The sequence below is a fragment of the Panthera tigris genome, chromosome A3, assembly GCF_018350195.1.
Source record: "Panthera tigris isolate Pti1 chromosome A3, P.tigris_Pti1_mat1.1, whole genome shotgun sequence".
NCBI lineage: Eukaryota > Metazoa > Chordata > Mammalia > Carnivora > Felidae > Panthera > Panthera tigris.
The window spans coordinates 126,399,684-126,688,041 of record NC_056662.1 but is presented as its reverse complement, the minus strand read 5'-3'; the positions used below and the strand labels follow the sequence as shown (position 1 = coordinate 126,688,041).

The 288,358-nt window shown below is 39.5% G+C and overlaps 1 long non-coding RNA gene across 1 annotated transcript; it reads left to right on the top strand.

Moving 5' to 3' along the window:
* The first annotated feature begins 122,349 nt into the window (after nt 1-122,349).
* LOC122237433 lies at nt 122,350-128,930 on the top strand. The gene is made up of 2 exons (XR_006215996.1): nt 122,350-122,606; nt 127,544-128,930. It is a non-coding gene; the product is annotated as an uncharacterized LOC122237433 (long non-coding RNA).
* The last annotated feature ends 159,428 nt before the right edge of the window (nt 128,931-288,358 follow it).

Here is a 288,358-nt window from a genome sequence, read left to right as displayed (position 1 = left end):
CACTGGATTCTTTTAACTTACTGTCATCAGTGATGAAAGGGCCCTGAGGTTGCTCACATATGGATTGTTGAACAAGTACTCACTGTTGAAGAAGCATGTGTAATATTGATCTAAACAATAAGCCGGCTATGGGACTATTTGCACAAATATTAGCTGCTCAAAACCAATAAGCTAGTTGCCCATTAGGCATAAAGTACTTGGGAACTGAAGCTGACTCTTGTCTCAAATCCTCTGGTCTCCCTGGGCTGTCATCTTACGTTATATCAGAGAGCAAACACCAAGCAAAGCCAATAGTGTTTCTCAGCATCTATCTCAGTGATCTATTGTCATAATAATGCTGTGTAGCAAACCATCCCAAGGTCAAAGTCTCACGAATCTGCAGATTGGTGGAATGCTTTGGTTCTGTTGATCTCTGTGAGCTTGTTTTGGCAGTTTTTCGCTCCCGTGGCCAGTAGGTGGCAGGCCAGTGGCGAATCTAGCGTGGCCTTGGTTGGTACAAAGGCCTCTATTCCACCGATGCGTTCTTATGATGATCTCAGGGATGTGTGTAGGAAAGGAAATACAAGCTGTTCGCCCTCTCGAGGCCTGGGCTCCATCCGTAGTGGCACTGTATCACTTTTCCAATATTCTATTGACCAGAACGGGACAAACACCAGTGCAGATTTGAAGGGAGGAAAATAGACTCTCCCCCTTGAAAGGACTTGAAAGATGTGACACACAGGAAAGGAAAAATTGGAGGCATTCTCTAATCTATCACTGCATCCCAAAATGGATGAACTTATTCATGTTTGCATCCAGAAAATATACAATTATTCTTCACGGTATCATTATGTTCTATAGAGTCACTGCCAGCACTGAATTAATGAATGTTTCAAGGGTTGGAAATACAGGGTTAAGTTCCTGTGAATCTTAGGTCATATTTTTATCCCCTTAAATGCCTTTTGTGTTGTATAGATTTGTTTGCCAATGCCCTTGTGAAACAAGCCAGTCTCATCAGCGCTAAAAATGTACTGTTCCACGAAACTCTTTTCTTATATAACAGTACAGATTTGTAAAGTTCTTCTGCAACCTTCTGATCTTCAGACTTACCTTCCCTAAGTGTGTGATCTTTAATACAGCACCCTCTCAGGGCCCACTGGGGTATGGAAAGAAAATATTAGAGCTTCTAAGTGCATATTTTTAATCTCATTTGTTAATTTAAAAATATGTTGGTATACCATCACCACAATAATCCCTTTGCTCTGAGCTACTCCAATTTCTCACTTGGAAAAATGGAATAGACCCTTAATTAGTCTCTGCTGTTGTCCTTGTCCCCTACTCCACAGCTAGTCTCTCCACAGCTGGAAGCATACTTTTAAAATGTCAGTCAGAATCTTCCCTTAAGAGCCTATCTACCCTTAAGTTTCCTTCTGATTTCCTTTCTTCCTACTCTCTGTGTCTTACTCACCGCCAACCACAGAGGCTTCCTCTGTCCACAAACGTACCAGGCACTCCTACCCCAGGGCCTTTGTACTGGCTGCTCCCTCTGACCCAAGTGCCAGAAACTCAGATACCAGCATGTTCAACTCTCCTGCCTCTGAGTCTTATTTAAGTAACATCTTTTTAATCTGCCCTTTTACCCTCCACATACTCGATCTCCCTTACACAATTTGTTCATTTTTTTCTCCCACAGCACTTACTACCTTCTAACATACTGTATAATTTTCTTATTAATTAAGTTTATTGATTATTATCTAATTACATGAGGGCAGGCGTTTTTGTCTTTTTTATTTGTGGAAATATTCCAAATGCTCAGGACAATGCCTGGCACATAACAAGGACACAATAATTTCAGCATATTTTTATCAAAGGATGGGTTGATTGAATAGCTAGGTTTTTTTTATTTTTTTTTAAGTTTATTTATTTTTGAGAGAGAGAGAGAGAGACACAGAGTGCCAGCAGGGGAGGGGCAGAAATAGACATGGTGAATAGTTATATTTTATATATAGTGCATAATGCACTACTAACGTTATAGTGTATATAACTTTATAATAAATAAATACGTATTTGGGTAGGTGCCCACCTTTTCCCCCCTCTCACAGGAGTTTCGAAGAGACCTTTAATGAACCCTGGCTTGCATGTGGGAGGTAGGATTTTGAGGCAATCATTAAACCCGCTCCGTGTCCACGAGATGGCGCTCTTTGCCAATAAGTCATCAATAGTAGACACAAGTGCTGAGCACCTCATATTCTTGGTGTTTTTCGAGTCCCGCTACTGTCACATAATTATTACTGGTCCTGATGCCATCGTGTGACGTATCCATGCTGGGTATTTGAATAGCTGTGTTCCTGAAATTCCTACCCAGTGGGGAGGGACTTGAGAGTATCACTTTGCGGATGTCAGCTGCTCTTTGCCAAGGTCACAGGGTGCTGACCCGTGATGTAGGAGGTGTGGCAGGGCCATGGTGCTTGGGGGAGGCTCTCAGGGTCTCAGCTGCTCTTCAGACCCTTCTGCTAGAGGGTCTTTTTCCCAGTCTAATGCCACAGACCTTCTCAGGACTCCGCCTGCTGGCAAGACCCATCACCCCTGCGAGGGATTTTGCTGCTTGCAAAGTACCTGTTGTATACCAGGCACTGGAAGGGACGCTCTGTGTACATAGTTGGGTATTTTCAACCGCCCTGGAAAGAAGGGATTTAGAATTCCATTTTACAAAGCAGGAAGTTAATGTTTAGAAAGATTCACAGCAAGTGGTAAGGAGGAATTTCTTGCTCAGTAAAGGAAACATAAGGCTTCTGCGCTGTTCTTTCTCTATACACAGGAATCCAAGGAACAAAGAACTCACAGGTGAGCAAGTTCCGGTTCCCTGTCCTCCGGGAGCTCACCATGTGGTTAGAGAGGGACACACAAACACACACGCACGTGCACACACACTGGTTCAAGGCAGATTGTAATGAATGCTGAAACAAGCTTTTGGAGAACTTGCCAAAGGGGCGCTTTGTTCCTGCTTACACGTTTCTGTGGTTTTCTTGTCACTAGGGAGAAATGCTTGCTCCTGACTCCTCGTGTGGGATTTTTCCAGAGTTTTATTTAGGATCTCGTTAAAACTGCAGAATCCGCTTCAGTGGCTCTGCAGAAGGGCCTGGAGTTCTGCATCCGTTAACAGCCCATCAGGTGATGCAGCCGCTGCTGGTGCAGAGGCCGCCCTGCGTAGGAAGAGGCTGCCGTGGGGTTTGGCCCAAGAGCTAAGAATGGTTTTTACATTTGCAAAGGGCTGTGGGTGGACGGAAGGGAGACCATGTGGCAGATCACGGGCGGCCCTCAAAGACAAGATGTTTGCTCTGACCCTTCACAGCCGAAGTCTGCAGCCGCCTGCGCTAAAGTAATTCTGCTGCTCCCTTTCTGAACTGCCTGGCAAGGGCAAGTTCTCTCCAAGGCATGGAAGAAAGAACCCGCTAAGCTTGGTCAACTCCACCCGTCCCCAGATTGAGGCTGGAGGGCTCTTTTTGAGCCCCCAAAGCCAAACCTTTCGTGTTTCCTCCGTGCTTTTCTCTGGTGTGTCTGTCCCCTCGCTGGACTCGAGGCCGGTGCCGTGCCTGCAGCCAGGCTGGCATTCTGGACCCGGCTGATGGACTCCCACAAAACCCGGAGGACACCCGCGTGCTACTGAATGACTCTGTGCCCGTCCATACCACCAACCAACTCTCCTATCAGAGGGCCCATTACACGTCAGAGTCGGCCTCCGTGTTGGGAAGCTGGTCTGCATGGCGGGCCCCCGCGTGGCCCTCCAGCGGAAGGGCTTTCTGGTCCTTCCCAGGCCACCTCAGTGAGCTTCTGCAGAGAGCAGCCGTCAGCAACTAGGCAGCAACAGGCCTGAATCACGGAAAAGTCGGCCTGATTTGACAAAAGCCGCAGCCAAACATTTTTTGCTCTTGGAGGTGTAACCATGGCAATGAGATCAGATGGAGAACTGTTCCTTAACGCAGACGACACTCAAATGCACATGGCAGTTTGGGGTAGTGGGGATGGGTTTAAATATAGAATCCAAGCTTCATGTCACGGAACAGAGAGCATTAGAACAGGGCCCGGCACACGCCTTCCTCAGCCTCCTCCCCTCCCAGGGCTGCACAGACCGCTGTAGGCAGGGCCTGTACTCATCAGTTGTGGTGTTGACCTTGCTCATGACATTCTTCTACCTGCTGCAGCTATCATGACAGGGATGTGCTGTTAGAAAGTCCACCCACTGTGGCAACTGCCAGGAGTATTAACAGAGCAACTAAAGAACTGAGCCCCAAAGGCGTAGTTGTTCTAATCATTCTGTATTCGAGCTAGCTCTCAAAATCCTCACCTCAAACCCTACATGACAGGTGCCACTACTCTCCCCACTTTACAGATGAGGAGGTCGAGGTGCAGAGAGGCGATGTGGGAGTGTAAGGCAAGCTGATGCCCCACAAATTCCCCACTAGGTGTGTGTGACATTCCTCAGGCACTCCTGGCTGCCCAAGGAAAGAGGAAAACAAACTGCTAACTGATAGACATCACAGTCATGCAGGACATGAGTCTTCTTCAGTTTACAAAAGTCAATTTTATCAACAGCCTAATGTCCGGAAACCTATAGACGCAGTCTCCTGGAGCCCTAACGTCACCCTCCCCTTCCCAGTGATGTAGGGAACAAAGACAAGAATGGTTGAATTTCCCTATAACCTGCAGCCCACTGACAAATCCTTGAGGCAAATACAGAGTAGAACATTCCTCCAGGAACCCCCTACTGTCATAATATTAATGCCCTGCTGGAGGGAAAACAACCTCAACTTGACAATAGCTAGGCCTTATGTATCGTAGGAGTCCTCTTTAGCATATGACATGCCTTCTGGAAGCCTCCCTTGTGCCTTTACCTCCCCCAGCTTCATAGTATATAATCGGCCTGTCCTCGCCACCCCACTGCAGCTCTTTCACGGGTCCTGTCCCCGTGCTCTAATAAAATCACCTTTTTGCACCAGAGACATCTCAAAAATTCCTTTTTGGCCGTCAGCTCCGGACCCCACCAGCATTCCCAAACCCCATCAGTGGGCCGTTTGACCCAGGAGACCGGCTGAGGGCCCGCACTCTGCAGTCTCATCGTGGGAGAAGAAGTTTCCTTGGCAAGTCTGCATGTTAGCAGACCCAGGTCCTTGGACCCAGCGGGGGCCCAAAAACACAAGCAAGGAAAAACAAAACACAAAACACAAAACAAAACAAACCAAAACAAAACAAACAAAAAAAACCAAGCGAGGCTTATTGGGGCTCATGCTCCAGCACAAGGGAGGGCAGCACAAAGGGAACCCTCAGGCTGACCCCCCAAGGAGAAATCAGGGAGAGTTTTTTTTTTTTTTTAAAGAAACCTAAGTGGTAAAGGAATGCTGTCTGAGCACCCTAGAGGCTCATCAGGCAGAATGGTTAATCACCATGTTAGGTCTCCACCCCTGGGTGTGATTTTTAGTATTATAATGAGGGGAAAGTGGGTGAAAGGTCAGCACTGGGGTCCCCTTTGGCCCAGACGAATTTGGTCTGGTCTTGGCCAGTCTTTGTGGTAAGCACCCTCCTTTCAGGGAGCACCTCGCCTCCCTGTTCCTTCAGGACACGAGGACAGGCTGCTCAGGAGGCAGAGAGCTTGACCTTCTATTTATCTGGTTTATGGAGGTTGTAACCAAAGAATGTTGGATTTTGTGGTCAGATTTGAGGGCACCCAAGTCCAGTTCCTGCTTTGTCTCAGGTGGGGAGACCTCAGGAGTATTTAAGTCAGTGCCATTGTCTGGCCGGAGAGGACAGTCTGCTGGCTGAAAAACCCAAGGCTATGGGTGACGTTTCCCTGTGCTGATGTGCGTCCTCCCTAAGCTGCGGGTAGGAGGAGAGGTGGTAAGAAGGAAACCGAAGGCCCCCAGGGGGGCGGCTGGGTATAAAATCAATCTCACTTCTCCGAAGGCAATTTTTCTAATATGTGTAAAGAGCTTTCAAATGTTCCTATGTGTTTATCCACTAATTCAATTTGTATAAATCATCCTAAGGGAATAATCAAAGTTCAGATGTTGTTTTTCTAACAATGTGCACATCACAGTTTATTTATTAAAGGATACTTTCTTTTTTTTAATTAAAGTTTATTTATTTTGAGAGAGAGTAAGGGAGCAGAGGAGGGGGAGAGAGAGAGAGAGAGAGAGAGAGAGAGAGAGAGAGAGAGAATCCCAAGCAGGCTCCACACAGAGCCCAACACGGGGCCTGATCTCAAGAACCATGAGATGCTCATCTCAGATGATGATCTGAGCCTAAATCAAGAGTCTGATACTCAACAGACTGGACCACCCAGGCGCTCCTATTAAAGGATATTTTCAAAAGAGCCTACATAGTGAAGAGTTGGGGATTGATCAAATAAACAAATCCATGAAGTATAATAGTATGTAGCTAAAAATTGTATTTTTAAGAAATTTTTAGTGATGTAGGGAAATATTTGTCGAAAAGCTGTGTGGAAACATCAGGAAACACAGTTACATATGGCATGAACTCATAAATTTATATATGCATGATTGAGGAAATGAACAGACTATTTCACAGAGATGGAATTAGGGGGCATTAATTTCTTTATATTTTCCTAATCCTTATAATACACAGAAACTCTTATAAATAGCAAGAGTTTTGCTAACAGAAGAAATAGTAATAAAACAACCCTTTCTATTCATTAAGTGCATATAGTGTGCTTGGCAATGTAAGGAAGTGAATTACCTATATTTAAAGTATTTTTGCTTACAAAGTCTGGCAAGATAGGTTTTATGAAAAAGGAAATGGAAACTGAGAAATCAGTTGATGTGCTTAAGATCTACTAAAAGAGGGGCAGCTGGGTGGCTCAGTTAAGCACCTGCCTCTTGATTTCAGCTCAGGTCCTGATCTCATGGTTCATGGAATCGAGCCCCACATAGGGCTCTGTGCTGACAGTATGGAGCCTGCTTGGGATTCTTTCTCTCTCCCTCTGCCTCTCCCCCTACTCATGCTTTCTCACTCTCTTTCTCTCTCTCTCTCTCAAAAAAAAAATTCTACTAAAAGAACAAGTTATTAAAGGTAAAAGTTATAAGCATGTGTAGCACACTCAAAAAATGAGAAATAGTCTATTTAGCTGCAGGATAGAGTTGAGGGAATCATGGGAAATGAGGAACCAGAGGAGAGTGGGGGCAGATCATAGAAAACCTTGAATGTTTTATTCTATCGGCATAGAGCCTATTCTATAGGTAATGTGGAACCAGTTGCACAAATTAAAAAGAAAAGATCTCTGCCCCTTCCTCACTCATGCTCTCTCTCTCTCTCTCTCTCAAAAATAAATAAACATTTAAAAAAATTAAAAAAAAAAGAGGTGCCTGGGTAGCTCAGTCAGTTAAGTGTCTGACTTCAGCTCAGGTCATGATCTCGCGGTTTTGTGGGTTTTGGGTTCAAGCCCCTCATCAGGCTCTGTGCTGACAGCTCGGAGCCTAGAGTGTGCTTTGGATTCTTTGTCTCCCTCTCTCTCTGCCCCTCCCTCACTCATGTTCTGTCTGTCAGTCTCAAAAATAAATAAACAATTAAAAAATTTTTAAGAAGGGAAGGGAAAAGGAAAGGGAAGAGAAGGGAAGGGAAGGAAGGAAAGGAAAGGAAAGGAAAGGGAAGGGAAGGGAAGGGAAGGGAAGGGAAGGGAAGGGAAGGGAAGGAAAGGAAAGGGAAGGAAAGGAAAGGAAAGAAAGGAAAGAAAGAAAAGGTGTGTATTGGGGCGCCTGGGTGGCTCAGTCGGTTAAGCGTCCGACTTCGGCTCAGGTCACGATCTTGCGGTCTGTGAGTTCGAGCCCCATGTCGGGCTCTGGGCTGATGGCTCAGAGCCTGGAGCCTGTTTCCGATCTGTGTCTCCCTCTCTCTCTGCCCCTCCCCTGTTCATGCTCTGTCTCTCTCTGTCTCAAAAATAAATAAATGTTAAGAAAAATAAAAAAAAAGAAAGAAAAGGTGTGTATGTGTGCTTGTGTGTGCACAGGGCTGATGAAGTGATAATGAGCAATGCTCAGAAGGTTTTACTGACATTGCATATCATGTCTTGCCTTCTTCATTAGGCTATGTCTCCATACACTTGCCCCAACATAAACATTATTAACTTTTGGAGTGGGTTCTCAGAGATTTCCAGGGTAGAAAAGCAGAGGTAACCCAGCCCTCCAGGCAGCTGGAAGCAGAGGAACACGAGTGAACGAGGAATTATCTTTAAAATCCTCTTTCTCTGCTCCTTTCTTTTATAGCATCATCAAGTCATGGAGCCTCTTGTCCCAGGGACTCCAGTTGTCTTATGTGACTAATTTTACCCCTGTCTCAGGCTCTAGGGTTCAGTTTATGCTATGAGCCTACCGTCCTTGGCCCGAGCTTTCAGCCTGGGGGCCACAGCATCTCACTCCTGCACGATAAAGGGTGTCTGCGTGTCTGCCCCGTGCCCTCCCTCCCATACAACTGAGTCTCTCAGTCTGCATGGGTCCTGGTTCCCAGAGTCCTTAGCTGCTCAGACCTCCTGAGTGGGAGGTCAGTCCTGTATTTGACAATTTGGTCCCTTTATACCCAAACTGTTCATTGGTTGGCACAACATTTCAATCTTCTTTTCACCTGGGTGTGTGCATCTATAAATATTTAAATTTGTAGATTCTTTTGTAACACTGTCAGGCATGGGTCTTCAGACTTCACTTACATTCACACCAGTAATCCCTGGGAGAACTCGTCCAGGCAGGAGGTATCTCCACTTTATGCCCAAGGAGCCTAAGAGGGCCTCAGTGACTTGTCTGGGATGCGGCCATTAATTAGGTGCAGCCAGGATGTGAATCCCACAGTTTTGGTATCAAAGCCCGTGTTCTTAATCATTGCGCCATGCTGCCACTCACATTTAGAATAGGACATTTTCTGAAAACAGTGACATAGGGAGTCATCATTATAATGCAGTCGCAGCTAATCTTCAATCCTCTACCCGTGGTGCCTCAACCCTCAAGCTTTGATGTAACATTCTGACTGATTCTAGGCAGATGTGTGGATGGCGATGCCATTAACTACTAGGTTTGAATGTGCTTTCTCTCTGTTCCCTTTGCCTCTGCTACATAAAAGATCCCTTATTTCCCCTCTCGCTTTTTTTTTTTTCCGGTAAATTCTTTCCTGGTGATCTCCTTGTATCTAGGGCTTTACTACCCATCCCTTCGCTGATGGTTCCGCTTCACAGCCTCCAGCTCTCTCCCACATTCCGGTCCAGCAACACACTGCACATTCCCTCCTGCGTGTCGCACGAAGATCCCAAACCCAGCAAATCCCAAACCGGGCACCCGCTCCACTTTCCTGTCTTGTTGATGGCACTGCTGTCATTCTACGGCGACTCAGAAATCTGAGTCAGCCGTGGCTCTTGCTTTTCCTGCCTCCAGCATCTCTTAAGTGTCCCCTCCTCTTTTCTGGAATCAACTCTTTTCTGCTAACACATCTGGCTCGGATGTATCCTTCTCCTGGGATGGTCTTCTGGATCTGGGACAGGGTCAGAAACTGCGGGGTCATGGGCTTCCCGAAACATTGCACTCCTTCCTGATTCCCCATTCCCGCCAGTATGTTCCCTGGAAAACACTCCTGTGCCAAGACAATGGGGCTGGAAAGTGGGTTAAGAGGCTGAGCAATTTCTATAAAGGAGAGAGCCCCGTAAACTTACAGCACATGAACAGGGCAGTGCACGTGTGGAAAGCCACAGAGTCTCAAGGGAAATAAGGTCTCAGTCCTCACTTTCAGCCAAGTTGGCGCTCAGCCCTAATACCAAGCAATCTCTCTGGCATCTGAGCATGTACAGCTCCTAGCTATCCCTCAAGGTCCAGATTAAATGCCACCTCTTTCATGAAGCTTTTCCTGCTATAAGTTTGTGGCTCTCTAGACTACCTGAGTAATTTATTCATCCCCTTCACGTGTAGGGAACACTTACTACATTGTCGACACTTTTGTGTACTTTTCTCTCCTTCTAGATAGGAAGTTCTAGATCAAAGTCTATTTCACCTTTCTCTTTGGTCCAGAGTATGCCTTGCTTCAAAGGTCCTCACTGAAGTTGGCTGAGTAAATGAATAAATAAACAGTCTGCCCCAAACAGTGTTAGACTGTGTGGAAAAAATGGCCACAGTAATTCACTTCCTGTCCATGCTCTTGAGTAGATTTCCTTCCCTGACACTGGACTTGTCCGTGTGACTTGGTGTGGCCCGTGGGACAGTGCTTGGCCATCGAGGTTTCCCTCTCTCTCCGCACTTGGGACTCTGAGGCCACCATGGGAGTGGCCCAAGCCATCCTGCTAGAGGCTGAGTGGCGAAACAGAGGACAGATGCTCTGAACCGCCACTGGCCTAGTCACAAGAGGGCGCCTGGCAGAGATCAGCTGAGCCGACCCAGATACTATCAGCTGCCCCACAGAACAAGATGAATAAAAGGCTCTGGTTTCAAGCTACTTAGTTTTGGCAGTGGGTTTTTATGCAGTAAAAGCGAATTGGATACCCGTGGATTGCCAATTTCCAGCGAACTGGAGTGCAGTCAAATGACTAGCCCTGCTGCCCACACTCAACAGCACTAGCATCCTGGAAACATTGCTGCCGGATGAGTGGAAACCGTTCCAGTCAAATAAACAGACTTGCTAGTCAAAGAGCCCTGGGCTCAAGTCTAGGATCTGTCACTAGCTGTGTGACATTGAACAAGTTACTTCACCTCCCAGACAATGGCAACTACCTTTGTGGGTTGTTGAAAAAATGTGTAAGGAAATCACGTTCACGAAGTAGCTGCCATAGACTACCGTACAGCATATGGTGGATCTACGTTGACTGTTTCTCTTGGTTGGTCTTTGACTGGAGGATAAAGCTCTGACTGTCCTCGCACAGGAAAATGCCCCCCCCTTTCTTCTCTCTCTCTTCTCACCCTTCTTTTGCTTGCACGCACTCACACCCCTCTCTGCCCCTCCCTCCCTCCCTTCCTCTCTCTGTCTCTCTGTTTCCCTCTCCCCGCTCCTTCCCTCTACAGGCACCTCTTTGCTATGTAAATTTATTTACCAAACTGGCCAAACCAGGTACTACAAAATTTCCCCAAATTAAGCCCCTGACTATTTCTGGGGAGTTAATTACTTACACAAGTGCACAAGTATGCCCTGGAATTTCTAGACTACTCGGTGTTCCTGCTCCGTGAATACTTCTCACCCCCGAGACCAGTAAATAAATAAAACAGCAACCAGGTCACGAAGACAATCTAAATGCTCTCTGTGTGGGGTCCTTCCTCCCGCATTCTCTGAGCCTCCATGAAGAATCCTGAGTGAAAAGACTTGAGGCATCTATTTCTGTCTCTCCTCTTCTCAGGCAACCTGGGGCCCCAGAATTGGCATCTTTCTTGGGTGCTGGCTGCAACATTTCCCCAACTATTTACTATTTATTGGGTAATTAGCATTGGGCTGTGTCCTCATGTTCTTCCTCTCTGAAGAGGCAAGTAGAGGAGTGACACTCTAGCAGGGCTGGGGTGGTGGTTACACATTGGAATAGTAGGTATATCACGTGTTCCAGGCACTAGGCTAAGCATGTAATGTGCTTTAATGACTCAGGAAATTGAAAAATAGTGAGCTCATCTAAAATAGACCCCCTTCTCCCACTTTCCACTGCCCCAGTCTTCTTGGCCTCATCTCCTGTTTTTTCTTCTTCAGATCACTTATGGCCCTTTGACTTTATATTATTTACCTATTTGTTTACTTCTTTACTGTCATCCTCCCCATGGGAACATAAGTTCCATGAGGGGAAGTGCTAAGTCTACCTTGACTATTGCTGTCTAGAGTCCCATCTGACACACAGCAGGCCCTCGTTTTCTGAACAATGTGGGATAGACATTAGAGGAATGGGTGAGCAGTTACTGGTGTCTCCCGCCCAAAGGAAGGAGAAGCTCTCTAGGACTGGTGCTGTGTCGATTATGTAATACACACTCCCATCACTGTGCCCCGGGATGGCATGAACCTCCGTCAACACTTCATAACAGACAAGTCTTGAAACTCCACTAGAAAATAGTAATAGGCGCAGGAAACAGGTAACTTCTGATATCTGAGTTTTTCAGACTACTGAAGAAACTCAACACTTAAGTTGCCTTGGATAGACATATTTTAAGCAGCAACTGCAAGGAAACTTAAAGAGATGTATAATTGGTCTTTTTACTCATTCATTTGCATTCCCAAAATAATTTGGGTGGGTACAACCGAGTTTTGTTGACCCAAGGTTACCATTGAAACTATAATCCGTAGGCAGTATGCTGTACTTAAGGATTGCCATATCTTTCTTCCCCAGGGACTCAGAGCCCTTGGAAGGCAGATCTTGCCGACTGATCTTTATATCTTTAATGACCAGTTCAGTGTTGGTTTACAGTAGATGTTCAGTAAGTGTTAAGTTGGATAAATGAGTAGATGGAGGGACATTCCTAGCATACTGTGCTGTGACTAGTAATACCCTCAAGGACAGACCAGCCTTTTGGCTAGCTAACCTGGCACGTGCTAGCTCCAGGCTGCTAGCCCTATTTTAATTGCTATGTCTCCATCTGATCATTTTTCTCCGTTTCCCCTCATGACTCCAGTTATGTCTCATTTCCGTTCAGTCAGCTTGTCCACCAAGGATAATGACCAAAATATTTAACGGCTTTGCCTGCAACGGTATCTTTTCTCTTTCTGACTCTCTCTTTTTATCTCTTACGGACGGGGGACAAAAGCACATGTTTGTTAGCATTTGTAGCAGATTAAAGACAGTTGAAAATTCTTTGACACTAATCGCATCAAGTGGTGGGTCTGCATCCTTGCGTATTAAATCTGGATGGCCTTGGTGACTGCTCTGGCTAAAAGAACACAGTGGAATTGGCTGTGTCAGTTTCCCAGCACAGGCTTAAGAGACTGGTGGCATCTGCTCTCTGTGGCTTGGGCCCGTCTCTTGGACCCCGAGGCATCAGGTGAGAAGTCCATGTACCATGGTGGAGGGACACTAAGAGAGTGTCTGAGCTGGCACGGGAGAGGAGAGGGGCCCATCTGAGCCCAGCCTACCAGCCACGCCACCAAGGTTCCAGACGGGAGAAGGAAGCCGTCTTGGATCTGCTGAGCAGGCCAGCTGCCAGCTGATAACTGCCAGTGAGTTCAGTGGATGCCACAGAAGGGGAGGGGACCATTGGTCAGCCACAGCTGCCAGGATGCCTAACCCACAAAAATGATGCAATATAATGAATTTGTTGTTTTAGGTTGCCACACTGTGGGGTAGTTTGTTATGCAGCAATAGAAAAGCAAAACAGTATTCATCATCAAATAAGATTAAGGGCACCTCGCGGCTCAGTCGGTTAAGCATCTGACTCCTGATTTCGGCTCAGGTCACGATCTCACAGTTTGTGGGATGGAGCCCTGCGTCAGGCTCTGCGTTGACGGTGTGGGATTCTCTCTCTCCCTTTCTCTGCCCCTCCCCTGCTCGTGCTCTCCCCCTCTCTCTGTCTCTGTCTCTCTCAAAATAAATATATACACTTTAAAAAATGTTTAAAAATAAGATGAGTCTTGAATAGTCATTTAGATAAAATTAATATGTTACCTTTTGTGCTAAAAGGGGCTTTGCAATGTAATTATCTTAGGATAGTGATATGAGGAAATCTTCCTGGGTTATGCGGATGGGCTCCATAAAATCATGAGTCCTTACAAGGGGGAGGCACCAGCGTCAGAGCAAGGAAGGGATGTGGTAATGAAAGCCAAAGCCGTGACGAAGGTGATGTGCTCAGAAGAGGGAAAGAGATACTGAAAAAGGCAAGGAAACAGACTCTACCCTAGAGGCCCCGGGAGGGGAAGGCAGGCCTGCTGATGTCTTGATTTGACCTGGTGTTACTGGAACTCACCAGCTGAAGTCCTAACTCCAGACCTTCAGAATGGGATTCTATTTGGAGACAGGGTCTTTAAAGGGGTAGTTAGGTCAAATGAAGTCATGTGGGTAGAGACACGGACCAGGAGAGTGTGCAGAGAGGGAAGACAGTATGAGGAGAGCGGGGGATGACTGCCTCCACAAGCCAAGGACAGAAGCTTCAAGGAAACAACCCTGCTGACACCTTCATCTTGCCCTTCTGGCCGCCAGACCTGTGAGACGTTCGTTTCTGTTGGTCAAGCTGCCTGCTCTGTGGTGCTTTGCTGTGGGAGCCCAGGCAGACTGGCACAGTGGTCTCACTAGTTAGAGGTCATTAGCAGCAGAGTTGAGACTGGACCCCAGGAGTTCTGGCTCCTTGGGCTCTTCTTGCTGCTTAAGGTCCTGCTCGATGGCGGCACGGTGATTGTGAATTTCCTGGATCCTAATCTCAGCCTCCATTGATCACCAGCGATGCTAATCTTGGACAAGCTATTTGTATTTATACGAGGTGCCTGTGTTTATAGCGTATTTTTGTGCTGCAATCAGGATCAGATGAGTTCCCACCCATGGGGTGCTTGGCATGCAGTTCGGTGAACCTCAGCGATCATTTCTGATCTCTGTATCCCAGACTGGGAGGGGACGCGTGGAGTTTTCTAGCAAAATCCCTGAGATTTGGGGAAGGGAAAAATCGGATACAAGATCACTAATGAGAAAACTGCACCACGAGGGAGAATGTTTCTCTCCTGGTGTAAAGTGTTAAATTTTGCAGCAAAATTTCTACTCTATCAGCTATAGAATCAGTAATCATTTGCAGGGGTGGAAACTATTATTCATCAATGTCACTGTCATCAAATAAAATGTAAGTGCCTACAGAGACACAGTGTGGTCTAAGGAGGCTTGCGAAGAACCTGTAATTACTACCCTGTCGTTCAAATCAGCAAGAAAATTGGGCGCTTTTAAGGCAGGAGCTTCCGGCTGCTGATTTTGTTCATGATTCTCATGAACCTTGAAATGTGTGACCCAGGCAGTCCCCCCACCACACCCCTCTCCCCAGCTCTTTCTTGTCCAGCAACTTCCCGAAGGGGCGCTCCTCCTCCAACCTGGACACTCAGGGTTGCGTGAGGATGTTCTCAGCCTCTGGACAGCCTGAGGAAGTTTCTTGCTGCCACTGTGAATCTGTGATCTCAGCTCCAAAACCCAGGGAGGCAAGCCCAGGGAGGCAGAAAAGGTCCAGATGCCTGTCTGTGCACCTAGGGAAGCTAAAGCCAGTCCTCTCCTATTTTGATGTTTTGTCTTTTCCGCTCGCTGTGCTCACTGCAGTGAGACATCATCAAAAGAATGAGTGCGCAGGCCTGTGGCCACACTCAGCTGCTCCAGAAAAACCATCAAAACCAGCCACGTGTGGCCACTGCAAGCCAAAGCACATTAATGCTAAAATTTAGGACAGTCTGCATCAGAAAACACATATTTTAGAATAAAAGAGCACAAAATACTCTATATCTTTCTCCTCTGATGGTTTTCAATTTTTGTTTTAACTGTAATCAGAATTATCAAATCTAATATTTTTATCAGAAAAATTTATTTGAATCCCCAGGTTAGCTTTAGGAGCCCTCCCTACACATCCATGGAGTGTTGTTAGTCATAAGAGGCCTTAAATGCCAGACTAAGGGTTTACATCTCATTAAATCATATGATTACTTCTGACTCATGCTAGTTGTTAACTCTTCATGCTGTCATTCCTTCCTTCCTTCCTTCATTCATTCATTCCGTCCGTCAGTCAGTCATTTAACTTGCGTTTTGAAGATTTACTCTGAACCAGATGCTGTGCTGAGTCCTAAGGATTCTAAGACGAATGAGCTGGAGTCTCCACCCAGAAAGGGATTTACAATATGGTGGGAAAATGGTAACAATGACTACGTTTGGATAGTAGTCTACAATATGCCTCCATAAGCATCTCATTTATGTAAAGCTTTCTCAAAAACACTGGATCGGGTGGGTGTGAGCCAAAGAGAAGCTTCAAACCTCTTCTGGGCTCTGGAGACCTCTTTCCTGCTTGGCCCATCTCTCCCTGGGCATTGATGGTAAGATCACAGAGCAAATGTGAAAGTACCTCCTAGGAAGAGCCAGCAGACAGCCTGTGTGTCTGTCTGAGGGTTCACTCCAGGGTGGAGAAGCCCTCAGTGGAACCAGAGCTACTCCCGGTGCAGCTCCTTCCCAGGCACTGTGGGCTGCTACAGGCTTGGCTTCCAGGCCGGGGGAGGGGACAGATGGGAAAGAGAGAGACCGAGTGGAGGAGGGGAAGAGAGGGAAGCCATCACGGTAGACAGGCCCAGCACGGCCTTGTAAAATCTTCTAGTGGAATGTGAGTTGCTGTACTTATTTTCTAATAGTTCCTGTTGCAGGTTTCTAATAACAATCCCTGCAGTATATAAATACTATTATAAATACTATTTACTCATCAGTTATAAATATTGTTTTATTTAATGGGATAACCTGGGGAGAGATATACTCTGGGGACAGGCCTTCATAATGTAATGAGCATTGCATTATGTATGAAGGATTTATGAAGATAAAGGCTTTAGCAAGAACACTGCAGAAATAAATTACGCTTCATGCTTGACATGGGCTCACTCAGTCATCTAAATAAGCAAAAAAAAAAAAAACAAACCCAAAAACCAAAACAACAAAAAAAAAAAACCCCACCCCAAAACAAAAAATGTTTTCAACGGCATGCACTGGTAAGATGGTAAGATACAGCCCTTGTGCTCCAGGGATGCACAGGTAGACAGACAAGCAAATGGATATTATGCTCTGGTATGAAAAATGCCAAGGCTGAAAGCCCAGGTCTTATGGGATCTCTAAATTGGGAACTAAAACTCCATTGGTCATAATCCAGGTAAACACTACAAGGGATTAACATGGGCAAAGGCCAGGAGGCAAGGCCTGGTCTAGGATCTGCTGATGCAGTAGAGGATGGTTTGAGGACTTACAGGAGATGAAAACAGAGAGATAAGGGTCAGAGGATAAGCAGCTTTTTTTTTTTTTTTTCAATTTAATTATTTAAATTCAAGTTAGTTAACATACCATGTAGTATTGGTTTTAGGAGTAGAACCCAGTGATTCATTACTTACATATGACCCCCAGTGCTCATCCCAACAAATGCCCTTCTTAATGCCCATCACCCATTTAGCCCATCCCCCCACCCACCTCCCCTCCAGCTCATTCGTCTTAGAATCCTTAGGACTCAGCACAGCATCTGGTTCAGAGTAAACCCTCTGGATTGTTCTCTGTATTTAAGAGTGTCTTATAGTTTGCCTTCCTCTCTGTTTTTAATGTATTTTTTTCTTCCTTTCCCCTATGTTCATTCATTTTGCTTCTTAAATTCCACATATGAGTGAAATCATTTGTGTTTTTCTGATTTATTTCACTTAGCATAATACACTCTAGTTCCATCCACGTTGTTGCAAATGGCAAGCTTTCATTCTTTTTGATCTCAGAGTAATATTCCATTATATATATATACATATATATATATATATATATATATATGTATATATATACACACACCACATCTTTTTTATCCGTTCATCAGTTGATAGACATTTGGCTATCTTTCCATACTTTGGCTATTGTTGATAGCGTTGCTATGAACATTGGGGTTACATGTGCCCCTTCGAATCAGCATTTTTGTATCCTTTGGGTAAAAATACCTAGTAATGCAATTGCTAGGTTGTAGGGTAGTTCTTTTTTTAACTTTTTGAGGAAGCTTCATACTGTTTTCCAGAATGGCTGCACCATTTTGCATTCCCACCAGCAGTGCAAAAGTGTTCCCCTTTCTCTTCATTCTTGCCAATATCTATTGTTTCCTGAGTTGTTAATAAGCATCTTTGAAGGTTCACTACCTTCTGAAAGTTCCTATGCTGAAAATCTGAAAAAATTCAGATTTGCGAAACTTCCCTTAGATGTACCTGAGCTCCCTGCCTCTCTACTTCCATTCACCTTTCCTCCCTCCCTCCCTCCCATCCTTCATCTAATTTTTTATCCCATTGGTTCTAGAGAGACTAATTCTTCAAGTGGCCTCTGCAGTCATTGGGATGATGAATCCCGCAGTTAAAGTTGGGAGTACTAATTCCACTCAACTGTTTTGTGATGTTAGTGGTCATTTGTCTTCCCTGGGCCTCAGTTTCCCTGTATGTAATACATGGGAAGGGTTAATAAGTTTGCTGTGATTGTCATTTTAGACCTGCATATTCTTTATTTCTCTCATCAGAGCTTAAATCTGCTAAAGAAGGATTTTGAAAAGGGAAGGATTTTGTTGGGAAAGGTTTGTTGAGTAGCTATTTCGTTTGAAGGAGTAAATTTCGGTTTTCAGAATCTCATCAAAGAGAGACTGATGGGGGAGGAAGATGGAGTCACTGTTTTACTTCTGGGCAGAGGCTCACGGGCCTGTCGTACATCCAGGAATCCATTCTGTGTCAGAACATCTCCAATCCAGCCTCAAGGCTGGGGAGCAGTTTCTGAAGCCTGTGGAATCAGGTTTCTCCTACAGTTTGGCTTTGTTAAGGCTAATATTTCCACATACTGTCTCCTTGTCTCTTTCAGAATCATTCATTTTACCCATTTATTAATTTCCTGCTATGTGCCATGCACTTGTTAACTTAAAATAGCACATTATCTTGTTTATTATCCACCAAAGTATATATCTTTACTCTAGTTTTACACATGAGGAAGATAATGTTCCTCAAAGAGGTGTGGCCACAGAACTGTAAGGAGAGAACCGGGGACTTGACATCAAATGTTTCTCTACTCCAGACGGCATTCTCCCCAGTCACTAGAATCCGTGGCCTCCTCCTTTGTTGGGCTGCCTCATGCTGGCCTCCGGGGATCAATAGCTCAGGGGCAAGTGGGACACTTTTAGGTCTTTTTCTGGCCTCTGCCAGAAACCTGGGCTCCCAGAATCCCACTGCATGTTCCCTGGGTTCAAGTGTCCACATGCCACATGTTCGTCACACTGGCCCAAACACACAGACACACATGCCCTGATTGCCCACTGGAGGCCCACCATTGCCCACACTGTGCTTTCTACTCTTTATTATGTCCAGAGTCGGAGCTACGGGAAAGAGCATGGTGTTTCTCTCTGATGGCTCCCTGGGTGTTCATCTCTCACTCCCAACTAATCTTTGACCTCTTCAAAGCAAGCCCCACTTTCTCTACAAAGAAGCTGGAAAAACTGAACAAAGGGCTCTGAGTCAGTCTGATTCCATTCCATTAGAACCCTAGAACGGTGGGTTGGGGGGGTGGTGGTGCTGAGGGAATAGCTCTGGGTTCTTCCAAATTCTTTTAATGGGATGGGTACTTCCTGCCATGCCCCTCACTGGATCCTATCATTAACGGACATTTTGAAAAGAATCAATGATAAGGAACACCTTTTCATCCTCCATGGCCAGTAACAAGCAGCTAATAATTTAATCAGTAAGTACGTTTCAGACTTAAAAAAAAAAAACCCATTTAATATTTAATTTGAATTGGATATTATCCTAGACACATTTGCATATGTTACTTCATTTACTATCACGGCCATCTTCTGTTCTTTCCCTCCACCAACCCCACTTATAATCAAGAAGTCAGGCTCCAGAAGGCAGGCTGTCTGGCTAAACTTCACAGGATTGAGTAGCCACCATTCCGCGACTTCCAACTCAAATTGTTTTATTTCAAACCTCATGCTGTTGGCATGTAGTCAGTTGCAAGTGCAAATTAATTTGATGGAACTGATTTTTACATTTAAAAAAAGATGGTGTTTTGGCTGCATCTTGGCATGGCCACTCAATGAATGTGTGGCTTTGGGCAAATAAGTTAGCTTCTCTGTGCCTCAGTTTCCCATCTATAAAATACTGGCAATAATAAAACCCAGTGGGAATTTCCGTGGTTCTGCAAGGAGGCAGTAAGGTAAGTGGTCTGAGTGGAACAATTCTTTCCTCTTCTGTAACTTGCGTGATTTGTCAGCTAATGGCTTATTTTCAACATGTGCCCTTCATGTATGCTGCATTTTTTTTTTCAGGAGGCTCATTGCTTGAATTCTTTCTCTCCAGGAACTAGAAGGCATCTAAGAGAAACCCTTTCCTTTGTGACTAACGGGGATTGAAGACCTCTAAAGGAAAGAGCGCCAAGGTGACCACTCCAGAATGCATTCCAATGCATTTCCTACCCACGCAGCGGCAAACAGCTGGTGCTCAGTCTCTTAAGAATTGTGCAGATCTCGGGGCGCCTGGGGGGGGGCGTTCAGTCGGTTAAGCATTGGCTCAGGTCGTGATCTCTCGTTCGGGTTCGAGCCCGACGTGGGGCTCTGTGCTGACAGCTCAGAGTCTCCAGCCTGCTTGGCATTGTTTCTCCCTCTCTCTCTGCCCCTTTGCCCCTCCCCTCTCTCAAAAATAAATAAACATTAAAAAGTTTTCTTTTTTTTTTTTTTTTCAAATTGTGCCAGTCTCCGAAGCTTCTTAGTTACTGAATAACTAGCAACTTCGTCATTGTAACTTCCTGGGGCAGAGACTGAATTTCAGTGAAGCTTTTCCTTCGGTGACACAAACTAATGAATAAAAATGGGACCTAATAGCCACCTCTAGAGGATTAGGTGTGCTTTACGGTGCAGAATCTGTTTTCTATGAAGTACTTGAGTAAAAAAGCATCTGCCTGTCACGTCTGTTTCAACCTTTTAAGCTGAGGTAATGCGAAACAGCAAAAATAGTCTAATCTTTGGAAACGCAAATATGTTGTTTCACATTCTAGCTCCCCACGTGTTTGTTATAGCACCTAGTGCTTGTGTGCAGCATAAATAGTCTGACCTCAGTTTCTTAAACTGTAAAATAGCAATAATTGCTAGCTGTTTCACAGAACTGTTGTGGCAGCAAATAAAAACTGCGTGGGAGGAAATTGTTATTTATATGCTATAGAAGACCTAACGGCAGTTTGGGAAGCATTTCCTCTCTCAGGGATTCACTCCATCTTCTGGATTCTATTCTTACAGATCTCCATCCACTTCTCACATCTCACTTGTGCTATGAGTCTCCTATTCCTTAGTCCTTAATGATAGAACCTTTTTAAAGGAAGTAGAACTTGGGCTTACTTCTTCTCACCCAGCGATGTACTGAATGGTACCTGAAGTTCTGCTGAAGAGGGCAGCTGAGAGATTCATCCGGCTTTAAATATGAAGTTCGATAAATTCATATTTGGGATTGAACTGAACACTCCATTGAAAGAGAGAAAAGCCATTATTAATGACTCCCGTGTATCAAGGTTCCTTTCATTAAAGGAGTTTAAAAGTCAAGGGCTATCCAGTGAGAGGAAAGATACTCACAAAAACAGTCCCTCGATGTGTCCCCGGGTCAGAAAACATTGTGATAAAAATTGCTACTGTCAAGTGAAAAGTTCTTAATGAAAGACCGCTGTCTCTCTCAGAGCTTGCGATCAAAATCTCTCCATCCGGATACATTCTCATTGCCAGCGTGTCTGCTGCTCTAGTCTGATAAATAGGTGTTCCCCCCATCACCTTTGCAATCAGCTTCCCTCGTGCGAGAGGCAGAGGCAGAACAAGGACGGCACTGTGTCAAAGCTCTTCTTTCTCTAAAATGTTTCCATTTCTGTAATCTCCTGATCCCTCCCTCAACTACTAATTAAAACACTCATTACTTTATTCCTTAATTAAGAATATGGGGGGGGAGCACCGGGATGGCTCAGTCAGTTGGGGATCTAACTCTTGATTTCGGCTCGGGTCATGATCTCGGGGTCATGGGATCAAGCCCGGCGTCGGGGTCTGTGCTAACAGCACAAAGCCTGGTTGGAATTCTTTCTGTCTCCCTTTCTCTCTCTACCCCTCCCCTGCTTGTGCTCTCTCTGTCTCTCAAAAGTAAATACATAAACTCAAAAAGAAAAAAAGAATATATGAAATATGTACTGTATTTCAGACACTACCCAATATGAGAACAAAGAGGAATAAGAGTGTCCTGTCAAATAGCTGACATAATTGTGGGGAAAACAGACAGACCAATCCCCACGTACGATCCAGTACTGTAATGCTATGCCGAGGATGGAGAACAGGATAAGGGATGTCCACGAGTGCCACTGGGCATCAGGAAGCCATCACAACTTAAGAGTCTTCAAGGATGAGGAGTTCTAAGGACCGAGAAGGGCATCTGAAGCAAAGGAAGACCCATATGCAAGAATACAAGTGTGTGAGGATGCATGACAAGGTCTAGGAGTGGCAAAAAACTGAATGCTGTAGGAGCTAGGCTACGGAGAGGGAACCACTAGACTAGCTGTAATGAAAAAGACTGCCAACACCAAGTTTTGATAAGGACATAGCAAAAGTAGAACCCTCTTACATTGCTGTTTGAAATGTAAAGTGGTCGGGCCTTTTTAATGCAACCACATTCCTGATATGTGTTCGGTTGGTAATAGCTTGCTCCAGATCTTGAATCCAAGATGAGCCTCCTCTTTTTTATCCATTTTTCCACCTTCTCTGTTGTAGCCAGTTTAGTCACATTGATGTTGGTTACCTCTTCTGTCTAATCGTCAAATATCCTTTTAGTTTTTGAAGCAAAGGGCTTTCTATTGAGGAGTATTCAATCAAGAGTTCTACAAATAGAGTTCTACAAAAAGACTGAGCCTGGGTTAAGCGTCCAACTCTTGATTTTGGCTCAGGTCATGATCTCAGGGTTCATGAGTTCGAGCCCCACATGGGGCGTTGCACTGACAGGGAAGTGCCTGCTTGGGATTCTCTGTCTCTCCCTCTGTCTCTGTCCCTCCCCTCCTTGTGCACCCATATGCATGTGTTCCCCCCCTTCTCTCTCTCAAAATAAATAAATAAACTTGAAAGAAAGAAAGAAAGAAAGAAAGAAAGAAAGAAAGAAAGAAAGAAAAAGAGACAGAAAGAAATAGAGAACAGACAGGAAGGAAGAAAAGACAGACAGGGATGGAGAGAAGGAAGGAGGGAGGAAGGAAGGAAGGAAGGAAGGAAGGAAGGAAGGAAGGGGAAGGGATCTTCTCACATGTTTTTTCCCCAAGGAACGAAAGCTCACCAGGAGTAATATAGGAAAAATATAATGCTTCTATATTATTTTCCATTATGTTGGGAAGTCAAGGGAAGATGAAAGGGAAGGAAATCAGTCTTGCTTGAGTCCGAGTTTCCAGGACCCCTGGGCCACCGGCTGATTGCAGGTGCCGGGGCAGCCACTGCTCACAGAGCAGGTCAGAATGTGGCTCAGCTCAGCTGGCACAGGGAAGGAATATGTTGAGGTGGCAGAATACCTTCCTAATCCCAGAGGTTTGAAGGCTCCAATTCTAGCACTCATCAATTTTACCAACGTCTCAGCTTCCCTAATATAAAACCAGAGCTCCTGAAACCACATTGCTTGAGATGATTTTATAGCCCAAGACTGGCTTGGAAACACAGGAGAAATGACTTCCTGATCACTGATAAAGTCCTTTGGCAACAGACTCCTCCCGGGAGGTCTGAGAATAACCATCTGGGCTGAAAGCACTTGAAGAGAGGAAGGAATTATGAAGCAGGGGTGGGAGCTGCTCTTTTAGGCCCTGGGGAAATGCAGCCCCGTCTAATGTGAATTACAACCAGCAGCTACACGTTTGCCTTTCAGCTTTGGACCCCCAGAAACCTTTATCGTTTTCATTAAAATTAAAGTTTGTAATTGTGAGATTTTTCAAAACATTAAAATAGAACAAATACATAGCTGCCATTTATATACTCACAACCAAGATTGACTAAATGTTAATTTACTCTTGGACATTTTTTTGTATCATATGTGCCATAGACTGCATGTTTGTGTCCCCCCAGAATCTATCTGTGGAAACCTAATCCACCAATATGATGGCATTTGGGGCCGGTGAGGACAGAGCAAAACAACAGCCATCTATGACCCAGAAAGCAGGCTCTCCCCAGACACAGAATCTGCTGGCAGCAACTTGATCTTGGACTTCACAGTCTCCAAAACTGAGAAATAAATTTCTTGTTTATAAGTCACCCAGTTAATGGAATTCTGTTATAGCAGCCTAACTGGACTGAGACAAGAGGTTCTTTTAATTTTTTTTTAATGTTTATTTATTCTTGAGACAGAGACAGAGCGTGAACAGGAGAGGGGCAGAAAGAGAGGGAGACACAGAATCTGAAACAGGTTCCAGACTCTGAGCCGTCAACACAGAGGCTGATGCGGGGCTCGAACTCACAAACTGTGAGATCATGACCTGAGCCGAAGTTGGATGCTTAACTGACTGAGCCAGCCAGGCACCCCGACAAGGTGTTCTTTTTAAAATAAATATAATTAAACTCCATTCCTCTGGACCAAATCTTTTACACTCTCTCCCCCAAAATAGCCACTATCCTGGAGCCGGTGTTAATGATTAATATATATGTTTCGTATTTTGCAACATGTCTCTATCTGTATATATCACATCTAGTGTTCTTTTCAAGTTTCAAAATTCTTGCATTTTTAAGATTTTCCATAAATTGTAACATCCGTACACTAAAGTGCACTCAGCTAAAGTGTTCAATGCATTTTGCACATGTGAACTGTTATAGCAGAAAGTTTGCCCGTTTTCCTTCACGGACTGTCCTTATTCCTCAAGGCTACAGCTACTCTGACATTCATCACAATGCAAGATTATCTCCCTTTATTGTGCTTCGCTTTATTGCACACTTCACAGATTCTGTGTTTTTTTTTTTTTTTTACAAATTAAAGGTTTGCGGCAACCCTGTGTTGAGCAAGACCACTGGTGCCATTTTTCCATCAGCATTTTTCTCACTTTGTGTCTCTGTGTCACATTTGGTTCATTCTCAAAGTACTTCAACGTTTCCCTTGTCATTAGATTTGTTCTGGCGATCTGTGATCAGTGATCTCTGATGTTACTGTTATAATGGTTTTGGGGTTCTATGAGCCATGCCCCACACAGGCTGGTGAACTTAATTGCTAAATGTTGTGTGTGTTCTGACCGCTCCCCTGACTGGCTGTTCCCCCTGTCTCTCTCCCTCTCCTTGGCCTCCCTCTACTCCCTGAGACACAGCAGCATTGACAGCAGGCCAACTACTAACCTTACAATGGCCTCTCAGCGTTCAAGTGAAGAAAGAACAGTGCATCTTCCACTTTACATGGAAAGCTAGACATGATTAACTCAGGGAAGAAGGCATATTGGAAAAAGAGACAGGCGGAAAGGTACGCCTCTCATGTCAAGCAATTAGCTAAGTTGCGAATGCAAAGGAAAAGTTCTTGAAGGAAATTAAAAGTGCTACTCCAGTGAACACACGGATGATAGGAAAGCAAAATAGCTTTATTGCAGGTGCAGACAAAGCTCCAGTGGTCTGGATAGAAGATCAAGCCAGTCACAACATTCCCTTTAGCTAGAGCCTAATCCAGAGCAAGGCCTCAACTCTCTTCAGTTCTGCGGGGGCTGAGAGGGGAGGATGCTGCCGAAGGAGAGTGAAGCTAGCACACGCTGGCTTAGGAGGTATAAGGAAAGAAGCCTCCTCTGCAATATACAAGTGCAAGGTGAAGCAGCGAGTGCCGATATAGAAGATGCAGCAAGTTGTACAGATGATCTAAATGAGATAATTCACGAAGGTGGGTACCCTAAATGACAAATTTTCAATGTAGACAAACACCCTTCTATAGGAAGAAGATGCCACCTGAGACTTTCATAGCTAGAGAGGAGAAGTCAATGCCTGGCTTCAAAGCTTCAAAGGACAGGCTGACTCTTGTTAGGGGCTATTCCAGCTGATGACTTTAAGTTGAAGCCAGTGCTCATTTACCGTTGTGAAAATCCTAGGGCCCTTAAGAATTATGCTAGGTGTATTATTCTTCCTGTGATCTATAAATGGAACAACAAAGCCTAGATGACAGCATATCTGTTTGTAGCTTGGTTTACTGAATATTTCAAGTCCATCATTGAGATATACTGCTCAGAAAAAAAGATTGCTTTCAAAATATTATTGCACCTTGACAATGTACCTGGTCACCCAGAAGCTCTAACAGAAATGAAGATGTACAACAAGATCAATGTTATTTTCATGTCCGTCAACACAGCATCCATTTTGTAGCACGTGGATTAAAAAGCAATTTCAACTTCCAAGTCTTATTATTGAATAAATACGTTTTGTAAGACTATAGCTCCCCTAGATAGTGATTCATCTAATGGACCTCGTCAAAATAAGTTTGAAACCTTCTGGAAAGGAGTCCCCATTCTAGATGCCATTAAACACATTTGTGATTCATGGGAGGAAATAAAATATCAACAGGAAGAGGAGTTTGGAAGAAGCTGATTCTAGCCCTTCTCGTGGATGACTTTGGGGGGTTCAAGGCTTCAGTGGGGAAGGACCTAGACATGTGGTGGACACAGCAAGACAACTAAAGAAAAAATGGAGCCTGAAGATGGGTCTGAATTGCTGCCATCTGAGGATCAAATGTCAACAGGTGAGGACTTAGGGCTCCTGGATGAGCAAAGAACATGGTTTCTTGAGACGGAGCCTACTCCTGGTGAAGATAGTGTGAAGACTGTTGAAATGACAACAAAGGATTTAGAGTATTACGTAAACTTAGCTGATACAGCAGCAACAGGGTTGGAGAGGATTGACTCCAATTCTGAGAGAAGTTCTACTGTGGGTAAAATGCTTTCACACAGCATCAAACGCTACAGAGAAACCATTCATGACAGGAAGCGTCAATCAATGCAGCAAACTTCATGGTTGCCTTATTTTAAGAAATCGCCACAGCCACCCCAGCCTCAGCCCCACCACCCTGATCGGTCGGCAGCCATGAACCTTGAGGTAAGACCTTCCTCCAACAAAAGGTTTACAACTTGCTGAAAGCTCAGATGACAGTCAGCATTTTTTAGCAATGAAGTATTTTTGTTTACATTAAGGACTCTTAACTTAAGGTCCCAGAACTCTGACCCCACTTGGCTGTACATTTTGTCATCTAATTACATCCCCACCCTTTCTCAAACTTCCAACGGCTTTTCTCTGCTCTCCTAGAGCTCACCATCTGTCATCAGTAAATTCACTATTTTCTAAATATCTTCTAAGACTATTCACCTTCTTACTGTACCTGAAAACTGAGTATAGCCAAAGTGCTTTGCCCTGTCTAGAGAGCTTCCCGGGTGGGTGTTGTTTCCTTTTTTCCCCCTCTGATCTCTTGTGAGTGGCAGCATAGAGAGGTAGGTGAGTGTGTTTGTAACTTTTGATTATTGCTTTTGACACATTTTATGTAGCTTCTTTAAAGTACCTTCCATCTCCACCCCAGTTGCAGTATTCTTCCCACATCCTGATGACTCCCACTTGACTTGCTTCTATTTTCCCCCTTCCATTCCCTTCCCTTCTCAACTCCACAAATCCCCTAGGTGATCGCATCCTGTCCCACATTCTTCCAAGATCTCATGCCTTCACTTTCTTCTGTGGCATTTCTGCTTAGAATGCTAGGGAACATCTCAAACTTAACTTGCCTAAACAGAATTCTTGACAGTCTTTCCTCCAAAACAAACCAAGGCCCCCTGCCCCCATGGTCTCCTCATCTCAGAAAGTGCTATCATCATTTAACCGATTCCTTGGGCTCAAACCCCTTGAGTCCTCATTTCTTCTTCATCTCCCACATCCATGAGGAAGCACTTTTGGTTTTACTTCCAAACACACCCCACAAACACTGACTTCCCTTCATATCTGTGCTGCCACAGAAATCATACCCATCTTCATTTCTTGCCTCTGACTCTGCAATGGCACCCTAACAATCTTATTCGAGTGGCTTCCATTTTTGACCTTTCAGGATCAATTTTATACATAGTAGGCAAACCTAGTTTTCTAAAGTTAAAATCAGCATGTGCGTGCTCTGCTCAAAATTCACATTTCACTCAGAATAAAATCTAGATGCCTTTCCAAGGCCTATGGTCACAATATAACCCGACACTTGTCTACATTCACTAGGTTCATCTCTTGCCAGTTTTCCAGCACTTACTCCATTGGTCTCCTCCTCACTGTACCTTGACTATATCATGTATGTCCCTGCCTCAGGACCTTTGTGTTTGTTGTTCTCTCTTCCTGGGATGTTCTTACTCCAGAGGTTTGCAAGACTGGATCTCTCATTTCATTCAGAGTTTTATTCAAGTGTCTTCTGTTTAGAGAAGACTTCTTCAGGCTTCCCATTGAAAAGAGGCTGCCCCCGACAATCTTGACATATTTACTGTGTTCTAGTTTCCTTCATAGCACTTATGAAGATTTTATTCATTATAAATTCGTTTGCATACTTAGTTTTTTTGCATATGTATTTCCTTCTCTAGAATTTAAGTTGTATTTCAGTATCCAGAAAACTTCCTAGCACATAGTAAATGCTGAATCACCATTTGTCAAGGGAAAAAAAATAATAATGCAAATATCTGAGAGGTCTTCATATTCTGAATAAAAATTTTGTGCTAGTTATCATCTAGTATGAAATAAAGTTTCCTGGAATGAAGCTTGTATTTTCACACTGATCGTGGCATATTTTGAAATATTTTAGAAAGTCTTTATTGTGGTCATATCATCCACTTTTGCCACCATGGATTTTGTTCTTTTGGTGCCATTAACGATTCGTTCCTTTATCAACACTTCCCAATTTGGGTTTATGTTTGGGAACAGTCATGCTGGGTGCTGCACCAGCTTCTTCTCATATTATCAGTGCATCAGAGCAGGACTAGTGCTGGGTCACACTGAAATATATTTATCGCTTCCAGTAGCTCAGAGCCAACTGCCAGTATGTGGTCCTTACATATGTAGCATAAATACACAAATGTCAGAGGCAGTGGAATATAATAATGGTACCTAAAACGTGTTGGGTACTCCCATGTCCTGATGAGTACTGTGAGAAGTATGTGAGATGATTCATTCTCAGAAATACCAAATAAAAGCTGTGCTGGCTAGTTAACAATAGGTTATTTTCCTATTGGAAAAATGTATGAACCTCCCCCCACCACCCACCACCACAATGGAGTCCCAAACCCTTAGACACTTCACTTCCTGGTTTGTCTTCTCTCTCCATTAGGCAGGCTTATTTTTCGTGGGCTTTGCAATGAGCATGCACCGAAGAACTAAAGTACCTGCCTTTCATCTCAAGGAATGTACATTTGTTCCAACCAGACTACTTTTTGGCCTTGCATGGGCATAGGCGGCTTTGGGTGAGGTTGTAACCTCTGTAGTATTTAACCAATGAGGAATCAGGGGAGGGACTTCATGCTAGGAGATAAACTGCCTGCTGTAATTGCCCCAAGTTTATCTGTCCATCAGACAGACACCCGCTCTTACAAGAATGTTGACTAAAGTCTTGTTTCACTGTGCTCCAAGTTTCCATGTCCCTCCTTTAGGGCAGTGGACTTATTTCTCACAAGTACCTAGACTTCATTATATAATCTTCACAACAACTGTGTTTGATAGATATTTTCTTACCCCTATTCTAAGAATGAAGAAACTAGGGGACAGAGAAATTAAGTGACTCGGTCAATGTGGCTAAGAAGAGAAAAAGCTGGGAAGTAAATCCAATCATTAAAAGATAGAGTCCAAGCTTTTAAATACTGAGGCAAGATAGTGCCTTTTTAGATTTCAGGAGTTCGGGTGTCCACCAGACATTTATTATGAGTAAGTCCCTCCTTTTCTTTCTTATTTGGAAAACGGAGATACCGATCTCTGTCTGTTACACATCACAAGGTTTTCATGAGGATCAAATGAAAATGATATGATAATACAATTGGACTTTAAAAGTTATAATGGGCTGGATAAATGTCAGGTGGTTGGTATTATTATAAAAGCACCAAGTATAATTACAAAGTAAGGTGACTAAATTATTTAAAAAAACCACTAAAATGTATTGTTGTTTGATTCGAATTTGTTACCTTGAATGATTATGTTTTTGTCCAATGTTCCTACTTGTCTTTTTTTTTTTAACGTTTATTTATTTTTGAGAGACAGAGAGAGATAGTGAGAGGCTAAGAGAAAAATTACCAGGTGTACTCACAACTGCAAAGAAAAGATCCCCCCCCACCCCCCCCCCACCCCCCGTTCCCAAAACCAGCCAGGTCGTGCCCGGTTGTAGTCTGACATAAAGGTGGGAACCAGTCAAGTTCTGCTGAATGGTTTAAAATAAAGGCAGGAACCAATCGAGTTCTGCTGAGCGTTCAAATTTAAATGTTAACCAACAACAGCTCTGTAACCTCTAAAAAAGGTCCCTAACTTGTTTGTGCGGGGCTATAAAAGAAGCTGTAAGATCCTTACTCGGGGCCTCTTAGCATCACAGGCAACGAGTGCGCGGAGGACCGGTTCGAACCTGCAATAAACGACCCTTGCCGCTTGGCTTTGATTCTGGACTCTGGTGGTTTGTTTTCGGGGGGTCTCTCGAATCGGAGCATATCAATAGAACATGGGGGAGTAGCAGAGAGAGAAGGAGGCACAGAATCTGAAGCAGGCTCCAGGCTCCGAGCTGTCAGCACGAAGCTGGTCACGGGGCTTGAACTCACAGACCGCGAGATCATGACCTGAGCTGAAGTCGGACGCTTAACCGACTGAGCCACCCAAGTGCCCCTAATGTTCCTACTTGTCTTTAGCAGACATGTTCTTCTGAGTATTATCGGCAGGGTAGATTGTGGGCTGTACCTTGATTTCCATTAAAATTGAACGGACAGCTAAATGTTACTTAGAGTCAAGTCTGGTGATCAAGTAGGGGAAAGCTAGCAAAGAGAAACAAGAAATAAGTCATAAAGTTACTCTGAAGATTTCTCCAAATGTAACCCAATATTGAGTCACGAAGAACTGTTGAAATGAGCATATTGCCTACACCCTTGCCAGTGGAAGAGGCTTCGCTTACATGTGCATGACTCCGGGTTAAGGGTCATTGAGCCCAACTCCTTTTGCCTGTAGGAGTCTCTTTGACATGGTCAGCCATCCCAGAGTGTCTTCGCACATGTCTCCAGCCTTGGTGAATGGGTCATTTCTGGAAAAAGTCTGCTCCACCGTGGGGCAGCTCTGGTATTTAGCACAAGTCCCCTTACATTAAGCCAAGTTCCACAATCATTCTGAGGAAACACAAATGTCTCTTGGGGGTTCACACAGCATAGCAATCAAGCTCCTGGGGTTTTAACTTCAATTCCAAACCCCAACTCTCTCATTTTCTACAGTTGACTTTGGGCAACATGCAACTCTTTTGGAAGCCTTTATTTTGTCATCAACATGATGGAGGTGATTAGGACATAATCCACCTACGGGGTGGTTATAAGTCTTTAATGAGAGATTGTGTACCCGGTCACAGCCCAACAGCCATTTTATGCAATTTAATAAAAGGTTCCCCTTCTTTAGGACCATTTACTGCCCTATAATAACTATCTAAATCTGTAAGACAATGAGCAAGTAGCTTGCTTCAAGGGACTGCCCTTCCTATAAAGTGCATATTGTCCACCCTGTGGCAATCTCCCCATACATATTAACAACATTTACTGCTCTATTTCTAGGCCTTCCCAGTCACAGGCCACTGGACTAGAAGAACTGTACGTCTGTTTCTCTGTGGTCATGGCTGGAATAGTATTCTTGTTGCGGATGGCCAAAGAGGGTCTCTGTCTTCTTGTAAAAGTAAGAACAGGGAAGAACGGATCACAGAAATCACTCTAGTGTTCAGTGTTTGTTTAAAATGCAAAGTGGAACAGTGATGGGAATGTTTGCCTTCATTACCCATGAGATTTTAAGATAAGGAATATATCGACCTTAAACATTTAGCTATTGAAAAGTGAGCATAAAGCACAGAAACGTGAACCTGAAAATGCTTCTGGAGGATCTTATTTAAATTGTAATGGGTTGTCAAGGGAAACTAATGGGCCTGAATTATCAGATAATAGAAGCGTTTTCTTTTAGTACCACCCATTGAAAGCACATTACATGTCAGGAACGTTGTTAAGTGCTTTCCATACAAGGTAGGCATTATCTTATTTGTGATCCCATAACCTGTTCCTCCTCAGGTCTTCCCCCTCAGTAAATGACCAGACTCTCCCCTAAAGTAGAATGGGGGGAGGTCATCGGCAAGCTGACAGCCCACAAACGACCCCACCTCAAGTGGGATCCGTGTGATGTTAGGCACTCCTGGCTGCCCAAGAACAAAGGGAAGGGAAAAACAAATGGTTAACTGATAGAGATCACAGTCATGCAAGACATGAGTCTCCATCAGTTTACAAATATCTCGGTAAATTACAAGAAAAAGGCAATCTCATCGATAGCCTCATCTCCAGAAACCTATAGCCCCAACATAGTGATGTGGGGAACCAAGGCATGAAGGAAATGGCAGGTTCAATTAAATTTCCTTATAACCTGCAGCCCATTGACAAATACTTGAGGCAAATGCAGAGTGTATCATTTCTCTAGGAACTCCCTTCGGTCTTAATGCTAATGCTTTGCTAGAGGGCAAAACAACCTTAGTTTGATGATAGCTAAGCCTCCAGGATCCAGAGACTTATTTAGCATATGAAAGTCCTTTTGGACACTTCCCCAAGTCTTTATCTCCCCCAAATCCCAAGTATATAAAAGGTCACCCCTCCTACTTGGGAAACAGCTCTTTCTGCCCACGGGTTCTGTCTCTGTGCTTTAATAAGATCACCTTTTTGCACCGAAGATGTCTCAAAAATTCTTTCTTGGCCGACGGCTGCGGACACCGCCATCACCTCCAAATCCCATCACAGACTCTATCTTTTCTTTCTCATCTATTATGATTTGCCTCTTCGCTGCATTTCCACTTCCACTTTTGCTCCTCCACAGCCCCTGCTGTAGACAGAGGCCAGATTATGTAAAATAATCTCGCTTGATACTTTCAACAACTTCACTTTGCCCTTAGAATAAAATCTAAACTCTTCCTGGTCTGCAAGGCCCTGTGTGATCCAATTCTGACCCTCTTCTCAGCTCACCTGGTAACTTTCTCCTTAACCACTTGCTTTTCAGCACCCAGGCCCTCCCAAGAATTTGGCAGCCCCAGGGCATTGGTGTTCACCATTCTTCCTGCCTGGACGTGGGGAACAAAGGCAGAAGGAAATGTAGATAAAGTTACATTTCCTTATAACCGGCACCCCACTGACAAATACTAGAGGCAAAGAAGGAGTATAACATTCCTCCAGGAACCCCCTACTGTCTTAATGTTAATGCGATGCTAGAGGGAAAAACAGCCTTAGCTTGACAATGGCTAGGCCTCCAGGATCCTGAGAATTTTCTTTAGCATTTGAAAGTCCTTTTGGAAACTTCCTCAGGTCTTTACTCCCCCAACTACCCAATAATCAGTCACTACTCACACCCCCAGTGCTGCTCTTTCTGCCCAGGGGTCCTGTTCCTGTGCTTTAATAAAACCACCTTTTTGCACGGAAGGCATCTCACAAATTTTTGCTTGGCCTTTGGCTCTGAACCTTAACAACTTCCACATGGTGCCTGAGTCTCTTTCCTTCGAGGTTCCTTCTCGGTTCTAAGGTTTCTGATTCAATATCTTCAGAGAGGCTTTTTATGATGGGACTACCAAAAGTAAATCTTCCCATCACTGTCTACCGAAACACCTTGTTTGTTTTGTTCAGAGAATTAATCACAATCTGTAACTTTGTCATTTACTTGCTGCCTTTTTATTCTGTGTCTTTCCCTCTAGAATGTACACTCCAAGAAGGCAGGAAACTTGTGTGTGCATGTAAGTTCCTAGCAAGATGCCTGGTATATTGGATACATCCTGTATATATTTGTAGAATGATAAATGAATTATTTCCTTAAAACTTTCCTGTTACAAAATATCATGTTTCCAGTTTTGCCAATGAGAGACACTTAGTTTTGGGGAGGCTAGTAAGTGAGGGGCCAAGGAAGCAAGCATAGACCAATTTGACTTTTCCAACTGAGCTTTTATTTACCATTCTGTTGTACATAAATAATTGGTGGTGGTGGTGGTGGTAGTCGTGTGTGTGTGTGTGTGTGTGTGTGTATGAGTGTGTGTTAGTGATGAAGTTTTGGGGTGATGTGGGGTTTGTTGGTCCAGAGCCAATGACCAAGAAAGAATTCTTAAAGAAGTCTTTGGTGCAAAATGTGATTTTATTAAAGCATGGGGACAAGACCTGTGGGCAGGAACAGCTGTGCTCTGAGTGTGGGGGGCAACCAAGAGACTTTCACATGCTAAACACTTACTGGAGGCCTAGCTATCGTCAAGATAAGGTTGTTTTTCTAGCAAAGCATTAAGGGTAAGACAGTAGGGAGTTTCTGGACTTTAGGCTATAATGGGATTGCCTTTTTCTGGCAAACTGGTGGCTACTCTCATCAGTTTGACCATTTGTTTTTCGTCCTTTTCCATTTTGGGGTAGCCAGGTGTGTCCAAGGAGTATCATACATATCCCATCTATGGGGGGGCGCGTAAGGGGTGCTAGCTTGTGCTTTGCCCTCAGTTTGCAATGCACGCCCCCCCCCCCACTCCTCATCATTAGTGTTATGTATTTAAAAGAGAGTTATCAGATACCATAACCCTAGTTTACCACAATTGCCAACCACAGATCCACTTGGCATTTATCTAAAATAAATGGAGGGCTGCCTGGGTGGCTCAGTTGGCTAAGTGTCTGACTCTGGATTTCAGCTCAGGTCATGATCTGATCTCATGATTTGTGAGTTTGAGCCCATGTCTGGCTTTGCACTGACTGCGAGGAGGCTGCTTGGAATCCTCTCTCTCCCTTTCTCTCTGCCCCTCCCCTGCTCATGCTCACTCTCTCTATCTTTCAAAATAAATAAATAAACAAACTTTAAGAAAACCAAAATAAATGGAATTAAATATAAATAAATACAACAGAATATATTATAACAGAATAAATATAACAGAAACGGAATTACATAAAAGGCTAAGATGAAACCTTATGTGTTTATAATTCGGAGGGAATCAGACTGTGATATTTTTCATTCTGGAGTCTAATTTTCATGAGTATTAGGTTTTTGGCCAGTTTGTTTTATTCTCCTCTTTACCAGTACACTTGTTTAAAGCAGCTTTTGTTGTTGTGGTTGTTTTGTGGCTGGTTGATTTGTACTTTTCATTTCATTTATGTACTATTTTACTTCAAAAAGCAGACCTTCCTTGCTATGTTCATTCATTTATTCACTCATTCATTCAGGAATAACGAATGGGACGTGTACCATGTGCCAGTGTGTTAGGCGTAGGACACGTAGATCACCCCGAAAGCAGCGCGGGAGCTCTGTTCTTTGTGCTTTCTTTAGTGGCTGCTCCAGCAGAGTATCCGAGGCTCCTCAGCTCTAATACAAAAGAGGTCCCAGGTGATATGAGCAAGGTATATTCCTGGTATATAAATCCTAAAATTGTTTTATAAATTTGTCAATACAAAAATCAATATTATGTCTCTGATCCTAAGGACTGTGGGAAGGAGTTGAGTACTAATGCTTGACTAATCTCCTTTGGTTTGCCTGTGCTAACTTACGAAGATACAAAACACCATCGATCCTACCAGCAGTAAGGAGGAAATCAGTTCTTACTAATTCAAGTGGAGTCATATCTCTACTGCTAAATTAAAGCTCCAAATATGAATTTGTGCTTCTTCATTCACGAACACACACCTTCTGAGTCATCGGAGGGGGCCCTGGATGGAAAATCTGAATAGAAGTTAACCTTTTCAGGAAGATGAATGTCAGAATCCACTTTTATGAGCCGTGTGTGCCTTTTAGTTAACATTTAGGAGAGTACGTATGACTCTGAGTGGGTCATAGACTGAAATCAGAGCTAGGAAGGAGCACATTTTGAGCAGATGTCTCTAGAATGGCCCTGATTGCTCCCTGCAGCTCGAGTAAGATGACCTCACCCCAGTGGGTACAATGTGGAATTGTAGACAGACCACTGACCAGGAAGGAGGAGATACAGTCTATGGCCCCAGACCTGCTCTGACATTTCTCAGTGACCTCACATAGGTAACATCTTTTCTGGGTATCCATAAATGAAAATAACCATCTTTTTACCTCTGATCTGTTCTGAGTATGGCATCAGATATTAAGTGAGAAAGTGCTTTTCTTGCTGTGTGAGAAGTGTATTAACTTCTTTGGATCTCAGCTTCCTGCTTTGTAAAATGGGGGCTATATAGTACTTTGTAAGATGTTGCAGGATTAAACGGTATGAAGCATTTAAAAGCCCTTGTCTCTTACGAAGTGCTCCCTACATAGCAACTGCTATTCACCTCTTACATTGCCTGGCCCACTTCTCTGTTCTCCCCTCGCGAAGATGACTTGGCTCGTAGCTGTTAACTGTGTCTGATTTGAAGGACCTGGATAATCGAAGCTAACTTCGGAGCTTAGTTCAGGAGCACACTTCTGGACAGTGATGCACAGGGGTATGATTCAGATGTAGTCTTCAGGACTCTGGTTTATAAGGAACTTAATAGTATCTCGCCTACCCTAAAAGACAACTGTTTTAGCTTCTTTATCATTAAAATGTGCGAGAATCATTTCTCTGACCCAGGATGACCATGGATTTGCTTCAGGGTCTACAACCTTGCCTTTTGGAGCAGCTTCTTACTGCTTCCACTGCAGGAAAATCCCCCCAGAGAGTGGTGGCTCATCCCACCTGCCTCAGTGCCTGATAACAGGGAAAAGTGTTTCGAATTCGGAATCAGCCTCCGATGCAGGTTCCCTTGGGCATATCACTGCCTATTTCAGGCATATATATAGGGAAGCTGTATAATAGGGAAGGTTGGAGCTGTGCGTTCGCAATAACCCTCCCCAGAGACCTTGGCTCAGGACAAGTTCCAGGACAAGGGCTGGAGCAGGATGGGATTGAAAGTGGAGGGGACCCAGAGAGGGGACAAAAGTGAGGGGGTTGGAACACAGTTTACTTTCTCGGCCTGAGTGGCTGATGTTTTTGTTTCAGTGAAGAAAGTAGTTAACTCTAGGAGCTAAAGGAGATGTTTTATGATTTTCTGAGACCAGGTCCGAGAAGTGCTGCTTCAGGACCCACACTACAATGTAGGATACAGAGCTGTCTAACAGCCCCCGCCAACCCTATCTTTCAGCTTCCAGAATGCAGCTTCGACACCTGGAGAGCTCAGGAAGCCACCAGGGGAAGTGGCTGTGTCTGGCGGTGGGTTAGCGGGTGTGAGCAGTCAAGACAGGTGTTTGCTGCCCTGATAAGAGGCTACTGGAACCATCTTAAGTGCGTGGGAAACATCCCCCAAAGAAGCTAACATAAATAGGGAATACTGAGTCAAAGTTTCTAACCTAATTCACCAAAAGCTAAAAAAAAAAGTGCGCACTGATGTTACTGTGTCTTCTTTGTATGCACGTGCTGATAGGCCTGGAAACACTCAGACTATGTTTCTTTGTACTTTTCATTTTGAAAAATTCAAATCAGACACACGGGTAGAATGATATGATAAGCCTGCCCCACCCCATACCCATCTCTAAGCTTTAACAGTTAAGAATGAAGGTTAAACTTGTTCTATCTATACCCTCATACACTGCATTGTATTCAAAGTATTTTGAAGCAAATTCAGAGATCATATTTTGTTACCTTTAAATATTTTTGTATGTATATACATAAGAAATAAGGATTGTTGTTTTCAATGTAGCCACAATACTAGAATAAATACTAGAGAATCTAGTATTTCAGGTCATTTTCAGAGAATCTCTTTCTTTCTTTCTTTCTTTCTTTCTTTCTCTCTCTCTTTGCCACCATGCTGTACATTCTATCCCTATGACTTACTTATTTTCTACCTGGAAGCTTGTACCTTTTGACCCCCTTCACCCACTTTGCCCACCCCCCATCTCTCAAATTTCTTTTTCTTTCTTTCTTTCTTTCTTTCTTTCTTTCTTTCTTTCTTTCTTCTTTCTTTCTTTCTTTTAAATGTTTTTATTTATTTTTGAAGGAGAGAGAGAGAGACAGAGCATGAGCAGGGGAGGAGCAGGGAGAGAAGGAGACACAGAATCAGAAGCAGGCTCCAGGTTCTGAGCTGTCAGCACAGAGCCCCACGCGGGGCTCGAACTCACAAACCGTGAAATCATGACCTGAGCCGAAGTTGGACGCTTAACCGACTGAGCCACCCAGGCACCCCCCCATCTCCCAAATTTCTAATTGTCTCCTAGTTGTCATAAATATTTTGTTTTGTTTATAGATTGCTTTATTCAAGATATATATATTTTAAAAAAAGGATCCAAAGAATGTCCACACAATGCAATTTGTTGGTATGATTTCTGATCCCTTTTATATCTATAGATTCACTATCCATCACTATTTTTTCCCTTGCAACTTATCTGTTGATGAAAAAAGGTCATTTGTCCTGCAAAGTTTCCTATTGATTGGATTTTGTTGATTGCACCCTGCGGTGGTGTGTTAAACATAGGTCTGTCTCTGACTTTTCTATAAATCTCTAGATGAGTCTGGGGCTTGATATTCAGATTTGAGCTTTTATTTTTTCTATGATTCATAGGAGGTATTATGTTTTTACATCAGGAGGTAGATAACATCTGGTGATTCTTTTGTTATGTTTGTGACTTTAATGAAGAATGCCTGGATTAGTTAATCAGGGGTTGTAAAACAGTATTGCTTTAATTCTTAATTCTATTGTCTGTTTTTCATTATTAGCTGAAAAACATCTATAAAGATAAATAAGAATGAGACTACCATTAACAACATGGTTGCTGAAAAAAAATTAAAATTTTTGCGGGTCATTTTTTTTTTCTTCTAAAAGTATATCCCATTCGGATGTATGCATTTTTACATTTTAAAGTTGCATGCGATGTTTTCTTTAAATCTTTTTTCGACCAATTGGAGTTGGTAAATTTAGTTCATTTATTCTTTTTTTTTTTTTTGATTTAGGTATAGGGGTGCCTGAATGGCTCAGTCGGTTAAGCATCCAGCTCTTGGTTTCAGCTCAGGTCATGAACCCACAGTTTGTGGGTTCGAGCCCCGCTTCTGGCTCCATGCTGACAGCACAGACCTTCTTGGGATTCTCTCTTTCCCCCTCTTTCTCTGCCACCCCACTCATTCCCTCTCTCTCTCTCTCTCTCAAAAATAAACAAATTAAGCTTTAAAAAACAAAAATAGGGGCGCCTAGGTGGCTCAGTCGGTTGAGTGTCCGACTTGGGCTCAGGTCATGATCTCCTGGTTTGTGGGTTTGAGCCCCTCACTGGGCTCTGTGCTGACAGCTCAGAGCCTGGAGCCTGCTTCGGAGTCTGTGTCTCCCTCCTTCTCTGCCCCTCCTCCACTCACGCTCTGTCTCTCTCTATCCTTCGGAAATAAGTAAACATTAAAAAAATATTTGAAAATAATAAAAATAAAATAAAATTTAAGTATTTTATGACTTTAATATTTTATTATCACATAAAATAGTTTCACTGCTTCAAAATCAAATCTACAGAGCCAGATCTGTTCAAAGAACTCTGGTTTCTATCCCTGTCTCCTCCTTTGCCTCCTTTTCCCGTTCCTCCTTTTACAATTTTAAAAAATTTTTATAGTTTATTTTTTCCATATTTCAAACATTAAAACAGATGTATTTATATCAATGTCTTCACATTCTTAAATTACTATTAAGATACCACTCACATGGGTTTTCTTTTTTTTTTTTTTTTATTCTTAGTTTTCTTAATAATACCTTGTAGAGATCACTCTGAGGCAAAAAATAAAGATCTTATTTTTGCCTGGGAAAAAAATTCTGGTTTATTCAATTAGCCCATATCTGACAGACACAGATGGCCTCTTACTTCTCCGCCTTTGCTGCCACAGATAGCTCTGGAGTGTAGACAGGCTGCAGAGCTCAGTGGTGCTAAGGTCATTCAGGTAAGCTCTTTGGAATATCAGACCACCGACTCATGGCACTGACCGACCATATTTCATGCTCATGTTCTGTCACCTATTCTCATGTGGGTTCAGGCACATTATATTAATAGTATAATATGGAATAATAATAATAATAACAGTGTAATAGAGGCATAAGCGTTCTCTCAGTGAGAAGCAAGATATCACAGTTTGCTTGTTTGTTTCTTCATGGCAAAAATGAGAGAACGGAATAAAATGGCATACGAGAGATGGATTAGAGAGCAAAACTTTTTCATAATTTTACCAAGTTCTGCACGTTAGTTCTTTGTAACAAATCATGGACCATTCCCTAGCATTTAAAAACAAGCCACACTAAAAGTCACTTCTAGGTAATCTATTCAATCTAATTTAATAGGCACTAATAAATTAAAACATACTTTTCATGAAAGAAACCATTTTTTTTTTTTAAAAAAGGATAATGATTTTGAGGTCAGAAAAGAAGTATTCTAATTAATGCTATTAGGAGCAAAATTTAGCACAATATTCCTAGATAGCAGACAATAACATTTATTAAGATGCTTAAAAGCATTAAGTTAAAGTGGCTCGAAATAATGAATTTAAAATGCATCTCAAGGCTTCGGCTTCCTGTTCAGATAGAAAATCTTTTGCCAGATCAATCCATTTGGAGAAAAATTCTGAGACTATAACAAAAACTAGCTGTTTGATAGCATCAGAGAGCAAACACAGCAGCAACGACCTGAGCTGGCCAAGAGCATGAGAAGCAGATCGCGGCAGTGAGCTGGAAGGCCTCTACCCACTTCCCATTTGTCCTGGGGTCACTGGCATGAGGGAGACGCAGGCCTTAGCTGGTGTTTCTCAACTTGCTTTAGCAACTCTGATATTCCTCTCCTAAAGACACCATTTCCTTTGGTGAGAGTTAAGGCACAATGTAGGAATCCTGAGGAGCAGGAATGAGGGTTTGACCTTCATACTGAATTGTGATTGGTTCATAGCCCTGTGATCAAGGGATAATAGGATGATGATAGAAGACAGATGTGGGAGACATGTGAGAGCATTGAGCAAGACCGAAGGCAGGAAGGCAGATCTGAGAAGACCATGGGGAGGTGGTTGTGATAAAGGAGAGGACGTGGAAGAGGAAATAGGAGGAAGAAGAGGAGGAGAGGGGGAGGAGGAAGAGGAGGGAAAGGAAGAGAAGGTGTGGACAAGTCACGGAGGAGGGACTGCTTCTAACTGATCTCATACTCTGGTCCCTGCCCCCCCCCCCCCACCTTCCTGGCTCCCACTACAACCAACACTATCCCTTCACTACCATCACCTGCTAATTCCTTGGTGAGATTCCAGGATATTTATTGACCCGTAAGTCCTATTTCTGACTCCACAATGAACTTTCTGTGTGACGTTGTGGCCTCAAATCTTCTCTCTGTCCTCTGAAATCCCATCTTTATCTCCAGTCTCGCCTACTCCAATCCATTCTGTACTAAATGTTGGATGAATACTCCTCTAGCATAGCTCTGATATGCATATCACTACAAAACACAGAAATACACCTACAAATACTCTCCTGTGCCTATAGCACAAGATCCAACCTCTGTACCTTACCCAGCATATGCCATCACACCCCCGCTCCCTCTATACTTGGCTATATTCTATCCAGTAATGGACCCATTGCTGATTGCATAGACTAGCCAATTTCCCACATTTCCTCTTTTTTCCACCACCAAATCTAGCACAGAAAACACTAGCTTCTTCTACATGCTGCAGGCTTAGAAGCAGGACAATGCAGCCACCTTGTCTCCCTTCCCATTAGGTGACCAACCATCCTGGTTTGCCTGACACTGAGAATGTTTCCAGGAGACACAGTTTCAATTTTAGAATTGAGAAGGTTCACGAAAAATAGGGGAGAGCTGGTCACCTATGTCTAGTTATGACTGAAGACTTGGTGATTCTCCCTGATGCGACTTGGTCTGTCCAATCAGGGGAGGAGCATGTCTGTCCTCATCACTTGCAAGTTTCTGGTGGGAGTGTGGAGGAAAGCAGGGAAGGGATATCTGCAGAGCATGCTAGGGTGAAGAGGACACAGAAATGACCTCAGTGGGCCCAGATCAAGAGGTCCCAATGTGGGGACTGCATCAGCAAACCTATTCTCTATATTTTCCAAAGCATACATAGAATCAAGTATCCAGGCCTATAGAAAGTGAAACATCACCAGGACAAGATATCATCCAATTCAGTCTCTGTATCCAATTAGTAAAGGATTTTATTGCCATTGCACAAATGAATCCATTCAGAAAGGAAGGAAACAGTCTTGCCCAAAGCCACACTGAGAGTTAGAGATAAAACCGAGAATAGAATTCTAAGCCCTGGTTCCCAGGCTCATCACTCCACACCCAAAATTTCCTGCCCCACTCCCTCCTGTGGTGCTGGAATGAGTTTAGGTGATCATACAATGTAATGCCAGGATGCTGAAGGTATATCTGTTCTCAGAACAGGTCTAGGGTGTTTGAGTGAAGAAGGACCTGTGTGCAAATAACATATGGTCTCTATATGTCCTTCAGTGGAGGAAAGTTAGGCTTTTTCCCCCAAAGAGTAATGGAAACTTATAGATATTCTCTTCTTCTGCATATAGTTGAGGTCATATGAGGGCCATGACCGTACCCAAGAAGAGGAACTTGGAGTACATTTTAACATAGTCCAAAATTATAAGCATGTAAGATGTAATGTGGGTAAGAATGAAATTACAAAGAGGGTTCTGGATTCCTATATTCAGGGACCTATGCTCTGTTTCTCACTTCCCTGCTAACATGCAGCTGCCTTGCTTTTGATTGCCCTTCATTGGATCCAATCCTCCCAAATGCACATAAAGTGATGGTGCCTGTAGACCTTTGATGGCCTTGCCATTTTCTGATGGTCTCTGAGACTGTGGTTCTGAGGGTGATAAGCAGCCTGCAGAAATACTTTACCCACTGGCTTGCTGATGCCTGAGATGCTGCTGTTGGGACCTCATCTATCACCAATTCTGTGCTTTGCGAGCATTCACGTGGCTTAGTAGGACTGGGGTGTGATGCTGAGATTAATTCTGTTAGATGCCAACACTTCTTTGTGAATGAGTGACTTACTTCATGTTCTTGGCTTCTAGGTGCTCTGAAAAGTTTCATGTATTCCCTGCTTTGAAGAGGATGGATGAAAATAAGTCCTGGGCTGAACCATAGGCAAGAAATCCATGAACACTGGGGAAAAGAAGCAAAGTAGGAGTCTTTGTGAGAGTAAAGGAGCATAAAACATCTAGAGGATGGCATAGAGAGGGCTTGAGACCAGGAGAGAATCACCCCAGGGTCTGGGAGGTTTACATATGGAGAATAACCCAAGATCTCAGGGAGGATTGCTTCACTCAACAATCAAAAATTGTAATTATTGACACAAGAATATAGACACAAATATGTTCATCAAAGTAGTTTGGTGGAAGGAGTTCGACAGGAAGAGTAGAGTCTTGTTTTCGGCAATTCTGCTAAATACTTATGTAACCTTGAGTAACTTTTTCCCCTTTACTAACCCCCGGTCTCCCTGCTGTAAAATGCACTGGGAAAGTGGCCTCTTGGATGAGACTTGAAGGAACAAGGAGGATGTGTTTCTGCTGAAGATGTTGCAGAAAAAAAAACATGACTTGGGCTCAGTGGTGGACTGGAGAGAGCATGGGGCATGTGCTAGAAACAAGGGCTGCATATTCTGTAAGTGGGGAGCTAAATGCACAATCAGGGAGGGGGAATTGGGGCCAGGGGCATATTCCTGATGATGCCGCATGATGTGCTAAGGAGCATGGGCTGTTTCTTACTGGGGAATGAAAAGCTTCCTGCATGGTTGGCTCTGGCTGTCACTGATATACCTGTGTCCTAACATGGAAGCCTTCCCCCATTCACAGAGGGAAGGTTCAAGCTAAAACCAGCAGGCTCCAGGGGACCTGAGTGGCTCAAGTGGGTTAAGCCTCAGACTCTTGATTTTGGCTCAGATCATGATCTCATGGTTCGTGAGATCGAGCCCCACTGACAGACAGAGCATGTTTGGGATTCTTTCTCTCCCTGTCTTTCTGCCTTTCCCCTGCTCTCTCTCTTTCCCCACCCCTCTCAAAATAAATTAAAAAACATGAAAAAATTAAAAACGAAAATAGAACCAGCAAGCTCCAGACTCTCATGATGTTCTGAAATCACAGCAGCCTGTGTCCCTATTCACACTTCATTTGAGACTCATATTCTCATCCCAAGCCTGACTAGTGACCTAAGGGTCCCTGTTTCTTTGTTCTCCAGAAGCCAGTCTCAAAGGTCATGAGAGAAAGAAGGAGGACCTACAAAGTTTGCTTACAAGATGCCTACATACTTTAAACAATGCTAACTGGGTTTTGAAACAACAGCTGCCATAAAAAGATTGGAAAAGGGGGGCTGACAAAGAAGCAAATTTCTCTCATGTATAAAAATGACAAAACAAATGATGTCTTTACATCAGAGCAAAAGAGATGTGTGCGACCCAGGTCCTGGCATCCGGCATCTGGCATGACACGGAACAGTCTCACTCTCTCCACTTTTCCTGAGAAAAGATAGCTTCATAGAGTAAAGACCCCTGTCCAGGTCTGGGACTCGAGCACAAGGCGAGGGAGCAAACTTGGAGCCACAGGGACAAGCCTTCTCGGGATGTAAGAAAAACCACCTTCCTTCCCCAGGAACTGGAAAGAGAAGCTGTCTGACGGGCACTCTCCTCCTCCCTCTGCTCTGCCTGACTCACATACTTGTTTCAAAACACTGACCAAAGACCAGTGGGAGCCTCCCAAGTCTGGTCCTCACAACCCCCTTGGGGCTGTTAATATTTTAGAAACAAATTAAGACATGCACACATTTTTCAAAACCATGTCCTAGTAGTGGAGAGGAGCTTGGATGAAAGCCATAATCTCCCTTCCACCCCATTTTCTTCTCTGCCCACAAACTTGCCCTCTAAAGCGGCTACTGCATACTGTTTCCTTTTGTCATTATTCTGGTCATTATTTCCATAAGTCTAAATAATGGAGTCAAACGTCTCTTTCTTCATTTGTCAAATTTAAATGTAAGCTATTGATTTCCTGCTATGGGAGACTGACTTAGCTCACTGACCGAACCCTCTTCCCACCACAAAAGAGCGTTATTCCACTATTTCTGTTTTTATTTATTTTTAATTAATTTATTTATTTTGAGAGAGAGGGAGAGAGAGAAAGAGAGAGAGAGAGGGGGAGAGAGAAGTCATGAGCAGGGGAGGGGCAGAGAGAGAGGGAGAGAGAGAATCAAAGCAGGCTCCATGCTGTCAGCACAGAGCCTAGACCTATGTGGGGCTCAATCTCATGAACTGTGAGATCATGACCTGAGCCAAAATCAAGAGTCAGAGGATCAACTGACTGAGCCACCCAGGTGCCCCCTCCACTATCTTTAGTTACTTTTATAAGTGTAAATAATGTATGCACACACTTCTAGTCTATTTACCTACCCCTCCTTTACTTATTATGATTGGATGTTAGCAGTTCACCTTCCTTCACCTTTTACCTCTCAGTATCAAGTGAATTTTCACAGTCGATTATATTACCCTCTATTCTGCTACCATGAAGACCATGAAGTCTTTAGTGAAATCACTTAAAGACTAATTTTTAAATTTTAAAATATGAATATCTGAATATTGTTTTTTGGAACAATAAATGCAACATTGTGATCATGTTTCCCTTCTTGGTCACTTTGTTTTTGTTTGTTTGTTTCCTGGAGTTTCCACTTCGTTTTGGATCACTCAATATCCTGATGGGAAACAAAGGGCCCACTTGAATGGGATAATTGAGAAGTATTTAATAAAAGGTCTGCTGACAACACAGCGGGAGGTTAAGAGGAAACCAATGGAAGCAGTGAGGTGTTTAGGAATTTGAAGCATTGGACAGTAATTTGCAACTCAAACCCCAAAAAGGGAAGGGGAAGGAGAAGATACCAGGCCTGGGAAAGAGAGTACCCGTAGTGGTGGAAGAGGAGTTGACTTTAGCAGAGTCCCAGCTCACTTGCAGAGAGCAAACAGGAAGGAAATCAGGAACAATGCCTGTCAGTCTTTTCCATTGGCCAAACCCACCTGGAAGCCAGAGGGGACGTGGACCCGGTTGATAGAGTTCATGAAACTCAGCATCCTGAGACAAAGAGCAGGGCAGAGAAATTTAGAAGGTGGGTCTGGAGGGAGCAAGTAAAAAATATTCAGATGGCCTTTTAAAAACCTTTTCTTTAGGGGAGTCCAGGTGGCTTGGTCGGTTAAGCATTCAACTCAGTTTTGGCTTGGGTCATGATTTCATGGTTCATGATTTCAAGCCCCAAGTTGGGCTCTGTGTTGACAGTGTGGACCCTGCTTGGGATTCTCTCTCTCTCTCTCTCTCTCTCTCTCTCCCTCCCTCTCTCTCTGCCCCTCCCGCCAAAGTAAATAAATAAACTTTAAAAAAATTTAAAAAAAAATTTCTTTATACTGAATATTATGGCTCCTTGATCACTAGCATTCTTTGTCTCAGCATAGACTTGTACAGCAGGTTTGCAAAGAGAAGTAAATAGTTGATATTCAACCTTGACTGACAAAAGTAAGCTTTGAATTCTACAGCAAATTCGTATCTTTAAAATAAAAGCTCCTAAGTATGAGCCTTTTTTGAAAAGGAAAGTGGATTTTGTTTTTGTTTTTGATTGGAGTGGCAAAGGTTAAGTGCTCTAGGGTGCAGAATGTGTTTATCCCACATTTAGAGAGAAGAATAAAATGTCAAATATTGCAAGAAAAGTTTCCTAACTCTAAAGGAATATAGTTGGTGAGAAAAGGCAGATTTGAAGTTAAAGTCTGTAAACCTTGAAAAGGTCTCTGCTACAAACCCAGGAACAGAGACATTGTCTAGTTTCTATTTTTGGTTATTTGTAATTTCCCCTGAGGTATTGTGGTGAGACTGCAAGCCTTATAATTGAAGAAACACGTTCAGCCTGGTGCTTGAGTAGAAACTGCTGAGTGAAAAGTCTAGGCTGATGACGATGACAGATAGATAACATTTATGTAATGCTCACCCTGTACTAGTTCCTAAGCACATTGGATATATCACCATTGTTCATTCTCAGAACAATTCTGAGAAGTAAAGAATACTACTATAATCATTTCATCAGTGAGGGACATGAAGCATGGACAGGTTAGGTGCCTGAGGCTAGACTGTTGGTCCTTGGTGGGCTGGAATCACACTCAGAAAGAACGACTCCAATGTCTGTACTTTTTCTCACTCCACTTCACTACTTCAGAATGGGCCCAAAGGCAGCCACACGTCATACGATCTGTCTGGGGAAGGCAGATGTCCAACTTTTATTACGCATGTTCTCTGGGAAGGGAACGGAAATGTTTCAGTGTAAGCCAGTCGACCGGGACGGGCTTTGGGGTAGGGTAAAGGAGCATACAGAATGAGCTGTATGAGCATAGTGACCAGTTAACAAACGGATATTAGAACTTTCTGTCAGCCATGCAGGGATGGCGAAGAATGATCTTCATCTTAGATGACAACACAGATGTGTGCTGATAACTATGGGCCAGTTGTCCATCCCACAATTCTTGGATAGTAAACATAAGCCCCCTACTCAAATGCAGGCAAACAGATAAAAAAGCAGCTCCTAAGAATGACATCATCTTGAGACAGAGCTTCAGGAAAGGAGAAGGAGAGACATAAAATACTGAATTGACTTAGTGGTTTCTCAAGAGACTCAGTATTAAGCCAGAAGTGACTGAACGTTTCTTGAATTGATAAGATTAAGTTTTCTTCTACCAAAATGGAATGGTGGTTCCTTCCATACAGTAAATTTCATTATAGCGAAATAAAGCAAGGGGTATTTTTATTAGTGAGAAATTTTGACTGTGAAATTTGTGCCTACTGCTTTTATCCCTCCTTCAATATTATTTTATCTCTGCCTCCTCTTTCATAGGGAAGTCGGTAGCTTTTTTCAAGCCTCCTTAGTATAGTACTTCATTTTACACATCTCCAGAACCAATCCAATCATATGGCAGCACAGTTCAGGTCTTCTGAAATCATCCCACAGTAATACCTTTCAGAACAGGGACCCATTTTTCTTTCCTTTTCCTTCCTTCTTCCCTCTCATCCTTCCTTTGGCAAAAAAAAAAAAAAAAAAAAAAATTTCTGAATATTTTCTCCTAACCTAGTATTTGGTACATCAAGTAGAAACTCTGCTGATAATCTTTTCCAACTATATGAGAGTGTGACGACTGATTGAGGCACTGAGGCCCTCTCTTCCTTAACCTTAACTCTCTCATCCCTGAGCTTCAAGAAAGATACACACCACCTGCTTTGCAGGAGAGTAAGTACGGTGAAATTAAACAGCACCTGCCTCCATCAAGACTGAGCCAATTCTAGTGGCTGGAGAGAGGTGGAGGTAAAGATAGAGAACTGACAGCAAACTAGACTCCAGAGATCCTTGGTAATGGCCCCAGGACTATGCAGTTACTAATTTTTCCCATCACTAACGTATGATCCTCCTGAAAAAATACTTCCAATAAATAATGAAGGTTAAATATCATCCTTATTGTGAAAGCCTTCATATTAAAACTTTAATCCATTAGAATAAAATATTAATTGGTGTAGAACTTTTTAAAGGACTTTTAGCTAATATTATCTGCCTGTTTTGCCTGTGTACATTTCCAGAAGCCAGAAACCTAAAATTAAGTTATATATCCATATGATAGAGTCATAAAAGCAATTGTATAAGATTTATCCTTCTGATTATGATGGAGTAACTAGTCCCGGTCTCCTGGTCTATCCCTCCCAATATCAGCAACCATAACACTGAACGAAACAGATAAAGCAATTCTTTTTGGTATTGATCAACAGGCAGTGCAAGACCCCAGTCCACAAGAAAAGGGAAACTCAAGAGGTGAACCCCGTGATTGCCCTGGCTCTCTGCCAATGAGACATCTGCAAGCAGAGCCTGGTGGGCCCACTGATCTGACGAAGTAGAGATCTGAGTTCAGGACAATGGAAATGGCTGTTAATTCTGGGGCAGAGCACTGGAGAAGAGGGGGTGGTAGAATGGAGGGCTGAGCCAGAAGCTTGTGTGTAGGGGGCAGTTCTTCAAAGTCCTTAGCTGAGAGTGAGGCTGCACATGCATGTGGGATGTTGTGACATTTACTTGAGAGTGGCAGCTACGGATCTGAGGATTAAACAAACAGCCTAGTGGTGTGGAAGGGATGAGGGACAGTGATATTTTGGTCTAGCCGGAATGGATAAAATCATTAACAGCTCATGAACACTGCACGCATCTAGCTGAGGCACCATAAAGGCCGTGTCTTCGGAGCAATAGAGAAAAGTCTATTTTAGACCCACCTTCAACAAAACTAAAATGAGCCCTTGATGAGATTTACAGGCAATACAGAGTTTGAAAGTTAAGTCCTGCCAAGTTAGAAGAAGTCAGGCATCAGCTTGAGTGTTCCACAGGTCTGGCCTAACAAGACCTAAAACCAAGTCTAGCCAAGTTCAGTCTAATTAGCCAGTGCTTGAACTACCTAGTAGAATAAAATTCAACATTTAACGGACATAATAACAGAATCCAGAATCTGTAGTACATATTGTCAACAAAATCCAGTAGACAATCAAGAATTATCAGGAATGCAAAGAAATAGGAGATTTTGATAGACGATCATGAAAAAAATTCAACCTTGAAATGCTCTAGATGTTGGATTTAATATGTTGTATTTAAAACAGCTATTATAAAAAGTTTGAGGGTCACCTGGGTGGCTCAGTCAGTTAAGTGTCCAACTCTTGATTTTAGCTCAGGTCATGATCTCACAGTGATGAGATCGAGTCCAGAGTTGGGCTTTGCCTTGAGTGTGGAGCCTGCTTGGGATTCTCTCTCTCTCCCCCTCTTTCTCTGCCCCTCCCCTGCTAGTCCTCCCCCTCTTTCTCTCGCTCTCTAAATAAATAAATAACCATTTACAAAAAAAGAAATCATGTAATATGCCAAAAAAAAGGAAAATAGATTCTTTTTTTCATTTTTTAATGTTTATTTATTTTTGAGGGAGAGCAAGTAAGGGAGGAGCAGAGACAGTGGGACAGAGGATCCAAAGTGGGCTCTGCGCTGATAGCTGAGAGCCTGCTATATGAATTGGGCAGAAAAAAAAATATTGGAAGAAACAATGACTAAAAACTTCCCCAATTTGCTTAAAAGTTTTAGCACATAGATCCATGAATCACAGTGAATTCAAAGCAGGGAAAAAAATACAAAAGAAATCAGACATCAGTACATCAGTTAAACTGATAATAGATAAAGGAAAAATCTTGAAGTCAAGTACAGGAAAGAAGACACATTACATACAGAGCAACAATATATAAATGACAGTTAACTTCTCATGCAAAGCAAAGAATGGAATCCAGAAGACTGTGGAATGACAGCTTTAAATTGCTTAAAGCAAAACCAAAACCTGTTAATCCAGAACCCAATAATGAGCAAAAATAGCCTTTAAAAACAAGAGTGAAAACTCACTTTCAGTAGATTGGAAGCTGAATGCTTTAGCCAGCAGAATCTCAGTACAATAAACGTTCAAATACAATCTTCAGTCGAATTTCTATGCTGTACACCTGAAAGTAATGTAATATTCTGTGTCCAATATACTTCAATAAATTTAAAAAAATTCTTGGGGCGCTTGGATGATTCAGTCAATTGGTTGAGTGTCTGACTTTTGATTTTGGCTCAGGTCATGATCTCACAGTTCATGAGTTTCAGCCTTGCATTGGGCTGTCTGCACAGAGCCTGCTTGGGATTCTCTCTCTCTCCCTCTTCCATGCTCTCTCTCTCTCTCTCTCTCAGAATAAATAAATAAACTTAAAAAATAATTCTTGAGATCAAAGCAAAATGATCCCAGATGCAACTGGGATCTATAGGAAGAAATAAAGAGCACAGCACATGGTAATTAAATGGAGATTATCTCTATCTCTATCTATATTTGTAATGCTATGTTTTACTATTCCAATAATTTCCATAAAAGACAACTACTGGTTTAATGCACTATAAGAAAAAGGGTGTGATGGTAAATGGAATTATATATTTTTTCTAAAGTGATTACATTTGTGAGGTGGGGCTAGGAACTACGAATGGGAAGCATTAGACATGAAGTTAGAAGTAAGAATTGGGGAGGCACCTGGGTGGCTTAGTTGGTTAAGCATCTAGCTCTTAACTTCGGCTCAGGTCATGATCTCACAGTTTGTGAGTTTGAGCCCAACATAGGGCTCCACCTAGAGCTTGCTTGGGATTCTCTCTCTTTCCCTCTTTCTCTGCCCCTCCCCTGCTCAAACACACACACACACTCTCTCTCTCTCTCTCTCTCGCTCTCTCTCTCCCTCTCAAAAATAAATAAATAAACTTACAAAAAAGTGGGAATTGGGAAACTGAATGTGTGAAATGCCAAGCATAAGTGTGAAGCACTTATGTAGTAGTACCATATGGATTCTATGTCCATATTGTTAACGATGTACACTGTTAGCCCTGGGGCATGACTAGGATAGTTGAGAAGCCACTGGAGAAAATCAAATGGAATACTAAAAAGAAAAAAAAATTCACAGTGGGAAGGAAGACCAATACACAAGTAAAATGTGGATACCAAGACTCTTATAAGGCTCTTACAAAAAAGACAAAGGAGAATGCCAGAATGGATTGAAAAAAAAGAAATACTCAACTATATGTGATCAGGAAATGTATTTTCAAGTTGAGGAAAAAACTAATAGTAAGAGGATGCAAAAGATAATCCCATAAAAATAAGCATTAGAAAAATGGTTATATTTTTAAGAAACTAAATAGACTTCAAGTCAGCATTAAAAAATAAAGAAGGCATATCACAATAATACAAACAGCCATTCGTTTGGAGGGAATAGCAATCATAAATATGTATGAATCTAAAAATAGTTTCAAAATTCCTGACTGCAAAAGTTATAAAATTAAAATGAGAAATGGACAAATTCACAATTATAGTTTTAGACTTCAACATTCTCCTCTCACTAATTGATAGAACAGACAATCACTAGGTATACAGAAACTCAGACAAATCCTCTCAACTAAATTTACCTAGTTGAAACTTTTTCCTTCTCAATTTATTGAGGAATAACTTATGTAAAACAAACTGCATCCATTTAAAGTGAGCAGTTTGTGGAGTTTTGGAAATTGCGCATGTGTGAAGCCACTGCCACGCTCAAGATGGGGAGTGCCTCCATCACTGTGGGGAGTTTCACTGCAGTCTGAGTCTGTTTTCGTTCCAGCCCCCCCATTAACCACGGATCTGCTTTTTGTTCCTGTAAGATAGACTGCTTCTTGTATAACTGGAATTGCTCTGTGTGTATGCATGCGTGTTTATTTTTGCATGATATAAGCATATGAATTTTTTTCATACGTTTTGATGTGTTAAATCTGTTATGTCTGTTATTAATTTGGTGTACAAATTGGTCCATGTTGGGCCAGTGGGACTCTCTTGAAATTGGCTATTCTGGAAAGAATAGGATCCAGTTAAAAGATCCAAAAAGATATCGTCAATTGATTTTCTTTCTTCTTTTCTCCTTCCTTCCTTCCTTCCTTCCTTCCTTCCTTCCTTCCTTCCTTTCTTCTTTTTTTAAATTATTTTTTTAATGTTTATTTATTTTTGAGAGGGAAAGAGACAGAGCACAAGCAGGGGAGGGGCAGAGAGAGGGGGAGGCACAGAATCCCAAGCAGGCTCTAGGCTCTGTGCTGTCAGCACAGAGCCCAACACTGGGATTGAACTCGAAAACCAGGAGATCATGACTTGAGCTGAAGTCAGATACTTAACTGACTGAGCCATCCAGTGCCCATCTTCCTTCCTCCCTCCCTCTCTCTTTTTTTTCTTTTCTTTTCTTTTCTTTTCTTTTCTTTTCTTTTCTTTTCTTTTCTTTTCTCTTTTCTTTCTCTTTTCTTTCTCTTTCTTTCTTTCTTTCTTTCTTTCTTTCTTTCTTTCTTTCTTTCTTTCTTTCTTTCTTTCTTTCTTTCTTTTTCTCTTCTAATTTATATCCAAGTTAGCATATAGTGCAATAATGTTTCAGGAGTAGATTCCAGTGATTCATCCACTGTATATAACACCCAGTACTCATCCAAACAAGTGTCTTCCTTAATGTCCCTTGCCCATTAAGCCCATCTCCCCCTCATAGCCCCTCCAGCAATCCTCTTTGTTCTCTGTATTTAAGAGTCTCTTATGTTTTGTCTCCCTCCCTGTTTCTATATTATTTTTGCTTCTCTTCCCTTATGTTCATCTGTTTAAATTCCACATACGAGTGAAATCATGATATTTGTCTTTCTCTGACTTGTTTTACTTAGCATAACACCCTCTAGTTCCATCCACATTTTTGCAAATGGCAAGATTTCATTCTTTTTGATTGCCAAGTAATACTCCATTTGTACATACATATACCACATCTTCTTTATCCCTTCATCTGTCAATGGACATTTGGGCTCTTTCCATACTTTGGCTATTGTCAATAGCACTGCTATAAACATTGAGGTGCATGTGACCCTTTGAAACAGCATACCTATATCCCTTGGATAAATACTTAGTAGTGTCATTGTTGGGACATAGGGTAGTTCTATTTTTAACTTTTTGAGGAACCTCCATACTATTTCCCAGAGTGGCTGCACCAGTTTTCATTCCCATCAGCAGTGTAAAAGCATTCCTCTTTCTCTGCATCCTTGCCAACATCTGTTCTTGCCTGAGTTGTTAATTTCAGTCATGGTCAATTGATTTTTAACAGAGTTCTGATTCAATGGGGAAAGCAACTTAAAAAAAAACAACAATAAGTTCAGAACCAACTGGATATTCATGTGGGAAAAAAAATGAAGCTTGATCTCTAACTTTCAGCATGCCTCCCAAAATAATAATTAAAAATGGATCATAGACCTAAGTATAAAATACAAAAGTATGGATTTTCCAGAAAAAAATCAGGAAAAATTTCTTAGCAACTTTGAGGCAAAGATTTCTTAAAACACAAAAAGCATTGATCATAAAAGAACAAACATCGATAAATTAGACTTCATCAAAATTGAAACCTCCAGCTCTCTGAAGCATTTTTAACAAAATACAAAGTCAAGTCAGAGATGTGAAGAAAATATCTTTCACACATACATCTGACGAAGGAACCTTATCTATAATATATAAAGAAAAAAATATATATATAATAAAATATATATATAATAAAAAATATATATATAATATATATATTATAATATATAATATATTAAAGAAAAAAACACTGCAATTAAACATGGACAAAAGACTTGAATGGACACTTCAAAAAAATATACAAATGGCTAGATGAACATATGAAGAGTTGGCACTCCCTCTGTAAAGCACCAGACAGTAAATATTTTATACTTTATGGGCCATACAGTTTCTGTTGCAACTCCTAACACTGTCATTGTCTAGCTATCGATAATACATAAACAAATGAACATGGCTGTGTTATAATATATCTCTATTTATGGATGCTGAAATTTGAATTTCTTATAATTGTCAAGTATCGTGAAATATGAATTTTTCATTTTTAACTATTAAAAAATATAAAAACCATTCTTGACTCATGAGCCATACTAAAGCAGGTGTTGGACTGGATGTGGCCCACAAGCAAGGCCAGGTTTAAGTTCATGTGCCCTTCGCAATCCACGGGGTCCTGCACTTAGAAAGGCTTCTTGCTTGGTTTCATGTTTTGCTGTTGTCATCTTGGAATTTTTCTTAACTTTTATGCAAATGTCCCTGTGTTTTTATTCCCTGTATTCTATGCAGCTGGTCCTGCCCATAGACCTCCCTTGCAGATGCCTGCTTTATGAATTGTTCATTAGTCATAAAGCAAATGCAGATTAAAACCACAGTGAGAATATCACTTCACACACACTGCAATGGCTAAATCATAAAAAGACAGTGCTAAGTGTGGGTGAAGATGTAAAGAATTTAGAACTAACTTTTAAGGGTGCCTAGCTAGCTCGGTCGGTTACACGTCCAATTCTTGATTTCAGGTCGTGAGCTCACGGTTTGTAGGACTGAGCTCTGCATCAGGCTCTGTGCTGGGCTTGGAGCCTGCTTGGGATTCTCTCTGCCCCTCTCCCTCTGCCCCTCTCGGTCTCTCTAAAATACCCCAAAGAACAACCAACCGACCAAGCAAACAAACAAAAACCCTAAAACCCAAACAAAAAAAACCCCACAGAAAACAACAACAGAAAAATAAATGAGAACTTTAGCATATTGCTGGTAGGTATGTAAAATGGTATCATCACTCTGGAAATGGGTGGTTTCTTAAAAGTTAAATATACACTAACCATAGAAAAGCCAGTAGTCTCAATCCTAGATATTTACCAAGACAAACAAGTGCTCATGAACAGACTTGCATAGACATGGTCATCCATAGGTAAATGGATAAACAAACTGGCATATTCACACAGTGGAATACTTATCTAGTAATAAAAAGAATGGAAACGTGATACCCACCAGATGATTGGGATGACAAACATGATGTTGCATGGAAGACGCCAGGCACGAAGAAATACATCCTGCATGATTCCTTCTACTTGGAAGTCTGAAACCAGCAAAAAGTAACCTATCAAGATGGACATCAGGGCCAGAGGAATGAGGGAACTTCTGGAATGATGCACATGTTCTATGTCTTGATAAGGTAGTGGTTGCCTTAGGTACACATTTGTCTTTTCTCAGTGTTTGCATGAAACAACCCTCAATGTGATGAACAGCATCAGAGGGGTGATCTTGGGGGGACTGGCATATGCCTGGCCTGTGCTTCGGCACAGAATGTTCATTAACTGCCGTGGCTTTTAATTTCTTATGTTTGCCATACTTAGATTGCACTATCCTTTTCAAGTATTAGCCAACATTTCTTTTAGATATACTGTATGCCTGTAATTTCTCATTCCACTTCAATTTTTTTTCTTGTTGACTTCTAATCGGCCACACATTTGGATATCAGTAAACATTATTTCAGACCTTAGTGTAGACTATGGGAATAGACTCCCTGTCCCCATCAAGGAATTGAAAGGTCCTCCTGAGTGTAATGAAGAGACTTTGAAATACACATTCCTTTGCCAGACATCGGTTTCGTTTTCCTTCCCCTAAAATTTTGGGATAAAAAATTCCACATTCTCGCCTCTGAAAATGGAATAGCTGTGACTTTCCAAATTACAGTTTTCCTTGACGCCAAGAAAATACCAGATAGCTGGAATATCAAAAGGAGATACTTCCCAGCCCACCAAGACTGCAGGATGGGGGTCATTTGCACTGGAAAATAGTGTTTGCAGTTTGCATGGTGATAGTCAATCCAATTTCAGAGACTGAGGTGAGAAGAGTTTGTTTTCTTGGGAAAGAGCTGTTCTTTCTTTAAAGGTTTATGAGAAATAGGTTTTTGTTAATGAGATGGAAAACTGCATATGGCCCTCACAGGAGCTGAGTCGTTGTAAAGCTTGGAAAAGTTTTGTTGTTGAAATCATGTCCCAGTAAGGGTCAATCTGCTTGGGAGAATTCCAGGGCATTTGAGAACCTTCCTGCTTCTGGGGGCACTTCCAAATTCACACCCATTCTCTGGAGGATATGCTCTCCAGGTAATAATATAAATTTCTGAGAAGATGGCACCAAGATTCTTGACAGGTATTTACCTGAAGGAGCAGATATTCACTGGGGAGGAAGGCAGGGAAGGAAGGAAGGGAGAGAGGAGGAAGGGAAAGGGTGCAGAGAAAGAAAAGAAAAAAAATAGAATCCAGAAAGTTTCATTGTATAATATTATAAGCATTTCATAGACTTGTTTGAATATTTTATTTTATTTTATTTTATATATATTTAAAAAAAAATTTTTTTAACGTTTATTTATTTTTGAGACAGAGAGAGACAGAGCATGAATGTGGGAGGGTCAGAGAGAGAGAGGGAGACACAGAATCTGAAACAGGCTCCAGGCTCTGCACTGTCAGCACAGAGCCCGACGCGGGGCTTGAACTCACGGATGTGAGATCATGACCTGGGCCAAAGTCAGACGCTTAACCGACTGCGCCACCCAGGCGCCCCTGTTTGAATATTTTAAAGGAAAGTTTCATCTTCTCAAAAATCTTTTGATATAGTGTTGCTAAGTTTTTAAAAAAATCTTTTCTTTTATTTGAGAGAGAGAGTGTGTGTGAGCAGGGGTTGGGGGGTAGAGTGAGAGAAAGACTCCCAAGCAGGCTCCACACTCAGTTCGGAGCCTGATGCAGGGCTTGATCCCACAATCCTGGGAAGAGTCCGATTCCACGACCTAAGCTGAAATCAAGAGCCACCCATGTGCCCTGCTAACATCTTCTAATGAACAAAAAATACAAACAGGAAGCCATGAAGCTCAGAGAAGTTAAGTAACTTGCAAATGGTATCAAACTAACCAATGTTGGGTCAGCTCAAAGCCCAAGTTCTTGGCCTGCTCTTATGAGGGAAAGCTCTGGACCCTCTGCTTCCCACCATGGAACATGTGATCAATACATCAGGCTTGGAAGACAGCACGGTAACAGATGTTACAGTCTGAGCTGGATCTAAAAACCTAATTACCTGAGTCTGTATTTTTCTCCTGCTCATTTTGAATAGAACTCAGCAGCAGTGACATTTCCTATTTTCCTCCAGACACACTTTTATGAAATCTTTTTCTGGCGCTTACACATTTAAAAACAAGATGATGTGAGCTTGGTGGAACTGTTATTTCAGCTTGTGTGTATTGACATAAGGTGTGTCATTGTCTGACCCAATTGAGACTTCTAGACCATCTCCCTTTTTTTTCTTTAATAAAGTTTGACAAACTCTGCACCAAAGGCTGACCACACTTTCACCCCCATTACCAGAAGGCATCTTACTGCTTCTTCTGCTGGATTCCCAAAGTATGGCCTCCCACTCAATGTGCTGCGTGCTTGCCAAGCAAACATAAAACACGAATGAATTATACATCTCCTGCTTTCCCTTTGCTAAGATCAGAGGCCCCGGGAAGTCTCAGCACAAAGGATTTCCTTTTAATTCTTAGGAAGAATTGACACTTTATAGTGAAATTTGCCTAATGGCTGAAGGACATACTCAATACGTGCCCTATGATGACATTTACATCTCACTACAACTAGCCTCTGTGCTCACCTTTCCATGGAGCTACTCTCCTCCAGGTCTTCGATGATCTTATTTTTGCTAAATCCAAAACAAATTTTCATCCTCTTCATAGTTAATCACTTTGCTGATTACTCCTTCCTTCTGGCACTCTACTAGGGCGTCTATGGCAGAACTTCACCCTTCACCCTTCACCCTTCCTCCCCACCCCCACCAGTGCAGGCCCTTTACCTTGCTGTTCTCCAGGTCTCTTCCTGAGAGCTTTCTAATTAAATTTTCTATAGAAATTCTTATCCCAACCCTCAGATTTTAGTTAAAACCTATGTGCTGATAACTTTCAAATTGACTTTTTCAGCCCATTTTCCCCCATCCACCAAAGATCCTTAACTTTAATGACTCCTAGACACCCCAGTGCATGTCTACATTTCACATGCTTCTCTGAGCTTGTCAATCCCCTTAAAAACCACTGTCCTATGCTTTCCTATCTTAGGGAATGCCCTCCACACTATCCCCCGAGCCAGAAACCTGAGAGTCATGCTGAACTCTTCTTTCTCTCCTATTCCCTTCTCTTACAGGTTCTCTCAATTTTACCTCCTATATATGTTTAAAGTCTACTCTCTTCAAGCTTCAGTGTTTACCAAATGCTTTATCAAAATGTCATTAGAACTAGGTCTCTCTCAATTGCATCTTCTCTAAGTTGTTAGCCCTTTGGCCACCCTGGAGAATCACTCCACATGCACATCAGCTGCATAAGTCTCCTCCTAAATACTTTGATAGCTCTTTAGCACCAGTAGATAAGCTGGAAGCAGAATGAAGCAAACAGGATCCTTTCTCATCTGCCTCTAGCCTCCACCTCCACCTCTATCTTCATCCATACTCTGCTTCTCAACTGTATGAAGTTAATACTTCAAGTTGACCTCATCTTGTTGTTTGGGCTCCTATTTATACCAGTCTTAACTAAATCTTGTATGAGACAAACCGAATGGAGTTGATTGATCCCAGTGCCTGCCGGTCAGATGAATCAAAGTGGCTGAAGTAGTGATGAACTCATGGGAAATTGAGCAGAAACCAAGATGGTATAAGAATGAAGCAGGAGTGGCTCTTGTTGAGACACAAATACCTATGGGTTTCTTGCATTTCTGCACGTCTTGTGAGCAATGATACACTGACAACTTTTGATGTGGATGACTTTTTCAAGCTTGTTTCCATAGCAATAATAGACCTTTCTGGGGCAAAGGTCAGGCAGAATTGCAGAGACCATTATAAAATATTGGGGTTTCCTGAGTGCAGGGTTTCTTGTAAACAGCCATTTGCACATGCAGGCACCACCCACATCACCCACATCACCCTGTGGGACCTGGGGTCTGGAGGCTGGTCAAGAGGACGATGACATGGGCTACTGCTATTGCCATGAGTAACAAGTCAACCTTTGCATCTGACTCAGGAGTCTCTTATCTTCCAACGTGTCTATGAAACTATAATAGGATAACTTGTTCATTTGCAAGAAGGGCAAAATCTCAGACCCTTAGTAGTTCTTGACAGTTAAAAACAAATCTCATACCATCCATGGTTTTTGATGAATGTATTTTAAGGAAACATTTGTTTGAAGACTTTGGAGCACTACTAAGATCGAAGATTATCAGGTTCCAGATCTTCGAGGAAAAGGACACACAGAGAGGTGAGGTCACTGCAGCACTTTACCCTTTGAAATTGTTTGGATCCATTTGCCTCAGTTCAACACGTTGGGGAAAAATACAATAAGATTAATTTCTCTTCAAGGTGATTGTACATTCTGTCTTTGAAGATATCTTCCATGTATGTCCTGAAGCTTCTCGTCTCTTGATTAATCATTCCAGTTCCTTCCATGGACCTTCATGAGAAATGATTTGAGTCCATTATCTGTCCTGGTTTGCCCTTCCCAAAGTGAGTTTCGGTTTGTTATTATCCCGTGCAGAATGTGGCACTCAGAAATGAAGGCAGTTCTTCTAGTGATATAACCGATGCTTCGGTAAGTATAACAATGTGTTTCCAGTGAAAAGAATAAATAATTCTGCTATAAACATATAACAAAATATTATACAACAATGGAAATGGTTTTGACAAAGGTTGTTTATCTATCTGTCTATCCATCATCTACGTACGCACCTACCTGTCTACCTACCTACCTACTAATACATACTGTATTGAATAGTATCCTCCCAAATTCATGTTCATCTGGAATCTCAGAATGTGATCTTATTTGAAAATAGGGTCTTTGCAGATGGAATTGGTCAAGTTCAGATCATACTGGCTTAAGGTGGGCCCTAAATCCAATGACTGGTGTCCTTACAAGGCTGTGTGAAGACACAAACACACAGGGAGACCGCTGTGTGATGATAACACCAGAGACTGCAGTGATGCATCTACACGCCAAGGACTGCCAGCTACTATCAGAAGCAAGGACGGACTCTTCTCTGAAGCCTTTGGGGAGATCGTGGTTCTACTAACATTTCATTTTGGAATTCTAGCCTCTAGAACTTTAAGGGACAAATTTCATTGTTTTAATGGTAATTTGTTGGGACAGCCCTAGGAAACTAACATAGTTTCTGGTAGTTTTATCCCTCTGCTCTAACAAATTGCCACCAACTAGTGGCTTCAAACAATATGAATTTATTATGTTACAGTTCTGGAGGTCAGGAATCCAAACAGGTCAGCAGGGCTGCATTCCTTCTGGCGGTCTAGGGGAGGATCTCTTCCTTGCCTTTTCCAGCATCTAGAGGTTTCACTCATTCTTTATTTCGTGCCTGGCAGCACTCTAGCCTCTGCTTCTGTCCTTAGGTCTCCTCCTTTGAATCCATGCCTCCTGCCTTCCTCTTCTAAGGAGCCTTGTGATTATGTGAGGCCCACCCAATATAGTTCAGGACAATCTTCCCACATCAGGTTCTTAATCACATCTGAAAAGACCCTTCTGCTACGTAGGGTACCCTATCAACAGAGTCTGGAGATATAAATGTCAGCATGTCTTGGGGACTATCTTTATCTAGCAATCTAGCTATTTACACACATTTGCGTGAGAATGGGAACAAAAATGGGAAGGAAATGTCCCCAAACGTCAAAGTAATTATTCCTGTAAGATAATAAGGTTTGTTTTTGTTTTGCATATGTAGCAAATACATCAAATGTATGTGGTATCATTTTATGTGCCACATGTAAAATGTTGTGCCGGCATTTTTTTAAAAATGGAGATGTTGACCTGAACGCCACAGAGAATAACCCACATTCTCCCTGCACTTCAAATTCCACTTAGATCAGTAATATGCTAACTCAAGGGCTTCAACTTTGGGAAAAATCCCTGGGCCTTGGGCTAGGAGACCAGCTTTCCCATCAGACAGTTCAGCTGTTCTTTTTGATTCAATTCCATTGGGTAGATCTTTATTTTTTCACTGGACTGCTGATTTCTCCTTTACGTGCTTCACAAATGCATTGTTGTCTGCTCAGTGTCAAGCACTCGTTTTCTAGGTGCTGCTGACGCAGAGATTTGTAACACATTCTTCCCTTGCTCTAGAAGGCCACAGTCTAGCCAGGGACACAGTTGGAGAACAAAGACTGTGCCATAATATAGTAAATGTTGTGTCTTGGGCCGTTATAGGAGCAGAAAGGAGGTAGTGACAGCATGGCCGACCACTGATGGAGAATCAGTGGTAAATGAGCAAGGTTAGGTTTATTTTTGATGAAAATAACACTAAAAATTCTGGAAGACACAAACACATTTCTACAGTTGTAATGATGACGCTCTTAGAACTACACAGGCTTTGAGGGATTTCAAGTGGCATAATTCACTGGGTGGACACACACAAGTAAGAGCAGACCTACCTCCTGGTCTAGTTCCTCAAAGTTGGGACTTACCCAAGGCTCTCTTCCTCCCTCTTTCCTGTGCCTACTGAGTAGGAAGCACTCACCTCTTGAGCTGCCTGCAGAGGAAGTGCAGGTTGGCAGGAAGGCCGTGTCTTGTGCCTGTTTAGGTGAGTCCCATGTGGGCCTGGCTCTCAGAGGAGCGTTATGCAACAGGGGTGCCTGGGATTGCCACCATCCTCAAATTGTAGGTCACTCGCTTCACTGAGCATGTCTCTACCCCTGGGGCTTCCTGTCCACCTGCTGAAAGGGTGAGAAGTTCCCTGGTGCAGGTGCAGCTGGACCTGCTGAAGGAAGTGACCCACGTATTCTAAATCTTTGAAGACATGCTACAAGTCAGCCGAGTTCAGTACAATACGTGCTACCCTTTGTTTCCGCCATGCAGCATAGTAATTAAGTCAGGAGCCACTACCTGGGTTCAAATCCCGGTTTGGGCATATTTACTAATCTCTTTATGTTTTGGTACAAGCACAAAATAGAAGTAGGCTTGCGAAGCAGATTAAATTATGCGACGCATGTGAAGTGATCCGCAGAGTTTTGAGCACAGGATAAAGCCCCAATATGTGCAATCTAACATTTAATCCTCTATTCATTCAATCATAGCTGGATACGGAGCCCTTCCTATGTGCAAAAGATAGTGCTTCACATTTCGTAGGAAAGAGAAGATTTTCAAGGCCAGAGCACAAGTGTTCCACGAACACAGAATTTGATGGGAAAATAAGACACATACTCTAGAAATGGTGAAGAAGCAAAGGAAGGCATTTTACAAGGAAGAAATGAAAGCAGAGAGGTGAAGTGATTTTCCTGTGCCTGGAGATCCCTCCCAACTGTATCTTCTCTCTGATTCCAGAATTGTGTCAAAGACTGCTATCACAGATAAGAGAGGCTACAGGACTTTAGAGAATGAAAAGGCCAGGGTAGTGCCTGTGGCCGGGGATGTGGGGGGCAGGGGGGTGTGTGGCTGGGAGGTCCTGGAAGGAAGGGGTGCAGGCAACAGTTTTAATGGCTCTGAGGTGATCCTGATATCCTACAATATAGTATTGATTTTGTGAGTACCTACTTTGTGACGTATGTTGTCCTAGCATAAGAAATGTATAAAGGTAAGAAATATATTCATAAATAATTCATATATTTATATGTGGAGGTAGAGAGAAAAATGAGATTTGCTATGATTTCCATTTCCTTTGTTGTTGCTCCTGCTGATTGTGTGTGTGTGTGTGTGTGTGTATGCAGTTCCTTCAGAAAAGCTGCACAGTTTATAATATACTCTTGGGTCTTGTGGTTACCACAGTATTCATAAATAATATACATAAACCTGTATTTCTTGAGGTATATACTTTTATCAGTATGCTGAATTTTTTTCTGAAAAACAAGGAAATCAATACAATTACATTTTTTCTTAATTTCCTCATTAAGAACATTGATGTCCTAATTTCTATTAATTATATTGTGTCACATAGTGTTAGTTTATAATGGTTATGCCTTTTCTGCACCATAATTTCCGTATTGTTTTTAACTCTGGTTCTCAGTTTAAACAGACGTGATGTGAATTTAGTTCATTCACAGAAATGACATCAAAGTTCTGACTTCTTTTGTTTGATTAATCTTTCAAGTTCAGTAACTTACTAGGATATTTCTTGGCTTTAGAGGTATGTATCAGTTTTCTGAAAAAGAAAACAAAACAAAACGACAAACAATAAACAACAGCAGCGGCCTTTAAAACTTCACATGCAGATTTTCTGTATTTTAGGGAAGTATTTTCACATAATATATTTGAATATATTCTGTTTCATTTATGCTATCCTTTATTTTTAAGAAAAACAAACATGCAGACTTTCCATGTTCTTTTTTTTTTTAGCATAGATTTCATTTTCTCTCCAATAATGTTGATCTCTTTGTAATTTTCCAATTACTTTTGCACAATTTTTTCTTAAGCTTATGTTCTTCCATTTTGACTCTATTTAAAGCTGTTCTATTCTTGATGCTTTTAAGTTGTTTTTATTTCTGTACTGGCTTTCATTATTATCTTTTTTCCCCCCTGAGGTATGGAGTTAAATGTTACCACCTTCTGTGATCCTGAAATTTCTTAGTCAATCTGTTTTCTCTCCTATCTTGGGAAAGTACCTAAGAGTAAAATCTCTGGAAGAGCATATGAGAACAACATCTAACATTTAAGATAATGACAAAACATTTTCCCCCAAATGTTTCTGCCAAACTGCACATTCTAGAGCAATATCAGAGATCAAGTTAGTCCTGATCCTAACACTTGGATTGTATGACTTTTTTTTTTTTTTTCAAATTGAATAGCTCTTATATTTTCTACTTGGGTCTTTAATTTTGATATTTAAGTCCTTAATTCATGGGGAGTTGATTTTTGTATGACATGAGAGAGTCCACTGTTCCTGCACATGTATAAATAAGCATTTTTTTTATCGCCCCGTGTCCATTTATTGAACAGACTTTCTTTCCCATGCACATCAGTCATACCACCTCTGTCATTCATCAGGGCTCAACATCACGTCCCATTGGTCCAGTTGTCTACAACACCAGGCTGTCTTGATTACTTTTGCTTCTCAGGAAGATCTAATAGGAGATGGGGCGTATTCTCCATTCTTCTCCTTTTTCGTCTCCTCCTCCACTTCTTCCTTTCGTTTCTAAATGTCTTGGTATTCTTATTCTTGTTTATTTATTTATCTATTTATTTATTTAATTTCTCTAACATGTATTTTAGAATTTCACCTGGAAAATTTCTCCTCAAAACAAAAAAGATACCTCACATATCCAGGCCAGGAAATCAGAGAACAAATTCGACAAAGTATTTTCTAAAGGCAGATTCAGGGGGTACTTGATGATGTGGGTTAGCATAGGAAACAAGGGGCCATCCTGCAAAGGGGGCTTGAGAAAGCATGCACAGGGGATTATATTGTAAAGAGAAGTGGAGGTTTAATGGCGGGGAGCCTCAAGTGACAAACAAAGGTCGAAATTTCACTCTGCAAACCACAGAGGAGAGAATCCCTAAAGCTGTCTGTGTAGGCTAGTTGACTGATAGTGTTCTAGCAAAAAATACTTCTGAAGACTTTCGGAGATGTATTGGGGTAAACAAGATATTATTTAGAAACTTGAGAGGATCTTCCAAGCCCTATGTTATTTACATTCTTGCTCCCTAACCCACGATCTGCCTCCAATCCCGATCTGGCACTGTTGTGGCAGTTCTGTGTCTGATGATTGCATTTGTTCGTCCTGTCCAGTATTCTAATCTGCTTGTCGCTGAGATTAATATGTTTGGTCACGTTTCACAAATGAGGAAGCGAAAATTCTGTGAGCCAGTGTGGATCCCTGCTGTCTCCTGGCCCATGTGGGTAGAGTGGAAATTGAATTTTGCTACCGAGAAACAAGGTAGACAGCTGCTGAGCCCTGGGGGACCATATAACCTGCCAGGATCCTTGCTACCCTCCATCTCAGCACAGCCAAGTCCACTTTTTGTTGTGTGTGAGCTCAGCTATGCATGAAATTTAATAGTTTCCATGGACAAATTTGGTCAGCATGTCCAAATACACCCAAGACTCTGAGAGAACAAAATAAGAATACATCGTTTTATCAATACTCCCAAGCAAAATAAAAAAAGATAACTAGTCCTTTCACAGTTACTTCATTTAAACAGCCTGACGTCATTGCTTTTCTCAGAGTGATGATTCATCAGCAAACACTCACGTCAGTAGAGTGTGTTGACCAGGGAGGAAGAAATAACAGATACAGTGAGAGATTGCAAAATCCATTTCTTCCTGATAAACCCACTGAGTTTTGACTTATCCAGCTTATGTAACGACAGGCAAAATAGGACAAACTCTCTGGTTTCCAAGGAAAAGGAAACTCAAGCATCTCACTCTGCATGGCAAGCCCACAGGAGCACACAACACACACAAACGCATGCATACGCATGGATATACACACTTCACACATTCACATAGTATTGTGAGACATATTGCAGACAATATATATGTATACATATGCACACGTACATATATAAACACACACAGAAATACCCAAGGACACATGTATGCAAACAGGCACATATGAAGGAAGGCACAGACCACACGTAAAGCACAAATACATAATATACTCCTTTAAAGTTCTAAAAGGAGACACAAGAGAAAATGTAATATATTTAAAAAAGGAATGTGCACTCACTGTGTGATTAATTGCAAATGCATTAGTGAATGGTTTGATATAAGATTTGTCAAACTCATGATGAATTCAAGGCCATTTTTCGATCCGATGTTGGCTAGTGAAGTTATATGCTTGAGAATGCATCATGTAATAGAATCCCATAACTTCATTGTGCTAACAGAAGTTGAGGGATTGATGAAAATAATGGGAGGGAGGAAGGTACCCGCGGGTGTCCACTATCTACGGGACCTGGCATTGTAAGGCTAGAACTTAGACAAAGCAAACTTTCAGGAAGAGTTTGCCCAACACTTTAGGAAGTATTAAAGCTGCCAGCAGTAAAAGAATAGGCAAACAACAAGGCATTTGATTGTCATATTACAACTCCCAAATGAAGAGTAAATGTGAGCGTGATGGGCTCTGGAGAATATGATCAACATCTTCCCCATGTTGAAAATAAGTTGTAACATCCTTTGCTTTAAACTCAGTTATGACATTAGTTCAGGTTTTACATAACTTGCAGAAGAGAAGGACCTCAGATGAGTGGCAGCATTTCTCTTGATACAACAGTACATCTGGAACTGTCGGAGGAATGTTCATATATTATCTCTTGATATTGTTGAGATCAAATTTCCATACTCACACAGAGCTCTCATTTCAAATAGAATTCAGTATAAACTCAGAAAATTTCAAACTTGCTACTCTCCTTTCAAGCCTATCTGGATTTTTCAAAGCAAAATGGATGAGATTCTTTTTTTTTTTTTTTGATAGCCATCTTATTAATGATTTCCTTCCCTTCCTTCTTTCCTTCCTTCCTTCCTTCCTTCCTTCCTTCCTTCCTCCTTCCCTCCCTCTCTCTCTTTTTCTGTCACAAACATGCCTTCCCTTAGAATACCCTTTGCAGTAAGCTAGAGGTAAGAAATACAGGGAATATGTATCTATCCACCTTATATATCTTTAGGAACACTGAGTTTCTGCTTGAGGCACTATGAAGCCTAGTTTTGGTCTAGTGGGAATCCCTGGGTTCTCCAGAAAAAGGCAAGGCCATTTTGGTAACATGTCTGTCCTGATAAGATGCTCACTCCCCTCGTCTCTACTCTCCATATAGTTCTGGATGGTTACAGTCTTTTGCTGGCTGAAGGATGAAATAAATGGCAAGGGAATTAGGAACTTACTGGCATTTAGGAGTTTGTAAAATATTTATGAAAACCTGAGTGGGTGAGAATTGGTCTGGGATATCGCCTAATCCTAAAGGATAGAGAAATATGAAAAATGGCTAATCAAATTTCTTAGGATCCAGGAAGACAAAGATATCTGTTTTAATTCATCTTACTCACAGGACTCCTGGAGCCATGATGATTGAATGGGAGAGAGGGGGGTCTAATTTATTCTAATAAGTATTCCACAGGAGACAAGGAAGGAGACTAAAATAATCCCAAAATACTCCAGAGGAGAAATGTTGAGCAGGAACCATGAAAGAGATGATGTATCAGAAATCAATCAGTCCAGGGGCGCCTGGATGGTTTAGTTGGTTAAGTGTCTGACTTCAGCTCAGGTCATGATCTCACGGTTGGTGAGTTCAAGCACCACATTGGGCTGTGTCCTGACAGTGTGGAGCCTGCTGGGGATTCTGTCTCTCCCTCTCTCTCTCTGCCCCTCCCCCACTTCTATTTTCTCTTTCTCTCATAATAAAGAAACTTAAAAAAAGAAAAAGAAACCAGTCAATCCACAGAGAGGCTATGCTACACCGAGTGGGAGAAGATAAAGGAAGCAGAAAACTCTGTCCAGCCTATGAAGAGGCTTGTGATACCGGTGCAGTGGGGCAGCAGGAAGTATCCCAGGCAATATGTGCTCCAGAAGTTCTGGAGCCAAAGGAAAAATGCTAGGTAGGCTGGAAAGGCTTCTTGGCAGATGTAAATACCAGGAATAGAGCAATGGATTGATAGAATGTTCCTAAGATACTGAGAGGCCCATTTTTGGCTGGCCCCAATATCAGTTTTGGAGTATTTGGAAACACAAAAATAACAATAGTTATTGTACATAAATTATGCATCAATTGTATGCCAGGCGCTGCTGTTTAGTTTTATATGTTATATAATGCTCACAACTTTATGAGAACTTGTATTATTAGGCCTATGACATATTAAAAACATAATGTGTTACAGATGGAACTGACCCAAGATCACACATCTACTTGGGCTTTGTAGACATTAAAAGGATCATAACTCAGATTTTTTTTTTTTTTTTTTTTTTTTACAAGCAGAGCTATTGAATAGTGGAATATATTAACCAAAACCTTTGGTCCTTGGGAGCATCCAAACAAATAGGTGGTGAGCTTGAGTTGTGAACCTTTCTGTACAGGTCAGATTTTGAAATGAATAGGAGTTAAGATCATTGATAATTTTAAGGCTCCATGGCAGTCAACCTTTAAGTAAGAAACAAACAAAAATGAATAAATAAATGCAAAGTGAATTTTTATCTCAGTCTTGGCATAAACATCGTCTGGAAGATGTCTCCTCTATTCACTGGTGTTTCAAAGGCCATTTCTCTGGAAAGTGCTGGTGCAGTGCATATTCCATTTATAAATTCTACCTCTATATAGCTTGTGGTTAATTTGTCTGCAGACCTTAAATCTGGCAGAATTTTGTGAGCTGAGACTCTATGCAAGTATAATTAAGAGACATTTTACAATTTTAGGTTTTAAATGAAGGCTTAAGTGCAGAGAGATTTTTTTAAAGGTGAAGAACAGAAAAGTGCAAATTAAAGAAAATTACCCTTCATCAGATATAAAAGAAATACATACTAAAGTGGAAACTTTTGGAAACACAGAAAAGTAAAGATGTTAAAATAACCATGACCCTTAAACCCAACATCCACAGATAATCACTCTTAACAATTCAGCATAATCCCAACAATTCAGCAAATTCCTTCCAGCTCTTCATTGCATGGTTGAAATAATATTTTCTAGAATAAGAGTTCTCAAACTCTTTGGTCTCGGAACCATTTTCCATCTTAAAAATTATTGAAGATTCCCAAGAGTTTTGTTCTTGTGTTTTGTTGATATTTACTGTCTGGTATTAAACTTAGCAAATAATTTAAACATTTATTTGTTTAAAATTGTAATAATAAAAGCAAAAATTTAGTGAAAAGAATGGCATTGTTTTAGAAATCTTTTTAATGTCTGACTTAGTAGAAAATAGCTGGATTCTCACATATGCTTCTGCATTCAACCTGTTATGATATATTGCTTTGCCTAAATATATGAAGAAAATCCAGCCTCACAGATACAGAATTGGAAAAGGAAGGAAAAAAAATTTTTTTTTAATTTTACAGAGAAAGCACAAGCGGGGGAGGGGTAGAGGGAGGGGGAAAGAGAGAATCTTAAGCAGACTCCACACTCAGTGTGGAGCCCAACGCAGGGCTCTATCCCAGGACCCTGGCATCATGACCCAAGCTGAAATCAAGATTTGTACACTTAACCATCTGAGCTACCCAGGTGCCATAGGAAGGAATATTTTAATTGTTTTTTTTTTTAGATACTCATGATGCTCCCTATAGACTCTGGAAAACTCCACTATACAGTCATAAGAAAAGGAGAGTGAACATGTAAATAATGTCATAGTAGTATTATGAACATAATTTTAATTCACATACTTCTTAAAAAAGTCTTGGGGACCCTTACCAGCTTCTCTATTAGACTTTGAGAATCCCTGCTTCATATATATTGTTTGTCACCCAACAGTATATTTTAAACATTATTAAAAGTAATTTAAATTAAAATCTGTTGTAATTGATTTAACCATCCCCATATTATTTGGGCATTTTGAATGATTCCTGCATATATTAACAAAAATAACACTGGAATAAATAACTTTTAGCCATAATTCTGCATCTGAATTTCATACCATGTTCCTTTAAGGCAGATTACGAGAAGTTGAATATTGTATTTTAATGTACTTAATATATTTTACCAACTTGATTTCAAGAAGGATTTTACCACCTATTCATCAACTATGATATAAGACAGATATCTGAGTGCTTAGCAGCACTGAATATATTACATAAATAATCTTTGCTCTGCTCTTAGGAAAAAATAATTTATATTTCAAATTCTTTGCACATGGATGCATGAAGTTGACTATATGCTTATTAGTTACCAATGAAAATACTGTACATGTAAATATTATAACAGTAGGTTTCCTGAAATCAGTGTTGATGATCCATTCTACCACTGTGAAAAGTATTTATAAATCTGACCAAATACTGCAAGAATTTTCCCTAAGAATACACTAAAAGTTTTTTTTAATGTATTTATTTATTTTTGAGAGAGAGAGAGAGAGAGACAGAATGCAAGTGGGGGAGGGGCAGAGAGAGAGGGAGACACAGAATCGGAAGCAGGCTCCAGGCTCTGAGCTGTCAGCACAGAGCTGGATGCAGGGCTCAGACTCACTAACCGTGAGATCATGACCTGAGCCAAAGTCAGACACTTAACCAACTAAGCCACCCAGGTGCCCCTAATAATATAATATTTTAAGTGTGTGTGTGTGTGTGTTAGTTCGCAAGGCTGCTGTAACAAAGTTGAGTGTCTTAAACAAAATAAGTTCATTTGCTTCCAGTTCCAGAGGACAGAAGTCCAAAATCAAGCTGTGGGCAGGGTCTGTTTCTTCTGAAGGCCATGAGTGAGAATTTGATCCTTGCCTCCTTCCTACTTTCTGGTTGTTTCTGGCAATCATTAGCATTCCATGATGTACAGAAGCATCACTCCCATCTTTACCTATATCCTCACATGGCATTTCCCCTGTGTGTGTCTGTGTCCAAATTTTCCCTCTTTAGAAGGACACTGGTCAGATTAGGGACCCACTCGAGTCCAGCATGACCCCATCCTAACTTAACTAATTACATCTGCCATGACCTTATTTCCAAATAAAGTCACATTCTGTGGTTGTGGGAGTTAGGATTTCAACATAAAATTTTTGCAGGGACAAAATTCAATCCATCACATATGACTCACAGACTGGCACACTTGGTGTAGCATAAAATTCACAGATTCGGGGTGACCCTGATATCATACTCCCCTTCCCAATAAGAAATTTTATGGCTTCCTGTGGCCTATTTGAGCATAATAGTAATGTAATTTCCACTGCCACCACCACCATCCATTACATGCGTCCAAAATTTTACTAATTACAAGGAGTTTCTACACACTTGATATCACTTGACCATCGTGGCTACTTGAGCAAGGCAGGGTTGAGATTACAAAACCTATTTTAAAGGAATCTGAGGCTCAGATTGATTGCCTTGCCCAAGATCACGGTGAAAGACAACAGCTTCACCTTGTGTTTGGATCAGAGTCCGGATGCAGTTTTAAAGACCATAGCTGTAGATGACAGCCAGTCAAAATGGTCTTTTTTTTTTTTTAAATGTTTTTATTTATTTTTGCGACAGAGAGAGACAGAACATGAGCAGGGGAGGGCCAGAGAGAGAGGGAGACACAGAATCGGAAGCAGGCTCCAGGCTCTGAGCTGTCAGCACAGAGCCTGATGCGGGGCTCGAACCCACAGATTGTGAGATCATGACCTGAGCCGAAGTCGGACGCTTAACCGACGAGCCACCCAGGCGCCCCCAAAATGGTCTTTAACAGAAACACACTTTACACATTAATTATCACAGGGATGGTGAATTAGCTTAAGTAAGAAAATTCAATATCCTAGAACAATTGTCTAATCTTCTAAAAAAACAGTTGCAATTTCTTAGGTTTTGTAATTTTTATTGTTATCTTAAGTTGTGTGGCCGAAGGTTACTTTTACAAGCTTTATATTCAGGCATTTTTTTTTTCTTTGTTTGAGGGTCTTGTTTCTTCCCATTAATTATCAGTAAATATAAGTATATGTAGGCAAAATAATCAGAGGCAATATTTAATCTCACATAAGACCTTTGCCCCATCAGCCTAATTTCTAAGAGCAGTGTTGGTTTATTATATTTCTATGGTTACAGAAATGTAAATATTCTAAAATTTTTTTAATGTTCATTTATTTTGAAAGAGAGGGGGTAGGGAAAGAGAGATAGGAGAGAGAGAACCCCAAGTGGGCTCTGCACAGAGCCCAAAATGGGGCTTGATCCCACAAACCACGAGATCATGACCTAAGTTGAAATCAAGAGTCAGACGCTTAGCTGACTGAGCCACCCAGGCGCCCTGTGAAATGTAAATATTCTATAAGTTCCACTTACTTTTTTGATCATATGAAGAAAGGTAGTATCAACAGTGTTTCCATTTTCCACTCGTGTCAAAAACGTCTCATCTCTACAATTGTCATTTACACTTGCAATATCAATATCAGTCGAAATCTCAAGTTTATAGTTTTTTATTCTAGTCACAGAGTCAGCTACTGGTAAATCTATTGGGAAAACTACAAAGGGAAGTCCATAAGAGCAATGTTACAGTGGCCAAAAAGAGCCCAGCTGTCCACTGTTACAGCAATGGATAAACACACTGTGATATTCTCAACTAGTGATATAAGGCAGTGAAAATGAGTATGGCTGAATCTCAGAAACAAATTATTCATTGAAAAAAGCAAGTCACAGAAGAATGCATGCAATATGAATCTGCCTTTATGAAGTTAAAACCCTGTAAAATTCAAGAATAGGTTGTTCAAGAACAGATCCTGATGTGTTCAGACCACAAAGAAAGGCAGGACAATGATGAAAACAGAAATCAGGATTGTGATTTTCTGTGCGGCAGGAGCAGGGGATGACCAGACAGGGGAATTCACTCAGGAGCATCCAGCATACTCATAATGACCCGTTCATTTCAGATGCAAGATAGTGACTATGGGTATTCGGTTGCAGTTTTTCTTTTGCATATATTTAATATTTATTAAAAATGTATTTTAAATGATATGTCTGACACATAAACTGTATCTGTGCTGGAAAAATAAGAGATAAGATACAGGTTGGCTAGTTGAATTAAGCATCCCTGAAAGCATCACTTCATGCCTGCTCCACTTTGGTGAGCACCTTCTGTGTGGGCTGAGAGAAGGAAGTTATAAATCAGGCCCAGTTCCTGCCTTTGTGGAACTTAGCCATGCAGGAGGTAATATTCACCTCAAGAAATAAGCGCGAGTTTGAAGCAATCTCTGCTTTCTTCATGACATATCTAGGTTCTTTTCTAATGATCCGATTTGTAGAGGGAAATCAGTTCTGTTCACCTATGATTCACCTAATGCACCACTTTGAAAAAGCTTCTAGAGTCTCTGATCATGACAACTGTCACCTAAAATTCTCCTCCCATCACGTCACCGGGGCTTGTAGTATATACTGGGCTCTGTGCCTTAACCTGAAGGGCCATTTGCACGATCTCCGAAGTCGCCCAGCTTCTCCCCCTAGCTCCGCCACATGGCCATCTCTGGCACTGCACCCTAGTCTATTTGCTTCTGCTTGCGGATCTGGACAGAATGGTGTGTGCAAAGAGAATGAGAAGGCCTGCACACCCCAGGTTGTCCAAGTGGCGTGCACGACTCCTTTTAGGTATCTAGTAAACTCTCTCTAGCACCTCAAAGCCTTTCTTTACCTTAACCTGGGATTGATATCCCTCACCTGTATCCTCCAGAGATCCCTACACCTGCCTCTATCAATAACATTTATTTACTACAATGAAAAGTAATTATCTGTTGATTTTCTGTATCCCTGCTAATTCTCTGAGCTCTCCGAAGTGTATGACTCTCAGGGTTTCATACAACCTATAGTATTCGTAACCAGTAAAACCAAATAGGCCATATGGCAGTATTTGCAAATAAAAAAAAAAATGAGTGATTCATCTAATTTGTTAATTTTCTTAATCCTAAAATGCAGGATGCACACCTTTTGGAGGGAGTAGGAGTTGGACTGGCCTTTGACAAATAGACTTGGATTAGCAAAAGGGCAATAATATACCCAAAGGGGAACCACGTAAGAGAAAGTATAGACGGAAGAACTTGAGAGTTGTCTTGGCAACAATGAAAGCACCAGGCTGATGAGGTAGGAAGTTCATATCACTGTGGGGGATGACGATGGGCAGGGAGATTGGGCAAAGTGGGACAACAGTTAGGAATCGATCCTGTGTGAAATAAAAATGGCAATGAAGGACTTAGACCACTGGAGTGACCTGATAAAACTGTCACTTCTGAGTTAATAAGAGCAAAATGACTCAACATTGAGACCGGAAATGTCAAATCGAAGCTTGTCTTTTGGCCCTGATTACAAATACATAATAAGTCCTAAACAGTACCTGCCTCAGTCTTCCTTGAGGAGAATGCTTGGCAATTTGGGAGCAACAGGAGAGACAGACTCATTGCAATTACTCTTTAGAAAATGAAAGAGGTAAAGAAGTAATCCAGCTGACAATTTCAGGGAAATTGTGAAGGGCCTGTCAGGTTGCAGTAATTATATGGCAGTCTTTTGTGAGCTGTGATGGAGGACGGTCTGGGTAAGGAGAAAACCTCAGCAAAGTAGCATGTTTTCCTCCATTTAACAGTTTTAGAAACAGACTATGTGATGATGATGTTTCTGTGCCCCAGGCAAGCTTCCGGGGAGGAGGAAATGTCCTGAGGAGGGGGCCCCTCTCCTAGACTACCTGGAAAACGTGACATGACCTGCCTCTCCCCAGGCCTCTACCCCACACCCCAACCCCTCCCCCCCCTCAACTTCCTCTTGGCTCTCATCTCATGGGAGCTGCCCCAGCACCGGCATGGAGGAGTTTAGTGAAGAATCGAGTCAAAGAATTATTTGGGGGCCGGACTGTGGGTTTCCATCACGGAGGGCAATGCTGTTGAGGGTTTAAACGACCTCCGAGTAACAGCGCACTGCTCTCACTGCAAGGCAGAGATCAAGTTATTTTCACTGCTGAAATTGAGTTGATGCCGGAGGATGTGGCCGAGGCCTGCTATAACAATGAACCATCAGACACCACAGGGAAACTCTCAACCTCCTCATATTGGGTCCTGGACTGTAAAATTTACAGCATGGAGGCGAAGTGGAGAATGTGGACTTACTGAAAGTAGTGAGTTTTCAAGGAGAAAAAAGAAAAGATGGGACTTAACTTCTCATCCCTGGTGTCTTTTACCACATTGACAGCTGAGAAAAATCATTCCTCTTCCGAGCGACGTGTGATCCGAGAAGCAGACAGGGAGAGTCAGACTAGTGCAGCTCCCTCCAAAAAGAAGAAATAGGACTGGAAAGGTGTGAGCCCACCTAAAAAATCCTGAAATGTCAGTGTTCTCTGCATGGCTGGAGGAAGAAGGCGTTTTAATAGCTGGATGAGTAAATCTAGAGCCCTTATGGGTATCACTGAATTTGATTTACAGGTAGGGAGACAGGGAGGGTACAGAGAGGGTCAATTGCATTAAGGGAAGACATGAGAAGTTTCATAAAGGAGATGTCATTTGACCTTTCGCCCTAAGAGCCAAGTGAACATTCCAGACAGAACGCACAAAAGGCATGGGTTTTGAAATGGCACGACATATCTGGAAAATCACAAGTATCCTGTGGAAACCTGGGGCAGTGAGCGAAAAAGCCGAGATTATGTAAGTGCACAGGTGGCCGGGGAGAGGCCTTGTCGTCATGAGACGACCTTGTCCTGTTGGAAATGGAAGGACCGCTGAAGGGGTTAAAAATTATTTGCTCCCTGAGGCTCTCTGACATTTCCCTGATCCTTGAACCCTGATCTTTTGTTTGTTCCCACCTTCAGCTCAGCTCTGCTTCCTCTCTGGCTGTCACTGTAAAAGCAGTTTATTTCAGTTGAACTCTCCAGGTCTTACTTGATGGTATACAATAAATTCTTTTAGAATTCAATTGGATCCTCTGACCTTTCACTAATAATTGAGTGAGGATTGGGAGACGCATAAGATGATAAAAACACGACCCTGATTTTAAGGAGCACCTTTTACGGTGCAGGAAGACGTGTGTCTACAACACTAAATCTAGAACAAATCTAAAACAAATTAAATACTTTTGGAGCACAGAAAAGGAACCACTAAAGTCTCTGCCTAAGACTTCTAGTTAAAGGGATTACACATAGAAATATCCACAGGTATGAGGGGGCAGTTTTATATGCCAGGCATGGTTGTCATATTAATGACCGTATTTATTTATGTCTGCTCCAACCTTGTTCCATATGTGCTGGTAATCAATTGGAACTTGTACATAGTTAACGGTGTAAGTCGATGAATGTCTGGAGGTCTGTGGGAGGTGGGGCCCGAGGACACCAACACAAATGATTTATTTCTGAGATCACACTGAGAAAAGAGCTACAGCTTGCAGGTGAGGGAGAGGGAAGGTCAGGGAACTTCCTGCATTGGTGAGGTGGCAGAGATGACTCAAGCCCTGAGGACAGTGACCTGCAGCTGACTCAAGGTGTCTGGGAGTAAAACCGGGGGAGGGGGTGGTGGTGGTAGTCTGTGAAAGAATTTGGAAGGGACCAACAAGATTACTGCATGGCCTCAACGGAAAGGGAGAGCTTATATACCTCACCCTCTGGTTTACCTGATTTTATGGAGTCCTCGTGGCTTTGTCTCAGAGCTATAACTTGTAGATAACTAACTGGTAACCATGCCAATGATTCTCTCTCATAGATATGCAAACACATTTTGTCCAGGAGAGAGGACAATTGATCCCCCAACACCTCCTTGGGGGGATGGAGATGCATATATATTTGGCCTTGAATTCTTTTTGGAACTGATTATAATATCTTTCTGGTTCCCTCATTAAATGAGTTAAGTGAAATCTTTGACATGTTAAATCTATATTTATATGAGAGTCATGATTTTGTCTTAAAAAATATCTTTTAATATTCCTTGTTAACTTGAACTTTATTTCTATGTGGGTTCAAGGATCTAGTCACCTTTCTCCTTAACCTCACATTTCCAATGTCAGGAAAAGGGCTCCCTAGTCCTCCTAGTTCATAACACAAGTTCATGTTGGCTGACCCAGACATCTGACAGGTGAGTGGGGGTCATTTCATCCTCTCAAAATGTCTAAATAGACTATTTCTCCTGCCATTCCTTCCAGGGAAGAACATGTGTATGAGGTTAAAGCCTGAGACAAGGATTTCTTAGCTTGGCTTTGACTTTTGAAATGTGAGTAGCTTAATTTAATCGAATAGTGTGTGTGCCCTAGCTGCCTTCCAATGTACTCACATCTCATGTTTTCCCCATTTATTTATTAGTTGTGCCTAGAGAAAATTTCCAAACCAACAGAACACAATGGCCCATTGGGGAAGTAGTCTTAAATCTAAGCATTATTTACATAAAAAATAAAATCCAAAAGGTAGTTCACTGGGTGGAAAGAAATCTTATTTGGGGACATTCAAACAATGTTTCCATCTGATGTTGTATCCTGCTTGTACATTTGATGGCCCTCTCCTTTGTGGCTCAAGTGTGTCCCATATATTCCTGTCCGAATGGCTGTAATCCTTGACTGCATTTATTCTTTGATGTATCTGTCTCTGTCACTAAATTGTGAGGCCCTAGAGAACAAGAGACCTATTTGATCTTTCAACATTGAGCACAAGTTTGGAATATAGTAATTTTCAATTATGTATCTGTGTCTCTGGACAGCTCTCACAATTGAAAGTGTACAGAGCCAGAATCTACCCATCTGTAATTTCAACCCTTAGGGTGCAAATGTGTCCTTTGGAGTTGTACAGATCAAATGCGTTGTTCCCCAGAGTCATGGAGAGAAGGTGTGAGGATAAACTGTTACAAGAGAAGGCATTTAGAATAATGGAAGCCACTAAATTAGAATCTTTCCATGCATCCTCCAAGAATTGCAGAGACAGAAAGGAGAGTAAGTAAAACTTCACAATTAGTCCATGGCTGAAGCATGCTTGTGAGATAGAAAATAGTAAACTTCAATTTATATATAGGTTGAAGAATAAACTTTAGAAATAATGGGTTGCCTCTGGAGCTGATGCCAGAGCTGAGATCACCTGGGAGCACGTGGAAGAAAGGTGTGTGCGGTAGGGTCCCCTATGTGACAGAACATGTGCACCAACAAGTGTTCACAAGCAGAAAGCAGGACCCACTTAAGTAAGGACGAATGTGATGAGTGAAGATCAGAGCTACTGGGGAGTTAGCAATTCTGGAATCTAAGCATGTAGAAGGGAAAAGAGATGCTTATCGTACCATTCTAAATGTTCTGTATGTTTTCAAAATTTCCTCATTGTACGTAGGAAAACCACAAGGAGGCCACGAGAAAGCCCCAAAACAAGGTAGAGAGAACGTTCTGTGTGAACACAAGAGAAAGGTCAGTGCCCTTGTGAGCCTATACAAGAAGGGGGCTCTGAGAGGGGTCTGGAGGGAAGTATAATTATCTACTCAGCTGTTCTGGGAAGATATGGTCCCCCACTGACTTTTGACGTGGTGCCTGGGCACTAACCTGATCATCTGAGGTTTCAGACCTTCTTCAGTCCAGGGATGTCTGTCAATATAAATACTCTCCATATTCATCTGTCCTCCTGTCTTGGGTTACCTTTGTTCTTGAATTGGGGAAGCTTTGACTTGCTTCAGAGATAAAATTGGTGGAAATCACAGAGCAGCAATAAGTAAACATTCCAAATAGATAATAGGAGCCAGCAGATTTTAGATTTTAAGTGCTAAAACAGACCTAAGGCTCGACTTTACTTCTGGAACAAGTTACTAAACATGGAGAGTTAAGTGCCCTTCTATAATCAATTTTCTCTACCAGAGCCTTTTAACTATTGTATTAACTTGATATTTTTTTCACCTGATTGGAGAAATTATCTTTGCTCACATATAGCATAGGAAAATAACATTTATTCAGGACATGCACAGAGCCAGGCATCGTGGTAGGTGCTTTCTCTACATTTTACCAGAATCTTCCCTACTTGGGTGTCATGGAAGCTGAGGCATCATCACAGAGTTGCAGGTGTGCTGAGATGTGGAAACTCTCCACCTCTGAAGAGTTTGACTAAGGACTGGGACAGCCAGAGCCCCTGGACCAGATATGTCAGGCCTCAAAGAGCCAGACCATATTTTCTGCATGTATGACACGAAAACATCTGGGACTCACTGTGTTAAAGCATTTATTCCTCATGGTAACCTGTAAGGTAAATATTACTTTCACCATTTTGGATATGGTGGGTTCAGAGGAGGCTCCAAGTAAATTAGTAGCTAGTAAATTAGCCAGCATCAGATCTCAACATCCATGGGGTGGAAAAGCCAGGAGTGCCATTGGGTCTGCCTGGTACCTAGAGCTGAGATTTTCCTTCACATTGTACTCTTCAGTTTACCAGGATGCTCATAGATGGCCTCAGATCTAGAAGGCCTAGGACATCTCTACATCATACTTGCAAACTCACAGAGGGCAAGGACTAAGATTTGGAAGGTGAAGTAATAAAGGAACTGGAAGGATCTCCCGGGAAGCATCAAGTTATGTATTGTGTGGGACTTTCTGGCTGAAGAGTATAGTTTGATCACAGCACACCAGTGGGAAGAGGTTGGAGACATAACTGGGTTCAATTCCTAGATGTCCTGAGTGACAGGTTAAGGAGACTGGGTGACGAAGCATATAGTGGGGAGACAATGAAGCTTCTCTTTCCTGTAATTTCCCCTCCAAATAGTTTGTACTACTTGTGTGACTCAAATACAGTTCGGTGTCCTCCGTCCCTGGGTGGGCCTAGAGTCATTTTCATGTGAATGTCCAGGCCATGTGATCCAGTGGGCTTTCCCATTCAATAGTGGGACACCGATGCATCCTCGGGGGTGTTACGGTCTCTCTCAAATTCGGTTAGTCTGCTTCCTCAGCAGCTGGACCAGTGCCCATGCTACTACCATTGCTTGTCCACTGCTTCCTATCCCATCAAGACCACTGCCTTTGATGCTGTGCTGCCCCCCGTGTTTGCCTCTGACCTGCTGCTTCTCCATCTTGACACTATTCACATCCCACTACCGCTGCCTCTTGGCTTTGCTGATTTCCTTCTGACCACCTTCATTTGCCAGGACCTTCCCACTCCAGACCACTGGCCTGCCACTTTCTTGGACTAGTCTCACCTCGGGCTGACTGCTCTATGCAGCCTCGTCACACATTTGACTCCTTACAAATCAGCACCCAAAGGTCAGCTGCCGCCCATGCAGCTACTGCTCCTCCCAGGGCAACAGCCCTAATTTAGGTTCTTTCAATCTCCTAGATAGGACCCATCACCACACATGTGGGTTCAAGCAGCTGGAACATCGTTTCAGGCAACAGCCACCGTGCTATTTCTCCCCTCTAATCCTCAGGCCCGGTTACGAAACCCGGCTCAGCACAGCAGACTTCTTCTTCCCTCTGGGCAGATTGTCTCCATAAGGATCCACGTTCTTTCCTGAAATTTCATTCCACTGGGCTATTCCTGCCCCATTTACCAGATGTGTTTGAAGATGTGCTGGCACCCTAATCGTAGCACTATTAGAGTAATTTTCCCGGGAGGCGATCCAGCATCCATGTTCACAGGGGGATAACAGCAGTGAGGAAGTCACATAATTCATATGCATTTTTCTCCTTATTTCAAAAGTATGTCATGTTTATTGCAGAGGTTTTCAAAAACGCAGTAAAACAATAGGAAGGAAATGACTATCGCGGATAAGTTACCACCCTGAGGTAAAAGCAGTTAACATTTGGTGAATGTCATTTATATTTATTATGTGGCTGCTATGTGCCCGGCATTGTGCTAAGCACTGGCACTACATAAATAAATAAATAAATAAATAAATAAATAAATAAAACAAGAGTCCTACCTGTCTGCATAATGTCTTATAACCTGTCCTTTCTTTCATAGTATTATTTTATGAGGCCTTTTTTCTTTTTATTCTTTATTATTCCTTTTTCCGTTTTCTGAATTTCTCTTGAACCGTGAATTAGATCACATTCAGACATCTGCCTTTCTCAGAATTGTCCAGAAGTCTTTCTTTTTCCTGCATTGCAGTGTTTTTGTCCCGTACTTCCCTTTCCCAACCCCCCTCTTCAATTTGTTCTTAGCCAGTGATTCAGGGAACTGTCGTCCATGGTGTTCGTCAACAAACAGGAGGAATTGACAGACTCTGGCCCACTTCCTCCCGCTTGTATGCAGTTTGAGCCTTTCCCTTATATCTGTTTCCGGCGGCTGTGGCCCTTCGGCTTCCAGTGCTCAGCTCGTGTATTTGCTTGCTGGGCCGTATTCAGTGGAGCTGAGAGCCTTCCCCATCCCCAGTGCCTGGTACGTGCCCTCTGAGTTACTAGATCTTGTCGGGCGGCACGCCAGGGACTGTCTTTCTCAGTGTGCCCTGTTCCCAGCGTGGCCCTTTCCCGTCTGCATAGTGTTTTCCTTGTGGAGTCTAGAACGGACCGGAAGGCAGCGAGCCCTGTTCCAGGTGTGCTCTGAGAGCTGCCGTGTACAGGTGTACAAATGACCAATGATTGCTCAGGGATCAGCACCCAACCGGCAGATGGACAGCCACTCAGCTTTTGGATTGGTTCAGATATTGGGCCAGATTCTCTGAATTTGGGGGTGGATAATGGGAGAAGTAAAAGTGTCTTTCTTTAGGTCATCTCTATTTCATAAAATGGAGCAAAAGGCACATGTTCCTCTATATTGTTCTAAGCCCATTAGAGTTAACAGAGAATTCTCTCATTTCTGACGTTAGGTGGTCAGTCCGTCCTCATCGTCTCTGTGGTTACCTTCAGTTTCTTCTCTCTTTGTTCATATTTTAGTCGGAAGTTGGGAGGGATGTCCTTACTCCCTGTAGGTCCTCATGTCACCCTCTCAACAATAAGAGTTGCTTTATTGAGCACTTACATGCCTGGTATTTTCTAACTACTCGAGTTACATTATCACTGCTGTTCTAATCCTGTGAGCTATTACTTGTCCATCTTACAGATAATGAATCCAAGTCTGGGGGGTTAATAAAGTATTTGCCCAAAGACACTGAATTTGTAAGATGCACAGCCTGGATTCAAACCTCGGACTGTTTCACACCAAAGCCCTTGACATTTATTTTTTAATTTTTAAAATTTTCTTAATGTTTGTTTATTTTTGAGAGAGAGAGAGAGAGAGAGAGAGAGAGAAAGCACGTGCAAGTGGGGGAGGCACAGAAAGAGAGGTGGAGACATAGAATCTGAAGCAGGCTCCAGGCTGAGCTGTCCACACAGAGCTGGATGCGGGGCTTGAACCCACAAACCTCGAGATTACAACCTGAGCCGAAGCCGGACACCTAACTGACTGAGCCACCCACGTGTGCCGACAGTTCTTTAATCTCTTGAGGTCTTTAAGGTCAATTATCGTGTTGAGTTATTTGGGGAGTTTTCCTCCAGTTATTCCTCTGGAAAGGAATTAGGATGGAGTTCTGCAAAATTTCTACTGATGCATGGCTGTATTGCAAGTGAAGAATGAGAACAGTCTGGAATATTACTGCTATTTCCCCTCCCTCTCTCTTTCCCCACCCGTCCTCCCTCTTTTCCTTCCTTTACGGCCCCGCTTCGTCCCTTTGACTATAGGTTCTCCTGCTACACTGAGTCCGTGAGCCGGTATTACCGACTTTTCGCATGCATAAAATTCCTAGCACAGTGCAGTTGGTTGGCCATAAGCGGGTTCAAAAGCACTGAAGTAAAAAGCGGCTTCTCTGCCATCTGAAAATGGAGCATCACCAGAACCAGAAGGAGTTCACAACCGGAAGCAATTAATTGGTGGTGTTTTCCTGTGTTTGTGGGAAGAAGGGGATGGGGGATCTCCAAGGACCAGCAGAACAGTTGCCAAAGCTTTCACAAACAGTGGCTCAGCTCTGATGGGGCTAGCCGGTGCTCTGCAGTACCAACAGGAGAATGTGACTCACACTCAGGATGCAGGCCTAGGCCACTCCCTTCACATGAGGCACGACGGAGGAGGCTCCCTAGCAATGGCCTTGACCGGTGGGTTGAGAAGGCACACGGGATTACTCACGCTCCAGCCCTTCCTCCCGGATTCAGCGAGCGTGGTCGGTTAAATCACAAATAAAAAGAAACTATCCATTTTCTGCATGAACTCAATAATATCAAGTCTTTTATTTGCAGTTCTGCTGATTTTAAAAAGCAAATAGCAATGCCTGTGTCAGACGAAAGCAAATTAACTATTTTGGATTCAATAGCAAAGCCTACCCCTACGTGAACAAATTATAGTTATGTCTGATTAAAAAAAAAAAAAAAAAAAAGAGCTGTTGACCGGTTGGTGAATGATTCCCTTTCTCCCAAAATGGACCTGAAATTTTATTTATATTCTCAGAATTTGCAGCAAGACCCGCTCCCTATAAGTCACCCCATTTATTTGCATTAATATATTCACATGCTTTACCTCACTCATATTGCCAACGTGCACAAATGCATGCACGGATATATTCTCATATAAAAGTCAGCAGATTGGATCCACAACCCACCACTGTATGATGAGTGCCCATTACTAGTCTTGGCTGAGCAGGCCGGGATCTGTCTACACATTAATTCATAGTGACAACTCACAAGAGTTCCCTTAGTGAACCTGTCACTTATCCATCCCATAAGGAAATCAGGTTGTCAGACCTGATAGCGGAAATGTATAACAGTATCTGTCAGAAATCTGAAGCTACCACTTTCAAATAGACCTTCCAGAAAAACAACGGCCTTCAGGCCTAGAGGCCACTAGGAAACCAAGACATGCTTTAGGTAGTTTCTTGCGGAGAAGCGCTGTGCCTCCCCTCAAGACAGCAGCACCCTGTGAGACATTAAAGACCACAAATATCCTAAAGAAACTCTCTTTTTAATGTTTATTTATTTTTGAGAGACAGAGAGAGAGAGAGAGAGAGAGTGCGCACACACACAGGCACTCTTGTGGTGGGGGTGGGGCAGAGAGAGAGGGAGACACAGAATGCAAAGCAGGCTCCAGGCTCTGAGTTGTCAGCGCAGAGCCCAACGCGGGGCTCGAACTTACAGACCACGAGATCATGACCTGAGCTGAAGTCGGACGCTTAACCAACTGAGTCACTCAGGCACCCCAGGAAACTCTCTTTTTAAATAGCTAATTACTGATATATAATCTACATACCATAAAAACCACTCATTTAAAGTATAGTTCAGTGTTTTTTAGTGTCTTCACGGAGTTATGCATCCATCACCACTATGTCATTTTAATCACCCCTGAAAGAAATTCATACCCATTAGTAATCATATCTCATTCCCGATACTCATCCCCCCAGCCCCAGGCAACCAACATTCTACTTTCCATTTCAATCACTTGTCCATTGTAAACATTTTACAGAAGTAGAATTATACAATGCGTGTTCTTCTATCAATCGCTGGCTTCTTTCACTCAATATTATGTTTTCAAGATCTATCCATATTGTAGCATACATATATTAATACCTTGTTTTTTATTGCCAAATTATATTCCACTGTACTGATCGACTACATTTTATTTATCAATTCATAAATGAATGGTCATTTGGGTTGTTTCCAGTCTTTGGCCACTGTGAATGAAAATTCATGAATAAGTTTTTGTGTGGATGTTTTTCATTCTCTTGAGTATATATCTAAGAGGGGAATTGCTGGGTCATATGGTCATTATATGTTTCATATTTTGAGGAACAACCTAATGCTTTTCCAAAGAATCATCTTACATTCCCATTAGCAATGGATATGGGTTCCAATTTTCCACATCATAGCTCTTATTACTGTGTTTTTTTAATTATTATTATAGCCAACTTGGTGTGAAATAGTGCTTTTGACTTACCTTTACCTAATGGATAATGAATGAAGAAGAAGAATGTTGAGCCTGTTTTCACGTATTGTATTGGCCATTTCTTTGGAGAAATGTCTATTCAAATTATTTGCCCATTTTTGAATTGGGTTGTCTTTTCATTATTAACTTATAACAGTTTTTATATATTCTGGATATAAGTCCCTTGTCAAACGTATGACTTGCAAATATTTTCTCCCATTCTGTGGGTTATCTTTTCATTTTCTCTCGTCTTTGAAAGACAAAAGTTTTCAATTTTGATAAAGTCTAATTTATCTATTTTCTTGTCTCTCTTATGGTTTGAGTGCTCTTAAATAAGAAACTATTGCCTAACCAGATGTCATAAAGTCTTACTCCTGATTTTCTTTTAGGAAATCTACTGTTTTAGCTCTTAAATTGAAGTCTCTGGTCCTTTTTGAATTAATGTTTGTGTATGGATGAGGTAGGGGAAAAAATCCATTCTTTCATGTGGGTAGCTGGTCGGTCTGAGCACCATTTGTTGTTTGTACAACAACAGATATGGATAACCTGAGTTCCTTTTGAGGAAGAGGTAGAACAGTTAATTAACTGTAGGCTTCTTAAAGTTTACATTGAAATTTTAAATCATATGAATGAAGTAATGGAAATACACCAATGAATAAATAATTTCTAAGCCAACAGTTGCCAAAAAAATTTAAAAAGATCATTCTAAAAGAATACAGAAATGAGAAATAAAAACCAAAGAAGCAAGGTAATAGTAAATAGAAGACCGACCTTAATAAAGAGAAAAGCAGAAAGTTGACAGAGAAAATATAAAAGTGATTTACGAAACAAAAAAAATGCTGGGTCTTAAAAAGGGGACAAAGGTGTATAAAGATTGGTTTAGAAGAAAGATAAAGTAATAACAATTAATATAAACAATTAAAAAGAAGTATAGAAAGTTATAAATGTATGTGATAAAATGAACAATTTTCTTGAACATTTTAAGTTATCAGAGATGACTTTAGAAGAAGTAGACAATATAGATTGACCTGTAAATAGCTAATAAATTGAAACAATAGAAAATGTCCCTCACTCAAAAGCAAAGAGGCCCATTTTACGAGGCAATGTCACTGCCTCTTCAAGGAATAATCTCTCTTACTTATACACTTTTTCTCAGCCTGAGGCCAGATAAGTGTTTTATATAAGCTTACTATCAACACCTGATAAGGCAATAGAAAAGAGGAACACTGTCAACCAACCATTTGTAAGGATATAAATATAAAATGTCTCTATGTTGACAGAAAGATCAAATGTATCACAGAAATGCAAAGATTATCCAGTATCAGAATGTCTTTTAAAAAAAGGACTAAATGAATTGCTTATTTCAATCTATGTAAAAATTATTGCAGACGTAAAAATGCTCTCATTTGAACACACATAGAAAGGTATTTCTGTTACCACATAAAGGCTCTGCAGCAAAAATGCACATAAAAATTATACTTAGTGAAAAAACTTTAGAAGCATTTCCATTACAGTTATGGGAAATATATGCCCACCTTCACTGCAGCTATTCAACACATGTTGTGAGGTTATAACCACCTACTAGGTGAAAGAAAGAAATGGGAATAAGGGCCAGAAAGAGACAAAAATGCTGTTATTTGCCAGATACTATTTTCTACAGGGAAATTCAAAATTCTACAAAGTACTATATTTAAGAATCTTCAGCTGGTTTTCCAAATAAAAGGTTAATAATAAAAATGCAGGTTTTTTTTCTTTTTTTGTTATCAGCAATAACCAATGTAAAATCCTGAATATTTTAAAGACATCAGAACATCAGTAAGTTTATTTTATTTTTTTAAATCTTCCTCCCTTTTCCTTCTCTTTCTTTTCTTTTTCTTTCTTTCTTTCTTTCTTTCTTTCTTTCTTTCTTTCTTTCCCTCTTTCATTTTCTTTCTCTTTCTTTATCTTTCCCTTTCTTTCCTTCTCTTTCCTTTTCTCTTTTTCTTTCTTTTTCATCTATCTATCTATCTATCTATCATCAACCTATCTATCATCTATCTATCTATCATCTATCTATCTATCTATCTATCTATCTATCTATCATTTGCGTGTTCCCTTCTCAGTCATTACCAGGAAAGACCCTGGAATGAGCATGAACTGTGTGCTTGCCTTAGGGAATAATAGAGAGGGGATAATAAAGCTTAGGCTCAGGAGGAGGCAAATCTCATAGGAGAGCGGTAAGGAGGCCGCAGCAAAAGAAGCACTAGGAGCCTGTGCTGAAAGCAAAGCTCTCATTCCTCCAGGACCTTGTCGTGCTCCCCCTGCAGGCCAGTCAGCTCCCTGCAATGCCTGCCATGGAGTGGATGTGAAGGAAAGGGGAGCTGAGTAGACTGTGCAGCCTCCTCTGTGACAGTCCTCTGCGTAATTCTGCCCCGACTCCTAATGAGAATTAGCAGATGGAGGCTGGGAACACATTTCCTTAGGTGTTTAATTTATTCCTAATAACCATATTGCAGACATCTTGGGCAAAAATCAATCTCCTTTCTGTTTACATCAAAACCCTGATCTCAATTCACTGTCTTAAAATCACCGGAGTAGAACTTTTATATCGATATCTCATTTTGTTTAACAAAACCAAACAGCATAAAATCGTTTCTGCCCATGTGACATATATTTTTGGGAATCTTCTGTGAAGTAAAATTCTTTAGGTATCTCAGGAGTGTCTAATGTAACTAAGAGCAAAATTCAGGCCAAAAACATAGCCTCTCTCATAATGCCCAAATGATGTTCAGCAAATATTTACCTGAAAACAAGTAGATTCTGCATGTATTTTTCAAAATCAAAATCTCATTATGACCAAAGTAGATATAACTTTGGTTGAAAATGTAATCAATTATTGGCTTGACAGCAATAAAAATCATACTGAAATAGACATAACCCTATGAATCGGGATAAGGATAACCAACCTGAGTTTTATATATAGGGATCGTTAAGCAGTTAATTGCAGTGGGAAAGAGAAAAGGAGGACCTGGGATTTGTATCAAGAGCTGCCCCCGGATTTTGGTGGTAGAGGGGATACCAATCCAGTCCTATATGGAGTAATAACTAATGAACCTCATCTGGACTCAATGTCTCCAGATGTTGCTGGTGGATTCAGGGTAACAGTCAAACTCAGAGGTCACGTGGAGAAATGAGAGAAACTTACTCGCAGTGATACTTGGACATGTGGCAAGACCTAGATCTGTCTGCAGGCAGAAGGATCTCAGCCTGTGAATTAGCATTTCAATTCCAGAGATCAAATCCCTGGTTTGAGGAAGACTAACAAAGATAATGGAGTCTCTAATATAAGCTATACTATGATCAAGAAAAGCACGGGCCCATCAAAAAGACTGGGGCCACTCACCATATATGGCACAAGGTGGATCTTGAAAAAGGTAGTAGCCCCATTGCCAGATATATGATCAAGGTCAAGAACAGGAGAGATGATATGGATTTGGTGCTATGTATTAGACCGTGAGGCTGAACTGATACATGATTTTGACTGAATATGGTGTGGAGATTAGGGAAAGCTGGGAGGAAGAGCCTGGTGCCCAGGACCAAGTAGAACCTACAACAGTCTAGGTTAGAGTCGCTTAGGAAGATTTGACTCTGCGCTTACCTTCATACTAAATGCATCAGACTGACTCTTCATCCTTTCTAAGAAATTCTAAGGTTATTTCCTTATTGACCCCATATTTGGAAGCTGGCAAGTAGGTTCTGACACGAGGAAGAAAATACATTTCTAGAGAGATGAAGATATCAGATGAATGGTTGTTTCTCTTCTGTTTTTTTTTTTTTTTTTTCCACCCACTGAAGGGTGGGGGGTAAATTCTGGCCTGAGGAAGAAGTGTGGAGAAAAAGTTTTGTCTCACTGGAGGTATCTGTGAGGAGGGTAAGTTACCCTCCAAATCTAAAAGTGCCAGGCCCATCTCCTCATCAGTGATTTTGTGGTAACAAACATTTCTCTCCAGAAACACAAGTGAAATGTCAGAAGCTGCAGACGTCAACTATTTCTATTTCATGGATGAGTACCTTTCTATTTTATCACCTAGTAGAGAGTGGTTTCATCACTTTAAAAAAAATTAGAATTCTCTTTTTCTTCATGCAGTTTAAACCTTTATGGCACAGCCTAAGAGACACCCCCTCTTTTCCTGCTCCCTATATAGCCCACATACCAGGTAATCCTTCACAAAGGACTCACTTTCGAATTCACCTATGGACGTGGAACAACTGATAAGCTAGAAGCACCTTTTGAAAGCCATGGAAACTTCCTACTGTAACCGAGTCCATTCTGCATTGCATATTCGTGGGGTCTGAGTTCAGATATTTGAAAAGATTAAAGGTTCCCTTGCAGCATTTTATGAAGTCTGGACATTAGGGATGGGGTGCGATGGATGAGCTGTGTGAGACCACTGTGGTGGAAATAGTTTTAAATGAGGTCAGAAGGCCAACTGGATGCACATCGCTGCAAAAGAAACTTCCTTGAGGATCTTTTCCTTTCTCTGCTTTCTTCACTGTATCTCATTCCACCAGGGGCATCCCCTGTGTTGAGCCAGTTTCCTCCAAGTGAACTAAAGGGAGCCCAGGTTAGTAGCATGACCTAGACACCGAAAAATCCAATGTGTGTCTCCTAAAACAGTGTATATCTAGACTGGTTTCTGTTTTAAATCTGACCCAGCAATTTATTTTAACTTGTCAGTTTAACCCATTTAAATTTATGGTGATCGATATATTTGGACTTATTTCAAAATCTCGCTCTGTCATTTTTGTCCCTTTGTTGAATCTAGATCTCATTTGTCTCCTTTCATGCATTTAAAAATTATTTTTATTTGTCATTTCTTTTATTCTTCTCCCTCCAATTTAGAATTTATGGAGTCGTCATGTGATTTTACTGTGCGTATTTTTAAAAGCCTGAAATTAATGAGGGTCACATATCTCCCACTGATGCTGAGCAGTATAAGAAAGTCAGGACTTTTCACTGCACTCTCCCAAAAATTTAAATTGTGCCATTTTACTTCTATGGTGTAGCTAATATTACTATATATTAATATTAATATTGTTATCATTATTAAAAACGACAACATTCAGTAAGTTAACCCACCTATTTACCAACTTCTTTGCCCACACTCTTTGCATCTCAGAATTTCCTTCTGGGATAGTTTTTCTGCTTCCATGGTATATCCTTTAGAAATGCTTTTTATGAAATTCTGCTGGTGAGATACTATCTCGTCTTTCCTTATCTAATAAGGTCTTTATCTTCTTTCTGTTCTTGAAAGATTATTTGTTGGATACATAATCCTCGGCTGGAAATATATTCTCTCAGCTCTTTTAAAGTATTATTCCTCCATTTTCTGACTTCTATTGTTATTCTTGATTAATTAGCCATGTGTCAGTTTAATTGATATTCCTTTGTAGGTGATCTATCTCTATGTTCTGGCTTTTTAAACTAGGTGTTCTCTTTGGTTTTGATATTTTAAAGTTTTACCACAGTATGACATTGAAATTTATTTATTATTTTTGAAATAATGATTTTTAGAAAAATTTTTTTAATGTTTATTTATTTATGAAACAGAGAGAGACAGAGCATGAGACGGGGAGGGGGAGAGAGAGAGAGAGGAAGACACAGCATCCGAAGCAGGCTCCAGGCCCCCCGCTGTCAGCACAGAGCCCGACGTGGGGCTCAAACTCGTGGACCGTGAGATCATGACCTGAGCCATAGTTGGACGCTCAACCGACTGAGACACCCAGGTGCCCCTACCTTTTTTTTTCAATCTGACTATTTTAATACTTTCTATTTTAAATTCCGTAAGATATTATAGTCAAAATTTATTTAGACTTACCACACAGATACCTTTTCATTGCCTTCATTTCTTTGTCCGTCTTTGATACTTCCACTAAGCGGCATTTTTGTGTGTGTGCCAGAAGGACACCTGTTAATATTTCCTCCAGTGTGTGTCTGCTGGTGATGACTCCAATGGGTGCCTCTGTCTAAGAAGTCTTTATTTAACTTCCTTTTTGAAGGCCATACAATTCTACATTGGCAACTATTTTCTATCAGCACTTTGAAGACTCCTTATGTTGCCTTCTGGTTTTCATTATTTCTACTGCAAAGTTATCTACAAACCTTAATGTTGTTTCTTTGAGGGTGACATTACCCCCCCGCCCCCACTACATGCCTACCCTTGATTGCTTTTAAGCTTTTCTGTCTATTTTTCAAGAATTTTCATTAGATTCAACTTGATATTTATTTCTGTGTATGTCTCTTCAGTTTACATACTGCGCTATTGATTTTTTTCTATCAAATATGACAATTATTGTATTTTATTTTTTAAAAATATTTCCTAGTTATCTGCTGAAATTCTTAATCTGACATCTATTTTTTAATATATTAATATACATTTTAGTGTTATTAAATTTATTTTCCGATAGCTCAAATATCTGGAATATCTGTTGTCTGCTGACCATTATATGTTTTTCGCCTTGATTTTTGATGAATTTTTATCCTTCTGCATGCCCAGTTAACTTTTTTATTATATGCTGGACATTTCATTTTATATATGAAACATAGAGAAATAATTTAAAGCTCTCAATAATATTATTGTTCTCTAGAAAGGATTTGTTCTTGCTTCTCACAGGCTATTGGGGTAGGAGTAGCTCACCTTGATCTAATCAACAAATGAGCTTTAATGCTGGACTTTATTTTTTATGGGGGATGGTTTACTTAACTATAAGTAAATTCCTAAACTAAAGTAAATTCCTAACTCCTTGCATCTTAACTCCATCAAGAGTCCCACCTGAAAGCCTAGGGTGTTTAAGCAACATCTTCCTTTTGGTGCGTCAAACTTCATTATTTTCTATTTTAGTTCCATGAAATGGCCAAAACCTCTAACTGGAGTTTTAGCTACATCCATAGATGAAGGAAGGAAGAAGGAAAGGAAGGAGGGAAGGAATGAAGAGGAAAGGAAAGAAGGAATGAAGGAAGGAAAGAAGAAAAGGAGGAAGGAAGGAAAAATGTTTCTCCTTCCACAGTATTATTATTTCTAAATTTCACTTGTTAATTAATATTTGTAAAACTGCCTTCAAGATGAAAGAAATGATCTGAATAAGAGTCATGTAGGGGAGATTCAAAGAAACTGCTGAGAGATTATCCCCTTTTATTAACAATATTAAATCCTTGGTACAATATGCCCCTCTAATATGTAAGCTGATGATATGACCACGTGGTGTTAAAATACAACAAGAAGATACAAGCAGCATGGTCCAGTCTGTTGACATGTGCCCAAAAGAATCAAGAAAAGACCATTACTTTTACACACATTCATGAAAGCCTTCTCCTGGGAGCTGAGGAAATAGGCAGCTATTGACTGTGACCGTCTCATACCAGGGTTGGAGAATTCATTGTCAACACTTGCAATAAGGTGTGAAGTAGAGAAAGGTCACAAAAAGTATCCTGTCAACAGGTAACTCTGTTTCTGGTCAGAGACAGGGGCAGCAGTGCCTACTAGTTCAGGAAGTTAAGTTCAAACACTCATTCCTACCTTATTTGTCTATTAACTATCCAATTCATTGTCATTGTTTTATGCTCACAAAATCTCTGACAGTTATTGTCACTTCCTCCCATTTAAAGATAAAAAATGTAAGGCTCACGGAAATTAATGACCTCCAAGTCAAACAACTAGTAAGTTCTGGAGCTGGAACTCAGCTCACACAGTGTTCATCAAAACCTTCTCTTTCATTGTTGTAAAGCCACCATCCTTCCCAATTGCCTGCTGGGGTGATTCTCAGCAGTGAGTACATAATTTTCATCTCTGGCAAGGGTTGAGGTACTTGGTTTTCTGCTTTAGTACCTCTCTCTATAGGACTGAGGACATATGGCTGCTGAGGGGACATGGTGAGGGGATTGGAGGCCCTCGAGAATGGTAAGAAACCTGAGCCCTAACCCCTAAAATCTTGAAATGAGTTTGGACATGTCTCAAAATGAACATATTTATACCTAACTCTTAAGAGGAAGGAAGGGAAAAAAGGATGCAAGGAGGGAAGGAAGGAGACATATTGAGAGAGACAAAGACAGAGAGAGACAGTGACAGAAAGAGACAGAGCGAACCCAATTCTTGATTTTTAGGCCACATTTCTTGGTGAACAGACCTTTATCCTCTTGTTCTCAAGATGGTTTATAGCTTCATAGCTCCGTGAATCCACTGTGCAAGCACATGAATCACAGAACTCTTTCTCACTAAGGTTCTGTCCCTACGGAGAAATCCTACAGTAACTGGAGTTTTGAAAATAGAGCATTTAAATCATCTTTCCAAAAGTGCGAATGGAAATAGTCCCAGAGCACCCAGAACCTTCCACAAATGTTGAGACAAAGCTAACTGAAAAGATTACCAGGGAGAGTAAATGTGAGAGACGTGATTCCCCTTCCAGTAAATGCTTCTCTGGGAGAGGCACTCGTTAACTCCCACTGCAAAGTAGGCCTGCTGTCCAAGTCAGCAGTGAATTACGGAAGAAATGGTGCAGAACTTCACAGCCTGGAGAGAAAACCCCAGCTGCCCTGAAGTGGAGCTGTGAGATGATTCCTGTATTTCAAGGAGAATTATTTTCTTTTTGCCAAGTCACTGAAATAAACAATCACAGTTCTAAACTGTGAAAAACAGGAAGAAACACACTTGGAAGATTTATTATACCCATTAGTACTCCCTGTAGCATAATGAAGGTAGTAAACATCAGCGCATTTCCGTAACACCCAAAGTTAATAAAACCATTTCACGTGTGTCGTCTTTAAGTTTTCCAACAACCTCTGGGAGAGAAATATTATGTTTTTTATATTATAGATGAGAACCAAATGTTCAAGTAGTTTTAAGTGACTTCTCTGTGGTCACACAGACAAAAAACAACGATGCCAGACCCAGGGTCCCTATCTTCTCAATTCTAGTCCCGGCTTTTAAATCCCAGTCATCGCTATTGCAGAAATGTCTCAGAAGCCACAACTGTGTTACCATAACGTTGAATACATTCATTCTTTACCTGGGTCCTTTACTGGCATTCCTTTAGGATTTTCCTATTTCTGTAATAAGTGTCAGAAAATATTCGCCATGTATTTCCATATCTGGTATTTTACAGCATGGGGTTCTCCCACTTAAGAATTTGGGTCTTGGAGTCAATATGTTAGAATCTAGGCTTTGACTTTCACTAGCACTGAAAACCTCACTCAACATCCAGAGTCTTTGCTCAAATAGGAACAATAACATTTGCCTTAGAATTCTCCTGCATCTCCAGGCCTTGCGAGCAGTGTGTGTTCAACAAATGGCAGCTTTTATTTTTGTTTCCACTCTCCATGTGATTATACATTGTACGCACACGGACCAAGGGTAGTCAACAGAGAGACTAGAAAGAGATGAGGACAGTACAGGGAAGCAGTGGGAACAAGTACCACAGCTGACGTACCACTGCCCCCCTTCAGACTCTCTCAAGTCAGGATGGGAGATAAACAACGCAGTTCTCGTTGACAGTGTTAGGACCCCTTCTCCTGCACCCAGTACATCTCTCGCTTCATTTGAGACCTTCTCCCCTCAATTGTTGTTGTTTGTGGTTTGTGTGTGTGTGTGTGTGTGTGTGTGTGTTTTATTGATGTTTTGTTTTGTTTGTAATTCCCATAGTACTGTGAGAATGGTCTATGAGACCAAGAATGTTTTCTTTTTTCTCTTACCAGCAGGTAGAAGTGAGCACTTGTCATATTCTTTAATGCTTCTTTTTAATTTTTTTAATTTATTTTTTGAGAGAGAGAGAGAGAAAGACAGACAGAATCCGAAGCAGGCTCCAGGCTCCGAGATGTCAGCCCAGAGCCTGATGTAGGGCTCGAACACATGAACCGTGAGATCATGACCTGAGCCAAAGTCAGATGGTGAACCAACTAAGCCACCCAGGTACCCCAGTACTTGTCATATTTTGACAGCTCAATACCCACTTCTCCTTCTCAACAGCTCTCTCCAATTCACACCCCCCTTCTCATGTGGTATCTCAGTGGAAGTTGGATCTATGTTCCAACATTTGATTATGTAAGCCTGAGGGCCAAATGTTTCTTCTCCTTTCTGCCTTGGACACTGGGGACAGGTGTAGAGTTTAAAGTCAGACAATGAAACATTCTATCCTGGAAGTCTGGACTCTGAGTACATGTCCCAAATCCACAAAAAATATTAGAATGTATTTCTCCCTCAGGAAGTGTGTCCTGATTAGACTTGTTGACCTCTGTGATACCATGGCTACTGTTTTGCTTACAGCCCTCCAAACAGGCACTGGTTTCTGCCTCTGATATAGTCGGGGCATCCCCACCGTAACTTCACAGTCTATGCCATTTGCTTAGGAAGTCAGATTTGGTTGTTAGTGCTCGAAACCAGTGATTCCAAAACAAGAAGGTGTCAATATTATTTGAATTACATTCAGTTTAAAAGCATCACCTACCAGTTTACCAGAGAAGTTCAAGTTCTACAAACTATTTATAGTCACTTGGTAGTAGCCGGTGGAAGATTTTTTTGTATACCCATTTCTGATATCAAAGCCTCAATAAAACCAGAGGATAAAATGCTGAGTCCTAACTCACTGGGGGTGTTTTTATCAGAAGTTAAATTAATGAAGTTCAGATATACTGCTTTGTTAACAGCTGGTCTGCTGGCACACAGAGTTTAGAAGAGCTCAGACCTGTTTAGAAGTACCATTTCCTCAAGATGGCTTTTCAAAACCTTTCAATAGTGCTTTTACCTATCGTTCCGTAGCAGTCAAGTCAAAGCTGAAATTCCCTACTTAACACACTGAGTGGAAAGACATTTTTATTTATTTATTTATTTATTTTCTTAGGATTCTGTTTTCTCTGACTAGATCCTCTCAACTCTACCTACTAGTGTAGATCAACCCATGATGATATTGATTTCTCAAAAAATATACACAGAAACATTCTTGTTGAGACTCAGCATCTCTGCTGGAAAGACAGCATAAATATGTTGGTTGACAAATAGTCTCCTCAACATTTGTAAGAGATGCAGGATACGGAAGCCATTCCCTTTTGCCAAAAAGGACATTATATTAGGAAAAGCCAACACTTTATTGGTTTGGCCAAAGATCAAGGCAATAGTTTCAGGACAAAATCATAATGTGGAAAATTAAAAAAATATAGAATAACGTAGAATGTTACCAATACGAGTGAATGTAATTTCAGGAATGCACAAATAAAATCCAAAGATCACTGTGATGTTTACTGTGAAGGTGTAACAGAACCTGGTTAAAAATTTTAAAGTAAATAATGCAAGAGGAAAATATTTTTGTAACTTCCTATCATACCCAGAATGATATTCCTGGAAATATTACCAGACTAGGAACCAAGATATTCTGGTTCCAGTCCAGGATTTATTATGTGTCTCAAATTTCCCATTCATAAAATAAGAGGGTTGTACATACTGATCCTTAGTTTTCTTACACTTCCAATGTTCATAGACACATATATGTCTCATGATACAGAAGAGGACATTGCTTCCGATAGGTGCTTTCATAAACACTACTGAGAACACAGTGTGGATCAGACACTGCAAGAGGCTTGATATTTACAAAACAGCTCTTGGCAAGATTACATATTCCAGGGGGAAATAACTACCAAGTAACAGTTACTATAAAAGAGAATGTCCTGATCGCAGACATAGAGGTAACCATAGGGCATGTTAGTAGCACTAAGGAAGATCACTTACCCGGGCTCAGGGTCCAGAGAATGTTCCTGGAAGAGATAACGTCTGTGCTGAATTTTAAAGTATGTTAGCCAGGTAAAGAGGAGGGACTAGAGTGCACCAGGCAGAAGAAAACAGCTTGAGAAACACACAAAGTGTGAAAAAGCCTGCTGTGCACAGGAAAAGAGAAGTAGCCCAGTACTTCACAGTATAAAATGCAAGGCTGAAAGTGGTAAGATGTAGAAGAAGCTGAGAGGTAGGTGGCTTTTCTGCATGTGGCATATTCTATCATTAAGGCAATAAGGAATAGCTGAAGGATTTTTATAGAGGACAGCAAAATGGTTATATTTGTATTTATATTTTAGATCAGTTATTCACGTGGAGAATTGATTTGACGATACCTAGACTAGAAGCGGAAGGTCCACTTAGAAGTCTTGATGGCAAAGTCGCACCAGGTGGGTGTGAGAATGATACAGAGGAGTCAGTTTCTAGAAGCTGGAGGAGTGCTCTTCCAAGAAAATACAGTTGATGGTCTGGACAGAATTGATAACTACATGGTACATGGGGAAGAAACCCAAGCATATAAGACCAGTTTTGCTGAGCTGAGTATCCAAGGATCAGATTTCAGTGAATACTGAGGCGTGGATGTGATTTTTAGGGCCGAATACTGAAGAGGAAAGTACATGCAGAGAAAAAGCCCCAGAAACTACCACAGGGATTCCCTTGAGTCTTTGGCTAAATACTCTGTTTAGGGTTAGACTCATGAGACTAGATAAAAGACAACTGTCAGAGAATGAGAAACTACTGGTGACCAGTAAGCTGGGCAAAACTAAAGCTAACACGGGGCTCACAGGTGTTCAAATTTCAACTTACCAGACTAGAAGTCTACGCTGTATTCATTATGGACCCTGGGAGAATCACATCTTATTACACCTGAGAAGTAACAATAAACTAGGTCTAGGATGGACCACCTTAACAAACCTTAAACTCAAGTTTTGAAAGGATGAAGTTGATCATTCAGTAAATTAACTGCTTGCCAAAAACAAATTTTAATATTCTTTAAAGTAAGACAATAAAATCTAGACACTTTCAAAATCTAAGAGCATAAAATGTACAATGTCCAGCATCGGATCCAAAAGTATGTAATCATCTTGATAAAGAAAAAAAAAACATAGTTGATACATTTCAAAATCCACTCTTGACACAGATAGGAACAGAAGCAATCTTTCTCAACATGATAAAGGGTACTTATAGAAGCCTACAGCTAAAACCATCCTTATTAATGATAAACCAAATACTTTCTATTAAAGAATGCGAACAAAACAAGAATTCAGTTGTCTCTTTCATTTAACATTATACTCGAGGTCTTATCCAGTGTAATAAGGCGATAGAAGAAATAAAAGGAATTTAGATTGGAAAGGGACAAGTAAAACTCTCTTTCTCCCATATTTACTATCATAGACTACACCATAACCCTGAAAATATCAACCAAGAAGAACCAACAGCAGGGTGTAGTCTATTAACTTACTAGCTTTTAAAGAGTAAAGAAAAATCCTTTTCGTCATATAGATAAAATGAACAATATTAAATTATAGTATTTAGAATGTATCCTGGTAGAATATAACTATAAACAAAGACAAGATAGTGGTTACCATTAAAGGTAGACTAGAGGTTAATTCTGGAGGGAGAGAGGAGAGATTGGATGAAACAATGGAGGGGCTTCTGAGATGGTTGACAAAGTTCTATTTCTTTAAAAAAATTTTTTAAATGTTTATTTACTTTTGACAGAGAGCGAGAGAGACAGAGCATGAGTGGGGGAGGGGCAGAGAGAGAGAGGGTGACACAGAAGCCGAAGCAGGCTCCAGGCTCTGAGCTGTCAGCACAGAGCCCGACATGGGGCTCAAACTCACAAACCACAAGACCATGACCTGAGCCGAAGTTGGACGCTCAACCGACTGAGCCACCCAGGCGCCCCAACAAAGTTCTATTTCTTGACCTGGCCGGTGAGAACAAGAGTATTTATCTTATAATAATTCACTAAAATATGCATTTATTTGTGTGGTTTTATGTATCTGGGTTTTCTTTTATAGTAAAAATGTAAAAAAAAAAAAAAGTGAAGCCAAATACAACAAAAATGTGTTTGTATTTTATTGATATTTTAAAAAGCAGAAGAAACATTTGGATCCATTATAGGTGCCAAATATGGGGTATTTTATATCTTGAACCCAAACTGTTTTATGTATTATCTCTAAATGATAATGTGTGATGTCTTAATTAATTAATTGATTGATTTTTAAAAAAATGCTTATTTATTTTTGAGAGAGACAGAGAGAGAGAGAGAGAGAGAGAGAGAGAGAGAGAGAGAGAATGCAAGCAGAGGAGGGGCAGAGAGAGAGAGGGAGACACAGAATCTGAAACAGGCTCCAGGCTCCAAGCTGTCAGCACAGAGGCCAACATGGGGCTTGAACTCACGAACCATGAGATCATGACCTGAGCCAAAGTTGGATATGTAACCAACTGAGCCACCCAGGCGCCCCAGTATGTGATGTTTTAACTACATTCATTCAACAATCACTTGATGAATATTGAGTGTCTGAGGTGCAGATAGAATGATGAATGAGCATATTAAATATGCTTGTCCTCGTAAATAAAGACATGCAAATTAAAACCATACAAGACATTAAGTGCAGCAGGGCAGTACATATTAGAGAGTTATAATAGCAACTACATGCTTGAGGAAACCTCAGAAAATTTACACTGGTAAAGTGATAGTTGAAGTGTATATTAAAGAAGAGGAACTTTCCGGGAAGACAAGGGAGCAATATTCTACACGAATGTGGTTTGAAATATCATGTGGTGCTTTTGGAAAACACAAAACATACATATAGTTGGAACACACAGTGTGTAGCCTGCCAGGGGAGAAGACGCAGCCGGTGAGAAAAATTACAGTGACAAAGGATCTTGTGTACTATGCTAAGCAGTTCTGGAACTATCCAGAAGAGAGAGAATTTCTAAAGGATTTGAGAGTCAGATAATCATTACTGTAACAATAACACCAGTAAGAAAAGTGGGCTGGGTGGCCATTCAGAGGTCTACACCCGGCGGCAGCAGGCAGGGTGGAGAGGAAGATGATTTTGTTTTGTTTTGTTTTGTTTTTTACCTAGGGGTCAGCAATAAGTACACTGTGGACTTAGAAGAGCTAAGACTGGTACAGTCTGAATTTTTAGTTTCCATAGTGGAGATGAAGTTTGGAAGACACAGTACGTTTGGATGAAGTCTCTGTGCTACTACACAGGCACTAATACCAGAGACTTGTAAAAAGCATGACAAAGATAATGAATACCCTTTTAAAAAAAAATGTACCATCTTTCAGAAAGAAAGCAAAAATGCTGGTCTCTTGGGGTGCCTGGGTGGCTCAGTCGGTTAAGCGGCTGACTTCGGCTCAGGTCACAATCTCGCGGTCCGTGAGTTCGAGCCCCGCGTCGGGCTCTGTGCTGACAGCTCAGAGCCTGGAGCCTGTTTCGGATTCTGTGTCTCCCTCTCTCTGACCCTCCCTCGTTCATGCTCTGTCTCTCTCTGTCTCAAAAATAAATAAACGTTAAAAAAAATTTTAAAAAAATGCTGGTCTCTTCAAGGTGTGTTTATATTTTGGTAGAACATGTATAATAGAAATAATTAAAATACTCTAGCTTGCATCTATAACAAAGAATGAATTCAGCAGTTCCCTGATTTCTACAGTAACAGGGTCCCCAAATAATGTCACATGCCTCAAAGAACTTGACTATCCAGGGGAATAATGCTACAATACAGCATGATATCGGAGATAAGGAGTTCTCAGAACTTTCAAATTAATGGAACTAGAACATAAATCCATCTGACATTTATTAAAATACACTTTCCAAAGTATACTTTCCTTTGTAAACTCTTCTCTGGTTTCCTGCCATCAAACTATCTTAATTCTCACATTACTTCATTTATGTACATTAACATTTGTCATATTTTATTCCAGTTATTGGTGTTCATGGTTAGTTCTTTTATAAAGGCACATATTATATAATTAAATGTCTATGTGTGTGTATATATAATATACATGTAAATATATAATTATGTAATAATAATCACCATCATCATAATAAACAGCGCCTAAAATATATAAAGCTTTTATTCTGTGACAAATATTTTTTGGAGCCACTTATTTATTTAATAGTCATGAGAACCCTATGAAAAGGTACCAATGTTAACAACTTCATTTTATAGATGAGGAAACTGAGATATAGCAAGGTTGAAGATCCTTCCCCAGATCACACAGGGAATTACCATTTAAACATAGTCCTGATCCAGAACATCTGCATTTAACCACTATTGTATTCTCTCTCATGGCCCATGATCTCCCACAACACTTCAGAGAGTACCAGATGCACAGGGGAAATAAACAAACATTTAATTAATAATTGAGCCATTAGCAGAGGATAGAAATTGTGGAGTCTGTCCTCGCCAGGGGGAAAGATTATAGCAGCCTGGAAGCCCTAGGTTTCTAGCTCTCAGCCATCTCCTGGGGACATCTGATATTTGAAGTAGGGATTTGCAGACCAAAGCTTCAAATCTCACCTGTCCCCCAGGGGAGCGATGAGAATAGGAATAAGAAACTGGCAAGGAAAGTTGGAAAAAGATGCTGTTCTCCATTAGCTTGACTGTAGCAGGATTCTCGCACAGAGGGATGGGACACCAAGGCCTTTCTTTCCAAGAAGTAGCTTTATTCGTGCTAGCACAGGCTCAGCAGGTTAAGACCCAAAGGTTGAACCCTGAGCGCAATGAGGTGTAGCACTTTATGCAATTTCTACTGCTTTGTCTCCCGTGTATGGTGACACATACAGTCTGATCGGACACAGTCCAAGTTATAGAGTCATGTCAGAGCTATGCATACGTGTATAGAAGTTGACTGGGCCACGTTGCCTTCCTTTGTTCTGAGAAGGCCCCCACCACATTCCTTAGGGAAGGGCTCGACCTCTACCACATGACCATCTGCCCCAAATTATGAAAAAGGAAAGTGTTCTTCAATCCACCTGGCAAGTCACTGAAAGAGAGAGGAGCACAGGTGGCTCAGGAAGGCATGTCATTGAAATAGTGCATGTACAAATGGAACCATCATTAATGGGATATCTCAGGACAAATGATTTCCTTGCAGACACAAAGATCTGCCCCATGCCTTTCTTCCCCCAGTGCAACTCAGAGGGCTCTATGCAGTCATTCTGCAGCCAAAAGCCAAGTGGATGAATTAACTTTGCCTTCCTGAAAGCTGACCCAGGGTATGGAAATATAGAATGGAACCTTGGAATTGGAGGGACTTGTGGAGATGATCTGGTCCACATCTCGGAAAGGAAATCTACCCAGAATGGGAAGTAATGGCTAGGTACTTGGCAACGTGAGTGTGCCCTCGCTGCTGAGATTCCATGTGTACAAATAGCGTTGCTGTCAGAGAGGCTGCATCCACACGCACCGTCCCACTGTCCCCCTCCTGTCATAACTGGCACTGGTATTTGATGGCTCTCTTCTCCTTACATAGAGGGGAAAAAAATGTTAACTTGAAAACCACTTGTGTCAGTGCTATTTGTGGACAAATCCAGGTTTTCTGTTGCTTACCCAGTGAAGTTACTTCCTTCACATGGAGCCCAAGTTTGCATTTCAGCCATTCTGCCTTGTACTTTACAATCATACCAGTTATGTTAACTCACTTTTCCCCAATACACTCTTTCTTACCATATCCCTCTGCAGAATGTTGTCTCCATGCCCTTCCTCTTTTTATGATTGTCAAAATTGGTCTTACCTGTCAAAAGCCCACTGAAATATCTCCTCCTCTTGGAAGGTTTTTCCTTCCTGAGTGCCTTTTTCCTTCTTGTCTCTTCAGTATCTTGAATCTGTAATACAACACATCAGAGTCAAATATGTCCTTTGTTCAAGTTGTCTGCCTCTACCGGTATTTTTTTTTTCTCTCTCTTGGTGCATAGCTTGGTTTATGGAACATGGTATTGGCCCAGTCAGGGTTTGGTAAATTGAACTCAATTGACTCATAGTTGCTGGGATATTGTGTAATATAATGGAAAGAGGACAGAATTTGAAATTGTAACATCTGTATCCAAATACTATCTTCAACACACTAGTAATGTGATCTGACACAAATTACTTAGTCTTGTTAAACTTCGGACTTTTCATATGTAAAATCTTATTAAAATGTTTAACACACGGATTTATTGTTCAGACTAACCAAAATGCTATTTGCAAAAAAGTGTATTGTAAACTGTAAAGTTCTACACAAATCATTGTTGTTAAAAGCTCCCAGTTGATTTGCGATCATGTTTGACCAAGAATTGTTGCTTCATGGGCCAATATGCAGCTTTATGCTGTTACTTCAAACGAAACAAGCTGGCCGTATCTGCTTCCTCAGACAGACCCCCCACTCACCATATCACAGCTGGATAGAGCTTGCTTTCAGATTCAAAGCCTTTTTATAGCCACTTTGCCCGCAAGCCAACAAAACAGAACACACTCTTCCTACTGCTAATCAATGCCACATGGAGTACAATGAGCAATTAAGCCCAGAAAAAGGAAGAGGACATTGATAATAGAATGCTTGATTACTGAGAGATTAGAACCTGAAATTGTGTTTGCGTTCTCTGTTGGAAGGTATAATTTAATTAGCTAACTTGGAAAGGTTGTAGATGTGACAGAAAACTAATATTCTGCTTCTGCAATTTCATAGCCGTTTTCTTTCAGAAAGAAGAAAAAAAAAAGTTTCTGGATGGAGTCTCTAAACATACAGATGTTGGTACCTCCATTCATCTACACCTTGGATCCTGTATTATTATAAGAGCTCTCACTACCCTGGCTCCGACTCTGCCACATCACCAGAGCAAAATCACCCCAGGAGCATGCCAGGTTGGATGCCCCCCCTTTCTGCCAACTGCTCTGCTAGAACAGAGTTGGGAATGATCTTTCCCTAATTGCTATCACCTGGCTCCAAAGTCAACCATCAGGCTAGCTCTTCCGTACAATAAGGACCTTTTGAGTCTTTACTTCCCTTCGTCTTTCTAAGCCAGTCCTGGATTCTGACAACACGCCTGTTGCAGGTACACTGGGTGGCCTTTGACTAAAAGTGCAGAGTAAAAGGCCAGCTTTGCTCAACCAAATTCCTATTCACGTGGTGGGAATGGCATAAATCTTTGTCCACACCCCACATGTTAGGACTCTGGGTGGGAAAGGCCATGGGTAATTTACCTTTCGGGGAGTGGAATGCAAAACCTATCAACTTCCTTGGGGGTTAAAAGCATGAAGTGGCTCACTTCCTGGAAAATTTCACACATAGCAACAAGTTGGCTTTGGAGAGGCTAGTTCCAAATGGCTGTTTCCAAAGGACAGGACCAACAGTCCTCAGCTTCATGGCCAGAGGCCAAGACCCTGATATTCTAGTAGTTCACAGCAACTCCTAGAGAGAAGGAAGAGAGAAGTGGGCTTGAGTTGGGTTCTAAACATTGCTAGCTCATGAACAGGAAAAGAGTCTCACTGTGGTGCAACTCTTGCTTATGATTAATCCCATTTTATGGAAAAAAGCATATGGGAAAAGGAGCTGAGAGAACTTTATCCAAACCACCAGCTTTAGGGTATTTCATTGCTTGAGGGAAAACACCAGTAAGCCATCTTTTGGGGAGCTTACTTAGAGAAGGTATTGGGAAATCCCAAGCTTTCATTATGAAGGCCTGTAAAGAAACCCCAGAGGTAAGTTTAATTTAGTTGGCCTTGCCCATCATGACTGATAAAGATCTCACAGAAATTTTCCGACTCTAGCAAGAATAGTCAGCACTGTCCAGCTATAAGAACATCTAAATAAGGAGATCCATAAAGCAGGGTGGCAGTGGTGGGTTGGGAGTAGGGTTGCCTAAATAGATAGGTAGATAAAATACAGAATACGCAGTTAAAATTGAATTTCAGATAAACAGCAATTTTTATTTTTTAGGATCAGTATGTCCCAAGTATGCATAAGACACAATTTTCCTAAAAACTATTTGTTGCTTACCTGAAATACAAATTTAATAGGGAATCTTACATTTCCAATTGGGAAATCTGGCTTCCTTACTTGGGGAAATTCTTCTGTCCCAGAAGGTTGGAGGCTCTTATACTTGTTCTCTATTAACACCTGAGAATGGATTTTATGTCCTGCCCTTATCAACAATCTCAGAGTCACTTAGGGATCAGACTTTCTGGTTTTGGAATCCTATAGCCCCAATACCAGCTTATAACCTTGGGCAAGTTAATTTTTCTGGCTTTGCTTTCTTCATCTTTACAATGGGAATAATAATAACTGAGCCTGTCTTATACTGCTGTTGTGAAGATTAAGTTAATACATTTGATGTCTTCTGAACAGTCCTAGGAACACAGTAAATACTCAGTAAATATTTGTTAAAAATGTGACTATTTATTATTTTTATCATAGCTAAGAGTAGTAAGGAAAAGGACGTTAGTATAGTAGACCATTAGTATTCTTGCACAAGGATACTGACCTCCACATCCCATGACCTTGGCCTACCAATACAAGAGCTTCTAATAACAAACTAAGTCATGGCACCATGAACAGATATTACACTCACATCTGGAAGGAAGCTGGTGCTTCTGTTAAGGCAGCAGCTACTTCTAATGCAAAAGCAGCTGCACATCGAACAAGAAAATGGAAACTGAAGTCACAGCTGAGAGGACATGGCATGGATGGAGAACAGGGTAATCTAGACTTCTCTTTAACGGTACCATTCATTAACCACCCTTCCAGAAAATCTGAAATACTGAGGTTCTTTTTTTCTGTCTTTTAACTAAACGTGTGCAGATGATTGAGTGACTTTCTCAGCCCAGCAATCCCCACTCTCCCCACCTCAGGGGAGGATCTCCACTTGCCTTTTGTCTTTACAGCAGCTCCCACTTTATCCATTCCTAAAGCCTACCTGTGTAGGAGGATACACTCTCCCCAGTGTCTTGATTTAATATTATTTCTAAAGATAAGCACATATGGTCTTTGGGCTTTTAAGAATTTTAGATTAACTCTCTAGGGAGGACTGAACAACAGAGCCCTGTCGCAGCGCCACCGTTGAATGACTGGAGCACCAGAGCTGACAGCTGCAGTATGGGTCTGTCATCTGTCTCTGTCACCGACCGTGATGTGCTGTGCGGCCTGGCTGGTTAACCAAGCTGGGTCGTAGTTTCTGCACCTGTGAAAGGAGCATAATTCCATTCCTGCCGCTGCCCACCGCAAGGGGTTGTTGTGAACGTCTAATGGAATAATACACGTGGAAGAATGGTGCAGACCAGACACCAAAACGTTGTTGCTTTGATTGTTATGAACTCTCACAGCCTGCGAGAGACTGGAAGCCTGTGTGTGAGACGTTGCCATATGCTCTCTCACACGTTAGATCTGGGGCACTTATTCATTGCGAGAGCAACATTCAAATTAAAATTTTAAATTCGAGAGTGAACTGTGTTGTTTCTGAATCAAATATTTTCATTTCTATGGCCCGAGTGCGATCCAGGATGTTGCCCTTGAGAGAATGCTACTCCAAGTGGATTTGCCTGGCTCGTACAGTGAGATCGGAGTGACAAGTGGCTATACGATAAAGAAGTATAAAATCTCTCTTGGTAAACTTTCCAGTAAGTCTCCCAAGATGATGCTCTAATTTCCTGTGGCCAAGGGTAGCATTCCCCCAAATACCTTCTTTGCCAGAACTCCCAAGAACGCTAGAAATACAAGCAGAGCTAAATCAAAATTTTAATTGAAAAAAACAAAGTTTAAGTTGATGACTGGTTCACACAGGCCATCAAAACTTACTTTGCTTCTTCCCTGAGCTGCTGGCTTCACTGACACCACGAGGGTTTATTTCTGACTCACCTCCCGTTCGCTCTCACCTGTCCCAGAGGACAGCACAGCGGGCTCCTGCCTCTCTCTGTGTTTCTTCAGCTGAGCTGTGCTCAGTCTTTTGTGTCTCTTGGCAAAAACATACAGATAATTTCCAGAACTCTTCTCACATCTGTGAGATGGGAGAGACTGTAGTTTCTGCTTGTTTGTTTGTTTGTTTTTTGTTTGATTTTTATGTTGCCAATGCTCTTTCCTTTGAAGAGTCTTATTGATCTCTTTTGGAGCATTTCCTTTCCTTCTATCTCCTGAAATCTTCTCTCTGTCACTTTCTTATACTGTAATCATGGGAAGAAAGAAGGAAAGGAAGGAAGGAAGGAAGGAAGGAAGGAAGGAAGGAAGGAAGGAAGAAAAAGAAAGAAAGAAAGAAAGAAAGAAAGAAAGAAAGAAAGAAAGAAAGGAAGAAAGAGGGAAAAAAGGAAGGAAGGAAAGAAGGAGAGAAGGAGAGAGGGATGGAGGGAAGGAAAGGAGAAAGGAAGACTCGTTGGAAATTTTTGACATTCTTCTGGGGTCACATTTTGAAAAATATTTTATTACTAAAAATTGTATGTATCTAATGTGTACAACATGATGATTTGATGTATACACACATACATACACACACAGTGAAAATATGATTACAGTAAACTAGTTAACATACCATTTCCTCACATTATTACCATCTTGTGTGGGTGATGAGAACACCTGAAATCTACTCTCTCAGCAAATTTCTAATATTCGATATGAAGTTATTACCTAGGGTAATCATATTTTGCATTAAATGTCTAGACTTATGCATCCCACGCAACTGAGACTTCATACCTTTTGACCAACATCTCCCTATTTCCCCCTTGCTTCCCCCATTACTACCTGTCAATTGTCTGCTTCTGAGTTTTTGGCTTTTTTAAGATTCCTCATGTAATATCATGCAGTATTTGTTTTTCCATGCCTGGCTTATTTCACTCAGCATCATGACCTTTAACCTCTCATTATAGGCACCTCATCCGTTGTGGTATTACTTGGACCTAGTTCTCTGGAATACGGACTGGTTTTCCAGTGGGGCCAAAATGCAGAAGCTTTAGAAGCAAGCAAACGAGTCCTCTGGTCATGTTACCATCCTTGTGCTTAATGTGCTCCCATGGCTTTGTAGAGGAGCCATTCGCCAAAACAAGTGGCATAGTCAGAGGTAGGATGCTTTCCTCCAAACGTATCGTATCATTAGGTATGACGCAGAGTCTTTATGGTCTGAGGTGGGTCAATGTTAGTGAAGCTTGATTCTGCACCACAACCCTAGTCTTAGTCTATTTATTTCAGTGGCAGATTGAATTCTACAAGGCTCCCTTCTAGACTGAACCCTTTCTGGATCCTCCCAGGAGGGAATCTGGCACCGAAAATTAAAAAGCACAATCTGTCTCTCACTTGCCTCTCAGCACTCATATTCAGTGCTGCAATGTGACAGTCACTCAGTGGGTCCAGGGGGTGGGACTGAGAAAGTGGGAAGACCCCGTCTGAGTAATCAGTAAACTGTTGGTGCAGGTGCTTCGGGACACACCTAAAATTGGAGCTCGGGCGGCGCCTGGGGGCTCAGTACCTTAGCGTCTGACTTTGGCTCAGGTCATATCTCACGGTTCGTGGGTTCGAGCCCCGCGTCCGGCTCTGTGCTGACAGCTCAGAGCCTGGAGCCTGCTTGGGATTCTGTGCCTCCCTCGCTCTCTGACCTTCCCCCACTCACTCTCTGTCTCTTGTCTCTCAAAAATAAACAAGCATTAAATAAATAAATAAATAAATAAATTAATTAATTAATAAAATGGGAACACTAGATCATGAAGCAGAAATTGAACTAGTAGGTGAGCAGAGATGGTGTGAGACAAAGAAGGCCTCTCATAAATTCATGGATAAAATCCCAACGCAAATTTATAAATCTGAGAAAGTCAGGGAAACTCAAAGTCTCAAAAGTCATTATTCAGAGATAAGGAGATTAAAGAGCCCCAAGGTTTTTAGAGCAGATGACCAGGATCTCCGTTCTGTATTAACAATCGCTCGGCCTAGTGAGTATTTTGGAAAATGATTGCCTTTCCCACAAGAAGGACACATATGCAAGGAAAAAAAGTACATGTGGACACACACACGATATAAGGAAATAAACAAACCCATTTCACTGTCCTAGGAAAGAGGTCCTCAGACCGAGGTGGGCTGAAACTAGGCAAACAAACAAAGGAACAACCACCACCTTGTCACTTATTTTCCAAGTGTGTGTCTTTAGGGCAGGCCTGGTTTCTAACACCTCATGCTCATCTCTTCCCTAGTTCACCTTCTGAGCTTTGAGGATGAAGTAAACATCTCACTGAAGTGTGTTAACTGTTTAGTTGGCCTGGAGGGGAGGGAGGGGAGGGGAGGGGAGAGGGCATGGGATTCTCCACAGACACAGAGATTTCCTCTCTACTGGAGAAAACCTCATTTTTATTTTTACTCAAATAATTCCACTAGCTAGTGGCAGAGAACATCTCCTGCTTCTCACTAAGCTACTAGAGATGGGCTCTCTGTGACTCTCAAAATTTCCTTCTTCCCTTTACTGGGCGAAGAGCACATCAATCACCAGTGGCAGATAGTATATGATAAATTCATGACTCCCGTTTTTTGTTTTGTTTTTATTTATTTTTATTATTATTTTTTTTACAAAGAGTTGAATCTAATAAAGCAGAAGAGAAGCCCACTCTTGTAACCAAACTAACACCTACTTCCACTTAGCAGTCAGGATCTCCTCATAAACATCATAATGCTTAACTCATGTCTGCAGCCACTGAACTAGAGTTGAGGAAACAGTGGGTTAATTGTACCAAATGCATAATAATGATAGTTCCTTCTACTTGATCCGCCCCATATCTTCATGCGCAATTGGTAATTGTTTTTCAAGAATGAGCACAATTGGCACCTTCTTTAGGGATCTTGATTTATTGACTCTGTATGTGGGCAGAGCTCTAAGCAGCCAGGTATCATGCTGAACGCCACAAGAGACTGATAGATTTCCAAAAGAATGGAAAATATTGCTCGGGAGAAATAGTCTTAGAAGATAAGGTCAGAGTGGCAGGCCAATTTCTCCATGGATAATGTCTTCAGTTGACATGGTGGTAGAGGGTGGCTGCAATTGGAGAGAATTATGACAGGAGGCAGTGGAATAAAGTCTGGACCTGGCTTTCATGAGCTTTGTCTAAGATGTTCTTTAGCGGCCTGCCATCATTCTGTGTGCTAGAATTATCTGTGTCTCATCTCTATATTGATCCAGAGGGAACTGTAATGTGTAATAGCTACCTGAAAAGGTAGTCTACAGATAACAAGAAATCTTCCCTTTCTGTTTATAGCGTTCAGCTATGCTTGAAGTTATTCTTTATAAGGTGCTACACAAAGATTGACTAGCAAAGAAGTTACCTCCAGACAGGGCAACCTCACAGTCACAACTCACTCTCTGCTCTAGTAGAAAGGTGTGAAAGCGCTTCAGTGGGGCAGAATATATCTGGGCTGTTATCTTTCTTTCTTTCTTTCTTTCTCTCTTAAGTTTATTTATTTATTTTGAGAGAGAGAGAACAAGAGAGAAAGAGAGGGAGAGAGAGAGAGAGGATGAGAGAGAATCCCAAGCAGGCTCCGTGCCGTCAGCACAGAGCCTGACATGGGGCTTGAACCCACAAACCATGAGATTATGACCTGAGCTGTAATCAAGAGTTGGATGCTTAACCTACTCAGCCATCCAGGTGCCCTTGGGTTGCTTTCTAAAGAAGAAACCACTAGTCCTGCTCTCTGCTCAAAGATAAATAAAACCTCCTTAAAATAGATTAACAAGACTGGAACAAGGACTTGGAAAAAACAGTGCTGGGTATTTTCATTCAGTTTTAGTAAATTTCTTGTTTCTCATAAGAAGCTAAATTCAAGATGGAGGAATTGTTATGAATGTCTTTTCATTTTTATTTTTATTTATTTTTTTTAATGAGCTGTTCAGCCATGCACTCAGAGTAAATGCTTTCAAAAAGCATTCGTCAACTGGTTCATTGATTAGGAATGGAAACAAGAGTTCACACCAACACCAACCAGTACAACTCCCCCATCAGGATCCCTTCTCTGTCATGGTACCCTCTTCCTTTGGCTCCACTCTACTCCCATAATATCACCCTGGAGTCACTTGGCTGCTTTTTCAACTTTCCTCTCTCTGTCTCATTTCTCTGTGGTGAGGCAAAGGGTGAACATCAATCTGTTGTTTGTGTTTAAAATCTGCTAGCTAGGAGCCCACTTAAGGAGCAGATTAGAGGGTCTTCTGGCTTTTCTGAATCAGAGTCATACTTCTCAAAATTCTAATAGGACTTGTTTCATTGTTCAGTGAGACCCAAACATTCTCAGGAGGCTTGCACCATGGTTGGCAAATGAAGTTAAGCACAGATATATAGGGAATGTCTGAATTCCCAATCAGGGGAAAAGAGCACTGGAGGAGATCAGACTTTCTGGGGCATGACTCCAGCCCTGGAATTAATATACTGTGTGATCATGAGTGAGAGCCTTCCCATTTCTCTAAAAGGAGGAGGCCAAAGAGATTATTTCTAAGCATTATTCTAGCTTTGATATTTGTTTCTAATTGTAAGCTTCTTGGGCCAAGTCAATAACTTATTATTTTTTCTCAAATGACAGGATCTAGCAAATGGAATGCTTTCAATAAATATTTATCAAAAGAGTGAATGAAAAATGGAATTTCAAGTGATAATGGTATAGTAGCACTATCTGCCTCATTGTTAGCAATCTGATCTGTGGCCTATTGGCTGAAAATACAGCTCTGGTTTAGAGAACTGTTTCCATCCTTTAACTTTTTGTTAGCTCTTAGGGGCTACAGCTATATATACAGATCTGTGAGGGTTAATTTTACATGTCAAATGGCAAGGCTACTGTGCCCAGTTGTTTGGTCAAACAGCAGCCTAGATGTTTCTGTGAAGGTATTTTTTAGATATGATTAACATTTAAACCAGTAGACTTTGAGTGAACACATTACCCTCCATAATGTGAGTGGGCCTCATCCAATCAGTTGAAGGCTTTACAGCAAAGTCTGAGGTTCCCCAAAGATAAGGGAATTCTGATTGCAAACTGCATTCAAACTTGAGCTGCAAAATCAACTCCTCTCTAGACCCCCAGACTGCTGGCCTGGGCTTCAAATTTCAAATATTTCCCCCAAAATGCATCAGACAATTTCTTTTTTTTTTTTTAATAGTTTTACTTTATTTTTATTTTTTTTATTTTAGAGAGAGAGAGCACATGCAAGTGGGGAGAGATGGGAGAGGAGAGAGAGAGAAAAAGAATCTTTTACAAAAATTTTTTAATGTTTATTTATTTTTAAGAGAGAGAGAGAGACAGAGCATGAGCAGGGGAGGGGCAGAGAGAGAGGGAGACAGAATCTGAAGCAGGCTCCAGGCTCTGAGCTGTCAGCACAGAGCCCAATGCGGGGCTCAAACTCACAGACTGTGAAATCATGACCTGAGCCAAAGTCGGACGCTTAACCAGTTATGCCACCCAGGTGCTGAGAGAGAGAGAGAGAGAGAGAGAGAGAGAGAGGGAAAGAATCTTAAGCAGGCTCCACTCTTGGCACAGGGTCATATGAGGGGCTCAGTCTCACGACTCTGGGATCATGACCTGAGCCAAAATCAAGAGTCAGACACTCAACCCACAGAGCCATCCAGGTGCCCCTCAGCCAATTTCTTAAATCCCCTCCAACATACATTCTCTAATAGGATGTGACACATCCTATTACCTTATTGATTCTGTTTCTTTGGAGAATCCTGACTAATAAAAACACCTGTATATTTCTGATAAGAGAGGAACAGTTGGTAAACGTCCTTATTTGAATGTCCAGTGCATCCTGCTAGCTTTAAAGGTCATCTTCAACTCCTATAGCATCTTGCTGCTATATCCACTTTCTGGTTTACAACTATGTTTTAAAGCCAATGATTCCAATATTTTCTACCTCATATATTCTTGTTTGTGCAAAATTAACAGGTAAATGCTCACTCTAAGTTGGAAAAGTCTGGCAAGATCCTCCCTTGAACACCAGTGACAGTGTGTTCAAGGAACATAAAGTAGGGGTTCAGTGACCTATGTCTCTGTGGTCATATGACATTTAATTCCACATCTGCAGCATCAGGTTGCCTATGAGGTGTAGTGGGTTTCTCCCTAGACTTTCCCCTCTTCTTGCCTCTTCTCCACATTTACTCCACAGACCCTTCCAGGATAATCTCAGCTACCGAACACATAGGCTTATAATTCCAGATACTCTTTCCATTTGCACCTCTCTTAAGAGCTTTATACTCCCTAGGGACCCCCAACACTTGAATGGAGCTCATCACTACCTAGCACTTGCATGGTAAGTGAGGGCATCTCTGTATCTCTGATTATTATATTCTGCTAATGGTTTACATCTCCTGCCCCATTAGCAGAGTGTGTTTTCCTAGCAAGTAAGATCGGAGTTGATTTTCTATGTCCAGGATCTAGCACAAAGTAAGGTTTATTAATGGATGTGAGATAACTGATTGGCTATATGAACTTATTATATCCACATGTTCTGAGCTTTCTTTGGCAAACAAAAGACTTAATGATTATGTATTCTAGGCGGAAACGGATTGATACATTTAATGAACACAAGTCACAGAGAGTCATGACAACTCTTATTTAAAATGTAAAAATGGATAACGTACAGGCGTGATTATAGCTATAAATAAAGCTCGCAATTCATGCTTAAATCCACTCCCTTTGTACTGCGCCAATAAATCTAGGCACTAGATGAATGCTAAATAAAGGTACCGTTTGGGATAAATGGTCTATAATGGAAAGGGCATTTTGAAGGCTATACCTAGCTTCCCAGGAATAACCTCACCGCTGGGGAAGGAAACATTTAGTACAGCACTAGTTGCTTCATGCACATTATCTGATTTATTCTAAAAACAAGCCTCAGAGGCGGTAGGTACAATGCCCCTGTCGAAATCTGAGTTCCTGCAGTGCGGAAAGGCTCACACATAAGGTCTGATACTTATCGATGGTGGGTTGGGTTCTGAACCGTTTCCTGCCTGACATCAGAGACTCAGACGGCCCATTCTCCTCAGATGCATCATGAAGATACAGTTGGGGTTGCTGTTCTTTTACAGCCATTGGCTCCACGGGGACATAGATTACGCGCTTCTTTTGTTTTCCCTCCGTCACAGCGCCGGGCACAGTGCCTGTGTTTGGGAAGCACTCAGAAATCCTATCACACACTTCCAGGTCTGACGGACCCAGGGCCACCTTATCAAAGTCGCTCTCTGAACACTATCACATGTAGTATTTATTTCCTATGGTTGCTTACTTTTGATACCGAACGATCCCTTCTGAGGAAGCCTCTTACATGTGCATGTGTTATCTTTATATTTTCCTGTTCACACGTTATGTGAGCCACGCAAATCTAGCAACGGGAGCGGAAGGTAAGGGGTGGGCGACACATTGTCAGCTGGCAGAACGTGGGACCCTTTGTGTGTCCCGGTGAGAGAATATGGAGTCACTTCTAACTCCCTTACTAAGCTGCAGGTTCTCAGTAGAGAGCAGGCATTCCTGAACCAACTTACTTTGAATCTGACAGATTAATAACGGCCCACCCACAAGCGCTTCCTCACATCCTTTGACGCTTACTATTCTCTCTGCCTGGAAACATCTGCCCTGAGATGCTCACGGGGCTGTTTCTCTCAGTTCATTCAGGTCTCTGTTCAGATGGCACCGAATGAGAGAGGCCTTTGTTGGCCACACTTATTCAGTAGAGTCCCATCATTTTCTTGCCCCTTCCCCAGCTTTATGTTTTGCTGTAGCACTGCCTAGGGTCTGATATATATTTATGGGCGGACTTGTTCATTATCTGGGTTCTTTCACTGGAACACAAGCTTCCTAAGAGCAGAGTGTGTGTGCCTCTCATCAGTGCATCCTCAATGCTGAAAAGACTGTTAGTACTTAGTAGGTGTTCAATAAATATTTTTATTTAAAAATTTTTTTAATTTAAATTTTAGTTTGGTAACACACACTGCAATATTGGTGTCAGGGAGAGAATTCAGTGATTCATCGCTTATATAGAACACCCAGTACTCATCACCTATCTGGCCCATCCCCCCACCCATCTCCCTGCTGGCAACCCTCAGTTTTTTCTCTGCATTTAAGAGTCTCTTGTGGTTTGTTTTTCTCTCTCCTCTTCTCCCTGCCTTCCCCTATGTTCATCTGTTTTGTTTCTTATATTCTACATCTGAGTGAAATCATATGGTATGTGTCTTTCTCTGACGGACTTATTTCACTTAGTGTAATGCATTCTAGCTCCATCCACATCATTGCAAATGGCAAGATTTCATTCATTTTGGTGGCTGAGTAATATTCCATTGTATTTATATGCCACATCTTCTTTATCCATTCATCAGTTGATGGACATTTGGACTCTCTCCATAGTTTGACCATTATTGATAATGCTGCTTTAAACATTGGGGTGCATGTATCTCTTAGAATCTGTATTTTTGTATCCTTTGGGTAAATACCTAAGAGTGCAATTGCTGGACCATAGGTTAGTTCTATTTTTAGTTTTTTGAGGAACTTCCATACTGTTTTCCTGGGTGGTGGCACCAGTTTGCATTCCCACCAACAGTGCAAGAGGGTTCCCCTTTCTCCTCACCCTCTCCAACACCTGTTCCTGTGTTGTTAATTTTAGCCATTCTGAGAGGTCTCATTATGGTTTTTATTGTATTTCTCTGATGATAAGTGATGTTGAGCATCTTTTCATGTGTCTGCATATCTACTTTGGAAAGGTGGTTATTCATGTATTCTGTCCATTTCTTATCTGGGTTATTTGTTTTTTGGGTGTTGAGTTTTAAGATTTTGGATACTGACCCTTTATCAGGTATGTCATTTGCAAATATCTTCTCCCATTCCATAGGCTGCCTTTTAGAATCATGGTCAATTCCAGTAACCTAAAGTCAAGTATTTGATGCTTAATAACCCATACGACCACCACCACCACCACCACCAGACACACACACACACATACACACACACACACACACACACACACACACACACACACACACATCTTATCACAACCATGAATCTCCAGGAAAGCATATAATACCTTTCCCTTGAGATTGGTCATTTGTAACCATGGAAAAGACCTTGAATGACATATTTTCAGAAGAGATAAATGAGCTACATTGGTTTTCATTTTATTTGACTAATACAGTGCATGTATTTTAAATTCCTCACAGTGCCCCTCATTCTCATTGGTACAGGTATAAACAATGTTGTATTGGCAGCGACAAACATGATCTGCCTGCTGCTGGAAGTCCAAATTAATTCATCATGCCTTCTTTACTAACGATCAGAAGAGAAAATTGCATTTCATGTTTAGACTTACCAGTGGTTAGGTGGTCAGGGGCTATTTTGAGTGGCAGTTTTCCAGTGCTGGAGAAATTATAAAACTCACACAAACAAATGAACACACAAGAGGGAGGCATCTGGCTCAGGAACTGAAGATGTGAATCCTCTCACTAGCAAAGCACTGTTTTGTGATTGATTCCCTTTTCTACATGTTCTTTGGAAGCCTAATGCTGGCTTCGATATTGGTATGGCAAATGCAGAAATGGGAGCCATCAAGGGGACCTCCTCTTAAGTGAACCAACCTGCAATTGAGTCTTTAATTCACCGGTACTGACACAGGATTCCTGTTGTAACCTTTCGTCCTTTTTGTTTTCAAAAAGCAGGTGGGGGGCTCCTGGGTGATTCAGTCAGTTATGCGTCCACTCTTGATCTTGGCTCACGTCATGATCTCATACTTCATGAGTTTGAATCTCACATGGGGCTCTGTGCTCACAGCACAGACCCTGCTGAGGATTCTCTCTTCCTCTCTCTCTGCCCCTCCCCTGCTCTCTCTCTCTCTCTCTCTCTCTCTCGAAATAAATAAACTTAAAATAATTAAAAAAATAAAAAGCAATGGTTGAAATTAATACTTTAACCTTTGGGAAAGCTGCAAACAGGGCAGTGAACTCATGTGGTCTGAAAAAGGGGTGCCCAGGTTGGTGCCAAGACTGGGCCATCCTTGCTTAGCTCCAGGGCTGACCTTTGGGGTGGGGCGGGGGGCCTGGCGTTTACACTCTGAAGACGATGTGGTGTCAGGAAGACAGGGACTCTGTCCGAAACTAACACAGACACAGTGATCTATTCTAGGTATTAATATATGTTTGTCTCCATAGATACCACATTAAAAAGACCAATTGTACAAATATCTTTTCCAAATGTATTCAATTCTATCACTGATTTGGTAAGCCTCCGAACATCTTATTCAGTTTCTTTCCTATTTCTCCTTTAATAACATGCAAATGCTTTATTAAGCCTTTAATAGAGATTCTATGAACAGAAATAGAATTTTGCCTTATTGTGAAGACATGCGTCTGGTTTTCTTCTGTGCGGTGAGCAGATAGGAGCATAAGGATTAAAATTCCCTCCTCATTCTAACGATGTACGTGTCTCAGAAAACTGGTTTGCTCTAGTAAGGAACACACAGCTACATATTTAGATACATTTAGATGTCAATTTGCAGAATTATCTATTCACCGACTGTGATGCATAAATAGGAACTAAGGAATTTTGAAAAAGCACAACTACCCCCCTCCACTTTCACGCGAGTACCTGCTTTCTGAAGGATGAAATACATGAGCTTCTAGTAATCGACATGTAGGCTTTTATCTTTCTTTGCTTAATGCTTTGACATGTGACCCTGAACCTCACAAATAAACCCTGACCCTTCCCCAGCTGGCCTGACCCCCCCCCCCAACCAGAGCCAACTCACTTCTTACAACTTCCTAAGGCCAAAATTGGAGGGGTGCAATGCTCATTTTTCTAGATTCTCCTTTGAAGAACTGAGGTCCACCGACCGCAGCCTTGCAACTATTTGGATGTTTCAAAGTGGAGCGCGTTCACCAGTGTGGAGATCAAGTGAAATCATGTATTTGACTTCACTTGGGGGTGAGTATTTCATCCTCTCTTATTTCAATGCATCCTTATTATGCACAACAATAGTCCCTCAAGTGTAAGGAAGACGTTTCCCTTTCCAAAATGTATCCTCACATATTTTATTTTGATCTTCAAAGGTACAGACACATCATTGTCTGGATTCTACTGAAAAGAAATACGAAGTATAGGAAATTTTTTAAAAAGAACTTTACTTGGATCCACAGAGCCACTTGTGGATGGAAAATGTGCAGGTCTAGAACGCTGGCCTCTAGATTCCTAATTCTATGCTGTGTTCATAAATATCCCTTTATCTGTGTCTCATAAATGGCCAGAAATTGAAGTTACAAATATAATACTATGTATTTTGTTTACAATGAATCATACATTCACGTACTTCTCAAATGTCTCAAAATATAAATGGATAAATACACTGTAAACAAACTAAAGTGTATGTGTGTGTAGAGATACGGCACACACACAAACACACACTCGCACACAAACACTCGCCGTTCTAATTTTGAAGCTGAATCCTTTTTGAATCATTTGGAAATCCAATGAATGCTGCCTCAAAGGTGTTCTTTTTGTGGGTAATAAAACAATATTAAAATTTCTATAGCATGAAGTCTGGATTTTTAGTCATTTTGCCCCCATTTAAGTTAACACAACACAATTCTTGATCATTTAGAGAGGAAACACATAACAAATTAATAAAAGGTCAGAAAATTTTAACAATTTGAGTAGCAATCAAGCACTCAAATTATGTATCTGTTAGTAATTATGAGTAGGTGTCTGTAGACAGCAGCTTCCTGCCAATTCTCGAGATACTTAATCAGCTCACAAACTGGTTTTTTTGGGGGTGGGTGGGTAACATGTTAAAAATGTATTAAAAAAACAGGACAAAAAAGGCATCTCTTCATAGGATTATTACCTAAAAGGACCTATAAGGGAATTCCTTGCTTCATGAACCATCCCTTCTAGATGCTCAAGTAAATCACTGGTATTCAGAACACTGGAATCTATTTACTTTCCTTATTGACCAGACATCTCCGTGTTTCTTGTTTCTCTATGTAAAACTGCATCCAGGGATAATAAGTGATTTTTAATCACCTGGAATGCGTGAAATATTTGTTTCCAGCAAAAACTTTATTATTGATAGTACTATTCACGATGCATTACTATTCATACATCCCTCATATTTTCCTGATACATACTTTCCAACTTTACCCAGAGCCATCTTACTTTTAGCCCTGGATTACCAATTCCACAGTTTGCATGAAGTCTATGCGGGTGTGGTACAATTTGGGTCCAGAATGGTAGCAAATATTTATATACTGATAGATACATAAATATAAAGATATGTAGTATATATAGTGCCAATGTGACCTAGAGGGACTGTTAATTATCAAAATGAGGAGATGTCTAATGGCCTTTCAAGTGGAGGGCCAAACTCCCTTGTCTGTTGTTTAGTAACAACATGCGTTATGTCTGTTACCATCAGGGCAGGTGTGGAGAAGAACGTGACCAACAAATTTGCTGCTCTCACTTAGGACACTGGACAGTGCTGTATAATGGTTAAGGCTACAAACTGAAGCCCCAGCCAACAGGTTTGAATCCCAACTTGGCTGCTTGCCAGCTCTGAGACTGGTGAATGGTTTTGAACTGTATGTCTCAGCTTCTTTATCTGTAAAATGGGAATAATGCTAATATGTACTTCAAAGAGTTATTGGATAGACTGAATAAGGTAAGACATGGAAAAGTCCATCTGTCTGAACCATGTACATCTTGTGAAGGAAGTTAATTTTTATCCAAGAGATAAACTATCAGATAACAGCATATGGGCTTGGTCTTTTCTTTTCCATTTAGAAAGCGATGGAAAAATGTTAAAATAAATTCATACTGGGAACACATCACAAAGCACAGTCTCTATGGGACTATCTATCTCAATACCATCTCCCTCTCTGAAACCATAAAGGAGCTCAGATTAGAGGTGAAGCTGGGATTCTGATCAATGACAGTCACTTTATGAGTCAAAATAAAATGAACTCAGATAAACTGGGTGTTGAAGGCACTTTCTGCCACTTCAATGCCATGTGGAATGGAACTCTAATTACGGGGGATAGAAGAAACCTATCACATCCCTGCTCATGCAGGAACACACACACACACTCCCCACATACATCATCATGACCCACACTATTTTAGCAGCTTTCCTTTTCTTGACACCTAGATGTTCTCATATAAATCTATTTACCAGACAGCCTCCCATTTAGAACATCCGATTTCTTTAAGGATCTTAATTCTTTATACCAGGCTATCCTATACACACACCCTCTCCATTTCTGAAAAACGCTACTTTTCTTTTTTTTTAATTCATGTTTCCTTTGGGGCTTACAAAGTCTAAGCACATGCAACTGATCACATAGCAACCTTATGGGGTAAACAATGTAGATAGTTACCCCACAAGACAAGCGAGGCAACTAGAGCTCAGAGAGCCATACCTTGACCTAGGTCAGTCAAGTGTTAGATTCCAGGAGTCTTGGGACTGAGTCTACACCCTCTGAAACCTGTGTTCCTGAGCTTCACCCCACAGTCTCTAAGGTAAAAAATGTGAGCTTGCATTAACTTCTTCAAACTTCTCTCTAACCCAGGAGTTTCCTCAAGCCTCCAGAAGGGACTCAGGAAAGCATGGATTCTGGCAAGAAGTCAGTCAAGCAATGGTCAATTCACATCAAGAGGTGAGATACCTGGACAATGGTAACACCCTACTGGCATGCCTCTGCTCCAGGAAAACAGGTAAATAAACAAACAAATAGGTATTCAGGTTTGGTTTTGTTGTTGTTGTTGTTTTCTAAAAAGAGAGAGGATATGAAATGAGAAAGATAATCTCAATTTATAATTCACTACTTATGGTTCAAACCCCTCAGGCTAAGTTGACTGTCACGACTGCTTTCTTAACAAAATCTTGTTTTGCACCTTCCAGAATCAAAATAATCTTATCTTTCATTGCAGAAAAACAGGACACTTTGTTCCAACCAGATCTTTCTTTCTGATGCTTCAGAACACACTCTTTGTAACAGAGGGCCAAATTCCTAATTTTCAATCTCTTATTCCTCTCTTCCTCCCCACCTTGCTCCCTCCCTTCCACAACCCAGTGACCAGTCTCGACCAGATTCTACACAAGTTACAAGATCTTGGGGATAAATGTATATATAGCTTTTTTTTTTTTTTTTAAATCACTATGCCATCATTCATGTTCCTTTCTTCTCTATCTACAACCCTACCTTCAAATATCCACTGAGATGTTTCTTTTGATTCTTCAGAGGCCCTTGCCAATGTTCTCTCCTGGGAAAATAGAAGCTCAGTAACTTGGCAAGAGAGTTTGGCATCACTGAGATCTTCAAGGAATGGAAAGGTAAGGAAAAGAAGGGTAAGACTAATAGGCAACAAGTGACAAATAACAGGTCATATCAGAATATGGTCAGTAGATTTTCTCAGTTCATTGACTGAAAATCAATGCTATAATGTTAATGGTCTCTCATACCTCTCATGCCTCTTATGAGAGACTATTAACATCATAGCATGGATTTTTATGAATAAGCATAAATCAGTTAGTAGGATCTTGAAAGGGTGTGTGTGTGTGTGTGTGTGTGTGTGTAAATCACACTATTGACACTATAGGGCTTATACCTCTGTGTAGCAACATATTACTGAGGACCCATTCCTGCCTGGGGAATGTTTGAGCAGACTGCTTAGCATGACAAATGCAACCCAAATGTATCATGAAGATAAGAAAAGCTCACAATGGCTGTGTCTAGGAAGGGCCCAGAAGACACTGAAAAACCTGCTTAGTGTTTTCCCCATGGCCCTATCACTGTAGGATCAGACAACAGTGATCACACCTGCCTGACACTGGGTGATTTGCAAAACGCCCTTCTGCCCAGCAAGGTGGGGGCTGGTCACTCTTTGAATAGTCTGGGTCTGTGATGAGAGGCTGTCCCCAGGAGGCTGATTAATGTCCATGTTTACTTCTCACTCCAGCAGTTCTAGTTGATACAACCAAGAAACCAATGACACAAAACACCCACCTGTGAAGAAACCGCAGCCCCTGCTTTGAACCCCCACATTGGGCTCACAGAGAGGGATGGCTGTTACTCCACTGGTGTTTGTCTGATTCGGATGCATAATGTCCTTCCCATCTGGGGGGGACCAACCCAACAAGAGCTGCCTGCATGTCTTGTACGCTTTGTGGGTCTCCATTCCCCAAAAGCAAATCTTCATTTGCAATTTATTAATTGCTTTAGAACATCAGCAAATGGAGGATTTGATGATGTAACAATAATTATTGAAATGTGCTGTTGGCTAAGCACATTCGGGATCAGATTGCTGTAGATTTGAATCCCACCTCTGGAATTTACCTACAATGAGACAAGGCAAGTCATGTTACCTCTGTAAGCCTCAGTCTCTAATATGCCCAGTACTCTCCCCACTGGAAGTCATGACTATCTGAGGATCATGTGATTACTTAGAAAAGACAAAGATGTAGGTAGGACATTTCATGTTTGAGGACATTTCATTATCCTTGTGAATTCAAGAGGTTCTACGGGAGAGAAGAATCTCACTGCTCATGTTCAAGACAGTCAATTTTGACCTATATTCATGTAAGCACCAGAAAGAGGCCCTTTCCTAAGTGTACACCATGTAAAGCATAAATGGTTATCTTTTCAATAGCCATGTATTATTTTATGGTATCTGTGTCTCTGACAATCACAGAAGCTTAGAAGTGGAGAATAATATTGTCCTTGTTTTTGAAAGCTTAAGCTAATCGAGTTGTATTTGTAAAATGGAAAACTAATTCCCCGTCAGGTAATGAAAGCCCACAGGATAGGTCCCCCTTAAGAGTAGAATGACTAACGTGATAATACACAGATGTGTCTGTCTCAGAGTAACTATCAAACTCTCAGGAGTCAATGGGAAGTAGGAGAGAATTCTAACGTGTCATAATCTCCCCTTACTATTGGAATGGGGACAATGGGCATCTCCTTTACCTGCTTCAGGTATACCTGAAGAGACTTCAGTTAGTAAAACCTTCCTTGCATCTCTGCATTACTCCGTCTGCCCCTCCCACTGAAGGAGGAATCAACTGTCTGGCAAATCTGGAAACACGAACAGCCACCAAAGCAAACCTCACCTCATTCTTGTTGGGATATGCCTGTGTCTGGTCTCTGCTCCACCATGGGTTACAGGACTTTCCCCCTGAGAAGGAGACCTGCTATTTCAGAGAGACAACTTTACTAGACAGGTAACTCTATCTATTTTAGGGCTCAGTAGTATCAAACTATCACTGCTAAATGTGTAAGCCATTTTCTCACAGCCAACAGTTTTGAAGCTGGCATTTTGATCTCTATTTGTCTGCCTTGTCTATCTCTCAATTGATACAGAACTTGGGTGGGGACAAGAGGGACACTATTTTTTTAAATTGCCATAAAATCCAGCAAATATCATTCTATTCTGATTTAATATTAAAACTTTGTAAAGTTAATATGCGTCAATACTTTTTTCATCTATTGGAGGGGGATGGTAAAATGACCTTATGTACAGTTATAGGATAAATTATAAAAACCCATACCATGCATTCTCAACAGGAGTGATATTACCTGCCTTCGGCATACATCACTCACGAATTTCACTGGTCACCTTGACTAGCAGCAGGGAACTGGTCATTGTAGCCTTGTTCTAGCTGGGAGGCTGCCCAAGGAAGGAAGTTATAGAGTTATGGGCAAAAGTTTCTTCCAGAAGTGGTTCAGAGAATTCCCAGTAATCACAAACAAAGTCCAAACCCTTTTAAGAGGCAGGAGTTGGTCTAATCTGAGGAAGCGGGAGTTTCAGCAGTGTGGTACAAAGGTAAGAGACAGGGCAAGACCAAGATTATGTTCAAGAAAGCTTTCCAAATGTCGAAAGGGAAATTTGAAGTGATGATGATACTGCCATCTGTGGGGAACACGTAGTGACCACACATCTCATCTAACCCAATCTTAGGAGCTCTTTAATCTTTGCCATATTCATGACAAGGACATGCCCAAGCTGACAGGGGTTCCCTGATCAGCTGAGCCTCAGGTGCTAAGCCTGATGAGTGGTGCTAGGCCATTGAGCTGTGGGGTGGTTTCTTATGCAACCATAGCTGATGTAGAAGTGTGTAAGTGATGAGAGTTACTAGTCTAACATTATAGAACTTGTGAGTAGCTGAGTCGAGATTCACAAGATGTTAACACTTCAAAACCAGTTCATATAAGTTCTATATCCAGACACCGGACTAGTTAGGATGAAATGCATGTTTTGCCCTTGAAGTTTAGCTGGGATACAATACAGAGGTCTCACATGGACTCCAGAAATCCAGAAAAACCAAAACTTGGATTCTCAAGGGATTAATACTGGAATGTTAACATTAACACTGTAAGCTCAGTAAGGACAGAAATGTATCTGCCTTGTTCGTTGTTTTATCCTCAGCACCTAGTATAGTGTCTGCATAGATTAAGTGTCCAGTTGAATGAATTAATGAATGAATGACATCATTCACTATATAATTTCAAGTTAGTCCATCGGATATTCTTTCCTGCTTTGTCAAATATTAGTTGGCCATACATTTGTGGGTCCATTTCTGGGTTCTCTATTCTGTTCCATTGATCTGAGTGTCTGTTCTTGTGCCAGTACCATACTGTCTTGATGATTACAGCTTTGTAGTATAGCTGGAAGTCTGGGATTGTGATGCCTCCTGCTTTGGTTTTCTTTTTCAAGATCGCTTTGGCTATTCGGGGTCTTTTCTGGTTCCATACCAATTTTAGGATTATTTGTTCTAGCTCTGTGAAGAATGCTGCTATTATTTTGATAGGGATTGCACTGAATATGTAGATTGCTTTGGGTAGTATTGACATTTCAACAATATTTGTTCTTCCTATCCAGGAGCATGGAACCGTTTTCCATTTTTTTGTGTCTTCTTCAATTTCTTTCATAAGCTTTCTATAGTTTTCAGTGTGTAGATTTTTCACCTCTTTGGTTAGATTTATTCCTAGGTATTTTGTGGTTTTTGGTGCAACTGTAAATGGGATCAATTCCTTGTTTTCTCTTTCAGTTGCTTCATTGTTGGTGTATAGGAAAGTAACCAATTTCTGTGCATTGATTTTATATCCTGCAACTTTGCTGAATTCATGAATCAATTCCAGCAGCTTTTTGGTGGAATCTTTTGGGTTTTCCATATAGACTATCATGTCATCTGTGAAGAGTGAAAGTTTGATGTCCTCCTGGCTGATTTGGATGCCTTTTATTTCTTTGCATTGTCTGATTGCAGACGCTAAGACTTCCAATACTATGTTGAATAACAGTGGCGAGAGTGGACATCCCTGTCTTGTTCCTGACCTTAGGGGGAAAGCTGTCTGTTTTTCCCCATTGAGGATGATATTAGCACTGGGTTGTTCATATACAGCTTTTATGTTCTCAAGGTATGCTCCTTCTATCCCTACTTTCTTGAGGGTTTTTATCAAGAAAGGATGCTGTATTTTGTCGAATGCTTTCTCTGCATCTATTGAGAGGATCATATGGTTCTTGTCCTTTCTTTTATTGATGTGATGAATCACGTTAATTGTTTTGCAGATATTGAACCAGCCCTGCATCCCAGGTATAAATCCCACTTGGTCATGGTGAATAATTTTTTTAATGTATTGTTGGAGCTGGTTAGTATCTTGTTGAGGATTTTTGCATCCATGTTCATCAGGGAAATTGGTCTATACTTCTCCTTTGTAGGGGGCTCTCTGGTTTTGGAATCAAGGTAATGCTGGCTTCATAGAAAGAGTTTGGAAGTTTTCCTTCCATTTCTATTTTTTGGAACAGCTTCAAGAAAATAGGTGTTAACTCTTCCTTAAATGTTTGGTAGAATGCCCCTAGAAAGCTACCTGGCCCTGGACTCTTGTTTTTTGGCAGATTTTTGATTACTAATTTGATTTCCTTACTGGTTATGGGTCTGTTCAGAGTTTCTTTTTCTTCCCGTTTCAGTTTTGGTAGTGTATATGTTTCTAGGAATTTGTCCATTTCTTCCAGATTGCCCATTTTATTGGCATATAATTGCTCATAATATTCTCTTATTATTGTTTTTATTTCTGCTGTGTTGGTTGTGATCTCTCTTCTTTCATTCTTAATTTTTTTTTACTTTGGTCCTTTACTTTTTCTTTTTGATCAAACTGGCTAGTGGTTTATCAATTTTGTTAATTCTTTCAAAGAACCAGCTTCTGGTTTCATTGATCTGTTCTACTGTTTTGTTTTGTTTTGGGTTTTTGTTTTTGTTTTTTTTTTTTTTTTGGTTTTTATAGCATTAATTTCTGCTCTAATCTTTATTATTTCCTGTCTTCTGCTGGTTTTGGGTTTTATTTGCTGTTCTTTTTCCAGCTCCTTAAGGCATAAGGTTAGTTTGGTCACTCAGTGAAAGGTGATAAGACCATTAAATTCAGGTACAATTTAATGAGAATTACAAATATTATCAGATTATTAAATGCTAAGACATTTCTCAAGAACCCTCCAGAAAAAATCAATCATTTGTAACGTCAGGTCCTCACTTTGTTGAAGTCCTTGGAAATGAAATTGCTCTTTCCCAGCAGACTGCTCTATAAATGCCAAGCTTACTGCCTGAATTCATTCTAGGTTATGCTGCCTGAAGATGATGAGATTGCTATGTTGGACTTCTTTGGAACAGATGGGAGGGTTGCTTCAAATAGTGTTTTCTTTTCCAATCTTTCATCAAACATTCTCTTGTCCCTATTTTTATACTGAGATCTAATTAGCATTTTATCTTTGATTTCAATTTCACAAAAGACATGAGAAAGGCCTTAACAAAGATTAAGTGAAATTGTGATTTATTTTTATGTTTTGTATTTCCTTTTCATGTGCTCCATTCCCTGCTGCCCCTGACAAGTTCTAAGAGTTGAAATAACTCTATGGTGGGTTTTGCAGCTAAGTAACTCTTTGATCTTAGGCCAGTCATTCAACATACCTGGGCTTCAACTTGCTAAATTTCTAATTTGAATAATAAAAATGCTGTGTGGAATTAAATTTGAGGTCTTTTTCTTCTCTGAAGGATTTATGATTCCATGTGTGAGGGGCCACTAGGTAGAATGAATTACTGTGCTGTGAATCAACCTTGCCTTGAGGTTGAATGATCATAATTGGATTATTGAAGAAACGTCATGAATCAGGCACTGCTCTGGAAAGGCAGCAAGATAGACACACAGTGAGGATTCATATGGATTTGGAGGAATATCTAAGAAAGAACAAGGGGTCCAAATATTGCTATTTCTCTTGAGTCAGAAAGCAGCCTGATAGCATTTCGAGACTGGCATGTTCTAAAAGGTCCCAGAGAGCTAAGCTCTTTCAGTTTGCTTAGAACAAAGGTAAACTCAGAGTATCTTCACAAATGTGGATTCTTTGTAAGGACATGAAGAGAGAGGGGAAAAAAAGTTATTCTTTCAGCAGTGATATAGCCATGCCCCAAAGGCAACCAGAATGTCACGATATATTCGTAACTCTGGCATCACGGTCTCCAATGATCTGCAAGTTTAGACAGAGTGCAGAGAGAAAATATATTAGAGCATCTATTTATGTTTTTTAGCTTACTATTTATCTTTTTAAACTTTGAATGGTTTTCTGATAACACATATCATAAATAAGGATAGACATCTAAGTCATATACACATAAAAATATATTATTAACTGTATGTGGCAGAGAGACTCATTCTTGCCAAATAGCTACCTTACATTTCCCACCTCTGTGTAATTAAATGGATTTATCTGGAAACTCTTGGAAAACAAAATTTGAGCAGAAGTGACATGTGTCATTTCCCTGTTGAAGCCATGTAAACCTCACCATAATTCTCCAGTCTCCCTTGCCTCTGGCTGTAACTGAGGAGTCTGCATGTTCTAGATGCGTGTAACTATAAAGTGGTGGATCCATCTATCAGCCTGGGTCTCTGAGTAACTACATACAGCGGAGCTCCCACTGGCACTGGAGAAGAAATGTATATAAGAAATAAAATACTGTTAGTTTAAGCTACTGAGATATTGGAGTTATTTGTTACTGCAGAAAAGCATAACTTTTCCTGACTAATAAAGGATGCCTACTCCCATTTTGGGGGGGGGGGATAGAGTGAAAAATTTATATAATTTGTTTACTTTTGTTTTTGCTAACACTGTCTTTAGGTTTCCCAAGTGATGCAACCTGACGAGTTCTCCAATCTGTAGATGCCACTCATCCTTACTGCAATTAACTGCGGTCAAGGTACCAGGCTCATGAAATGAGAAAAGTCCTTTTTGTGATCACTTCGGCCATTAGGGGAAGGGACTTTTGGGAAGGGACATGTTACTTCAGGAATTTTCAGTTGAACACGATTCATCAGTTTCACACAGAGACATCAAGTCCAGGAAGAGAAGCTAACAAATAATCTTGCACTCAAGGACCTTATCTTTGTCAACTCTGTGGTCCAATTTCTCATAGATCTTAATCAGCAGAAGGCCTTTAATAAGTGATTTGTGAATGAATGGAAAGTCTGGATGAAGAAATATATGCTGGAATCAGTGGCTTTCGCAAGAGGAAGGTGGCAGTGTATTAAGTACGAGGGAACTGTCTTTGGCAGAAGGCCAAACCTATGGGAATGAGGTCTTCTTAATGAAAAATTCTGCAAACCTGTTTCAATTCACACATTCATTCAACAAATAGTTATTGGGTGCCCTTTAATGTTCTCAGGTCACCTTCCCAAAATAACTGCAATGAAAATGTTTTCCACTTTTTCCTCTTCATCCAGAAAGATCTATTTTAAACGGTGGGATTGTGGATTTGAGCACTGCTTTTTGAACACAGTCACGAATCCAGGCATTTGGTCCAGGCAGTGCCGGGAGGAGAATGGGTAATGATTTTAACAGAGCCTGCTGCAAACGCCTACTCGTTCTTCCACAAGCAACTAATCTTAGGTCTCAGCAATGCAATATCCCAGTGAATAGAGGGATGAAATGGACTAAGAGGTGAAATGCTGCCAACAACAGAAGCCAGAAGTACCTCACTCTTCAAGGATCTCTCACTGGTGTCAGCTTGGGTCAGAATGGTGCTGCAGTGGGCTGGTGCTGGGTGCTACTCTGACCTCTTTGCCGGGGACCAGGATGAGAGCTGGTGCTGATAGCTCTTAACGTAATGCCTGGGCAATTTCCTTTTGAATAGAAAAGGAAATGGGTGAAAATGCTCTCATATGTGCTTTTAGTAATGATGTGCAGAGAATTTTAAACAAGACTGTAAAGGTTTAACTTTAATAATTCATCAATCAAGACACCAACTACATGCTTGGCAGTAGGTAAAGACCCAAGCGAAATCAACACAGGACCCTGTCTTTAAAAGCTTTATATTTTTACTGATGGTTACCAAAGAAAATGATCGATGGACAAAAAGAATCCAGAACAGAAAAATGGTATCAGTATTGATGAGCAGAAGAGTATAGCAGACAGGAAGGCAGACTGTGGAGGAAAGTGGCTGAGTAGCCTGGGTTCAAATCTCAGCTCCAGCACTTAATAACAAAATAGACCGAGGCAGTTTATTTAACCTTTGTGCAATTTTCTCATTTAAACTATGAGAATAATATGAGTACTTCAAATCAGAACAGATGAAGTGTTTAGAAATGTGAGTAGCATGTGGTTAGGAATGACTGTTAGCTATTATTAGGGCAATTGAGATGTAGAGGGATATTATTTTGGTTGATTATTTTTTCTCATCAAATAGTCTTCCTGTATCATTATCTTCCTGTTAGAATTTGGTTGATTTGAGGAACTTTACTGAGTTAACATAATCTGTTATGGTACATCAAGACCACTGGTCTGGAATTCTGGCAGCAGGGATTCACTATCTCCATGGCCTCCAGATAGATGAAGGGTTGTCCCAATGCTTAGCTCTCTCCTGGGATCACAAATTGTTCTTTTGAGAAAGAAAGAAAGAAAGAAAGAAAGAAAGAAAGAAAGAAAGAAAGAGAAAAAAGGGAAAGGGTTTCTTTAATGAAAGGCTAAAACCTTCATTATGCACCTCCTTCTATCCTCTTCAACCAAAATTGCCTCTCTTCTCTCCACTGATCTAAATTCTGTATGTCTCAGAATCCAGGGGTCTATGCAGGATCTATATTTAGGGATGAGGTGGAAAAAAGGAGTGAATTTTTGAGTTATGAATTATCTCAGTGAATCTCTATATGCCCCAAACCCTTCTGAGAGTTTTAGTTAGAAGTGAAAATCTGGTCCATTCAGAGCATACAGCCTCTCTATGTCCTGAAGATTCTTTCTGATGATAGATTTATCACTGGTTCAGCTTCTTCATTGGCCAGATCAGCCTCAAGAGGAATTGTTAATGAAGGCTGTCTGTGTCCCTGAGCTAGCCCTGCCTATCACCTACTTCTTTGTCTTAGGGCTTTTGATTATTCACCAACTTATGTGACCAAGGCTTGCTCACCTGACACAGTTCACTCATACTGATGATGGCCACCACATCCCAGTGTCTATTGTCTTATTTGTTAGCATCATTGGTCAGGACGACTCCATCCTTCATGTAAACCCTTCATAGTAAACCAGTGCACTGTCTCCTCTATTTGACCTGCTGCTTGAAGGTCAGTGGAATAATCTCTCTTTAGATTTCTCTGACTTCATTTAACAACTCATCTGATAAGGTTGGGACAATCTCCCCTTTGGTTAACTCGAAGCCAATTGATTGGGGACCTTAATTACATCTTCAAAATCCCTTGAACTTTGCCATGTGAAGTACGCTACTCATGGGAGTGATAAACCTTCATACTCACACATCCTGCCCATATTCAAAGGGAAAGGATTATACAGGGCAGGAATCTTGGGGGCCATTTGAGATTTCTGCTTACAACAGTTTGGAAAGATCTTTAAACAAGTATGAAGATCCAGCACATTTTTCCATTTCATTCTCATGAATACTTTTTTTCAGTTTTTCACTTAACCATGCAAATTATAGTAGGCCTGGCATGTGGACTAAATTAAAGCCTAGTTTGCACTGTTGCCAACCACAGCCATAAAATGGAGTCTAGTCTGGGACGCAGGAGATTTATGTTTTAGTCACATCCCTACACGCTGAGATGCAGAGTATTCTCAGGGGATAGGCTGTATCTCACTGAATTTCCATTTCTTCCTACTTGTTGGACACACTATTATCAGTTATTCTTCCAGCTCTTAGGTTCTTTGGTTCAATAATCTCTATGTCCTGAGGTATAACTGTTTGATGACAAATCCATGATGAAAAGTAGAGTAAGTGGGAGAGGGTAAGATGAGCCAAAGACCATCAAAGATAAGAGAAACGAACAGAAGGTGAAAAGCCTGGAGTCAACTCCTCAGCATTGTCCAGAAAAGGCAGGTTATGCTTAGGCTTTAGGAACCTGGGTCCTCCCCAGAAAGGTCTTGTGAACATCTCAGGAAGCCAGGGGAATATATAGGTACTCCCAGGCCACAGACTTGCCCTTTAAGCCTGAAGCCAAAACAACATTTTTCCTGCTAGTATCTGAACTGAGAATGTGAATGTTAGCTTTGCCATTTTCATGGTTAAATGGTTTTATGCTGGGAACTTTGAAGCTAGAGGTTTGCATAAATCAAATTTAAAGACAGATTAGATATCGCCAACTCCCATATGTACAAACCTCAATCTTCAATTTTCAAAGGGCAGTAAAATTTCTTAATCAGCCCACATATCTCCATGGTTGGAACAGTTCCCACAAATATGACAGCAAGAGTTTTCTATCAAAGCTGAATCTGTCTGGGGGACGATCAGTTTGCAGGCTTTCCTTCAAGTGTGGCCAAGCTTCAGTTAGGATAAATGGCAGGGGTTGGCCCTGGGATGGGTGGCCGTGTGATACAAGGGTAATTGGATATGGCTGCTCCAAGCCTGAGATGGATTTAACAGACTAAGAGCTCTGGAGGCAGCAAACCTGACTCAGAAGTTGGCTGTGACTTTATGAGCCCTGGGACTTATTAACTGACCAGTTTTTCCCTCTATAAAACAAGGAATAATTATAACTACAAATTGCATGGCCTTACAGTCATGGGGTCACTATTGCCCAAGGCTGACCCTCAGCCCTGCATGTTCTAATTACTCATTAGGGTTGCCATGTTCTTGAATAACCACTGAGGTCAATAAAGTAAAAGTTAATAATCACTGAAGCCAGTCTGTGATGTGGCAAGCACTGTCTTAAGCACTTTGTATATGTTTTCTTTTATACATAACCACATGTTATAGACTGAATTGTGTCTTCCCCCAAATTCGTATGCTGCAGCTTTAATTCCCAATGTGAATATTTAGAGACAGAGCCTTTAAGAAGGCAAATAAAGTTATAGGAGGTCACGAGGTGGGTCCCTGATCCAGGAGTACTAGTGTCCTTATAAGAGGAAGAGACACCAGGAACATGCACACATAGAGGAAAGGCCATGTGAAAACATGGTAAAACACAACCATCTATAAGCCTGGAAGAGAGCTCTCAGCAGAAACCACCTGCCAATACCTTGATCTTGGACTTCCAGCTCCAGAACTATGAGGAAATCATTTCTGTTGTTTAAGCCCCTCAGTGTGTTGTGCTTTGCTGTGGCACCCCTTATCTAACTAACACAACCTTCTAAGATAGGTGACATTTCTATTTTACAGAATTGATTGGGGCTTAGACAGGTGAAGTTAATGGTTTCTCATAACACAACTCATGGCCACTTTACGAATGTATACAGGTAGAGGCAAGACACATGCCTCTTTTTGTACACGGAAACCACACACTGCATACCTCCTTCAACTTTCAGCCCAGGGTCTGGAACATAGAAATAATTTCATCAACAAGAAATGAAGTATTCCTGATTCAACTTTTTGATCAAATTCCTCTACACTTAGGTTTATGTGGTTGGCAGCCAGCTCCTGGTAGCTTCACAAAGAACATGTGTGAAGAAATTCCCATTAACGTTGTCTAGATTTTGTTCAGAAAAGTTCTTTCTGTATATTCTGTTTATTTTTATTTTATTATTTTTTTAATGTTTATTTATTTTTGGAGGGAGAGAGACCGTGAGCAGGGGAAGGGGCAGAGAGAGAGGGAGACATAGAATCTGAAGCAGGCTCTAGGCTCCGAGCTGTCAGCACAGAGCCCGACATGGGGCTCGGGCCCACAAGCCGCAAGATCATGACCTGAGCTGAAGTCGGATGCCTAACCGACTGAGCCAACCAGGTGCCCCTCTGTATATTCTGTTTAAATCAACACTTGGCTTAATAGTTTTCCAAAGACTTTTTTTTTATATAAGAAAAACAAGGAGGATGTTCCAAAACTTTCTAAGAAAAAAATCCTCTGGATTCAGGGTCTGCTTTTCTCTTCTTTGCAAAGGACAGACATTACAAAGGGGTAAGGAACTGAAGGACGTGTTTGTCCCTTCCTCCCCCATTATAGGGGCAATCAAATACATGACCACAGGGTGTACTAAGGCCTAAAACAATTGATAGCACTTGGGCACTAATCACTTTATATTTTCATGTCACTCTGCTGTACCAGAGACAGTTGTATCCATCCTTAGGTTTCAGGCAAAAGTTATAGAGGTCTAGGAATGCTTAACTTACCCTAGCAGTCTCTCCTCCCTTAGTTTTCTACCATATCATACAAAAGAAGATTCTGCTTATTGAAAGATTTCCTCACATTTGAGAAAAGCATTTTAAATAAGCTCTGGTTTGGGGTTTCTAACATTTCCCTGTTTATGCTGCAAACAATTTTGAGAAAAATCCTTTAGACTTAATATCAAGTTGCCCTTCATTGCCTTGTTGATTTTGTTTTTTTTTTTTCTTTTTAGAGGGAATGGTTAGCATTCAACACATGGATCTCTAAAGAGAAACTTTGTAGGGGCACCTGGGTGGCTCAGTTGGTTAAGCATCCGACTTCAGCTCAGGTCATGATCTCATGGTTCACAAGTTCAAGCCCCATATCGTGCTCTGTGTTGACAGCTCAGAGCCTGAAGCCTGCTTTGGATTCTGTTTCTCTCTCTCTCTGCCCCTCCTCTGCTCATGTGCTCTCTGTCTCTCTCTCTTAAAAATAAATAAATATTTTAAAAAATGAATTAAAAAAAAAAAAAACTTTGTGCAATCATGGCCAGGACTTAACTTCTTTTGCTTGATTGGGGAAAGAAAATGCAGAAAAGTTGACTGTTGGGAGGCCATGTGTTCCAAACACTTTGAGATGACTTAAGAGTTCCCCCTTCAAAAGTCTATCTTTAAATCACGATGGGAAAACCATTTATCAGAAATACCAATGTGCTATATGCTCAGGCTTGAGTTCCTAGAAAAATTGGAACAATAAATCATCTTTTTTTTTCCTATAGAGTCTATCAAAACTCCCATATAAATCATGCCATGTTTAAAAATTATATGTGTAATAAGGTATTCTGAAAATGGCAGTTCAAATTCAGATCTCTTAGTTATAAAGCTAAAACACCACTAACACAACCAAGTGATGTATCTGTTCATTGTATCTTCCTTAAAATGTCACAATCTGATACATGCAGAATAAAAGGATCATTTTAAAAGGTGTATCACGTATAATTAATAATCAAAATATGCTAGAATAAGGATACAATTGAGTAATCTGCTCATTCTGTACCCTTTTCATACATGAGCAACCCAAGACTCTGAAAATTTAAGTAAGATGCTCAAGGTCGCACAACTAATCTGTGGGGGAATGATGCTCTAGTCCAGCTTCCTTGTTGCTGTAGTCCAGCTTCTTTATGCCGTTGGGTATCAGAGGTTTGGAGGGTCATAAATTCTCACTCCTTGTGACACCGAGTGCTCTGATATATAGCTTACTGATCTCTCTGGACATATCTTAGCCAAGCAAACCTAACCAATATGCTATATTTGACAAAAACACAGAAAGCATAAGAGATAAAACTATTTTTTCTACACAGTGTCTATAATACTGAAGATAGTTAAATCATAATAACTAGGGAGGCAGGAAAATTGTACGTGGTTTGCTTTGATCATTTCCATGGTCTGTGTTGTAACATTTTAGGACAGTTCAAATGTAATAACAGCTGAAATAAAAATGCATTAATATGAAACCATTAACAATAATCCTGAAAATCTGGATTGTAAATATTAACTATAATTTTGCTATGTTCAGAATTTTTCCCAAGGAAATGTAAGGGTCTAAAGATGAATAAGAAATAGTTCTTCCCATTGAGGAATGTCTGACCGAGGACATAAAAGAAATCTATAGAGAACTAAAATCAAACAGGAAAGGATACAGGCCATAGACTAGATGCGAGTTCAAGGTGATGGAAACATCAGAGAAGAATGTTATCAACATCGATTTACCTTATTCATGGCAAAACTACTCAATTTTCCAAAGAGCTTTTCAAGTGACTGATTTTGAAACTTTTTATTCTCCAAGCAACATATCCCCAGCTGGAGCAACACAATAAAAATAATTGATAACAGCTTTTCGGCACTGCAGTAAGAGTCCTGTATCATAAACTTACTTAATCCTCACAACTCTATGAGGTATGTGTTCCTAATAACCCTATTTTTAAAGAGGAGGAAATTGTGGCTTAGTGTAGTTTAGTAAATTGCCCAAATTTGCACAGTTATTAAGTAGGGAACAAAGATTTGAACTTAGGCAGTATGAATCCTACACCCACAGTCTAAGCCCCCCACTGTACACATCAGTACTAACAGTCACAAAAGATTTGAATAACTTGGTTGACTTTCTATATGTTGTTATTAAAAAACACAATAGTTGAAAATTAGTGGCAGCTCTCATGAATAATGGCCTTTGTTTTGGACAACTTGATTTGTAGACCGCTTTTCTAGCATAACTATGGTAGCAATTATTGACTATTTGATGTTCTATGATTGTATAATAATAAAAATGTAAAATATGCATATAAGAACTGATTTTGTTCCTATTATCTGGTTTAAAATAGATGAACATATGTCTGGATCATTCAAAAGTGATAGCCTATCACTAAGAAATGTATTTCAAATAAAGATAAAGCATTTTCTGATATTTTTACCTCATGGGAGAAATTTCTATTGACCCTGCACTCCTTCGTAGTCTGAAGATATAAGTTCCAAATGAGTAACATCAGCTGAGGGTCTTTATTTGAGCTTCTGAAGCTCAAAATGATATGATCAAAAATGTCTCCAAGTATTGCCAAATGTTATGATTCCTGTTCATAGACAAAAGTCAAAGGAAAATCCATAAAACTGAGTAAATAATCTCATGTTGTTACTGACAGCTTTCTCCACACTGAGCTATTTAGGTATTAAGTGTAACAATGGAGAGTCATAGAAATATAGAGATTTTGTGTCTTCGGTTACATTGTGACCTAGAGAACAATGACCCTACTCATACTTACAAACATACATATTTATTGGGCAAGAATTGGCCTGCAGTTATACTGCTATAATCTCTACTTTACATATGAGATTACTGAGGCAAAGAGAGGTGATGTGACATGTGCCAGACCACTCAAGTGTGCGTTCGTGTGTGTGCCCGTGTGTGTGTGTGTGTGTGTGCGCGTGTTGCACAGTGAGGAGAACGGAGGAGAAGGCAGAATGCAATATCTGGATTTCTAATGAAATGTTTGTTTTTCCTTTTTTTAAATTTATTTCCTTGGAGACACACATATTTATGGTCCACAATGTTGCAGCTGTAAAATATGGCCTAGTCTGCTCCTCTCGTTGAAAGATGAGTTAATACAATGGGACATACAAAATCTGAATGAAACATCTCCATGACAAGGTCACAGTGATATATACAAGTTAATTACAGCTGAGCCATCAGATAAATGCTACTGTCTCCTAAGTTTCTGTAAGATCCCCCTAAGAACTAGATTTCTCTTTAGCAGGACTGCCTTCACTCTCCCATGATGACTGGACCCTTGAGGTCCTCTGACAAAGAGAGGTGTACCTATATTGCAACGCTTCTCAACAGCTGGACTATGGACATTTTGGAGTGGGTAACTGTTCGTGGTGGGAGACTTTATTGCACATTGAAGGAGATTTAACCATTATCTGGCCAGTTTTCACCAGATGTCAGTTGTGATGATCAAAAATGTCCCCAGGTATTGCCAAATGTTCCCAGGCATGATGGGGTAGGGGAAATCAGCCATGTTGAAAACCTACTTCACCACAATATGATTTTAAAAGTTGAGCTATGGTTCCCATTAATAGTCATAGCTATGCAACCTCAGGCTGGATTACCATTGGCTGAATCATACTTTCAATCTAATATCTATAGAGCATTGAACAGGTATTAGATATGGTGTACATTCATATGTTGTGTCTTGCCCTTGAAGAACATTTTACATAAGTACATAAACTTCATCACCAATAATGAATGTTGTTTTTACAAGTTTGTAATCTACATGAATGTAGGTAATTTTTTCACCGCATTAAGTCTTAATTTTTACTCTATATTACAAGGATTTTTTTCATGTTTTGATGTGGCCTATATAACCTTTATTTTATGAGCCATCTCATGATACTCCATTAGACAATGATTAACGTCTGCTCTATTTTAAAATATCGATCATGTTTCCAATTATTCACTATCGTAAGTAATACCTCAATGAACACATTCATATTCATGTCTCTTTGAGAATAGTCCCAGAGCTAATTAGTAGGCCAAAGTGTGAAGATATTTAATAATATGTGATGCAGAGTACTGTGAGGTTTCTAAGGAATATAAAAGCTCTGAGTTCAACATAAGCATCACATGGAAACACTGGTTTTCCTGCACCTTCTAAAGCACTGTTAATAACCATGTTGAGTACTTACTATGACAGTGCCCTGTTTAAGTACTTTTAATGTGTTGCTCATTGATACTCATCCTAATCAGATATAGTGGGTATTGTTATTAGCCCTACTTTACAGAAAAGAAAACTTAGCAAGCAGAAGGTTAACTATCTTGCTCGAGTTCACACAGCTAGCTTGTGGCAGAACTGAGATTTAAACCCAGTCTGGTTCTAAAACCTTTGATCTCAGGGGTGCCTGGGTGGCTCAGTAGGCTGAGTGTCCAACTTCGGGTCAGGTCATGATCTCAGCATTTCGGATTTCGAGTCCCACGTTGGGCTCTGTGCTGACAGCTCAGAGCCTAAAGCCTGCTTGGTATTCTGTGTCTTCCTCTTTCTTTGCCCCTTCCCTGCTCGTGCTGTCTCTCCCTCTCTCTCAAACTAAATAAACTTTGACAAAAATTTAAAACCTTTGGTCTTAAATGTTCTGCTATAGAAAGATCCCCACACTGCTCTCTACATTTTGCTCACAGGAAGACTATGCAGACAGGATGGCAAAATCCTTAAAAATTAAGGTTTCAATCTATAAAATTAACATGTAATGAATGAAATAAAACTTATGTAAATGCCAATGTGAAGGTAATGTCAATAGATATTAACGTATGATTTAGGTATTGTAAGATCCTAGATATGAAGCTCAGATTCCTAATCCCAGATTTAGTTCAATAGTACGGAACAGAAAAAAAGTCTCCTTACGATCACTGTTGGGCTTTTGCTCTGGGATAGATGTGTACATTAAAACTTATCCTTTCACTTTAAAATGTTTCTAAAATTTCTAAATGCATTTTCTTAATATTTTATATAAAGATGAGTTAATAACAATCTAAAAAATTAAAGCCAATATTGTCATATATACTATCATTGCCCAAGTTGACTCATATATAATATTAGAACCTGGGTTTATTCACACATTTTATCACATTTACACTAAAATATAAGCTTCATGAATGTGGAAACTTTCTCATGTTTATTATTCTTTCTCCAGTACACTTTACACCAGCCCTGGTACATAGTGGCTACCAAGCAAAAGTTTTTTGAGTGAATCGATGAGTCCTTGTCCTATGCCTACATGATGCGCTTACTGAGGGATACACCCATGAAGAATGTTCCATCTTCACTCTCAAAAGTCTTATAGTTTAAAAGGAATAAGTATGCAAAAAATGAGCACAAAGTATTGTGGAATATATTAAAATAGAATATGATAATACACAAGGTTCCAAGTAGTACAGAACGTGGGATGATATACTGGGAAGAAAGGATTAATCAACATTGCAGAGTTTAGGCCTGGATGGGAGTTGAAATGAAGAAAAAGTTTCCTGAGTTGTCAAGGAAATACACGGAGGATGTGGCCTGGAGATGGAAGGCAATGGATAAATTCATGGAAGCATGAGATAGAATGGTGTGTTCAGAGAATTCTAAGTAGTCCACTCTTACAACCAAATACATGGCAAAAAAAAAAAAAGATAGAGTACTATATGGATTAAAACATGACTTGTCTAATCAATGGCATCAGGAAGAGAGCAAGTTGTAAAATTTCATAAATCAGTGAGGAACCTATTTCATTCTTTAATTTGCAAATATTCATTGAGCATCTACGGTTGAAGGCACAAGCCTAGACCCTGCGGAAACATGAGTCTTGGGGAGCAAGACAAACGGTATTCTATTTGCATGGAGGTTAATTTCTAGGAGATGGAGACAGACAAGACAATGAACAGGTAAAGAAAAGTTTACAGTAATTTTCAGTAGTCAAAAGGACAATGATGAAAACGAAACAATGATATGTAAGAAGACAGGATTCTTCTTTAAATTGGGTTATATGAGGCCTTCTGAGAGGTAACATTTGAACGGATCTCGTTATTTGGAAAGAACCAGGTACACAAAGATCTAAGGACACATGGTTCTAGGTAAAGACAACAAAAAGTGCAAAGCTAAAATTAAAGGTAAGGTTGAGCTTGGCATATTTGAGAAAAAACAGAAGAGAAGGTACCCGAATTTTAGTGAGCAGAGAGAGGGAAGAAAGGTAGTAAATGAGTTCAGGAAGGCAGTCAGGAATGAGTTCAGTTTTAGGCCTTAGTACGGTATTTGAATTTCTTTTTCTAAGTGTTCCTAAAAGTCACTGAAAGGCTTTACACAGGAGACTGCACCATATAGAACAGATGTAATGCGTAGTACCAAAATCAGAGAGACCAGTTAGGACATGATTTCCAGTAGTCCATAAGAGATGATGGCGGCCTGGCGGGATGGAGATAATAGATTTGGCGAGTGGCGGCACCATTTCGTGGGACTGATCAGTACTGCTGACCGTAGGCAAATGCTTATTTGCAGGACTGTTCTGGTCAATTAGTTACAGATAGATTCTTCAGAGAAAGCCGGTTTACTCACTGTCTCCCTTTTTTCTCCCCCCAGCACTGAAATGCCAGGCAACTATGCTCTCTGAGAGAATCATCTTCTCTGTGACCTGGTTCTGCCTTAGGAAAGAGAAGCTGACTCTCAGAATCTTACAGAAACAATTACACTCACAGAGGCTCTGGATTTTGCATTTCTACAAGACATGGTTTGACTATATGGCATAGGGTAGTGCTTACCTCAGGGTCCTGGTGGAGCGCCTGGCATACTGATTAGGACACTTTGCAGTGATTCGGCATCTCCTCCAGCCTCTTACAGGCCTCTGTCTTTGGAACACCTGCAGACTCTGGTTTAGAAAAGCACAGTGATTAGCCCCCGGTGTCCTTTTCAGGCAGAGCTTTACTTAATTAACCCTCTCGTAATGTTTGCCTTATAATATTGGCCTGATCCTCACTCCTCTCGACTCAGAGGAGACAGTAAATGAGGAGACAACAGTGCTTTGAGACCTCCCTGTGGCCATTTCTTCATGCAGGCCTACAGGGCTCTTCCTAATCTTCGCAATCCCTGAGAATCCAATTTCCATGACATGTCCCTGGAAATCCTTCGTAGTCCCAAAATAGCTTACCATTTCTCAGAAAAATCTAAAACATTGGTTATTCTATTTTTAAAAACTTTTTACCGTAACATACAATACATGCATACAAAAAAAAAAAAAAAAACCCCACACAAAATGCATTGCTTAGTCAGTTATTAGAAGGTATACCCAAACCAACCCACCAAGCACAACTCAGGTCAAGAAAGAGCACTTTGTCAGCTAACACAGGAGTCTCTTCATATACCCTGACCCAAACATTACCACTAATCCCATCTTTATAATCACTTCTTTATAGTTCTATTTCCCAAGTGTGCGTCCTTATGGTCCATAGTTCAATCTCCCAGTTTAAAAATGTGTCATGTCTTTTAAGTCTATTTTAATCTACAGGTTCCCTCTACATCTCTTTCATTTCCTTGTATCTGGTGAAAAAAACGGGGTCATTTTGCTTGTAGAGTTTCTCACCATCAAGGTTTTGCTGATTACATACTCCTGGTAGAGTTCAACATCTTCTGCCCTCTGCATTTCTTGCAAATTAGCAGCTGAATCCAGAAGACTGATACATTTCACGTTCAATCACTTTGGCAAGACTAGAGGTGGCATAATGCTGTTTTGTCATGAGGCACAACATGTGTGTGTGGTCCCTCTTTTTATTTTGAAGTTTATTTATTTATTTTTGAGAGAGAGAGCACGAGTGGATGAGGGGCAGAGAGACAGGGAAAAAGAGAATCCCAAGCACACTGTCAGCACAGAGACTGACTCAGGGCTCCATCTCACCAACCCTGAGATCATGACTTGAGCCAAAATCAAGAGTCGGAAGCTTAGCCCACTGAGCCACCCAGGTGCCCCGGTTTTCACTATGATATCAGCAAATGTTGATGCTTGTGCCTGCATCAATTAGTTCATCGGGGCTTGCAAAATACTGATATTCTAACTCTGGCATTTCTTTTCCATTTATTAGTAGGATTACTTTTATAAACAGAAAATGTTTCATATGTTTTTTGTGTACTTTAGTGGCACAGTTCATGTATAGAAGGTAGAATAAATATTTGATTATTTCTTTCAACTTTTAGGAGGAGGTGGGGTTCAGGGTATTGCTTCACAGGGCTCCTCCTGTCTTGTCTCATGCAGTTCACAGATACAGCAGTCTCCTTTCTGAGACTGCCTGGTTTTGTCCCCCCCACCCCACCTTTATTTAGAATTCTTCTGCCTTTCCCTCTTCTATTTCTAACCTGCTCAACACTGAATCTTCTCTTAAGCAGTTTCTACTCAGTGTGGGGCCCTGTCCTGGAAGGGAGCATTTGGTGACTTAGTTTTAAAATTTTTATGGCAGCTGGACTGCAACAGCCCCTTCAGGCATAACTATAGACTCTGCTACTGGAGAGGACAGACCTACACTCGACTTCCACTGCTGCCCTCAGATCGGTTCACAGCATTTTAAGGCAAATGCCTATTGGCTAGTTTGAGATTCTAGTCTCAGGGTCCCTCTGATACCTTGTTGCTTCTCTCTGCTGCTGTCAACACAGATACAGATGCTACTCAGGTCCGAAACTGTCGCTGGCTTGTCCTCACATGCTTGTACCTGGGGATTCATGGAGATACCTGTCACTTAGTTTTGTCGTAAATGTTGTCCATGGTTTCGGTTTTGCTATCTAGTTTTTAGGTTGGTTTCATGTGGGTATTCAGAAGGATTAATAGACAAACAGAAAAGCTATGTCTCTGCTACAGCCATCTTCTCAGAACTCCCTCCAATTAGTCTAAGTTTTAGTTCATACCCAAGCATCACTGCTGAAGTTCTAGATATGTTAGATTGGTGAATGCCAAATATGTAAACTTGATATTCCACATGTCTCAAAAGTCATCATGATACTCTCTTTAAAAATTCCTCCATTAATAATTCAATTAGTCAACCAATAACTAATCAGTACTCATACTATGCGTGATGTAGAACCATTGGGTATTTAAGATGGAAGAAAACAAAGTAACTTATTTATTAATTCATTTACTTATGCATTCTTCCATCAAACATATGTGACTAATTACAGACAACATACTGTGACCTAGGACAAGGCTCAACTTTTTCACTATGATAGAAATAGTCCCTTCGGCACATATGTCGTTAAGTGCATCCGCTGTGTCATCTTTTATGCTGTGTCCTGCTCTAGGGTCACAGTGAATGTAGAAACTCTGTGGCCACATCAGGATTTGCTACCTGGGGAACATCATAAGGCTTCTCTGAGTTATACCCTCAAGATGTGCATAATAGTACTGTTTACCTACAGGTGTTTTTTTTTAATGTGTATTTATTTATTTCTTTGAGAGAGAGAAAGAGAAAGGGGGGGAAGAGCAGAGAGAGAGAGGGAGACACAGAATCTTTAGCAGGCTCCAGACTCTGAGCTGTTAGCACAGAGCCTGATGCAGATCCCACAAACCGTGAGATCATGACCTGAGCTGAAGTTGGACGCCTGACTGACTGAACCACCCAGATGCCCCTACCTACAGGTGTTTTTAAAACTTAAATGATGTAATAGTTCAGGAAGCATTTAAAAAAATTGTTAACTGCCTTCCACATGTAAGATTCATCAATTTAGTCATTTAATAAATATTTAGTATCCACTATGTGTCTGGGGTTATATTAGGCTTTGAGGTTACAACCAGTGACTGAGAAAAGATTCTTGCTCTTGCTTAGTGTCCATTCTTATGGAAGAAAGACATTAAACAAATACATGATCAAAGTCTCTTAGGTGATGAGTGCCATGATACATTTACAACAGGATGAGGTGATCAAGAGAAAGCAAAGTGCTCCTTAGGCTCAGTACTTATGCCAAGTACTTTGTTTTTCTTCCAAGACTTCAATAATAAAAAAGGAACCTGACATGCTGAGATGATGAGGGTATAGAGTGTGGTAGCCAGAGGAAGAGTTGGTTTAAGGCTCAGTCAGGAATGCATTCAATATGATCAAGGAACAGAAAGCTGGTGGGCATGGCCAGAGAGACTAGGAACCTGAAGCAGAAGATGAGGTTGGAGACAGGCAGCGGCTAACTGGATCATGAAGGGCTTCCTACTTCAGAAAAAGAAGCTGGATTTTTTTTTTTTAAGAGAGAGATAGAAACCGTGGAACACTTGAGAACTCAGAATCACTTCAATAGTCCAGATAAGAAATGATAATACGACAAGAGAAATGGTAGTGGCATAGATTGGGACCATAGCAGTGGAAATGAAGAAAAGAGGCTTTATTAGCAAAATGTTTTGGATATAGAATCAAGAAGACTTGCTGATGCATTGTGTATGAAAGATTATATAATGTGAATAATCAAGGATAACTCCAAAGTTTTGGCTTAAGAAATTGGAAGGATGGGAAGCCATTTACTGAGCTAGGAAAGAACAGAATGGATGAAATTTTAGAATGAGCAGAAGTAGCACTTGGGGAAGAATCAAGAGCTCTGTTTCAAATATGTTCATTTTTAGATGCATATTTGACATTTAAGTGGATATGGCAAGGAGGGCTTAGGTATATGTGTCTGAGCCTCTTGGAAGAGGTCAGAGCTGGAGATATAAGTATTAGATCACTGACATGTAGATAGTATTTAGTGCTAAGTGAATTGAAGAGGTCACCTAGGGAGAGAGTGTTAAAGAAGAGGCCTCTAGATTACAATGAGCAAAGAAATTGGAGAAGACTGAAAAAGAGGGGACACAGAGACAGGGAAAGAAACAGAAGAGTATAAGGTCCCAAAAGCTAATGGAATGATGGATCTCAGTAAGAATGGAATCATCATTATAGAATGTTGTAGAGAGTTTGAGTTGTGGGAAATCAAATAGCTATGTCCTGGTTAAGGAGATTATAGGGAAGGCATTATACTGCTTTCTGGCCCTGCTGAAAACAGTGGACCAGTATCTAGTTAATGCATATAGTGGGGTTGGGTCTTTGCCTGTGTCTTGAATTCCTTAGACCAGGTTATCTATGGAATATTTTATCTTGTTCTCCACCCTACTTTTGGCATCTGCTCTTTGGTATTCTTGGGAAAACCTTGTTTTTTTTTTGCATGCTTTCTATACATTTTTACTGGCACTTAGCCACAGACATATTGTGCAATGTTTTCCCTATGGTGTATGCCTAATAAATGTTGGAGCTTGAGAGCAGCTTGGGGAAACTTCCCTTAGCTTCCTTCTCACCTCTCTTGACTTGTGGAATCTTAAGTAATCCTTTCTGCCATCCCGGGCTTTGCTGGACAAAGCCAAAAGCCAAACCCACAAAGTCGAGTGTTGAACCCACAACTGGTGTCCCTGACGTGATAAGCCAAACCCATATTGAGTAAATTAAGGGTAGAGAAGTGACGATGTGATTTGGCATCACTGAGGTCACTGTCTTCAGAGAGAGCATTACAAGCAGCAAAACCAGTGACAATGCAGAGTTTAAAATTAGTATGTGTCCTCAGACCCTTTCCAGATGTAGGGCACCAATGAACTACTTCCAAAAGTAAAGGTTAACTTGGCTTAGAATTAATATTAATTTCTAGACAGCTGTAGAGGGCAGAAGACCAACAATCTAGACCCCTTACAGCTGTTTTGTCCAATATGGTAGCCACTAGCCACATGTGACTGTTTAAATTTTAAGTTAATTAAAATTAAATGTTATTAAAAATTACTCATCACATTTTAAGTCAAGTGACTACAATAGAGGACAGCACAGATATAAAATACCTCTATCATCACAGAGAATTCTATTAGCCAGTCCTTCCCTAGAGGATGAGGACAGATCCCTCTTCACTGACCTTGACTGCTAAAGGAAACAGGGGTTTTGGTGATTTAATTAAGGAATTACAGAACAGGGAATCTGACTACATCTCAATCGTCTCCGCCTGCTCACAGACTTGTGAGATACACTGACCACAGCATAGTCCTGCACGATTTACAAGGATGGTTGCAATGAAGAAAGAAATGCCACAGTGAAACAGACCAGCAGTTATGAGGGGCCATTATCCACAACACAAATGAGAATTATATCAAGAAATTTATCTTGACCAGCTAGATGTGCCAAGGCACTGAGACAGTTGGTGCCAAGCCACTAGCCTCAAGTTCCAAGTAGAGTCCCAAGAGAGAAAAGAGAACAAATTGGTTCCTTTGGTCACATTAAATTGAAAAGTCACTCATTACATGGCTCTCTGTATGCCCTTGTCTTCTCCTGAAGTGTCCTCTCCTCTCCTTCCCTTCTTATTGTCAACACAATCAAATGCTTTCTTGTGCATGAAGCCTCCCATGATGCCCCTCTTCATTGCGTTTGCATGCCACTTGTATAAGTTATGCAGAACTTGACATACTGTGGCTTTTCATGTAGACTTTTGCAAATGGAAAGAGTTTAGACTTTGGCAGAAAGCCTTGGATATGAATCCTGATTTTACCTATCAACTTGCATTGTGATTCAGATAAGTTACTTTTCTAATCTAGTTTTCCTCTCTGTAAAACTGGAGCACTGAGGCCTCTTTGGAAGGACTTTGAAGTTTCAGATGAGATAATGTGTGAGAATGTCTGCAGCACCATGCCTGACAGAGTGTGGAGGCTGCAGGATCAGATCAACCCTTCTGCCGTATTTCTCCCTACAGCGAGGGTTGGCTAGGAAGCTAACACTGCTCTTTGGAACTCCGTATCACAAGATTCTTTCCAGGCTTTTCATTTGCCATACTGTATAACTACTACCTGAGAAAAGCACGAATTAATTCAGAGGTTCACAGATATGCATGAGGTAGAGATTAGTCTTGGCCCTCAAACGTGTATATAAAGAAACAAATGATCCATCGGGAGTTTCAACTTAATTGGGACCGAGTTATGTGTTTATTCTTCTAATGTATATCTGACCCAATGACTTGAAATTAAGTTCTAAAGAATAAGCCTCAGAGTAATATCTCAGACTCAGTGAATGCTACCCAATAGAACTTTCTGCAGTGATGAAAATGTTCTGTATCTTCCCTGTCTGATACAGTGGCTACTAACCACATGTAGCTTTGGAACACATGAGATGTGGTTAGTGCAAATGAGAAAGTACATTTTTAATTATATTTAATTTTGATTATTTGAAATTGAAATTAAATAACCACATGTGGCTAGTGGCAAACATCTTGGAATTCACAGCTTTAGGATATTAGGATGGGGAGGCTTCAGAGATCGGTAAGTCCAATCTCCAATTTACAAAGGTAGAACAACAAAAGAACAAATATTTCCTGAGTGCTTGTCACATGCCAGACCCTATACTAAAGACTTTCATGTTGTTGCCTTTTAAGATTCCTGATGGCCTCATGAAGTAAATATCACCAACATTTTACATTTAAGAAAATTCTCTTAGAGGCACATGGTTATGCTTATTTCAGTTAGTCTAGGCTAGTGAGGATAGAGAGGTGTGTGTAACTGATGTGGATCACCCTATACAAATTTCAACCTCATGCACAAGTCAGTCCCTGTCATACAGGAGCCTACAAAGATTTGAAAAGTGAAATGAAAAGCCAGTATCAACATCATGACAGTAGAACAAGTGAAGATTCCTCTCAATCACCTTCACTCTCCTGTCTCTTAATTTTCAGCCCCAGGAAATTTATCTTTATGCCTCACCCAATTTCCTGGCAGCCATGCCTGCCCTAATTATGTAACACAATTTTTACTGCTAGCCTAAGCAGGACATAATCAGGTGGTAGAACTGCTTCAGAAATATGCTGATCGTGCGCGGAAAATTAACAAACCATTCCTCTGGCACCAGTCAATCCCATTAGCTGGACCGCAACTCCCATACGCAAGGAAAATTGAATGCTGACAATTCTATCCAACACATTAGAAAGTTTCTTTCCATTTATTCTTATGTCAACTCTTGGGAACTCAAACTGAGGTGATTGATTTGTGCAGTGTATTGTTGTGTCACCTCACTCTTCTATCTGACACCTATTCCCATATCCCTTTTCTCAAGGCACAGTTTGAATGATATCTTTCTCCCCATCCTCATAACCCTAACATTTCAGACTTTCTAACTGTCTTGGCTTATAGGTGGCAGACTGTGGGACTTTGGGGGCCTCCAAAATCACATGAGCCAATACCCATAACACATCTCCTCGTCTATATTCTATGGGTTCTGTTTTTCTGGAGAACTCCAGCTAATGCAATGTGGTTGTATTAGAAAATGACATAGCTTGGGGCACCTGGGTGGCTCAGTTGGTTAAGCGCTGCCTTCGGCTCAGGTCATGATCTCACTGTTTGTGAGTTCGAGCCCCATGTCAGGCTCTGTGCTGACAGCTCAGAGCCTGGAGCCTGTTTCAGATTCAGTGTCTCCCTCTCTCTCTGCCCCTCTCCCACTCATGCTCTCTCTTTCTCAAAAATAAATAAACATTAAAAATTAAAAAAAAAAGAAATAAAATGCCATAGCTTCACTCTACTATCAAGAAGCCACCTCCAGTCCATCCTGTATGGATTAACAGGCAGAGAAGAGCCTTGATGGGAGACCAAGAGGATGATTTCCAGGGGGATGCCTTTCTTCCAGAGGACAGCTTCAGCCTCCCCCTGAAGAAAGAGAAGAGGTTTTGCCTAAAAAGTCAGAATTAAGAAGTCTTAGCACCACAAACACATACTCAGAATCAAAGGAAACATTCCAAGTGTGAAAAAGATAGTTCATTCACACTAAACAGGTCAAGAGGCTTCAGGAGTGGGAAAATGTTCATGGTGCTGAAACACAACGTATAAATACTGTTCCTGGAAAGAGAACACCCAAGGCTCTCATGGGCATGTCTGGAAAGGTGTTGAAAAATCAGGGAGGCAGAGACATTGCAGCTGCTTTGAGAAGTAAATGACCATCTCTGAAACCGGAAATAGGGAGCATTAGAGCAGAGTCAGGAATAAGTTCAGAAGTTAGAGCTACAAGGAAGAAGAAAAATGTTTCCTTCTTACAACCACTGCTGACACACGAAAGGTGGTACCTTAATTGTTGTCACGTCATGACAGTGGAACAGCACAGACACAAGAGTTTGCAAGGTTTTCACTCAATGCACAAAATTCCCAGGATGTTTGGCTTTTCTGGAACCCCAGGGCCTGTATCATGAGCAGCCCTCACAGCCTCCCTGCCCTGTTCCTAAAGGTCAACAAGGCCCACAAGGCTGTGGCCCCAATCCTTCCAGATGCTTCTCCATGAGAAAGTTGGAGACATGTTACCATTGTTCTGTTCACATATTGCTCTCCCCACAGTATATTAGGGTGGCCCAAATTATCATGTTAAGGTTTAAGAGGACCCAACTCTCATAAAGAAGAGATTTATATAAGATCCAAGATAATTCTTACCAGAGCAAGGTGAAATCTGCCCGCATGAATGCATAGTCAGGCATTTCTCAACAGGCTTTAATATAAAACAGTGAGAGAGGCCAAATGAAGGAACACCTTATCCGCATGCTTATGGGATTAGAGCTTGTTATTCACACCAATTCCCTCTCATAAATTGGTTTCCAGAGTCCGATATTTTAAAATCAAATCAGGTCTCCAAAATCCATTTTAGGTTGATAGTCTCAACAGCTGACTTGAATTGTTTTCTGATCTAGAAATGGAAATCTTAAAGACTCAGCCATGCTCTGCTTAGGTTGCCTGGAAACTTCACCTGAATTAAGATTCCCATGCCTCTCCTTTGGACAAAGTACTACAGAAGGTCTTCTACACAGGGTGAATGTCTCCTTTCCCTCACATCCTCATGGTTTATCTTGGCACATCAGGAGAGTGCATTCATGGACACAAGGAGTCCAAAGATCTGCTTTTTTAAAATTCTTGATGACGTTGGGTTGGCAGAGAAGCTATTTCCAATTTGCCTGAAGAATAAACCAGATGAAGGGAATAAGAGTTCTGAAATAAGTCAAGTGGCTACATCCATCTTAATTAGCCCTGCACTGGAAATGGGGCCATGAGAACTGGAAGTACAGATGCCATAGTTGAGGGCAGTTTCCACATTTACACAGGAAGATCTAAATGTGGTATACAAAGAGACACATGAACATGGACTCTCAAGCTGAACTTGATTAGCAGTGGGCTAATTATACAATCCCTGTACACCTCTATTTCCTCATGTGTACTTAGGTAAAGGTAGCTCTAAGCATTCTTATGGGATAAAATACACATAAAATATTTAAACAGGACTTTGTAAGAGCAACATAAATATTAAGTATTTGATTTATCATTTTTATTGTTGTTGTTACATGGGACTTTCTAAAAATACCTGCTTAAAATAGTTTGGAGCCGTATTAAGACTTTGTCATTAGCCAACATCTTTATTCCACCACTGCAATCCTAATTCTGTTTCTGTATGTTTTTCCATCTTTTCTGTAGTGTACTGAACAGGAAAATGCCTGTATACACCGAGACACAGGATCTAAATTTTGGCAAGATGTTGTACTGGTTCATTCATGTAACACTTTTACAAATAATGTTTTAGAATGGATTATGTGCATATCACTGTGCAAACATTCTGGGGGTGACCAAGGCAAATAGATGTGGTTACATTTTCCAAGTGTTTATAGTCTAGGTAAAGGACAATAAATAAGAGAAAAATATACCTAGCACTACAAGGCAGGCCATGCCTAATGTCAGGTGAGTGGAAAGGACTTTTTTTTTTAATGTTTTTATTTATTTTTGAGACAGAGAGAGACAGAGCATGAGCAGGGAAGGGGTAGAGAGAGAGGGAGACACAGAATCCAAAGTAGGCTCCAGGCTCTGAGCTGTCAGCACAGAGCCCGATGTGGGGCTGGAACTCACAGACTGCAAGATCATGACCTGAGCTGAAGTTGGACGCTCAACCGGCTGAGCCACCCAGGAGCCCCTGGAAAAGACTTTTAATGCAGCCTAGATCAGTGCTCCAGCTGGACTGTCCTGGCCCTCAAAAACTGGTAGAATATGAATGAGTAGGTGATGGGGTGAGTACAGTCCCATTATAGTACTTTTAAAGAAACATCCACGTGAAAATAGCACAATATGATGGCAGGTTAGTTTAATTTTTCCTTCTTTTTTTTTTTTAAGTTTATTAATTCACTTTGAGAGAGAGAGAGAGCACACACAAGCAGGGAAGGGGCAGAAAGAGAGACAAGACAGAGAGAGAGAGACAGAGAGAGAGAGAGAGAGAGAGAGAGAGAGGGAATCCCAAGCAGGCTCCATGCCACCAACATGGAAACCAATGTGGGGCTCAATCCCATGAACCATGAGATCATGACCTGAACTGAAATCAAGAGTCGGATGCCAAACCAACTGAGCCACCCAGGTGCCCCAAGTTTAATGTTTCCAGTAAAATCAATTTCAGCTTCATACTTTCCTTTAGTTATTTAGACATGATTTATTTCAGTCATTTGAGCATAGACGTAATATATGAATTAAAATCTTTGCCTTTTAAGTCCAATTCCTGTGTTTCCTTAAGGACAGTTTCTAGAGAATGCTTTTTTCCTGTGTATGGACCATACATTCCTGTTTCTTTGCATTTCTCATAATATAAATTTTTGTTAAAATTTGTATATTTAAAAAATATGTGGCATCTCTGATTTATTTATATTTATAAATATAGATTTATATTTCTTCTCTCCGCCTTGTTTATTGTTTTTGGTTGTTCTTATTTCTACTGTTTGTTTACTGTTTGTTCTTTGCTGGGTGTAACCACTAAAGTCTTTAATCAACTTAGTGATCACCAAATCCTTGGACAGAGATATCTTTTCATCTCTTGCACCAACACATCTAACACTTTGTTATGAGGCTCTGGGTTTGTTGGGATGTGTTTTCAAATCTCCAGCTGTCAGTTTCCAACTCTGCTTTAGCCTTCTCTTCCTGCTCATCCAAAGCCTTCAGGTCAGCCAGAAGCGAGAGATTAGGGCCTTTTCATGTCTTCCTAGGCATTTGCACCACCCCTCACATGCATGTGGCGGATTGCCAGATTCTCAAGAATATGTCAGAGGCTTGCAAAGCTCGCTATGAACATTACATTCCCCAGTTTTTCCTTTTTAAGTTCTTTGTTCTGCCTGTTGTTAGCCACAGCTGGTACAGCTGCCCCTGCTGCCCACAATGTAAAATTCCCACTGAGTGTTTCCAGAGAAGGTCCAAAGGAAAACAATGGTTTGCACTGAGAAAATAAAGATGTGCCCTGAGAGTGGGTATGAGATGTCAAATATGGGTCCAATCTTGATAGTTCCCTGAGGATGGGATATTGGGGTGAGCTTCTAGTCTGTTCTGTTCCCTGTGGTGGCCGACACGCTGCTAGTTTTCACAGCTGGGGTCGTTGTGAGGTTGTCAGTCTTTAAGGCCATCACAGAACTGGAGAAAGGGGAATGGAAACTGGCAAGTTAAGTTGCCAAAAAGCTCACTATTCTTATTGAGATCCAGTTGTTCTTCCCAATTGTTTTTCTTGAACAAATAGTCTTTGGATTGTTGCAAGCTTTTGGTTAATTTCCAGAGTTATAAAAAGTTGCTATTGACATTTTGGTCCATATTCTAGTTACTGGTATGCAGGAGCATATTTTTTTCAGATGTCTTCTCTGTTCCATCTCAGACGTGTTCCCAATGGTTGTATATTTTGTTTTTTCACTATTTATGCAAGTATATTTAATTGTTTTAATGCCACAGTATAGTTTCCATTTGCTGTTTATAGATACTTATGTTGCTTCCACTTTCTTTGTTATCATTATAAAAAATGCTGAGATCATCATCATTCATACCAGACCACACTGTTTTACCCCTTGAACACATCTCTGTTCTTGTCATTCTGATCCAGCAGCTGGATCCAGCCCTCCTTCTTTGACCCTCATGTGCTGCCACCTCTGCTCTGTGACCCAACCCAATCATTACCTCCTCTGCAAGATCTCAGGGTTTTCCACACAGTATTTGCTGCCCTTGCATAACACTTAGCTTTAATTTCTAGTACAACATTTATCGCATGGTATTGTACTGACTTGTATGCATGCTGATATCTCACCTAGACTCAGGTCTTTGAGAACAGAGATATTTTCTGCTTTATTCTTTACTCTGAGTCCTTAAGGGTATTAACTTTCTGTGCTCTATCATCCTCTTATTCAAAAACTGCTTCCCAGAATTCCATCCTTGTCTTTTAAGAATTTATTTAATATGTGTATTCTGGGCATTGTATGTTTAAGCCAATGCATTGCCCAAAGGTGATTTTTACCTTACCAATAAAGCCAGGTAATGCAGACTGTTCTATTTGGTTCCCAGAATTCTCTTAGCTTATCCCTAGCCTGTATCATTTTGGCTTTGGCCTTATCTCAATTCCTGATCCCAGGATTTCATTTCCTTTTATACTTCCATTTGAACATGGTACCTAAGGTGTTTACTGTCTTGAACCATGATCTGGGTCTCTATATTCAATGCCCAATCCCATTCCTGCTCTCTCTGCCACCCTCCCTCTGCTCTCTGCACTGGCTCACCACAGGAGACTAGAACATTCTATTGCAAAATCAATTCTATGGCATACCGGGAAGAGGAGGAGTTCCACAGGGTGTTGGCAAATCATAGGCACAGAATTATAGCCCCTGGAGAAGGACATCAAATCTAACCATATGGTATGTCAGATCTTTTCCCGATCTGGACAACGTATGGAGAATCAAAGGATCCCCAGATAACAGACCAGTGACAATTTTAGAAGTGCAGGGTGGTAGGGGGTGTCAGAGAGAGAGCCAGGATGTCCTAGAAATCTGGTCTAAAATAGGGCATGGAAAAATAAAAGAATTCAGTCTTCTGAGTTTGACACATGGCAGGGTCAAATACATTGGCAAGTTTCCGATGGGCTATCCCTCTGGCCCCTGAACAATGACATCTACTTTGTTGAGGCCCAGGTGGGACTCCCACCAGCCTGCATTGCCCTGTAAGGTCAAAATTCCAGGCACAAAGGGAATTTTTTCACAGGGTGTTCAGGGGGGTGTAGCTCCCTGGGAACAATGAAGAATCACTGGGACCTTGTGCCATCAGACATAAAACAATAACTGCAATTTCAAAACCCTTTAGGTTTGAGTAATAAGTCTCTCTTGTACCCTGACCATTTGACTTCCTCTTCGTGCCAGAGTAGCTGGCAGGTAGGTATCTGTACAGTAACCGTACAGCATTCATTAACTTGCTTATCTGCCCTTTATATAAAAAGTGCTGCTTGTCGGACAAAATGTAGAGGAGAATATAGTCTGCTGATTTGCTGTAGAGAGAGAAGGGAAAAAAAGATTTAAATATTCTCTGTCACTTGGCAGTTTCAAATGCTTCATTGCATCTATTCACAACAGAAAGAACTGAATGTATCTAACAAAAAGGTGCCTGTCCTTTGATTACTGGTTCTGGAATGGTCTATTAGATTTCCTGATGTGGGCACTTGCTTAAAATGCAGAAAATAGTGTCCATCTATTTTCTTCTTGATGTTCACTGCAGTTTGGACATAATGTTCTTTTTTTTTTTTCCTTTTTTTTTTTTTTTTTTTTTTTGGTATGATAATTACATCAGGCCAGTCAGCCCTTTTATGTTTGATGGGCAGGTCTGAGCGCTGAGGCCAAACATAAATATTTTGAAAATGAGAGGAATAGATAGCCTTCTAGAGTAAAGATAGTCCCTGTAACTATTTTATTCAGGAAATAATGAGAAAATATAAGGTCCTTGAAGTGCTGAACACTATTGTTTGTTGTTTTTTTTCCCTTTGTCTACTTTTCCTTCTGACACAGATGGTGAGATAGCATGAGAAGTGTTAGCTGTAGATCTTATTTTAAACTGCCCTTAGAAGAAATGTACCTTTTTCTGTTATTGACTCATCTATATCTATATCTATATCTATATCTATATCTATATCTATATATCTATTTGTATCTATATCTATCTATCTATAGATATATATATATATATATATATATATATATATATATTTAAGGGGAAAAGCATCTTCTCTGAGGAAGCAGGTTTTCAATAATCTGAGGTCATTTTTTTGAGGCTTAAGGTTAACTACTGGAAAATCAGTGGGATTTCAATCACGGATCGGATTTGGTTATCATAAGTAAGACACTAGAATTTTCTGAGTTCTTCTACAGGAAGGGGATTACTGGAAAATAAGTCCATTCAACTAATAGACCCGAAACAACCATGTCATCCCCCAAATGTTGGAATTTCTCTGAGAATACTGTAGCATGATAGGGTAAAACTCCATTTATTTAGTGGATGATCCGGGCCATGGAGGGAGTGCTTCAGGAGCATGGAACTTACCCTAGTAGTGCCAGAGCTATTCTTTTTGAAATATTTTAAAAGGAGAAAACTTTAACATTCTGAGGAAAATGTTTCTGAATTTATTATACCTCCCTCAAGAGGGAATTCTCTTGAAATCCAGTTCCATGGCTTGAATTATGAGTATGGTAAAAGGGTTTTTAAGGTCAAATACGTTTGGGCAATGCTGAGTTAAACAATTCAAAAAAGAAAAAAAAAAAGGCTTATTTATTATTATATGTATTAGTTTGTATGCTAATAGGCAATGCAAATCATCTAAAGGCTTACATAAAATGCAGTAGTTCAAACCCTTATCGGGCCATAAATTCTGCTGCTTTTCAGCAATTCACTGCTAAGGGACTGCTATGTCATGAAATACGCTTACAGAATCTTTTCATTATAATCTTCCCTGCCTTTTAAAATAAACTACACTGAATATTTCTCTTCGTGACTAATATATTGTTGGTGATCAATAATTTCGAGTTGTAACAGATGAATGACCTTAGATGCTATTGAGGAACATGGAGTGATTTCTCCTTACATAAATGCCAAATAGTGATGTGTGTGTGTGCGCGCGCGTGTGTGTGTGTAAAAGGAGGCAGACAATGTTGTTCTTTTGTATGTTCATAAAGAACATAATTCTATTGGTAGCTGTAAGTCATGTCCATGACTCTGGTGTGATATTTCTGTCCCTTTGGGCAACTGTCTGTGCGCATGCCTGTAGCAATGTCTTTACCACCTGTTATTTTTCGTTCTTCAGTTGCTGCACATTAGGAAGCCAAATAAAGGGTAATTTGGGAAAATAGCATAGGGCAGGGGAAAAGGACAAGCAGGGCCATTGCAAATCACTTGGAATCCTGCAGACTTGACTTCAGAATCTGGCTCTGCCCCTTTCCAGCTGTGAAACTGAGAAAAACATACGGCCACTGTGAACCTCTGCTATTTCGTTTACACAGTGAAAGCAGTGGCATGTATAGAGTGGAGAAAGCTGCTTCCTTTCTCCCTGTCTTCCCACCTACCCTAGGTTCTTCCACAACCCATGAAAGGAGAAGTTTCTCATCAAACAGCAGGTGGAGGTCAGGGCCTTTTTCTCAGAGAGCCCATGTGGGCACTGACACACCCAATAATGAGATAGTATTTTTCCATTTCCTTTCTGCCGCTTTTCACTGTGTTTTCAGAGTCCAATCTGGAATCTCTAAGGAAGGAGAGGTGCTCTGTAGAGATGCACTTGCTCTAAATTTTGGTCACATTTCCACCAAATGTCACAAATCCAGTACATCTAAACACACCTCCCTCACAGCATCACAGGGAGAGTTAAATGAAGATTCTACAGCTGCTGCTGGTTCTTATCCACCAGGAAGAACTCTTCTTATTATAACTCCTTCTCAAGTATGAATTCATGAACTCCAAATAAGGTTCAGATGATCTCTTGCATAAATAAAGCGCATGTGCTTTTGTGTGAACATCACAGATCATAGCTATGTTCCAGATTAAACGCCAGAAGAAACAAGTATTGTCATATTCTGCATTTACCATTGGTATCCAAGAAAGGTTTAGCTAAATTTTAATAAATATAATACATAAAACAGAAAAATTATTCTTCTTAACCATGTCCTTTAATATGTTCTATCACAGGGGCGCCTGGGTGGCTCAGTCGGTTAAATGACTGGCTCTTGATTTTGGCCGAGGTCATGATCTCACGGTTTGTGGGTTTGAGCCCCACATCGGGCTCTGCGCTGACAGTGTGAAGCCTGTTTAGGATTGTCTCTCTCTTTCCCTCTCTCTCTGCCCCTCCCATGTGTTCTCTCTCTCTCTCTCTCTCAATCTCTAAAATAAATAAATACACGTAAAAAAATTTAATATGCTCTATCATAAATGATAGCCTCATAGAAGGGTTGCCTACCTGTGACATCACCCCAATTAAAATATTTGGAACCACAGATTATATTAGGGCCTGTTCTTAAACAGTTTTAATTGAGTCACTTATTACCTATACATGGGATATACTTTTCTCCCTCTTTAACCTATATTGTTCATCTATTTGATCAAGAAGAATATCATCCCCTGGGCCATGGGTAAAAAGAAATATTCCAGTGCCATTGTGTGGGTTAGTCTGATCTATGTATTTGGTGAATAAATGTAAATGTTAAGAGAAATGCTCTGCTCTCTTTGCCCCATTGTCCTGATCAAGATTGGATTTGAATTTTTAAAAATAGAAAACATAGTATAGAGCTTGAGATAGAATATTAAAAAAAAAAAAAACTGTTGGCCAATGGAATAGAAATGACAGTACCTTCTTCCCCCCGTCCTTTTTTTCTTTGATCTATCCCTGCCTTTGGCAGATCTAACTTTTTTTGTTGTTGCTAAGAATTTAAAATTTCTTACAGAATACTCTGGGAGAAAAAGCTCTTTATAGTGTCCAGGCAAGTGAGAAAATGTAAATGATCCAGGAAAGTAAACCTTACAGTACGATGCTGGTATAGCGTTTCGAATTTCATGTCAATTATCTATTTCAGTTAAAGTTCAATGGTTTTTATTGAGAATTATTCTTTTATGACCTTAAACAATAATAACACTAAGTAATTTCAGATAAAAATCATGTGTTATTCATAAAGGAAAAGTAATCCTCTCTTACATTTTCGCCTTGCTCTTTCATTTATAAAGCTCTCACATGTGACCTTTCACCTGAACCTCATCGCAACCTCGTGTGGACAAGCTGTGATAAACATGAGGTATTTGAGTACTGAGACATTAAGAAACTTTACCAGTGTCATCCAGCTATTGAGAAAGCAGCATGGACACGTATGGAAATAGGTCTAGATTTCTGGTTCTCACATCCTTTCACTTCCTTTTTGAAAATTAACAACACGCATTCATACACAGACCATGTACTATCGTCGGCCTAGAGGCCTCAGGGATGTTGGAGGTGAGCTGCTCCCTGCTTTGGGGAGTTTCATTTCAATAAGGAGAAGGTGGACTAAAACCAGGTAATAAACACATGTAATAATATCAGATAGTTACAAGTGAGGAAGAAAAAAAATAACTGGGGGGTAGGGACAGGTCCTTGGCCAATATACCTAGGGAGGTCACTAAAGTGTATCGGCTAGGAATCCCACAATGTGAAAATCCCAATAAAGTAGTTTAAAGTATAGGAACATTACCTTACATAATAAAACATGGAGGTAGGCAGTTCCAGGATTGGTTGACTCAGCAGTAAAACCATGTCAGGGTCTGAAATGTTTTTGGCTTTCCTCTCCTGGATACATGATGGCTACTACAGTTTCAAGGACCAGGTCCTCATTTAACATGACAAACGAAGGCGTGGGCTTTCTTGTTTCTTTCATAAAGGCAAAGGAAATTCATAGCTGTAACTAGACTGTTGTTTCACTAAATGACTAGGCACCATAGACTAGCCATGTGGATACATAAAATTATCAATCACAATAGCATATGAGAAGGTGACCTATAAAATGTAAATTCCACTCTTGAACCCCATTATCTCCATCCTTCCAACTTCCTCTCTGGTTCCAGCAATCCCTCAACCACTGATCCTATTGACTTTGTGCTTTTTTTTTTTTTTTTTTTTGGTAGTTTGGTAGTTTATTTTATTTTATTTTTTTAAATATATGAAATTTATTGCCAAATTGGTTTCCATACAACACCCAGTGCTCATCCCAAAAGATTCCCTCTTCAATACCCGTCACCCACCCTCCCCTCCCTCCCATCCCCCATCAGCCCTCAGTTTGTTCTCAGTTTTTAAGACTCTCTTATGCTTTGGCTCTCTCCCACTCTAACCTCTCTTTTTTTTTTTTTTCCTTCCCCTCCCCCATGGGTTCCTGTTAAGTTTCTCATGATCCACATAAGAGTGAAAACATATGGTATCTGTCTTTCTCTGTATGGCTTATTTCACTTAGCACGAATTCAGCAAAGTCGCAGGATACAAAATCAATGGTGACTTTGTACTTTCAATTCTTCCCCATATGCCTTTATTCCTTCAGTAATTCAGCTTAGATTCCATGTCTCAGCACTATCAATGCTCTAGGGCAGACACTCATGTCCTCTGGACCTCCTTCCCTCTACTGTGCTTGTCTATCAAGGACCCAGTCTTGGTGAAATATACCATTCATTCCATTCCTGGACATGAATTATTGAATGTTACTGGATTGAAATCATACAACTCTATTGACAGGAATCATTTCCTATTTATGACCACATATTTCAAATGGTCACTCAATACTGCTCAATGATGTCACTGCATCTCTCTACTGAATTCATTCTCCCACACAGCAAGATGGCTATTTCACACTTTTTTTTTCTACTCACAGCTTGAAGGACTAATCACCACTGTCAACTGATCATCTCCAGAAAGAAAAGAACGGTACTGCAAAGAAAGCTACCTCATTTTCACAGGACCAGCCTATTAACCCACTAGCATCTGAATCACTTTTTTGACATCTTAGTAAATGGAAGATGCAAGTTCTGATTTCAATCCAAACCCTCCACTTACCCCTGACTCCATCCCATCTTACTTGGTATGGATCTGAGCTTCTATTTTATACACCTCCTCTCTAAAGGACCACTCCAATCAGCACACCAATGTGCTTCTGAAACTCCAAATTGCCCTCCAGATACAATTACGTTTCTCTGTTGTTCTTAACATCAAAACCCTTCAAAATAACGGTTAATACTCCCCCTCAATGTTGTTCCCTAATATCACCTTCTCAACCTACTTCTAGGCTTTTCTACCCCCCATACCACTGAAATAGCTCAATCATTGCACCAAAAAACTACATCTTGCCAAAGGCAATGATCAATTTTCAGTCACCTTTATTTGACTTCTCAGTAGCATATGACTGGGTTGATCTCTCCTTTTTGAAATATTCTCTTACCTCAGTCTCAGGAAAACTGTCCTCAAGTTGTTTTCCTTCTATTCTAGTGTACCTTCCTTCTCAACCACCTTTCACGCATCTTTGTCCTCTTCCAATTTAAGCGTTGGGATGACCCGAGGCTATTTTCTCCACCCTTTTCTTTTCTCTCTTCTTTATTTACACCCTTCCTAGGTAATCGCACTCAATCCCAGCCACCAAATTCCCCCAGACCAAACCTCTTCTTAGATTTCATGCTCTGATATCCTACTGCCTACTCAACAGCTACACTTCGGGGCATTACAATCATCCCTGTCGCAATATGGCTGGAGTGACAGTGTCGCCACTGTCTGCCAAATCTGCTTCTCCTGCAGCCCCAGCTCCAACCCCATTTCAGCATTCCCCATCTCTCCCATCCAGTCACTCAGGCCCAAAATTCATTTTCATCTTTCTCCTTCTTGCACACCCCAAATTCAATCCAGCATTAAACTTTGTTGCCACTACCTCCAAAACATACCTTAAATCTGAACGTCTCTCACCATCCGCCATTCTAGAGCAGTAGCACCAATCACCACCCCCACCCTATCTCCCTGGACTGTCTGATTGCCTGTGCTCCCCGAGAGTCATTTCTCCCGTCACAGCCACAATGATCTTTCGAAGAGCAAATTATGTCTGTTTGCTCCTGCTGAAAACTCCACAGTGGCTGTTCACCGCACTTATAATGTAATCCAAACTCTGTCCTGGCAAGTGGCTTCTTGATCTCTCTGTCTCTTACCTCCCTTTCTGACATCGTCCCCTCTACTTTCCCCCTTTTGTTCACTCCACATTATTCTATTTTATCTTTGTTATAACATTCTTCTGTTCCCTCAAATTATCTTAATTATTAAATTGCCCATTGTTTATAGATATAGTTTACTGTCTATAAGTCCCCACTTGAGTATAAATTCCATATGTACATCTTTTCCATATGCCTTGCTGTCTCCCAAGTACTTGGATTGACCACTGACACATGAGTGAAATATATGCTTACAATATATCTTCTGTTTGGTCACATTTGGTAGAAATGTAGATAAAGGAACTATTTTGCTTTCCTCTGAACTTGACTATAAGAAGGCAACAACCCAACATTACAACAAATGAAAGTTGACACCCAATCTTGCTGTGGGGACACTGGGGGTTGGAAGGATCTGTGGCAAAGAGGAAGGTATGCATCTCACAAAAGGGGAGACTGCTATTCAGCATTAGGCACCAGCCACCCTGGAGGAAGGTAAGCCCAGTGTCCCAATATGCTTAATTTTATTTTCTTTTAAGGAAGCCTTCAATACTGATTTTAAGTGGTATCTCTAGATTTATAAATATTCAAAATCAACTCAATTCCTTAAAAAAAAAACAGTGTATGAAAACTGAACATAATCCACATGCAGAATTATTTTGGTTTGTAGACTTTCATTTTGCAGCTTTTGCTGTAGGTAATTTCATGGGCAAGAAAGAAAAACATAAAGAAACTTAGTGTAGTGTCTTGGCTGATGATGAGGAAAACAGTGGAATCTGTAGGCAACTCAAAGAAGCTTTGTTTCAGAATTTTACCCCTACATAGGGCCTGACTAAGCATCTTGGATTTGGTCTGAGGTCTGAAGCCCCTACCTTCACAAGCAACTTTCAAAACAACAGAGACATTTTCTCTTCCTTCAAGACACTGGTTGCTGTGGTCCATGAAAGCAAAAATCACACAGAAACAAGAAGAGGGTAAAAATAACTAGAGGCTTATAGGGGTGGGGATAGGGGCAGCGGCACAGAAATCAGAATTCCTCACCTACAGTTCAAGGGGACTGGGGCACTCATCTAATTCGGCTCATACTTGCGTTCAGTATCTCCATGCTGTGACCAGAATAATGCTGAAAATTTATCTTGAGAAATATTTAAAATCACATTAATAAAGAACAAGGAGTATGTATTTCCTTTTCCATTTAGACACCCTGCAAAGGTATTGTTGTTACAGCTCAGTTCCCTTTCATCTAAATAAACATTCTCTGGCACTTTCCTACGGCCACACACAGTATTTGTTGCTGTAAAAACTGCTGAATTAAATAGTATAGAGACAGTCACTGACTCATGATGGCTCAACTTACAGGTTTTTGACTTTACAATGGTACAAGAGCGATGTACGTGTTCAGTAGAAATCATACTTCGAATTTTGAATTCAGGTCTTTTCTTGGGCTTGCATTATACTGGGCAGTGGCAGTGATTGCACCTCCCAGTCAGCCAGGTGATCACTGGAGCAAACCACTGACAACACTTTCACACATATACCAGGATTGTACATGTACATGAATACATATACAGTATTCAAGAAATTGCATGAGATCTTCAACCTTTACTATAAAATATGCTTGTGTTAGATGATTTTGCTCAGCTGTAGGCTAATGTAAGTGTTCTGAGCACATTGAAGGTTATGGTAGACTAAGCTATGATGCTGGGTAGGTTAGGCATATTAAATTCATTTTTGACTTCCAATATTTTCAACCTATGATGGGTTTATCTGGATATAATCCCATTATAAGTCAAAGATTATCTGAACAGACTTTGCCCTTAATGAGAAAAATATATTCTCTACCCCTTTTCTCCCATGTCAGTTGGGATCACTCCCTCATCTCTAGAGCCCCTTTAAAGGAGAGTTGGACAGAACTGGTGGCAGTTAGCAAAGACTTCCACGTAAGTGTTAATTGATTTATTATGTTCATGTCATGTTTCTATCACCTTGATTGTAAGCTTCTGGAGGGGAAGAACTGAGTTTCAAACTTCTCTTTTTTACCTCAAGGACCTAGTATGGGTTGGGCCTCCAGGATTTTCTCAATTATCCCATGTTAAACTTTGGACAGCTTAAAAGTTTTGTGGTAGCCAAGGACACTGCCTCTGGCTTTCCCAGGAAAGGGAATAAGGGCACAGTTGGTCAAGCTTCTTCTTTTCTTCTTTTGTAGTTGTTGTTATTCCTCCTAATGTAGGAAGAAGAAAGTTCATACTCCTCCATGGAAATCACAATCCTATTTTTTTTTTTTTTTTTAGCTTGGCTGGCTCTTTTCAGAATTTCTGCAGAAATTCCACCAAAATTTATACCTTCCAGAGTATGAACTCCATGGAAAAAGACAGTTGATTCCACAGTTGGGAAGTTTGGCTTTTCTCAGGGCTATGAAGTTTAAGAGGACCATAGTGGTATGTGTTCCATGTCATTCCAAACTTGAACACTTATAATGAATTCCACCATTGGAGAAAACTAACCTGCTTTCAAAATATGTTGAGATCAAGATACTTGCTAGGTACAAATGGTAGGATGAGCCTCCAAAATGACAAGAATTGTCTCTCTATTCAGAACAGGCAGAAAGAAAGTGTAATGGAACAATGTACTTGGAACTCTGTGTGAGCCCTCCACCAGTGAAATACTGTGAATTACCAAAGCCTTTAATTAATGTATTTAGCACCTTTATTTGGCAAATTAATCTGTTTAATCCCATTTATACCAAGGGGCAGAGAGAAATGAAATGACTCTGAGTCATAGAAGCCGAGGGAAACAGGCTTAGCCCATAAGTCAGTCTTACCTGGACCATTTGCAGAAAAAAATACTGGGTCTTCCCCCCCCAGAATCTATTACAAGCAATTCCCTCTCTGATGTGCTTGTCAGTGTCCCTTCTGCTGCTATGCATGAGGAATGAATGGGAACCTACAGAGTAGACCTAGAATCAAAGAGAAAGAAGGCTTTGTTACTCTTCAAGGTTCAGCAGAAAAGAAATGCCCAGAAATCATGGATGACCTCAGCAAAACTGAGCTTTATTTATATACCTGCAAAGGAAAGAAAGAAGATCGAGGTCCCCAAATGGTCTTGCTAGGCAGCTTCATACATTACATCATCTGATTCTATTCTCTCAACAACACTCTGGCATAGATCTATTAACCATATTTTACACACGAGTAAGCCACAGCTCAGAAAGGTTAAATAAAGCAGAATCTATTAATTAACAGTATGTGGCCTGAAATAATTCCATAGTCCATCCTCAGCAGGACACTGTTCAGCTTCCACACAGCAGTTAATAAGCTGTGCAACCTTGGAAAAATTACTTAGTGTCTCTGTCTCTATAAAAATGAAGGAGCTGGAGTTATCCATTGTGGATAAAGTGATGAATGGTGCAACCTACAATGGGAGAGACACATGAGCAAAGGCATAACTACCCAACTGGTAATAATGCTTGGGATAATGTATAGCACAGGCTATTAAGAGAGTGGAGAGGTACATTTAATATAGCCTAGGGGTTAGAGAAAACTACTCTTGAGCTCAACCTTTAGAATTTGTAAGATTTGGGGGATGTGGTGAGAGGGATATCTAGTAGAGGGAATAGCTTCAGACAAAGGTGTTGAGAGATACTCAGATAAGCATGTCAAGAGTAAAGCAGGGAGGGGGCTGGATACTCTCAGCTAAGTCAGTAAGAGAATGAAGGTTCTGTATACAAGAATGCTTAGATATTTTGCCTTGAAAAGGAAAGGAACTGGGGCACCTGGGTGGCTCAGTTGGTTAAGCTTCTGACTTTGGCTCAGGTCGTGATCTTGGGGCTTGTAAGTTCAAGACCCACATTGCACTCTCTGTTGTCAACACAGAGCCCGCTTTGGATCCTCTCACTCCCTCTCTCCTCTCCCTGTCTTTCTCTCTCCCTCTCTCAAAAATAAACATAAAAAAGGAACCAATAGAGGGTTTTAAGCTGAAGATAATTCTGGGTGCTGTAAGAAGAATGGATTGCAGAGTTTGAGACTCAAGGCCAAGGAGACCAGTTAGGTGACTGTTGCTTTCTCCAAAAAATAAATGAACAAGAACACCAGAAATTGGGCTAGGGAAAGGAAAGAAAGGAAAAAAAAAAAAAACAAAAAAGCCCATGATGACCCAGTTAGTAAATGCACTCTGTCAATAGACAGAACAGGTGAATTACAAAGCAACGGTGGAATGATGGATTCCAGAAGAATTTGAAAAGAATTCTTAATACTTTGAGATATTAAATGGCAGTTAAGCATAGAGGATCAGGGTTCTGGGGTCAGGGAGACTTGGGTTTAAATGCAACTGCTGCTACTTATCAGCTTTGTGATTGTTAAAATATTACTTAACTCCTCTGAGGCTAAATTTCCTCATATGTAAAACAGAGAAAGGTAGTAACACCTATCACATGAAGTTGTTGTAAGATTAAATAAGGAACAAAATAAAGACATGTAAAGGACTTGGCACAGTGCCTGGCACATAATAAATGCTCAAAAAATAATTGTGTTATTATTATGAACCAGAAAACTCCCATTAACTCTCCACCCCCAAATCCAAATAGCAGCAGGACGGCATTCACATACACCATCCATGATTATTGCTTATTAAATTCATCAAGTAAACAGTTCTTTTGAAACTTCTGAAAACAGCTTTTGCAAAGAATTTCCAGTGCCAATGTCCATGGGCATTCCAGTTCTATTACTTCTTTGCTTATATTAGACATTAAAATCTCAGTTCCTTTTTTTCTCTCTTATTCATTATAGTAGGTCTTTATATACAAAACACTTTACTGTGCCTGTTCATTGACTGTGCATACAAATAACAGGACAGGATAGGAAGGTGCTGGTGAAAACCAAAGTGAAATGATTAGAGATTGATTTGAGTCAGCAGTGAAAAAATAAGAAAGAGGAAAAAAATCTCATAGAGTGTCTGACTTTCCAGTTCTCTTCACCAAGACAGGTCTGTGCAAACTGTGCCTGGCTCCAAACTTAGTTACCAGCTCTCTGGCTCCAAGTAGGGAATTGATGAAATGTTATCAAGCATCATTCTATATTGCACTTTGGGAGCTCCAACATTTATTTAGAATGAAGTTGGAAGAATTGGAGGAAGTAAAAGCCAGATTAGAATTTGAAGACAGGCACAACTTGTTCTAAAACTGTCAGGCAGCTCTACAGAGAAGCCCCATGCAATCTGATAATCAGCTTACAACTGAACTGTTCAGATTCGTGATGAACTTTACCAGATCTTCTTCTCTCCAAGCTCTACTAAAGTTGACTGATTACAGTTACAAAGTTTGAACCACTAAGATTCTCTCTAATTGTGGTATATAATTCATAAGAAATGTCACTTGAAAATCAAATATGAAAGTACAGTTACCTCCTAAGATACATTACTAACATTAACTTATTCTATGAGTTTTTCCAAATAATCAATGCATAAAATATGCGAGATATTCAATCAGGCATCTGAAAATATTCTTCTTGCTATATTTCTTGACTAAAAACTTGATTTAAGTCTCCATCACCATCTCTTGGATTATTAACAGTGTTCTCACTGGAATATCTGTCTCCATCCTGGTTTTAATTGCCAGGGATGATGATGATGATGATAATGATGATGATGATTTAGGCTTTTATTTAAAGAGAAGTTTTAGGTTGACAACAAAGTTGAGAAGGAAGGTACACAGATTTTCCATATACTCATCATCCCATACATGCAGAGCCATCCCCATTAGCGACATCATTCGCCAGGGTGGTACATTTGTTACATTTGATAAACCTACACTGAGTGACATAATCACTCAAAGTCCATAGTTTACGTTACAGTTCGCTTGTGGCACTGTACATTCTATGAGTTTAGACAGATCTATGACATGTGTCCACCCGGCATGCTTCTCAAGAACAAATATAAATCAATGCTACAGTGGGAGTTTTATAAGTAACTCAAGGACATTGGGCCAAATGGTCATTCGACTAATAAAGCTACAGAAAGCTAGTTTTGAACATGTAGGAACATAGGAAATACCATATTCTTGAGTACTTTCTGAGGAATATATTACAGGATGGGCTCCAGCCTACTAAGGGTTGATTGAGGGAAATTTTAACTTATCCCAATAAAAAGTTAAACTATTTTACTATAGCTTGGTAAGTTGATACTAAAGTCCATGTGGAAACATTAAACATACAACAACATATAATATAGTTATAATAATACAGTTAAAAAGATTTATGAGGGAAGGAAAATTCATTTTAACAGATATTAAAACACACAGCCCCACCTACTAAACCATACTAATGCATGAGTAGATAGAAGATTAATGGAATGAAACAGAAAGTCCAGAGACACAATGTATTACATATAAAAATGTAGTACATTAAAAAGGTAGTGTCTCATATCATTGAGGAAAAGGGCTTTTAATAGATGGTGTTAGAATAACTGGATAGCCATTTGAAAAGTTTAGGTTAGAACATTTTCTCACATCCTACATAAGAATAAATTCCTAATATATCCAACAATGTAAAAAATATAAAACTATTTGAATATTAAAAGAAAAATTCTTATATAACCTGAGTGTAAAAAACAGTGATCCATTATACAAAATCCAGCTTCAACTTGAAAAAAAATTAATAAATTTTACAACAAAAATATTTCAAATCATGGTATAATAGCAAAATCACAAGAAAAATGGACAAATTGGAAGAAAAACATGTTATGTGGGGCATCTCGGTTAAGCGTTGGACTCTTGATTTCAGCTCAGGTCATGATCTCTTGGTTCCTGTGATTGAGCCCCAGGTTGGGCTCTGCACTGACAGTGCAGAGCCTGCTTGGGATTCTTACCCTCCCTCTCTTTCTCTGCCCCTCCCCTGCTTGTGCTCTTTTTCTCTCTCTCTCAAATTAAATAAATAAACTTAAACAAAAAAGAAAAATGATTTATGTATCACAGATAAATGACTAACAGCACTAAAATATGAAGACTTTATTTTTAGTTGGTAGGGAGTAGACCAAAAATGAGCAAAGGACATCAAAAAAAAATCACAAAAAATGTTTTTTAACATATGAAAAGATGTTCAATTCTATTCATAAGATCAGTGCAAATTTAAAACCACACTAAAATATCATTTCTCACCCATTAGATTGGCAAGAAATCCAATAGCTTGATAAAACACACCATTCGCAACACTGTAGGAAAACAGTCACTCATGCAATGTTTATAGAAATAAAAACAGTATAACAATGGAGAGAAATTTAGCAGTATCTAATAAAATGAATGTTCATTTAGCCAGAAATCCACTAAGAATTTACATCTTAACCCAGAAATCTGCTAAGGCTTTATTTGATGCTACAGGTCCAAAAGCAGGAAAATAAATTTGCATAAGGTTATTATTTGCAACATTATTGGTAATTGCAAGGTGTTTGAATCAACCTAAATGCCAAAATATAGAAGAATTGCTAAAAAAATTGTATTACATCCACCCCAAGTAGTGCTTCACAGCTGTAAAAATGAATAAGGAAGGCCCTCTGAACTGAAATGGAATGAATTGCAGGATATATTGTAAAGTGAAAAAAAAAACAGCAACAACAAAGAAAACCACACAGTATATATAGTGTGCTAACTTTGGGGTAAAAAAGAAGATAATATAATAAGATAAGATACATATATATGCTTAGTGTTGCAAAACGCCAACATAGGAAGGATAAACCAAAAACAGTAAACTTGGTTATCTGCAGGGGATGAAAGGAAAACTAAGTGGAAGGAATAGGGGAGGGAAGACCTTTCTGGTAATATATCTTTATTTATTTATTTATTTATTTATTTATTTATTTATTTTTATTTTTATTTTTATTTGCATAGTTTTCACTTTATTTTTTTTTCAATATATGAAATTTATTGCCAAATTGGTTTCCATACAACACCCAGTGCTCATCCCAAAAGGTGCCCTCCTCAATACCCATCACCCACCCTCCCCTCCCTCCCACCCCCATCAACCCTCAGTTTGTTCTCAGTTTTCAAGAGTCTCTTATGCTTTGGCTCTCTCCCACTCTAACCTCTTTTTTTTTTTTTTCCTTCCCCTCCCCCATGGGTTTCTGTTAAGTTTCTCAGGATCCACATAAGAGTGAAAACATATGGTATCTGTCCTTCTCTGTATGGCTTATTTCACTTAGCATCACACTCTCCAGTTCCATCCACATTGCTACAAAGGGCCATATTTCATTCTTTCTCATTGCCACGTAGTACTCCATTGTGTATATAAACCACAATTTCTTTATCCATTCATCAGTTGATGGACATTTAGGCTCTTTCCATAATTTGGCTATTGTTGAGAGTGCTGCTATAAACACTGGGGTACAAGTGCCCCTATGCATCAGTACTCCTGTATCCCTTGGGTAAATTCCTAGCAATGCTATTGCTGGGTCATAGGGTAGGTCTATTTTTAATTTTCTGAGGAACCTCCACACTGTTTTCCAGAGCGGCTGCACCAATTTGCATTCCCACCAACAGTGCAAGAGGGTTCCCGTTTCTCCACATCCTCTCCAGCATCTATAGTCTCCTGATTTGTTCATTTTGGCCACTCTGACTGGCGTGAGGTGATATCTGAGTGTGGTTTTGATTTGTATTTCCCTGATAAGGAGAGACGTTGAGCATCTTTTCATGTGCCTGTTGGCCATCCGGATGTCTTCTTTAGAGAAGTGTCTATTCATGTTTTCTGCCCATTTCTTCACTGGATTATTCGTTTTTCGGGTGTGGAGTTTGGTGAGCTCTTTATAGATTTTGGATACTAGCCCTTTGTCCGATATGTCATTTGCAAATATCTTTTCCCATTCCGTTGGTTGCCTTTTAGTTTTGTTGGTTGTTTCCTTTGCTGTGCAGAAGCTTTTTATCTTCATAAGGTCCCAGTGATTCATTTTTTCTTTTAATTCCCTTGCCTTTGGAGATGTGTCGAGTAAGAGATTGCTACGGCTGAGGTCAGAGAGGTCTTTTCCTGCTTTCTCCTCTAGGGTTTTGATGGTTTCCTGTCTCACATTCAGGTCCTTTATCCATTTTGAGTTTATTTTTGTGAATGGTGTGAGAAAGTGGTCTAGTTTCAACCTTCTGCATGTTGCTGTCCAGTTTTCCCAGCACCATTTGTTAAAGAGACTGTCTTTTTTCCATTGGATGTTCTTTCCTGCTTTGTCAAAGATTAGTTGGCCATACGTTTGTGGGTCTGGTTCTGGGGTTTCTATTCTATTCCATTGGTCTATGTGTCTGTTTTTGTGCCACATAGTTTTCACTTTAAAAAGTACGCTGGTGCTATACACCTTAACAAAATACAATGAAATCAACAAGCCTGGGATAAAAGAAAATCATGTAAACAACAAACGAACCCTACTGTATTTCAAAACACATAGACGCCTCTGGTAGGAAAACTGCAAGAGTAAGTGAGGTTGTTTTACTCATTTGTAAATGATAGTCCAGCCATTTTCACGAAGAATTCGCGCCCCTTCAGCTCCCCACTGTTCACACGAGAAAGGGCTTAAGGAGCGAGGATGCATTCGCGTGTGCGTATGGGTGTGCCCTGTGCATGTGAAGCACACGCGGAGGAATGAGTAAACAGAATTGGACAAGTCTAACTTCGAATCGCAGATGTGGGATTTGAGGAGAGTAATGTAACCACTAGTTAGATGTGGTTGGGCACGAATACCAGCTAACCTGGTTCTGACTTTGTCATCTTGGACACCATATTTAACGTTCTTGAGTCTTAAGTTTCTTCTTCCGTAAAATTACACTTGATCTTAGCCAAAAGGCCGAGAAGCGATTCTTGTTCTGTGAAATTAAAGAACTAGTCATACCTACATCCTAAATTTAGGGCAGGGACTGAGTTCATTTATGCAAATAGATGAGGTAATTCATGGAAAGGATTTCACTGGAATGTAAGCACCACAAAAAGTCAGATTCTTTTGCATTTTGTTCACTGCTGTGCCTTCAATTCTAGACCCTGCCTGGCACACATCTGGTGCTCATCCCACATCTGTGGGATGAATGAATAAAAGCCTTTTCCTGTCCCTGACACATGAGAGCTATGCAAATGTTATATGTGTTGCCATTATCTTCATAATTATGAACATCCTCATTATTATTAATGTATATACAGGTGTTCTGTCTTCAAAAAAAGGGAAAATGTACAGCCCCTTTTAATTGCACATGCAATATTGCATGTCATTGCATAACATAAAGAAGATTGACAACCGAGGAGTCATCTGGGGAAAAAACCATGATTGGATGGCAGAAAAGAGTATATTCAGTTCTTTTTTCTTTCTCTCTCTCTTTCTCTTTCTATCTTTTATACTCAGTCCTTTCTTGACTCATATTTTCACATTTGTTATTGTGGTGCCTCCCCTACCCTGCTCTCCGATAGCTTGATGAAGGGAAAACAGAAAGAAAAAAGCAGCCAGAAGCTAAAATTCTCCATCTGAAAGTACAAAAATGAGGTCTCAGTTCTCAGTGTCAGTAATTGATCCCTTTGATGTTTTATGTTAGGAGAAACTCAGGCCCTGAACAGAAGCTCCTGATCTCATTAGGGGGAAAGTAAATCCTTTCGAAATAAGTCTTCTCACAGCTTAATAACTTAGGTTTCAGTTCTCCTTGAGAAAAATTCTTGGCCAGATTGCACCCCAGGGCCATCTTTCTTGCAAACTCTGACATCTGAACCTCTGGACTGAACAATGAAATGGCTTGCAGTTGGAAAAGGAAATGTCTTTGATGGAAACCCAAACCCACGCTGTCCATTGTCATGCCAGCATGGTTCAAATCAAGAAAGGTTTTGTTTTGGCTCTGCTCAGTTAAGAAATTATTTACTTCGGAAAATGAGAACGTTTAGAATAAAAATAACATGTTTCATAATGACAGGTGGAGGTTTGTGCCACGAAGACCAACATGGACTCAGGGCTCCTATAAGGAAAGACTTCGTCAGGCTTTGAAGAGTTTTATCTGGAAAGAACCCAGGCCTAGGTCCAGCTCTAATGTTAAAGGACTAGTTATATTGGGCAGGTCACTTCTTCTAGACTAATTGCCTCCTTTTTAAAATACTAAGTGGACAAAGGAGGCAAGTTGGACTAAACGTGTCTAAAGTTCCTTTCCAGCTTTTCAATAACTACAAGAGAGTTCAAAATAGACACCACAGTTGGCCCACAACACAGCCCACATGCGGCAATGGCTTGCCAGCTCCTCCTGCAGCGGTGACCCTTGCTAGCACTTTCATGCCTGTTAGATCCACTTCACCTGGAGAATTCTGATTTCCCAAGCTTAAATCTCCATTCCTACCACTCATACCAGAAAGCCTTCTTAGTTCTTCTGGACAAAATTCTCCCTGTGCCACCAATTGTGGCACTTATGCTGGTCTTCAACACTTATGCTGGTCTGTCTCCTTCCTGTTTGGTGATCCCAGAAGAAGAGGGCCCTGTACTGCACACTGTGTGTTCCCTGCTGTGCCTGGCCCAGGCAGCTCACGTGAGTAGCCTCAATCTGCTTCCTTCCTCAGTAAACCCATGCATCCTTTCTCCGCAGGTCTCTTTCACGTGTCTTTTACAGTGCCCTAAAATGACTTTCCATTCCATTCCCAATGTGACATGCTGTCTTTTGTATACCTAACTGTGTTGTATATTAAGTTCTTTAATTTTAGCCTGAACAAAACTTTTGTTAAAAAAATGCATTTGTTCATTTGGAAATCTCTTGCTTTGGTGGGATTCAAAAATTTCAAATATCTAAATTCAAAATTTCTCTTACTGAAAAGTTAGCATTTTTGTTTGTTTGTTTTTCTTTTTCTTGAAAGATAATTCCTCAGACCAACAATCATTTGAGTGATGAAACAGTGATGTGGGGAGAATCAGCTATTCCCTCCCAAGATTTGCTCTTGGGATACTCAGGTATGCCTCCCTTTCTCTACAGTCTAATCTCAGGTGGGTGGGACATTGAACTTGATGACTTTTTGCCCACAGTCCAGGTTGTGGCTCTTTTTGGAGCCTTCCCCTGCGTTGGCAATAATTGGTGTGAAGCTGGCCTCAACCCTTGACCATGCAGCAGCATGGAACTAAGTTTGGGGTTAGTAGATCTCTCGCTACCCTTGTTTGATTTATTGCATGTTCCATTGTATAAATGTGGAATATGAAGGAGGTAGAACCAATATCAGCCCAAGGAAAAGCCCTATCTTCACTCCAGCTTTTTCAGAGAGCCCTACATTTATGGTGGTAAGAAGAGTGATAGTCAAGTCTACCATGTGCTTCTCAGCCCTTAATGAAATTTGTTTTTGATACCCATTTGTCTAATTGTCCTTGGTTGTATCCTTCCTCTAGAACTTTTGAGGGGAGAAGAGATGAGCTATAGGCTGATTCTCCAGGGACTGATTATGAGAAAACTCAGAGGTTCCTCTTGTGCCTCTGGATTCTATAGCTTTTGCTACCGTAATTCTTAGTACAACGGGCAGAGAGAACGCTGGCCAGGAAACCAGGAGACAAGGCTCTAGCTCTTGACTTTTTGACTTCATTTTAGTGTAAATGAGAAGATGGAGAAGAAGGAATGATAAAAAGCGTGTGTGTGTGTGTGTGTGTGTGTGTGTGAGCACGTGCATGTGTGTGCATTCTCCAGTTTCATGAATGGCTAGGTCTAAATACAACAATCTGAATTCTTTATTATTCCACAGAGTATTTTAATGGGTTTGTTTTTGGGGGACGAGGAAGACAGAAGGCAGTTATTTCCAAAGATGAAATTATACTTGTAGCAAAGAACAGACTGTTTTAATGGTTAAAACACTTTTATTACTAAAAACAAGCTTTCCTTTGAACCAACAGTTAAAAACAAAAGGAAAATGCTTAGTAAACCCTAAATCATTAAATTATTGGAAGCAATCAGAATAGTTCTTACACCCCCTTAATTAATAGAGAATGAACAAGCAATTCAGCTGTGGGTGGAATTTTTACTTTAACTCAATTTAAAACAACTATATATATATATATCTACATAGATAGATATAGATATAGATATAGATATAGATATAGATATAGATATAGATTTCTTTGTTAATTCTAAAATAAATGCACTTATCTCCATAAATCCTAAGAGTATGCACCACACCTAGAGCACAACACTTGATGGATACAATTGTACATAATTATAGATATAGCTTACTGAAATCTCTCTCTCTCCCTCATGCCCATCAATTTTTACGTGGCAGGCTGTGAAGTGAACCTGACGAAAGAATAGAGTCTTAGGGAAATATGTATGTTGTATTATCTAGGACAATGTCCAAAAGATGTGTGAATTCCTGCACCATTTTCCCCAAAATGTTAATTCCATTCAAGAGTGTTTAAGTGCTGCCATTCCCATTGCAAGATGTTATGTATTCCAACAGCTGTAATTATTATGTTATTCTAAATAGTGAGCCAAACATTGCCAGCAACTTGGCTACCCATGATCTGAAATCTGTGCTTTGGGTTTGCCAAATTCTACTTTCTCCAAATGATGATTCTTGAGATGCTTGTTAACATTTCTCAATTCTTTTGCAAGATAAACCTTCTCAGATATTTCAACTGCTTCTTAAAGCTCTTAATTCAAGTATATGGTACTGTATGATCATCTTGTGAATATGTTCCAGTTCCCTGGATGTCCCCCACTTCTGGTTTGAAAATGGGTTTATTGTTTAATTTAAATTCTAGATTCCCACTACCTGATATGTTAATAATTTAACTGTTGATTGTCTGTTTCTCCAACTAGGATATAAGTAAGTGCCATGAAAACAAATATTGATTGTGTCCCTTGCTATCCTTACTGCTTAGAATAATGCCATCACATAGCAGGTGCTCAAGAAATATTTACTGTATAAAACTGAACAAGTGAATGTACCATTTTTCAACAATATGTTAAATCAACATGTTAAACTAAAAATTAAAAAAAGCTGTAAATCATCCACAATTTCATAACCCAGAAAAAAATATTCAATAACAACTTTCCTGAACTTCTTCGACATCTAAAGGCCTGATTATATAAATAAATGAGAGTTTTTTAAAGCCTTGATAGATAGAATCATAGAAATATTTAATAATGAAAACACTTCTAAATTTATAGAAATCAGATTAGACACTGCATGTATGTATGTATGTATGTATGCATGTATGTATGTATTTATTGAATTTTAGAGAGATCGAGAGAGAGAGAACATGAATGCAGAGAGAGAGAGGGGAGAGAGAATCTTAAGCAGGCCCCACACTCAGTGCAGAGCCCAATGTGGGGCTCTATCTCACAAACTGTGAGATCATGACCTGAGTGGAAATCAAGAGTTGGATGCTTAACCGACTGAGCCACCCAAGTGCCCCTACATGTTGTTTTATAATAAAAGTATTGAGCGTAATTGTAATAAATTTTACAGCTGTAAAAGAAAGTGAAGCAAGTAATTTCCAACGTGGAGAAATATTTGGCAAACCAGATAAATGTCTTTTCATTTCAAGAGATATTTCTTAAAGGTCCCCCGGAAGCTAAGAAAAGCAAATAGCAAGAGCATCCATCAGAGTGCCTGCATGGCTCAGTTGGCAAAGCATCCGATTCTTGGTTTGGGCTCAGGTCGCGATCTCATGGTTCAGGAGTTTGAGCCCCACATTGAGCTCCATGCTCACAGTGCAGAGCCTGCTTGATACCCTCTCTCTCTCCCTGTCTCTCTCTCTGCCCCTCCCCTGCTCGTACTCTCTCTCTGTCTGCAAATAAATAAATGTAAAAAGAAAAAAAAAAGAGCATCAACTTACCCAAGTAACAACAACAACAACAACAACAACAACAAAACATCTTTATGAGTTAACTTTAGGCTAGATGATTGAACTTCCTGATATGAAAGACAGTAATGATCACTGTTATACACAGTTCATTTCTGCTCCTAATTTCACAATTTCATTATTAATGGAGTTCAGGGTTTTTAAGATGTATATTCTGTTCACAATTCCTAATTCTCCCTGTTTTTGGTTTTTGTTCTATACCTAATGGGTTTCTGGTATTTTCATCCTGGTTTCCCTTCTCTCTTAGATCTTTATCTCAAGTTCTCTCTGGGTGGCTTTGACTGTTGAGTCATTAATTACAGAAGGTCTGTGAGGGCTGTTTCCTCACGTTCCTTCATATTAGCAAATTCTTGCCTGTGTACCTAGATAGCAACATGAGTGGATATGATATTCGGAGGCTACATTTTCTTATCCTCAACCATTACCTACTTCTGTTAAATGCTGTTGTGGGGAAATTTTATATCAGCCAGATTGCCCCCTCTCTTAGGTGACTGCTCAGTTTTCTCTAAAGACAAGAAGAATTTTTTTTTTTTGCTCATTCAATTCAGTCACTAACCTAGAATATCACTGACTTTCAATTAAAACACATCATTTCTTTGTGTTACACAGAGGATTTTTTTCATCTGAAAATTAAGTGCTTCTTTAATTTCTGAGTTACTTTAAAATAACTTTTTGATATATGATATCAATGATACTTGATTTTATCATATATTTTATGATATATATTTTTTCTATTTTTCATTCTTAACATTTTTCCTATAATCATTTTAATATTTTGTCTTTTTACATCCCCTTAGATATTTCAAATGCTTTCTTTATGCTATTAGCTTGATTAATTTAATTACTCTATGATCTTTTCTTAAATATATATATTAGATCAGTCTTGGAATTTTAGTATGTTCCCTCAAGTTGCCATAATCCTTTCTTTGAACTTATATTTTATTGAATTCATTTTCCAAAGTTCTTATACACTATAAGCATCTGACAGCATTTAGTCTCTCTTTCTCAGCTTTGTTTTCCTCCAAATTATGTTCTTTCATTTTTTAGATGCTACTGTTATTTTTTAAATATGTTTTTGTTGCATGTTTGAGGTACCACCTTTTGATTTCTGTTATCTCTGCCCAGCTTTCCCATTTGTTCAGTTGATATAGGTGTGTGTGTGTGTGTGTGTGTGTGTGTGTGTGTGTGTGTTTGACACGTTTCCTACCTTATCTGGGACTATTTGCCTATCTTTTGATATAAAGTTTGAGGATTTGTTGTTACTTTCTACCTATCTTACTGATATCTGAGGAAGAGTAATCAGCATAAATTGTAACTCTCGCTTCATCTGGTAGTTGCCCATGGACTTTTGGCTATGCTTTATCTCATTGTTTCATGTTTATGGTTTCTCATTCATTCATCACCCACTTGGACACAGAGCCTGGGATTTGGCTTCATTCTGACACCTTTACTCAGAGACCTGGCTTCTCTACCCAATTCTTTTGTAAACCTGGCACTGAAAAATGAACACAAAGTTTAACTGTGCTCCGGCTGTGCTATGCACATTGATGTGTTCACCTTCTTTGCCCTAGACAAATGCCAATGTTTAATGTTTCTGTTTTCCTTGCTAGGTGATCTCATCTGCTGACATATCTTGTGTACACACACACATTCATATATATACACACACATACAAACACACATATTCATTTATTACATATATTATATATCATACATAATATATTATATATATAATTATTTTTATAATGAAATAAATATCTAAATGATATATATATATATATATATATAATATATAACATATACCTATAATATATATAATAAATGATTACAATTTCCATGTCTTCAGCCAAGCCATATATTCTGGATTTTAAACTTGCAAATCTAATTGCCTCTGTATATCTTCACCTGGTTTTTTCCCCAGGTGATCTATGTTCAATATACATTAACTTCAACTCTTTCTCTCTTGAACCCCTCAAAACTTTCTCTTTATTGCCTATGTTAACACCTTCCACCCAGTCACCTACCTAATTCATCTCTGCTCCTCCCTCTTCCACATACTCTTTACATTTAATCAATCATGAAATATGATATGTTTTATCTGTAAAATGTCTATTGAATTTATATTAATTAAACTTAATCAATCTGTGTACAAAAATATGTTTACACTAGTGTATAGAAAAACATTTTTAGGATAGACGAGGTTGGGAGAAATGACAAATTATCATGGGAAAGCACATAAACTATGATATATTCACACACCGGAGAATCGTGGAGCCACTAAGATAACTTTATGAAAGTACTCAATGGCACAAACATCTCTGATAAAATTGCAGTTAAAATCAGGGAACAAAGTCTACAAATTATCACCTCAACTATATTAATTATAATTATTCATAAACTTACTAGAAGTAATAATTATAATTATTCTAATTATTCACAGGTTGCTTTTGTTTTCTCTATGATGGTGGTGATGTTTTACTCTTTTCTACATGTTTCTTATAATAAAATCAATCATTTATAGGATGTTTACTATATACCAAGCATTAAACTAAGTGATTTACTTACAGTTTCTTAGCAAATTCTCAATTGTCATGCATTAATATATAAAAAGAAAAAAAATATTATAAAGATATTTCTTAAATGCCTTTTCCTCCCTCTCTGCAGTAATTCCTTTAATTTAGAACCCAAATGTAAAGCACAGTGATTCCCAAATGTTCTTTGTTCACTATGCCCTTATGCCTGGGTAAGTTTTCTGCAGCACACCTAAGCCAAAAGAAACATAACAATTATGTTTACTCAAAAGTTAGGTTCAAATAATTTAATAAGTGTTTATGTCCTAACAACTAAGTGATCATTTAGAAATAATATGAATAAAGAAAAATATTTTTATTTCATTTTTTTAAAGAAGATTTTTAAAAATGTTTATTTATTTATTTTCGAGAGACAGAGAGAACACAAGCAGGAGAGGGGCAGAAAGAGAGGGAGACGCACAGAATCTGAAGCAGGCTCCAGGCTCTGAGCTGTGAACACAGAGCCTGATGTGGGCCTCAAACCCATGAACCATGAGACCATGACCTAAGCCAAGTCAGATGCTCAACTGACTTAGCCACCCAGGCACCCCTACTTCATTCTTAAATAACCAAAGTTACTTACTAATGGGATGTGCACACCTGTTGGGCTCTGCACATCTTTTTAAGCCTTTTACCCTTATTTCCCATTCCATGTTGATTTTCACATGGTGCTTACTTTTTATCCTAGAAGCCTCCCAAAACCCAGCTTCACATACATATAGCATCATGGTAAGAACTGTAGATCAACCTCATGTTGAAACTATGAACAAGATGATTGTTTTGTTTCCCTGCAGAATTCCTACAACTTGGCTGAGGCACCCTGGGATGCCATGCACAAAGTTTAGAAACCATGAGCACAAGAGTTGTTTATACGTATCTCCTCATCTTCCTCACTATCCTCTATCTGGAGAATTTTTATCTCTTCGCCTTAGCCCCAAATAACAGTCTTTAGTTTTATCAAGGTTCGATGTCAAAATTTTTAGATGTGCCTCAATATTTTGACTATCAATTTTGTAATCTTGATGTTTCTATCAATTCTATCAAATTTTGGCAGCACACCCAGTCTTTATCCAAATTATTGCTCTGCTGGATATTTAGGATTCAGCTACTATTGTCCTCTCTCCAGTCGACCCAGAAGGAAAATTTAAGGACTTCACCTTGAATGTATTAAGCATGAATCCATCTGTAGTATATCTGAGAGTGGATTACCCCATTGTTCTACAGGAGATCACAAAATCCTCACTAAATGCCTTGCTACATCTTCTAATGTGTCAAATTAGTTACATTATTGGAAAAATAGTTACATTTTTTCATTCACTATTTCATTCATTAAAAATATTGTTTTTAGCACTGAACAAGTCCAGACACTATTTTGGTTGCAAAGAACAGAAGTAGAATCTGTCCCTCCTCTCACAATGCTCATGGGAGAGAGACAATAATCAAATAATCATACAACTGCATGTAAAACTCCACCTATCACAACTGCTACAAACAAAAGATATGTGGTACCAAAAAGGCATTAAATAAAAGATCTGGGCTAATAAAGAGTTTGGGGTAGGAATGGGAGGATGTGCCCAAGTAATTATTCGCCTGAGATCTGAAGGTTATGCAGGAGTGAATCAGGAAAGAGGTGGGGAGGAAGTGATGTGCCAGCTTGGCTAGCGGCAGGCAGTGAGGGAAGCAAGGTGCCAGGTAAAGTGGGAGGGGAAAACAGGGCCTGGACCAGGCAGGAGAAATTAGTCACGTACTCCTTGTTAAGGAGTTTTGTCTTCATCATCTGAACCAAGTGTTCTATGGAAGGGATGCTTTGACAAATTTGCATTAAAAATCACTCCACATCTTAGAGCGCTAACTGGAGACCCCACTACTGTCTACAGATCTTCAAGAATCCACCCCAGGAATTCAGTGAACCCATCTCATAGGCCTCAGAGGACCTTCATCAAGGCCAAGTGGCTTGAGCTACTTTAATGCAGCTGAAAGGTCTCTTATAACCCATCTGTGTATGTGAGGCCCTCTCCCGGCCTAACAGAGATGTCCTTGCCTTATGCTCTGAAGATCAGTGTCAAACTAGGGACTGTGCTGGGTGACTGTGGACCCTCCTGTACCCAGCAGCATCAGCACGGCTACTCCTCTGAGTTACTCCCATGCCCACTGAGGCTGGAGGACACCCTCATTTCACCAAATCTGACTCTAATTGAACATTATTTGAGTTTGATCCTCACAACCAACTTGTAGAATAGATACCACCGTTATATCTGTTGGAGGTACCTGGCCACTGCTTTTATTTCTCTGCCTTGATGAGCAGCAACCGATACTCCCATGTCTCTCCAGAAGAACTGAAGAAAAATCCTACTCTGCACTGATTATCTAGAATATTATCTGACACAGTAAAATACTGGAAAGCAAAATGGGCACCTTCCTTTTGAGTAGGAAATACTGCCAAACCTACCAGAGGTCAGTTACTCATTACAGGATCCCACGTTACCACTGGTCATGGCCCTCTGTTTAGATGCTTCACCACAGTGTGCTCCACGGACCAAGAGCACCCACACCACCTGACAGCCTGTTAGAAATACAGAGTCTCAGCCCACTTGTGGATCTATTCAACCAGATGCCCGGGTGATTCATAGGCACACTGAGGTTTGAGGCTTTCTACTTTGGAGCACTCTTTCTCAAACGTTGACAAACACCCCAATTGATGTGGGCCACTAAGAGAAGTGGGGTAGAGCCCGTGCCCCAGGGTATTTACCAAGTTCTTCAGATAATTCTGATAGAGACCAAAGTTGGAAAAAACATAGCTTTAGAAGACACAGGTGTGTAGGAGAGAAGGTGCTATAGTGGCAACAACTTTTTGTTTGTTTGTTTTGCTTTTAAAGAAGGTGTGGATCTTGATTAAGTCACAGAAGGAACAGTGATCTGTGGGAAATCACACCACTGGGCACTGGAAGCCTAGATTAAGTTTCCTGCTTTCCTGCAGATGAACTTCAGGAAGGGGAATGCCATGGCAGCAGCCATTCTTAGGTGGTGGCGGTGACTGCAAAAGCTGCTGTAGCTCCCGGGTCCTGAGCTCTGGTGGGTGTGCCCAGAATTCTGGCACCCAACTGGTCATGTCCCCAGAAACTCAGCTGCTGACTTCTCTCTCCACTAATTCATAATCTGATTTCTAATAACTTGCTTAAACCTCTGAGCGTCAGTTGCACTTTCATGAACGTGAAAATACAAGAAGGGGATATAGGCCCTCATGGGGCCCTTATATTTACTTTTCCCACTACCTGGAATGCTCCTCCCATCAGTCAGCTGAAAGGTCAACTTTTTCAGAGAGACTCCTCTAAAGACCCTGTGGATATTAGATTCCCTCCTCTCTTGACAAGGGCATCCTTTATCCTGTCATTTGGATTCTCTATCATTGCATTAAAAAAAATGACCGACCTTATCTTTTAAGATTAGAGAAAAGTGGAGCAGCAAATACAGAGCTCCTCTATCCTGCTCCTTCTCCACATCACACAGCCTCCTATTATTAACATCTGACATTAGTGTGTGCATTTCTCCCAAATAACAAAACAATATTGATTTATTATTATTAACCCATGTCTATAGTTTACATTAGGGTTCACTCCATGTGTTGACAAATGTATAATGCCATATATCCACCATTGCAGATTCATGCAGAATGGTTTCACTGCCCTTAAAATCCTCTGTGTTCCACCTGAATCCCTGGCAACCCCTGGTCTTTCTACTGTGTCTTAGTTCCATCTTTTCAGAATGCCGTATAGTTGGAATCATACAGTATGTAGCCTTTTCAGATTGGCATATGTATAGTTGCTGAATATTCCATTATATGGATGAATGAACCAGAGTTTAACCTATTGAAGGAAAACTTGATTGCTTTCAGTCTTTAGCAATTATGCATAAAGTTGCTATAAACATTTGTGTGCAAGTTTTTGTGTGGACATATGTTTTCAACTCATTTGAGTAAATAAATACCTACTAGTGTGATTGCTGGATCATATGGTAAGACTATGTTTAGCTTTATAAGAATCTGCCAAACTGTCTTCCAAAGTGGCTGCACCATTTTGCATTCCCATCAACAATGAATGAGAGTTCCTGCTGCTCTACTTCCTCGCTAGCATTTGGTGTTGTCAATGTTTTTTTTTTTTTAACTTAGCCATATCATTGTGTTTTACCCTAATTAGAAATTATCTTGTTGATTTATTTGGTTACGGATTTAATAGTTGTCTCCCACTCACCACTAGGACAAGAGTGAAGATTTTGTCTTCTTGTTAACTGGTACATTTGTAAATAGACTTAGTAGAAAAAGAAGGCCAAGCTCACTGGAGACATGCAATAAACACATAACTAAAGAATGACTAAATGGATAAATTAGCCTTGGGAATTGTGAAGGAGTTGATTGTTATCTTCATTGATTCCCACACCTACCTCATTTAGTCCCAACTTCCATCAATTCTTTCATTTTAGTCTCTCCTTATGCATTTCCCTCTTCCCACTATTATTGCCAACTCCCTGTTCCCTACTTTGGACTTGCTGTTGGAATTGGGGGATGAGTACTGCACTATTTTTATCAAGCATAAATGCAGCCCCAGAACTTTAAAACTAACTTAGTGCTATTTTTTAAACTAAGATTTCTATTTATTCTCTGGGTTATTCTTTGATAGGAGGGCATAGCCTGGTTTTCCCTTGTTCCTGCTAATTTGCTATTTTTGAGGGAAAAATGGAATTGGCAACACGAATAACTTGTTTTCCATATCTCCAAAGGTTATAACTACTACTAACTGATGAGATGAGAGTGTTCTTTATTCCTCATCCATCATAGACACCACACATTTTCACCAATAGCTTTCAGGGATCAGGCTGGACAAGACTCAGGAAACACATATTTGGAATGGTCACTGGAGCTTTGGATAATCATATCAATGAGTTATCATTGTTGTTTCTAGATGTCATTATAGCTGAACCTAGACTGCAGCTGGGTTTAAGTTGAGACCATTGAGATCAACCAAAGGTACAGGAAAAAAAATTAAGAAAAAGTTAAGAGGAAAAGAAACTAACCAAATTTATTTTGTGCAAAGCTGTTCCTCATGTCTATTGTGGCCTTCATAGGATCCAATTAATCATCTTAATATCTTTGGGCAGGTCACGTGGTAGAATGATCAGTAAAATAGGATTTCTTCTCTGGCAACAACCTGCAGTGTGACTTTAGAGAGGTCATGAAAATTTCTATTATTAAGAACATCAACTTCAAGGGTATGGGTGGATAATTCCATATTGTTTCCTCCGGGACTGGCCAAATACATTTATCAAAGAGAATTTAACAGCAAGAACGAATCCAATGCAATTTTGCTAGAGCTTCCTTACCACAACTTCCTGAATTCACTGCAGAGTTAGAAGCCTACTTCTTTTTTTTTATTTTATTAAAAAAAATTTTTTTTCAATGTTTATTTATTTTTGAGAGACAGAGACAGAGCATGAGTGGGGGAGGGGCAGAGAGCGAGGGAGACACAGAATCGGAAGCAGGCTCCAGGCTCTGAGCTGTAGGCACAGACCCCGACACGGGGCTCGAAACAGCAAACTGTGAGATCATGACCTGAGCCAAAGGCGGACACTTAACCGACTGAGCCACCCAGGTGCCCCAGGAGCCTACTTGTTTTTTCATATATTTGGGAAGATTGAGACCCAGTGAATGAGAGACATTACCAAGGACATGCAGTGACTGTGTGGCAGAATTAGGACTAAAACCCACAATGCTGGCTGTAACTCAATGCTTCTTCTTGTACCTTCCTTCAAATAGTCTTTTTATCCTTTCTGGCATGGTATTCAAAAGGAAAATGCAACCATTGCCCCATCATCAACAGGACTCATCCATAGTTCCTAAGGGATGGTTAGTCATGTGTGCTGCTAATCCAGAGAGTAATTAAGGTAGCCTAGGTCTTATCTCCATTTTAAGATAGAGCACATGAGCCCTCAAGGATTCTTTCTTCTTCACAAGACACCAAGTCCACCAGTTCTGTACTTCTTGAATGAGACTTTCTAGAAGTGCCTGTGGCTATCCAAAAATAGCCTGTAAATTTAAAAACCATACTATTTAAGAAAAGGATTATTCTTTAGACCTTTTATAAAATGGGAATAGCTCAGCCAATGAACATTTTGTTGTTGTTGTTGTTGTTGTTGTTGTTGTTGTTAGAGATTTAATTTATTTGAAGAATTCAGCACATTCCAAATTCAGAAAACTTTTCAATGTACAATTAACTGTATTTCAAAATCAGGCTTATTCTATTGATGAAAGCACTTGCTTAAATGTTTAGCTTCCTTGGAGTTCCTTGGAGTACTTGAAAGCAATAAAGAATCATTGAAAATGTTCTCCCCAGAGTTTTCACCCATTCAAAATGGTCTCTCTTCAATTAGTCCAACTTTATGAAGCTCTCTGATGATAACACACTTTCCACATGGAATCATATGGAATCTTGGATTTGGAGACATCTTGGTAATCATTTTATCTTACTTATTTTCTCTTGTGGGACTGGAAGACTAGAGAGGAATGACTTTTTCAAGGTCTCATAGTGAGTTTCTTGGTAGAACCAATGATATTTAACATGCCTTATGATTTACATATAATCACTTTTAGAAAGGCCTTTTTTTCTTGTTTTTTCCTTTGTTTTGAGTTTTTCTTTAAATTCTAGTTGCTTAATATACAGGGTAATATTGGTTTCAGGGTAGAATTTAATGGTTCATCCACTTACATACAATACCCAGTGCTCATCACAACAAGTGCCCTCCTTAATGCCTATCATCCATTTAGCCCATCCCCCACCCACCTCCCCTCCAGCAACTCTTGGTTTGTTCTCTATAGTTAAGTGTCTATTTTATGATTTGCCTCTTTGCCTTTTTTTTCTTTCCCCTATGTTCATCTGTTTTATTTCTTAAATTCTACATATGAGTGAAATCATATGGTATTTGTCTTAGAAAGTCCATTTTAAAGCACTCATGAGACAGAATAATCTTCATTTCTTTTCAAAGATCTGAAGCCTTCCTAAGGAAACAGGATCCAGACAGCTAAATGCATGAACAGAGTTTGGAACCTGCTGTCTCTGAGTAGCACATTTGTAATGACTATAGAACCTTGTTTGGTTAATTAGCATTATTTAAAACAAAACAAAACAAAACAAAACAACAAAACCCCCAACCTCTCTCTTCCTTTTACCTCTCCTCATTCTGGAAACTCTCTCAAATGAGAGGAAACCTTTGTGTCCTTGTTCAAACTATTTTCTTACCTCTTTCTGACAAATTCTTCTTTATTCTGCCAGGTTTATCTCAAAGGAGATGTCTTCTGTGAAGAGATATACCCCCTTCCTGGCCCCGGGCAGTTATTAGTCTCTTTTCTCTGCTGTCCCTGAACTTTGCATGTATCTCTGTCACAGCACATTGCACATTATTTTGTATTTATTTCATACCTGTCACTGTCTCACTGAAAACTGTGAAATTCTACAGATCAGGAGCTAAGTCTTATTTATCTTTTATCCCCAATGCCTAGAACATGGCAAGCGACAAAATAATATGTGCTCCACAAATATTGTTGAATTTCTATCAACACCCATTCATTAATCTCTGAAATATGAAACAGGTCCAGTCACTGCTATGAGGTCTCATTGACAGGTTCCTTTTGAGCCTTTGAAGTTGTGAAGGTGAGAACAGGTACAGAATTATCTAGCTCACACTCCGAAGATCTCGTTCTTTAAAATGAAACAAAGGGATATGTAGCCTGTTAGATGTTGCTTTCTAGTCAGGAGAAAAAGTGACTTGTAGCCAAAATAAGTTGGTAGAAAATAACAAAAGTACTTTTTAGCACCTGTGAGCATGGAGTCTCAAATCAGTTCTTGTTATATTCCTATCCCCACCCTCCTTCCATGGCTCAGCATTCAATAAACATTTACTATACGCCAACTTTCTCACAAGACAGTGTGAGAACAGAGAAAAGGGATTAAGAAGTTCTCAACTAGTTTTCTATGCCATGGATTTGCTGCCATAAACCAAGGATTTAAAATAAATTATTTCCTTTGTAAGACATGATTTTCCTGTTTTTGCAGAAGATAGTATTAGTCTTAGAGGGACAAGTTAGTTTGCCAAATATTGTATAGCTCTTGATTACTGGCCTTGGGGATTTGAATTAATACCTGTCTGAGTTCAAAGTCTGTGCTTATTTCACTGCAATTTAACATTAAAGAGAAAGACACAGCCCTTGATCTGAAGGAGTTCGAGATAAGAGTGGGCACCTGCCACACAGGATGGCGAGTCATCAGGTATTAGCTTGCCTTCTACCATTTGCCCTCAGTTACAGAACTATGCAGACCTCAGTTCGGAGAAGCTAGAAGAGTCTTGGAAGGCTGCCAGCTAACCGTTTCAAGCAGAAAGTCTGGCCAAGCCCTCATTCTTTAATTAGTAGACAGGACATTAATTATCACAACCCTAGGGCAGAATCAGCTCTTTATCTACATCTGAGACTTTCTCCTGGCAGCATGAAAGTAGTGAAAATACAGCTCTATGGGCTCAAACTGGTACCTGTCTGCAAGTCCTTCTGTAAGGCCCTGACTTCTTGGCTTCTGCATATCTGCTGTGTTCCCCATCCTCAGCTAGTTCACTGTCCTGCCATTGCTATACATATTGAAGTAACTTCTCTCAGAGAGACGGATTGGCTTGACAAAGTATGAATATAAAGAAGTACAGAGAGTCTTTATATTCATACTTTGAATATGAATTCAAATTCATATTGTGAATTTGAATTCCTCTCTAGAGGAATGGTAGAGAGGAATGGTGTTGTTAACCTGTATGTCTAGTGTTACGGACAGAATGTGTGTCCCCCACCCCCCACCCCAGCCCCGCCAAATTCATATGTTGAAGCTGTATTCCCCCAACATGATGGTATTTGGAGATGGGCCTTTGGGAAGTAATTAGGGTTAAATGAGGTCATGAGGTTGGTCCCCTTAATATAGGATTAATGCCCTTATGAGAAAAGATACCATAACACTGACTCTCTCTCTCTCTCTCTCTCTCTCTCTCTCTCTCTCACACACACACACACACACACAAAGAAGAGATCATGTGAGCACACAGCAAGATGGCAGCTACCTACAAAGCAAGAGATGTCCCCTAATAACACCTACATTTCAGTTTCCTTGATCTTAGAATTCTTGGCCTCCAGAACTGTGAGAAAATAAATTTTGGTTGTTTAAGCCACCCAGTTAAAGGTATTTTCCTATGGCAGCCTGAACTAACTCAGACTTCTGGATGGGCAGATTGGGGCAGGACTGTGTGTGGGTTGATGGTTAAGTCAAGAAACCTGGAAGGTACCAAAAAAAAAGATATTTAATGAGAAGAGCTAGAAGATAAGACCTGGGATTTATGATGACCCAGATAGAATGGCCATATCTGATAGCTTAAAACTCTAAGATCCTCCCTGCTTCTTTGTATTTTGTTTTTCCCAGCCCTTATAGAGCATCTCCTCTGGGAAGAGCAGTGTTAGCAGTTAGAAGACTGAGAGTTGGATAAAACACTGACCTTGACCATCAAGGAGGCAATCATAGAAGAGCAGGTGAAAATGGGATGGGTGAACCTGGAAGGTGGCTGAGTGTGTAAGTGGCTTCCTGAGGTTTTATTTTAGAGTGCTACTTTTCAAAGTCCTACTCTAACTCCTTTTCTGCCATACCATCTACATGCAAGGATCCTGGGATCGGGGGTGGTGGGGTGGGCGGGAATAAGTTACCATTGTCACCTAACTGTGGGCATGCTGCAAGGACCAGGCAGTGACCAGTCCTTGGCACTCTTCCTAACAGGTGTTGATTTATGTAGAAGCAAACAGCTTGCAAATGATAAAAGGTGAAACTAGGACTTGGTGGCTACCATGTTGAACACTAAAGCTCAAGGACTTGATGGCCTCTCTGGGTTTGCCCCTTGGCATTGCTGATTAGATCCCAGGCAGTGTCTGGGGCTTGGTGCCCAATAGCTGCTGTTTCTTTAGGAAACACATTCATTGCCAATCCTAGATGATGCTAGAACTTAAATGGGAAGGAAACATCGAATGGAGATTTCATTTTCAACAAGAAATAAGGAAATAAAATTATAAAATATTAGGAATGAACTGTAAGAGAGAGGTCTGGAAACTCTAGGTGGGGAACTATAGTCCCATATTACACCATTCACAAGATCATTTGAACAAATGGAGGGAGAATCCTGCTACTGAAAGGGGAAATTGAATATAATAACTATTTTCTTTAATGCAAAGTATTTTACCAGTTTTCAGATTTTATATTATGTCACAGGATTTTAAATATTCAATAAAAATTATAAAAATGTACTCAGGAAAGTAAACGTAAAAAAATTAAAAGTTTAGATAAAAGGACAATAAATCAGGATATGGTGAGGGTAAAAATAGAAATACAGGTAGATGTAACAGAAGAGAGAATCTATGAATAGAACCAATTCTCTATACTAACTTTATGCAAGCTAAATATACTCTCTAAAAAAGATAGGAAAAGGTAATTCAGTAATTCAGTAAGTGCTATTTAAACAACAAACCAAAATAAAATTTTGACTGTAAATTTAGTTTGCGAGACCAAATAAATTTTGGCTAAATTTGGACTTAAATATATATATATATATATATATATATATATATATATATATATATATATGAAATTATATTACTAGAATATAACATTTATTAAATTGGTGGGTAAGTCACAATTTCTAATCTCTGAAGCAATAGATGAAATCTGAAATAAAAGCAACAGTAAAGACTATGAAAATAAGTGTTTAGGAATCAAGTTCTTTAATCTTGGTAAGATTAAAAGGGGGGGTTGTTTATGCTGGTTCTATGGTATCATAGACTTTAGGTTATGATAAAGAGTTCTCTTAGGCTAAGCAAGAAGCAATGAAATGGCCTAGGAGGGCTTGGGACCTGGCTAGCAGACAGCTGAGGGAGGCCACCCACATGCCTGTGGGATTCAGGGCCAAGTAAGAAGACGGTCAGGCAAGATGGTGGGGAGGTGGTGTTTGGACCATGTGAGGAAGCAACCACTGAGGCGGATGCCCAGTAGTTTCGGGAGATTGATTACCGTGGGAGAGGGAGCCAATAACTAGCTATATTGGGGATAGTGAGTGAAGGATGGAAAAAATCAAAATTAGAATGAAACCCATAGTGTTGGATTGGAATCCGAAGTATTGGTGTGAACTCATGGTTCGCACGGGCTCTGAACTTCATGTTAACTGGTGAATTCTCTCTTTTATCTGTGAGATCTGATTTCTTAAGGACTATCTGTTCTTAATTTGACAGACTGGGCCTGGCTTTGCGGAGGCACAGAGGATGTGAGGAGGAGACAGAGAACAGGGAGAGAGAAGAGGACTCACAATTAGCTTGCAAAGCAGACACCATACTCCCTAAGAGGTAAATGCCCTTTGGGCTTGAAAACTGATCCCTCACTTCTGAGCATGAAGACATTCCTAGAGGTATAAGCCAGTACATTCCTCTGCTGACTCCCTGCACATCATTCTTTTTTCCCTGGTTTCAGGGGAAGTTGTGTGTGAGGAAAGGTGAGCATTACTCCTGCCATTTTTCCTCTTAAAAGTATTTCAACCGAGAATAACTCTAGTTTGGGTATGCTGGAAATGGGAATCTGACCCTGAGTCTGGGCAGAGCAATATCTGAGAATATCCTCACTCCATTCCTGCCATAGCACAGAGATCCTAGGGCTTGCAATTCCTTGAAATAATGAAGGCAATAACTCCAAAGTCTCCTCTGAGAAGGAGCTCTAATGATAACCATCTCAGATTTATTTATTCCATGTCACTGCTGATGAATTTGTAATCTTCAGATCTTGACACCATTCAAGGAGGATGGTAAAGAGAAAATGAATTTTTTAGAACACCACACAACATTGGCAGGGTCTGCTACCCTCTGTGTGGCTGACAAAAGACACTGAAAGACGATCTTTGTCTTTCTCCAGGAAGGCAGATGGATTCTCCAAAATGGTGTGTCTCCAGCTTCCTTTTTAATGGAGACAATGGAAGAGGTAGCCTGGACTGGAAAATCTCATCAGGAGTCTCAGGATGCACCTAGTCTCTAGAAATGGAATATTCTGCCTCCAATCACTCACTGAGGCCTCAATCTCTTCTGAAGGCAAGATCATAGATTTTTTTTTAATTACTTGGTGAGAGCCTGAGTTTGATAGATAGATTGAGAAAGCAGGAAGATACTGGCTGTCATCATGGGTAGGAAAGAGAAGTAGAGATGAGTTCCGTTTGTTTGATTTTGGATAATAATGCCCAAATAAACCCTTTCTGACATGTCGCTGAAGCCTAAAAGCCTTTAATCAAAGGATAAAGTTTTAGTGAGAAACTAAGCTTAAATTCAAATTCCAGGGAATAGATCTATATGAAAATATCACAGAGAACTGAAAATGACTGACTGGTGGATATTTTCCAAGCACAGGTTATAGAAGTATAATAGGAAATACTAAGGGTGATGACATTTTAGAAGCAACAGACATAGCATGTCCTTCCACTAAGAACTATACAGAAAAAGCAAATCAAAAACTGAAGAATAGAAAAGAAACAAGAAAGAGTAAATTAAACCATAAGTTTCAGGGTTTCAATGTTATTCTATTCTGAACCACAAGAAAAATAACTGATTAAAAAAACTCCTCCAATTCATTTTGTGCTGATAATATGAATTCATTACCAAAAGCTAATAAAGGTAGCACAAAGAAAAAAAAAACTATTTTAGTTTACCTTACTAAAACAGGTGCAATAATTTTAAACAAAATATTTTTAAATTAAATCCAACGGCATATTAAAGAATAACATATCAAAATAAGAGGATTTATTCCAGGAACACAATCATGGTTTACCATTAGTAAATCTATAAACAGGGGCACCTGGGTGGCTCAGTCAGTTAAGCATTTGACTCTCGGTTTCTGCTCAGGTCATGATCTCACAGTTCATGAGTTTGAGCCCCACATTGGGCTCTGTGCTGACAGCATGGAGCCTGCTTGTGATTCTCTGTCTCCCTTACTCTCGTCCCTCCCCTACGCACTCTTTTTGTCTCTTTCTGTCTCACAATAGATAAATAAACTTAAACAAATCTGTAAACATAATACCTTATATTAAAAAAAGAAAAAGAGAATAACCATAAAATTATGTCAGTAGATACTGAAAAGTCACTTGAATCTAGCAACCTTCTCTAATAAAAATGCTAAGTAAATTAGCTCAAAGGCCGACAATTTGCAAACAGTAGCAATGAACATTGGTATAAATAGTAAAATAATAAACCTACTTCCATTAAAATCAGAAATAAGACAAGGATCTCCTGCATCACCACATATTTTTGATGTTTCTAGCTAAAAGAGAGATCAAAATTAAACTAATTGATCATTATAAAATATTATGAGAGATACCTAGAAAAAAAATTAAAAATGCTAGTCAAAATAAAATTAAAATCCTACTTGAATAGTAATATAATCATATAAAATGATATATATCTAATATATACACATAAATTCATTAATTTTTCATTCAACAAATATTTTTGAATATTTTTTTATGCAAGGTATCATTTTGAATACTAAGAACACAGAGGCAGATAGCAGCTTCTGTGGAGCTTATGTTCTAATAGGAGGGAAATAGATAATAAAAAGCTTTTAAAAATCAATAGAATATCATATAGTGTACACTGTGATGGAAATAAAGCAGGTTTGTAAAATGAGCATAAATAGAGAGAGATTGGGTTAGAGGGGGTTCTTTATGTGGGATGATCATGGAAGGCTCAGCAAGGAGATACGATTTAGGTTAGACATGGATGGCAAAATTCCACCATTTTATTCTTTTTTAGTTTTTATAGCATTTTATTTATTTTTGAGAGACAGAGCATGAATGGGGGAGGGGCAGAGAGAGAGGGAGACAGAATCTGAAGCAGGATCCAGGCTCTGAGCTGTCAGCACAGAGACTGGTATGGGGCTCAAACTCACGAACCGAACTGTGAGATCATGACCCGAACTGGAGTCGGTTGCTTAACCAACTGAGCCACTCAGGTTTCCCCATCATTTTATTCTTAAGAATAACAAATTAGAAGTCCCTTTACATTGGCAACAGATCTCTGAAATGTATCTAGGTCAAATTTTACCAAAATGCTTTGTACTTTGGTATAGTCCACTTGTTTATTTTTGTGGCCTGCATTCTTAATGTATCCATGAAATCATTACCAAGACAAATGTCATGATGCTTATTTCCTATGTTTTCTCTAGGAGTTTTACAGTTTGGGGTCTTAAGTTAAAGTCTTTAAACCATTTTTAGTTGATTTTTCCATATGGCGTAGGGTTTAATTTTTTTCTGTTGCATGTGAATATCCAGTTTTCTCGGTGCTTTTCCCCATTTTTGGCACCCTTGTTGAGTATCAGTTGACCATATATGTGTGGATGTATGTCTGGGCTCTATTCTTTTCCATTGTTCTATATGTCTGCCTTTATGCCAATACCATAATACTTCAATTATTAGAGTTTTGTAAGATATTTTGAAAATAGAAAGTATTATGCCTCCAGCTTTGTTCTTTTTATCAAGACTGATATTAGAGGTCTCTTGTAGTTCCATATAAACTATAGAATTATTTTTCTATTTCTGTAAAAAAATACCATTGGCATTTTAATAGAGATTACTCTGAATCTGCAGATTGCTTTGGATACTATGCACATTTTAACAATAGTAAGTCTTCTAATCCATGAACATAGGAAATATTTTCATTTGTTTGTGTCTTAATTTCTTTTATCAACATTTCTGGATTTCAGTATACTTCCTTAGGTACATCTATCTCTCGGTATTTTATTATCTTGGGTGCTATTATAAGTGGGACTGTTTTCCAAATTCCTGTTTCAGAAGGTCTGTTATTAGTATTTAGAGACACAATGATTTGTATATGCTGAGTTTGTATTCTGCAGCTTTCCTGAATTCATTTATTCATTCTAATAGGTTTTTTGGGGGGTAGTCTTTATGGTTTTCTATATATAGGATCGTATCATCTGCAAGTAGGGACAATTTTATTTCTTCCTGGTAGATTTGTATTCCTTTTATTTATTTCTCTAGACTAATTGCACTGGCTAGGACTTTCAGTATCATGTTAAATAGAAGTGGGGATGAGAGTTGGTATCCTTGCCTTGTTCCTGCTGTTAAAGGAAAAGCTTTTAGTTTTTACCTTTGAGTATTGTACTAGCTGTGGGCTTTTCATATATGGCCTTTATTTTGTTGAGGTAATTTCCTTCCATTCCTAGTTTGTTGAGAGGTTGTTATTTTTTTTTCTTGTCATGAAAGATTGCTGAATTTTGTCAAATGCTTTTTCTGCATCTTTTGAAATGAAAAAGAGAGAAGACTCAAATAAATAAGATCAGAAGTAAAAAAAGAGACATTACAATTATCCTGCAGAAATAAAAAGGGTAAGAGACTACTATGAACGACAATATGCCAACACACTGAATAACCTGAAAGAAATGGATAAATTCCTAGGAGCACACAACTACCAAGATTAAATCATAAAGAAGTAAAAGGTCAAACATACTTATAATTATTATGGAGATTGAATTAGTAATCAAAAACCTGTCTATAAAGAAAATTTTGGGACCAGATGGCCTCACTGGTGATTTCTATCAAACATTTAAAGAATAATTAATGCCAATCCTTCTGAAACTCTGCAAAAATTGAAGAGGATAGAATGCTTCCAAACATGATTTTAAGGCAAGGATTATCTTGATACCAAAGCCACAAAATGACACCACAAGAAAAGAAACTGCAGGCCAATGACTTTGATAAACATGGATGCAATATTCCTCAATAAAATACTAGTAAACCAAATCCAACAGTACATTAAAAAAAAAATCATACACCATGACCAAGTGTGATTTATCTGTGGAATGCAAGGGTAGTTCAACATTTGAAAATCAATTAATGTGACATGCCACATTAACAGAATAAGGAATACAATAACAGATGTTTCTTTTTTATGGCATATGTTCTCATCTGCTTTCTGATAACAAATTAGAACTCTAGCAGTCACAAATAGAAGCAAGTATCCAAATTTCTTTGAAGAAACCAAGGAAGACATTTCTCATATTAAAAGAAGAATAAATTTATAGAAAAACAGTCATGTACCTGCTAGAATTCTGAGGAGATCTAAGAAATATTGAGGAGTCCATTTCTTGGCCAGAAATCCTGTGTATGATTTTTTTCAAGTCTGCCCATAATAGTTACAAAGGCTTTACCTGGCAAGTTTCATGGGGGAATCTTCTCTCCTCATACCAGACTTGGTGCACTGCCTAAGGCCTTTTAGTCCAGTCACACTGGACTAAAGATTTACTTAAGATTGCATTCCTTGTCCAGATGCCTTTATTCAGAGTTCTCTTTGATTGGGCCCTTCAGCTGAGGTCTATCCCAGGTGTCTCTGCAAAAGCCTCCTTATGGAGGTAAGGCAACACCGAAGACATTTTTCTCTCCTCTGATTCAGCACTCAGTACCTTCCCACTCTTAACTGTCTCCTATCACTCTCCATGAGCTATGGAGTCCGTAAAACCACAGGAAGTTTTTGTTGGAGGTCCCTTAGCAGTAAGATGACCTCTACATCTGTGCTGATTGACCCAGTGATACTGGTCCACAGGGTAAAATGGAACAGTGAGGAGTCAGCAGTTTCTCCAATGTAGCCTCTTGCTTATACTAGCACTGTAAGTGGTTAAAGCTTTGATTTTTACTTTCATTTTTTGCTTCTTTTAATCAACTCTGACACTTGGCAGCTTAGCTGAACCCTGGACAGAAAACAAACCTAAAACTTGCTTAGGAAAATGTGCTTAATTAGGAGGTTGGAAAGTCCTTGAAGCTTGGGAATTCTATGAGGGTTTGGGAGAGCAGGTTTTTTGGGTTGTTTGTTTGTTTTTGTGTTTGTTTTTTTGGTCTTGATTTGGAAGTCACTATGAGGCTTTTTACTTTTAGAACATGAATGAGTAGTACTGTCAAAGCTGGATGGGATGTGGGAAACATATCCTCCAAATACTCTTATTTAACAAGAGGAAAACTGCTACCCAGAATGGTGATGAGTTAATAGCAGAAAAAGGACAAATCATGTATGTAGCAACATGCTTATGATTTGTCTTGGGGAACTAGCCTGGCCTTTACAGAGAAATGGAATGAACAAGCACCTGAACTCTGACTTGACATTTTCTTGACCACCATCATGACCTCTCTCTCTTTTGAGCCCTGCCAGCTGTTAATTTCCTGATGAAAGTCTGCTTGACTTAGATATGTTCTGACCAGCGCCAAATACAAAGGGCCTACATAGACTCTTTACTCAAATACAGGCTCAGCATCAGCCTATTTTAGATTAGTGGTTCTCGACCAAGGGTTATTGTGCCCTGACAGGACTTTGGTGATATTTGGAGACATTTTTTTAAAAATTTTTGTGGCTTTGGAGGGGTTGCTAATAGGCCCTAGCAAGGGTAGAGGCTAGGAATTCTTCAAACAGCCTACAGGACACAGGAGAGCCTTCCAAGACAAAGAATTATCCAGTCCCAACTATGATAGTTTTGAGGTTGAAAAACTCTTTATTATGCCCTCCCAGATTAAGGATCCCATCCACAAAATGCATACCTTGGAAGGACCCTTCTCTCTTTGCTCAGTACATCTATCGGTTAAATGCTTGGGCAGGTTGATTTCTGAAATTGCTTCTCATTCTCTGTACTATAATTACAGCTGTATTGTCAGGAATTAAGAGTGGTTTATTGTTCTAGAAAGTATTTTTTTAAACCATACTTCCTACTTTTTTCTTTTATTTATCAAAGTCTGATTCTTTGCTGATTAGCCCAGCCCCTGAGCAGTCCAAAGGAGCTAAACAGTACTTCGCTCATTTGTTTATCCAGCCCCAACTCTAACCCAGAGCTATCCATGTTGTAGAGGCCCCCCTCATCAACAAAGAATCCTACCACCTGTTCTAGTCTAGCAGCCCAGCGCCCTCATTTACATGTCCTGATTCAGCAGAGAAAGAACTGTGTTTCATGGGCATGTGTCTAACTGTCAAATGCTAAGAAAACTAGTTGCTGATAGGAAGTGTTGACAGGCCTTCACCCTGGGGGCTGGATTGCTCAGCAGGACTCTGCTAAGTGCTGGGAGTAACAAATGGCATTTTCCAAGCCTCTAAATATAAGTATGAAGGACTGTAAAAAGAAGCAGTGAAGATGGGGCCATTACTCTAGACCCAGCTGAGTGCAGACATGAGGGAAGGGAAGAAAGGAAAGCAAAAGAAGATAATTAAATCTTATGGGGTTTTTTTCCCTATGCTTCTACCTTATTCTTTTATGTCTCTGTCTGCAGGATAAAGTTAAGTGTGAAAGATCCTATTCAGGTTTCCATCCCAGCCCTTCATGCAGCCCAACCCAGGGGCACTGAATGAGAGAATCATTTAAAAATCTGGTCTAACATATAAAAGCTTATAGAGACATGTAACTTTTTCACTACTCACCACTGAGTACTCCTTCCTTACAGGTGCTGGCTTCATGCACCATAGCACTGAGATGACTTTGAATATTTGTCAACTATATGCCCTTTATAATCAAAATGACTCTGTCACTGAAGCTGGGTATATTTTAAATGGTAGTGTTTATGTATCATCATCTATATGCCATTTTCAAATATCTGAATGCCACTGTGGAGGACGGAACAAAGATAGGCAGGCAAGCAGGCAGAAGGAAGGAAGGAAGGAAGGAAGGAAGGAAGGAAGGAAGGAATCACCTGTTATGTGGTCAAGAATCCCTCAAACAAGACAGTAATGCAGAATGTTTTGGGAAAAAAAACAAAATTATTTTTCATATTGGATTTGATTTCTTAGGGCAGCAAAACATACAGAAGCAACTGTGAGACTTCCTGTGCATAGTAGTGCCAGCTGGACATTTAACCTATGTCTGTGGAAGATGGCTCCAATCGGGCAGAACCAGCCTCTGTGGTCAGAGAAGAAGAATCTGAAAAGGGAGCCGAGAATGAGATAATATCAAGACACTGAGAGGCAAGCTGCAGCCTGACCAAGGAGAAGGTAGAAGACATGGAAGGCAGAAACAACAGATTTTCACTCAACACTTCAAGTATATTCACATTAGTTTTCCTATTTAGCCAAGTGGTATAGGAAGGGGTAGACATTTCTATGCCCGGAAGCTAGAATAGTGCTTTGTGAGTAGGTAGAGAATAAACATTGAGTTAAAAGCAATTTTTATTAAACACTGAATTTTGACAAATACTTAAAAGCAGAAGTGAGACTAAAACTGGTTTCCAGACCGATGACATCCTGGACCCAAACCAGTAGTTATTCTGCCCTCAGGTCCATGGTGCAGGTGGAAATCACCATATGCTCTGCTTCCTAGAGGATGAAGAGCTTCAGAAACCATCACCAAAACAATCTATTCTAATGAAGCACCAAGAAAGTATTCTTCCAAATGAATTTAGATTTTTATCTTCTTTAAAATTGTGTGTTTATGTTTTTCTAACACCATAAGAAGAAATAAAAAGCTACACTCCAGGAGATAGTTTGATGTTGAAGAAGATGAGAGGAGAAAGGCAGCATCGTTAATGGCCCCGTGGCACCAGTCTTGGTTGGCTAAAGAGCAGGAAGGGATTAAAGGCATCACACAGAGACACTCATGGGTCATAAAGAGAAGTCTCACTCACCTGAACAGAGCTCTGCTTCCTCCCCATATGTATTCCTAAAATTAGCTATCCAGAAAAAATATCTTTGTTCAACAAGAAATAGTAATAATAATTACTACTTACATTAGTAAAGTAATATAATTGATGCAATCATAAGATGAGATAAAAGGAAAAAGAGAATAGGAAAAAATATGAGATGAAGAACATTCAACAGAAAATTATTGTGACATAGTAGGTGAAAAATGTAACCAACTATATCCCCATGGCTTAAAGAAACATTATGAAGTAACCACACTATGAGAACACAATCAGAGGTATATGAACCTAGGGAAAGCATGATGTGACAACAGAAAGTGACAAATCATGAGCTGACGAAGCACAGGGCAAATCAACATGTCAGCAAGTGGGATCAACTCAAAGGGAGATGACAAGACTAAACATACTTCAAGGAATGAGACATGACAACAGAAATGATGAGTGTAAATATGAGATTTTTAGAAACAGAAGGAAATGATAGATTTACTAAAAGGAAAGAGACATTCAAACCACGTCTATTAATAGCTTCCCAAAACATTAATATACCCAAAGAAGAGAAATGAATATTTGCACAAAAAACCCAGATACATAAATCAAAATATATTTTTAGAAATAAAAGACTTACATAGAGATTGAAGGCAACGAACAGTGATCAGTGGGAGATGGGACATAAATATTGTGAGCCCTACAGTCGTCTAACACTGCCTTGAAAGAGTGCCAGACCACAGATCATGGAGCAGGAACACAGGCAAAGCCCTGTGGGCTTCCTGACTTAAGGAGACAGAGCCAACGCTTTCGGGAGACCAAGGTGGCTAGAGTTGCCATCACAGAGTCCCAGAGAGGAGAGACTGGCAGACAAAGGACTCTGTGGATCTGAGAAATATTCTCCCAATATCCTGCAGAGTATTGACCAATGCAGCCATGAGATAAACTTTCTAAACCTGGGGATGAAGTTATCTGAAAGGATAACAGAGAATAGTGCCTGATGCTCAAATGCTCACGGGGTCAATAGAAGTACTTGTTCCTACGACCTAGACTTGATTCACAGAGAAAAAGAAAAAGAATAAAAGAAGAATCCAGAAGACAGAAACCTTTTTTATGAAATATGGAAACCGGCTGCAGATGAGATAGGCAATCCAAACCAATCAGTTATTACAAGAAATGGAGAAAGTTATCAAAGATATATCTGCCAGAAATACCAGATCCAGATGATTTCACGAGGAAAATCTGTCCAAACTTTAAAAGGGAATATCTCCAATACTATCTAAACTCTTTCAGAGGGATAAAAAATGGAAGAAAAACTTTCAAATTCATTTTTCAAATTTAGCACAATATTAATAACAAATTCTGTCAAATATGATATAAAAAGAAGGGCTCCTGGGTGGCTTAGTCGGTTTAGCGTCCGACTTCGGCTCAGGTCATCACAGTTCCCAAGTTCCAGCCCCATGTCGGGCTCTGTGCTGACAGCTCAGAGCCTGGAGCCTGCTTTGGATTCTGTGTCTCCCTCTCTCTCTTCCCCTCCCCTGCTCTCTCTCTCTCTCTAAAAAGTAAATAAACATTTAAAAAAAATTTAAAGATGTTACCAAAAGAAAACTAAGTATCATTTATGAATATTGGTGAAAACATTTAACAAATGCAATTAAAATTGCATATTTAGCCACATCAATAGGCAATATCAGAATATACATAAAAAATTCTAATTACAAACGGGCATTTACTATAGAATCAATTTGATATTGCAGATCACTAATGAACAGATGGGTTATTTTAAAAAAGGTTATTTAAATAAGTTTACACTGGAACAATTAAAAAGCAATCTGGAAAAGAATAAGTAGGACACATTAGGCCAAAATAAATCCCACAAATAATTTGGACAATTATTTAAATTTGAAAAATAAAACTACCAAAGTAGTAGAAAGAAACATGAATCATTACTTTTAATAACTTTGGCCTCTTTAAGCATAATATACATCTAAGAAAAGCTTGTTTATGCATAATACAAGTCTGAGAACCCACAACACAAATGACTGATTAACTGACCCAGTGATGAAGCAGTGGGTGGTCGAATGGGCTGGAGCAAAGACAGGATTGAGTGGCCAAGAATTGTTGGTTGTTGTGGATGGATGATAAGCTCGTGGAAGCTTATTGTGTATTTCTTTCCATTTTGGTAGAAGTTTAAATAACAAAACATTTTTTAAAAAGACAGAGTGTTACACCATATAAATAATTAACCTAAAGTACACATTATTCTATATTGTCCAACAGATTTAGTACATGATGCTTTTTTCCCATTAGAAAGAGAATTTATGAGCCCACACTAGAGTAATAAAAGGAAAATTACATGTCTCGATGGAATATTGCTAGATACTAAGTTGCATAATAAGACATCAGTGGATTAAGCTCTATATTTGGAGACATCGAGCTGAAATAATAATCATACATCACGTACGGAAAAATACAAGGATTTCTTTTAAGTTTAGAAGTAAACTACTTTTTACTTATCGACATAATCACATAGAGTTTAATAAATCATCTTTGAAATCAAATGAGCACAAAAAATTCAGAACAGTTTTCAAGGCAAAAGACAAAGTCAAAGGACAAATGGTAAACTGAGAAAGGAAACAAGTGCAAGCCACATCACAGCTTATTGTGCAGAAGGCTCAGGACAAGACCCGTGTGCATTTTTGCCAATCTATAGGCAGAAGGTCAGCAAGCTGTATGAGTACTGTTCTCTTGAGAACTGGAGGGATGTATGCTTGGGTCAGGTGCAAATAGATTCTCTTTGGGGCTGTGCTGAAGGAGGGGTTCTTTGCTTCCTTGTTGCTCTCCCCTTCAATAAGGAAAGTATCAGGGCAGTCCTGCAAGGCCAAGGGAGGACTGTCGGAGCTTGGGTGCCCACTGGCTAGCAGAGCTGCATATTGCTGCTGGTTCTACCTCACAGTCTTGTGGACAGTTAACACTGACCCAAGCCCATGCGATGAGGGAAAGGAGGTGCTACTGACTCATGATCAGACAACCAAGAGAGAACTGCTAAGGTTACCCACATTCTCTTTTGTCTTTCCACACAAAAAGGTCATTTTGCTAAGACATAAAGAGTTCCTATACAACAATAAAATACTGACAATATAATACAAAATGGGCAATGGTTATGAACAGAAAGTCCATTGAAATGGAAAAGTATAAATGGCTCTGAAATACAGGTAGAATCACTCAGCTCTAGTAATACTTATACTAATGCTCATCCAGGAGAGGGGCACAAAGTTTCCTGTTAAATTATGTTTTACAGGTTTTTCTTTTATTTAGATGTTTCATAATAATTTACAAAGAAGAACATTACAATAGATACACCCTATATATCACCTATATTTTTAAACAAGGGAAAGGTTGAAAATGTCTATCTTGAGAGTATTGTTTAAATAAATTATAGGGGTGCCTGGGTGGCTCAGTTGGTAAAGCTTTACACTTCGGCTCAGGTCATTATCTGACGGCTCATGAGTTTGAGCCCCACATCAGGCTCTGTGCTGACAGTTCAGAGCCTGGAGCCTGCTTCAGATTCTGTGTCTCTGTCTGTCTCTCTGCCCTTCCCTCACTTGTGCTCTGTCTCTCTCTCTTGGTCTCAAAAATAAATAAACATTAAAAAATAAATAAATGAATAAATTATATTGCTTTCATTCAAATACTAAGCAGTAGTTTAAAAAGAATGAGGCAGTTCTGTATGTCCTGATGAGAAATAATTGCTGATATATAAATATAAAAGTACCCTGAAGAACCTCGTATGTAGAATTTCTTCATCTGTATAAAAAGAAGAGATTATGTATATAAAAGACAGAGACACACACAATCTCTTTATGTATTTACAAGAAATGGGTAACAGTGATTGCTTCTTGGAGAGGAACTAAATGGTGGAGAGATAGGGATGTAGGAGTCCAGAGGAGAAACTTACTTTTCAACATATTTTCTTCTAAACATTTTGGATTCCCTGAAATTTGCATGTATTACGTATTCCATTTAAAATGAATAAAAGTGTCATGCATATCTTAAATGGCATTCTTTAAGAACATTCAATATAATATTCTACAAATATGTATTGAATGCCTACTATAAACTTGCTGCAGAAGGTACTAGGGATATAGCAGATCTGGCCTTTAAGTAATTTACATTGTAATGGTGGGAACATTTCTAAACAGTCTCCCCCTCTCTTTTCAGTCCCAAGTCTTCTCTGGCTCTCCAGTCCTCAATTCTAGTCTTTTCTGTTGAATTTAGACATTTCACTACTACATTCTCCCTCCTTTCCTGTTCTTTACTCCCTTTGGTACAGACTGTGCACCAGGCAAACGTGATGACTTTCTGTCCCTGATGTATATTCACACTTCCCCACGCCTGTGTGTTTGCTCATCTTACTTCCTCTAATTGCGCCTACTTCACTTCAGTTCCTTTGTCAAAATGCTCTTTGTTTTCCTTTTTATGTCCCAGTTCAAAGACCAGGACTTCTGAAAACTCCTTGCTTAACCTCTCTGAAAGGCAGCCTTTCTTTCTCTCGATTACCGGTTTTTATTTTATCTTCCTGCATTCTAGCATATATAACTTTATTTATTTATGGCATTTGTATTAGTATCCATTCTCATTGAAGGCAGGGACTATTTCTTAGACATGTCTGTATCTCCCATAGCTCCCAATATGTTGTGATTAGTGAACATGCAATCACCAAATAAATTATTAAGTAACCAAAATAATGAACAAATAACTGAATGAATGAATGAAAAATTATCATAAAAGGTAGTGGCATTGATGTATATCCATCCAAGAGAAAATAACACGCAGCTAATATGTGGCATTATCTCATGGGAAGGGAATATCCAACAAGAGTGTATTAAATCTGCTTCACCAAGAGATGTACTCCAGAGAGCATGAGGTTCAAATAGACTGCCTCCACCCGCCTCCTAACTCCAAGCAAAGCAAATTCTCGTCATCTGTAATGTATTAAGCTACAAGGACTCTGTCCGTCACCCTGGCCCATCCGCTAATTTGTCTTTGTAGGACTCTAAAAGTCTTTATTTTTAGATATAATGAAATACAATCCTAGTACCTATTCTAAACTAAATTAGCATGCTTATTACTTTTAGGTAACAGCATTAGACTGCACAATACCCATTTATTTCAGCTGGAACACTGGATATAATGTTCACTTTAAACCAAGACCAAAAATAACTCCTGTTTTAGAGTATCTGGCTTCACATGTGGTACCTCAATTTGGGCTATCAGTGATCCTGTTAGATTTTGCCACCCCTGCTTATAATAAACCATCAACGGTGGTACTTCCAGTGTTTCCTTAGTCTGAGACATGGTCTTGGATGAAAAGATTCAAGCTGGGAATTCTAGAATTACCGAACCATTTTATGTTCCATATATTTGATAGTTAGTCCCTGCTGTTTTTTCTTCTCTATTGCTAGGTATATATACTGGATTTATATTTGAAAATACAGTTGGTACACTAGAGAATCTATCACTTTAAACCTCTCTTTTTAAAGGGGGCCTGACCCTTCCAACACTTTCTGTGAACTCAAAGTGCTAGCGCAACTTGAGAGGAACTTCAGAATCGGAAATCTGACTTGACTTCCTATCTTTTCCTTCAAGGTGCTCTGACTAACCCTTCATTTGAAACCTCTATCTCACTCACTCTCTTTTTTCTGTGTGTTTGTGTTTATTTAGCTTGATCAGTGGACTGACTTATAAAGTACACAGAGACAAGAGAGCATACATCAGTGAACAATCTCAAACAAAACAGAACTCACGTAACCAGATCAAGACAGCTTGTTCTTGAGCAAGAACAGCTTGTTCTTGACAGCTTGAGCAACACGGTTCCCAGCACCCTAGAAGTTTCCCTTGCAGTCCAATTCCAACATCACTTTCTCTCAAAAGTAACCCTATTTAGGCTTCGAACAGCAGAGATTACTAGTGGCTATTTTTGTTGAAATAAATGGAAGAACACATATGTGCTCTTTCATGTCTGGCCCATTTGATTCAGAACCCTATGTGTGAGATCCTTCTATGGGATTGGGTGTGGTTGTAAATGAGTTGTCCTCACTGTTGTAGAATACTCCTCTGTGTAAATATGCTATTATTTCTTTTTCTGCTCTACTCTTCATACGCAATGAATAATTTCCAATGTGGGGCTAATGTAATTATAAGCCTTCTACCGTATGTCTTATGGAAGAATATGTAAAATTTCTTGTTCGTGGGGTGTATACACAAACTGGTTTACACACTTTTCAATGGCTCAAGTCCATGGATCATAGGCTTGGATGTTGCAGAAATGTCAAATAACTACAGGAGTTTCTAAACCCTTACTCTTACTTTCTGCACATATCTCATTGCTAACAAGTAAGAAACAAAATCATGGACTGGCTCTCCTGCATGAACCATACATTGAGTAGCAATGGTATAGAGGTTTTGTACATCTTTCATTACAGTTTTTCTACTTAATTTTTACAAATTTTTTAAATGTTTATTTATTTTGAGGGAGAGAGAGAGACAGAGTGAATCAGGAAAGGGGCAGAGAGAGAGGGAGACACAGAATCTGAAGCAGGCTCTGAGCTGTCAAAACAGAGCCCGATGTGGGGCTCGAACTCATGAGCCGTGAGATCATGACCTGAGCCAAAGTCTAAAGCTTTACTGACTGAGCCACCCAGGTGCCTCTCTACTTAATTTTTTATGTTTTTGTAAATGGTGTCATTTTTAAATTTCCAGATATAATTTTTGAATTAATTCTTTCCTTCAGCATTTTGCTTCCCTCAAAGAAATAAACCTTCAGATGCCATTGTTTCCAAGAACATCTGTTTCTAACAGATTCTCTACTCTTTTGGACCTGCCATGTTTGGAAAAACAAGCTAGGTTGTTTTGGCATCAAGCCTTTTCAGGAAAAGGAAAAGTGTTTCTCTGTTCCCTATTCCCTACTCAATTTTGGTGACAATTGGGCTGATATTAGCTCACATTAAATATATGGATGATATTTTTAAATGAGCTTAATAAATTGGTAACTTTTCTACCTATGTAAATGATAGATTAAAAATTCATGCATCCTGTGGGAACTTAATAATGATCTATTGAAAAAAAAGATAATAGTATTAGACTATGCATTATTTCTCTATTCTACCTTGAGGGCTGATTATCATATTTATTTTCAATCAAGGCCAATAATAACTCATACTTTTAGAGGATATTTGCTAGGACAAAACCTACGATGCAGGAAATTTAAATGATTTATCTGAAGTTCTTAAGGTTGCCAAAAGCAGAATAAATCCAGAACTTTCTCCCAACTTCCACTCCTGGACTTTCCCTTCTCAATTAGTTCACAGTATATACCGAAGGCTTTCTCTTCACCCTCTATATAGATTATCTGTAGGTGTTGTTTGAAAGGATAGAACAGTGGAATGAGTATTTCTTTCTGGTTTTAAAGCCCCTACTTCCCTTCATTAACACAAATTCTTATTTCTCTTCCAATCAGCCTTTCTCCCTGGAATCTCATAGATAACTCTTGCCCAGAAAGTCAGTTACATATGTGATCTTCCTCCAACAAAATATTACTTTTTGGCTTTTATCTGTGATGGATAAAACAACTTTAAGTTTGCAGACAAAATTATGATTTTCCATTAAATGTATGATCACTCTCAAAAATCAATATAAAAAATCAATATCCAGAAAAGCTTATGAGCAAATGTCTCATTAATCATCAGATATGATCTCTAGAAGCACCCTAGCAGGTATTCATCGAGAAAAAAATGACCAGTAAATATATGGTAATAAATATGCAAATTCACTAGAAATCACACAAGTTAAAGCCAGAATTTGTTTTTGTTAATCTCTTTGAATAGGGGTGAATTACATAATCTCTCACAACTTTGGTGTCTTCCTATGCTAAATCAAGAAAAATATGAATACCTAGAGTTTTTGTATTAAGTGAGATAATACCTGTAAACTACTACACGATGACCAGCATATAATGTGTACATAATATATATTAGATCTTATTTGCAAGATATTACAATGCATTATAGTTAAAAATAATGTGTTTGTCTTTACCCCACAACACTCCTTCCAGTAAGGCTTTTTTTTTTTTAATATATGAAGTTTATTGTCAAATTGGTTTCCATACAACACCCAGTGCTCATCCCAAAAGGTGCCCTCCTCAATACCCATCACCCACCCTCCCCTCCCTCCCATTCCCCATCAACCCTCAGTTTGTTCTCAGTTTTTAAGAGTCTCTTATGCTTTGGCTCTCTCCCACTCTAACCTCCTTTTTTTTTTCCTTCCCCTCCCCCATGGCTTTCTGTTAAGTTTCTCAGGATCCACATAAGAGTGAAACCATATGGTATCTGTCTTTCTCTGTATGGCTTATTTCACTTAGCATCACACTCTCCAGTTCCATCCATGTTGCTACAAAGGGCCATATTTCATTCTTTCTCATTGCCACGTAGTACTCCATTGTGTATATAAACCACAATTTCTTTATCCATTCATCAGTTGATGGACATTTAGGCTCTTTCCATGATTTGGCTATTGTTGAGAGTGCTGCTTGCTATAAACACTGGGGTACAAGTGCCCCTATGCATCAGTACTCCTGTATCCCTTGGGTAAATTCCTAGCAGTGCCATTGCTGGGTCATAGGGTAGGTCTATTTTTAATTTTCTGAGGAACCTCCACACTGCTTTCCACAGCAGCTGCACCAATTTGTATTCCCACCAGCAGTGCAAGAGGGTTCCCGTTTCTCCACATCCTGTCCAGCATCTATCTATAGTCTCCTGATTGGTTCCTTTTGGCCTCCAGTAAGGCTTTTTAACACACTACTGTAATTTAGTCACCCTGTTCCCTTTCACAAAGCTTGTAGTTTTATACTGTCTCTCCATGGGCACAGTAAGCATGGTCTCTGGGAGAGGGATTTATGGCCTCAAGGAGCTATGAGCAGAAACTCTGAAGTCCAAGATGTAATATAGGTACTCAGCCGCTGCATTTGCTCACATAAAACACCAGGAGCACTATCAGTATCCCCAGAAATAAATACATACTAAAAAGATATCTGATCTTCAGCTATTTAGTAAGTTTTCACCAAGCTCCTTCTGTATATTCAGGTCTGGACTCCACATCTCTTGGACAATAAGAGGAGAAAAATAAAAGGCTATACACCTGCCCACAAGGAGTATAGTCCAGAAAAGAATCGGGGAAGGGAATGAAGATGTGAGCAGTTTAATTGTGAGAGATTTGACTTGTTCCTGATCCTCTTTCACTCTTTCCTGTTTTATCTACAGCACAAAGGAAGTACAGAATATTGAGGACAAATCGGCTGTTCTTAGAACTCCTTTCTCAATAAATTCAACTCCAATGGAAACATTGCAGAGCCCTAACTTCACCCTGGAGGATCCACATAAAATATCCTTAGCATATTTGCAAACTCAATGGCATGCTCTGTAGACTGCTTTTCTGTCCAATGGCCTAAGAAGCTGGGGAATTTACTGAAGCACCATGTTGAAATAAATGTGCAAGAGACTCACGAAAGAAGCCGTGAGGCCAGCCAACCACACACCATCTGCATCAGTCCAACACTGCTGTTTATTTACTACAACTAGTTTGTAGCAACTCAAATTCAGGACCTAAAACGGTCACTTAGTTGCTCAGAGCTCACTATAATTCTGTAGAGGAAATTATAGATTTTCAGGGTATTTGCAAATTAGAAAATGACACCTGTGACAATCAAACATTAAAAAAAAGTTAAAAAAAACTTTGAAACAATCCATAAATGACCATGTGGCATTGATAGCAGTTTGCTCCTCTTCAAAATTTGGCAAAAAACTAAATGGTAGCATCCTTCAGAGAAATGAATCTCTGCCTTGTTAGTATGTACCAGCTCAAACATTGTCACTTCTCCCCCCATAACCATTCTTTTACAAAATGCTCATGTGAGTCTCAGTGGGCAAAAATCAGCCTCATTCTCTACAGAGCTGCTGAGGAAGCAGATGTAATTAATAGGCTTTTCTTTTTCTTTTCCTTTTTAAAAGACATTTTAAGCATGTTATTCGCCAACTCAAAAATATTCAAAAGTTGCCTATTTTCAAACTTGTTAGCTTGGCACTCAGGATCTTTAGGACATGAATGTGCAGTTTGAGTTTTCTATTATAGTTCTGCAGAGCACCATCTGTTCCAGAACCACATATCAAGTCTTGATCCTTTGAACTTATTACTTGCACTTCCATTTTTCAAGTTTCACCCACATTAGTACCTGCACCCACAATTTATACCATTTCTATCTCTTAAACTCTTGAGCCTCTATGTTATTCAAAGAACAGCTTAAATCTCACCCTCACCATGGAAATTTCTTAGAATACTTCTGTATTCCTTGAGTCTTCCCAGTAAGTATTTTGCATATCGTCTATTTGGTACTGCTACTATTTGTTGTTGTTATTGGGAGAACATGTGTGTATATCAGTTATTCAACTGACATTTATTAAAGGTCTCTTCTGGCACTGTCCTGGGCCCAGTGGGCACTTCTGTGCCCTTAAAGGTCTTTCAGTTTGACACAGAAAGGTACAAGCAAATAAATCATCAGAGCACCTGCAGAGATTTTTGTGGAGGACAAACAAAAGATAATTAAATAAGAAGTGGATAAAGGAAAGATCATAGGAAACTTGACAAGGAAGTTGCTACTTGAGGTATATCTTGATGTAAAATAAAACAAATAATAACGAATACTTATTCAACACTTAATATTTATGCTAGCTCTTATATCTATCCCTTATATCTATCTATGCTTATATCTATATTTATGCTAGCCCTTATATCTATCGCCTCACTCAATCCTCCCACAACCCCATCATGTAGGCATCATCAGCAAATCTCAAACTTTAATGTGCAAATAAATATTCTAGGTATCTTGTCAAAATACAAATTGAGATTCAATAGGTCTGAGATTCTGCATTTCCAGCAAATACTCTAGTCATGCTGGAGCTGCTGGTCTGGGACCATAGTATGGGTAGCAAGGAGTACCATTATGTTTTCTGGTTTCACAGGTAAGAAAATTGAGGCAAAGAGAGGGTACACAATTTGTCTAAAATTACACAGCTAAATAGGTGATGGAACCAGAATTTTAACTCAGTGTGTGTGGCTTCAGAACCCACAATAGATAAGGTTATGTAGGCAAAGATCAGTATGATCAAAATCAAGACAGCCTGGAAATAGTCAACCAGTTTGAAGTACTGTAATAGTTTAGTTAAGCTGGAGGAAAGAGTAAAAAGAGGACAATATGCACACGATGACGAGCACTGGGTAACGGGGGATGGATAATTCTTAGTCCCTTTCTCTTGAGGGTCTCACCATCCCCTACCTCCTGAACATGTGCTATTTCGGCTTTTCCTGGGAATATCAGCATCTTCCTCTTTCCAGGAGCTTATGTCCTGGGAAGATTTGAAAGGGAGGACTTTGAAGTGGATGCATTTAAATATCCAGTTCCCTTTTCTTCCCTCTAGGAATAGAAAATTCAGAAACAGAAGGCTGTTTTCTGTCGTATATCACATTCTGACATAACATCACTAGTGGGCATTCGTTCAGTGGTGCATGAATTAGGGCTGCCTCAGAAAGAAAGGAAAATAGAGGCCCATTGTGTTAGAATTCTTCAGAATGTCCATCACACATGTGGCCAAATATTCAATATCAAACTAGATGGCACACTGAGGATGTTGCTGTAAGAGTGAGCATGGTGTCAGGAGTGACAAAGCCCCTTCTCTTCCTTGTCAAATCAGAAACATAACAGTAACAGCAGCCACTGCTCATTAAACACCAGCAATGTGCTAGGCTCTTTGCTGCACAACTTATACAGTATCTCTTTTCCTCCAATCAATTCCACATATTAGGGTTATTGTTCCTATTTTGCTTATGATAGAACTGGAACTATGAGCAAGTCAACTCGTAGTCTCAGGTCACAGAGCTAGTAAGGATAAGAACTGAAATACAAATCACAATCTGCCTGGCTCCAAAACCTCTATTCTTATCAGCATATCTTGCAATCTTGTGCAACCTATCCATGATAGATGGCTTAGAAGCAGCCCTTCACTTTGATGCCCTCAGCATATGGATACATGGGGAAAGATCTATTTCTTCTCCATTGCCTCCATCCCACTTTGCTGGACAGGGAGTGCAGCCATTTAGGGGAAGAGCTAATCAATATTTCACCAAATGAAGGTATCTGTGCTTGAACTTGCTTCAGAGGAGCCAATTCTAGGCTTTATTATCACATATGAATGGAAACAGATTAGGGGGCTGGAAATGTCTAATGGAAAAAAAATAATAACCTGTTTTGACAAGCATTCCTCAGAATCAGAGGTCTGGAGGGCAAGCCATCCCAAGAGTAGGGTCCCTGCAGAGTATGCAGGAAGGAGGAAAATAACATCCTCTGAGTTGTGAGTAAAGTTACTACAGCTCTGTCTACAAGTCTAGACATTGAGGGTCACTGGAAGCCTCCCGGGACAACCTGGTCAAGAATATTCATTATATTAAAATGTTATTTTCTTTTAGGGGAATTTTGTGTTGTCATTTTCTCTAGTCCATGAAACTTAGTAAGAAAGAAACAGGTGAGAAGGGAAGTATTTAGGAGAGGTTGTGAGAGGTCAGAAACAAACATCTCTGGTTTCTATTTCAACTACAATTTAGCTGCTACTAAAAAATTGCTTCCTAAGTTAACAGATGTTTCAAGAAGTATTTTAGGTATTTCATTTTATTTCACCACCGTAAAAACGTTTTGAAGTATGTACTGGTCTCCTTTATAAAAGAATGGGCTCTAGTGTCTTATCTGAGATCATACCACAAGCACAGATTTCAAATCTAACCAAGGTCAGCCCATCTCATGCATCTGCTCCCAACTCTCTCCCATGTGATGTCTAGAAAAGATGAGGTTATAACCTGCTCACTGTGAAGACCATGTGTCGAAAACCATGTCCCTTCTGGTAGGAAATATTCAAAATCAAGGAAACCTAAAATAAATACCTTAAACCTATTAAACTTTATAGACTGAAGAGCTCGTGAGAATGAGACAGCCTTTTCTAGAGTTTATTTAAGCATCGCTATGGTAAGAGACTGATTTTTTGAAGCTTAATAGCCAGTAAAAATGGGCTAAAAAGTACCCTAGATTTCAGTGAAGATACAGGTCTCTGAACTGCATTGGTATAGCTGCCTGCTCCCCTTCAGTAAAACATCAGGGCCGTGGCAGCTGTGGCAGAGCAGAGCCTGCTCAACCCAATATCATAAAAGGGAAGACCCAGTGTATCAGAAAGAGTGGCAGTGTTAATCAGAGAAAATCTCTTTGTTGCCTAATGGCGAGTCATTTGATCAAGTGTTGTCTCCCCATGACACTAACATTTTCAAGTTGAGGTTCAGGCCTGAGTTGTCCCAACACTAATTAGTTGGGAAACAGACTGTGATTAGAAAGCCATAGGAGGATAAGCCAGAAGTGGCTAGTGGCTACATTGGTTTCCTACAGAAAGGAATCTTTGTTTAGGAGCCAGCTGTGATGCCCAGAGAGTTACATATCTGATCCCTTCACACAGGAAACTTGAAAGACTAGCAGATGGGAAGATCCATCGAACAGTCTCCAATAGACATGGCCATGGAGATAACCACCGTGACTCTCAGTGCCAAGGTTGTCTGACCACAATAGAGGACAGTCCTTCCAAGCGTAACTTTTTTTCTCCTATGTAAATCTAAATCTGAGAGCTACCAGATGGGCAGTGTTTCTTACTAATCACTTGAAATTTGAGTCATTAGTCAAATGAACTATTAAAGGTCTTTTAAAAGTTAAGACTTTATTTATTTATTTATTTATTTATTTATTTATTTATTTATTACTGTAATTTTAGAGTAGTCATATTCAGAACAGGATGGTACGGAGATTTCCCAGAAACCCATGTCCCCATACACAAATAGCTTTCTGCATTATCGGTATCTCCCATTAGAGTGGTACATTTGTTAAAATTGGTGAACCTGCATTGACATGTCATAATCACCCAAAGTCCATAGTTAACATTATAATTCACTATTGCAGTTACATATCCTTTGCAATTGGATACATGCCTAATGTGTATCCATCATTATGGTATTTGATACAAAGTATATTTACTGCCCTAAAAATCTTCTATGCTTTGCCTATTTATTCCTCCACTGCTGAGACCGCCGCAGCCCCTAAACTTTTTGCTGTCTCCAAACAGTTGCCTTCTCCAAAATGTCTTACAGTTGGAGTAACAGAGTGTAGACTTCAGTTTGTAGTGTCAGCCCTCCAACTTTGTTCTTCTACTTCAATATTGTTATTGAATATTCAATATTATTCTGGAACTTTTGCCTCTCTATATAAACTTGAGAATAAGTTTGTCAATATATACAAAATAACTTGCTGGGATTTTGATCGGGATTGTATTACAGCTATAGATCAAGTTGGGAAGAATTGACACCTTGACAATATTAAGATTTCTTATCCCTGAACATGGAATATCTCTTCATTTATTTAGTTCTTTCGTTTTGTTCATCAGTTTTTTAGTTTTCCTCATACATACTTTGTACAGATTTTGTTAGATTTATACCTAAGTATTTCATACCTTTGTGTGCTGATGTAAGTGGTATTGTGTTTTAAATGGCAATTTTCACTTGTTCTTTGCTGGTATATAGGAAAATAATTGACCTTTGTACCCTAACCTTGTATCCTATAACCCTGGCATAATCACTTATTAGTTCCAGTAGATTTTTTTTTTTTGCCAGTTCTTTTTTTCTACATAGACGATCATGTCGTTGTAAACAAAGACAATTTTGTTTCTTCCTTCCCAATCTGTATTCCTTTTACGTCCTTTCTTATCTTATTGCATTAGATAAATTTGAAAAGGACTGGAGAAAGGAGACATTCTTGCTCTATTCTTAAGAGAAAGCCTCTGAGTTTCTCACCATTACATATGATGTTAGCTGTAGGTTTTCTTGTAGATATTGTTTATCAAGTAGAGAATGTTCTTCTCTATTTCTAGATTACTGGGATTTTTTATCACGAATTTAAGCTGAATTTTGTCAAATGCCTTTTTTCTGTATCTATTGATGTGATTGTGTTATTTTTTTTTCTTTTTTAGCCTATTGATATGATAGATTGTTAATGATCTTTAAAACACATCTTCCAACTCATCCTCTACATCACTCTTACGGCAATTTGAACGTGCAAACATAATAATGCTACTTCCCATGTATTATTTATGAATTACACTTTATTTCCCAAGTGATAAAATCTAGAACTATTGGGTGGCAAAGAAGACCCTTCATAACCTGACCTTTGCTTAGGTATCCAGACTTGTATCCTGCATTCTCTAATACCCTTACAGTCCCTATTTCAGGTGAATTTAATTCCACATAGTTCACTGACATCCTGAGTTTAAAACGTCTTCTCTAGCCTTGTCCACTTAAAAAATGTCTGTATAAACTTCAAATCTCAGCTCAAATACTTCTCTTCTATAATACCTTCCATGATGCTTCTCAACAGATTTAGGTTCTTATTTCCCAATGTGTTTATAGAACTCATAACAATAGTCAGATTACACTGTAAATATATGTTTGTTTTCTATTTCCCCTAGTATACTGAACATTATTTTATAGAGAGATCCTGTCTTTCATATTTTGGTACAAAAATACTAGGCACCTTATGCCTAGAGTAGAATCTAGAACAGAGAAAGTATCTCATCTATACACATAAATAGATACAAAGGAGAAATAAAATAAATGCATATCTTTGGAACCTATCATCCATATACTTCTCAATTAAACCATGTGGTTCGTTTTACGTATGATCTTTCTCATTAAATTTGGGTTCTATTATATTTGGTTAGCAGTAGCAACGAGGGAATAAGTAAGTTTCTGAAAGGATCTTTCATTACAGTTGAAAATATTTACCTTTACCCTCCTCTCTTTAGCCATCAACCACAGACCATCAAAGGTATAAAAAAGCTCATCTTTAGAGTGATCTGAATAATTATGGCTATTTGTCTTCCTCATGTTGGAGCAGAATGAGAATTTTCTGGATGTTTTGGCGACTTCACATTTTGATCTTCTTTCAACCTTATCCTTTTCCTGTTTTCCTTATCTCTTCCCTCAAATCCAACCTGCTAGATGGGACAAAGAAAGACATTCTTTTCCTCTTGCCCAACCCTCTTCTCCCTGACCCACTTTCATCTGAGAGGAAGCTTAGGCTGCACCTTACAGTCAGGTGACAGGTGGCCAGAGACAGAGTTGGAAAGGCCCTTAGACTACAGCCAGAGTGGAAAAAGCCAATGCATTAGATTTAAGTGATCATCATCATTTATATTAATTAAAAATTCTATTAGTCTAGAAATCCATAAATGAAACCCATCTAATCATGAATTAATTTGTCACTCATCAGCTTTGTGGCTACTAAGTTTCAGGCACCAAATATGGACTGAGCATAAAAACTGGCAACACAGCTGGGCCCAGAAATTAGTGGATTCTGGTAGCTGAAAAGCAGCTTGCATGGACCACACCAGGGGCAGGGAGCTGAAACATAATGAATTCTCAAATCAAAGTATCTCAGAGGAATATCAAGAGAGTAATGAATTTCATAAACTTATATCTCTAAAAACTGTCAGTTAGATCTTACAGTGATTAGATATATTATTTTATTTCAAAAAGCATTTGGTGTTTATTGGTGCATCTACGTTCCTTCTTTACCTCATTCCAGCAGTTCCATTTGGCACAGATTTTTACCTATATAAAAGGCTTCTTGGGGCACCTGGGTGACTCAGTTGGTTAAGCATCTGACTTTGGCTCAGGTCATGATCTCACAGTTCATGAATTCGAGCCCCGCCTCAGGCTCTCTGATGTCAGTGTGGAGCCTGCTTCAGATCCTCTGTCTCCCTCTCTCTCTCTGCCCTTCTCCCTCCCCAAATAAATAAACATTAAAAAATTTATTTTCTTCCCACTGATCGCCAGTCTGTCAGTAGGTGAACATAAAATAGAATAAAATAAAATAAAATAAAATAATAAAATAAAATAAAATAAAATAAAATAAAATAAAATAAAATAGAGGAGAGTATAATGTAGGTCACATAGGTTATTCAATTATCTGAAGTTCAAGTACGAGCTTTGTGTTCCCCAAAGAGAGAAGAAATGCAAGGAACCTGGCAGGAGTTGTCAACAAAGTGGCCTAACAGATTTTTTTCATATATATATATATATATATATATACACACATACATACATATATACATATATATAGTATTTAATGTATATTTAATTTATATATATACATAAATTTTATATATATATAAATTATATATATATATAAATTATATATATATATATATATATATATATATATATAAATTTTGTGATCAAAACAGCATTTAGTACTGCAATGCTTTAAGTTTTCAAAGCACTTAAATATTTGTTTTGTGCTCAGTTTCATAAAAGCTCTACATGTTTATCTGCCCCAGCCTCTTCCCTCAGGAAGCTCATAATTCCATGGTAGAATTATCCTGCTTTACAAGTTCCTATATAAAGGTGGACTCAGTGATAGTTCTTTTTCTTTTTTTAAAAAAAGTTTTTAATGTTCATTTATTTTTGAGAGAGAGAGAGAGGCAGAGAGAGGGAGACACAGAATCCGAAGCAGGCCCCAGGCTCTGGGCTGTCAGCACAGAGCCTGATGCAGGGGGGCTTGGACTCACAAACTGTGAGACCATGACCTGAACTGAAGTTGGATGTTTAACTGAATGAACCACCCAGGTGCCCCCTCAGTAATAGTTCTAAAGTTTAAAGTACAAAGTAAAGTGTTTGGAAGTTGACCGGAAGGAGTGATGATTAGCACATTGATACAGGTTGAGCTGGTTCTCCTCCAAGTTCACATGTTGAAGTCTTAAACCCCTACTACCTCAAATAACTGACCTTGTTGGAAAGAAGGTTGTTACAGATGTCATTAGTTCAGGTGAGGTCATCCTCACGGATCCTAATCCAATATTCCTAGTGGCTTTGTGAGAAGGGGAAATTTGGACACAGAAACATGCAGAAGAAGAATGCCAGGTGAAGATGAGGCACAGAGAGAGGCGATGCCTCTATGCCCAGGAATGCCAACACACCACGAGCAGCTAGGAGACAGGCATGGAACAGGTTCTCCCTCAGAGTCTCAGCAGGAATCCACTCTGCAGGCACCTGGATCTCAGATTCTGCCCCCCAGAACTGTGAGACAATACCTTTCAGTTGTTTAAGCCACCTAGTTTAGGGTACTTTCTTACAGTAGCCTTAGTAAACTAATACATATTCTTTCAGTCTATATTCTGGTCACGCTTTTTCTCCTTAACCTCTTGAAAAGTGTTTCCATTTCTGCTCCTTAACACATTTTCAAAGAGCCCCAATAAGAGTCTAACCTTCAAACAGACTGGCATGGCCTCCTTCCTCTTCCTCCTTGACCCTCTGTGGCATATGCCTGCTGATATGGTGGACAGGTGGGCAGGGGGCCAGTCTCTCTGGGGGACACCTCAGAGCTGGGGCCTTAAGGGCTCAGGTCCCAGGATAAATGTCACAATTGTGTCTAAAGTTGACTGTGGAGTTGAAGAAAATTCCCACTGAAGCATCTTTTTTTCTATGCTTGGGAAGACAAGGGTTAAATAGAATAATAACTCAGGGTTTTTCAACCTCAGCCCTATTAATGTTTTGAACTGGATAACTCTCTGCAATTTTTTGCAAAAAAAAAAAAAATACACACACACACACACACACACACACACACACAGTTCCTTGCATTGCAGGCTGCCCTCCACCCTCTAGATGCCAGTAACATTTCTTCCCAGTTGTGACAATCAAATATGTCCACTGATAGGAGTGGGGGGGGTTGGGGACAAAAGCACCCCAAAGTGAGAATGGCTTGAATGACAGTACTGAGACAAGCAGCCAAGCAGAAGGCAAAGAGCTGCAGCCTAGCTGAGCCAGGAGAGCAGGGTGAAGAGGGCAGACAGGAGGAGGGCCTGATTCTGGAGAGCTTGCCAATGGGTGAGCAGAGGCTCTGTCAGTGCCTCTGGGCCTCTGCTCCTGTCCTTTCTCTGGCCTGAATACTGTCTTATCAATTGATTCAATCACTATCCTTCGAAATCCAGATTAAGGCCATCAGCCTTGACCACATCATGACTCAGAACCCTTTCCCTTTCCCTCTGAGTTCTACCAGCCTGGACCATCTCTGCCCCTCTTTGGACACCCAGCCAATCAGTCATCTCAAGTTGTTGTTGCCCTAAGTGTGAAGCTTCCTCCCCAATTACAATGTAGCTCCAGGGAGGTGGGGAATGGTCCTTTTCTACAGGGCTTTGCACATCAGGGATATTCCAGACACCCTTGAGGAAGGAAGGAATGAGATGATTACAAATGGTTGGACACTTTCTGATATATAGAGAGTCCTTTCCAGAGCCACCTCCTTCTGGATTTGCATTATGCTGCCTTTCAGAGGAGATGGTTAAAACCGCCCGGGGTGGAAAGTCCCCAGCAGTAGTCATCTGACAATCAGCAACAAGATTCCTGGACTCGACAGGCCACGATGTCCCTTTAATCCCAGCTACAATAGAAATGACAACCCCATAATGGCAGGTTTTTGTGCTTTTGGTATAGGTGAAGACTATAACATTCTTACAAAGTTCAGTTTTTGAAAAACACAGAACTACAGGGATCCAGGATTCTCTTACCACTTGGTGGCCATTGCTGCCTTGCTCACACAGCTCCCACATGTGGTCATGGGTCCATTCACAACAATCTTTCTCAAGCAAATACACAAGTCTCCACACATCTAGGAATACTTGAGACTACACAAGAATCTCTATCAGCTATTTGGCATACTGATTTTCTCTACATCCACAATGCCTCCCTGAAATAACCAACCTTCTGACCCACAGCAAGGACTCCTTGGTGCCAGTATAATTAGAGAACTAGGCACCTGCAGAATAAGGGCCACATTCTTATTATATATTATATAAAGGGCCATCACTGGTCCTTGGGCTTCAGTCCCTCCTTTTCCTGCTCCACACCTAAATCCCACTGTGTACTTAACCACTCACTGCTCCTCAAACAGACTTGTCCTCTGTCTTCCATTTCTTCTATTGTTTCCCAGGAAAACATCTACTCACCCTTTGAGAATCAGCCCAAAAGGTATTTACTGACTGAAACTTCTCTTTAGCTTCATAAGTAGAGTAGATTGCCACTGTCTTAGGCCATCACTCTTCCCCACACCTACATCCATTATGTACTCACTTTGCCCTATTTTAATTACTTATTTTCCTGCATCGCTGTCTCACCATTTCTTAACTATTTACCGAGTAACATTGTTTCACTCATCCCTGTACATTCAGAGACATGAGCCAGACTGTCCTAGGGTTGTTTCTACAATATCTGGTGCTTTTTATCTTAAATAATGATCAATTACTTGAGAAACATTCCACATCTTCTAGGTTAAGTTACTGGGGAAAATTGAACAACATTAATTTAAGTATTTTTATTGTTCCTCATTTCTCCATCTTTCATGGCATCATAAAACTACCCATGCGAGTTTTAGATACATAATGTTTATTCTGAAATGATGGATTAACATTCATTTGACTAAGGTATGAACTGTCTCAATTATATTAAAAATTATTCATTAAAACTTGTGGATGGCATATCAATCTTTCCTCAGAAATAGAGTCCCTTATTTGATAATAAGGGGAACATTCTCATTTAGAAGGAATGCATTTAAATTTAAAATCTACTTCTACATGTTCAAGGATTTGGTACTCCTAGCTGAAGTGTTTGTACTCATCAGGAAGTTAAAAATGCATTTTTTTTCTGATCATAAAACTTTTGTTTGATCATTTGGCAAAAGGATAATTGCTAGCTTTTATTGAGCAACCCTCAATATTATCATAAATTGCTTTATTTAATTCTCATAGTAGTACTTTGAGATGGATTGCCCTTCTCCTGGCAGATAAGGAATTTGCAGCTCAGAGACATAGGTGACTGGTCCAAGATCACACAGCTGGGAGAGGTGAACCTGGGATGTGAATCCAACTGTCTTGCTCCAGAAGGCCCGCTCCTACCCCCCACAGTGTGCTGCATTTACCCAGATCGGTTTGCAATCCAAGACTCTTCAGTCCGGCTACTAATAGCACCTTCATGGGCGCGACCCTGTACAATTTGAACTTTTGGCACATGTCCTAGATAAGTCTGGTAATTCCTGTGCTTGTTCCTCATGTTACAAATGAGTAATCTGTGGCCCAGCTGTGTAAAATGATTTGACTAAATTCAAAGAGCTAAAAAACAGCAAAACTTAGGCATCAAGGCCAGGTATTCAGGTTTTGTTACTTTCGGCTCGATGCCTAATCCATCCTCTGGCATGCCTTGTCCACATATTTGGGCATGTGTAAGAATTAAGAAATTATTCATGAGCATATACACAAACACATGCCAGTTTTGCCTAATCCTGAGGCCTTTAAAAGTAACATGAAAAAGAGACATTACATGTTAAGAATTTGCCATTTTTGTTTAAACCCCAGGCTCGATTAAAACATATGTTAAAAAATAGGCATGAACTGTCACAACTGCTTCATTCTTCCTAGGGAGAGCGAGGGTTCATACTTGGCGGATTGATTAACGTTGTTAAAAGGATGTTTAAAAGGTACTATCAATGTATGATTCCCTATGTATGATGAAAATGAATCGATACTTATTAGCGTAAAATTGTAAAAAAGATGCAATTTTCTCTGCAGGTTAGATATGCTCATGGTCAAGGTCGTTCAAGACTCAAGTTGCTCACAGTACAACCAGAAGGCTTGCTCAGATTTACCCGTAGACTTACAGTCTGTGTTTGCTGGTGAAGAACATGGGCTGCATACAAATAACTTCACCTCTGCAGCACAGAATTTAAATCAGCCAAGCGAGAAGCCAACTAGTCTCTCCAATACATGTTAATCTGCTTCCAGAATAGGCCACAGACTGACTAAATATTTTGGTTGCATCAGAATTTCCCCACATCAAACATAACGTCAAATAAGGGGATTGTTAAAAGCAATTGATTTTATAGAACTACTCAACATTTATTACAAAGAGCTCAGGTCTGTTCATCTCTTGTTTGCATCTTCACTGACGAATAATAAACACACAACAAAATGTGTATATTTAAAGCGTTCAATTTGATATGTTTAACAAACATACAGGCATGAAACCGTCACCACAATCAAGACAATAAACACACCTGTCACCCCCAAAAGTCTCCTCGAGATCCTTTGTAATCACTCACTCCTGTCCTTCCTTTTCCTGTTCCTCATAACCAATGATCTGATTTCGGTCACTATAAATTCTTTCTCATTTCCTGAAGGTTTTCACGGACAGAATCAAATAGCACGTACTCTTTTTGCCCGATTTCTTCATGGAGTGTAACTCTTGTCACATGTTTACAACATTCATATTGTCACATGCATCATCAGTAAGTCATTTGTTTTCATTTATGAATAGTGTTGCATTATATGGATATACCACAAGTTGTTCAGACATTCATGTGTTGATGGACATTTGAGCTATTTCCAGTTTTTGTTTTTTTACAAACAAAGCCACAATAAACAATTTTGTTTAAGTCTTCTTATGGATATATGCTTTCTTTTCTTTTAGGTGAATATGGAGAGTGGCCGAATCACATGTTAGGCATACGCTCAACATTTTTAAAAGAAGCTGCCAAAACCTTTACCAAAGGAATTGTATCATTCTAGGTTCCCACCAGAATCAGATGAAATTTCTTGTCTGCCACATTCTCACCAGCACCTGGCATGGTCTGTCTTGACTTTTAGCTGTTCTGTGAGAAGTGTGATGGCATCTTGTACTTTTTAAATTTTTAAAATTTTTATTTTTTTAGCAAAATGTCTGTCCAAATCTTATGCAAAATTTTAATTGGGTTGTTTGTTTTCTTATGGAGTTCCGAAAGATCTTTTTTCTAGATACAAGTCCATTAGCAGATGTGTGCTTTTCAAATAGATTTTCTCACAAGCTGTCTATTGGCTTTTCATTCTTTTAGTAATCCCTTATGAGAAGCAGCTGTGTTAATTTTGAAGTCCAGTTTGCCCATTTACTCTCTCATGGGTTATGATTTGGGGAGAAATCTTTGCTTAACCCAAGGTCAAAAGATTTTCTCCAATTTTTTTCCAGAAGTTTTATAGTTTTAGGCTTTATATCTAGATGTATGATCCATTTTGAGAGATTATATGTTTCTAGGAATTTATCCATTCTTCTAGGTTGTCCAGTGTGTTGGCATATAATTTTTCATAATATTCTCTTATAATTTTTTGCACTTCTATATGGTTGTTTTTTCTCCTCTGTCATTTCTAATGTTGAGTCTTTTTTTTAATGAGTCTGGCAAAAAGGTTTATCAATGTTGTTGATTTTTTTCAAGGAACCAATTCCTGGTTTTATTGATCTGTTCTATTGGGGTTTTTTGTTTTGTTTTTTTAGTTTCCATATTATTTATTTCTGCTCTAATCTTTTTCATTTCCTTCTTTCTGCTGGTTTGGGGTTTTGTTTGTTCTTCTTTTTTTAGTTCCATTAGGTGTAGGGTTAGGTTGTTTGAGACATTTCTTACTTGAGCTAGGCCTGTATTGCTATAAACTTCCCTCTTAGAACAGGTTTTACTTTATCCCAATTAGACTGTTATGTTTTCATTTTCATTATTCTCCAAGTTTAAAAAAAATTCTTCTTTTATTTCTTTGTTGACCCATTTATTGTTTAGTAGCATGTTACTTAACCTCCATGTATGTGTGTTCTTTTCAGATTTTTTTCTTGTGGTTTAGTTTCATAGTGTTGTGGCTGGAAAAGATACATGGTATGACTTCAATCTTTTTTAATTTGTTGAGACTTGTTTTGTGGCCTACTATGTTATCTCTTCAAGTTCCTTGTGCACTTTAAAATAATGTGTATTTTCCTCAGTTAGGTTGGAATGTTCCAAATATATCTGTTCAATCTATCAGGTCTAATATATCATTCAAAGCCACTGTATCCTTGCTGATTTTCTGTTTGGATGATCTAACCATTAATGTCAGTGGGGTGTTTAAGTCTCCTATTAAGTATTACTATCAATTCTTTTCTTTTTTTTAAGTTTATCAATTTATTTTGAGAGAGAGAGAGAGAGAGAGAGAGAGAGAGAGAGAGAGAGAGAATCCTAAGCAGACTCCATGCTGTCAATGCAGAGACTGACACAGGGTTCAAACTCATGAACTGTGAGATCATGACCTGAATTGACATTGAGTCAAATGCTTAAGCAACTGATCCACCCAGGTACCCCTCAATTATTTTCTTTATGTTTGCTATTAGCTGCCTTATGTATTTGAGTGCTTCCATATTGGGTGCATAAATACTTGCATTGCGATATCTTGATGGATTGTTGCTAACCTGGGTTTTGTTTTTTTTTTTTCATTTCTATTTGCATGATAAAGCTTTTCCACCCCATCACTTTCAATCCATATGCCTTTAGGCATGAAATGAATCTCTTATAGGCAGCATATAGATGTATCTTGCTTTTTTATCCATTTCATCATCCTATGTGTTATGATTGGCACATTTAGTTTGTTTGCATTCAAAGTTATTGATAGGTATGTACTTAGTGTCATTTTGTTTCTTGTTTTATGGTTGTTTTTGTAGTTCTTCTCTGTTCCTTTCTTCTCTTGCTCTCTTCTCTCATGGTTTGCTGACCCTCTTTAGTGATATACTTGGATTCTTTTCTCTTTATTTTTTTACATATCTATTACTGGATTTAATTGGTAGTTTCATTAGGTTTATAACATCTTATGCATATGGAAGTCTATAGTAAGTTGATGGTCTCCTAAGTTTGACCCCATTTTATTTGTGTATCTATCTATCTATCTATCATATATCTATTTATATTTGAGAGAGAGAGAGAGAGAGATAAAGGGGTAGAGGGAGAGAGAGAGAGAGGGAATCAAGCAGGTTCCATATCCAGTGGCCCAGTGCAGAGCCTGACATGGGGCTTGATCCTATGACCTTGGGATCATGATCTAAGCCAAAAACAAAAGTTAGTCACTTAACCGACTGAACCACCCAAGAGCTCACCCCCATTTTAAAAGCACTAATTTGTTACTCCTCTCCCTGACCACATTTTAGGTAGATAGCATCATATTTTACATCATTTTATTTTGTGAAATCCTTGACTGGTTATTATAGGTACACTTAATTTCACTGCTTTTGTACTTCCTACTTTTCTTACTCCTGCTTGTGGTTTTTTCTTTCCACTCAAAGAGTCCCCTTTAACATTTCTTGTAAGGCTGGTTTAGTGGTGATGATTTTCTTTAACTTTTGTCTGGGAAACTCTATATATCTCCTTCTATTCTGAATGATAGCCTTATAGAATACTCTTGGTTGCAGGGGTTTTTTTTCTTTCAGTGCTTTAAAGATATCATGCCACTCCCTTCTGGCTTGAAAAGTTTTTGCTGAAAAATCAGCTGATGGCCTTATGGGGTTCCCCATATGTATAACTGTTTTCTCTTGCTGCTTTTAAAAAGCTCTCTTTATCACTACTTTTTGCCATTTTAATTACTATGTGTCACGGTGTGGACCTCCTTGGGTTGATTTTGTTGGGGGCTCTCTGTGCCTACTGCATCCACATTTCTGTTTCATTCCCTATATTCAGGAAGATTTCAGCTATTATTTCTTCAAATAAATTTTCTGTTCCCTTTTTTCTTTTTTCCCCTTCTGGGATCCCTATAATGTGAATGTTATTATGCCTGGTGGTGTTGCTTTGTCCTCTTAATCTATTTTCATTTTTTAATTATTCTCTTTTTTCCTCTCCCACCAAGCTTGATTTTTTTACATTACTCTGTCCTTCAGGTTGTTGATTCATTCTTCTTCCTCTAGTCTACTATTTATCCCCTCTAGTGTATTTTTAAATTTCAGTTATTTAGTTCTTCCTCTCTGATTGGTTCTTTTTTATGCTTTCTATATCCTTGTTGAGGGTCTCACTGACATTTTCCACTCTTTTCTTAAGTCCGGTGAGTATCTTTATGACCATTACTTTAAACTCTCTATTAGACATATTACCTATCTCCATTTTATTTAGCTCTCTTGTTGTGATTTTGTCCTATTCTATATTAGGAACATGATCTTCTGTCTCCTCCTTTTGTCTAATTCTTTGTCTGTGTCTCCTGATCTTGAATGTAGTGGCCTTATGAAGAAGAGGTCCTTATGAAGAAGAGGCAGTGCAATGCCCCCTGTTCATCAGAACCTGGCAATTTGGGGATGTCTTCTGTGTGTGTTTCATGTATCCTACTATTGTTCTGAGCCATGTGTGTCTTCAGTCCAGTCATCTGCAATGGCTCTCTTTACCTTTTGTGGGCAGGGTTTGGTACTTAGGTTGTTAGTGGGCCACTCTGGGGCTGACTAGGGCTTAAAATGAGTGAGACCAGGTGTTTGCCAGAGGTGCAGTAACACTGAACTACAGGGCACTTTCCTTGTGTTGTACCCTGAGAAGCTTTCATTGGCGGACAGCACCTGCAGTCAGACCAGATGTCCACTCCCAGCCCACTGCTGGGACTGCAGTCAGACTGCTATGTGTGGTCATGTTCCCCTCTCCCTGGAACAGGAATCACTTTGGAGTCATACCGGCCCCTGTTGAGGCTGCTTGCATACTGCCAGGCTTGTGTCACTGCTTTGGATGGGCTCAGGCCAAGACTATATTGGAGGGGGCAGGTCTTCAGGAGAATATGGGGGCAGAGTGCATGCTGTTAACAAGATCTGCACAAGTCTGCTGTGGGAGGGGACTGAGGCTGGTTTAGAAAATTCCTGTGGTGAGGCAGGGAGGGAACACATCTGCAGAAGAGCATGAGGGGAAGGCAAAGGGTGGAGAAGCAATGTTAGCAAGGTTTGTGGGAATCTGTTGTGGGAGGAGATCTGGAGTGGAGGCCTATCTTGAGGGGATGTGTCCACAGAAGAATGTGGGGGTAGAGCACACTGTTAGCAAATTAGATGAAGACTGTTGGTGTTGAGCTGGTCCCCACAGGTCCCTGTGTCTAGTTGGAGGGGTGTGAGAAATCCACCCACCAGCTCCTTTGTTCTTGGAGAAGTCTCCTAAAGATCCCAGCCTTCCATCACATGCTCTGATTAGTAAATAAATCTCCTTTACATATACCCCTGAAGTTTCTCAAACTGCTATTTCTATGCTGTATCTCCAAGGGGCTGTTTGATGTGCTATCTCTGCAAGGGTTGGGACTCAGTTTCCTATTGCCCTCCAGCTCTCCCAGAGACAAGCCCACTGATTTTTAAAGTTTAGGTGTTAAGCCCTACTTATTGTAAGAACTTGTAAAGTTAGGCCCCTCTGGTTTTTAAAGCGAAATGCTATGGGGATTCATCTTCCCAGTGTGTGTCACCCATGGCTGGGTGCTTGATGTAAGCATCTGTTTCTCTTCTCTGTATGCACCTGTGGTGTCCCTTCCTCCTAGGGACAGTCCCATGAGTCTGTGTGGCTCTTGACTAGGTCTCCTTCCTTCCTACCCTCTTTGATGTGGCCTCTTTACATTTAGCTGTGGAGAGTCTGTCCTGCCAGTCTTCAGGTTGTTTATACTGGGTTATTTATACTGATGCGGGTTTAGTTGCATCCATTGGTCAAGGTGAGTCTGGGATCTTCCTACTCCACAGTCTTTCCCAAAGTTGGGCTCCAATTTACCTATCTTGATGTCAATATCATTGTCTTGGTGACTGTTGCTTTTACAAGACTTGAAGTCAAGGATTCTCCAACCTTTTTTTTTTTTTTACATTTTCAAAGGTGTCTTGGTTATCATAATTTCTTTGCATTTCAATAAAATATTTACAATCAATTTGTCAGTTTCTGTAAAAGGCTAACTAGGATTTTTATGGTGGTTACTTTGAATCTATAGATTATTTAGAAATAATTGACATCTTAACAGTAAATAATCTTCTGCCCTTTGAAAAAATGTATTTAAGTCTTCTTTAACTAAGGTCTTAGTTTTCTCTTAATATTTTGTATTTTCAGTGCACATGTCACTCACAACTTTTGTCAGATTTACCTGTAATTATTTCACATAGTTTGACACCATGGTAAATTACATTTTAAAATTTCAACTGAATAATCTTCTAATCTTTTTAGTAGATCCCATCAGGTTTTTCACATAGACAATGATGTAGTTTAGAAATAAAGGCAGTTTACCTTTTTTTTCTTTCAATCTAGATGCCTTTTATTCATTTCATTTATTTTTCTTGCCTGATTGCACTTAGATCCTCCAAGGTAATGTTGAATAGAATTGATAAAAAGTGGACATCCTTGCCTTACTCCTGACCTTAGGGGAAAGTATTTGATCTTTCACCATTACGTATGATGTTAACTATATGGCTTTAATAGATACCCTCTATTAGAGTAAGGAAGTTTCCTGGTATTCTTAACCTGCCAAGAATAGATGTTAGATATTGTCAATTTTTTTTTCTGGATTTGTTAACATGGTAAATCACATTGCTTGATTTTTGAATGTTCAATCAATCTTTCATTTTGATCATGATGTATTGTACTTTGTATACATTTTAAAAATCTTCTTTGGGGGCATCTGGATGGCTCAGTCAGTTAAGAATCCGACTTCAGCTCAGGTCATAATCTCACCGTTCCTGGGTTCGAGCCCCGTATCGGGCTCTGTGCTGACAGCTCAGAGCGTGGAACCTGCTTCAGATTCTGTGTCTCCCTCCCTCTCGACCCCTCCCTCACTCACACTCTGTCCCTGTCTTTCTCAAAAATAAATAAACATTAAAAACATAAAAATAAAATCTTCTTTGGAAAATTTTCCTCTATGTTCATGACAGATACTGGTTTTTATTGGAACATTTCCTGAAATATATATGCCTGGTTTGTGTGTCAGTTAATGTTAGCCTCATAGAATGAATTAGGAAGTATTTCTTCTTTTTCATATTCTGGAATGTTATGTGCAGAACTTTAGAACTTACCAGTGAAACCACCTAGACCTGGAGTTTCCTTTATGGTAAGGTTTTTAACCACAAGTTCAATTACCTCAATACATTCAGGTTATCTGTTTCTTTGTGAATGAGCTTTTTTAGTTTGTGTTTTCCAAGGCACTTGTCCATTTCATCAGAGTTTTCAAATGTATAGAAATATTGTCTTTAATAACATTCCTTTTTAATATCTGTATAGTCTATATTGATTTCAGCTCTCTGATTCATAATTCTTATAAATTCTGTCTTCTATCTTCTGTAATCAAATTCTAGAGGCTTATTAACTTTACTGATTTTTCTTGAAGATCCAGTTTGAAATCTTGATACATGGAAAGAAATATTGAAGTATGCAAGGGAGATAAAAGGATAAGTAGAATACTGATAGACTCTTATAGCCTTAATTTACCTAAAATCAAAATATTTTTAATATCAAAAAATAAGAACACTTTTTCAAGGAGACTTAATCTTACTAATAAGAGGTGGCTAAATATAATCATATTCAATGGATTCTGGAACCAGACTGCCTACATCTATGTCCTGGCCCTGCCTCTTATTGGCAATGTGAGCTTGGACAAGTTACTTAACCTCTCCATGCCTCAGTATTCTTATTTATAAAACACTGATAATAATAGCACCCCTTGCAGAATGTTGTTGTGTGAGTCACTATAGTTAGTATTTGTGAAATGATTTGAAAACTTCTGGCACATGATGAACACCACAGGAGTGATAGTTGTTATGATAAGATAAAAAAAATTGAGGAATGATTTGCCGTACTTCAGAACATTGTAGTATTTCCTACTGCAGATAAACACTTTATGTTTTTCTCCCAAGGAAACAAACAAAAACAGTCCAAAGAAATAAACTGGACACAAAGGAGGAATTGATGTTTGAAGAGAATAAATTCAGATCCTACATTACACCCATCTTTCTCTCGGATACATCTCTAGACTGTTCATGGGTATTGTTTAAAGTTAGAAATTCTCTTATCTAGTGGGGCCCGAACATTGTTCTAACTATCCCTCCTAGGCTCACAAAAACAGACATAATATCAAATACTATGTCACTATGTTCTCTGTACTTATAAACCACCAACATGTCTCTCATATGTCAACATTTCAACATCCACAGTGCATTTCCAAGATTGTCACACCATCCAAAATAAGAAGCAAAGTCCATGCTCTATTTCTCAGCTCAAACTGTGTAGTTCTCTGGTTCAAAAATCTCATTATACAAGACGAGAAAAATGAGGCTTCCAGAAGTGACATACTGACTGATAGGTGGACTTTCCCCCTTTCACAAATTAGAACTTACTGAATTCAAGTTTTCCATGGAACAAATATCCTTTTATAAATAATTAATGGAAATATAAAAATGGAATGTTCAGCAACTTCACAAAATTCAGAGCATCAACTAAGAAAGCAGTGAATATAATCAATGTTTTGGCATTTTCATAGCTAGCTGTATAATAGATGCCAGGCAGGATAAATAATAGATTTTCACATCTAGAATCCCAAAAAGCATACCATTCTGATTCTCCAAGGTCCCAGTTAATGTTGGAGAATATTATATACCTTGGACTCTGGCCCTATTCAGCAAGAGCCAAGTTGTACAACACACTAGCCATCATAAAAGCTCTTCTTCATGAGTATTCTTACCACTTGAAGTTTAAAGCTATTCAATAGGAGTGCAAGTCAAATACCCAGGGGTTAGAGGCCTTTCCTGACAACACTTTCCATGTTTAGTGATCTCTTGGGTTAAAGTAAACCATTCAACCTGTCTAGGAATTTGGAAATATAAAGAGAAATATATAAGCTGGGTGGAAGCACATTAATTTAATAAATAGAACTATCCCTTCTCTCACTTAACTGCTGACACCTAAATCCACTCATTTATAAGCACAGATGAGGTCTACGGTGCAAATCTCCCCAAGGAAGAAATAAGATAGGCTTGTTCACACTAAAGCATGAGTGACTACATGACACAATTCCTTTATAATCTTGGGAAGGGGAAGCAGCCTCCATGAGCTTCTATAAACTTTTCTATCACCTCCTAAAATGTAGTCACCATTTCTTCCCTGTTTCTGAGAAAAAGGAAATATTTTTTTTTAACCGCTAGAAGAATATATCTCTTACATGTACACGATGGCTGAAGTCTGTCTCCTGAAATTTGAGTCTGCAACTTGTCTTAAGGTAAATACTTTGAGGATATGGTTCTCTTTCTAGTGGATCAGAGTTTTTACTTTCGGATGTTACTTTTTGAAAGAGAAAAGGGAGAGGAGATATTGATGACTGACAGGCTAAGTCTTCAAAATTGGAGAGGTACATTCAGCCCCGGTGATTTGCTCAAACTCCCACCAAACATACTTCATTCAAACCTGTTCCCATCTCACCTGGAGAAAACCTTCTTTCACTCTCTGTGGCCATGGACTATGACTCAAAATACACCTGTTCTACCCCCCAAAATCAATTACATATTCTTTCCCAGAACTACATAGGTTATTATTTGTTCCTCCCATCTAGATAAATATTTTTATTTTGCAGCTGTCTCATCTTTATAAAAAGATAATAAAAACCCAGAGGTCTGGTGATATACCTTCACCAATTGCAGTGTCCCAAGAGAGCCTTTCATTGATTTATTAGTGAATATGCCCATTCATTGCTCTTTAATAGGCACTGGGTTAAGCCCAGATAATGAAAAATGTCATAGGGCATCTTCTCTCCTGATCAGGGGCTCACAGTCAAATAACAGAGCTCATAATATACAGAATAAGTACCTATTATGTGTCAGGTTCTGCTCTAGGTTCTAGGGAGTTGACAGTGAACACAAGAGATAAAAATCCTTGTTCTTCAGCTGTTTGTATTATAGTGAAAACCTTTAAAAAATTATACGGTATTTTAGAAAGTATTAATTTCTATGGAGGGAAAAAAAGGGAGGACATTGAGGAAGCCAGAGGAATGCAAATTTAAATAAAGCCTGAAAAAGAAGCTTCTTTGATATGGTCACATTGAAGCAAATACTGGGAGAGCAAGCTAAAGGGATCTATAGGTGAGGAGAGTTTCCAGAAAAGAAAAACATGAGTGCAAAGGCCCTAAGGCAGGAACGTGATTCATACATTTGATGAAAGAAGGAAGCCAGTGAGGTTGAGTCAAGTGAGCCCAGGAGGAAAGCAGATCACGTACGGTCGTTAGTCCTTACTAGTGACTTGCAGACCAAGATGGGGTTTCACTGGAATGATTTGAGCAGAGGCATAGCAAGATCTGCCCTTAGCTTTGAAAGACTCATTTTAGTTGCTCTGCTGAGTAGAAACTATAAGGCAAGGGTGAAAGCAGAAATTGTTTAGGACACCACTGCAATAATCCAGGCAAATGGGGATAAAGGCTAGGATTTGAATGAAAGAGAGGTGGTGAGAAATGGTTAAATTCTGCATGTATTTTGCAGATGGAACCAATCTGATGTCAATATAGATGGGATGTGGAGTGTGAGAAAAAAAAAGAGTCAAGAACGACTCTGAGTGCTTGGTCTGAGCCAGTAGAAAGATGATATTTCCATTTACTGAGATGACAAAACTTGTAAGCAGAGCATCTTGGGTGGGGATGGGGGAAGATCAGGAGTTCAATTTTGGATTTGTTACTCATCCTGGTGGAAATGTCAAGTAGGCAATTGGACAGGCTGAGTTCAGAGGAGAGGTCTGGGCTGAAGAGATACATTTAGAAGTCATTGGCATTTGGGTGGAATTTAAGAATGTGAATCTTGATGATATCATGGGAGTGAGTATACATAAAGAAGAGAAGGACTTGTCCAACTCCAGGAGCTCTGTCATGTGTGTATGTGTGTGTGTGTGTTTATATATTTTTTTAATTCTTTTTTTAATGTTCACTTATTATTTATTATGAGAGAGAAAGAGAGAGCATGCAAGGGAGGGGCAGATAGAGGAGACAGAGAACCCCAAGCAGAGCCCTACGTGGGGCTGGAATTCGTGAACTGTGAGATCATGACTTGAACAGAAACCAAGAGTTGGATGGTTAACCAACTGAGCCACCCAGGTGCCCCAACATATATATATGTGTGTTTGTGTGTATATATATATATATATATATATATACACATATATATATGTGTGTGTGTGTGTGTGTGTGTGTGTGGGTGGGTGGGTGTGTGTGTTTCTAACATATATCTTATGTTTTCATCCATTGCAAACTAATATTTTGATAAAAGCAAATAAAAGTAAATTACTAGAAAGGGGGAATGAAATAAAAATAATGGCATACATAACACAGGCCTTCATTTTTATTATTAGATTTAAAAAAGTAAAAGTACATTTCAATAATATAAGAAAAAAACACAATCAAGAGAAAATAACCAAAACTACACATTGCTCATTGAAATTATGTGTCTGGTGAGTAATAAGAGCATTGAGTTTGTAACTTCTTATCCTTTATAATTATAATTAAATAACATATTATGAATTAAATACTGATTCCCCATTTTCAAAACCTGAACACACACTGCAGATATCAATATCTAACGTTTAAATGTGATAAATGAGCTTGCTTCTTGCTTGCTGATTTATCTACTCTAGGTTGGACTGATGACAACAGTATTTATTCAGGGTAATATATGCCTAATTGTTCCTATGTTTTGTTTATATATTACTTATGGTAGAAGAGGCAGGTTGATGAGAATGGAAAAAGAAATGTTAAATCAACTTCTGAGCTTCAGAATATTCTTTTTTAACTTTTATACAAATGAAACAAAGGAAGTCATATTTTCAACACTCGTCTTCAATCCTTCATCAGTAGTCACTTTAAACAATTTATCTGATAACATTTCGATGATTTAAATTCTTTCAATAGAAGAAATTTTGTGTAGTTTTCAGTTGACTAATTAAACCTAAAACACCACATGTTTCAACACGATTCTATTGCTCATTCCCAGGACCCAGCTTGTATCAGTTGTGACTCACCACTTGAGTCCACCGATGCTCAAACTGTCCCCATTATACTATGAACAATGGGAAGAGTCTACTGACTGCAGATGTGGATGTAACACCAAGGTCACACTGTTCTAAATGTTTCTAGATGTGTTCTGTCAATATCTGTCTGCATCTTTTCATGAACTGGTAACAAACGGGGCAGATCAGCATTGTCTACTCTGTGATCATGCTATAGTACATACTGGTCTGTGTGGATAGCAGGGCACTGCACAACTCCAGGGAGCACCAAGGATATAGATATCTCTGTGAATGCACCCCCCTGGTGTTAATCAGTGTAGCACCCAACAAAACTAAGAATGAAACACTGGTAGAAGGTATTGTTTAGAGCTCAAGTTGATGAGAACTCCATGAAGCAGAACAACATGCGTAGGATGAGTCAGGCCAGGAGACTATTGTGTCCTAGAAGGTAAGTAATCTACTAGGTCAAATGTTATTGATAGGACAACCTCAAGAAATGACCTCTAGAATTTGCATTATGGTCATTGATGATCTAATGAAACATGTACAGCATGATTAGGAAGCTTAGAGAAGGGTACCACCAACCAGATGAATTCCGCACCCAATATATTCTCCAAGAGAACCTATTTATATGGGCTTTATGAACCTTAATTATTTTGACAATGGAGGAATGAAAAGCCTCCCAAAAGGAGGTAACATCACATATAAGGCTATAAGGATACAGAATATAAACAGCCTGCTCAATTCTTAGATTATATGAATTACCAGGCTCAGATCTCATTCTGACTGCCCTAAGGAGGGACGGTTTTCACTGCTGAGATGCCACAGACTCGCAGGTACCTTGCTTTGCTGATATTCTTAGTCGGAACCTACAAGAGTGCTGTTTTCCCCTTGCACCCAGCATGGAGCTTGGCACCTGGCATCTATAGAATGTGTATCAACTTTCATGATATGTGTTTTTTCTGGGGGGGGGGTTGTTTTTGTTTTTAATGATCAGGATCAGGACAACTATTTGAAAAGAAATTAATTGGGAGAATATGTCTGTGCAAGAGAGATGGCTCTGGGGAATCAGACTCTCTCAATGCGAGTGCTCCTTCCACCTACTAATCCTGCTGGAACATTCTGCCAGCCTGTGTGTAAGTATCCGTTGTCTCGTCCTGCTGCTCCACCCTCTCAAAATGTCTAGCTGCTGCTGCTGCCTCTGCCACATGGAAAAACAAATTCGGAAAACATCTCACTGAGTGAGTCAGGTCCCCTTTTTCATTAGACAAACACAGTGAAGGTCTCCATAGAAGAGCGCCTGCCTGGGGCTGCTGCTCTCCAGGACCTACTTCCAAGATGGGTTTTAAAGAGCTGTGTGTGATTTTGCTACCTCCCATTAGCAAGAAGTGAATTAGAGTGTCTGCTCTGGCAGGACCCAAATAGCATCACAGTGTTTCCTCAAGAGTCAACATCCATTTCCCTTTCCTTTTATCTTAGCAGAAGGACGATGTAAGATAATTCTGAAAAGAAAACAATTGACATTGGGGGTTTTATGCAGGTAAGATGTCTGGTCCTAGACGTGACCTCATGAGAGGTCACTGGGAGCTGCAGTGTGGAGCCATATGGCCCAACACTGCCCCCTCTCTGCTCTTCACCTGTGAAAGGTGTGGGCTGGACTCCATGGCCCTGAAGGTCCTTTGTAGCCTGGGCAGTGGTGATGCCTCATTTCTGTCCTTTACATCATTATTTATGGGGGCGTGGGCTCGATTATTTTGACATTTAAATGCTGAGTAATTTTCTCAAAATACCATCTCTGAGGGATGCGGGGAGTTTGTGTTGTGTTCTAGACAGCAGTATCAATGAGATGGCAACAGTGTGTGAGTGCCTGGACCCGGTGGGGCTTGGGAGGCTTTTGAGGTCTCAGAAGGCAAAAGTCAAGAGCTGCTTTGATCAATTCAAATGTCTTGTGAGCCCCAAAGTGATAGAGGAACTTGAGCTGCTTCATTGGTTGAACCTGAAAAGAGAATAAGCAGGACGGTCCTGAGAGGGAGCAGAGCTGGCAGGAGATCCCCATTGGAAAGCCAGTGCCTCGAATGAAGAAGGAGGGGAAACAAACCTATCTCTGTGCCGGGTCCTGAAGTTAAACACAAACCCACCTGTTTGACCAGGGAAGGGGATCTGGTCTTCAGGGAAAGTAGGAAACAGCTGTCCCATGAACAAGACTCTTCAGCAGCCCTAACCCTGCACCCGGCCCAAACCTGCTGAAACTAGGGCGAGAAGAGCCACCCCAAGGGTGACTGCTAGAAATGAAATCCTTAAAGGGCAGAGTTGGAGGGATGTGGTCTGGGGGCAGCTGTGCTTAGTCAGCCATCGCCTCATCGTGCCAGGGCCTGGAAGTGAAGGGGACTCTGGTGACATGGCGAGGATGGTGGTGTAGTGCCTCAGACCACCCGGTATCGAATCAGAGGGAAGGACTTCAACAGAGTGAGTTCCAGTCAGTCAACTGGGAGCATGGAGGGAAAAGAGATGTACTGAAAAATGTCCCACGTTTTTGTGGCCTGAAGAGATACTTACTACCCAGGCTTAGGATTTTCACCTTGAAGAGTCCAAGGAACCCTAGTGGGAGTTGCTTCAAGAAAGAACAAATCTGTTCAGATCAGGGCTCAGTGTCAGATTTGTTTTTGTATTACAGGGACCGGCCAACTCTGGCGAACCAAAGTGGCATCTGGTGGAATCTTGCAGAGGTTCCTCTCATTTATCCACATACATCTGCATAAGAATCCTCACTGGGAAACAGTTACCAGCACGCTCTGGTGATTTCAAAGGCTCTGATCTATTGTGATGCCTCGTGTACTATTTGAAATGCCTTTGTAAATATTGTTAAAATGTCAATAATACACAAAGCAATCTACACATTCAATGCAATCCCAATCAAAATTGCACCAGCATTCTTCTCAAAGCTAGAACAAGCAATCCTAAAATTTGTATGGAACCACAAAAGACTCCAAATAGCCAAAATAATATTGAAGAAGAAAACCAAAGTGGGAGGCATCACAATCCCAGACTTTAGCCTCCACTACAAAGCTGTCATCATCAAGACAGCATGGTATTGGCACAAAAACAGGCACACAGACAAATGGAATAGAATAGAGACCCCAGAATTGGGCCCACAAATGTATGGCCAAATAATCTTTGACAAAGCAGGAAAGAGTATCCAATGGAAAAAAGATAGTCTCTTTAACAAATGGTGCTGGGAGAATTGGACAGCAACATGCAGAAGAATGCAGCTGGACCACTTTCTTACACCATTCACAAAAATATACTCAAAATGGATGAAGGACCTGAATGTGAGACAGGAAACCATCAACACCCTAGAGGAGAAAGCAGGAAAAAAACCTCTCTGACCTCAGCTGCAGCAATTTCTTACTCACCACATCTCCAAAGGCAAGGGAATTAAAAGCAAAAATGAACTATTGGGACTTCGTCATGATAAAAAGCTTCTGCACTGCAAAGGAAACAATCAACAAAACTAAAAGGCAGCCGACAGAATGGGAGAAGATATTTGCAAATGACATATAAGAAAAAGGGTTAGTATCCAAAATCTATAAAGAACTTACCAAACTCAACACTCCCCAAAAAACAAATAATCCAGTGAAGAAATGGGCAGAAGACATGAATAGACACTTTTCCAAAGAAGACATCCAGATGGCCAACAGACATGTGAAAAAGTGCTCAACATCAGTCCTCATCAGGGAAATACAAATCAAAACCACACTGAGTTACCACCTCATGCCAGTCAGAGTGGCTAAAATGAACAAATCAGAAGACTATAGATGCTGGAGAGGATGTCGAGAAACGGGAACCCTTTTGCACTGTTGGTGGGAATGCAAACTGGTGCAGCCGCTCTGGAAAACAGTGTGGAGGTTCCTCAGAAAATTAAAAATAGACCTACCCTATGACCCAGAAATAGCACTGCTAGGAATTTGCCCAAGGGATACAGGAGTGCTGATGCATAGGGGCACTTGTACCCCAATGTTTATAGCAGCACTTTCAACAATAGCCAAATTATGGAAAGAGCCTAAATGTCTATCAACTGACAAACGGATAAAGAAGATGTGGTTTGTATATACAACGGAATACTACTTGGCAATGAGAAAGAATGAAATCTGGCCATTTGTAGCAATGTGGATGGAACTGGAGAGTGTTATGCTAAGTGAAATAAGTCAGGCAGAGAAAGGCAGATACCATGTGTTTTCACTCATATGTGGATCCTGAGAAACTTAAGAGAGAACCATGGGGGAGGGGAAGGGGGGGAAGTTAGAGAGAGGGAGGGAGGCAAATCATAAGAGACTCTTAAATACTGAGAATAAACTGAGGGTTGATGGGGGGTGGGGGAGAGGGGAAAGTGGGTGAGGAGCATTGAGGAGGGCACCTGTTGGGATGAGCACTGAGTGTTGTATGGAAACCAATTTGATAATAAATTGTATTTAACATAAAAAAATGAAATGCCTTTGTAAATAGGGTTAAACAATAGGATAAATTAATTCCATTATTTTCTTCCAAGTACGTAAACACTTTATCTCACAGACATTTACTAAGCAGCTACTGCATACCAGGCACTGGGTCAGACACTGATGACATTAATGAATGAGACTTGGCGGGGATGCCTGTGGAGACTTCAGTCAAGTGCAGGAGAGAGAGAAACGGATGGGAGGTTGGTATTCAGTGTGTACCATGTTAACCGTAATTCTGTGTATCATGTTAACTGTGTGAGCTTCAAGGAAGTCATGGACTGTCCTTGAGAAGGACAAGCATGAGGGAAGGGTGTAAAGAGGAAAAAGTGTGTGAGCTAGATCTGGAGGCAAGAGGAAGATTTCACACTGGGAAAACAGGGCATGGAATTGGGAGGAAATTCTTTGTGTAAGGATTGGCATATGCAAAGTACCGGCCTGAAATCTTAATATTTACCTATTCTAATTAATGAAGAGTAACCACCATGAGCTCAGACTGACCAACTGCCAACTGGTCAGGAACCAGTCTTCTAGTTCCTTAGAAACGATAAAACAAAAGAAAGAATGAATGGGAACAGCTAGGCTCTAAGCCTAGAATCTACCTGTTTCGTCACTGTCAATGCTCCAGTCCATGAATCCTCCTTCCGGGCAGTAGGGGCAAAAATAGAGAAGTATAAATAACCAAGGACATCGAAAGCAGAAACATTTTCATGCTGAAGCAAATTATAGACTGATTACATTGCAGGGGATCAGAGCTGCTACTTTGCTTTTGGCAAATCTATAAGAGGAAATGAAACTCTTATGGATTGGAAAGATGAGGATAAGAAAAAAAATAAAAGATTTGGCTTTTCTCAAGCCACAGAGCACACGGCTGAGAGTGAGGGGCTTGGCAGGAAATGAGGTTGGAGGCACAAGCTAAAGCTAGATTAAGGCTGAATGTACTGTGCTAAGGAACACAGACTTTACTCTGCATGACTGAGAGCTTTTGAAGAATTTTAAGCAAGGAATTGGCATCACCACATTTGTGTTTCAGAAAGATTACCTTGGCTTCAGTGCAGTTGGATGGATATGAGGGCAAAGACTGAAATCAATAAAATGAGACTGCTCAGTGTTGTTTCTATAATCCAGGAAAGGCACAACTGATAGCTAAAAAAAGGAACAGAGACTGTGAAAGGCAAAATGTGGTGCCTGACCTGATGCCTAGGGTGAGCATGAGGAAATCATGAGTGACTCAGAGGTTTCTGGACTGAGCAACTGGGCACGGGCTGGTGTCATCCTCTGAGCTAGGCAACACAGGAAGGGGGGCAGGTCTGGTAAGGCGCCGTGCAGTGGACAAGAGTGGGCCAGCCATATTGATGTAAGAGACCAATGGGGTATCCACATTGGAAGTCCAGATGTCTGGAGTTGGACACATGTGGCTACTGCTCAGAAGAGACATGTGGACTGAACACAGAGATTTGGGAGACTTCAGAAGATGGGGTAGTGAGAACACCGGGTGAGGAGGAAATGGTGTAAGGCGCCAGGGCAAGGAAGGCAGCAGAGAAGAACCCAAAGCGGTGCCCAGAAGGCAAGGAGGAGTTAGGTTTGGGATTGTGGGAGTGGTTGAAAGTGTCAAGGGCAGCAGCAAGGACAGGAAGGTTAGAGGTGAGAAGTGCTTTGGGCGAAGCTACGGTTATTGCTGACCTCGGTGTAGGAAGTCTGAGCCAGGCTGTGAGGACAGGAGAGGTGGACGAAAGTGAACTGAGGAGTGACCAAGAGGGGAGGAGGCGACTATGAGGGAGGAAAGAGGTGGGCTGAGCTAGCACAGGTTGCTGAGCTGCAGGAGAGACTGGTGCCTGCCGCTTCTCTTTTTCAAGTGGGAGACAGATGTGCCTATGGTCACGTTTGTATACTTTGTTAGGTGGAGCTGTGGACAGAGTCAAGTCCTGCAGGAGCACATTCCAGGGCGCAGGTAGGGAGACTTCGCTTCATGTGGGAGAGAAGGAAGAGAAGGATGGCCATGTGCACTTATGGAGGAGTTTAGCGAGGTGGGAGACAGAAGGCTGAGGGATGTCCAGCCTGATTTGCTCGAGTTTTTAAAGAAGTCACAAATTTACCAACAAATGAAAGTGTTTTATTTCCCACGAATGATTATCCTGATCTTACAAAGTAAGTATCATTAAATGTCACAAAACCCTTGGCAATCTACTTTTTATCTAATTGGATCTGAGATAGCCTTGTCAAGAAGAGCAGGTTGGTAAGAGTACATAAAAGAAATATTTCAGGTATTTGGAGAAAGCAAAATTCCATACCCTAATAAAAACACAAAGCAAGCACAGGCAGACACACACACACACACACACACACACACACACACACACTTCTAAATCACTGGCAGAAACTACAGGAGCCATAATGAAGTGGTAAGAACTACTGACCACTAGCAAAACTTGATCCAAAATCATACCGATATAGCTCCCAAGCATGCTATGCCTTAGCCTATGGCTCCCTCAGAAACTCTTTCCCTAGCAAGGAATCAGTAATAACAAAAAATGATAAAACTTGGTACAAGTGCAATGAGAAAAGTCTCTGGGAGAACCTTTCCTAAGCCAGAAGTGTGTCTTGTCCATTCCCTCGTTCCAGAGGCAACCCCATATGAATGTGTTTTTTGATGTTCATTCACTAAAGAATGAATAATTTTTAACACTAGTTTCCCAGTAGTTCTGCCAAGTAATGATAAGGTCCATTTAGGTGAGGCAGTGGCCACAAATTTCAGAAATATTGGAGAGAAGATAGAACAAATGGGGAAGGGGCGGGCCAGGGATGAGTTAACAGTGCCACTGGGACAGGTTGAGTGAGATTATTTCCCTCATTTACTTTCCAATGATTCAGAGGCAGCTTTGTTCAATAATAATTTGGCAGGATTTGCATATTTGGATCCTTGTTCTTTGGGAACTCTGGGGTCCTGAGTATGTCCCAGGCATCAGAGGTGATCTTTTAGGGGAGTGATTCAGCCATCTTGGTCTATAAGTTTCCTCAAGGGATCATTCCTGCCCCAGTCTTATCTGTGGCAAAGTACAACTCAGGCTTATTTTGTACTCAATCATGAGAATTCTTGAAGGCATGCAAAGGAAAGTATTTGATAAAGACAAAGCTAATTATTAATTTGAGGAGTAATTTAATTGTATTTTATGTGCAGGCAAAACAAAATTAGTTTCCATTATCTTTTGCTTTGATTACCTGTGTTTCTATATAATATTCATTTACAATGGGTATTTTTTTTCTTACAAATGTAAATCCCCTCTCTCAATTATTCTTAAACAAAACTTAAAATGGGTGAGAGCAGATACCTTTAAAGGAGTTCTCCTAGACTGAGTCAAAGACACCCTATTTTCCAGAGAACTGTCTACCCCATTCATTCGAACGGACTGCTGCCAGTCAAGTCACATGAAAGATCCGGTCCCCATGGCCAGGTCTAACACAACCTGAACAGACTCCCAGACCGTTTCATAGGGATCTGTAATTGTGGCTAAAGATTTCAATCCCAGCATGGTCCGGTGTCTGGAACAGAGAAGCTGTAAACCTCAAAGCTGGGGGGTGGGGGCTGGCGTTTCCTGCCATCTCCACTGAGTCATAGGAAAAGCCAGCAAGGAGGAGAAGAGAGAAATACAGAGAGAAGCGGCATGAGAAAGGGGGGGAATATGCCTCCACCTTCATTTACTGCATTCCTAGTTCCATAGGATCGCATCTCCTTCTTATTTAGCAAGCTTTTAACTGCAAGTGCAGCACCCCCAAAAATACAGATAAAGTTCCTCGAACTGTAATCAGCTTCTCACATAGGATTTTCCAATCCCTGGCACACATTTTCCTTAGAATCAGCAAGGAGTCCTTTAAACTCATTCCCTCACAAAAGATACAATATTAACCGAAATGAACCTCATCACCCAGCTTCATTCTGAGGAGCCTTAAAGGTTTCGGCAAAGTATATTTTGACAATGAAATTACTTCAGACTTTTTGGCCGAGGTCAATTTGGACCTGAATGTCTTTTGCAGAGTTTCAGTTACATGTTTCTGTGTGTGCACATACATGCACACTTGTGATTGCACATGCAAAGGCACTTGCAGGTTCCTATTGTATGTAATAGGACCCTCGCCTACCTAAAGTGCACAATTGCAATGTGAGCCAGGAAAATCAATGGGCTCAGCTGTCAAAATCAAGTCTGTCAACCTATCATCACAGTTCAGCATATCAACCAAATGCGTATATTTCCTTAGTTGGGAGAATCGACATTCTGGAGACATTTTCCAGCTTGGGATCCTTGAAATGTTCCAAATGTATGCTATACGGTCACAAAATGCAAGGATGTAGTAACATTCCAAAAGGCCAGCACGAACCCTTCCAGTAACGGCAAGCTCATTACCTCACAAAGCAGCTCATTTCCTTTAGTGAGGCAACACACTACCTTCCAATAACATCTTCTGATTCATAAATCTAGAAATATTAAGCAATAGGGACCATAGGTTTTTAAGAATTAAAGTTAACTGCTCCATCAAAAATTATTTCTGGAGTACAATCCAAAACAGTAACTACAACAGCACTGATTTAAATAAGATTACTTGTGTAATTATTTATCCAAAATGTTTCCTTCAGAAGACTTAGAAGCTCTGTCTAAATTGGTAGATCTCATGCCTATCTCTTTTTTTTAACAGTCAAACAAAAATTAAATGTTAGTCCCAACCAAAAATTCTTTTTTTTTAATTTTTTTAAGGTTTATTTATTTTTGAGACAGAGAGAGACAGAGCATGAATAGGGAGGGTCAGAGAGGGGGAGACAAAGAATCTGAAATAGGCTCCAGGCTCTGAGCTGTCAGCACAGAGCCCAACGCGGGGCTCGAACTCATGGACCGCGAGATCATGACCTGAGCCGAAGTTGGACGCTTAACCGACTGAGCCACCCAGGTGCCCCCCAACCGAAAATTCTAAGAGCAACATTACAAAAATATTTTCTAACATATTTTATAGCAAAAGTATCATATTAAATATGGGATATGAATTCATTTTAATATGTTTGATATGATGAGGGAGTGGAGCCTCCAAAAATAAAAATGTCCAGCACTTAAGACAGTCCTTAAAATGCCTGTAGAAGGGAGGCTCTATTCTTTGTTCATGAACAATGTCCATACAAATTGGTGTGATCATCTGAAGCTAGTGCTGAATGAGAAGAACAGAGGTATTAGAAGATTTTCACCTGAGTTTTTTGTCCTGACTTAGGGAAAAGTTCACGATCTCCAGAAACAGGAAGCAAGGGGACCCCGGCTTTGTGGAGGCTGGTGAGGGCCCTACTGGGAAGGGGAAGCCCAGCAAGGTGCATGGCAACTTGCCCCAAACCCTTATGGCTATAGCATGAATTAAGTCTGACTATTGTTGGGGACAAGGTTGGCATTTTCCTCAATCATTTATTTTTTCATTGACATTTAAGGAAAATGCATCCATGCAACTACTATTTATTTATTGCACCAATTATGTGCCAGCTAACATGCTAGGTACTGCATATTATATGTTCCTTCATAGAGTTTATAGTCTGAGAGGATATAGAGTATAAGCAAGTAAATGAATATTCCTATCATTACGAGGGTGGTGAGGGTTCTGAAGGCAATAAACCCAGTAAAGTAATAGAAAATAGGCAGTGTCAGGTAAACCATCTCCAAGGAAGACACGCCTAAGCCTGAAAAATGAGAAGCAAACACCATAAGGCATGACATGGGGAGTGGCCTGGGCAAGAGGGGGCATCTGGCATGAGAACCTCTGCTCTTGAACCCAAAGGAGGCCTGAATTGGCAAGGAAGGCAGGGGTCAGATCATTGAGACCCTGACAAGAAATAAGAATTTTATACTAAGTATAATAGGAGCCCATGTCTCTCTTCCACAGTGCTTCCATAGTTGTCACTCAATAAATATTTGTTGCATTCATAACATAAGTATCTTGACCTTTACTAACTGCCCCCCCCCAATAAAATGGGGCTCGGTCCATGTCTCAGAAACCCACAAGGAATAGAGAAGACAAAACAAAACACCTGAATGTGGAAGGATCATGTTGGGCAGCAATGAAGCACTAGGAGTAAAGAATCAACGCTCCAGGAGCAAGAAGACAGATTATAAGGTCCTCGTGAAGGGAGGGCTACTCATATTTACTGAAATCCACTCTTCGTGGCTCTTCTCAACACCACTACCATGATCTCATTCCATTCTCACAGCAACTATGGTAGGTAGGTATTATTGTAGTCTCATGTTATAGATATGGCACGAAGGCTTAATGAAGTTATGTAATGCCACTGTCGGGATTTGAAGCCAGGATCGTCCACTTCTAACCGCTTGATCTTTTTTCCATTGCAGTAGAGAAAAGTAATGGATATAGAACAAAGTGATAAAGGACAAAGGATAGCTTAGAGCAGGTTTGACAAGACCAGGCATTAATAATGACCAGCACTGACTGAGTGCTTATTATGGACTAGGCTGTCTTCTAAGGACTTCATATGTATTCGCTCATATAATTTCTGTAACAGCCTGACAGAACCTTGGGAAATAACTGCTGTTATCACTACCTTTTTACAGGTGAGGAAACTGAGACACAGGCAGGATAAGTAGCTTTAAGGTTACAGAGCTGGAAAATGGTGGATCAGGATTTGAGCACAGTTTATGCCAGGGCATGTGCTCCCCACCATGATGCAAGAGTTCTTTCAGTAACTACCTGCCAACAGCTAGTTTGTAGACACATCTGTTATATGGGGAGAACTTGCTAATTTGTATTTCAGTCAACTCCAACCATTCATACCCAAGTGTGAACCTAAGAGAATACTCCCTGAATCAAAATATACGACAAAAGAATTTAATAAAAGGACGTCATGTCTCTGCCTGATCCTTCTGCGGAGAAACTCCAGCCAAGAAATATATTTTGGCCATGGCATTAATCTGCTCTAAGAAAAACTTTTGTTCCAAATGCTCTGCCATTTGTTAGTCAGAGATTCACAAGAAAATGGCCTATTCCTCAGCGATGGGAACATTAACATTCTCTGGTTTCTCTTTAGGTTTGAGATTTTCACTAAAATGAATCACAATTGCTCCATGAAAATTAACAACTATCCTTATTAATGAATATTGGTACCTCAGCTTTTCTGAGAAACATAAAAATTTAACCCAGTTAATAAAAATAGGCTGGCAACAGGGGCTCCTAGGGCTGGCTCAGTCAGTTGAGTGTCTTGACTTCAGCTCAGGTCACGATCTCACGATTCATGGGTTTGAGCCCCATGTTGGGCTCTGTGCTGACAGCTTAGAGCCTGGAACCTGCTTTGGGTTCTGTGTCTCCCTCTCTCTCTGCTCCTCCCCTACCTGCACTTTGTCTTGCTCTCTCACAAAAATAAATAAACACACACACACACATATATACATATATGTGTGTACACACACACACACACACACACATACACACACACACACATACATACAAGCTGGTGATGGAAACATGGGAAATGGTTATACAGTACAGTAATGCATACTATCTACTTTAGCATATCAATATATATTTATTTATATATATATATATATATATTTATATTTATATTTATATTTATATTTATATTTATATTTATATTTATATTTATATTTATATATTTATATTTATATTTATAGGGGCAAAGATGCAGAGAGCCCACATCAACCATCTAAGCAAGGGAGATGCTGCGTGAATATTGCCCAGGGAGAGGAACAAGTCTCCCTTTCTCTTATATATCATCACCTTCACAGTATCTGGAACTGCAGATTATGTAGGACATTAAACATAATCAGTAGGACTCCAGGACAAATTTTTATTCTCCATAAAATATAGGAGCAAAACACATTTTTTCACCATACCAATCTACCTTCAATTCCCATCCCCTGCTCCCATAACTAGTTTCATAAAATTACTGCCTGGGTACAGACTGAATTTTGCCCATTTCCTAGAATTCCAGAACAGCTGAGATTTGCTATAACCATTCTTAGTACAAAAAATATATTTAGAAGATTCATTAATAACGGATAGGGAAGTATAAAGATTATAAGCTGCATGTGAATCATAACATTCCTGGGCAGCCATAAATTCCAAAACTCATTCCCCTGACTCATTCTTATTAAAATTTACTTATTTTTCCTAGAAGTGGAGATTCTAGAGAGCAGCTTCCTAGATTTTCTACTCCACTGAGATGCTAAGTCTTAGAAGTGAGAACAATTTTCTCTGTACTGTTGCAGACCAACTGTCACCTTTTCTTCGGCAACTTCATTAATTTTCATAATATCTTTTAAAAATCTTTTTAATGTTTATTTATTTGTTTTAGAGAGAAAGACAGAGCACGAGCAGGGGAGAGACAGAGAGAGAGGGAGAGACAGAACCTAAAGCAGGCTCCAGGTTCTGAGCTGTCAGCACAGAACCCGATGCGGGGGGCTCAAACCCACAAACCATGACCTGAGCCTAAGTCAGATGCTTAACCCACTGAGCCACTCAGGCACCCCACATTTCATGGTATTTTATTCTGAAAAACTTTAAGCATATAAAAAAGTAGACAGTATGCATTACTGTACTGTATAACCACTTCCCATGTTTCCATCACCAACCTGATCATTATTGTCTAAGTTCATTGAAACTGCTACAACAAATTCCCATAGACTGGGTGGCTTAAACAATAAACACTTATTTCTCTAAATTCTCTCATGTCTCTTCTTATAAGGCATTAATCTCACTCATGAGGGCCCCAGACTCATGACTTAATTACTTTCCAAAGGCCCCACCTCCTAATACCCTCACTCTAGGGATTCAGATTTCAGCATATCAGTTTGGGGGCACACAAACATTCAGGCCATAGCAATTATCGTTTGATTCTTTTATCTCATCACCCGCTTCTGCCCCTTCTGTATTAGTGTGAAGCAAATTATTTCAGTCCTAAGTATTTCATATTGTATCCCTAAAACAAAAGAATTACTATGGAACATAACCATAATACCAGTAGCATACTCTAAAACATTAACGGTTCCTTAATATCATCAAATATTCTCAGTGTTCAAATTCCCAATTGCCTCATAAATGTCATAAATTTATTGTAAAGTTTGTAAAATAAACAGATCCAAATTTGGATCCACATATTATGATTGGGTGATACAAACTTCAAATCTCTTTTACTCTATAAGTTTCTCTTCTATCTCTTTCTTTCTCTTCCTTTGTCCTTATAGTCATTTCTGGAATAAACTAAGTCATTTATCTTAGAGTCACCCATTCAGATTTTGTTGATTAAACTAACTATGGTTAGTTCCTCCCTTCTCTGATTCTCCTGTAAGTTAGCATTAGGATCCGAAGATCTATTCATAATCAGTACCATTACTATTCCACAAATAGAAGTATGTTCTTCCACCAGGAGGAATATACTTGTTGGCTCTCTTCCAGTGATATTAGCAGGCATTGATGTGCAATATCTAGTTCCATGAATTATGGCAGTAGTCTTCCGGCATTAGTTGGAGAAAGTATAAAGAGAAACTTCCCTTCATCTACTGTTTGTTTGCCCAGTAGGATAGTGGATATAGGAAAGATAGGATAAAGGTTTTACTCTTTTCCTTTCTTTATTCAAGGTGCTGATGCTACCAAAAATCCTTTTTAAGGAGAACTTAATGACTTCTCCTTGTAGTTGCCATCTTGATTCTTTCTTTTGCCATTTTGCTTTTCCTGTCTAGGCTAGAAAGTCATTTTCTATCCTCATGAGGTCATGCAGTGCACTTTTGCTAAATCATTCCCCAATCCCTCCCCTTTCTTCTTGAATCCCTGTGTTGTTATTAAATGCCTGTATCACAGTCTTGTTTAACCACATTGGTGTTAGAAATAAGAGATCACAGTGCATTTCCTTATTCTTGCAATTCTAAGACATTATAACGTCATAAATATCACTAAAAGTGAGAGACTATGAAAGAATGTCATCCCTAAAATACTTGAAATAAACAGGACTAAAGACAAAAAGAAATAAACAGGACTATACAGGCTCTTTATCCACCTCATATTACAGAAGGATTCATTCTAGTCTCTCTGTTTTGTTCGTCTAAAACAAAGAAACTGCAATAGTCTTTGTCTTTAAAAGAAATATAATTTATTGTATTTACTAGAATAGAATAAAACAATGGGACTACTATTTGCATTACTTGTGATAAGCAGCGGCCCTATGTTTTGCTTGGTGTTGCTGACCTCCCCGGGTACTTCCCCTGTCTGTAGGCACCGACCCACAGTTGGTTGTCCCATCATCCAAGATGGGGCCAGAATTGGTGTCAGAGTGAACTCAAGGGAAATGTTTTACACAAGCCCAATTTATAACTTCAGCTTTATCCTGTGGTTTGAAATTGCCACTACTATTTAAAATCCCAGTATTCTCATCTGTAAAGTGAAAAATAACACAAGCTTTCAAGGATACTATCCAGATTAAATGAGATAATATAGGTACAATGCTATTATGTATTTACCAAGAGCTGCCATTAAATAGCAGTGGTAAATATATTGTATTCCTAGCCTGTAAAAAAAAAAAGTAAAAGTTTCAGAAAGCAGATAAAAAATTCACTTCCTTTAGGTCTTTAAAATCCATTCAGTGTAATAATCACCTCCTTTACTAAAACAGATTCTAAAATCTCTCCTAAAGAGAACACTCACTAGGCTGCAGCCTCCTCCCTTAGATGGTGAACTTCCTGTAGAGAGACACTCCTTTTATCTTTGAGTCCTAAACTTATGACACCTGAAACTTGTACAAGTTCAATGAATAGCTTTGAACTGAGGTGACCCAACCTTAATGACATTACAATGCCTCACTAAGTTCCACTATTAGATAGGTATAAAATTGCTTTCCTTGGAAGGGTAAGAGAATTCTAGAAGATGTTATATGGGGCCATGCTCTATGTCACACAGATAACACATGGTGGGTACTCAAACAATGCAAGAGATCATTCAGAGAGTTTCCTGAATTATATCTCCTCCTCTTATTCTGTCTCCATCATACAAGAATTTGGCACTCATCTGCCTGTCCTCAACAGGGCAGAATGCTTCATATGTCTCTCCTCTAACTGCAGGGCCATTGAATCTAGCCAATTAGGTGACTTATCTGCCCAACCTTATCACCAAATCTGGAGCCAATTCATCTTGGTTTGCCTGGAACACTCTCGGTTCTGCCTGCTATCCAGTGTATTTATTAATGATGCCTCTTTCATTCTCAAAATGCCTAATTTGGTCATCCTAATGGCAAGTTACTGGCAAGGCATGCCCTAGGTCTCATTGGTATCCCCAAGTGCACAATTTACTCTCAACAGATGTTTGTTGGTTGAAAAAAGGACGAGAGCTTTGCTAACCCATCTAATAAGAGTCAGGAGTTCCTGTCTCTGTGTGCATTTTTTCTCTTAGCTCTTCCCTGAATGGAATATCTTCTCCAAAAGACTTATTTCTAACGTATTAATAATACTTCCATTGCCCTTAAATAATTGATGGGTTTAAAAATATCAGTCAATAGAAACAGAGTGATGTGGAATGGAGGAAAACTGAATATTTTGGCAGAAAAAGTAAAAGCTGCATTAACGAGCATATAAAGTTCACTAATGGAACTTACCAGCCTTTTTGATAAGAGTTTTCATATCTTTTGTTACCACAACCAATAAATCCCTGTCATGTGACCAGTCCAACTGCATATTCAAGACTGATGTTAAGATTCCTGTGGAAATCGGTGCCTTTGTCAACTTGGGTTGGCAGAAACAAGGTGGTGTGTGCAGACTTCCTCAGAAGAGAATACAGAGCGTGGCAAGACACAGCCAGCAATGGGCAGGGAAGCTCTGTAAACAAACTGGCCTCCATGACAACCACATGGAGGGGGGGTTTACTGGCCTGTTTTTATCACTTCCAAGGGAGGTAGCTACTTGGCATAGCTACTCCTTAATGAAGGGTCAAGGAGAGACTCAATCCAGTCAAGAACTAATTGCAGGTAACTTCGTTTTACCACAAACATCACCCATGTTGACTAAAACTCTAATATTCAGAGTATGAGAACATTGTTATGATTGACATAACAAAATGTCCTCTCATATAGTCCACTATTAGTGGATCTCTTCTGGGAGTGATTTTTTTCCCCCAAAGGACATTTGACAACAACATTTGGAGACATTTTTGAGTGCCATGACTGAGACTGCCATGAAGTAGTCAGAGACCAGATACATATGCTTCTAAACATTCTAGAATGCAAAAAGACAGCTCCCACAAAGCTGTTATTCCACTCAGAGTGTCAATAGCATCAATATTGGGGTGCCTGGGTGGCTCAGTCGGTTAAGTGTCTGACTTCGACTCAAGTCATGATCCCATGGTTTGTGGGTTCCAACCCCGCCTCAGGCTCTGTGCTGACAGCTCAGAGCCTGGAGCCTCTCTGCTCCTCCCCTACTCACACTCAGTCTCTCTCTCTCTCAAAAATAAATAAACATTAAAAAAATAGCATCACTATTGAGAAACTCCAGTCTTTACTGATTAAAATATATAGTATTAGAGAGTGAACAATTCTATTCAATGACCATTTACTAAGAAACTAAGCAGCACAAAGTTTGCCTTAGATTCTAACAGAGATAGATTTGACACAGGCCTGAGAGATCCTCTTCTGGCAATTTGGTGGTTTAGAGATCTGGAAAGCCTCCTGTAATACAATTATGAAAATTCTTGATGCACTATTAAGAATACTCTTGTAAAAGATGGAATGAAGATATAAGGAAAAAAAGAATTCTGTCCACATCAAGAAGTCAGAATACTGAGACCAAGAAGGTAGGCACACACTGAACCACCTCTCATCCTGGGAGTTGATGGAATTCTGTGAGATGGTGATTCTGCTTCCTCGGGAAAGGGGTGGGGAGCGGATAGTTTTGCCTTTTCAACCATATCAATGTTTTATATATTCAGAAAAAATTTGCTTAAAAAGTAGAAAAAGCAAACCCTAAATATGAAAATGAATAGAAACAAAAGTATATCAAATATGTAATAGTATATCAAACTAGTAACAAAACTTACAAATAAAGTAAACACTTCAGGTGAATTTGAAAATGAAACTACATTTTTAGGGGCATATATATATATATATATATATATATATATATATATATCTTAAAAATCTTAAACAATGATCAGTAATTTTATTTCTGTTGGTAGAAATGTCAGCCTTCTTCATATTAAAACTCTTTTATGTGTTGCAGATACAGGTTGCCCAGGAAACAAAAAAGTATGTCATGGGATACAGAAAATTAGACTATGTTGATGCTATTAAGAATCAAATTTGCAGTGTAAGAGAACAGAAAATGTAAAATCAAAAACTAGGTGATAAAGTGTGTATAAAGAACTTGAATTGAGAATATAATATGAACACATGATCTTTCAAAATATCTTTCTTATTACTTTCCACCAAAAGAGCCTAGAAACCCTAACACCCCAACAGTGTTAAGTGCAAAGGCGTTATTTTATCAGAGCCCAGCAGGGGAGCCAGAACAGGAGGGAGAACTAAACTGAAGTGGATGGTGCGATCTGGGACTACAGAGGGATGGGATGTCCAGAGAGAGCTGGAGTCGCAGCCACTGTCAGAAGAAGCGGAGCCAGAGGGAGGCAGGCCCCGGTTTCATGCTGTCTCTGCCCTCCAGTCTTCCAATACCTCTCCTACCAGCTGACTTTTCCCAGAGGCCACTTGACAAGGAAGCCTGGGAAACTGAGTCCACTGTCCCTTGATCAGATGTGAGCAAAGGAAGGATTGGATGATGAGCACAATAATACTTGGAAAGAAAAAAGAGTGAGAGTGATGGGAAGAATTTTAAAAGAATCTGCCTCCATTAGAGGTAACTTACACCAACTCTTTACTCTGAAAATCAGTAGATATAAAGAAAGACTCATCCTGTCTTTATAAGAGATTCTGTAGTTTATCCCCAGTTGTAAAGCTCTTCTTTACAAAAGAATGCCAACTAAATAATGAAGGAACCAACAAGATCAATCAATTGCCATTTTTGCCACATTCAGTGAATGTTAGATTCTGAAAAGATTCATGAGTAAGTATTAAAATCATTCGTTACAATGTTGGGAAACAGAATTTTTACACGGTGCCAAAACATCATACCACAGAACACTTGCTATTTGCAAAAGAGAAAATATTTTTTGACAATGGAGTGATGCTAATATTATGGTAATAACCATATGATAATCACCACCTTAATCAAGTGATCACACTGAACACTACTGGTAATAACAGCACAGCCTGCCTCTGTGCTCCTTGAAATAATGTAAGGTGAAATACAAAACACCGGCTTTGAACTATTATTGCCTAAAATATTTAACCTATATCTTAAAACCTTTAGGCATAACGTCCAATTTACAAGAAATATAGGGAGAGAAGAACAAGTTAATCACCATAAGGAAATAATCAGGTATATCCAGAAAATGAGACATTCAATTAGACAATTACATTCGACAAGAAAAATTAGAACCATGACAAATTGAAAAGGATAGAAGAGACATATCTCAATAAAAAGCACAAACAGTGGATCCTGGTTCAAAAAGTTATTGAATAATGTCATGTATTATTGTTAATTCTTATATGTAAGATAATAGTAGTGTAGCTATATAAAATAATATCTTTAGTGGCTCCTGGGTGGCTCAGTCAGTTAAGCAGCTGACTTCGGCTTAGGTCATGATCTCACTGTTCCCGAGTTTGAGCCCCGCGTTGGGCTCTGTGCTGACAGCTCAGAGCCTGGAGCCTGCTTCAGATTCTGTGTCTCCCTCTCTCTCTGCCCCTCCCCCGCTCACACTCTGTCTCTCTCTCTCAAAAATAAATACACATAAAAAAATTTATAAAATAAAATCTTTATTCTTGGGAGATTATGTTGAAATATATAGGGTGAATCATCATGAAGTCTGCAACTTGATTTCAGATACATGAATATATATGTAAATATGTATGTGCATACAAATATACATCCATACACACATGAAAACATATGTGTATATGTGTTTGAGGCAAATAGTAAATAATTATTGAATATAAGCAGTGGGTATATGACGGTCCATTGTAAATTTTTTTTAGCTTTTCTTTGTCTGAAGCTATCATAGTAAAAATGTGCAAAACCTACAACATGTTAACATTTATAAAGGACAGTGTAATCACTAGCACAAACTTAGATTTTTATAATCATCATAATATTTAAAAAATTTACTAATGAGTAAGCTAAACCTCAGAATGTGAACTTACTTGCCTAAGTTACAGAGTAAACTGCTCTCCTGGCAGAGACATCATCAATGGAAGACCTGCTCTTTCTGTTATCTACACATTAACACATTAAAATACTGCCCTGCAATTAGAAGCTTCCCCTCTTAGGTGGACCTGGGTGGTTCAGTAGGTTAAGTGTCTGACTTTTGGTTTTGGCTCATCAGCTCAGGTCATGACCTCACTGGTAAGTGGGTTCGAGCCCTGCAACCAGCACCTTGCTGACAGTACGGAGCCTGCTTGGGATTCTCTCTCTCTGCCCCTCCTTCACTCACATTAAACATGTGCTCTCTCGCTCTCTCTCTCTCTCTCTCAAAATAAATAAATAAATTAGAAAAAACAATCTTTGAAAAAAAAGCTGCCCCTCCTAGAGACGTCTTGTCCGCTCACATCAGTAAGATTCTTCTGCAGAAAAGAATAACTGCTTCTACATCTCTTTGTTGTACAATCTTAAACTGTTAGTTAAGAGTTTAAATATTAATTTTTTTCTAGGAACTAGTTTGAGGACTATTTCTAGCAATCACACACAAACAATTCATTCTAGTATTCACATGATAACAAATAATCATTCCAGAATTCTTCCCTACCCAAGTGCATAGTCTAGGCTATATTTTTGTATCTTCAGCTTTCTTGTGGATTCCCACTCCTACTAGTTCTCTGTAAATATTGAATGAGCGCCTGAACCAGTATGAGTTGAGGAATGAGTTTGCTAAACCTATTTATTTATTTATTTGCCACCTTATCAGATAGGCAATTATTTGTAATTATCTTTTATTTTGTAATAATTTACTATTTTAATATGCAAGTGAAACCAGTGTTTTCTTTGCTGCTTTGTCTCTTTAAAACCGAAATAATTATATTTGGTAGCTCTTCTCTTTTTAATCATGCCATCTCAAATAATAATTTGATTTTATTAAGCAAATATGTTACTTGATAGATACATACATGAGATGTGAGAAAGCAATTACACATGTATTAAAATGCTTAAATCAGGGTGCCTGGGAGGCTCAATCAGTTAAGCGTCCAACTCTCAATTTTGGCTCCGGTCACGATCTCATGGTTCATGAGTTCAAGCCCCGTGTCAGGCTCTGTACTGACAGCAAGAAGCCTGCTTGGGATTCTCTCTGCCCCTCTCTCTGCCCCTCCCCTGCTCATGCTCTCTCTCTCTCTCTCTAGCTTTTGTTCTCACTCTCTCTCTCAAAATAAATAAAACTTAAAAAAATAAAATGCTTAAGTAGTAACTATCAAACTAGAATTTTTATGCCTTATCATCTTTTTTTACTGAAGTATACTGGAAATACAATATTCTCTTTGTTTAATGTGCATAACATAGCGATTCGACATTTGTATGCATTGCAAACTGATCACCACAATAAATATAATTACCATGTGTTACCATACAAAGGTAATATAATATATTGAGTGTATTCCCTGTGCTATACATTACTAAACTAGAATTTTTATAATAAGCAAAACTATCTTTCAAAAATTAGAATAAAACAAAAAAATGTCTAATTAAAGAAAAAACTAAGTATTACCTCCTAATAGTGTCAACTAAAGGAACTTTTAAAGGATGAGTGAAAATAGTCTCAAAAGGAATGAATATCTGACATTCAACAAAAAAATCATGGTTAAAAAATTATAAATATGTGTATAGTCTAAACAAACACCATATAAAAACATTAAAATAATTCCACTTGAGGTATTAAAAATTCAAAATAAAGCTAAAATACTAAAAAATAATGGGATATCAATTGGGGAGATATGATTGGAGGGAACATTTTAACTTTCTGTTGTTTAAAAGGATTGTAAATTACTGACAAGATGTAGACTTGACTAAGTTAATAATGCATGTTAAAAATGAGGAATAGTTATCAAAAAATAGAAATAACAGAAAAAATGAAATTAGAAAATATTTCATTCAAATAAAAAGCATTCACTAAACACCTAAATAAAAGTTTAAAAAATGATTAGATGAAGTAGAAAATAAATCATTAGAAATACACGTGTTATATACACCCATAAGAATAATAAAACAAATTTAAAGGTACTAAATCTAGTTAAAAGACATAAATTATTAGACCATAAAACATACAGAAATGGAAATGTTGAAAGTAGCCAGACTTCAAAGAATGAAATGTAAAAGTTGATGTAGTATATTAATATTATACAAATATACCATTTGACAAAAAATATTAATAGAATTCAACAGGCTTACTGCAGAATAAAATTTCAGTTCACTGGGAGGATATAAAAACTCTAGATTTTTATGCATAAGATATAGTCTTCAAATATAAAAATCAAAAATCAACAGGACTATAAGAGGAAATTATTAGAGTAGGATATGATAAAATCCTAAATTTGGAATAATTAGCAGAGAAAAACTAAGAATACAGATTTCAATATATTTAACAACATTGACCTAATGGACAAATGTTGAATATTTAACAATACTATACACCAACATTCAAATAACCACAAAGCCTGTAGGAAAATATATATTTAAAGAGAGATAACATTACAAGTAATCAGTCTGTTCTCTGATGAATACATCATTAAACAAAAATAGATAATACAAAGATGACTAGAAAATGTCCCATTTAATTTTTTTACATTATAACTAATTCATGGGTTAAAGAAAATTAAATTATCGAGGTAATTAGAAAGTTTTTTTAGGTTTACTTATTTATTTTTGAGTCAGGGAGTGAGTGCAAATGAGCAGGGGAGAGGCAGAAAGAGAGGGAGAGAATTCCAAGCAGGCTCCGCGCTGTCAGCACAGAGCCCTATGTGGGACTCGATCTCACAAACCATGAGATCATGACCTGAGCTGAAATCAGGAGTTGGTCCCTTAACCAACTGTGCCACCTAGGTGTCCCAAAAAAAATTTTAAACTGAATTACTTTGACTATACATCATGTGAAACCTTGTGGAATGAAACCAAAGCAGTAATTTGAGGACAAATGATAGCTTTAAATTCCTCATGTGAGAAGAGAGTGACTGAATTAATGAGTTAAGAATTCATTTAAAAAATGTAGAAAAGGAACAGCAAAACAAATCCAAAAAAATAAAATGGAAACAATTTGACAGGACCACAATTACTTATTTGCAAGGACTAATGCATTAACAAACTCCTAATAACACAGATGAAGAAACAAAGAAAGGTACAAAAACATTATTATGAGAGAAGAGACATAAATAAGATCCAGAAAATATTTTTAAAAGATAAGGAGGATACTGTGAAGAATTTAGAGACATTCAATGCCAATTAGGAAACATTGGTAGTATAAAATCTCTTCCTTCTGCCCATGAAACTTCTTCATTCCTCCCATATATTTAACACTACCCCCAGCTTTGAGCTACTCATTATCCAACACTATGTTTTGTCTTTAGATCCCTGATTTCTCATTTGGTTTCAGAACACAATGTGAAGTATGGTGGAGAATTTTGTCAGATGTTAACACTGGCATGCTAAGTTCCTGGTTCCGCTTGCAAACACTTCTTAAGGGACAAATTAGCCTCTAAGAATCCTTACAGGAAAGCGTGAGATGATTGATTGTATGTTTCAGAAAGAGCTAAGAAACATATTTCTGGGTGGCTTCTGGGTGGCTCAGGTCATGATCTCATGGTTCGTGAGTTCGAGCTCCACGTGGGGCTCTGTGCAGACAGCTCCGAGCCTGGAGCCTGCTTCGGATTCTGTGTCTCCCTCTCTCTCTCTGTCCCTCCCCAGCTTGCACTATGTCTCCCCCTCTCTCAAAAATAAATAAACATTGGGGCGCCTGGGTGGCTCGGTGGGTTAAGCTCCGACTTTGGCTCAGGTCATGATCTCACGGTCCGTGAGTTCGAGCCCCGCGTCGGGCTCTGTGCTGACCGCTCAGAGCCTGGAGCCTGTTTCAGATTCTGTGTCTCCCTCTCTCTCTCTGTCCCTCCCCTGTTCATGCTCTGTCTCTGTCTCAAAAATAAATAAACGTTTAAAAAAATAAATAAACATTTAGAAAAATTAGAAAAAAAGAGTTGGTTAAGCGTCCAACTCTTGGATTCCACTAAGGTCATGCAAGCCCTGCATTGGGCTCAGTGCTGACAGAGCAGAGCCTGCTTGGGATTGTCTCTCTCCCTCTCTCTCTGCCCCTCCCCCTCCTCTTTCCATATAAATAAATAAACTTAAAAAAAAGATAAGTAGGATGAGACTATACATACTCTTTAGAAACTTTTTTCACATAAATTATCATTTAGAGAAATGTTCATGTTACTAAATTAGGTTTAACTCATTGTATTTGAGCATAAAGTTAACAACTGTATCACAGTTGGGATTGTTTACATGGTCTGTGTACACAGTGTGTTTGTGCATTATGTATATGTATGATTCCTCTGTTATGCTCTTTTATGGCATTCTACACTTCTTCAAGGATCCAACAATCATAGTTTGTATTTGTGCATGGTATCTGGCTGTCGGGTTTCTTTTCTTAATGTCAGTATGGCCAAGGAAAGTAGAATGTTGACAAGATACAGAATTATGTTTGTTTTGGCCACTATTTTATACCTAACTCTTAGAACAGTGCCTGATTCAAGATGCATATTTGAGTATTTCAAAGTAAATTTCTAAAAGTGTAAATGGTAGGTTAAAATATATTATGAACATTTAAGTTGTTAGATATTGTAAAATTGCCTTCTAAAGGGTTTATGCCAAGTTAAAATTTAATAATAGAGAATGAGTGAGTCATATTTTGTTTCTTATAATTTCTTTTCTTTCTCTCTTTCTTTTTTATTTCTTTTATTTCTGTTCATATACTTTTTTTTACCCAATCTAATTCTTCTTGCATGAGGATTAGAATTTGTCCTTTCAAACTATATTTTTTAATTAATTAGCAAAAGTGGTTCATAATATTCTCTTTTCATCTTTTTAATGTCTGTAGGATTTGCACAACTGTTTCCTCATATTGGTAATTTCTGCCTTCTTTTTTTCTCTTATTTTTTTCCTAATTAATCTCGCTTACAGTATATCCATTTTATTGATCTTTTCAAAAAAACATTTTTACTCTTGTTTTTTTTTTTTTCTCTATTTTCTATTCAGTTGATTGGATTCCCTTTTCCTGTGATACAGGATGGAAACTCTTGTTAGGTGATAAGTTGGACAATTGTAGGTCTCATCTTGTTTGTTTTCCTTTTCTCAGGAATAATATTCTTGTACTGTCTGGTGTCCAATATGTAAGAATAATTTTTTTATATATTTTGTCCAGGAATTTAGTTATCAAAGGTAGAAAGATAATCCAGTCCCTGTTAATCCATTATGGGAAGAAGTGGGAATCTTTTGTTTTGCTTTTATTGATTTTTTTCATGTTCATTTATTTATTTGGTGGGGGAAGAGCAGAGAGACAGAATGATAGAGAATTCCAATCTGTGCTATCAGCTCAGAGCCTGATGTGGGGCTCGATCTCACAAAATGTGAGATCATGACCTGAGCTGCAATCAAGAGTAGGATGCTTAACTTACTGAACCACTCAGGCACCCCTGTTTTGCTTTTAATTAAGAAAATCATACTTTTTCTCCTTCTGAGTGCAAATTATATTAATAGGCTTACTAAAGTTGAAATATCTTAGCATTTCTGATATCTTAGTTTTTCAATTTATATGACTTTAAGGACCTGTTAAATAATATTGAAATGAGCTGCCAAATACTATCTTATTTATATATTTGCATCTATATTCAAATTTTATTGTTCTAAACTTTCTTCTTTTGTTAAACCATTTTGTGTAGCAAAGGTCATCCAAGCTCTACTTAATGAAATGAGAAGTTGCTTATCTATTTTTCTGCATGGAGCAAATTTAAGCATATGTTCATGATATTCCATAGCACTCAACCTTAAAAATATCTGGGCTTCATTCATTTTTGAGGGATATGTTTTTTTGACAAACACTGCAATTTTTTAAAAACCAGGATATTACTGGTTTTGTATCACTTCTTGGGTTAATTTAGTTTATATTTTCCTAAAAAAAACATTGATTTTATCCACATTTCCAGCATAGTGGGGTATCATACAAAAATTCTAATACTTTTTACTCCCTAACTCTAAGTTCACTGTCTTTCTCATTTTTTTTTTTTTTTGTGGTGTGTGTGTTTATTATATTTTTGAGAGGGGGGGGGGGACAGAGTGTCAATGCGAGAAGGGCAGAAAGAAAGGGAGACACAGAATTCAAAGCAGGTTCCAGGCTCTGAACTGTCAGAACAAAGCCCTACCTACAAAGGGCTCAAACTCAGGGACCATGAGATCATGACCTGAGCCGAAGTCTGAAGCTTAACCAACTAAGCCACCCAGGTTCCCCTGCTTTTCTCATTCTTGATTCTGTTATTTGTATTTTCTTTTTTCTTTCTAGACTAGACAATTTTTAGTTACTTTAGTGGCCTTATCAAATAATTAGCTTTGATTTTACTGAGAAAATCTATTTTTCTTATACCTTATTTGTTATTTTACTTTTACTCATTTCTTTCTACATTTTTAGTTTTTGTTGCTACTTTCCTTTTCATTCTGCACAGTATCTGAATGCTTTGAATTTTTTTGTTAACTGGATAAAAGCACTTAAGTATGTAAATTTCTTCTGAGTACTGCCTTGGCCACAGCATGAATTCTTTAAATGAATTCTGTTTGTTAGGAAACCCTAATAAAAATATTTAACACAACAGTATAATTCAAATGACAACATAAACAAATCTGTTCATTTTCTGATGGCTCAGTTCAGCACTTCCTTCCTATCATCTGCATTTCTGCTGTGTACCAGGTACAGATATTGACTCAACAACAAAAAAAAAAAAAAAAAAAAAGAAAAAGAAAAAAAGAAAAGTTATCATAATAGATCATTACCCACAGGGCTTTCTTATACTACTAGTTACCCTAGATCCTATATCTGATCCCTACTTCCTTCCTGCAGTCTTTCATTTCTGATTTGACATTAGACTAACTTTCACATGCTACCTACTCAGATGTGGAGCCTTCATTTGAGCTATATTATGGCAGTAGATCTTTGGCCTGCTTCTAATATCTTCTATGCTGGGGTGTCTGGGTGGTTCAGTTGGTTAAGCATATGACACTTGGTTTTGGCTCAGGTCATGATCTCACAGTTTCGTGGGTTAGAGCCCCACATTGAAGTCTAAACTGATAGCACTGAGCCTGCTTGGGATTCTCTCCCTCCCAGTCTTCCCCTCCCCCTGCTCACACTGTCTCAGTATCTCTCAAAATAAATAAATAAACTTTAAACAAAATAAAATAAAATATGCTAAATGAAATAAGTCATAGAGAGAAAGACAGATACCATATGGTTTCACTCTTATGTGGATCCTGAGAAACTTAACAGAAGACCATGGGAAAGGGGAAGGAAAAAAAAAAAGAGGTTAGAGTGAGAGGGAGCCAAAACATAAGAGACTCTTAAAACCTGAGAACAAACTGAGGGTTGATGGGAGGTGGGAGGGAGGGGAGGGTGGGTGTTGGGTACTGAGGAGGGCACCTATTGGAATGAGCACTGGGTGTTGTATGGAAACCAATTTGACAATAAATTTCATATTTAAATAAATAAATAAACATTGAAAAAAATAAAATAAAATAAAATAAAATAAAATAAAATAAAATAAAATAAAATAAAATAAAATAAAATTTTGTGTGCTGCTCCTATCTTCACTGCAGAGTATACAGTCTTGCTTTTGGCGCACACACGCATGCACACACACACTGACTGCACATTTAACTAAAGTTTGCTAAGAGCTAGACCTCAAAGCCTACCAGAGGCTGTTTCTATAAACATCTTCTTATGCTAAAGTTATAGCGCTTGCACAGCTGAACCTAACTCATTAAAGCCCTCCTCCACTCCATATCTCCTTCTTGTGTAACATAGGAACACATTCCAAAAGTTCTGCTACATTTTGATTGAGTCTCTCTAATCTCTTCCAGGTTTGCACTATAAAAATGTCATTCTTGCCGTAGAATCTCATTTACTGCTCTTTTTTCTACTTATTTTCTTTCTTTTAAATGTTCACAAATTATTAAAATATTACCTTACTAGTAAATGTTATTTGAAAACATATTTTTAACGAACACATATTTGTAATGGATGACTGTACTCTTAATAAATAATTCTTTGTGTTGTTTACATATTCCTTTTCATTTCCATGTAGCTTCATTTTTTGTATATATCTCTGAATGTACTGTGAAATATATTACTAGAGGTAAAGATTATAGGTTAAATAATATGGATATTTTAAGGCTTGATTCATACTACTACATATTTTCATTTAAATGTTATAATACAGCAACAACAATTATATATGTTATATTCCTCTTATTTCACTTTAAAAATTATTGATCTCTTTTTTGCTTCTTCTATTAAATAAGTGAAAGTAGTATCATTCCATTTAAACTTGCATCTGTAACAATTAATAATTTTGTAAGTATTTTCTAATGTTTTATTTATTTTTGAGAGAGACAGAGACAGAGCTCAAGTGGGGGAGGGTCAGAGAGAGAGGGAGACACAGAATCCAAAGCAGGCTCCAGGGCTCTGAGCTGTCAGCACAGAGCTTGACAGGGGGCTCAAACTCACTAACCCTGAGAACATGACCTGAGCTAAAGTCAGATGCTTAACCAACTGAGCCACCCAGGTGCCCCAATAATTTTGTAAGTTTTTAATTGTGCTTGTTATCAACTTGTATTTCTCCTTCAGCAAATTTTTTGGCATACTATTTTTTTTTTAATTTTAGTTCCTATTAGTTTGTGAGACTGCTCCATGAAGAAAACATATCAACTTATATTTTATGTGATACAAATATTGTAATAGTTTTAAATTTTAATGTAGTCAAACACATCAGCTTCAGCCTTCAAAAATTTTCTTATTCTTTATATGCTTATAAAGTCCATGTTCCTTGCAAGATAAATTAATAATCATGTATATATTTTACAGCTTATAATTTCACTTTTTAAAACACTGTACACATCTGAAATTAATTTTGGTGCCTTATAAAGTTTAATAATTTATGGAGAATTTCCCTCCTAAGTCGAACTCTCTTAATACAATATGTTGAAAACTTTTCATAATACAGTCACCTAGAAAAAAATATTTATGTAGATTTGGTCATATTTCCAAATATATACCTGAAGAATGGATAACTGGATACTTTTATGGATTCCCACTGATAGCTTTACTCTTATTTTCCAAAGCTCAATATTCCATAAAATGAGGAATACTTGATTCTCAATGTCTTTTTTCTATATTAAGAATTCAAAAAATAAGAGAAATTTATAGGACATCTCTTCTATTCTCAAATTCCAACCCCCCAAAAAACCATCTAGAAATGAGAATTTGAATAAGTAGTGGTTGAATTCTCAGTCTCCATTTCCCACTTAAAAGTCTTGTATTTAATAGATTTTGAATGCATAATCCCCCAAGTAGAGTTATAATAGCCATGATGGGTTTATGAACTTAGCTTCTCTGTGACTTGAATCGTAGACAAACTTTTGTCTCTTAGAAATAGAGACTAATAGCAATGAACCCATCATATTCCTCATGTCACTCCACCCAAACCTTCCCCCGTGCCATCTTCAGAGCAGCAGCACACTATCTTATAAGGTCAAGACACTGTTGCAAATGGCAAGATTTCATTCTTTGTTCATTGAGTAATATTCCATTGTGTGTGTGTGTGTGTGTGTGTGTGTGTGTGTGTACCCCACATCTTTATCAATTCATTAGTCGATGGACATTTGAGTTCTTTCCATAATTTGGCTATTGTTGATAGTGCTGCTATATAAACATTGGGGTGCATGTGCACCTTCGAATCAGCCTTTCTGTATCCTTCGGATAAATACCTAGTAGTAAAATTGCTGGGTCGTAAGGTAGTTTATTTTCAACTTTTTGGGAACTTCCATACTGTTTTCCAGAATGGCTGCACCAGTTTGCATTCCCACAAACAGTACAAAAGTGTTCCCCTTTCTCCTCATCCTCACCAACATCTGTTGTTTCCTGAGTTGTTAATTTTAGCCATTCAGACGGGTGGATGGAACTAAAGTGTATTATGCTAAGTGAAAGAAGTCAATTAGAGAAAGACAAATATATGATATCACTCATATGTGGAATTTAAGAAAAAAAAACAATGCATATAGGGGAAAGGGAGAAAAAATAAAATAAGATGAAAACAGAGAGAGGCAAACTATAAGAGGCTCTTAACTATAAAGAACAAACTGAGAGTTTATGGACAGGAGGTGGGTAAGGGGATTGGCTAAATGGGTGATGGGCATTAGAGAGGGCATTTGTTGCAATGAGCACTGGGTGTTATATGTAAGTGATGAATCACTAAATTCTACTCCTGAAACCAATGCTATCAATACTATACTATATGTTAACTGATTTGAATCTAAATAAAAATATAAGATCACGAAACTGTTTTGATACAACCAGAAGTAAGCAAGTAAGCCTCCCTCTCAGCCTCACTAGCAGTGAGCTCTCACCAGTAGACTGAAGAAAAAGAGGTATCATTTATTGATTGGAATAACTGTAGTTGCTTTGAGGTACATATTTTGAGTTTTTCAGATGCAAAATACAAGGCACAGGCAACGAAATTGCAAAAGATCACATGGACACTAAAGGGAAGAGCTGAGCTTCAACCTACTCTTTTTAGATTAAATTCCCTGTTTTTCTTCTAATCCAAATTTCCATTCTTAGACTGATTGTGGGGATCGACTAGATGAAGACAGTTTATATAAAAACTCAATGGCCTTCTAAAGGATTATTTTATATTCCACAGAAAGGATAGCCCTAAATACAATTGCATTTTACCACTGGTTTTGCAAGTCTATCTTGCACTCTCATGATATGTTAAGGCAAATGCATATGTATGTTCCTGAGTTTCTAAATAATTATGTAAAGGATAGTTCAAACTGAGTTCACATTATTTGACAATAAACGAAAATCCAGACTCCTTAGGATGTCAGTTACATAGTCTGATATTGGCATCCTAGAGAAGTCTGATAGAAGTCTGATATTGGCATTCTTATGAAGGCTGGATGGAAATTTGACCATTTTTTGTCAAATGCCTTCATATTTCATTCCGGTTCTGCCATCATTGTCAAAGCCTTATGGTATCTGCATGCACTAAGCCTGGTTATTTTGTAGACTGTTGAGTTGTTTAGTCAGTTGCCAAGTTTCATGGAACAAATTACATTCTTCATACTCCCTAAAGGGATGAAGCATCAGAATTCACATTGATATCATCTCTGCTCTGCTATCCAGAAATGCTAGTCTTATGAGGCAGCATTTCCAACCAACATTATGTAGCTGACACCACACTGAAGAGAAGCAAAAGTACTCTAGGCCATTGTAATTGCAGGCATGCCCAAGGGAAAAAAATGGTAGCCATTGACTACTCCTGTTGCCAGCACATATTAAAATCAGGAGAAGGAAGACTGGTTAGGTTGGCCAGAGTCAAGACTCCCAAATATGAAATGAAGTTATATATCTGGACCTTCATCCCTATATTCTATCTCCTCACTGCTTTTATCCTAAACCATAAACCCAGACTCTGATATGATAACTTAATCTCAATTCTAGATTATGTTCTTTGCTGCTAGTAAGGTTCAACCTTATCTGGTTCTGACTATGGACTCTACGGTAGACTAATCTCCTTACCCTACAAACCAATTATATTATACCTACCATAAAAGTATGTACCATAAAAGTTAATCAGAATGCTATTTTGCTTCCAACAGAATCACTTATAAACAATAAAATAACACAAAGATTGATTTGATCAATATTTTGAGTTAGAATGAGCTGTCAGAGAGCTCCACACAGCTTTCCATCTTGTCATTTTCATTAATCTTAAGGTAGATAAATCATATTAACTAAATATGTTGTTCTAAATTGGATGGTATTAGAAACTAGGGAGAAAGGACACAAAGAAGGTAATTGTAAATTGCTGGGTAGCAGTGGTAAACAAAACACACAAGATTCATCTCAAAAAAGGAAAATCTCCTAGAAGAAAGTTTATATGTTTATTTTGGCTGCACTTTATTTCTTTTTTCTTTTCTTTTCTTTATTTAAATTCAAGTTAGTTAACATACAGTCTAGTCTTGGTTTCAGGAGTAGAACCCAGTGATTCATCACTTATGTATAACACCCAGTCTCACCCCAGTAAGTGCCCTCTTAATGCCCATCACCCATTTAGCCTACTCCCCTCCCACCTCCCCTCCAGCAACCCTCAGTTTGTTCTCTGATTTTAAGAGTCTCTTACAGCTTGTCTCCCTTTCTGTTTTTATCTTATTTTCCCTTCCCTTCCCCTGTGTTCATCTGTTGTGTTTCTTAAATTCCACATGTGAGTGGATAGGATATTTGCTGCACTTTAAAGATAAATAACACAAATATAGAAGACCTAGAAACTGACACTTGCAAATATACAATCTGTACAGATCACAAAAGGGAAGCTACAACTTGGAAGGGAAAAGCTCATCTAAGTCCATTAAATCCATCAAATGATGCTGGTGTGAACATTCAAGTAGCTGTGTTAGATATACTTTTCTTGCTCAAGTTCACTACTCTGGGCACTAGGAAACAGTGTCTCACCTTACCAGTTATTATCTGCATGACTTTGGGCAAGGTACACAAATTCCCTAAGTGGCAAATGCCTTATCTGCACAATGAGGATAATAATAATTTCTACTTGGTGGAATTGTTTAAGAATTAGATTTAAAAATGCACATAAAAAGCCTGAGAAAGTACATGTTATTTAGTAGGTGTTTGATACATGTTCACAATTTTTAAAATTTGTTGTTGTTGTTGTTTTCATTTTTCACTGGTCCTCACAGATTGTACATGGTGCTGCTTTAAGGTGAAAAAAAATATTTAAAATGATAAATGTATAAGCAAAATAAGGTCTAAATCTGTCAATCCAGGTCTAAAACTATAAATTTAATTAGCAGGAAGGAGTGAAGAGACCATGTCATAGGCAAAGAGGACTAGAAAGATAAGTTTGAATATCTGACCTCTAAAAGTTTACAGTCTAGAGAAAAATACAACTAAGTGTAAAGAGATGCACTGATTTCAACCACAGAGACACATGTTAAGTATTAAGACACATGTTAACTCCAAATGAAAATATCACTAAATCTGTATTGAGGAATTAGAAAAGCCTTCAGAGAGGAAATGACATTTGAATTGTTGCTTTAAAGATGAGTGGGAGTTTTGCAAATGTAGAACAGTACTGCAGCATCGTAAAGGTGGGGAAGAATGTTTTTGGAGGCCACACAGTTAAAAAAAAAAGCATGGAGTGAGTAGTTTGATAGATCTGAAGCAGAGAGAACTAGAGCCAGGAATAGAAGAAAGAAGAGAGGGAAAAAGATTCAACTGAGAGAAAGAGAAGTCCAGTTTGCCAATACATGGAGTGGCATGCTAGAAGTTTAGACATTGTCTTGAGGATGATGGTAAGTTAGAGGACAGTACTTGAGGGAAAGACAAGTCTTCAGAATGCAACCATGGAATAGGACTGCAAGGAATCTGTGAGAGCACAGATGAGGTGAGTGTATATCGTGGTCAAGAGAATCTCCAAAGGAAGAAAATCTCCACACTCGATATATAAAGGTTCAATCGAGGGGGCATACACAGTTCCTTGAGCTACGCTCTGAGGAAAGAGTAAGGGCATACAAATGATAGATCCTAGAGTTTATTGTGCTGAATGGACACTTGAGAGTCTGTCCAGATAAGAAGCCTCCTGTTGTTGTAAAATGCTGACTCCCTGATCTGTTGGTCAGGAAAAGTTTGTATGGAGTTTTCCAAAGACCCACAAAGCCAGGTCTACTATGGGCTAGGAGGAAAGATAGAAAGTATAGCTGAATCACCCTTCAGAAGTAAAAGAAGCTGTTGAGAAGGGACTATGGAAAGGAAATCCAGAGCCAGTAAGAAGTACTGCTTTTGTTACCCACAGTATGAGGTTTTTTTGTTTTTGTTTTTCCTTGAAAAATGTCTGGTGGGGCACCTGTGTGTCTCAGTCAGTTTAGGGTCTGACTCTTGATCTCAGCCTGGGTCTTGATCTCAAAGTCAATAGTTCAAGACCAGCATTCAGAAATGTCAGGGAAGGGTCTGTGGGGAAAGGAGAAACACATCTATCAAGGACCAAGTTTGGAAGGACTAACTTTGGAAAAGGCAGGAAAACAAATATGGGTTTTGCAGATGTAATACTTGAGATTGAACTCCAACTCCATTATTTGGCGACTGTAGGATCTTGAATATATTATTTAAATTGTCTTAAGTTCCAGTTCCTCATCAGCAATGTGGGGATTACGGCACTCATAACACAAGGCTGTTGTGAGGGTGATGAATGATAGAATATGTCAAGCATATAGCTCATAATAGATGCATCACACCAGTGCAAACATACTAATTTCTCTGCGTCACCTCCACCGCTGACTAATCCTAGCAGCCTGGAGGTATCAAACACACATGGCTTTTTTTTTTTAATTTTTTTTAACCTTTATTTATTTTTGAGACAGAGAGAGACAGAGCATGAACAGGGGAGGGGCAGAGAGAGAGAGGGAGACACAGAATCTGAAACAGGCTCCAGGCTCTGAGTTGTCAGCACAGAGCCCGGTGCAGAGATTGAACTCATGGACCATGAGATCGTGATCTGAGCCGAAGTCAGACGCTTAACTGACCGAGCCACCCAGGCGCCCCCAAACACACATGTGTTGATAACTTTATCCCAGCTCTTTACAGCATTCAAAAGCATGGAAGAAGGGGTAGAAGCATCCAGGCTTCAGACATGAAGAAGACCACAAAAACTTGCCCTGGCTCTCTCATTTGTCCTTTTGGGGGCTTTTGTTTTTTATCATTATTTCCAGTATCATTAGGAGAAAAGTTGGTGGTTGCTTTTAGTAAAAGTACTTCCTGATAAGCTGTTAATTTCATGGAGCTCATCTTCATATGGCTTTAAAGGACAAACAGTATAGTATAGATTCAAAAATACTCTCTGTTTCATTAAAACAGTATTCATAATCGATAGCTTCAGTTATGCCTGACAGCTTTTGACCATCAATTCCTCAAAGGGAAGTTAAAGTAATGATATGAATTAATTTGTTTTAGTCAACAGGTATTGGGAATTTGCAGCATCTTTTTTAACGTTTATTTATTATTGAGAGACAGAGACACAGAGCGTGAGTGGGGGCAGGGGTGGGTAGAGAGAGAGGGAGACACAGAATCTGAAGCAGGCTCCAGGCTCTGAGCTGTTAGCAAAGAGCCCGACACAGGGCTAAAACTCACAAACTGCAAGATCATGACCTGAGCCAAAGCCGGTCGCCTAACCAACTGAGCCACCCAGGCGCCTCTGCAGCATCTTTTAAAAATCACTAGAAAAACAAAATTCACTTCTATTATTTCCTGAGTTGCAGACTATGTTATCAATAAGAGATGACTAATTCTCTACTTCTACTGTATCTCCACTATACCCTGATTTCCCATCATCTTATTAACATAGCATTCTTAAAAATATCCATATCACCTAAATTTTCAGAATTTATCTAATATCTTCTAGAACACAGGTCTGCAACATTATGAAGAATCATAAATTATTAAAATTAAACTATGGTAATGTCTTGATTTACTCACTGAATATGTAATAAGAGTGCTCTCTCTCATCATTATTAAGGGACCGAAAATGTTATAATGCAAAGAGTTGATAAGAGTCAAGTGAGGTTAGTTTTTCCAGGGCCTTGAACAAGTCACTTCACCCTCCAGTGCCTCAGCTTACCCATCCATAAAACTAGGGTGATGGTTGCCCTGGCAACACTTCAAATTCTTGAGAACGTATTTTTAAAATGTTATTGAAAATTATAACACACAATGTAAAAGTCTGATGGAATTATTGGTATTGGAAATGGTGCAATTTATGTTGAGTTGTAAACTGTCAGTTTATCAAAGACTTGTTTTCAGCATTGAGTTCACTAATGCCTGACTCTCTCTAAAAATAACCAGCAATTTCAGTAAATTGTGAAAGGGGAACATTTGCACGGCTTCCTGTCAGTAAAGACCATTTATGTGCTTGAAAGAAATGCCATTTAGATATGACAAATATAAACCCTGAAATTCTCTATAACTAACATTGCTCAGCAGAGAGAAAATTCGCTTAGAAACCTACCATGTCAACAGGATATCCTGGCATAAGAAAGCCTTTATTCTGATAGGTGAAGTTGAAGACAGTTCATAAGACTCACTCTTTTTAAACTTTTTTTGCAAAGTCCAATGATTACCACCTTCTAATTTACAAAGATATGGTGGTGACTCCCCAAACTATCTCTAACACATGTGACTCTGTTGAGATTAAGCTCCATTCATTCAACAGCCAATCAGACATTCTATGCTCAACATATCCATGACTAAACTCTTCAGCCTCCACATTATGCTTGGTCTCTCCCATTCTTCACACGGTCATGACTGGTTTCCTTTTGCACAAGTCAAAACCTATTCAGTCAACTGAGCCACGGCTCTGCACTATCCTGGGTCTGATTGCCTTGTATATACAAAACATCTTTTTTTCATGCCTCTTGTGTGTTTGGCTCTATGTCTAATTCCAGATGTACTTAAAGCAACCTTATTCCACCCATACTCCAATAAGTAGTAGGTAGAGAAAGAGTATGGAGTAGGAAAATGGAAATGAGGCCAGCAATATTTTTTGCTTGATTCTAGGACTAAGAATTAATGTTTGACACGTCCAGAGATGTTGAATTTGATTATCTTTCTTGGTGTTGAGAGAAGAAACTTAAATTTTCAAATGCTGACTCATCACTTACTAGCTTATGACCTGGAGAAGGTCATTTGGCATATCTGACTTCATGTCTGCTATGAGCAACCAACCAAAGGAACAATCCATCTATGTCTGTATCCCCACTCAGTTCCAGAACTCAAATCAAATTCACTATAATGAATAGTGCCAACTACCTTAAAAACCTTCTAAGTTGTCTCCTCCCTACTATTTTTCCCCACTTCAGCCATTATCCCCAGAACAAAGTGATCATTCTAAAGATCTATTGCATACCATTCCTTTTCCAGATACTCATTGGTAGCTTCCCATTACTGAGACTAAAATCCGTATCTGAGGAAGGGCCACCAGACTTTCTCACTTCTTGGATATCAACACTATTATTCACTGTGCCGTAGGAGTCCTGACTTTCTCTCCATCCTCTAGGCAGAAACATTTTCTTCCCACGGGTGCTTTGATCACATACCCTTTCTACCTGGAACACCATGGGTATTTGAATGGATGGCTTCTTCTCAACAATCAAGGTTTCATAGTAAATGTATTCTTCTAGAGAGAACTTCTCTGTCCACCCAGTGTAAAATAGGTGCCAGTCAATATGTTTGTTTCTAAGAGGGTATAGACTTCATCTATTTTGTAGGCTGTGGTATCCACAAAGACTAGAATGGTGTATAATACATAAAAGTCACTTTTCAATAAACACTAGTTGAATTATTTAATCAATCAGTGTAATAGCACCATGTTTATTTTCTTCACTGTCTCCATCATATAGTATATTAATATCAACCTTTAATTTGTTTAAGTTGTTGATCGTCTCTGAAAGAAGGTAGAGAGCTTGTCAGTTTTGGTGACTGTGTTTCCAGTACCCAGAACAGTCCTTGGGGCTCCAGATGCCAGATTCATATGATTACTATATGTCTCACTGAGCTCAGTATAATACTATGCACAGTGCAGCCTCCCAAATATTGGTAAGTCTGTTTTGATGTGAATTCCTTTATTTTCCACTACAAACAATAAAATATTCACCTGAGGGATTAACTCTACCCTAAGGCCACAGAGAAGCAGATCTGATCCTCTGTCTCAGCACCTACCAAGAAGGATTTATATATAAATATACATATACATATATATAATATATAAATATATATAATATGTATAAATGTATATATATAATATATATGTATAATATAATATAAATATAAAAATATATATTTGAGTACCTTCTAACCCCCAAATTGGGACTCTGAGTTTACTTAGGTACAAACACCCATCTGACACATACGTGCAGCCTCAATTTTGAACGTGGCTATCAGCACCATGATAAGTATATGTTTTTGTTTATTTGCCTTGCTTGTTTATTTGTTTAAAGGAACTGTCTGGTCCTCCAGTTTTGTTTATTAGTTTGAGTTTTAAAAGGATATTACATTTAGATACAGAAGATGCTCTATTTTAAATAAATTACAGTTTTATTTTTTTCCTCCCAATTCATTAGCTATTTGTTTTTAGAGATGATAGATGATAGATAGATAGATAGATGATAGATAGATAGATAGATAGATAGATAGATAGATAGATAGATAGATAATAGATGATAAATGATAGATGAACTAAAATGGCAGATATTTGTATAGTGCTGTCTTTGGCTTTTATATTTTATATTTTCTGCTCATTTGTTCTGTGGGAATTTTATATTTGCAAAGGTTTCATGTGATCATCCACAAAATCTTCAGTATCTGCTGTACTTTCTCATAGTTTTAAAAACCTATTCTTTTTATTTATAGGTATTGGTGGAGTTGTGTCTTCCATTTTATTTTTTCTCCATTGAGGTAAATTTTACATAAAGTTGTTTTTTTTTTCTCTTAAGTTTATTAATTTTGAGATGAGGGGTGTGCAGAGAGAGGGAGAGACAGAATCCCAAGCAGGTTCTGCATGGTCAATGCAGAGCCCAACATGGGGCTTGAATTCATGAACCATGAGATCATGACCTGAGCTGAGAGCAAGAATTCGATGCTCAACCAACTGAGCCACCCAGGTGTCCCTAAATTTTACATAAAGTTCTCAGTTAAAGATATACTCATTTTATTAAGGTGTAATGTTAATATGTTGAAATCTGTACTTTCTAGCATATGGTTCTGCAAATTTTGACAAATTCATACGCTTGTGTAACCACCATGACCAGAACACAGCACAGTCCCAACCCCCCCCCCCCCCCACACACACACCAAGGAACTCCTCTGCCCAGTGTAGTAAAGTCATCACCTAGTCCTTAGTTCTGAGCAAACACTGCTCTGTTGTCTGTGTCTGGAGTTTCACCTTTTCCGGAATGTCAAATAAATGGAATCATACAATATGAAGCCCCTTAATCAGGCTTCCTTTACTTAGCAAAATCTGTTAAAATGTATTCATGTTTATTGTGTGTATTAATTCATTTCTTCTTATTTTCTGAGTAGTATTCCACGGTATGGATTTATTCCACTGTGTTCATTCACTCACCAGTTGTGGCAGGCAGGTTAATGGCTCCCTAAAAATAACCATGCACCTAATCCTTAAAACATGATTATGTTACCTTACATGGCAAAAAGAGACTTTGCCAATGTAATTAAATTTGCAGACCTTGAGACGGGAAGGTAATCCTGGCACAAATATAATCACATGAATCAGAGAGATGGAAGCGTCCGAAGGATCTGCTGACCTATTCCTGGTTCTGGAATGCAGTGTCCATGTGCAAGAGCCAGAGAGGAGCCTCCAGGAGCTAAAGTGGAACCCACCTGACCACCAGCAAGAAAACTAGACCTCAGTCTTATACCACATGGAACCGGCTTCTGCCAACACCCGAATAAGGAAATACATCATTCCCTAGAAACTCCAGAAAGGAATAAAACTTTGGCAATGCTTTGATCTTAGCCTGGAGAGACAGCTAAGTAGACTTCTGTCCTCCAGAAACATAAGATAATCAATCTGTGTTGTTTTCAGCCACTAAGACTGTGGCAATTTGTTGCAGCACCCATAGAAAATGGAGAGACCAGCTGAAGGACATTTGGGTTGTTTTCAGTTCAGGATAATATTGAAAAAAGCCACTATTAACCATGAGGTACAGGTTTTTATGAAAATGTAAGCTTTCATTTCCTTTGAGTGGAATTTCTGGGTTGTATGATAAGTGCATAAGTATTAGAAATTGTAAAACTGCTCGCCATATGTCATTTTTCATTTTTCATTTTCACTTTCTCAATGTATGAGGGTTCCCACGGGTCTGAATCTTCAGCACCCCTTGGTATGTACAGAACATTTTTCATTTGTTTGTTTGATAAGTATTTGGTGTCGTCTCATTGTGGTTTTAATTTTCATCCTTAATGGTTAATGATTTTGACTTAATAAAGTATTTATTCAAATCTTTTGCCAAACTTTCATTGGATTATTTTCTTATTATTGGGTTTTGAGTATTTTTCATATAGTTTTGTGTATTGGTTTCCTAGCACTGTGAATATTACCACGAACTTGGTGACAACACCCATGTATTATCACATCGTTTGTGTGTGTCAAAAATCTGGGCATGGCCAACTGGCTTCTCTACTCAGAGTCTTACAAGCTAATTCAAGGTGTCAGCTGCTGCATTCTCAGCTGGCCTCATCTGGTCTCATCTGGAGCTCAGGATCCTCATCAAAGCTCAGTCAGGCTGTTGGCAGAATTCAGTTTCTTGCTGCTGTAGGTGGGACCAACATCCTGGTTCTTTGCTGACTCTTGGCTAGGGATGCTCTCAGCTAATAAAGGCCACTCTGAAGTCCCAGCCAAGTAGCATTCTCACAACCTGGCTGCTTACCCAGAATCCCTCTCCATTCTCTATGATGGTTTCCTAGCACTAAATTATCTTATCACATTCCCTTTATTATGTCATCTAATCAAGGGACTATCCCATCATATTAAAAGGCTTAGCCCATATTCAAGGAGAGAGGATTGTATAATGCTTATGTATCAAGGGACAAAAAAAGCTGGGGACCATCTTAGAATTCTGCCTACTGCATCTGGATAGATATAAGTCCATTGGAAGATATGTGTTTTACAAATGTTTTCTCTCAGTCTTTCACTTTTCATTCCCTTTTTAAAAATATTTTGAAGAAGTGTTTAATAATGAAGAAACCAAAGTTTTCATTTTTTTTCTTTTTATCTATCCTATTTTTAGTGTTGTATCTAAGAAAGCTTTGCCTAACCCAAGGCATAATGATTTTCTCCTGCTTTCTTCTCAAAGCTTTATAGTTTTACATTTTCCATTTGAATATATGCTCTATCTTGAATTAATTTTTGCATGTGCTACATGGTATGGGTCAAAGTTTTGTGGGTTTTTTCTTTTTTTGCATATTAATATATAATAACTTAGTACCAAGTTTCAAAATCAGACAGAGTGAAACCTCTATTTGTTCCCCTTCAAAATATTGTGACTCGTTACATTTGTATTATATATTTATTTTTATATATAAGACAAAATAGATTTGCCCTGCCAGATCAATTTTAGAATCAGGTTGTCAATTTCAACCGAAAGGAAAAAATCTTGCTGGGGCTTTGATTGGAACTGTGTTGAATCTATAGATAAGTTTGAGGAAAACTGACATATTAACAGTAATGAGCTTTCCTCTAAATGAACATGATACAGCTCACCATCTTTTTAGGTATTCTTTTCTATCTTTTTCCAGGGTTTTATAGTTATCAGCATACAACTCTTATACATATTTTATTAGATATAAACCCAAGTATTTCATGTTTACTGGTGCTACTGTAAAGGATATTTTTAAAATTCAATATCTGATTGCTCATTACTAGTACATAGAATGATCTTTAGGCTGACTTTCTGTCCTGAAACTTCCCATTTATTAGCTCTAGGAGGTCTTTGGGAATTCTTTGGGATTTTTCTATATAGACAATCATGTCTATAGAATTTTTTATTAATTTATTTAATCTCCACTATTGGTTTAATTTCATACATTCTTTACTGTTTCAGTTTTTGCCCCTGAGTTTATAACATATCATCAATTAATTATAATAATTCCACATAATATCATATCACTACATAATTATAAGAACGTTACAATGTAATGACTTCCTCTTGTCTTTTGTGCTATTTTTATCATATATTTTTTTTTTCTGGATATGCTAGAGACCCAAAATACATCCCTATTATTTTTATTTTGGAGACAATTACTGCTTAAACAGGTACAAATAAGAAAAAAATATATTTACTCTTATTTTAATTATTTCTAGAGTTTTGTAACTTTTTTTGTAGATCCAGATTCCTGTGTATTATCATATTTTTGTGCCTGAAGAATTTCTTTTAATATTTCTTCTAGTGTAGGTCTGTCGAACAAGAATTATATCTTTTTTTTAAAGACTTTTTTTTTTTTGAGACAGAGAGCATGAGCAGGGGAGGGGCAGAGAGAGAGGGAGACATAGAATCATAAGCAGGCTCCAGGCTCTGAACTAGCACAGAGCCTGATGTGGGGTTTGAACTCATGAACTGCAAGACCATGACCTAAGCTGAAGTCAGACACTTAACCAACTGAGCCACCCAGGTGCCCCTCTTTTTTCTAAATCTTCTCTGTGAAAGATATTTTCACTGAATGTAGAATTCTGTGTCGGCCTTTTTCTTCTCAGTACTTTGAAGATACCACTCCTTGTCTTCTAGCTTGTATAGTTTCTTTTTTTTTTTTAATTTTGTTTTTTAACGTTTATTTATTTTTGAGACAGAGAGAGACAGAGCATGAACGGGGGAGGGTCAGAGAGAGGGAGACACAGAATCTGAAACAGGCTCCAGGCTCTGAGCTGTCAGCACAGAGCCCGACGCGGGTCTCGAGCTCGCGGACCACGAGATCATGACCTGAGCCGAGTCGGCGGCTTAACCGACTGAGCCACCCAGGCGCCCCTAGCTTGTATAGTTTCTGATGAAAACTCTGTCATAGTTTTACCTTTGCTCTTCTGTGTATTTTATTTATGTGTTTCTTCTTATTTATTATTATTATTATTATTATTATTATTATTATTATTATTATTTTGGCCAGGCTTCCTTAAAGATTGCCTCTTTTCCTTGGTTTTCAGCAGTTTGAAGATGATGATGATGATGATGATGATGATGTGTGTGTGTGTGTGTATGTTTGTATGTGTGTTGATTTTATCCCATTTGTGTTCTCTGACTTTTCTAGATCTCTAGTTTATGTTTTATGTTATTTTTTTGAAAATTATCAGTCATTTTCTCTTTAATTCATATGCTTCATTATCTGTCTTTGCATTCTAGGATTCAAATTACACTTATGATACTCAGACTTTTTGATGTTATCCTAGATGTTAGATGCTTAGATGAATTTTGTCCTGTTTTTAGTTTTCTATTATATTTTCTCATGTTTCAGTTAATTTCAATTGACGTATTCATTGATTTATTTTTTTATTATTTTTTTTATATTCCTTAGGGTTATTGAGTCTACTGATAAATCAGTCAATAGAATGCTTCATTTCTGTTACTGTGTTTTAACTCTAGCCTCCAATCTAATCTCCTTCTATAGTTTTCATCTCTCTAATGAAATTCCCCATGTGTTCATGCATGTTTTCCACAGGATTCTTTAATATATTCATTATAGTAATTTGTAATTCCCTGTCTCATAGTTCCAATATGTGGTGCTTATCTGAGTCTGGTTCTGTTGACTATTTTGCCTCGTAACAGTGGGTTTGTGGGGTTTTTTTTCCCTGCCTTTTTTGTGTGTGATGGATGCTTCTTGTTGGAAAACCAGACACAATGTATAGGACAGGAGATCTTGAGGTAAAAGCATTTTATGCCTGACATATGAACACATCTTATTCTACTTAGCTGTTAGTTAAAAGTGTTTGTGGCCTCCAGGCCTGAATGGCAAGGTATGCTTTTTATTATCCCATACCCCAAGATTAATATTTTTCATGATATCTTGGTAAAAATCAATGAGGAAGAACATATGAATGGTTGAAAACTCCCTTTGTGTACAGAACCCAGGAACCTTACATTATCCTACACTGAGGCTTTAACAATTCATTAAACATATTAGCTGAATTTTTCTTTCCAACTTAAATGGAGGACAAGTCTTCCTCTTCTGCTCTGCAAATGTTAGTCATTTCATGTTCCATCTCACTTTGAATACACCTGCCTTTCCTTAGGTTTAAGGCCAGATGCTTACTTTGCTACCTCACCTCTTTGAATTTGATAAAATTATGATTTTTAAAAATTATGACCTGGGTTTGCCTTGTTGGGATGGGAGCAATAATCTTTCCAACATTCTGCATCCTAAGTGAAAGGTAAAAGTTCACTATTTTCTTAAGACAAGAAAAATAACACACATTTATGTACATACTAATCAAACCAATCTAGACATCAATGAGAACCTTAGTTATAATAAATGAATTCATCTTAAGTGTTTCTAGAAACTATAATGTGTCCAAGCAATCAAAGAATTACAAAGAAGAGTCAAAATCCACTCCTGCTTTCAAAGAGTTTACAATCTACTGGGAGAAAATAGAATGATAAGGAGAAAAGTACAAAAATGCAGTGTCAGATTCTTTCTGCTATTCCTTTCTATCACCTTTAATCAATGATAAAATGAGTTTTCTCCTATCAAAGATTGAAGTTTAGGGCTTAATCTTGTGGGAATTCAGACAGTCATCTCTGAGAGGCATTAAGGAGCCTGAAGAGACCCTAGAGCCACCTCACTATAGGTTTCTTGTCTCAATAAATCACTGTAACAACTGACAATACAAAACTTTAGAGAGTAGATTAAGGGAATTTAGAATTAAATTTGGCTCAAAAACAATGCTGAAAGTGATAGCTTGACTCTTACTGGTTTTCTTTGATGGTATATGAATATATTTTCAGCAATTAATTACTACTTTTCTTTGATCATGCCAAGGTGGAGAAAAAGATTAAAAGGGAGGTACTAGTAGATAGGAACAAGGAATGTCTGAGATCATAAGAACCCAAGGGATAGTTCATATTCAAATACATACAGAAATAAAGAGTTTTAAAATCCTCTGCAAAACCAGTCTTAATCTTGGGTTATATAATATAGTATGAGGACAAACTTGGCTTTTGAAGCAGAGAAAAGAAGAGAATAGAATCAACCAGATGTTCAGACAAATTGCTGAGGCCCCACAGCAGTTTTACTTAATGCCACCCTATCATCCGCTTTAGACAATTTAAGATCGAGAGCACAGTCGGACTGACAAATACATTTGCTCAAGACCTTCTCCATTATAATTCCATTAATATCTCTGGGCCCAGAGCCAGAGAGAAACATCTGGTAGGGATTATATTTTTACAGAGATAAACTTGCAGATGTTCCAAATTATTTTTAAGAAAATTTATCTATAAAATATTGTGATACCAAGATGGAAAAAATGACAAAAATGAGATCAAGAATTATGCATTATAGAAGTATTTTGGAAATTTTTTATATTTTAATATAATGAAATCAATACATTCACATGTTAAAAAATAATTCCATAAAGAGGATAAGAGGACATGTAAAATATTTCACCCCAGTTCCTTACACTCCCACCCCTCCATTTAATTTCCTTTACAACTGTCCTTGTTTTAATAAAGTTGATAGCTCTCACAATTCCAAAGAGTATATTCACAGCTCTATTTCTTAAGCTTGAAGCTTAAATATTTATGTTTAAATATCGGCTCCCTATGTAAAACAAGAAAATATTAGTTTATTCAATATCATTCCTCTTCCTTCCACTCATCTTATTTATGTTACTAATTTAAACCTTCCAGTTATTATTTCACAGTTAAAAATAAAAGTCTCAAATCTGCAATTCTTCATCTAATATATCATTAGCTATTAGACTACATCTAACACCTTACCACATCATAGGACAAGGAAAGGCAAGTCTTACTCATTGGCTGTTGTCAGCCCTACTATTATTTCCACCTTCTTGCATTTATAGCATTTGAATTCTGCTTCCTAACTATTTGAAGACACCCAAGCATTAGCTATAGGAAAATAATAAAATTGAAAACAGAGGAAGATAATTTAAAATATTATAATTTTTCAACATTATGTACTGCACGTTCAGTAGTGACTGATTCCTAAAGAAGGACATGTCAGCCTATCTTTAAACTCTTGGCACTCAAAGATTTCAGGCTTCGAGGTCAAAAGAAGATCTATTTTTCTTTACTACAGCAATTGATAAAATACATGACACAATTGTGTTTTCTTCACAACTGGATGACTTTCTTATACCGTGTGCTGGGTTACTATTTAAATAAATCGTCCTTTATGGGGCACCTGGCTGGGTCAGTTGGTATAGCATGCAACTCTTGATCTCAGGGTCATGAGTTCAAGCCCCATGTTGGGTATGGAGATTACTTAAATAAATTGTGCTTTATATTTTTAATTATGATTATTCAAATCTGCCATTGACGTCTTTATTGATCCTGAGATCTCCATTGCCCAAGAAGAAAGAAAAGTTTCAGCTCAGAATATGAGTTAGTGTTTTATTTATTTATTTATTTATTTATTTATTTATTTACTTATTTTACTTTAAAGACAGGTAAGCCTATTTCAGGGGAAAAAAAAAAAACAGTTGGTTATGATAATTTCATACCCCAAACGCTTATTTTATGAGTAGGGGGAAAAATAATGAATATGAAGAAATGGAAGGTCCAAAATAGGGCTCTTTGCCTAAACATGGACTCAAGAAGGTGCAGAAGTTCTTACATCACACCATGGAAGACCCAGACAGGTCAAAAGAACGAACAGACTGAAAAATGCATGGCAATGAGACTGGGAGGGAAAGACAGTGTTGACCACATAACAAGAAACCACAGCAGAGAACAGGCATCAGCAGCCTATTCTAGCACATACCTCAAGCTAGTTTTCACAAATTGAATCCATCAGCAATGACAGGGGCCAAAACCCAAAGACCAAATATGGTGAGGTACCTCAGTGAAAGGTCACTGAGAACACATTGGATATCAACTGGATCTGAGTTAATTAATAAAAAGTAGTAACAGTAAAAAATTAAGTAAATATAGAAGATTTGAAAAGTATAATGTGACTTGACCCAATGATATTTATAGCACAAAATGACTGTAAAATATACTTCTTTTTTGAAGTGCATATACCAAGATAATCCATATGCTAAACCATAAAGTATGAATATATTTCAAAAATTAAAACCTTAATGTGTGTTATGTGAATATAACAGCATTAAATAAGAAGTCAGTACTTATTTAATAGTAAATACTCTACATATTTAGAAATTGAACACACTTATAAGGAACCATGATGAAAATAGTAATTTAAACTGAATAACAGAATAATAAGAACATCAAATTTGTAGCATACAGCTAGCAAGTTTCAGTGGGGAATTTGTAAACTAAATGCTTATATTAAAAAAGGTAAAATATTTGTAAAATTTATTTAACTTCTCATTTTAAGAAGCTAGAAAAAGAACAAATTAAGGCTAAAAGAAGAAGGAAGGGATTAAGAGAAGTGGTAATTACTGAAATAGAAAACAAACAAATAACAAGCTATAAAGTATATTGATAAACCCCAGAAAGACAGATAAGGATAAATAGAAGTGAAAAAATACAAGTGATCAATGACAAGAAGAAAGGGTGATCTAAATATAACTGTAGCCATGATTATAAAAAGACTTTAAAAAGATAGTGAGACTATTATCAATAATTTTATGCCAATAAATTTTATATCTTAGATAAAATAGACAATCTAATTAGTAAACAACATACATGAAGCAATGGAAAGTATAAATAACACTAGATTTATTAAAAAGCTTGAATTAATAATAACTTTCTCTTAAAGAAAAATCAAGGCCCTGATATCCTGGTTAAAATCTATCAAATACTTATGTTAGAAATAATACTAAATACTTAAAGACAAAGGTGTCCCAAGAAACGTACAAAAATCTTCCACCCTAATAAGTAGATTTAGCAAGGTCAACAGATAAAAGTAAAAAAATTAAAAATTAACTGTATTTCCATATTCAAGCATCAAGTGGAAAATGAATTTTAAAACAATTTAAACATCAGAAAGACATGTAAAACCTCCAGTGAAAACTATACAGTGTTACTACAAGACACTGAAGAAGACTGAACTAAGTTGAGGGATATAATATTTTCATATGTTAGAAAAACAATATTGTTAAGGTGTCTATAGATTCAACAAAATCTCAGTTGGCTTTCTGATACAAACTGACTATTCTAAAATGTCTATGGGAATGCAAAGCTTTTACACTAGACAAAATAGTATATAAAAAGAAGAGCTAATTTAGAGGACTTACTCTCTAATTTTAAAACTTATTACAAAGTTGCAGCATCAAGACAATGGGATATAGGTGAGAGGTAGACCAAAAGATCAATGGAATAGAATGAAGTCCACAAAAAGACACATGCGTATATGATTAAATGATTTTTAAGAGATAAAGGTACCAGAGCAATTAAATTGGAAAATGCAAGTTCATTTCAAAACCTTCTATTGAAATAACTTGATAAATTTATGGAAAAAAGTCCCAGCTTCTCCCTAACACTATGCACAATTAATTTGAGATGAAGAGAGATCTAAATGCAAAAGCTAACGCTGTAATACTCCTAGAAGAAAAAGTAGACCCTATCTTCCCAACTTGGAGTAGGTAAAGATTTCTGAGATAACTACACACACAAAAAAAGACCAAATGGAAAGTTAAATAACAGTGAACTGAACATCATTAAAATTTAAAACTTCTTCATACAAAACAAAATTGCTGTGATAATCAAATGTTATAATGGATATGGAAACAGTTTAAAGGATATAAATGCCAAAAAAAAATATTTGCCTGTAATGAACAGTCTTTATACACCCTTGCATTTAGAGTTATTCAATCAACAAACCTTTATTAGTACCTACTATGTCCAAGCACTAGGCTAGGCTCTATCTAGTAACTTACATTGACAACTGGATGTACGAGGAGCTGTTCCAGGCTAAGTAGAAGATACAATTGCTATTAGTTGAAGGTTATATAAATCTGTTTTAGGACTCCGGGACTAGACCTAGAGGCTGAGGAGAAATTAACCAGTTGAAGAAATAAACAGTGGTGTTTGGGAGGTGGGGGATCGCAGGGAGGTTGAAGTGGAGAAGAGATGTTCCAGGAGAAAGAACAAAACCTGTATGAAGGTTTTGGGGAGAGAGAGAGATGGAGCATACTGTGGAAACCAAGCAACCTTTAGGATGATTGAGTATAGAGCACAAAAATGGAGTGGGGTGGGAGAAGAGAGGTGAGGAATAAAGCTCCATACAAAAGCAGGGGTTTCATTTTTTGTAAATTATACTTAGAAGATTAGATTTTTATTCTGAGGGTAATGGGAAGAGAGCCAAGTGTTTTATTTTCTTGCTTTTATCGGGGAATGATTGGACACACTAGGAATCCTTTAGCTTTCATGTATACAGCAGACTGTGTGTGTCAGCAGGGTTGTGGACAACTTAAGTTGAAAGTTAAACTTAAGTTGAAGAAACCCACAAGGAAACTGAACAACAGACAACAGACAAGCATAACCTGAATGAAGCAGCAGCAGCAGCAGGTAATCTGGAAAGAAATGGATAGAATAGGTTTGAGAGAGATTTGAGAGAACTTGGCTCTAGACGTGGAGACTGGGGAAGGACGCAGAGTCAGGGATGTTCTCCATGATTCTGTGTTTCAGGTTGGAGAAGCTGTCCCGCCTTACCCTATGCTGCAAAAGGGTCAAAAAAGATGAGTAGTCAAAAGTGTCCGTGAGTTTGAGCAAGAAGGACGTCTCTGGTGGAGTAGTGAAAAGATTGCCAGTGTTACCATGTCCGGTGGGCAAGAGGTGAGTTCCATTAGTTTACAGAGTGAATAGAATAGGTCACTAATTTTGAAGACATTTTTTTTTTTATGTATAAACTATGAAGAGAGAGGGAAAAGGCTGCTGCTGAGGGAAACAACACAGAGATTTTTTCAAATTGAGATTTGAACATGTTTAAATATATTGTAATGTATAGGGGTGCCTGGGTGGCTCAGTTGGTTAAGCATCAGACTTCAGCTCAGGTCATGATCTCACGGTTCATGGGTTCAAGCCCTACATTGGGCTCTATGATGACAGCTCGGAGCCTGGAGCCTGCTTCAGATTCTGTGTCTCCCTCTCTCTCTGCCCCTCCCCTGATCATGCTCTCTCTCTCATAATTAAATAATAAACATATACACACACATATATGTATGTATGTATATATATATATATATATATATGTATATATATATCAATGTATAGAATTGTCAAATCACCATTGTACACCTGAAACTAATATAACACTGTATGTTAACTACACTGGAATTAAAATAAGGAAGGAAGAAAGGAAGGAAGGAAGGAAGGAAGGAAGGAAGGAAGGAAGGAAGGAAAGAGACTACAGTTACAAAGAGGAAAGGAATAATCCACTGGTGATTTTCTAAGGACTGTGTGCAGGAGGTAGGGAGACATTAGACAACAGGTAGATGAAACCCACACGAAGATGAAGGAGTCAGCTCAACCTTGAAGAAAGGATATCTTTCCACTTTATTCAAAGGATATTTACATGTATGGAGGATAACAGCTGAAGGAGTTTCTTCCACATCCCGTGTGTGTGCGCACGCACACATGTGTGTATGCAATAAGAAATGAAGACACTGTCTAGGAAGAGAATTAATGAATTAATAGGAGGAAATTTTGAAATAAATTTTTTAAGAAATGTGAAGGGCAACCAGAAGCATATAAGTTTGCTAAGAGTCCTTGAGGTCCTAGTTCACGTTGGTGACCTTGCATAAGTGTGGCATTAAACCACATGGCTGTGTATTTGGGTTCAGTTGTTTTCAGGGACGTAAGCTAACATATAAAGTAGTTGGACCATTGCTTCATTTTAGTGATTTTTCAAGTGAATGTGACAGAGGATGGGGAGGAAAGCTGAGGCTCTCGGCCAGGGTGATTGATGTGAAAGACCCCGGTGCGTAAGCTGGACACACAAAAAAACAAAACCTGGAGGAAGCTGAAAGATAAAGAACAGGTCTGGAAGTTTGTACACCATAGATCTTGATAAGGTCATAGAATTCAGTTACTCACTGAGAATCATTGACAAGGCACTAGGAAAGATAGGAAATTCTAGTTAGAAAGTAGCAAGTTTAAACATAAAATCTTAGAAGTTGGATAGCTGCTAGGATTGTCAAGTTCTAGAAGCACATAATTGAAGTGGAGTGACACACAGTGCAATTGGAATGAATAAGGTCAAGGTTTGGAATGGCCTTCAGAGTGGAAACGGAAATGACTCATCATAGCTTGAGTGGGAATGAAGAGTGAAATATGGTAGGATAAATAATGGCTAAGAACGCAAAGGAATAGTGCACTGAGATTATTACAAGCAGAGAGAAACCTGTGCAAGGTCACAGACACCCAGAAGAATGCAGCAAATTTCAGAGTTACAAATTGTGCTGCCTTGAGCCCAGGGCAGAGGAGGAAGGGAGTGGAGAGAATGAGCTGCAGAGGTCTTGTATTCACATTTTACTACAAGGAACTCATGAAGGTGTATTTATTTCCCAAAAGATAAGGATATACATAAAGAGATGTTTACAAACATACTTGTCTAACCTTTGTGGATATAAGTAGCAGGTTGTATGACAGGAGGCAAATGAAATGTTACTGTCAGACTATCTGAATTGAATAAGTCATAGAAAACTGTAAATAGTAATTATTACCATTGCCAAAATTTGCTCTCAGTCTCTAGAAACCTTCTGGAAGCTAAAAACTTGATGAGGAGGTGACTTTAAAAAGAAAAAAAAAAGATGTTTGTAGCAAGAAAAAAAACAAAAGAGCTGCTGGTGGAGAGAGACAGAGATGGTCCATAATTAATATGAACATCAATCTTTTTGAAATGTCAGGATGAAAGCCTATTCTTGCTGAAATAATTTGATTCAAAGTCTCTTAAAATAGCACAAAAAGCAAGAGAAAGGGGCATTGGCAAGGAAGAGGTTGGTAAAAACAGTAGTACCTGGTTTCTTCCCCTATTTCCTTGGTGTACAAGGTCCTGGGGTTGGTGTCGCATGCTGGGCCACACTGCTTTGGTCCCCAGACAGTAGGAGCCTCAGTTTCTGGTTTGAGCAGTAGAGATGTCTGCAGACAATGGAAAGTTCCTTGATTTACATTACAATTCGTAAGTGAAGTCATGTTCTAGAGGTATTTTAGCCTAAAGTGTAATCTTTCCTCATCATACATCCTAGAAACACCCCTCCAAAATGGTGATACTGTATTATACAACACCAATATGGCAGTAAAGCATTATCATTCCCTTTTATTAAGTGGCTCTATGGGACAAACATGCACTTTAAATGTATCACATCTGTCAGTTCTTACATCAGCCCCATGTGGTAGATATAATCCCCGTCTTGGAGAGAGGAAAAGAGAGCCTCAGGAAGGTTAAGAGTTAAATAACACATTAAATTTTTTTTAATGTTTATTCATTTTTGAGAGACAGAGACAAAGCATGAGCAGGTAAGGGGCAGAGAGAGGGAGACACAGAATCTGAAACAGGCTCCAGGCTTTGAGCTGTCAGCTGATGCGGGGCTCAAACTCATGAACTGTGAGATCATGACCTGAGCCGAAGTCTGACGCCTAACCGACTGAGCCACCCAGGTGCCCCTAAATAACACATTTTAGATACAAGTTGGTATCCCTGTGATTGCCCCCCAGTGACCTTTCCACCATGTCACCCTGCCTTCTGACCAAGTCTCCCTGGTCACTGGCACTTCCTCAGAAAATGTCTGGAAAAGACATGATAAATTATACCCTGTTGCTGCGCACAGCAGTGCTCATTCCAGCTCAGTGTCTCCATGGCCATCAGGGATCCAACCCAAGACCCCAGGAGAGTACAACGAATCCATGCCATCCTTTATGTCCACACCTGAAAGCTCATCTCTGTGAGAAAGCACCCAAAGCAAAGCATAGGTTTTTGTCCTTCCTCAAATGCTGGAAGGGGCTCCGTCCCTCTGAGAGAGGACCGACATATCCCAGTGATGATCTAAATTTATGCATTTTTTCGCAAAACATGCATTTACTGAGCATCATCTAGGGAGTATATTCTATGATGAACATTCAGCATACATAAATCAATAAAACAGTGCTCCCGTGCTCAGTGAGCTCACAGATCAGTGAGGGCAAAGCCATGAGGGTAAATGATTACAAGGCAGCATGGCAAGGGCAAAGATAGCATTACGCAAACTCCAAGGAAGTAGGCAAAGACAGAGATGCAAGAATAAGCAAGGATATCATATTCTTGATGGACACTGTGGAGCACATTCAGTCTTTCACTCACTGCCTCCAGGGACATTTTGTTTTGCCAGAAGTTCTACCACCTTAGCCATATTGAAAAGTGACATAATCAGGGCCTGAAAGTTAATTCAGTTTTTCAGCCATAAGTCAAGGCAGGACCAAAGAAAAACTAAATAAACATCAAAGGTTTACTTTCCAAAAAGGCTAATTGATGTATTTTTAATAATCAAAATGTGTTTCTACTAAAAAAAATGTGATTATAAGACCAAAATATACTGGTTTGTTCATTGCTGGTTTCCAGACATCAGTCTTTTCTTCCCAGATTTCTAAAGATATTTTTATCTAGATATATATTTTATCAATTAGCTGTGCTCACTGTGGGCAACAGAAATCCTGGCAAGTATGGGTGCCTGGGTGGCTCATTCCATTATGCATCAACTCTTCATTGGCTCAGTTCATGATCTCACGGGTTCACGAGATCTAGCCCCACATTGGGCTCTGCATTGACAGCATGGAACCTGCATGGGATCCTCTTTCTCCCTCTCTCTCTGCACCCCCCCATTTTCTCTATCTCTCTCAAAGTAAATAAACAAACTTGAAAGAAGGAAAGAAAGAAAGAAAGAAAGAAAGAAAGAAAGAAAGAAAGAAAGAAAAGGAAAGAGAAGAGAAGAGAAGAAAAGAAAAGAAAAGAAAAGAAAAGAAAAGAAAAGAAAAGAAAAGAAAAGAAAAGAAAAGAAACGAGAAAAGAAAAGGGGCACCTAGGTGGCTCAGTTGGTTAGGCGTCTGACTTTGGCTCAGGTCAGATCTCACGGTTTGTGGGTTCAAGCCCCACATCAGGCTCTGTGCTGGAAGAGCCTGGAGCCTGCTTTGGATTCTGTCTCTGTCTCTGTCTCTCTCTGTCTCTCTCTCTCTCTGCCTCTACCCTGATCATTCTCTGTCTCTGTCTGTCAAAAGTAAATAAACATTAAAAATGTTAAAGAAAGAAAGGGAGAAAGAAAGAAAGAAAGAAAGAGAAAAAGAAATAAGTCAAGTAGTTTTCTTTCCTTTTTTTCTTCATGAAAATACAAAGTCTGGTAGCAAGCTGTGGTTAGTATTGATTCAGAGGCTCATCAAAATCTCTATCACTCTCTGCTTTTTCCTTCCAGTCTGTATTAACAGAGAGTTACTGCCTTTGCATAGTTGCTGCTGTATTAATGGAGAGCTGAGCTGATGTGTGTCTTAAGCAGGAAGAAGGGGAGGGCTAGTCAAGGAAAAGTGGTGTGAAGTCTGCCTTTCTTTCCTGGAAGCCATGCCCCCAAAACCTCTATTTACATCTCAAAGAACACTGCTGCACTAGAGTGGATGTCACATGTGTTACATCTCAAAGACAAACACCACTACTGTGCCATCATCCCAGCTGCAAGGCAGGGTAGGAAGTTTTTATATATGTACAATATATATAATATTTATTTGTACTGGTCCCATTGTTGCTTCTCTCCTTGCAGGGCTCTGTTAATAAGATGGATGAATGACTATTGAGGATGCAAATTTTAATCTCAGTCAGAACCTTCAACATTTATTTTTAGAAAGCAGTATTGCTTTGGCATTTAAAGAAAACTTTTATAAATCACTCTATATTAATAAATTCTAATGCAGCAGGAAGAGGTACAAGTTAGTGTGCTCAGCTATACTACCAGTACCACAGAAATATTTATAGTTCTAAAAACAAAGACCTGCAGACAGGAAGTTAAGGTATTGCTGATTCATTTGTATCAACTGATTGAGTCTATACACCTGGATTCATTTTTGTTGTAGCCATTGCTTAACAACTTCATAGTCATATGTTTAAGCACTGGTTCATAAACCATGTGTCTCTCCTGGAAGGGAAATGGGAAGTGTCAGAAGGAAGAGTCTTATATTTTTCTGCTTTAATATCTTGAGGCTTGGGGAAAGAGAAAATAGAGCATGAAGCAAAAAATGCAATCTGATTTGAAGTTGGTATTCTTAGCGTAGCAATTCCAGCTAGCAAAGCGGTTAGCTGATTGAAAATAGTACCCTTCTTAAAAGACAAAACTGGTATCTGTGTATGTGTGTATGTGTATATATATGGGTGTATACATACATAGTTAACATGTGCATGTTTGTACATGTGTGTATTTAACATCTCAAACACATATTTTCTTTTGAAATGAGGCTCACCTATTTTAGGTTGTTTTGTTTGCTTTACTGTTGCCAAGGAATAAAATGACTCCCTGGAGCAAATCCTGTCTTCCATCAGGAGATTTGTTAATGTTTCATGCAGAAAAAAAAAAAAAAAAAAAAAAACCCAAAAAACTCCAAAGAGTTCTCCTCAATGAAAGGAATGTATTAGTTGATCAACTTATTTCACTTGAAAAGTGATTGACCAAAGTATTCAGCTCTCTGCCATCTTTGTAAATGCTCAGCAATTCTAGCAGTTGTATTTACTAATTTCTGAGTCACTACTATATCCTGGACAAATATTGCTGGACATACTAAAATACATTAGTAAATCAAGTGGTCTTGTCGGCTGAATAATTTATGGCATGATAAAACATTTATTTACATCTACAATGAATCAGGACCTCTGCAGAACGCTGGTGGTACTGATAGGACCTCATAAATCCATATCTCTAATACTCTACAGTAATTATAGTACCACACAGTGAGTTCCATGATAGAAGCATGTGATCTCTAAAATGTTTTTCTGCAGTATGAATTGAATAGAGAAAGCTGAGAGGAAATATTTATAGCCAAACCCAATACCTTTATTTTACACTGGTAAATAAATATACAAATATACTTATCTTTTTTGCAAGAATGCAATACTCCAGCATTTAGTCAAGTGGATGACAATTATTCTTTTTCCTAAACTAAGCACCTTTTAGCATGCCTTACTAGATACTTATGTGAATTACACTCGTACTCTTTTTTAAGATTATTTTGAGAGAAAGAGAGAGAGAGTGTGTGAGGGAAAGGGTGGGTGGGTGGAGAGAAAGACAGAGACAGAGAGAGAGAGAGAGGTCCCAAACAGGCTCCGTGCTCAGCATGGACTCTGGGATCATGACCTGAGCTGATATCAAGAGTTGGATGCTCAACTGACTGAGCTACTCAGGTGCCCACTCATACTCTTTTTTAAAGGCTTTGATTTCTTAATTTTGGAAAATCTTTTTTAAATGGTGTTTTGCAGAGATATCCTTAATAAGTCAACATAGTCTGCTGATTCCAAAAAGCTGAGAGCTACAAATTATTTTGATTTTAATAAAATAATACATGTAAAATATTTTATTTTTCTGACTTTGGAAATGTAACTATACCCTTTATAAAGTTGATATTCAGTGTATGTGTGTGTATGTGTGTGTGGGGGGGGTATCTATGTGAAGGCTGTGGGAAGGTAAATGTTTTCATTTTCTGTTAATTTGTTATTATAAATTATTTTGAAATTTTGGTATAAATGAGATGCAAAAGCTATGGAGTATCTTTGTGTCTCTTATCTAGAAAGAACTGGGAGCTTCTTCCTTGTGCAGGGACCAAATTCTAGAGACAGTTTTAAAGTACTTGCAGATGCTCTAGACTTTTCGATGCAGGCTAATTAGTTTTGTATTTAAAAGGAGGCAGTATCCCCAGTGGATATAAACATAGGCTTTGGAGATGGACAGGAGCAGGACTGAGCTGGATGATTTGAGCAGAGTGATCATCTATAAAATGAAGACTTAACATTTATTTTATTAGGGTAGTGTGAGAATTTAAATATTTAATGTATACAAAGTGCCCATTCCAGTATGTAGGAAATGTCCCATGACTAGGAGCTATTATTATTATTATCATCAAACTATTTAAAACACTTTTGCGCTTACTCACCTTACACTAATTAAGACTGTCTAATTAATATTAGCTAAGACATAGTAAAAGTTATTCCTTTCCAGCATGAGAGGGCAGAGACAAGTGAAATAGGTCCCATTTCAACAATGTTATTTACTAATATATGTTCAAATGTCAAGTGATTTATATTCTTATCCAAGACACTCATAACTCAGAAAATGATCAGTTCGTAGGTAGAACTGCCAAGATATTAAATGGATGATTTAGGACCAAATCAATTGGCCAAATATTATGAAAATATTCAATATGTTCCTTCAGAAGAGAATTCAAACATTTATGAAACTATGTTTCCTGTCAAGCTGTTCAAAGCATATTTTTGCTTTCTACTACCTCTTTGCAATAAAAAAAGAGAGAATATTCATGAATAAACCTCATAAGAATAAAGCATGACCTCAAAAAGGAAAAGTACAAATTACAACTGGAAGTTTTAAAAAGAACCCTTGAACAAACGAATAAATGTATCCCACTCCTAAAAGAAAGTTAAATACCAGAAAGGTATCAACTC